This window comes from Microtus pennsylvanicus, chromosome 7 (genome assembly GCF_037038515.1).
Source record: "Microtus pennsylvanicus isolate mMicPen1 chromosome 7, mMicPen1.hap1, whole genome shotgun sequence".
NCBI lineage: Eukaryota > Metazoa > Chordata > Mammalia > Rodentia > Cricetidae > Microtus > Microtus pennsylvanicus.
The window spans coordinates 23,810,644-24,037,970 of record NC_134585.1 but is presented as its reverse complement, the minus strand read 5'-3'; the positions used below and the strand labels follow the sequence as shown (position 1 = coordinate 24,037,970).

The following is a 227,327-nucleotide window of genomic DNA, read 5'->3' as shown; positions in this document are numbered from 1 at the left end:
ATTATCACTTTCTCACTTACCAGAGAGCGGTGTTTAAATAGAAAGAGGCGCAGAAGAGGTGCATTTTGACAGCAGAGAAACAAAATCAGCAAAGGAGTGCTTGAGAAATTCGGCCAACCCGCCAGCGTTCCCGCCTAAACAGCAAGAGGGCGAGGCTGATCTGTGGGCGGGGCTGGAGGACAGGGAGGGCGGAGTCTTTAGGTGTGGGCGTGTCCTAGGGAAGGGTGGGGTGACTTCCCCGCCTCTCCCCATTTTTTCCCTTTGGTTTCCTCCCGGTCGCGTTTCGCCGAGATCCCGACAGGCCCAGCGGCTAAGGGAGTCACGTGAGAGTGGGCGGTGGACGCGCAGCGGGGCTGGCGGCTGCTCCGTCTCTATGGTCGTCAGAGGTGGGCGGCTTTCCCAGAGTGGCTGCTAAAGCTGGAGCTCGGACGGGTGAGTGTGAGGACTCTGATCGCTACGCGGAGACAGCCGTTTAGGGGAGGGGAAGCGGGTACGTTTTTAAGGACGAGCCTTTGGTCTGGCTCTGAGACCCGGCCACTTTTCAGGTCCGCCTGGACAGCTGTCATGATGATGCTGTCGGTGATAGGCTGAGGGGACTGCTAGGTCCTCCGCTCCCTTCACCCCAACCCTTATTCCTGTCCGGGGAGAACTTGTGGTGAGACTTCCAGTCTCAGAGTGCATCCTCTCCACCCGCCGCCGGGACACAGAGGTAGTTCTGACTGATTCTCCTGGAATTCGTGGATGTGGTCGGAAGTGGATGCAGGAGTTTACGGCTGCGATTGAAAAATTCATTTATCGTGGGCTAGAAAAAAAGGGGGAAATCATTGGCTCCTTAGAGGAGCAAAACTGAAGACTACTTGGACTGTTCTCTTTTTATCCTCACTGGCGACTTTGCGTTCTTTCTCATTCTCCCTCTTTCTTCGTCTGTGCCCGGTCCCATTCGCGGTTACCTGGATGTTTCGAGAACAAGCGAGGTATTATTGGTTATACGTGAATGTTGGAAGAAGAGTTTATGACTGACTGTGTTTTATAATAAGTTGTCACTTTTATAAATCTTAGGGTTTTACCTTTTTGTTTTCTTTCTTTCCTTCTTTCTTTTTTTATTGACCCTTTCAAGTACTTGAAGTGAGTGCAAATATTTCTACATGTAAGTAGAGTAAACATTTCATAAAACTAAAAATAAATCGTTTTCTTCCTGCAATGCTTCGAAAAGACACACACACAGCCCGTTTGTTTTTAAATAGATATTTCGATTCCACTTTTGGGGTGACTTCTTTGATTGACCTCTGTTTATGTTAAAGCAGCCACTAGGGTCAGATGTGGAGGAGTTTGTGCATGAGATAAGTTCAGAGTTGACAGCTGTTGGGAAATTTAGGTTTCAACGATTGTCACCATCTTGAGACAAAAAAAATAGTTGGCCAGCCAGTGTAACCATCCTGATTGTTTTCTGGTGTAGACAACGGGATTCTTGTGTTGATGATTTGCGTATCCTAAAGAGTTTAGAATGCCACTTATCCAGGGAAGGTGTTCAGGCCTCCAGCTACTTTGGTCTGGTGTACTTTTGTTTTTCTTCTGTTTTCTGACACAGGTTTGGGGTTTTTTTTGTTTGTTGGTTGGTTGGTTTTTGTTTGGTTTGTTTTTTGCCTGTCAGTATGGCCTCAAAGTCTGTATCTTTCTGCCTCAGCCTATTGAATGGTGGGTGGGATTACAGGCGTGCCCCACCTTGCAGGCCCTATTAGGTTCAGTCCCCACTGCTCATAAATCTCTTGATTAGCTGTTTCACTTGTAGACATCACCCTGGCTACCTACATGGCAAGAAAGTGTCATCAACACCTAAGTGTCCTTAGAGAGGGCCATAAAATTCCAAATAATATTAGCATACAGTGAAGATTTGGGAATATGGCACGTGCCTGGGGAGAGTGATAGACATTAATAAAGGCAGTAAAAGCAAGAGAATCCCTGCTTTTGTTGTTGTTTTCCTATCGGCTTATGGAGTCGTTACAACATTGAGTAAACTTACTTATTTGTTGAGACAGTGTTTCGCTGTGTTGTCCAAGCTGGCCTTGCACTCGTGGGCACAAACTATCCTGTCTTGTCCTCCTTGACAGTTGAAGTATCAGGCATACACTACTGTATTCAGCCTTGCTCGTTGCCCTTTATAGGTTTTTATACTCGCAAAAAGTCACCCCAAGACTTGCTTTCTTTTACTTAAACTTAATAATGTATAATTCCTCCCATAATTGAATAGCACATGAAATAATTATAGCCTATATTTAACTGAACTTAACTTTTGGCCTTTTACCATTTATTAGACTAAAGTAACTAATGTAACTCCACTCTCCATCCCCACAGTAGCCCTAATACTTAGTGGCAATCTTCTGCCTCTTCCTCCTGAGTACTGGGATTACAGGCATGTGCCATTAGGCTGGCCAATAAAGCCTTTTTTCAAATGTAATTTTTTTTCCTTTGAAACTTTGAAGTTAGGTTTAGTCCTTGAACAGTTTTTACAATGTTGAAAATACATGTGAACTTATTATCCATTTCCCCTCAAAGAGTTATCTAGTATTCCTCCTTATATATAAAACTCCCTTTTTAAAGGTTTATGGCAGCATGTCTCCTAAGTCAGAATAAAAAGTTTCCTTTAGTATCAAAAAAGAAGCTGTTCTTTTCAGATAGGTCCTCTGTCTACTTTACTTTAGTAAATCATGAGGGGGGGGAAAAGCTAATGCTTCAAAAACATGAAATGTTTCTTTCTGGGCATGTTTGAGAAGCTGGAACATTATCTTTAAATGTTTCTTACTATAAAAACAACATGTTTTATTAAATAATGGAAAAATTACAAAAAATATAGCACTGGGCTGAGTGTGGTGTTGTTGCATGCCTTTAATCTGAGCACTGCAGAGGCAGAGGCAGACAGATCTCTTTTGAGCTTGTCACCAGGCCAACCTGGGCTACATAATAACACTGTGTCTCGAGAAGAAAAGAAAAAAGTTCACACACAAAGTCATAGTTATAATTGACCTATTCCCCTGCCAGTAGGGACTCATTTTTTGCTGGGGGATGTAATTGGGAATACTAATAGAAAAATAATTGAAACCTGGCCTCATACTCATAAAAACTTAGCAATAGGTTCACACCCTGCACGCTCCTGTAGAAACCCCCAGAAGAGATCCTCTTGTCCTTTGCACAGTCTAGCACATGTCTGTGTCAGCATCTCATTGGCCAGCAAAGCCAGCTTGTCCCAGAGGCTCTGAGTGATAGAATGCTTTTGTGGCCAGGCTTGTATTTCTTTCTTACCGTGGACTAGGGCAATGGAAAACATGTTCTCAAACACAAACTAATGGTGGGGAATATTTAGTTTCTAAAGGAAAGGGGATTGGGACTACATTCTTCTGAAGGAAGGATGGTTGTAGGAAGGTGAGAGCCATAGATATTTTATTTTAACAGGCCTTGTTTTCCTTTGCCATCTAAATTACTTGGGTTTGTAGTTTTTGCATTGATTTTTGCTTTTAAAAATATTAACTTTCAAAATTTGAAATTTGAGCCCCTCTTTTGCATATATGTGTTTTGTTGTTACTCGTATGGTTTCTTTGTCCTGGAGTATTTGTTTGTTTGGGGTTTTTATTTATTTTTATTTTAGGTGTATGGGTATTTTACCTACATGTATATCTGTGCACCATGTATGTGCTTGGTGTCTACAGAGTCCAGAAGAGGGCATCAGATCCCCTGGAACTGGAGTTACAAGTAGTTGTGAGCCACCATGTGGTGCTGAGTACTGAACCCAGGTCCTTTACAAAAGCAACAAGTGCCTTAACTAATGAGTCATATTTCTAGCCCCCAAGTATTTAGGTATACCCTATAATATATTGTAAAACTTGCCAATTTGTCAACAGCTCTTTTATCTAGGCATATACTCTATTACTGAGCTACAATTTATATGTTAAACTCAATAATTATTGGTCCTTTTTGTATTGTAGGTGAACTTGACTGAGTAACTGCAGCTTATAAATAGGGAATCAAAAGATTTTTAAACTGCTTGAAAATCGGTGATCAATAAGATTAAATTCTAGGTTCTCTTCATTATTCTTCAAAGTCTGAGCATTGCATGAAAAATAAACACTATAATTCACTATTGCTGTCAACTGGATATTAACTTTAAAACTAGTTAACATTAATGTCTTGTTTTTTATGCTTTGTCATAATGATCCATTATATCTTCAGAGTGGCTATAATTAAAACAATTTGCTGTTTGCTGTCTTGTTTTCAATTGAAAGAGATGCCAGCAGCTCAGTTCACTGGACGCTGGCTGCTGAACTAGCTGCTGACTCTGGTGGCAGAGGTTCGGATGAGGTCTCTCCTAATGCCCAACCCCATCACTCCTTAATGGTGAGCTGGATAATCCCTCTGAACCTGAGTTTGTCCTATTGCATGTGGCAGTGCTCATGCCTTTCTCTTGTATGGACAGTGTTAATTAGTACACAGCACATGCCTGGGATGTATAACATTCTGATCACATGTAACTGTTAATAATAGCAGAAATAATGTCTAAGTGATTTTGTTTTTTTAATTTTAGAATTTTTGCCTCAAGGAGAGTGTGTGTATGTGATATATATATGTATATATATATATGCATGCTTAAGCAGTGGGTTAGGTTGCCCTTCAGATTGTCTTGATTTTAAAGTGCTTGGATTTCATGTTACATACATGTCAGTAAACTGGAAGGCTTGGAGCTATGACTTGATGAGATAGCTCACTAGGTACAGGTGCTTCCTGTGCAAGACGTGATGATGGCATGAGTTCATCCCATGCTGGAGGAAGATAACCAAATCCTGAAAGTACGCACGCATGTGCAGGCACACACACACCACACTCACACACACACACACTCAAACTCACATACACTTCCTCTCCTCCCCCACATACATACACACACATACTCTCTCTTTCACACACACACACACACACACACACACACACAGAAACAAAACCTTAAAAAAATAGCGCAGCACCTTCTGGATGCAGGAAACTCACTGTTGCTCATTACTTAAGTTACTCTCTGATGCCTTCAGTAACGTTGGAGAACCAACCCTGTTAGCTACTGAGGGAGAAGTAGGAGAAGAGATGTTAAGCACCTAGTGCCCAGTCCCCTGGCAGTCGTGCTCATTAAATGCTGGCATCAAGCTCTTGGAGCTGCCAGTTGACCTGGTAGGAAAAAGCACTGTAGAAAGTGGGACATTTGCAGTCTTAACCGAGAACCAGGTTGTGCTGACTAAAGTGCTATGGAGTCTGGGGGCGTCTGCTGGAAATGGGACTTCTGAAAGATGACCGGGTCTGGATGGCTGTGGGGAAAGGCTCTTTTTGCTAACTAGACACAGTGTCTCTGGAGCCAAAATAAGCACGCAGATGTTCTTAAAACTGGAGATATTCGTGCCCAGGATGGAACAGAATTCTGCTTGGGCAAGAAGTATACTCATGTGCATAAAGTAGGAAAGTACATAGCGACTCCTGGTGGAAAGGGATCAAAACCTGAGTGATCTGGAGAGAGGTAACGGGGCGCATGGAAGCAGTACCATGGTTCACATATTAGAATAGTAAGGAAGTTTTACTAGTTAGCATTTGTGATAATTGTCTTATAAATATAAAGGACAATATTATAAAGATATTTGGGGTCGCGTGTTGACTGTATCTTCCCCTGAAAAGTTTAGAATAAAATAACAACTGGACATGTAATTCCAGCAATGAAAGTGGAGGCAGGAAGCTCAGAAGTTAATCTTATCCATAGTAAAGATGAGGTGAGGGCTAGCATGTCTCAAAAACAAAACAACAAAAGCGTTGTTGACAGAGAAATAGACGAGGTGAATTGCAGACATGCCAGTCTAGGTGACATGTAGACGGTGTTCAGGTGTTCACAACGGCACCCCTTGACCTTCTGCTCAGCCACCTCGTCAACACTGTTGCTTTACAGTTCATCTTACGGGCTCTGCGGAGTGTGCAGTCTTCATGTGACCCCAGCACTTGAAGCTTTCAGACGGCAGTGCTTTGCGTGGCTCCCCTCACTCTTTTAGCCTATAGTCGCACTCTTACCTTGATAATTTCTTTCTTGGCACCGTGTTTTCTTTAGGCTCAGATTAAAGTTTGGTGGAAAACTCCTCAGAATTGTGTATTCTCTATTAAGATGAAGTGTTATTTATTTATTTATTGGTTATAAAATTAATCATAGCATCTTGAATGTTATTGTGGGAAATCTCAGATTCTGCTGTAAGGAATTAGCTGACTATTCTGACCTTATGGATCTAGATTTCAGTTTATTCGGTTAAGTCTGTATTAGTTTCTTTTCCGTATATATTAATGTGTGTTTAGAATGTGTATATTACTCTGCTTTTTGTTTACTCTCGAGGCCAGGTCTCACTGTGTATTCCTGGCAGTACATACCTTAGTAGTGATCCCCCTGCCTCTGCTCCTGTTCCTCTGCCTGGGACTACAGATGTGCACCTCCACACCTACTTGCTCAGTGGTAAGCATGTTCGCATTTATTTCTGTAGCATAGGGTAGGAAGACAGTCGGGCAAGGAGCTACCAGATCTGGCTTTGTTTCCCACATGGCTGCTTGCTAGCTTTCTGTTCTTGAAGTTGGTGAGGTCTCCTCTCTGGCTTATTGCCTTTCACACTGAAATCTTGAAAATTTCTGCAATCACTTGCATCTCAAGTATATCTCCCCTATGTTAATCAATTTTGAGAGTATTTAGGCCCACTGTATACTAAATCATCTTGTCAAAATTGTTTGGGTTTCTTTTCTTTAAGATTTATTTATTTTTATTTTATGTCTATGAGTGTTTGTCTACATGTATGTCTGTCCAGCATGTGCACACAGTGCCCACGGGGACCAGAAGAGGGTATTGGACTTTGGAAACTGGAGTTATAGATGGTTGTTTGCCGCCATGTTGCTGCTGATAACCAATCTTGGGTCCTCTGCAAGTGCAGTACCTGCTCTTAACTCCTGAGCCATCTCTTCATCCTCCCTTTTTTAATTTTAACTGAAAATATATTTATTATAAACAGTTCTTTGGTAAAATTCTCTCTAGTTGTTTCTTTCTTTTTTATTTACAATAAATATAAATGGTGTTAAATTTACACATTGACCGCACCCTGCTCTCACCCCTCTCATCATTAGATATGAGGGCTAATCCAGAGCCTTGAACATTCTAGGCAACGTCTCTGCCACTGAACTACACCCCTTTGCATAGTCACCATTTTGTATTACCACTGTCCCATCCTTTTTCATCATCCCAACGCAAACTCTGAACTGTGAAATAATAACTTCCTGTTCCCTTTCTTCTAATCCTTGACAACAGCTGTTGTACCTACTGACTCATGAACCTGGTTAATTTTAGGCACCTCATGTAAGTGATGTCACGTAGCTTCATCCTTTTGTATCTGGCTATTTTACTTGGTATAATCTGCCAAGGCTCATCCCTGTGGTGGCATAGTCCACAACTGTCTTCCCTTTGAACAGTGGAACAGTATTCCATTGCAGGTACGGCTCCCATTCTGTTCACACATCTTCCATCAAGAGATTCTTGGGTTGTTTAAACTTTGGTTATTGCAAAAGTATTTATTTGAATCCTTCCTCTTAGTTCTTTTATGTGTGTACCTAGGAGTGGAATTGGAGATTAGAAGGTAATGCAAGGGGCTGGAGGGATGGCTTAGTGGTTAAGAGTACCAGTGCTCTTCCAAAGAACCCTGGTTCAATTCCCAGCACCCACACAGTAATTAACAACTGCCTGTGTCTCCAGTTCCAGGGTATCGGGACTCTGTAGGCACTGCATGCTCGTGCTGCGCAGACATGCATGCAGGCAAAACACCCCATCTACATAAAATAAAATAAATAAGCAAAAGTTTAAAGGATCTATAGATATAGTGTACCGTTCACATGCAGTTTCTTAGAGATGGAAGTGATTCCACGGGTTTAAAGTGGAATTTACATCAGAAGAAAATGAACAACAAAAATGTGATTTCCTGGATTCAGCTGGATAAAGGAAAAATAAAGCTACAGCAAGAACTGTTACCCTCTTCTGTGTCTCACAGGGCTCAGCTCACATCAGATACGCAATGTGGGTTTCCTCCCCCATACTGACCAGTTCCAACACCGGCTAGGTGTCTCATGATTTAGTTCAAGTCTGACACTAACTGGAGTAGATGCAGACAGTCCCAAAGGTTAAGGCTTTATTTATCCCACTAGACTGGTCCTGCCCTTCACTCCCATCACAAGCAGGAAGCTCCCATGTTCTCTTCTCTACAACTTTTGTGTGATGTGACTGTCCCATACCTCTTCCTTGGATTTGGTCGTTTGCTGTAGGAACTGCCAGAGTTCTGGAGAAAGTTCTCCTTACTATTTTATTTTACTCTGTGTGTGTGTTCACGTGTGTACACACACACATGCATACTCACACATGTGTACACACATGAACACACACATTGTGGAGATAAGAAGACAACTTGCAAAAGTTGGTTCTCTCCTTCTACTATGTGGGTGCCAGGGATTGAACTCGGGTCCTTAGGCTTGGTGGCAAAGTACCTCTACACCCACTGAGCCATCTCCCTGGCCCTTACTCTTGGGAACAGGCAAGGTGGAGAAGCTGCTTGAGGTGCTGTGCGCCCATGCTGTCTCACTGTTTGTCATTCTCTGAGGACCTCTCGGGTGTTCAGCAGCCCGATGCTCTTCAGTCTGGCTTTGGGGGTTTCTTAGAGGCTTGGCTGATGAAATAACTGGCAGTGATCCTCAGTGCATTTCCCTCCCTGGGGATAGGAAGTAGGGCTGAAAGCCTTCTGGCATCCAGCTCCCATCCTGAAGCTGTGCAGGAGCATCCCTGATCCCATAGCAGTCGTCTTCTGTGTTTATATATTTATTATAGAAAGAAACACTCTGAGGACCCAGTGGCTTTAGGGAGCCATGAGCCAGGAGTCAGAAAGGAGACCAAAAAGTCATTGTTTGTAGCAAAGATAGATAATAGATGTTTTTTAAAAACCCATTCTTACTTTGCATTCTAGTTAAATTATTTGCATTAAAAGATATTTATTTATGTTTATATATTTATGTAATATTTCATTGAAAATTACTTTGCATAAAATGCAGACCTTTAATTATCACCATCAGCAGGCTTTTCCTCTTTTTATTTTGTTTGTTTGCTTCCATGCTTGAGACAGAGCCTTGATATGTAACCCAGATTGGGGCCGGAATTCCCTATGTAGCTGAGGCTAATCTCATACTCTCCAGCCTCTTGCCCTAGCCTTCTGAGCCCTAGATTGCAGGTGTGTATACCATGCCTGGCTAGCAGCACTGTCTTAGGTTGCTTTCCAAACAAACATTTATTTATAATTTGCTTCATGTTAACACATTGTGCTCAGGTGTGTGTGTGTGTGTGTGTGTGTGTGTGTGTGTATGTGTGTGCATGTGTGTATGTACCTATGGGTAGTGCGTGTGCAATTGTGGAGACCAGAGGTCGGTATCAGTATCCCGCTGGATCACTCTTTGCGTTGTTCCCGTGAGAGAGGGCATACCGATGAACCTGGAGCTAGGCTGGCAGTCAGCAAGCCTTTGCTCTACTCCTGTCTTTGTTTCTACTCTGCATCTTTGTGTTTGCGGGGAGGTGGTATAGAAATACACATTAGTACAGCCCAGCTTAGTATGTGAGTCATGAGGATTTGAACTCCAGTCTTCACGCTTGTTTAGGAAGCACTCTTACCGCTGCGCCATCTCCATAGCCCTCAGCCTGGACATTTGTGGTAATTTATTACCCATATTTTCCTTTGTAAGCACATAGTTGCCATCAGTAATGAAACATAGTCCTGACTTACTGAAAAATTGTTGTCCATTAAGAGGTCAAGATGGTTAAGTCTTTTATCTAGAACTAATTAATTATGTAGAGTAAGATATTTATGGGCCTCTGCTTATCAAAGCAAAATAGGAGGAAACAAAGCCCACAGCAGCAGCTCATACTTTTCTGTGTGTTCAGTTTTTCATTGTCTTATTTGAGTTTAATTAAGTCCCAAAGTTTAGAGCATCACTTTAAGAAGTGCCTGGTCAAGAGTGTAGTGTGGCCGGGAGTGCGGCGTGGCTGGAGCTGTGGGCCAGGGCCATAAGAGGCAGAAGTGGTACGTCTGAGCACAAGATTTTAAGACCAGCTTTGGTAACACAGCAAGACCCACCCCACCCCACCCCCGCCACAAAAAATTACCTGGGGAAAGTAGAGGTTGGGGTTAAAGGATAGTGGGGGGGGGGGGGTGGAGGAGTGGGTAGGAATCTATCAGGTGAAATCCCAAGCTTATTTGTCAACCTGGCAGGCTTGGGTTTAGAAAGAGACCATAAATATAGGCAAGCTGTTGTAAGGGAGTATGTCTAACGATGTTTACTTCTGAGAATACTCAGGAAGGCCACTGGAATGGTTCTTTCTATAGGAAAGGACTTCATTTGGCAGACATATGTGCCTGACATGCACGGCTGTCTATAAACACATTACCCTTACAGATTGGCCTGCACTACAAATATGTCTTTGCTGCTGAATGTGACCGTGAGCGACACGCCATCGACTCACATTTATTCTTACGCGGAATTGTTACTGTATTTCCTGCATGTGTACCCCTCTTGTGTCGTTTCTCTCCCAGAGACAGAGCCTGAGCCTTTAATCTCGGGGAAAGCTCACACGGTGCTCTAATTGTGTGCGGTGGGGCGTGCAGGGCATCATCGCTGATCGGCGTTCTGTATGTTCCCTTTACTAAACATTTTCTCTTCTAGTCACCCACCCCGTGCTGTTGACGTGTTAAAGCTTTATTCTCAAAACGCATTGTATCCTACAATGAACGCATTTGCTGATAAATCACAAATGAAGATATGTGATTTACGTGAGCCATTTAATTGTCTTATCATGATCAGCTTTACCTAATAACTTTTCTGAGATTAAAATTCATTAAAAGTGCATACGAGTATATGTGTATGTTTTGAAACTATTATTTTGTAACCCTCAAACTCAACAGCTCCACCTGCCTCTGTCTCTGCCTCTCTAACACTGGAATTAAAGGCATGCGCCACCATGCCTGGCTAAAGCATTTTTGTCTTGTATGTATCAAGTGCAGTCATTTGTGTACATGACTGTCTACCTTCCATCAAACTTAAGAAGAAGCAGACAGGCGTATCTCTGTCCTCAAGCTTTCACTGCCTTTCAGTGGCTCCTGTGCACATGAAGTTGTGTATGTCTCTCTCAACCTGGCTCAGTGGGTAAAGCACTTGCTAACCAAGCCCAATGTCCTCAGTTCAATCCTTGGAAGCCATGTAAAGGTGGAAGGAAAAACCTGAGTACACAAAGCTGTCCTCTGACCCCACACACGCACATACACATCATACACACAATTAACAGTTAAAATTTTTTCAAATTTAATACATTCATGTGCTATTTGTTGTAGAGGCTTTAACCGTGAACTTAGAATGAAAGAGAGGTAGTTTGCTTCACATACACAGACATCATACAGCAATCCTTTAGCCAGGCCTGGTGGGTTTTGCCTGTAGTCCAGCTACTTGGGAGACAGGAACAGAAAGATATTTTGAGTTCAGAGGATCAAGGGTAGGCGGGGTAAAACTTTCTAATTGTTCTCTTTTAGGAAAAGGATCTCATCCTGTAGTCTGGGCTGTCCTCAGACCCATCTTCTGCCTCGCCATAAATGCTTTCATTGTAAAAATATACCTCGTGTGCAACCATCATCCAGGTTTGAACTCAAAAAACCCATATATCCCTTTGAGGCCGGAAAGAGGGTTAAGAACACTTGCTGCTCTTCCAGAGTACTCGGGTTGGGTTCCCAATACCCACATGTTGGCTCACAACTGTCTGTAACTCAGTTCCGGGGGACCCAGAGCTCTCTTCTGGCCTCCAGGGGCATCAGACACACACATGGTGCACACATGTGCACGCAGGCAAACATACATACATATACATTAAAAACAAATCTTTAAAATTTTTTAAAAGACTATAGAAGTATAATTCCTTGTTGAGATTGTCTCTACCTTTGTATACACGTAGGTATTGACAACGGCAGCCAGGTAATCCCCTCAATAATCAAGAACAGAACAGCTCCCTTACCTCTGGAGAGTCCCTTGTGACACTTTGAGGTCATCTTGTTCCCTCGCACTCTGACCCTTGACACTCATTGATCTGTTTGTTGTTACCTTTTCTAGAATGTAATATCAGTGAGATCATACAGTATACAGTGTGGCTTTTAAAAGCCTTCAAAGTTATTATACAGCAAAATGGACTTTTTTCTCTTGTACAATTCTACGAAATTTGATACATGATTTTTAATAGTACAGATTCATTTTACCACTGCCACGGAGCAGAAAAGACTTCACAAGCAGCTCTCTCCTGTTGTCTTTGTCTAGTCAGAGCTTCTCATCCCTGGCATCCGTTGGTGTGCTCTCTGTCTCCCTAGTTCCCTTTGCGTCCACATGGCTGTTCAGCACGCACCGTTTGAGGCTGGCTGCTTTCATTCAGTGTAATACTTTTGAAATTTACCTCAGTTGTTGCATGTGTCAAAAGCATTCTTTTTTGCAAGTTTTTAAATTGTTGTTGATTTCTATGTATGGTTGTTTTTACCTGCATGCACGTAAACACATTCACATACAGAATGGCATCCCACATCATATGTCTGGGTAAACACATTCACATACAGAAGGGCATCCAACATATGTCTGGGTAAACACATTCATATACAGAATGGCATCCCACATCATATGTCTGGGTAAACACATTCACATACAGAAGGGCATCCCACATCATATGTCTGGGCACATTCACATACAGAATGGCATCCCACATCATATGTCTGGATAAACACATTCACATACAGAATGGCATCCCACATCATATGTCTGGGTAAACACATTCACATACAGAAGGGCATCCCACATCATATGTCTGGGTAAACACATTCACATACAGAATGGCATCCCACATCATATGTCTGGGTAAACACATTCACATACAGAAGGGCATCCCACATCATATGTCTGGGCACATTCACATACAGAAGGGCATCCCACATCATATGTCTGGATAAACACATTCACATACAGAAGGGCATCCCACATCATATGTCTGGGCACATTCACATACAGAAGGGCATCCCACATCATATGTCTGGATAAACACATTCACATACAGAAGGGCATCCCACATCATATGTCTGGATAAACACATTCACATACAGAAGGGCATCCCACATCATATGTCTGGGTAAACACATTCACATACAGAAGGGCATCCCACATCATATGTCTGGGCACATTCACATACAGAAGGGCATCCCACATCATATGTCTGGGTAAACACATTCACATACAGAAGGGCATCCCACATCATATGTCTGGGTAAACACATTCACATACAGAAGGGCATCCCACATCATATGTCTGGGTAAACACATTCACATACAGAAGGGCATCCCACATCATATGTCTGGATAAACACATTCACATACAGAAGGGCATCCCACATCATATGTCTGGGTAAACACATTCACATACAGAAGGGCATCCCACATCATATGTCTGGGCACATTCACATACAGAAGGGAATCCCACATCATATGTCTGGGCACATTCACATACAGAAGGGCATCCCACATCATATGTCTGGGCACTAAATGCTTGCCCAGTGCCCATGGAGTCTGGAAGAAGACATTGGATGCCCTGGAACTGGAGTTGCAGATGGTTGTGAGCTGTCAAGTGGGTGCTGGAATCGAACTCAGGGCCTCCGGAAGAGCAATACGAGCACTTAACTAGAGCCATCTCTCCAGCCCTGACAAGTCTGTTCTCAATTGTAGTTGTGCTCGATTCTGTAGCTGTACCACAGTTTATCCATGCAGCTGTCGAAAGACATTTGAAGTTTCAGTTTGGGGCAACTTACAAAGAGAGCTTCTGTAGACATTCATGCATGGCTGCTGCTTCTTAACATAGGGTTTTATTTCTCAAGAGTAGATGTCTTCATCTGGTTTGCTGGATCTCACGGGAAGGGCCCATTTAACTTGAGGAAACATCACATGTCTTCCAGAGTGGCCGTACCAGTTGGCATCCCAGAGGAATGAATGAACAGGAGCTGTCTTGGCTTTGCATCCTCTCTGTATTCTTAGTTGCTTTTTTCTCTTAGGTATTCAAATCGGTGTACTAAGGTGTCTCGTTGTGTTTTTAACATTTCACTAGTGATCAATGCTTCTGGACACTTTGTTATGTGTATGTATGAATGGAGCTGCTGTCAACGTCCCTTTCTAAGCTTTCCTGCGAACATGTTTTTCTAGGATAAGTAACCTAAAATTTAGGTTAAACTTTCATAAATGGGGAAAATCAATTTAGGTAGAGGTAGAGCACAGAACCTTTAGGAACTCTAAATACCAGGAGAGTTTACACCTATGGGCTCTTCTCAGTGACCTCAGCCCAGGTCCTCACCAGCAAGATTGGGGTATCACTGCACACTGCGTAAGCATGCAGAACATCATGTTGTACGCCATAACGGAAAATGACCAAAGGAAAAGCTGGAGGCCGAGAAACGCTGTTCTTATTGAAAGCTGAGGCTGCAACAGGTCAACAGCTCAGCCCCACCCTCCCAGCACTAGACTAGTGCACACGAAACCACAAGCATTCTATGTGGAAAAGGATGGGGTTCAGCACATAGCTCTTCAAAATAGGACTGTAGGAGCCAGAATATGTCATGTCCAATGTGCCCTTTAGGCTCAAGGACTATTTCAAGCTGATTATTTTGAGAAATTACAGGTACAAAAGAAGGTCTGAAATGGAATTTTGTAAGACATTATATTTACAAAGGAACTCCATTTAGTAGGTGTGCCCTTTGAAGGGAGGCCTGAGTAAATCACTGGAGATTTACCAGAGGAGAAAGCACCCACTTAAATCTACATTCATGTTACTCTCAATGCTTTGTCTGGAGGTGGGATTTGGACTCAAACTATTGTAGGTTTTTGTACAAGTATATATTGCATGTTTAACATATTCGGTTAACATTGTTCTGTCTTTCCCCCTTCCTCCCTCTCCTTGTTGTCTCCCGTATCCTACCAGGCATGCTCAGCTTGTGGGTAACTGTGAATGCAGGCTAACACAAAACCATAAATTTAAAACATGATAGGATTTTTTTTGTATGACTTGCTTTTGTAATTTTCACTGGTTTTGAGCATAAACTTTTTGTGGATGTCATTTTGCAATATCAAAGGGGGTCTGTTGGAGCCAGTTATAATAGCACACGCCTTCAATACCAGGACAAGCACTCATGAGACTGACAGGCAGATCTCTGTGGGTTTGAGGTCAGCCTGGTCTATCTTCATAGTGAGTTCCAGGCAGGGCTATATAATCAGGCCCTGTCTCAAAAGGGGCTGTGGGGGGTGCTTTTGCTTTTATATCATACGTACATATATAATTTTTGCATCTGTGTAAGATGTAAGACTTAGAAATTACAAAAAACATGCAATATTTGTCTTTCTGAGACTGGCCTAATTCACTTAATAATGGATACACCTCCAGTTGTATCCATTGTCCTGCAAACAACTTATCTTTGTTCTCATATATGGCTGAGAAAACGCCATTGTATTTGTCGACCACCGTTCCTTCATCCGTTCTTCTACAGCTGGGCACCTAGGTTCCAAGCATAGGGTCTGTTTACGCTGCACGTGTCTTGACTGCTAGGCTGTACCTTTAGCTCTGGTCCTCTCCCTAAAGGGCGGCGTGGTTCCAGAGATGAATGGGATTTTTGTCTGCAATCTGAAACAAACGTTTGAGATCTGTAATGGGAACCTGCTCATCCCTGAATTATCTCCTGTGTGTATGTACTTTTATGTTTTCCTCTGTCGCAGCCAATAACTCATGAAGGGTGGAGGTGATAAAGATAAGGATTACAACAATCCGGACATGTTACTAGAGTTCCCAGCCTGGCTTTGATCTACACACTCACCCACATTAAAAGAAAACAACATAGCGTGTACATGCATGGAAACGTGAATTTACTTACAGTTCTGATCAAAACTAGAGAGAAATTCTCAATCTGTCTTCTTGCCCACAGCAGAATTACAACTTATAGAAAAGATAAAGCAAAAGCCAGGATATAGACATGGGGAGATTTAACTGTGTGCCCCAGTTTCCAGAACTGGGTAGTTCTTCTCCTGGGAGATGAGCCAGGGCTCTTGGGATGGGCCAGTTTCTTTCTCAGCATGATATTTCCTGCAAGTATCATACCTGGGGCCCTTGATGCAGTCAGACATGATGAAAATCTGTTTCTGTTGTTCTTTTATTCCCAAATTTCCCAGTTTTCCTCTTCCATCTGAAGAACTTTTAGTAGTTTGTGTGTTTTGTTTTGCTTTTAAAGCATGTCCATGATCAGATGATTCTAAAATAGCATGCTTTGACATTATAGGTATTACAATTGTCAGTTGAATAATAGCAAAAATGTTCATTTTATTTGTGTGTGTGTGTGCACCTTATCAAGCAGCTGACCTAATTAGAGTCAGGCTGCAAATTTTGTTTTACCTTTTAATACTTGTCAGCCTAATATTTGACATGGGGATACATTTTATGAATTTACATGTTTTTTAGAAAGAGGGTCCAAAGCATTTTCTGATGGAGTCTCCATGATAATTTAAGAAGAAAGAAACTAAAGATAGCTCACTCTTGCTCTGGGCTTGAATGACCAGATGTTTGATTTTTAGAGATGTATAAATTAAGTTGATAAAATCAGTATTTCTGTTTTAGACTAAATTGGAGATGCCTGTCGAGTAGGAACTTAAATCTAGCTGTGTTCTTATGGAAAGCGTAGGCTAGACATGACCTTTTGAGAAGAATTTACATATAAATGCCATTTAAAGCTGTGGGATTTGAGGAGGGTAGATGATAGATTTGTCTAGGATGAGAGGGTGGAAAAGGAAAGTTGTTCCTAGGACAGTCTTGGAGAGTTTTAATAAGTAGGTGTCTTAGTTAGCATCTCTATTGCTGCGATGAAATGCTATGACCGTAAAGCAAGTTGGGGAGGAAAGGGTTTATTTGGCTCACACATCCATGTCACTGTTCATCATTGAAGGAAGTCAGGACAGGAACTCGTACAGAGCAGGAACCTGGAGGCAGGAGCTGATGTAGAGGTCGTGGAGGGGTGCTTGGCTTTACTGGCCTGCTCCTCATGGCTTGCTCAGCCTGCTTTCTTATAGAACCCAGGACCACCAGCCCAGGGGTGACACCATCTACAATGGGGTGGCCCCTCCCATCAGTCACTAAGAAAATTCCTTACAGCTGGATTTTTTTTTTTCGAGACAAGGTTACTCTGTGGAGTTTTGGAGCCTGTCTTGGAACTAACTCTTGTAGACCAGGATTTCTCCCTCGTCTGTAACTCATTCCTTTCCTATTGATTTTTGGTAGCATTTCCTGGAGGCTGCCTTCCTATAACTCAGATGTGCCTTCGAGATGCTCTGCTAGCCTGTACGATGGTGACTCTAGCTCCAGCTCCTCAGAAGCCCGAGGAAGGAGCATTGCCTGAGTCCAGGAGTCCGAGATCAGCCTGAGCAGCGCAGTGAAATGCAATGTCAGCAACGACAGGCATTTTGTCGGGGCTATTTCAGCCCTCTTGGTAGACTTGTGCACCTCAATCTAGAGCTTGCTAGGTGGACGTGGGTGCTTGATGCTAATAAAAGCATGAGCTAGCTATACATGCCACTTAATGTTTTCAGCTGACTACTTTTTAAAAATATAGGGAAGGAAAACTATTATTCCTTTACCTTCTCAGAGTTCTTATATTGTGTTCATTGGAATGAAAAATAGATCAATGAAGGAAAAAATCAAATGGATACTTATTAACATGTATACGTCATATATACAGGGGCCTACCATGGGAAAAATGGGTATATTTCAAAGTGGTAACTTAGACTTTAAGGTTAAATGTGATCCTCTTCTGAAACCAAGGATTCTTCTGCCTGCACCTCCCGTCTTGAGGCAGTAGCGCTGGGGTTGCAAACAATGCATGCCGCTGCATCTGGGTTCTGTCAGGCTTCTGCCCTCTGAGCCATCTCTTGTCACCCTCTTCATTATTCACGGCTGTTTTTCTGAGGCTATGCTTTCTTTCTTTTTTCCTTCCTTCCTTCCTTTTTTTTTTTTGGCCTGATAAGTTATGCCTTCTTATCACAGAGTGTTGCTTTGTTTTGTTAGCATGTGTGCATGTGCGCGCGTGTTTGTGTGTGTGTGTGTGTGTGTGTACGCGCGCACACATAGAGGCTAGAAGAATTATCTAGTGTCCCATCTGTCACTCTCCACCTGATCCATTGAGGCAGTCTCTTCCAGAACCTTCAGCTCTCATTTTCTCAGGCTGAGGCTGGAACCCAGTGAGCCTCAGTGATCTTCCTGTCTTCCCCAACCCCCAGCCAGAGCTGGCGTTACAGACGTGTGACATGTTCTGCTTGTTTCCAGGGTGCTGGGACCTAAACCCCAGTCCTCATGATTGTGCAGCAAGCTCTCAACCACTGAGCCATCTCCCCAGCCCTTCACTGCAGAATCCTGACGTGGAGGAGGAGTTGAGGAACGTGAAAACAGCCCTGCAATGGGTGTTCCTCCTCTTTTTACCTTCTAAAACATAGCCCTTCATTCCATCTTCAAGCTATGCTTTGGTCTTGTAGCTCAGGCTATCCTGGGACTTGCTGTGTGACTGAGAATGCCCTTGCTCTTTTAGATAACCTATTGGAACCTCCTCTTCTATTTATACATAAAATTTTTTCTTTATTTTCTAATCATTGCTACATGATATTGTCTGTGTGGATATATCATAGTTTAATTAGTCCTACGTGGCCATGCTTAAGTTCTTAGTCTTTTATTATAAGCCATGATACAGAGTCTTATGTGCAGAGATTTCACAGCCATTTAAGTGCATCACAGAGATATTATCGGGAGAATTACTGATGTTTGCAGTTTTTATGGATTTTTTTATCAATTGCGCTCCATACATAGACTGTATCTACTTTTTGCTTTGTTTTGTGGCAGGGTTTTCTCTGTGTAGCCCTGGCTGTCCTGGAACTTGCTCTGTGGATCTGCATGTCTCTACTTCCCGAGTGCTGGTATTAAAGGCATGTGCCACCATCACCTGGCTTGTGCCTACTTTTTCTGTAACTGTCTGTAGCTGCACATCTGACTTCTTTGTGTGCACATTTACTGAGGTGCTGAGGGCTAACTCTTTACCACAGAGCTAGCTATACCATCCATCTCTCTCTTTATAGCTTAAGTTTGCATTCTCCTAGTGAATGTGAGGTTAATTTTCTTTTCCCAGTTTCTAGAGACGTCTCTACCCTCCTGGCTGCCTTGTCTCTAGCCCAGCTGTCTGTTGGTTTTCAAGATGATGCTCACTAATGGCTCATGATTATCATTTTTAGTATTGACACATATTGCATCATTGTTTGCCTTTCTGGAATTGGACATTTTATTTGTTTACTTATGAATGTGCATATTTACCAAGGTGCTGAGGACTGAATTTAGAACCTCTTGCATGTTAGGCAAGCACCCTCTCTCAGAGCTATACCTGCACCCACCGATTTCCATTTAGGATGTGGGTCTTGTGCTGCTGAGAGAGTTATTACAAAGCGCTTTCCTACTTAGAGTATTTATTTGGAAGTAAAACGAATCCTAACATCTATTGTAGCTAGCTCTAAATAGGCCTTGTTTTACCCAGGTCCTTCACCTGTAAACCCAGAGGAGAGAGGATTGCGCTAACCGACTTCCTGTGCTCGGACCTTTTAGCGTTTCCCAGAAGCAGAGTGTGCTTGCTAAGCTTCACAGTCCCCACAGCCTGGGTCCTGGAGCATCCCAGTGACACACTGGTGCTGCTTTCCAGCAATCTTGTTCTATCAGTTTCTTGGAGAGACGAGGCTTCATCTGGTTACAAATTTGCTTTGCAGTTGCCTTACTGGACAATTTTTAGTCAGAAATGTTCATTTTACATCAAAGATATTCTCTCAGAAGTGTGACCTCTTTAGTGATAGTGGAGAGTTTGGAGTGAGCTGAGTACTAAGAAAATGCTCCTGCTTTAATTTGGTTTAACTCTCGTCAGTAAATCTGCATGTCCATCTTCATGGCTTGCCTGAATGCCTCTGTTGGCCTGTCAAGCTTTTCAGACCCACGGGGAAACTGATCTCTGTAAGTCTGTTTCCCCACAGAACTCAGCACATGAGTTACGTATCCCTCCATCAGAGAGCTAAGGACTAATTACAGAGGGGTTTTCTTAGTGGGGTTTCACTTCTCGGCATCCATGGAAACCCCACTAGAGATGATATTAACATGCATTGCTTCGTGTAACCAAGTAGTAAGATGAGGCATAGACATAGCATGTGAGCCTAAACAGTGTTTTAAACAAACCTCAAGACCACAAGAGCTTCCAGCTGGCTTTCTGCCTTTGATTCTCGTCAGTTTGTTCCCTGCAGAGTTAGTGAATGCATTGCTGTGTTTGTCAGCCCACAGTGGCCACAAGACGGTTGGATCCCCTGGAGCTGGAATGACAGACAGTTATGAGCTGCCCCATGTGGGTGCTGGAAACCAAACTCCTGTCCTTGAAGAGCAGCGACTGCTTTTAACCACTGATCTGTTTCCCTGGCCCTGAAATATCATTTTTACCATGACCTTTTCCTATTTAAGAACTCAGGGTCTTGTGTGTGTGTGTGTGTGTGTGTGTGTGTGAGATAAAAATTCTCAGTTTGGCCCTCAAAGGTCTTTTCAGACGTGTTCTCCCACTTCGTTCCAGCTTGTGTGTTGATGGTATTCCTTGTTTGCCACATTGAAAATCCCCCAGGGTCCTTTGCTTCTGGTTGTCAGTGATGACCACAGTCCCTCTGCGTTATTTCTGCTCATTTTTGTTGCACCAAAAGCAATGCTATTTCTATCTACACCTAAGTATATTTGGGAAATGTTAATTTAAAAATGAATCAGAAAAAAAGATTTAGAAGTTACTAGCTAGGAAGAAAATACAAGGGACAGTCTCCCATGTTTCATTTTGTTAGCAGGTGTGCAGTAATGGGAGGTGACTTCTGGGTTCCAGAGTGAAGCTTAAGTCACAGAAAGTAACGTCGTCCCACTTTGTCTAGAAGGACAGCGAGATTAGCTCCAGTTTGAGAGTGCACCTGGCCTAGGAACAGTGGCAGGGGCAAGATTATCTCAGTCCCAGGGAAAGTCAGCAACGGACCAGTGAGTGAGTCTAACTGAATACAGTAATGTTAGTAAAATAAAGGTTGTTAATATACATAAATATTAGGAGCAAGGACTTGTATAATTTATGCTATGCAGATGATTTCACGTGAAAATAAAGTAGTTAAGTGGTGCAAGCCCTGTGTCTGGCTATGCGTCTACAAAGAGAGAACATTTGAAAGAAATTCAGAACCGAAAGGGGAAGCAGATGTTTGGGAAATATATTGCCCTAGATACATGCACATTAAGTGCAGGGTGAAGAGGGGAGACTCCACACAGCAGGGGCTCCCCTGAGTCCGGATTAGACCCAAACCACACCAAACACCTGTTTTCACAGAGATCCTAAAGTGGGGAAGAAAAGTTAAAGTGGCTGCTTTCTGACTCAGGCAGGAAACAGCAGCAAATGACCTTGCAGGTGTCATTTTTAGGAAAAGAAAGGGAGACTGTGCTAGAATGACTATGGGATGTGAGATGTGAGGATGTACGTCTGTTGAGAATTGAACAAATACAGATGTAGCTTATAAAAAATGCATACTCAGAATTAATCAGCCAGACTCAATGAAGTATATTCAGGGGCCAGTGGGATGAAGGAAGGCCTGCTCTCCCTCAGAAGTCTTCAGGGTGACACTGGCCACAGCTGTGTCAGGTGACATCTGTACAGAACACATGTGTGTTGCCTTCTGTGTTCCTTACTTAGGGGAACTTGATGGCACCTAGGCCCAGTCTTGTTCCTCTGATGGTGCCCTTCTTACAGAATGTGTGGGCTGCTTGCAGTGTCCCTGCTGCCTGGAAGGTAGGAGACATGCACGACTGTTTTGTGGCTTTCAGTGCAGCTTTCTCAGCCTTTAAAACCTTTGTTTTGGTGATAACTTTGGAAGGGATAACTTTGGTACCATCTTGGTGAAGTCTCAGGTATCTCTGATATAAAACAAAGCATTAAAGCAAGTGTTTCTCAACCTGTGGATCGCAATCCCCTTGAAGGTCAAATGATCATTTCACAGGGTTCCATGTATCAGGTTTACATTACAGTTCATAACAGCGGCAAAATTACAGTTATTTAGTAGCAATGAAAATAATTTTATGGTTGGGGGGGTCACCGCATCATGAGGGACTGTATTAAAGGGCTGCAGCAGTAGGAAGTTTGAGAACCACTGCATTCGATGATTGCTTTTCCTCTAGAGATACTTTATATATGGGATGAGGAGACTCTGGCAGGGAGGAAACTTTCCGAGGGCTGGGAATGGGAAAGAGTCAGTTCAAACTTCAGTTACTTTAGTGGCAGCACCTCTCAGTGTCAGTGCAGGAAACAGCCACATCTTCCAGCTGAAACTTGATGCCATCTAGCTTCAAGCTCTGCTTTCTGGAGTGGATTTGTCGGTGAGTCTCCCTTACACCAGGGAGATGAGCGACTCACTTGCCTGTCGCTTTTCAGCTCCAGATCTGTTTGCATCGTCTGCTTGTGCTCCTGGAACTTCGTCCCCTCGCAGTCACTGTTTCTTGTCGGGAGAGAGGCGCTGCAGGAGGAAGGGCTGGCTGCCTCTTCTCATTCTCATGCCCTTCGCCTGCTGCTTCTGTGGCACGGACACCTTAGCAGTACATTCAGTAACTCCGCCTGATCCGTGAAGGGCACCTTACCAACAGATTCTGCTGCCCTGAGCTATTCTCTCCACAGCTCTCTCTGGCAGCTGTATACTTAATAAAGAAATAAATCTTTAAAGAATTTTTTTTAAAGTAGTAGTTCTGTTTTCATAAGTTCTTCTGAGGTTAATACACGCAAAACGCTTGGAACTGTGTTTTCACAAGTATTTCACCAGGGTTTGCTGATGTGCTGTTGTCGTCATCATCATCACGGCCACCAACAGCACCTTAAAGTGACATTTCTATCCTTTGTCCACAGGATGTTTCGTCTTCACGCCCTGTCTGCATTGGCAAAACTAGCTGTGGGCTCCCGATGGTACCATGGAGCATCTCAGCCCACACAGACCAAGCGAAGACTGATGATGGTGGCCTTCCTGGGAGCATCCGCAGTGACTGCCAGTTCTGGTCTCTTATGGAAGAAGTGAGTGTTGTTTCTGGCTCGATCATTTGGTGTTGATGATGTTGACCTATGAAATGGGGTTTTTCAGAGAATTGTGCTATCCTGCCAGAGAAGCAGGCAGAAAACAGTGCTTCAATCTCTGCCTGTCCCCCTGCTGAATATGTGTATCGTGGTGTAGGGATGGCTTTAGAAAATGAATGTTTCCTGAAACTTCACAATTTGATGGCCACATGCAACTAATAATCCTTGGTACTCCTGTGTCACCTGATCATTTTCTTATGAGTTGCTGAACCTTCCCTGGAGGGAAAAGAAAATGTAGTTACCCTCAGGCCTCTCGTTTCTGACTCTGCCATACTTTGTGTTTATCTTCTTCTTCATTCACCCTGTCTTCAAGTTGCTATCATTATGCGTGGCTTTCAAAAACAGTACATTTTAAAATTAATTCTATTGAATAAATATGTAATAAAATCTACCCATTTTAAACATATTATGTGAAACATGATTATTAACAAATGTATACCGCTGTGTGACCACCCCCAAATCAAGAAATAGAGCATTTCTACCAACCTATAATGTCCTCCCAGGCTTCTTCCACGGTAGTCTCACATTACCCACAATTCCAAGCAACTCCTGAGCTGACTTCTATCACCGCTGCTTTGTATTTCTGAATTTTAACCTAAGGGGGAAACCATAAAGAATGTATTTTTTTGGAGGCTGTGTGTTGGGAGAGCCTCAAGGCACAGCCCTGGGGATACAGAGACCGGAGCACTGAAGGTTTGAGAGCAGCCTGTCTTTAAAGCAAAGAGAGGCAGAGTGAGCCCAGTGCCCGTCTGGATGTCTTCTCTCACAGAGCACAGCTTCTGAAATGTGTGCTTCTGCATCAGGGGTTGGAGTCCTGTGCAATCCAGTAGTACTCTTTCACATGGCTGTATATGAAGCCGTGTTTCCTCTTCTCGGGGGCTTCTTTCTAATTGTCTGCTCTCACTGATAAAACTGTCTTGTCTTTCCTTTGGCTGTAAACACCTAGAAATATATTTGCTTGGAAAATAGAAACTTGATTCAAAACTGCCCAGCCAGGGCGGCTCAGAGAGCGAGGGCTTCTGTCACCAAACAAGATGACCTGAGTTTGATCCCTGGGAGGAGAGAACTGATTCCCAAGAATCGTCCCCTGACCTCCACACAGTCACTTAGGTGTGCACCACCCCACACCTAAAACAACAGTAATAAAGTGATAGATAGATAGATAGATAGATAGATAGATAGATAGATAGATAGATTGATTGATTGATTTAGATAGATAGATAGATAGATAGATAGATAGATAGATAGATAGATAGACAGAGAGACAGACAGATATTTGAAGCAAAATAAAACACAAATAGTTTCCCAAAGGGCTCTTGGCTGTGCATCACTGTGGCCTGGCCGAGCGGTGATCCTGTTCCACCTATTCTGTACTGTCCTAGGCAGCACATTTCTAGCCAGGCGCTTCATCGTGCTTTGCCTTCTGCTTCTCCAGCTGCTGATGTTGCCAAGCTTCTTCCCAGAATTATTGTCATTTCTTTGGCCTCCTTTGTGGATTGTGTATTCAAATTATCAGTAAAAATTAAATTACTTTGAAAAGGTTTCTATTTAAGTGTGCCATGTGTATATCTGTGTAGGTATATGCACGTGTGTGAAGGTACCTGCAGAGGCCAGAAGAGGGCATTGGAGCCCCTGAAGCCAGGGCTACAGGTGCTTCTGAGCCCCAGACATAAGTGCTGGGACCTGAATTTAATGCATACTCTCAACCCTCAGCCATCTCTCCAAACCCAAATTGGCTTTTTTTTTTTGAGTGCTAAAAGTTGTTTCTGGCCACAAGACTTGGGCAGACATGTCCTTACTGTAAATATTGTCACCGAGTGGTGTACTTCTGTACCTTTTTCATAGTGTCTCTCAAAGAACACAAACTTCATTTTGAAAAAGCCCAGTTTGTTGGTATTGTTTTATAGATTAAAGGAGTTTGTTTCTTATTGAGGAAAATTTTGTTCATCCCCTACTGTATGTTCTCTGTGCTCTGAGTTTTAGAGTTTTAGAGCTTTAGGGCTGCTCGTAGGTTAATTTTTGTAACTGGGGTGAGGCAGGGAATTTGTTTCATTTTATGGTGGTGCTAGGACTCGAACCCAGGGCTTCGTGCATGCTAGGCAAGCGCTGGGTTACTCTCCCAGCCCTGCCCTCGGTTATTCCAGTCTTTGGTTGTTATGTCAGTTGCCAGGACACGATGCTTCGTTCCTTAGCTGCGTGTTTGCTTTCAGTACCCTGTGCCTTTGCTTTTTAGATTTATTTATTTGCCTGTTTATTTTTATCCTGTGCATATGAGTGTTTGCTTACGTGTATGTGTGCACCACCACGTGGGTGCTGGGAACTTAATCTGGGGCCTCTGCAAGAGCAGCCCCCGCTCCTAACCACGGAGCCATCTCTCTAATCCCAAACGAAGGTTTTTAATGCTACAGAGAGCATATGGTGTTTAGACCTGATCTTTCGTCTCTCTCTCTCATCATGATGCGGTGAGCCAACTTTCACAGTCATTCATTTTTCTTGATTGCACATTTATGTTCTTTATTATCTCCCTCTTGTTCTTTTTCTCATACTTACTTTAAGTTAAAGTTTTATATCATTACTTGGTATTTCTATTTTTTACCCATACAGAAATTTAATATCATCTACCATGCAGTGCTTTAGCTGTGTCTCACGTTTTTAATATATTGTTTTCACTGAGCTCATATTTCATATTTCTTATTGTTTAGTATTTATTCTAATTAGTTACTTGGAAGACTATTGTTAATACTTAAAAATATTCAGTGAATTTTTTCCATACTTTTTGTTTGTTTTTTGTTTATCTATGGCTTAATCCACTGTACTGTAAGAAATAATCGAGTGGGTTTGGTTTTGTTTTTGAAAAGAGTCTCTCTGTAGAGCCCAGTCTGGCTTAGAATTTGTAACCCAGGCTGCCATCCGGCTCAGACCCATCTATCTTAGCTTCCCTTCCCCCTTGGTGCTCTGATTATAGGCGTACACCTCCATGCCCCCTCCCATTCACTTGGTTTTATGGTTGATTTTGTCTCTGACAGCAACCTATAAGACAGCTCTCCATTTCATTTTCTTATTTTTCATTGACATGTATTAACTGTAGGTATTAATGGTGTCCAATGTGCTATTCCCTTGTGTATGCATGCCCTGTGTGTTGGGTTTCGTTTGGGGAATGGCTCCAGACATCAAGCCCAAGTCCACCCGCATGCTAGGCAGGTGCCCTGCTCTTTCTCTGTTTCCCCCTTTCTCCTTCTACCTGCCCTCCGTGCCTGCTCTAAAAGCAGGACTGGCCGGCATTCCCTAAGGGGCTCACTAGCTGGCAGCAGGGTATGCTAAGCCTCTGTTGCTGTTGTTTTGAACCAGCAGCACTAGTAGAACTTGATGGCTATGGAAACTTGAGTTCCATATAATTTTTGTGTATCACAGAATATTATTGTTTTATTACTTTCAACCATTTAAAAATGTAGAAACCTTTCTTAAGTAGAGGACTTTACAGAAACAGGTAGGTCATAGTTTGTCAAGCTCTGCTCTGGACTTTATGTCAAACGTCCTGTGTTTGTGGTAACCTACCTTTAGGTTAGTTCTGTCGTAAGCTACCTTTAGGTAGTGTTCTGTGTCTCACCATATATGTAAGAACACCATATATGCAATGACACATTTTAATTTTCCTCCTCTAGCTCTTGGTATTATTGTGTTATACATTCCATGTCTGTGTGTGTACACACACCCCAGGGAATTTTGTTATTACTAGTTACTTTTGCTTTAAATTTTAAAGAAAGGGGCAGGGCTGGACTTGGCAATGTATGTCTTTAATCCCAGTGCTTGGGAGACAGAGGCAGGTGAATCTCTCTGAGTTTGAGGCAAGCCTGGTGTACAACTCATGTTCCAACACTACCAGAATTTTGTAGAGACACTGTGTCTTAAAAAAAAAAAAAACAAGCAAAAAAGAAAGTGGCAGCCATTGTCTTCAGTTATATACTAACTGGTAGCCCGCCAGCCTCTGTGGATGGCTCTAAGCTCAAGACCACACAGATGGCCCTGCTTAATTAAACTCAGTAGATCCCAAACCAAAACAAACAGACGTGAATGTAGGAAAGGAGCTTCTGGTGGGGGGTTGACAGTAGTGAGGGGGGCATAGGAGCACATGTAGGGGTTGGTAGAATATCCTATCTACAATGTATGAGACTCTCAGAGAGCTGTGCGTGCATGTGTGCGTGTGTGTGTGCATGTGTGTCAGAGGACAACTTGCTAGAATTAGTTCTCTTCCTCCCACTACATGTGCGCCCCCGCGCGCGCAGACACACACACACACACACAGAGAGAGAGAGAGAGAGAGAGAGAGAGAGAGAGAGAGAGAGAGAGAAATTTTATTTCATATTCTTTATTCTGTATCTATTTTTATTGCAGTAAACAGCACATAACATTTTTCATCTTAACCATTTAAAAATATATTTTAGTCATATTAAATATATTCTCATTGTGAAACAGGGCTCCAGAACTTCATTTTGTAAGAATGAAGTGGGACACTTAGGAAAAAGAATGGAATGGTACCCACTGAAAAATAAAAATGAAATATTAAACTCATTGAAGAGTAGGAATGAAATGGCATACCAATTAAAAGGGAAAATGAAATAAGTTATATGCCCACTGAAAAGTAAGAACAAGATGATATTTCTGGAGCTGGGGAGATGGCACAGAAGTTAGGAGTACTGGCTTCTTTTCCAGAGGCCCTGGGCGCAGGTTCAGTCCTCAGTACCTTCCAGCAGCTCTCCAACTCCAGTCCCAGGGGACCCAGTGCCCTCTTCTGACCTCTGCTGGCACTGCACACACATGATGCACAGACACACAGGCAAAAACACTCATGCACATAAAAATCAAATCCCAAAGGAGACTAAAGCACGGTATTCCCACTGAAAAGAAAAAATAAAATGACATACCCATTGAAAAGCAATTTTTCAGGTCCATCAACTGTCCATCTTCAGAACTTTTTTTACCTTTACAACCTGAAATTTCACCCATTAAGTAATAATGCCACATTCTTCATTCTGCTCTATGACTTAACTAGTTTTGGTAACTCATGGAAATGCAGTTATATAGTATTTGTCCCTTCTGTGCCTAGCTTATCTCACTTAGCAAGCTGCTGCTCTTGCTTCCTATGTATATGTAACACGGAGGAGGGGATTGCTGAGTACTTCCGGGTATTTTAGGAAGTTCTTCATGCAATACTGTGGACAGGTGTGATTGCTGCTCCGCTAAACTGTGTTTGTGAATATTTGCTACTATGACGGATCTCCATGGTTGATCGAGGCTTCTCTTTTGTATCCCCAGGGCTCATGCGGAGTCTCCGCCATGCGTCAACAACAAAAAGGCTGACGCTGGTGATAAAGGCAAGACTAAAGATGAAGGGGAAGTCTCCTGCCACGAAGGAAGGGCTGCGGATGCCGGGGCCGAGCCTTACCCGGAAGAGAAGAAGAAGAAGCGTTCTGGATTCAGAGACAGAAAAGTATGGAGCAGAGTTTTGCTAGGGAATCAGAACTGTGTCCTAAAGGGGAGTCGTACTGTCCGGTTCTATCGTCTGTTTCTGATGGGTCACAGGCGTCCTGAGTCTTCATCTCTTAACTGTTGTAGCCAAAGGTGCCCTGGGAGTGGGAAGTGTTATGTGACAGAGCTATGACAGACAGACACACACACACACACACACACACACACACACACACACACACGCACGCACGCACACGCATATGCACGCACCACACCCCCGCATGTATGCACACATGAATGAGAGGGGTACTTACAGGAGCAGAAATGACTCACAGACAGCTGTGTCACCCAAGCCCACCCCAGCACAGGAAACAGCTCACAAGTGCTGGGAACCTGGAGCTCACTGCGCAGCCTGCAGGCAGCTCCCCAGGTTGGAGGTTTTCCATCCAGGTGCCTCAGCTAGCTAAACCTCTGCCAGTAAAGGGACGTCCCCACTAAGAGGCCGCTGTCCTGAGTGGGGTTAAAACTCTCCTGTCTCAGGGGAAGAACACCACTCAGCTGCCACTGAGCCAGTGGCCCTCTGCCTGCCTTGTGACTAAGATAGGGTTTCCCTAAGGCCGCTTCAAGGGAAGGCCAGGCTGGGACATGTGATCCACAGCAAGACATGTGCTATTATCACCTCCACAGAGGTTAACCCTGAAGACAACTGGGTCTAACGCCACAAACCGACAAGTAACCAGATGGCCAGCAGGACCCATTACGGTGACAGACAATGATCTACGCTGTCCCTAGGGAGGCGCTGTCCTCGGCCCAAAGCTCAGGGCTTGCCTTGCCAAACTGAAAAATGCAAAGTCTAGGTAGTTTTCTGCTAAACTGGATTTTTAAAATACTGCTGAGTTTTCTATACATTCCAAAATATGAGAGGAACTAATTATTACAAAAATCTATTTGTACTGGGGCATGGTGGCATATATACAACCCTAACATTCAGGAGGTGGAAGCAGGAGGACCATTGGGAAAAAAAGAGACAAAAATAAAATACACACAAAGAATCTAATCCATCTGTAGCACCCCACAGATACATTTTGTTCTGTAGGAAAATAATTTAAACAAAATCCAGACCTCATAAGTGAATAGCTATAGCAGAAGTGAAGCCATGGATAAAGACTGTACGTGAGATCTGGCAAGACACTAAGACACTAAAAGGAAGTGGGAGTTGATATGGAACAATCTCCAGGATATGATGCTAAGTTAGAAATACTAAATGCTATCAATGTGCACATACTAAATGCTATTAATATGTACATAGTAAATGCTACCAATGTGCACATACTAAATGTTATTAATATGTACATACTAAATGCTATTAATATGTACATACTAAATGCTACCAATGTACACATACTAAATGCTATTAATATGTATATGCTAAATGCTACCAATGTGAGGATTTTACTGAATCTGTTACTTTGCTGAACCTATCTTTTCAGAATAAAACTTTATAGCCATACAGAGCCATTGGTTTATATTAACACTGCAGCAGCTGAGTGGGGATGTGGGCACTTATCTTAGCACTCCAGAGACAGAGGCAGGCAGATCAGTGAGTTCAAGACTGACCAGGGATACACACTGTGACACTGCCTCAAAGAAAAAAACAAAAAAAAATATTATAGCATAATGATAATATTCAGATTGTGTTCAAATGAATAGTGTTCTGTGACATAATTTAATAAGTTTAGCAAGAGTCCAGAAACCTGATTCTCAGGTTTAGAACTCCTGACTTTTATGATCTTATCTTTCTGCCTTGGATATGTTGGTTTAACCTTTTAGTTCACAAAAGCCTCTTGCCTTAAACATTCCAAAGTGTGCTCTCTGCTCTCTCCTTCTCTCTCTTCCCTGTCTTTAAAGAGGGTACAAGCAATACAAATGGCTACAGAAAGGTTATTTCCTCCGTAGCCACTACTGCCAGCCAATAGGCATAGTCTAAGGTGTGATGCCTTTGGTCTAAGACCTGTAGCCAAGCCTCAAGGCTGTACGGAGGTTGAATAGTTCTTGCTGTGTTTGCCATGAGCTCAGTCTTTAATCTTCTGTGAAGTCTCAGATTTGAGACTTTTTAAGATTTATGTATGCATGTTCGCCTGAAATGGATGTCTGTGCACCATGTTCATGCACCAACCTCAGAGGCCAGAAGAAGGCATCAGATCCCCTGGAACTAGAGTTATGGAGAGTGGAAGCCACCTCGTGGGAACTGGGAATTGACCCCCGTCGTCTGAAGAGTACCCAGTGCTCTTAACCTCAGTGCCATCTCTCCAGCTCCCTAAAATCTCAGATTTTAATGCAAGTTCTCCTTGAATTCCTGTCATGTTATAAATTGGCAGTTCATCCTCGGTGGCTAAAACTGCATTTGGTGGTAGAACTAAGACCATGGCTAAACAGCTTCAGTGACCTCGAAGTGTCTGTTCAGGTTAACAGATACAATAATTGCTGTGTTAATTGGGCACACTTAACATATAGATTACCTGCTTTATAGACACAGAACTAATGAGTTCTTAAGCTTTATTACATTGATACATTTTTATAAGATACTATTTATTAATGGCTACCTCAGCATATAAAACTAAGGTATGGGATTTGGGATGTAACTCACTTGGTAGGGTACTTGCCTAGCTTTCCTGCAGCTGTGGGTCTGACCCCTAGAGCTTTGAAAAGTACTGACTGTGGTACCTAACGCTGTAACGCCTGCATTCGGAGGCAAGAGGACCGGAGTTCAGTGTCTTCCTCACCCACAGAGCAAGTCTGAGTCCAGCTGACAGCCTTGAGACCCTGTCTTAAAATAATAATAATAAAATACAATCCAAGCAGTAGAGACATTTTTCACCAAAACCCATGTAATTGATATAGTATTTTGTGTGCTCTGGACTCAGGCATGTGAGCTCATAGTAACGTGACAAACTTACAGATAAATGTGGCCATGCTTGATTGTCGCTTTTACTCAGACATCTGTGCACTGCCCTCTGTTACTTCCAGGTACACAGCCTGTGAAGGCTGTGCCTAATAATCTATCTAAAGAGCTTCAGACCTGTGAAGAACTGAGCTTCCAGGATAACGCAGTTTTATCTTTCCATGTTATCACTTCATGTATTTTGCCTTATCAGGGCTGCTAATCACCAAACCTATGACAGTTCAAGTCTGTTTTCTCTTTGTATTCAAGAAATTCCTCAGAAAGTGAATCCCTTTTTAAAAGTTAATATTTAAGAGCCCATAGGCTACTGTATGCAGCAATTCCATTATTAAGGACTTTGGAATTCTTTTAGTGGCATTTTAAAATTTTGCTAGTTTTCAGTAACTAGGAAATTACTATTTTTTATCTTTTTTTAAATGTATTTATTTATTAAAGATTTCTGTCTCTTCCCCGCCACTGCCTCCCATTTCCCTCCCCCTCCCCCAACGAAGTCCCCCTCCCTCCCCAGCCCGAAGAGCAATCAGGGTTCCCTGCCCTGTGGAAAGTCCAAGGAACTCCCACCTCCATCCAGTTCTAGCAAGATGAGCATCCAAACTGCCTAGGCTCCTACAAAGCCAGTACATGCAGTAGGATCAGAAACCCATTGCCATTGTTTTTTTTTTTTTTAAAAAAAGGAACTCTAAACAAATTCTGTGAACCTTGCTTCAACTAGGGTGTGAATGATATCTTGCAAGAAAGAAATTTTAAATTGAGCTTCATTATATTTATTTTAAAAAAAAAAAAGTCCAGCTACAGAGAAATGATCAGCTTCTCCCAAAAGTAAGATGAGAATCGGCGAACTTGAGCATAGCTTAACATAGCAACATTCTCTAACTTTCTCATTTTAGGTGATGGAATACGAGAATAGGATCCGAGCCTACTCCACACCAGACAAAATCTTCCGATATTTTGCCACCTTGAAAGTAATCAACGAGCCTGGAGAAGCAGAAGTGTTTATGACGCCCCAGGACTTCGTGCGATCCATAACCCCAAATGAAAAGCAACCCGAACGTAAGGTGCTAGCGTGGGGGCAGGCTGGGGCCGCTTGTTTGTTACCGCCGCTTTGCTTCCTTCTCTGGGCCTCCTAACATTTATGGATCCACACAGCAATTCAAATCACCGTTTGACTATTAGATGCTTCGAATTGTGCTCAGCTTCTACAGTCCAGTGTGGAAGTCTTGTTGAGGGGAACAAGCTGAGATAAACTCTGTGTGGAAAGAAACACCATCAAGGTAAATAGTTAGGGATGCTTTTAGGAAATACTGTGAGGAAATGATTGAGTAGACTCCTCCCATCTCCTCCAAGACAAGCCTCAATACCGTTGTGATCCACAGTGTCATCAGCACTCAGACAGGGGAGCGCCTAGTACACAGTGAGCCTGCTAGACGTGGTGCCAGCCCTGTGCGTTTCTGCCTGCTGCGCTCTACTTTCCAGCCCAGCAGTAGCCATGGGGCAGTAGCCTGATCTCAGTGTGGCTTACTGCTTGGGCAGGAGCAAAAGAGGTGGCCAGTGCAGACTTTATTCTCAAAATGCTTGTGCTGTACATTTTGACTTACTCAGCATCTTTCCATGCTCACTGGCTCCAGCATTTAAGGGACTAGAGCAGGAACTGCAGGAGGACGTGACAAAGCATGGAATTTTCTTACAAATGCTTTGGGAAAGTCGCTGAAGGTCTGATGACTGTAGTCTTTTAAAAGCAGCCGAACCCCAGAGAAGAGAGAGTCTGATTTCTTTTTTCCACGGTAGAGTAAAAATACCCGATTTGAACAAGAAGTTACACAGCCATTCTAACAAACCAGAGAATTTAATCCATTAACAGGAGCAAAAGAACTGGACAGTAACCATCCCTAGGTATGCCCAGGTAGGTCGCCTGCAGTGGATGGCATGCGGGCAATGCCTGTTCCCAAAAGAGCAGTTAAGACATTTCCTGATAACTGAAGCTTTGGTAGCTTGTTGCTAGTAGACCTCTCCTACACACTTTATATTGACGTGAAAGGACATGAGACAGCAAAGCCACACAAAGAAGTAAAAGACCCCAGGAAGATCTATAAACCAATATAGGCTGAACACTCCGAATCTATGATCTGTAAGCCAAAATGCTCCAAAATCTGAAATGTGTGGAATGTCAGTGTGGCATTACAAGTGGCTAATTCCCTGCGTGTCTGCTTGTGGATTGCAGTCAGAACACCAGTGCACAAAACATGTCGTCTAAAAATGTCAGTGGGCTGTGTGTATAGGATGCATATGAGACGAAAATGTGTTTGATGCCCAACTCATACCTCCTCCTCCACTCTGTTGAGTGGCCAGTTCTGCTGCGTGAACTGTGGCTTCCCGGATAGGCTAAGAAGAGCGCCCTGGCTGTCTAGCGTGGAGAGCAGCTGAGAGCATGCCTTCGTTTGGGGTTTCTTTTCCATCTGTTTCACCTCCATTCTTCCACACTGACCCCACATCTTTTAGGAAGCTTGAACAAGGCACCTGTGGAAGAATGCAGGTCACTTGTGTTGCAGAATTTCTCTCCTGCATTTTACTGGTTATATATCTGTGATGTTTAATGTGTTTCTTGGTCCTCTGTGTTTCATCTATGTAGAAAACACACAAAATTCTAGGAAAGGACACTATCCTAATAACTGTGAATGTTGACATCAGGATGTATTTTATTCTTCCTCAAATGTTCCTTTATGTTTCATAGACTTCGTATATATTCATTCAAGAAGTATTGAGTTGCTTTCTGCCCTCAAAGAATTTTATTTTATTTTATTTAAAAAATTATTCTGCATGTATGCTTTCAGGCCAGAAGAGGGCACCAGACCTCACTACAGATAGTGAGCCACCATGTGGTTGCTGGGAATTGAACTCAGAACCTCTGGAAGAACAGCCAGTGCTCTAACTGCTGAGCCATCTCTCCAGCCCAAATTTTATAAGATACACCAACCTTTTTATTAATTGCATTGCACTTTCAAAGTAGGTCCTTTTTAAATATATATTTAATGGAACTATACATATCAAAGGAGAACTTCAGGGAGTTAGTTCTCTCCTTCCACCGTATGGGTCCTAGGTATCAAACTCTTGTGTCCAGGCTTAGTGACCAGTACTTTAACCACTGGGTGGTCCAGCCCAAGATTTAGATCCTTTCAAACTTGCTTCAGCGCCTTGTTTTGTGTTGGGGGAGGGGGGGTGGGGCGGAGACAGTAGAGCAGGCTGTACTCACAAGAAAGATGCTTGGAGAGATTGTCCCAGTTTTCTATGATAGCATAGCATTTATGCCTGCAAGGCGATAACTGTCCAGATAGCAATCTCATTTCTGTCAGTAGCTTTGAAGAATGGACTTTGCTTTCCGTGTGACGATGAGAATGAACCAATACTTTAAAATGGGCCGCTGAAGACCATTTCCTCACTTAGGGAGTATTATCCTTATTCCTTTGAAAACAATTATATTTTCCAGTTGTCTTTGTATAGTCTGGCATTTAACTTTGCAGCACATTGCTGTTTGTTTATTTGTTTTTACGGTGGTGGGAACTGCATGCAGTGCAAGCACTCGCCTCTGTCCTGCATCCCTGCCTCCCTTTAATTACTGGAAAATACCCTACATATGCTGAATAGTGAGTGAGCGGGCCGTACACAAGCTCCCTTCTCATGTCCATGGGAAGCCAGAATAGCGAATAAGTGCTTTTCTTTGGAGAATCATGAGGGAAGTTTCTTATACATCAAAATAATTTAGCATTTTCATTTGCTCATTTGCAAGAATTCATTAGCAAGAATGTAGATACAGCAAAATAAAATATGCTGTTTCTGTGTGGGGTGGAACGAAGAAGAGTAAGGTGGTAGATTTCTAGAGTTTAACTTTTCGTCTTCAGTCGGTTGGTCTCCAGCCAGCCACTCCTAGTTCACCGTAGTTTTGTCATGGCTTCACACGTACTATATCCCAGGACACCCAGCAGACCTAAATCTCTGAGTTTCAGTGTTAGAACTTTTAAAATAATCACGAAGCACAGACTACTTAAAGCCTTCAAATTAGAGATTCTGAAATGAGCTGATGAGTTTCAGAGTGAGAAGGTGAATAAGAATACTTCTGTACTAAATATCAAAAATGTGTGTATAGAGAGTATCCATAGTTAAATGTGCAGAATATTTAAAGGGAAGAAACATCCTGTGCTCCTTGAACACCTCAACAGCCTCTGTGAAGTTAATGTGTCCTCTCCATCCCTGGATATAAGTACAATGACTCTGGGGCTGCTTCAGGCTGTGGGTGTGGAATGATTCTCACTGTTGTAGTAAAAACCATTTCTCTCCAGGTGTGGTGACTCAGGTGTGGTTCACACCTTGAATCCCAGAACTCAGGAGGATCTCTGTGAGTTCAAGGTCAGCCAGGGCTACAAAAGTGAGTTCTAAGACAGCTAGACCTACACAGAGAAACCCTATCCTGAAAAACCAAAATCCAAAACCAAACAGAAACATTTCTCATAGCCATTTGATGATGTGGGTAACCAGAAGCATGGGGTAGGGGTAAAGGTCCAAGGAAACAAAGGACTTTGGGGCAGAGCACAGCGTACCCTGTAGCACAGAGGGTCTCTGTTACCTTTCTAGTGTATCAGCCTGGTTCACTTTTTATCCTGTGGTTTCCTCTACGCAGGAGAATAAAGGCGTGAATGGAGAAGCAGGTCTCAGTGTATGTTCCAGGTATCCTGGAGTCCCCACCCCTCGAGGATAGCCCTGCACCATTTTAAGGATATTCTTGCCTGTAAAAAACACTTTTAGTGACACATAACTTTATACTTGATCAGGTATTTTAAATACATTTTGTAGTACTGTTTTCCTCCATATACTTATTGTGTTCTGTGTTTATTTATTTACTTGCAGGGTTCCACTCTGTCTGCTTTTATTTTCAATCCCCTGCCGTATTGTTTCCTCTAGAATAGATCAACTGCAGCTGACTCCCTGATTCTTTATGCCCCATGAACAGAGAACAACTTATACATTTTCAAAAGTGGAGGAGGACCACAAGTCTATTTTATAGCAGTTGAGAATTTTGTGCAATTCAGATTTCAGTGTTCATAAGAAGCTTTATGGGCGTGGCACACTTTTTCCTGTATTGCAGTTTGGGAGCTGGGCGAGCAGGCTGGAGTAGCTGTAACAGACCATGCGCCTCTGGGCTAGAAACCTGAAGACTAGAAATCTTACGTTCTTTCAAGACAGAAAGTGTGCTAGCCATCGGTATGGAACATGTGTAGGAGTTAAACGTGGGCTTCCTGCCTGTGTGTGTCTTCACAAGATTAGTGTGTCGTGTCCAGAAATCTAAGCACTTTCTAAAGAGTGCTCACTTTTGGAGACACTTAGAGCCGTAATAGGCTGCTGTACAGGGAAGAGCCAATTTTTTTTAATTTTATTTTATTTTTTTTTTTTTAGTTTGCCGTAAGGACAGGGACTCACTCTGTAGCCTAGATTTGTGTTAGAGCAAAGTTTGTTTTTAAAGACCAAATAGTAAATATTTAAGACTTAGCAGGTCAAAAGGCAAAGTAGTAAGTTCTACTCTTATCTCTGGAGCTCTAAGGAAAAATAAAAAGAAAAACAAAAGCACAGTGAGTTGACTAGATATGGCCCGAATGCTGTCACTTGCCAAACTGCCCCTTCTGTGAACTTGTCAGGACTGAATGATGTAATGACGGGCAGTAGGAATTACTATTGTTGTGATTAGATTAACCTGCTGATATGAAGGACCTCAAAGCCTTTGGTGAGACTGATTTAAGTAGAAAAGTGGTAGACATTGAAGTCAGTTTGGAAGGTCTGTTATGGTTATAGACGTAACTGATGAGTTTGTAATTACTCAGAAATAGTACTGAGCTTAAAGGTTGACACCAATGAGCACACCAAACTGGATGGGGAAAAGCCCACATGGCCTCCACCCTCCATAAAGAACTCTGGGCAACTGAGGAATGCTGGGAGCAGGAGAGGTGGCCCTCGCCAGGGAAGAGGGCACCAACTGGTTGTCCAGTGACAGAAGGTCAGCCCTGAAAACAACAGATGAGTAACATTATACGGACCGAACAGATTATTTAGAAATATGTATATACACACACATATATATTCAGGAATATATATGTATGTATATGCATCACATGCATATTTATGTAGAATAACAATTAGTGAAAAAAATCAGCCATGAATTTGAAGGGGAATAAAGAGGGGTGTATGAGAAAGTTTGGAGGAAAGAAAGGAAGGGAGAAATGTGGTGTTAAATTATAATCTTAATTTTTTTAATTTTAAAAATATTGTTTGGATATCTGATAGCCTTTGTGGCCTAGATTTATTAAGCATCATCACTTTTTTCCTTTGTGTGTATTTATGTGTGTATGTGCACACGTGTGAGTATATTTGTGTGCACATATGTGCGTGTGAGCATATAGAGACTAAAAGTCAACTTTGCTCCATCCACCTTGTGTTTTAACCTGGAGCCTGAAGAGTTAGACTAGCCATCTCTACCTCCCAGCTCCGCGACTATAAGCCTGTGCCACCACACCTTCCTTTAGCTTCATATTTCTCATGAACTTGGCATACCAATTCAAAAGTATCAGACCTACGCCCAAGGCTAACTAAATATGCATGAGATATGCTGAAATCTGGAACTCTGATTATAAAAAGATTAGCACTTAGGAAAGGCCAAGAAGTAAATGATTAAAGACTGTGAAGTCTCATAGAAGATAAACTAGATTATTATCCAAACTCTGACTAAAGGACAGACAAGCTGTAACATTTAAGATTATGCTAAAACCCCCAGCATTCCAGATGTTTTATAAAAATTTGAAATATTGAAATTTTATATTCTACAATAAAGGTATCTTGTGTGAACCCAGAAAATGGACTTTGTCTCATTGTGGAAGCCCTCGAAGTTTGTCCACAATCGAATTTATTAAATGGCTACTTGTGACAATACACTTTAATAGTCTGGCCTTTGAGTACACTGAGGTGGGTAAGATTGCATGTCTCAGCCGAGGTGGCATGGTCACTGACCGGCTGCTCTGTGTTCTTATGAACTGGGGATCTTCGTACTAGCATGGCTTGCCCTCTCAAAGTTAGTTGCCTAAGCAGGTGTCAGAAGAAAAGATTGGAACCGAAGAAGGGATAATGCCTTGGTAAAGGACATAGACCATCAAGTGGGCCCACTGTTTGTGTCTTCTTTAAGAGCTTATCATTAGATTAGGTTTAGAGTTACACACACACACACACACACACACACACACATTCTTTTTCCTGACTGCTTTGTGGATTAAGTATTTCTACTGTTTCTTAAGCAATTTTTTGTGTGTGTCTTGACTATATTTCTTTGAGCATATTTAGTGATTGTCATGGGAATTGTACATGTTTCTCAGACTGTACTGTGAGAATTTAAATTTGTGCTTCAGGTGGAATAGATAGCTTACTGCTATAAGACCACTTTATGCTGTGGTCTCATCTCTCTCTGTATAGAAAGCTCCACCTCAAACTGTTCACATGAAGAATTTAAGACAAAATGGTGATGTCCCTCTGTCACAGGGATATTTTTTTTTTGATTTTTCGAGACAGGGTTTCTCCGTAGCTTTTGGTTCCTGTCCTGGAACTAGCTCTTGTAGACCAGGCTAGCCTCGAACTCCCAGAGATCCGCCTGCCTCTGCCACCCGATTGCTGGGATTAAAGGCGTGCGCCACCACCGCCCGGCTCGTCACAGGGATATTGATTGACTGATGAACCGGCTCTGTCGCTCCCGTTCCCAAAGAATTAGCATGACTTTCAGAGCGGTCTCCTGCACATGGACTTGTTCTTTTCCTTTATCTTGAACGCTTTATTTTGTCATTATTCTTTTTGTTTGTTTGGTTGTTGTTGTTTATTTTTTTGAGACAGGGTTTTGAGACAGTCCCTGGCTGTTCTGGAACTTGATCTATAGATTAGACTTGCCTCAAACCCAGAGATCCACCAGCCTCTGCCTCCTGAGTGCTGGGAATAAAGGTGTGTGCCAAGACTGCCCAGCATCGTTTTTATTTCTATTTACGTTTTTAAGATTTATTTTTTTTTGAGGCTGGAGATTACTGACTGTTCTTCCAGAGGACCCTGGATTCAATTCCCAGCACCCACATGGCGGCTCACAGCTGTCTGTAACTCTAGTTCCAGGGTACCTGGCACACATTCAAAATATCAGTTACATAAAATCAAAATAAATAAAATTTTTAAAAAGATTTGATGTATTTTATTTTATTTGCATTGGTGTTTTGTGTGCATGTATGTCTGTGTGAGAGGGTCGGTTCCCCTAGAATTGAAGTTACAGAGAGTTGTGAGCTACCATGTGGGTGCTGGGGATTGAACCTGGGACCTCTAGAAGAGCAGTCATTGATCTTAACCACTGAACCATCTCTCCAGCCCCCTTGTCTTTTGTCTTTAAGGGCACTTTCACTAAAAAGGAAATACAGAATTGGAGTCCTTTTATTTCAACACTTGAACCACTTGAACCAGCTGCCTCAAAGGTTTTTTGGTTTTTTGCTATTTTTTTAGTAGTTGGATATTTTTCTTTTTTTCTTTTTTTTCTTTTTTTGTGTGTAGGAGGGGCTGCTGGATATTTTAACTCTATAACAAAGTTGCCAAGGCAGACAGTATGAGTCAGGAGAGTTAAGGTCCGTTTCTAAGAGCGATGGATGATTTAGGGACAGATAGACTCGCCATCAAAAGACATTAAGTGATAGATCAAAGTATATGAAGATGAGGGCAAGGAAGTTGATCTTACACAAATTATTCAATACTTGCAGGTCTTAACTCCCTCATTTCTGAAACTGAAATAATAAGTAATTTATAGATCAGTAGAAAATTAATGTTCATCACTAGATTATGAAGTTGATAGACAAATTTGTCTGTATTACATAATTTAAAACAGGTTTTTTTCTTCTGATTTCTATGGAAAATGATGCTATTTTAATTACAGTCCATGAAGTGTATTGCAGAAATGCATCTCACTTGTTCTTCTTTGTAAAGGAGGCTGTTCGCAGTCTGCACATTGCACACTGCTCTCGTGACCTCTCTCCGGGTCACTGCCGCTCCAGTTAGTAAGGACGATCTTCTTTGTCTATGACTTAAGACATATGCTTCTTCCTTCCTAAGAGAGGGAGCTCTTACTTCTTGGAAGCCTGTGGGGTATAGGGATTCCTTATCCTTGGCGCTGTGAAGTCCACAAGCAGAAAGACAGACACTGAAGGTAGACAGATTCAGATTCATCCTGCTGAGGATTGTAGCATGAATAATAACACTCAGAGACATATAGAGGGGTTCAAGCTGAAGATCAGAGAAGCAGAGCAGGACACCACTAGAGAGACCTTTTCCCTCTACCAATGCTCAGACCAAAGGAGTGATCCTCAGACTGCCTAGACTGCAGGGTCTCCGCCAAACCTCAGGCTCCACATTCCAGTGAGTTCCTGCCTTTATATTCCCCTCTCTTCCCAGCCATATCTCCTGTCTCCACCTCCCTAGGGCTGGAATTAAAGGTGCGTGGCTCCCAAACCCTGGGACTAAAGGATCTGTTTCTAGAAGGATCTTGTGTAGCTCAGGGTGGCCTTGAACTCACAGAGATCCCACTGTCTCTGTCTCCTGAGTCCTGGGATTAAAGGTGTGAGCCACCACTCCCTGGCCTCTAGTGGCTTAGCTGTGCACTCTGATCCTCAGGCAAGCTTTATTTATTAAAATCACTGCAAGCACTCTTTGAAAAGGTCTTTTAGTTATCGCAGTCCCGTTCTGGGAAAGGGTTAGCTTAAGATTTTCTGCACTGTTCCCTCCATGCTCGTGAAAAGGAAATGGTCCTGCGATGATGTTAACACCCTTGGGTTACGTCTGTTTTTCTGTAGCCTCCACTTGTGTGTGTGTGTGGGGGGGGGGTATTGTATGTGTGTGTGTGTGTGTGTATTGTATGTGTGTGTGTGGTCTCTTTTTATAGGAAATTGTAAAGGGGAATTAACAGTTTTAGTTGTCCATAACTCTGCCTTGCTCTCTCTGTTCTTTGTGTTTGTAAGTTTGTTTGATCTCTTGCTTGCTTTGCTTTTGAGAGTGTGTGTGTGTGTTGAGGGGAGTTGTCTCATGTAGCCCAGGCTGGCTTTGAAGCACATGGATAGCTGGGGAAGGGCCATGAGCTCTGGAAATGGAGCAGTACCCATTACAGATGTGCACATTGCTGGCTTCAGTGCTTTTATTACAGAAGTTTGTTCTTTCTTTTTGAATAATGCCATTTTGAATACAGTGATGGTTTAAATTTGAATTGTTTTCAAATTTTCCTATCTTTTCTGATTATCTGTTCATTTTGTTTGTTTGTTGTAGTCAATGGCCTTATTTGTTCAGGGTTTGGTTCTAGAAGCCACTTTCATTCAGGAGAACATGTAATCATTGCTAAGACTCCTTCTCAGAGGGAGCTGTAAGCAGTGTCTGCCCCTCCTCCTAAGGTCCTAGTGACGAGCCAAGGCACAATTCTGCTGCAATTCACTCTTGTTTATGAGTTTTCCAGGCTTCCTTAGAGCAGAAGTGAGAGCTTATTTACAGAGGTGTGGGTGCCCCTCCCCAGCAGGCCACACTGGAAAGTGTTTCCTAGTAGAGATGAGGGCTTTCCCGCAGCCGCCTAGCTGGAGCTGCTTTCCGGTCTCCCCTGGCCTGTATACTCTAGCCCCTCCAGGAGGCCATGTGGAATTAAGGCCGAGTTGACCATAACAGGCGGTAGGGAAGCTGGAGCCACAGGTGGCCACCTCCTACTACTGTACTCCATGGGGGGACAGACAGTCAGCAAGCCCAGCTGGGATGACTCTCTGCTGAGAGTGCAGCAGAACTCCCAAGATGGTAGTTGTTTGGCCTGGAGAACAGTCACTCACAAGTCATCAAATTGTTAGAAGCAGAGATGCAAAACGAAGCTTCCAGTGCTGGTGCCATGTTCGTGAGCTAGTGTAAGGACTTGAGACTAGTGCATACATTGCCACACATACCTGTCACACAAGCTCCTTGCCGTTCTGATGTGTAAGAACAGAGTTGGTATCTGTCTGCCAGCATTTGTGTGAAAACGGGTCAAAATAATCATTCCCACGTGCCTTTGGATGAATATTGTAGTAAGCCATCTAGTGTATTTAATTGAATAATTTAAAACAAAACCGAGCAGGTTAGTGGTGGCTCACACTGTTAATCCCAGCACTCGGGACACAGAGGCAGGTGGATCTCTGTGAGTTTGAGGCCAGCCTGGTCTACAGAGCGAGTTCCAGGACAGCCAGGGCTATACAGAGAAACCATGTCTTAAAACAAACAAACAAAAAAAAACCAAAATGAGAGCTGTCGTATATTTCTGGTGAGTTATGATGATCAGAAACTAATTATTACTACTTTTCCTCTCTTTTTCAGACTTGGGCCTGGACCAGTATATAATAAAGCGCTTTGATGGAAAGGTAAGCAAACTGACACCCAGATGTCCTAATTTTTACTAAGAAGGTTTTCAAGTTCCTCTAGAATCATGTGTGACAGATCCTAGAATTCCTGTTTAGCGACTGACAGAAGCGTGTTCAGGCTCAGAGGCCTGCGTCTCTGGGAGATTCCACACAGGGAATCAAGCAGGTGTTCTCTGCGTTGGTTGGTCTGTTTCAATGTTTTTCCATGTAAGGTAACTCATGGTTTGGCTACTCTTATATTCAGACTGAATTCAGTGTTTGCTGACTTACGAATATTAGCACCAAAGCTGTCATAAAGGTGAATGCGCTCCCAGTACGACATTCACACGTCATATGGACACCTGCCCGACTGGACCTTCTGACCGCTTATAGCAGTAACCCTAACTATAAAACCATAAAGATCTCTAAAGTGCTTTTGCAACAGTTATAAAGAATTCTCCCAATCTGCATGTTTACGTTGCTCTTTCAATTCTCTGTACCTGATGAAGAAATCACATTATACTACATTATCGTAGGTATTGAAAGGGAAACTTTCAATTTTAGTATCTCATAAAACTACCATCTAAACATAGTCTTTTCCTTTCAGGATAAATTCTTCAAAATGAAAAAAGAAAAGTTTACACAGGTTCAAAATGACAGCAATATTTAAAAATATTTTTAATTAGAATATAATTATATCATTTTCTGTCTCCCTTCCCTCCCTCCAACCCCTCCTATGTACCAGGCTTCTTTCTCTGTTATTGTTACATGTATGTATAAATGCATAGATATATAAATACAATCTGCTGAATCTGTTTAGAGTTGCTCGTATGTAGATGATTTTAGAGCTGACCACTTGGAACTGGATAACCAATTAAGAGGCTCACCCTTGTAGGACGGCTAAATCTTCCTCTCTAGTTCTTTGTCTAGGGGTAGAACCCTATGAGATTTCTTCATGTCTATTGGTGTGGTCAATGTTCACGTCTTGTTTAGGCAGCCATGTCGTCGAGGTACCATGGGTGTAACTTCCCCACCATTTCTAGGAGACACAACCTCACAGCAGACTTCCTGCTGTTCTGATTCTTAGCCGTCTCTATGCCCCCTTCTTCCGTAGCCTTGGCTGGAGTTGTGTTGGCTCCAGGGAACAGGTTCTGAAAGAGGAAATGTTCTAGAGAAATTCACTTTACTTTTTAAATAGGCAGTTCTCTGTCTCTGTGTGTCTGTCTATGTATGTGTATGTCTGTCTGTCTATGTCTGTGTCTATCTGTGTCTGTCTGTGTCTGTGTCTTGGCTTCTTTAAGGAAACAAAAAACAAAAGCGCAAAAAAACCTGGTAATTTAGCATTTAATAAAGTCTATGATTTGACTACTAACAAACATTAGCTTATTTGATTACTTTCTTACTGAATTGTATGTTAAGGTTTATGTCAGGAAAAGCCAGGACAAATATAAAACAATATTTCCTTGGCACTTTTAATTTTTATATAAATTTTATAGACCCCTTTACATGCAAATTGGGAAAGAATGACCCATTTGATACTGGCAAATAGCCGGGTAGTTTTACTGTACTGTTGGATTACTGCACATCTCTGATAAGAAGTGAATGAGGTGTCCCTACTTCAACTGATCGTCAATGAAGCTGGATTTGAAAGCAGACATCACGTTTCAGTGGGAGTCTTTTTCTAGAGCCCTTTCTGCTTTGTTAGTGATCACCAGCTCTTTAAGAATACTAGCTCTTTTTGGTTTTGTTTGGTTTGGTTGATTGGTTGGGGGTTTTTTTGAGGCAAGGTTTCTCTGTATAACAGCCCTACCTGTCCTGGAACTCACTCTGTAGACCATACTGTCGTCAGACTCACAGACATCTGCCTGCCTCTGCCTCCCGAGTGCAAGAATACTAGCTTTTGTCTTTGGAGAAAAGACACAGAAGACACCGCCCCCGCTTTTATCACCTATTGCCTTTCAAAGCTGTCTATAGAGTCTCGAGTATAGAACGTCTCTAGCTAATGTTGCTTGGAGAGCATGTTTTATAGACAAGTGATATTTTTAATACTCAGACTAAGATTGAAAGTTTTGAAAGCATCAAATCTTTGATGACTTCAGATTTTGTCTAATGATACATTTCAAAAACCAAAAACCCTTTCACAGTATTGGATATTTAACACAAGTACACCAGCAGCTGAGATGTGCTCTCCCCTTTCTAGTCATTTTGTAAATAGCTTGTTTCAGTCATTAAGGGTGCTTGACAGCAAGCTCATAGCTTGAAGTCTCTTCCCAGTATCCACTTGATGGAAAGAGAACTGAGTCCTGCAGGCTGTGTTCTGACATCCACAAGCACACCTCCCTACACATGGACATATGAACCACACACACACACACACATACACTACCCTACACATGGACATATGAACCATACATACACACACACACGAGCACACCACCCTACACATGGACATATGAACCACACACACACACACATACACTACCCTACACATGGACATATGAACCACACACACACATACACTACCCTACACATGGACATATGAACCACACACACACACACACACATACACTACCCTACACATGGACATATGAACCACACACACACACACAATAAATGTAAAAAATTCCTTTAAAAATTAAGTAATTAATAACTTATTGGTACTATTAGAAATATAATATAGCATATAGAAATATGTCATATTTAAATGCACCCCTTTTAATATGCATGTATTCCCCTATGATTTGTTAATATAGTCATTTCATGTACTATACATTACTTTTTATTAAAAAATTTAATTTTCATTTGATGTTTTTAGCATCTGGTAATTGCCCTATAAAACAAAGTGTTTATTTCTAAGTGGAGTCTTATTTTACAGCAGTGTCAAATACCTAATCTTAGTAGCTATCTCTTGTTGGTCTGACTTATTTCAAGTGGTTTCTAATCTTTGTTCCCCATTCTATCTTACTCCTTTTTCTTGGCAATGTGAATAAGAAGTTGTGCTCTGTATTTTCTATCCCGTGACTTGTGGTAAGCAGCGCCCTGGCAATCAGACACCGCCACATTTTCGTTAGACATTGAAGTGGAGAACTGCATGGTGTAGATGTGGTTATTTCCCTAGCAGGCCTGCATCCACGCTGACATGCTGGCTCCAAGCTTTGATGTCACCCTGGGCTTCCAAAGATGATTATGTTCTTACCCTGTTTGCGAGCGCAGCAACATGTTCCTGTTGAAACGGACTATTCATCGTCCATGCCTCATTCCTCTCCCCTTTCTGTCTGTCTGTCTTTCTCATTTATGATGGGGATTGAACCCAGAGCCTCCATATGCTCTACCACTAAACTGCTACCTCAGCCCCAAAGTTCTTATAATAAAAGAAAACACTCAGTTGGGGCTGGCTTCCAGTTCAGAGGTTTAGTTCGTTATCGGCATGGCAGGAAACTTGGTCTCTGCTGGCTGTGAGCAGGCCTTTTAAGTAAAATGTTGTTTCTGTTCTGAACAAAACCAGAAAGTTTTTTCTTCACTGTGATGATTCACTGGGTCAGATGGAGCACCATTTGAATAGCACTGGTTATGATGATAACCTGATAACCTTTTTTATGAAGCCAAAGTTCAGCTTGTAATTAAACTGTTAGAACAAACTCGGGTGCTGAGTCAGCATTTCCGGAAGGCCTTTGAGCTAGCAGTATAGCACGGTAGAGCACAGACTCCAACCCGGCGGGGCTCTCAGTTCTATCCCTGACAAAAGTTAATTCCTTGACACTTGCTAAACTTTTCCATTTTATTTTCCCATCTTCTTTCCTACTCTGTAGTTTCAAAATAATTTTTCATTTTTCTCTTACAAATTAACTTCAGTTATTTTTCCACACAGTATCACTAAAACAATAATAATGATAATCATAGCAATACTAAGGAACCCTAGCTCTGGCGTGTGATCTCCTCATTTCCCAAGGCGTTTATTTCTGTGCCGTCCATTCCCTCATTGGACACCCATGTGTGAGTGGTCGGTGGATGATCTAAGACACGCTGGACTGGGGCGAGAAATGCAGCCCCATTTATTGTCCGCTGTAGTGTAACATGGCGTGTAACAGAACAGGGTGTTGACTTCAGATTATCACGTCATCCTTCAGATACGGCTCTGCTGCACGGTTGACGGTAAAGACGCTGTAAACACTCCTCTCCTGCTTTATCAGAGAACTGGGACAGTGGGAAAGTGACTCTGCCCGCTCGTAGCTTTCTGCATGGTTATGAGCGTGTTCCCCTACGGAAGGACTCCCTGCTAATGTGTCTGTTATCTTTCCTGCATGTAATTGTTCTCTTCTCAGTTCAGTCGTCTGGAAAAGTCTCCTATGCTATCTTTGTATCGTTTTATATAGGTTCTCCATTTACCCCCAGGGAGATCTGGGCTCTTCATTCACAGGGGTTTCTCCCACCCCTCTGCCTCATCAGTCCCCACTTCGGGCTCATACATTGCTTATAGCACCTGTTTTTCACTCAAGAACTTTTGCAATGATACTGAGCTTGGTTTCTAAATGATGGTAAGTTTAGGTCAAAATTTATTTCACAGCCAGTGAGGTTTACTTACATTAAAAAAAAAAAGGTTTCTTTAAATCACTTGATATTTGGAGTGGAGCCAGGACCAGGATAAGTTAGGTAACCTCAACTGCTCCCTCAGATGACAGCCATGGACATGATGGCGCTCTTCATTACACAAGGACAGTCCCGATTCAGCGGAACATAAAGGGGTGCATGTTCCGTCCATTCTGAACTGCTCCACTGCACAGTTACTGATGCTCTGCACTTATCCAGGTCTGGTTGTTTATGTGTTGGGGTGAATGACAAAGCAAGTGATTTGGCATGAAGTTGAAAAAAACATGTCGCTAAAATTGTGAGGCATCTCAATAGGAAGCCTTCATTCCAGAAATGCTTTGACAGACCCAGGGAAGACATGGAGTCTTCGTGCCCCTTCCTTAAAGACATAATGATTCGTGTGTTCTCTGTGTAGAGTATGCCACTGACCTGTGGCTGTGTGCTATGGAGCTGGGAGGTCACGTTGTAGATCTTTGTTTTATGTGTGCCTTATGGATAGTGTCTAGGCCATTTGTGTATGTTCTTCATTCCTTTATTTCCAGGTTTTCAGTGATCATTATTGCAGGTTTTAATTGTTCCTTCCTATGTTGTGTTTTGTGATATACATGTGTTTGATTTGGGGGGTTTTGTTCATATAATCAATGTCAATCTGTTTTTTTCTTTCTCTCATCTTCTGATCAGGAGTTCTGGCAGGTACTGACTCAGCCGCATGTGCTTTCAATCACTCACTGCTCTGGAATCCATACTAATGCTTCAGAGGCAAAGGTTCAGTGCATGCCCCCCCACGGTTCCGTTCCAGTCACTTTCAGTTACTGCTTCATCTCTAATATGACAATTCGACCACTGCGCAGGCCTCAAGAATACAGAGCCCAGCGTAATTCAAAGAAGTTTTATCAGTAGCTGTTAACACAACAGGGCGAGAAACTTAGTTGTAATCATTGCACGACATCAGATTTTAATGAATTGGACATTTAAATATTAGTATTGTTTGGGTTGGTTTTTTCCTACTCTATCATAGAAATGAAAGACAGTTTAAAAATGAAAATGAGGAGGTGCCTGTTGCTCCTTGCTCAATAAAATGGCTTAAGAGGAAATTGGTGGCATAATTTAGATTTCCTTATTTTGTCCTTTTGAGCCAGGCCATGAGTGTAACCTGGGATAAATGAACACGTGGAAAGACTATGCAGGCATAGAGAGTCCATGGATACTCAGAACACGTACTTTCTAAACGGATCTTCAGATGCTGGCACTCTTTAACTAGAGAGTGTAAATTATTAGATTTTATTCACTTAAAATTGCTCTTGCATATTTTGATGGTTAGCTGGAATAAAAATATAAATTCAGCTTAAATAGTAGCATCCCTTGATTTGAAAGAACTGGTGATATGATTAACGAAGAGCACAGGGTGCTCTTTACAGTGCCTTTCCCTGTGCGCCTCTTCATGGCGTGTGTTTTAGTAATTCTCCAAACTGACCATTCACCGTATTATTGGTGGAATATGTTATCTTTCATAGATAACTGTGGAGCTAACTGTATTCTGAAACAAGCAATACTTCAAATTTCATCAAAATAACTAATTGATAAACCCATTTCAATGCTTCAAATTCTGGGGATTTTGTTTCAGAATAGCTAAGGTAGAAACAAGAGCTAGCCAGAGGAAAAGAGGGCTATGCTCTTGGTGGTAGAAGACATGCCTACCATGAACAAGCCCGGGATTTGGGCCTTAAGCCCTCCCTCTGTTGATGGTCAGTCGCATAAGAATGTCTTGTCTGTGGCTCTCATTGTGGAAGGACAAATGGTGAGGGGCAGCTCAAAGACCCTCGCTCCTCATTAATAATTGTGCGTTTTTAAAGAGACCTGCCTTCCAAAGAGACGCTTTCAGCAAAGACTGAGGAAATGGGAATTACTAAGTACAGAAAGTCTCCCGAATCTACAGCCCTGAGCGCTCAACCACTGTAGGCGTTCAGTACTCAGAGTACTATTTTCGGTTGATCCGAGGTTGGAAATCAACCATTATCCACTTGCTTCAGGAGCCCATGTACTGAAATCAGAATCGTGTGGAGATTAACACCATGGCCTCTGTGCAAGGAAAGCTCTTAAATTTGGAAGCAGCCTGCATTTTTCTGCTTCCCAAACCTTTTATGGGTTTCTGGAATCAGTAGCTGAATGTAGTGTATAGAAACTGTTTCATTAAAATTTGAGATGTTAAATATTTTTAAAACAGCTTTTATTGCATCCTTCAGAATACCTTGTAAATTTATATTGAACATAAACTTCTCTGTTATAGATGGTGAGGGAATTGTTCATATTAGTTTCTAGAAACAGCACTTGTTTTGGCGACACCAGTACATACCTTTTAAGCTTCCCAAGCAAGCAGCAGTCCTTCATTAGAGAATATGAACCCTGGCTTATCTCTCTGCAGGATCTGTTCTGTGCATGCTGTTCCTACTGCCTGTGGAAAGGCCAGCCCCAGAGGCCTGCTGGCTTAGTGCACCGTTCTTTAGGCCAACTTACTAATGACGCCAGACACTTACTGTACTGACGTGGAGTAGCCAGGTCTCTTTCCAGTCTCTCGAGTTCCACCACGTGTTTTGGTTATTCAGGTTGACCAAAGAAATGATTTTATATATATATATATATACATATAATCATTAAGAGCCCCCAAAAGGATGTCACTTATTTGCTTGCCTCAAATATTCAGATTCCTATTACTTCATCTTTAGATACATTTTTATTTTAGGTTATAATGTGTTTCAAATTTGAGATCAACCGAACCCATTTGATGTGCCATGGTTTGTTTGAAGCATAAACATAACTGGCCATTACATTTGTGACAACGCCTCATTCTTGGCTTTTTCACCGCAGAACAACTTTCAGTCCACTCTGCCGTGAAGGACTTTGTTCTAGACTGTCCTTTTCCATATCACTTAGATACGAGCATTTTGAAGGCCACAATTGTACGATTCTAGGAGAGCAGCTCAAGCATCCGCCATCTGGAGACGCAGGCTCTCACCTTGTTCTGAATACCTGCTGATGCCCTGTGGTTGTAGAGCAGGGAGCTCTTTGAGAATAGAAAGCTTTAAGGGTGTAGAACATTTTAATGTTGCCGTGATACATGAAAATGAATGAAGCACACATGTGCCTCAGTAAATCCCACTGACTCTCTGGCTCACCTTTCCCTCAGGTTAGCTGGGACCGCTAAGCTCCGCAGTTAATGCTCCACAATAGTGAACTCCAAGTCTCCAGCCCTCAGTAACATTTTCAGAAACTGTAAACACGGCACCTGCGTGCCCCTGTGCTGTTCATAGCATATGAAGTACAGTGGCTCGTGGTATGGGCTATGGAGTGAGAATACAGTCGATCCGGTTAACTGGGGCACTTAGTTCACTTGTCCAAACCTGAGTCGTCTCGTGCGATCCCAGTGACCCTGCATGCCCAGTTTCTGCAGTGCTGCTAGGGACTGTGAGCACTCCCAGCTGAGCTAGCTTCCCAGCCCTGTGATTTTTATAAAGTCTTGGCACACCTATAATGGTCAGTGGTGTCCCATGGATATCTCTTTATGTTTGGTATCAAATTTGATTTTAAAATTCTTTTGCACAACACTTCCTGAGAGATAGTAGTTGTGACAGTCAAGGGTGTAAGCAGTGATTGCTGTAATGGGCCTTTTATTTTTCCTTATGAGACCTATTTTCCTTGCTGTATTTTTCCACGTGAGAAAGGATGAAATTGCTATGTTGGCTTACTATTTTACAGCCCGTTCATGAGGTGGTTGGCACTAAGTGACAAGGAAGCCGTTTATGATACCCGCATGACGACAACCGAGACCCCGAGCTCGGGACTGTTGGGGTCAGGGGTTGTTTTCTTGGGAGTTTGTGCTTAGTGCTCGTCTATTTGTGTGACCAAAGTCCAGAATTGAATTCTTAGATGAGGGTAGCAGATTATCAATAACGATCAAATACAGCTGTCCCACACAGAGCTGATAGAGAGGAGTACACGGGCATGCAGCACCAGAACATCTGACTCTTCCCCGTAGAGTTCTCATGCTGCTCCAGCAGACACTGAGGACTCAAATAAATCACTTCAATAAAGCTCCGTCCTCCACGTGACGTTAATTCCATTCCAGCAGATTCGTTTGCACTGCTGCCGCTGCTTTTGCTCATGTCAACTGCCGCCCTTGCATTTTAAACATCTCCCCATGACATCTTCTGTGAGGCCAATGAAATAAGGCGAACACTTCATTCCGGGTACTTGGGTTGTTCTCGGAGCTTAGGTGGTTAGGATTGGGACTGAAAAGAGAGCTGCTTTCTGCAGATGGCATGGGCACCTTCTCAAGTACCTCCGCCTCAGTGCGTTGCACAGGAATTTATGTCGCCTCCACCACAAAAGACCTTTGAGAAGTTTGAAAAAAGAACCTGAGTCCGTAAAGGGGAAACTGTAAACTCCACCATCAACTTAATTTTCATTTGGCCGACACCACATCCTACACTTGTGCACCGTTGGGTGTGGACCAAGTCAGGAGTGCCATATTTTCACTGTGCAACAACTTCTGTTTGACTGAGAGTCATGTGATTGTTTGAGACTAACGTTTTCCTAGGCTTTGGCAGCTGTCTGTGCACCGAGGAGATAATGAAGTGTGATATTGACTGCATGAGAAAATGGCTGACTCTTCCCTAACACCCCCTCTCCCCACTGTAACTCAGGCAGTGATGCTGTTTGCCGTTTGGAAACAATATGCCAAAATCAAGTTTTCTAGAAGCGTTATATTACTAGAGAGATTAGACATTCTTTTTAGCAATATAAAGAAATATTGATTCTTCTTTGTTTCTTTCTCACAGTACTGACGATTGTGCCCAGGGCTTTGCACATGCAACCCAGGTGCTTGACCATCAAGCTACAAATTTTGCCTTTTATAAAAAGTGTTTTTTCAAAGCAGGGTCTCACTCTGTACCTCTGGCTGTCCCGGGACACACTACTTATAGCTCATACTGGCCTTGAACTCACAGAGATAGGCCTACCTCTGCCTCCCAAGTGCTGGGATTACAGGTCTGTAGCGCTCACCCAGTGCCTTTTTACATTTGATTTTGAGATATGGTCTTCGTAAGCTGTTCAGATGGGCAACTCTGAATATAATCTGCCCGTCTCAGCCGCAGTAGCTGAGATTGCAGGCCTGCACCATCACATCTGGTAAGAAACACTGATAATAAAATAGCCTTTAATAAGTGTCAATATTAAAATAATCCAAAAACTTGAGGTTCATAAAACAATTTAAGGAGCACCACTCTGCTGCTCCCCCCCCCCCATGTATAGTATGAAAATTTTTCGCTTATAGGTTGATGCATAAGCATTTGATTTGCGGAGTCTGTTGATTTCCCAGAGCTACTTTGTTTTAAACTAGAGAATTTGAAAACTGCATATCGAGTAGAAAGAATGATGAGATTAAATTGGCTCCATCAAATTGAGTCCTCGACGGGCAAATCACCTGCTCTGTTTTGATCAACCCTGTAACTCACTGGTTGGGATTCAGCACACAGTGCTGTCAGGTTGGAACCCTGACTGGAAACCCAGATTTGGTAGGTTGGTGAGATGAGCCAGAAGCCAGAGGGCCAGCACTTGAGTGCAAAGCCGCCAGCCCAGTAAAACTATCGGGGGTTTTGTAATTCACTATGAAGTGTAGCAATCACATGTGTGGGGAACAGTGTATTATATAGTAAGTTTACTCATAAGACTTCCAACCTCAAGCTGGAGAGATGGCTCAGCCATTAAGAGCCCTGGTTGTTCTTCCAGAGGACCTGGGTTCAATTCCCAGCACCCCACATGGCAGCTCACAACTGTCTGTAACTCCAGTTCCAGGGTACTCGACACCCTCATATAGCCATGCATGCAGGCAAAACACCAATGCACATTAAAAAAAAAAGACTTCCAATCTCTGTTCTCAAGAGGTTGAGGCAGGAGGATCACCAGGCTGTCTGTACAACTTAATAAGTGGCAACTTAGTGAAGTCCTGTCTCAGAATAAGAGTAAAAGAGGGCCTGGAGACTCCACTCAGCAGTAGAGTGCTTGCTTCATAATACAAAGCTCTGAGTTCAGGCCCCCAATAACCACACTCAGACCCATAAATTGGGGGTCTAAGGATGTAGCTCAGTGGTTGAAATCTTGCCTGTTAAGCCTGAAGCCCTGGTTTTCGATTAAAAAACAACAACAAAACAGTATGCAACTGTAGTACAGGTGAAACCATGCAGACCCCTTGTAGTGATGCTTCTCTATTTCTTACGGTCGATAACCTCGGTGTCTTAGTGACATCACCCCTGGAGCTCTGTTCGACATGCTGAAATAAGGCTAGGTTCTAAGTGAATACTAAAAGTTCTGTTTTGTTCATGTATGTTGTGAGCTCATTGTTTTGAGTTGTTCTGCAAAATTTTGTCATCAGAAGGAGACATTGGTCTCTAAGGTCAATAGAAAGGATGCTCTCAGCTGACCTGCATTCTGCCTCACCCTTTTGGGTTTTTTTTCGAAGCATGGTTTCTCTGTGTAGCTGTGGAGCCTGTCCTGAAACTCCCTCTGTTCCTCGAACTCACAGAGATCCCCCTACCTCTGCCTCCTGAGTGCTGGGATTAAAGGCGTGCGCTGCCATCACCCGGCCTGCCTCACACTTTTGATTTCAGAAGTTGAAGTGATGAGAGTAGAATTTGATAGGTAACTCCTGAGCTAGATAATGTCGCATGGTACCTCATAAGGTGCCTGTGACTGCTATTTTCTTTTTAAAATGCACTTCGTAATTGACACCACACGCTGAAGTAGCTGGAGCTGCTGGGAACCTTAAGATGAAAGGTTCCCGAAGCTCCCTGAGTTGATACTGTAATACACCTGATCCTACAGCACATGCTCTCAGAAGACAGTTGAAGCAGCTTTGAAATATTTCTTTGCACTTTTAAGCACAGCCTTGATTTCTTTCTTACAGTTTGTCTACTATCTTTGCTATTTACATTGATTTCTCATATTGAATTTAATATATGCCCATTTGATTTTCTTAGAAAAATTACATTTCAAAGAGAAGATGGCAAGGAACATTGTGTTTTCCTTAAAACTGTGCCTCCTTTTAGCTTTTGGAGCAAACAGATGATGATTGCTTAGGGCAAAAAAAAATGACTTAAAATTTAGTCCAGCATTAAACATTACCCAAAGGAGAAAGCAAGGGAACATTTGCTGGCATTTTCCATTTGCGAAACTGAACGTTAATGAGACCTCTGGAGTCAGAGCCATTAGCCAACACCCTCTCTGTCCTGTCAGCCTTTCAAGTCTTTCCATTTTTACCATACTTCAGGCTTTTCAATTTTCATTTTCAAACTCATATCTGTTTCCATAGCTTCCCTGTATGTCATGGGCAATTGATCTGAAGCTATCATCTATATTAGAATTAGATCTTCTTAAAAAGCCAGCTAAGAGCCATAGGCACAAAATAGTCTAATAATTGGTTTCCTTGTAACTCTCATTCTTTTTTTTTTTTTTTTGAGGCATCATCTCACTGTGTACCCCAGGCTAGCCTCAAATTTATAGAGATGTAGCGATCTGCCTGCACCAGCACTCCCAGCCCCCTCCAAAATTTTGACAACCAAATGTGATGGCTCTATGATAATCTCGGTGTCTGTGGGTAAAATATCACAGCTTCTGTGCAGATCTTCGGTAGAGTGCCCTCCTACTGGCCGCTCTTTAACAAGTGGCTCACTCAGATACACCGTGACCGCTACTCCTACCTCTTCTACCCAACTCCAGAAGCTCTGACGAGCACTGTGTACTAGACTAGAAATGAGAGTCTATTGCCACGGTGCATCACAAGGCCGGAGCTGCTGTGAGGCGCACACATCCTGCCTGTGTGTGCACTCTGCCCTTGTTCCCTCTTCTCCGCTCTCCCTTGACACAGGGAATCCGAAAGCATCCAGGGCTAAATAGTGAAACCCTGTCTGGACTAGAAGAGAAAACACCTCAGTGAGGTACCATTTACATCCGTGAGGATAGCGGCAAGGACGTATAGAAATCGGAACCTCTTGAGTTCCTGGGGGTGGAGCTTGTATGCATTGAAGCCACTGAAGAAAACGGTTTGGCTGTCCCTCAAGGCTTAAATATATGATTACTATGCAAAAGGGGAGTTCTTTTTTTTTATAAATATTTATTTATTATGTATACAATAGTCAGTCTGTGTGTATGCCTGCAGGCCAGAAGAGGGCACCAGACCCCATTACAGATGGTTGAGAGCCACCATGTGGTTGCTGGGAATTGAACTCAGGACCTTAGGAAAAGCTGGCAATGCTCTTAACCTCTGAGCCATCTCTCCAGCCCCGCAAAAGGGGAGTTCTACTCTTGGGTATATGTTGAGAAAAATCCAACTACTCTGACAGTTATTAGTGTTTATGTACAGCAGCCAAAAGGCAGATGTCATCTGCGTTCCCGGCCTGTGGATGTGTAAACCAATCCTGGCTTACACACACAGTGCAATGTTCTGGGTAATAGAAGGTAATTAAGTATTGATTTGCGGCATAATGTGGATGAACCTAGAGGACGCTTAATGGTAGAAGCCAAACACAAAAATATCAATTTTGTTGTACAACAAAATAGTGAAAATGGTGACTTCTATGGAAATGCCATCACAATAATATGTAATAACCATTCAAAGAACAAAAGGAAAGCTGTTACAGATGTAGGAATCTAAAGAGACTTGGAGACGGATGCATTTTTATTCTGACACATCTGGATTGGGGAAGAAGGCACCTGAGTATAAAGGAAATTGTTGGGGCCGGGCGATGGTGGCGCACGCCTTTAATCCCAGCACTCGGGAGGCAGATCTCTGTGAGTTCGAGACCAGCCTGGCTAGTTCCAGAGTTCCAGGACAGGCTCCAAAGCCACAGAGAAACCCTGTCTCGAAAAAACCAAAAAAAAAAAAAAAAGGAAATTGTTAGGACAGCTGGCTAGGTGTGAAAATGGACAGGATGCAGGTTGACAAGATGACCTGAGTTTGAGCCTCGGCGCTCACATGCTAGAAGGAAAGAACTGACCTCAGGCTGTCATCTGACTGCCACACTCTCACAGTGGCATGCACACAAAATGATGTGTTAAGGTTCTTTATTAGTGGGTGATATTAAATAATGCTATATATTACTATTAAATTTTCTGGTTTTATAGAGTTTATTCTACAGTGCTTAAGAGTGTGGCTCTGTTCACAGGAAATATATGCTGATATATTTAAAGTAATGTAAAATAGCTCCACGTCTCCAGCTGACTCGGTGATGTGAAGGCAGTCTCTGTATAAACTATGAAGCCGGTGGAGTCAGGTGTTAGTAAACTGCATAAAGAGTATGTGCTGGCTCCTGATACTAGTCTGTCAGTTTTTCTGTCTGCTTGAAATTGAATGAAAATTTAAAGTCACTGGCCACATTTGGTTTCTACCTTCATTTTTCCTGAGCAGCACTGTGGAAGTGCTATGTGTAACTCTGGCTAGCGGCCTTCCTTCACTTTTTAAACTCTCACCTGCTCCTCAACTTCTGGCTCCCAGTATCTTCTTTATTTTAATACACAGAGCAGCATCTCCATGAGATTATTGTAATATTAATTCTTTGGCTTCCATATACACTTACTGCTTTGGATAGCAATCATATGCCTTTGGAACACATTTTCCTTTTGTGTGTGTCTTCCTAGTCACATTGTTTTACAACATACCAGATAATTATATATAAATAAAAGTATATATCAACTATATGTATATATTTATGAATTTTGCATATTAACTTCCCAGAGAACGACCTTGCTGCCGCAACCTTCATCTAATAGCTTCTCCTGAAATTTAAGTTTAACCTCTGGGTAGAAAACCAAGTATTGGCATAAGGTCCAACCATACTGAGAGTACCCTGAGCTATGTACTCATTTTGGTTGTTGGGTCAAAGGTATAACCACTAAATGCTATCATGGGGGGATAATATATCAGCCATGAAAGTCAGAGAAGCACTTGCTTTCTGTCTTCTATTTGGTTTCTGCATTGCTGGGGATGGAACTCGAGGTCTTGGGCATGCGATGTAGGATTCTACCACCGAGTAGCAGCCCGGCCCCAAGTCCCTTATCCAATGGCATCTGCGATCGAACTCTAGAATCTGGGACTGTTGGGTTGGCACGCCTGCGCCTGTGGATTTGCACCTGTTTCTGGGCCCCCGGAGTCGGTTAAGGTCTTGGGGTGATGTCATGCTGGCTCCCACGGGTGCTGGTGCTGTCCATCGCCTAACCACTTCTCTTTCCTTTGTGATGTTGATGGGATCTCCACCAGACAGAGGTAACCATGGTAGCCTGTGCCTGTGCTGGTGTGGTGCTGCCTGTCGGTTCCATGAGATTCCTCTGCAGTGCTGCCCGTTCTTCCTGCTTGCATGGGATTGTTGCTTTGATTGTGCTTCCTTGGTTTGAATTCTTAAAACCTCTTTCTTTCTCCCCTCTTGGTGCACAGAATGAACAGCTCCTTAAATACCTGTGCTTGGCCCCGAACTTATGGACTCTGTTTCAAGTGCAACTCTCTGGTGGATCCTTTGCAGTTTTTGGAAGTATCCTCAGTGTCACCACTGACTTTGTGCTTCAGAGAGGAATAGAGAGAGCAGGAAAAGCCTAACTGGACAAGCTGGAAGGGGCCATGTGTCAGGCGGGCTGCCACTGAAGCTGACCTTCATGATGATAGCGTAAAGATAGGGAATATGTATTGTTGAGTCAGGAAACCATTGTTTTCATCAAACAGCTGAAACGCAGGAGCATCTAACATAATAAATAGAGTTAGGTTGTTGTGTCTAAACCCTGGGGTGAATGTCTGATTCGGCATTATATTTCAGAATGTTCTTTGTCCTAAATACTAGTCCATATTTCAGACGAAGATTAAGAGTCTAAAAGGAAAGATTAAAATTAGTATTTCAGAAGCATTTGTATGGCCCTGAAAATGGCTGCTTCCCCTCTAATTCAGATCACTAACAGTGTGGATTTTTGGTCAGTTGGAACCAATTTCCTTTTAGCTTTTTCATTTGTTTGATTTTTCTTTCTTTGTACTACTGAATATTAGTCATCAGAATGGAGTCTGTGGTTTTAAAATTAAAACAGTTCTGAGGTAGGGCTGCATGTCCATGGCAGGAAATAATTGAAATCCCTTTCTAATTTCATATTAACCCAGTGCTTAAGTAAAAAAACTAATCATCTTTTGTCTTGGAATTTTCATTGGCTTAAAAACTGTAAAGGATCCATTGATCTCGAATGGCTGTCATAGGAATGCTTAGGTGGTGCGTGACCTGTGCTGTAACTGCCCAGTCCGTTCCCACTGTGTGTTCTAATTCCATTGTTTCTTCTTTATTTCTTGGTGGGACCCGTGCCTACTAGAAAATTGCCCAGGAACGAGAAAAATTTGCTGATGAAGGCAGCATATTCTACACCCTTGGAGAATGTGGGCTCATCTCCTTCTCCGACTACATTTTCCTTACAACTGTTCTCTCCAGTAAGTATGGACTCTCCTTTTGATTTGTGTGTAAGGAACACGCGGAAATGTAGAAGCAGCTCAGCCGATTGGCTGGAAAGAAACCCCTGTGTCTAGTTAGTGGACTAGAATTCTTACGAGATTTCGTTTGTTTTTTTTTTTTCTGTAGTTTGTGTGTAAAGTATCTTGAAAGGAAAAGAAGCCTAAGGTGTCAAGGTAGAATTTCTAAAACACACAGCCTACCACGTTACACCTGCTGCAGCCGGCTCTGCCTTCTGCGAGGGCCGATCACACACTGACCCCTGCGGCACACCATCCCGCTCCACACACCTTTTTCATGAAACATTTTGTTCACTGAGGAAAACGCTCTATTTTCCTGCATGTGTTGACTGCCCAGTTTTTAATTGGAATAATATTTCTGGGGACTCAAAAGTCAATCCTTATGTAGAACACTGGTGTGTGCCTGGTTTACAAGGTGAAACGATTTAGGGTGTGTAGCACTATGGCACTTTCTCCTAGTGTGGATTTTGAAAAACTAAATGGAATGTTCATAGTTCTCTGTGCACAGTCTGTTAAAAATATAACTCAGGGGAGAGCCAGGCATGCAGCTCGGTGGTTCAGTATTTGCCTAGTATGTCCACGGTCCTGGGTTCTGCCCCCAGCACTGCCAAAGAGAGTACCAAAGTGACCCAGAGTCCAAACTCGACATTCTGTTGACAGAAGTGATTCTGAGTGTTCTTCCAGCTAGGAGAGACAGCCATCTCCCCTCACCGCATCTCCCCCGTCTGTGACTGAGTTTCTGTAAAGATAAAACCCTGAGTCACGTGGTGTGGTGGCTTTGAGACAGGGTCTCTGTGTAGCCTAGGCTGCCGTCACATTTGGCGATCCTCCTGTCTCAACCTGCCAAGTACTAGGGTTACACATGTGTGCCACTGTGCCCCGCTTATGGATTTTAACAGATGGAAAACATGGCTCCTGCCATGACCAACCCGTTTCGGCCTTACTCCTTCCATGTACCTGCTGACAGGAGAAAGAAGAAACAGCTGTGTGCCTTATCACAGCTGGCCGTGGGGGCACTGTATCAAATGAGTGTGTGCGGCAGCCCAGAGCTTCAGTGAAAATGGCCATTAGCACAGTTATGACAGTCCCAAATTAAAGCATATCTCTTTGTTTTTTGTTTTATTTTGTTTTGTTTTTGTTTTTTGTTGTTGTTGTTTTGAGACAACATAGCCCTGGCTGTCCTGGAACTCACTGTGTAGACCAGGCTGACCTCGGACTCAGAGGTCAGGCTTACCTCTGCCTTCCCAGTGCTGGGATTAAAAGCACCTTGACTCTTTCTTGGTTGAGAGTCTAGCCTTTAAAGGCTGAACCATCTCTCCAGCCCAGACCATGACTCTTTTTAAAAACAAAAATCATTTTCTGTGTATGTGTTTGTGCTTGAGTGTATGTGTGTCCACCATGTGTGGGTGTAGATGCTGCAGAGACACATACTGAAGGTGCTGAGACCTGAACCCTGCCCGCTGAAAAGCAGCCAGTGCTCTTAACCATTGAGCCATCTTTCCAACCTCTTGTTGAGCTTCTTTTAAAAAAAAGTCGAATTTGAAAGTTTTGCAGCTGCTCAGACATTTTGTGATCGTCTTCTGACGCACCATGTCATACATTTCCCCCGCACTTTAACCTCTTTTAACCAGTGAAGACACTCAGGCATACAGAATGCTCCAGAACTTACCCCTAGTCCCACTCTGAATGCGTAGATGTTTTCTGATAGGAATCTAAACTGAGCAGCCTCTGGGCTGCTGTGACTTTACTGCCCTGCTCTCAGTGTTGGCAGTGGCAGCTGGAACTCACTTGCTGCCTCAGTTTCTCCAAGGCTGAGCTGTGGAGAGGCTATGATGGTAGTCCGAGCACCCTTGCAGTCCTAAGGCTACATACAGAATTTCCCATGTTATCTAACAAGCTGCCAAGGAAAATACACCACGAATGTTACACTGGGGTCAGTTCTTTCCCACATTCGGGGCTGGTGGGGTAACTTGGGGCTGCTACAGTCTAAGTACAGTAAATGGTTCCCAAGTCATCCTGGGAAAGGACAGACAACTCCCTAAGCCTCAAAAGTATTATTGGTGTTGGACTCTCAAGATGGCTCAGTGGGTAAAGGCCCTTGCCAGCAAGACTCACAACCTGAGTTCAATCTCCCAACCCCACAGGGAGGAAAGACTTAAGTTGTATACGCGCGCGCACACACACACACACACACACACAAAGTAAATAAATAAATAAGCATTGTTACTGAACTGTCGGTGTAGAACTGGAACCTGCATTAGTGTGCTTAGTTTTCTGATGAGCAGCGGGTAATGGGCTACAGAAAACCAATAGGATGGTGGGAAGGTGTCAGCTAGTTGAGTTAGTGCTGCTAACACTCTGCCCTGGCGGGCTGAAGCATGGGCCCCAGCGTGCTTGCAAAGCTCCCCTCTGTTTTTGAACATAAAATCTAAGCCCTATAGGCAGCAGATTGCTCTTTTCTAGTTTACCAGGCCTAGAAGTAAAACCAGGGAAGCTGCTTTCCTCAGGAAATCGTGTTGTGCAGCGTGATTTTCCATTACATAGTCTTCATTCTCATTGAAACTTTTTGGATGTTTGATAAAAAATTTCTTGTGTGTGAAATAAGTGGCATTGATTTCTTACTCTTCTCCACATGTAACGGGGCTAGAGGGCCTTCTTGGCCAGCTAAATACTGAACCCCTGATTTCCCATCTTATACACATACTTACACATACGTATGAACCCCTGATTTCCTATCTCATACACATGCTTACACATACGTAGCTCAGAAGCCTTTTTCTTGCTTTATTTTTTCTCCTCCTTGACCCCCACCACCACTTCAGAGTCTATGTAATTTATTGCTTATCTTATTTATTGTCCATTCTCCAAGCTGTTGAGTTACATAATAGCAATCACAAGTTTATGATATTCACTTATAGATATTTGCTGTACATAAAGAGTTACAGCAAAGACACAGAACAAGAGCATAAGATATATTGTGATTGGTGTGTTTGTTTTTTCTGAAAACAGCCTTGCTGTCGGCATCCTAGATCAGGAATACTCCTTTCTGTCGGTATCCTAGGCCAGGAATAGTCCTTTCTGTTGGTATCCTATATGAATACTCCTTTCTGTCGGTATCCTAGGCCAGGAATACTCCTTTCTGTTGGTATCCTAAGCCAGGAATACTCCTTTCTGTCGGTATCCTAGACCAGGAATACTCCTTTCTGTCGGTATCCTAGGCAAGGAATACTCCTTTCTGTCGGTATCCTAGGCCAGAAATAGTCCTTTCTGTTGGTATCCTAGACCAGGAATACTCCTTTCTGTCAGTATCCTAGGCAAGGAATACTCCTTTCTGTCGGTATCCTAGGCCAGGAATAGTCCTTTCTGTTGGTATCCTAGGCCAGGAATAGTCCTTGCTGTTGTTAACATCTTCAGTCTGCAGCTGTGCCGGCGGAGTGAGTGAGGGAAACATGGTTTCTAAATTAATGCATTTCAAAACACATTTGATTCCTTCTGCTAATTCAGAATCCAAGCATTGTATCCTCCCCTAGGCCAGGCGCACAGACTCTGCTGTTTATACAGAATTTCTCTGATCTGCTTTGATGGATTCACTTGGAATTTTTTTAGCATGAGCATCTGTATTAAGTAGAATATTAAATATTTACTAGATGACTACTCATCAATAAAATAAGCTTATATTCTTTCTAGACAAGATGATTAATAATTATTATTAAATAATTTCCAAAGAGCCTCTGATCCTCACAGTAGGTTAATAAAAATCAAGTGAGAACACACCACATGGTTATTATGGCTCATTATGTGCGCTGTCCAACTGCGCATCCGCTCATGGTGTTGAGATAGAAGGCAGGGATTTGTCTTCATAACTAAATACAGAGAAATACTTCAGGGTTTATCCAGAATGCTGAATATTATTAATTTTTGGTCATTTTTACTAATGTTGAGATTGACTACCTAATAATAATGTAACTTAAAATCTGGCTCTTGCCTATTGTTAATCGATTTTATTTTGACAAATGACTATTTGTTTTGTATTCTTTCCTCCATATATCTTCTAATTAAAATGATTAATTCTGTGAACTAGTCACATGTAATAGTCTTAGCCAGGGAGGCAATAGTAATAAGTCATTTGTAAAACCTCATGATTAAGCATCTTCCTTGCTGTTTAATATTAAGCTTCAAAAAGCCCCCAGAGAACTGCTGTGGCATGCTCAGTACTTAGGACTTTAAAGCTGTGTGGGTCTAATAAATGTCAGGCATAATTCAGTATGTTCTGATTTTGATTCTTTTAGATTCCAGGCAATTAGTGAAGGAATTGAATTGTGTTTTCGCAGTAGCAAATCTGGCTGAGTGACAATTGAGCCATGTCTTCATTGTTTTACATATTTCTCACAAATACATCCACCTGCCGGATAATTACAATAATGTAACTTCTGTCGGCAATTTAACAACTACTCTTAACTATACAATACTGTAGGTATGAGAACACTGTGTCGTTTCAGTAGCCCAGCTACTCCGAAAGTTGTCACATCTACATCTCTGTAGCAGCAACTGCTCAAGGTGCTTAGCTCCGACGAACTAGACTGAATTCTTCTAGGACATCTGACTCCATGTCTTTGATGACAGTGTCACGGGGACTTCAGTGTAGCTCCCTGTCTCTCTTTCGTTGCCCTGAGCAGACTGTGGAAGCCACCATAATCCTAGTCCTATACACCTCTTCTGCCTGCTCACCTTCTTCCTCAGGCCCTCCCTCTTCCATTTGCCTTCCATTGGTAACTGGGACGGTTCTGTACCTAGCCCCTCACCTTAAACTCACAGCCTAAAGAGTTTGTGGATGCTCAGGCTTCATCACTTGCTGCCACCTTGCTCCTGAAACAAGTTTTTAGATTGCTGTTGCAAGCTGAGTATGGTAGCACATGCTGATAGCGCCAGCACTTGGGAGTCTGAGACAGGAGGATTGCTGCAAGTTTGAGACTGGCCGGGATACTTAGTGAATTCAAGTCCAGCTTGGATGACATAGTAAAATCTTTTCTCCGAAGATTGAGGCAAAAAATACTGTTATTGAATGTTTTCCCCAGCTATCATCTGTTCTGGAAGAGCTGTCCAGCAGTTTGTGGCTGGTGGAAGTACTCCATGTATATTTGTCGGCTAATAAATAAAATCCTCTGAATAATTACTTTATATATTAAAATTTTATATTGTTGCACATACCTTCAGCTTTTTGATTAATATTTAAAGCTATTCTACATTGATGTTCTCAATGATATATAAGTAATGCCAGAAAATTAATTGTAACTACCAATTTTTTTCTACTGGGACACGTAATTGAAAAGCAAATAGCTTTTGAATGAATACCAAACTGAGTTACATGTAAAGAGGGTTCTTCAGATCGACACAGGCCAAGTAACAAACTCCAGTTTCTTTATCGATGCAGCTAGCTCTAAGCAGCTAGGTGACAAATTCCACCTTGGCATAAGCTGTTGCCTTGGTGATTGAACTTCTACTTTTGAAAGGAAGCCACACAAAATGAAAAGAAGGCCAAGTAGGTGACCGTTTTTCTTTTAACTCTCTGAATGCAAGGATGGATTTCTGTCACACAGGCAGATGTAATTTGGCCATTAATAAAGCAGTGATGAAGCTGAAGGGCGTATACTTACACTGTAGAACATGACCTTAGTGCAGGTACAACGCGGGATTGCCTTGTAGACTCCCTCTCCCGGTACTCTGGAGAAATCTAAGCTCTCTGATTTCTCGTGTATTGAACACTCTTGACAGCATCAGTGTCAGGGAGGCCAAGCAGTCCTCTGGGATAAAGCTCAAAGACAGGCTAAGGACTGTCAACCAGAACCATCAGTCATGATGCCGTTCTTCATAAAATCAGGAGTTTTTGCTGCTGGTAGGGATCAGGGCTGGAATGTAGTTTCCACAGAAACCAGTAGTGGAAGAAGTTGAGGGTGAACTAGATGTCTGGATAGCTGGAAGCTGAAGAAATGCAAAAAATATCAGAATCTTTTGAAGAGGTTTTAAAGCTCAGACTGTCCTGACATTTTAAATTTCATGCTGTTAATGTTTAGAGAACTTCAGCAATTGATCAATTAACCACACTGAATTTCAATGAGGAATAAAGGTCTCTTCCTCTTAGGATTTCCAAATACCAGCAAAACTGGATCAATATCAATTTTAAGTCTGTCCTGAGACTTAATGGTTAGAGCATAATAAAGCAGAAACTTGGTCCTCCTGACTAGAACATCCCAGTAAGTACTCCCAGCAATAACAGCCTGCCATCCTCTTATTTTAGGGGTGTCTTGGATAGTCTGTAAAATCCCAGAGCTTGGATTTGTCTCGGTGCTGTGCAGAGTGTAGGCATCATGACCACACATTGCATCTTCAGGTCTGGGAAAAGGTTGAACTGTCTAGAGTTGGGCTCCATCCTCCAAGCCATATGAGGGAAAAGTCTTTTGTGACTCCCAGAGACCTAAAGGACTGTGGGAGGTGGAGCTGAACGAGCACACTTGGCCATGTATCGTATCCCCGGGACACATACAAAGCATCCTAGCGTTGATTATCTCTGTGAGTGGCAATTTGTTCTCGCTCTCTTCACTGACTACCAAATCCTTAGTTTTCCCCATCTGTGTGCGCAGCAGGTTGACTGTTTGAATTGACCTTTATATTCGATGACGACCTTGCTGGAGTCTGGACAGTTTTATCACTTTCATAAAGGCCCTGCCCTTTAGCCCAGCAATCCTTTTCCGTGAGTTTAGATGGAAATTATAATTTATAATTATATCTATAATAATGTTGATGCAAAAAATAAATTGGAAAAGAACTTGGGCAGGCTGAGTTTGGTGGTTGGCCCATGAAAGGGTGAACTGAACTAGTTACTATAAATCTATGTAATGAAGTTCAATACCATTCTTAATATAATGTATATAATACAGAGATGTTATCAGCAATGAAAATGTTCATTATGTATTGATTAGTCAAAATGTACCCATTATATGACTCTATACTGGGAAACAAACACGCTTTTACATGTTGTGATCTTTAGGTATTTCAAGTGGGCTTTTAGTCTTGTTTCTTCACTAAGGAAATTTCTAATTACTATATTCTCAAAGTTAGAAACAAAAATTTTGGCCAGCCTGGCCTACAGAAACCCTATCTCAAAAAGAAAAAAAATCTTATTTTGTTGTTCAAATTATATAATATGGAGTGTGTGTGTGTATGTGTGTGTGTGTGTGTGCGCGCGCGCGTGCACTCTACTGGCTAAACCATCTTCCAGCCCAGAAATGAAATGTTTTTAATAACATAATGCTATTTCACAGTATGTGATCCGGTTCCCCTTAAGTGTGGTTAATGAGAATACACAGCTCTATGGCCACTACAAACGTATTCAGAAAACAATCTAGTTTACTCTTGTTGGGCATATTACTAAATGCTACAACTTTTGGAATAGTCAAAAGGTCGGGGAAGCACTTTAAATTCTAATTCTAGCACAACCCAAAGAAAGGGTGTTAGTTTAAATTTATTTCCTAACAGTATTTTTCTATAACAAACTATAGTCTGGATGGGTTTATGTTTTCTTTAGGTTTATTCTTATTATTCTTATACTTTATTATTCCCTTGGGTCTTAGAGGTGTCAGACAGCATACAAAAGGCTTCCTGCCAAGGAGAAAAGGTGGCAATGACTTCTAGATAACATGTTATAGTAGAAAATTAGAAAAGTCCATTTAATTCTTCAGGGTACCTTATGGGCTTTAGTGGAAATTTGCAGGTTTCTTTTTAAACTTAAACTGAATAAGGTCCTAGATCAGTGGTTCTCAACTCTCCAGACTCTCAGGAAGCCACACGTGTCCTTGTTCCAGCTGTGTGTTCGGCGTGGTGACCAGGCCTGGGTCTCTTACTTTTCTCTCCTCAGCCTCTGTTCCTAAAATCGACTCCTCTGTTCCAGAGACTTGAGAGCCCCGGGATGGACAGGGCATTCTGGATTCTGGCAGGACTTGCGTGTGCGCCCAAGCATGATGCACTTTCTGTGCAGTTCAGATAGTGGGGCCAAGTGCAATGAAGCATGCCTGTAATCTCATCACTAGGAGGCTGAGGCAGGAGGATTGCAAGTGTGAGTCCAGTCCAGGATACACAGCAGGCCCCTGCCTCAAGACTGCATCTTCACATAAGAACAACTGTGCAGTATCTGGTCATTAAACAGAACAACACGGGCTGTTTCTTTCGCTCTTTAGCTGTACAGCCCTCTTCTGCTTTCAGGCACAGCTTGTTCACTGCCATAGAGAGGCACCCAAGCTGTTTCCAGAGAAGGATGCTCCATTCTGGCAACCCTGTTAGCTCAGCACTGGTGGCAGAGCAGAGAGGCAAGCCCACAGGCTGTCTAAGGCACTGACTGGGCAGAGAACCTTAGCCCTTATGCTTGTTTATGTCTGGTGCTTGGGGAAGATGGCCACGAGTAGAAGGTGGGTCCTACGTGAATCTGACAGCTTTCTGACCAGTGGGAAGGTTGCATCACAAGTTTCTTAGTAGGTGGGATGCAGTCCCAGTTTCCAAGTAGGGTTGAGCCCTAGCCTTTACAGCAAGATCTCCACAGTAGGTGTGCTCATCACGGCACCAGCCCTTACAGCAGCTCATGGATGACCTCATCACTGTGCCTGCCCTTATGACAATGTGTAGGTGACCTCATCACTGCGCTAATCTTACAGTAAGGCATCCACAGTAGGTGACCTCATCACCATGGTTAGCACAGAAGTTGCAGAGAAGACTCCCAGACTAGGACAGCTCAACTGAATCATTTAGTTTCCCTACACTGGCCATCTTTGCCTGAATATGACCCTGTAGGTGACAACCCTAGACTCGGAACCTTCTGGGAAAGAATGTGACTATCTGCCAAGTCCATTCACCTCCGAAGTTCTTGGGCCATCCTTTCCATGGCTGCTCCCGTCTCCTGCCTTAGGCTGCCCCTTACTCTCTAGGTGATCCTAGGATTGAACAGCCCCAAATAATCATCTGGATGATGTGCTTGGAGAGCTGGCAGCCACTGAGATGAGGTACTCTTAGATGCTGTGACACCGGAACTCAGGCATCCTCCCAGCACCACTAGTAACAGAGCCATTGGCCCTTCAGTTTAGAAGACAAGGAACCAACCCAATGAGATCCGAGCCAGCTCCTGGCTCTTCCACAGGTGGCTTAGGCTTTAGCAGAACCCAGGTGAGCTCTCTAAAATTTCACTTATTCTTGCTTCCAAGGCCTGGAAAGGACCGGATGGCTCCTCCAGGTGCCTGTGCTCTTTCTGCTTTACTTCAGGACAAGGGAAGAAAGGGGACCCTAACCTTGTCCTTGATAGAGGAAATCTAGGGTATTATTTGGGAACGTAGCTTTGAAGCTCCTGCAGGCATGGCAAGGAGACACCAGCGACCCTGCAGGTCCCCTCCCCACCAGCAGCAGAGCCCTCCCACAGGCCCCTTCCCGCAGAGTCCCTGCTTTTGAGGAAAACCAAAAGAGCCCGATGGGTTTTCAGAGTACCTATGAAGTGTTTCCAAAATAAAATCAGACTAAAACAAGGCAGCCAAGGTCAGTGAAAAGAAAACCCATCTGCTGCTGCTTAATTGCTTTGAAAATGATTCCGGGGATATTTGCACTTCAGCGAGCGTTCTTCAGAAACCCACGCTATCCTAAGGCAGTGCTGCACCGCAGCTGTGGCTCGCTTGGAGGAGGAAGGCTCCCTGCTCATAAAGGACAGAAAGAGTTCCTCCAGGCATCCTTCAGCCAACTCCTGGAGCGTCCAGAAAACCTAGTCTTCAAGCCGGCAGTGCTGGTGCTTGTCTGGAATCCCAGCACTCCGGAGGCAGAGCGGTAGGATCTGCAGTTCCAGGCCAGCCTGGCATCACAGCAAGTTCCGAGCCAGCTTTCATTAGGGAGGAAGGAAAAAAATACTGCTTCCTCAAAATGAGCAAAAAGAAAATCTAATCCTAACAGAGCTTATAAAATATGGTTTTTATTTATTTATTTTTGAGGCCAGATTTTGCTCCATAGCCCTGGCTGGTCTGGTCTGCTAGACCCCTCTGGTTTTGAACTCACAGTGATCTGCATGCCTCTACTTCCCGAGTGCTGGGATTCCAAATGCTTATGTGTATGTGTATATGTCTGTGTACTTATATGCCACACGTAAGTGCTCACAGAGGCCAGAAGAAGATGTCAGATGCCCTGGAGTTACAGGTGTTTGTAAACTGCCTGATGTGGGTGCTGGGAACCAAACTCAGATTCTTGTCCCTCTTAGAGAGTGTCCCGCTTTCCCCAACCCTACAGAGAGCAAGACACCAGGACATCATGTGATAATCTAGCCCATTATTTTGAAAGAATGAAAGGAAGAAGGAGGAAAGGAAGGAAGGAAGGAAGGAAGGAAGGAAGGAAGGAAGGAAGGAAGGAAGGAAGGAAGGAAGGCGAAGTCTTGTTCTAGAAAGCGAGTCAAGTCCAGAAGTAACTGTATTAGAATGTTGATTTCTGAGAGGCATTGGCCATTTAGGTGTTTCACCATAGACCCTTGTGTTGCTGAAGATCTAGAAGCAAGTCTGAGAATCCCGGTAGAGACTGGATAATGGTTCTGTGGTTTTGCATTCATCCAGATGAGGAAACAGGTGTGTTTTTTATTTCTCTAGCAAATGAAACTGCATTAGATTACAAGATCTGCACAGTGGATTGGGACTCTGTGTAAGAAATTTAATTAATGTAGTGAACAGAGCTTGGGTCTCAAAAGTTTTGACTGCGGACTTCTAATTTAAATAATCAGAGTCTGTCGGATCAGCCATTGAAATAAAGCAGAGAGGCAGACATGAACGGGTGGTTCATGGTCTTAAGGTTTCCATGCCTCAGAATTCTCACCTGCTGCACATCGGTTACCTCATGACATCTTACAGCATCCATTACAAGCAGGAAAGATGTATACAGGTAATAGCTCTCTGATTGGAGAAGCAAATCAACTGAAGATCAAGTTGCTTAGAGTGCAGCCTGTTGCTTTGTTCATCTTTCCATCAGTAACCAAACAGCAGCCTGAGGTCCCACTTTGCGCATTTCCTGTAAATGTACAATGAGAAATGGCCCCAGAAGTGTGACTACGGTTGTTGCCACCTGTCTGTTTGTTTGACTTGGTGCATGCAGACCAAAGATACTTTTTTTTATTACTGAATCAAAATGTTTAAAATGTGCTCTGGGGTAGTATAGGGTTGTCGCTGTTGCTATCATCTGTGAGATGGTATAAAATAATTACGAAAATGGATTCGTAACTAGAGTAGACCTGATCCAGTAACATAGCCAAGCAGTGAAAGACTGTCATGCTCATTTTCATCCTTTCCAGCATATGTCTAGACCACAGAAATCATGTAGGAAGTGGGATCTGCTGTTTTGGAAGGGAAAGTTGCAATGTTCACTGTGTGAGCAGCCTCAAGTTCAAAAGAATGGCTCTCCAAGCCTCCCTGAGGAAGTGGTTCTGAGTTACCATAAACCTAGGACCCCTGAAGCTTGCCAGAGCAGCTAGATTCTAAAATCACTGTGAAGTCTACACTTAAAGGAAAGCAGGGAGGTTTGCCAGACAGTTCCCCAACAGCATATACTGAAGGCATGCTGGTTTGGGGCTTGTTTGTCTCACGTTTTGACATGGCCAGTGGAAGACTGAACAGACCGAGGGAATTCCTCTGGGCAGGACCTACGCTGATGGGCTGGGGAGGCCCAAATGAGAATAGGCAATGCGGTGATATTTTGTTTATGCTGTAACAAATAAACCTTGCCTGAAGGTCAGAGTGCCGAGCTAAGCCACTAGTTAACCGCAGAGTCCAGGCAGTGGTGGCGCATACCTTTGATCCCAGCACGTGGGATCACATGCCCTTAATCCCACCACTAGGGAGGTAGAGACACAGGAGCTCAGAGCAGTCTGAGGACACAGTCTAAGATTTTGTAGGGACAGGATCACCCATTTGGTCTGAGCATCGGCAGAGATAAGAACTCTAGTGGCTGCCGCTCTGCTTCTGTGATCGTTCAGCTTTCACCCCTGATAGCTGACTCCGAGTTTTTATTATTAAGACCAATTAGCATTCATGCTTTGGGACAGGACAGTGGGCTGTCCAGCTTACCTCTGTAGTGCCCAGGGGACAGCAGTGCAGCCTTGGTATGTCCTCACATATGCCTTAATAAGCCCTTGGAGTAGCTCCACAGTTGGCCCATGCTGGGTTCAGAGGACACAGGCAGGACAGAAAGTCACAGGAACTTGTACTTTTGTTGGTAAAATGAGTTTAACCTTAGTTGTAGGAGGAAATACTAACCATGATTTGACAGACAGCTCATTTAGTCATTGAAATGGTTGTATACATGCCTTCATGAAACTAAAAGGCCAGAATAAAAGACTATGGGACCATCAAGATTAAGAGGGCTCATCTTATAGGGCACTTGTCACCAAGCTTATAACCTGAGTTCTATTTCTGGGACCTCATGGTGGGCAGCTGACAAAATTGTCCCCCGTGTATTCCACACGTGTATTTTAATACACACACGCATTCTAAATAAATATAAAAATGGGGCCGACAGGATAGCTCAGCTGGTGAAGGTGCTTGCTCGCAAACCTGATGACTGCATTCAGTCCCCAGAACCCACGTAATAGAAGGAACTGACTCCTGAAAGTTGACCTCTGACACACACACACACACACTATGTAAAATAAATAAATGTAATGAAAAAAACTCAAAAGACCACATGATAAAGCTAGAATTACAAGTACTGTATATTACTGAGCAAGCAGTGGAGATGGGCGGGTGCTTGCATGGGAACACTGAGCTGGCTTAGACCGGTTTCTCTTCATTGGCCTGTGTTCCTCCTAATGGGTGTTTCTCCTCTGCCTCTGCTTTCCCATCTCCCTGTTCCTTAAACGCCAGCTCCTTCCCGTGTTCTGCCCCTTCCATGCCCTTCTTTGTACCCCACAATTCTTTGGGTGGCAGCTTCATCTGAGACTCTTTGCAGCTAGCCACCAGCATCTCCCAGCTCTGGCCTTCTCACCTACAGTCCTTTCTCCTCATCATCTCCGTCAGAATGAGCCCCTGAATTTGGCAGATCCCAATGGCAGCAATTTTATCTAATCACCTCTTTTACACGTATTTTATTTCTTCCTCTAAGCGACGTAAGTTACTCAGTCACCTAAACCAGCCATGCTGCCATCCCTTTTTGTGCTCAGCCCATCCTTAAATTCTAGAATGTCTGCCTCCTTCAGGCATTTCAGATTCACCGTTCCTCTCCATCGGCCCTGCCATCACCTCAGTTCAAACCCTCGGCGTCTACAAGAGCTATGGTGACCTGCTCTGCAAGTGACTTCTTTAGCAGCACATCCTTCAACAGACAAATCCTTCGTAAATGCCCAACTGTGCCACTGTTTGGAGTCTCCATGTTGTCCCCTGTTACTTAAGCCCTTAGGCATCGCTGAAACTTGGCCAAGTGTGAGACCGCAGGGAAGAACGGGCGGTGTAGCTCATCTCAGAATTTGGAAGATGTGGCCCACCTCTCTAAGAGTCTCATGTTGCCTGTGGCTCTGTGTTCTCACGGCTAAGCCCAACCTGCCAGGCAGCGCGTCTGCAGGGTTTCTGTGAGATTATCTCGCCGAGACGAGCACCTTGAACTCTGAGCTTTGTAGAGACCGACACAGCACTAGCTCGCAGTCTGTTGTTTGCTTTTAGGTTAGAACATCTTGGGATAAAAAGAATACGCTGCTCCTGATGAGTGGATCTGTGTTCTGACTGCTCACAGACTGAGACTCGGAGGCCTGGAGCCAGTGGTGACCTAAGGCCAATTCCAGGTCTGCTGTGCCTGCTGTGGGGTTGTCAACTAGACGTTTAACTGGTTTGAGCCTCAGTATAATTCCTCTGGGTGTTTGATTTTTTTTTTGTTTTAACATAACATTTTGTTGACTTTATTACATTTCAATCAGGAAAGTGGCTATGTTTATAATAGAAATATCTAGCCATTTTTATCATTTGGTTTCAATGCCAAAAGAGGCTAACTGTTGGCCCCAACACCTTATATTGATTAGAAACAAAATGCTTTTAAAGAGAAGAAATAATGCGTGTGTCCCAGACACATCCAAGCTTTGCTCCTGGTATTGACTACATGGGCAGCCGTGTGGGGACCACTCGGAGTCTGCCAATCTTGTAATATTAGCCAAAGCAGCATTTGGGGAAGGAAATAAAGGGAGAGGTATAGGAACATGACTGTAAAGGAGAGAAACTGTCCAGAACCGTACTCAGAAAGGCAATGCCCCCCTTCCTGTTGGGGCTAAGATGAAATTAAGGTTTTGCCTGTGCCCCAGTTACTCAAGTCCCATGTGCTGGGCTCCAGGGAACAGACACTGTAAGGAGACACTCTGCAGCCTCCCGTGACTGTGACAGGCTACAACTATGGAGGGTGTTGAGTTGGTACTTCTACTTTGCTAATCCTTTCTCATGTATGCATCATACATCATACGTGTGTGTGTGTGTGTGTGTGTCCCTACAATCACAGGGTTTTGGACGTCATTCTGAAAGGTAGGAAGAGAGAGGCTCATGGCTCATGTTTAACTACAAACATATATCATCCAGCATGATAGAAAGCCATGTGCCCTGGATCGTACATAGGGTCCAAGATGCTTTGGAGACTGCTATTATCAGCTCGAGTGACCTGGTTTTTGAATGGTGATCCTTAATGTGGAAAGTCCTTCTGTATATGTGTTGCTTTTATTGGTTAATGAATAAAGCTTCTTTGGCCTATGGCAGGGCAGACGGTAGCCAGGCTGGAAGGGATATAAAGAGAGAATAGGCGGAGTAAGAGACCATGTAGCTCCCGAAGGAGAAAGATGCCAGAACCTTACCTTACCAGTAGGCCACAGACTCACGATGATACATAGATTAATAGAAATGGGTTCATTTAAGATGTAAGAGCTAATTAGGAATATGCCTAAGCTATTAGCCAAACAGTGTTGTAATGAATATAGTTTCTGTGTGTTTATTCGGGTCTGAGCAGCCAGAAAATGGAAAAGCAGTCTCCTTTTACAGATCCCAACACGCTTTTCCAGTTCTCGTACGTTTTGGTAAAGTTTTCAGCAGTGTCTTCTCATCCACGTCCATCTTTCAGGCCTTGACATAATTACTTTCAAAAGCCTGTGTGTTACTTAATTACTGCCTGGCCTCCGTGCCAGTCTGAAATTAGAGTCTGCATTGTGAGAGGAAGTTCGGAAGAACTGAGAGGGGCTGACCCTGTGACAAAGAAGAGGTTTTAGCTCACGAGTCAGGATTAAAGTGGCCAAAGACTGGTTTCAAACACCTCCTGGAACCCATCAATAGTGACTTTGTCATTCTGGGTCAATTGTCCTTCAGCCATTGGAGTGAGAACATAAGAATCACATTTCTTGAGAAGAAGCCAGAGAAAAGTGTTTTGATATTTAACTGGGGTTAGGCATGACCCCAGTATCCAGATAGAAATGGTTTAATCTGAAACCTTATCTCACTTCCTTTGTACCTCAAACACAGACTGCAGGTTGCTGACCTTGGCAGAGGGGTCAGAGGCCAGTGGGACATCAGGAACATCTCCTGCTTTGCTCCGGTTTTACTCCTCTTGACCAAACCCAGGTGAAGGTCATGGTCTTCCACCAGCAGCCACTTGCACAAGGCTAGTCCAAAGCCATTTGCAGAAGGCTAGCCCAATGTCACTGCTTGCTCTGGTGATCAAAGCCACCTTCTGCATCTTTCACAATACACAGCAGAACCAATCTGCATCCACCCCCAGCAGCCCGCAGCTTATACCACTCTCAATGCCAGCAAGCCCTGACCAGTCATTTTGGGGGGTTTGGGTTTTTCTTTCTTTTTGTATGTTTGTTGTTGTTGTTGTTGTTGTTAATTTCATGTGTACGTGTGTTTTACTTCTTTGTATGTCCATACACTGTGTACAAGCCAGGTTCTAGAAGAGCTAGAAGAGGAAGCCATATCCCCTGGAACCGGAGTTACAGTTATGAGCCATCATGTGGGTGCAGGAAACTCAGGCCCACTTCTAAGGCAGCCAGTGCTCTTAACTCCTGAACCATCTCTGTGGTCCCTTCTGTTTTGTTTTATTCTTTAAACCTGTGAGATTGTAGGTACAAAATTCACCAATAAATAGATTAAATTGTCCATCTTAAGACTTGATTCAAGCTGGGCATGGTGGCTCTTTCCTTTAATTCCAGTGCAGGCAGGTGGATCTATGTAAGTTTGAGACCAGCCTGGTCTACATACTGAATTTCAGGCCAGCCAGGACTACAAGATGAAACCCTGTTTCAATAAATAAATTGATAAATAAATAAATATCGATGTATACTAACATCTTGGTAGAAGATTAGGCAGAGCCATGTGGGTGCATTTGTTCCTTTAGTCCTAGCACTTGCGAGGCAGAGGCAGGCGGATCTCTGTGAGTTTGAGGCCAGCCTGGTCAACAGAGCTAGTTCTAAAACAGCCAGGGCTACACAAAGAAACCCTATCTCAAAAGAAACAAGAAGATTAGACAGAAGTAGTCAATCTGTGGTGGCACATGCCTGTAAATCCCAACCCCTGTGAAGCAGAGGCGGGCAGATCTGTGAGTTTGATCAGCCTGGTCTACAGAGCAAGTTCCTAGACAACCAAGGATACACAGAGAAACTGTCTCAAAAACACGCAAGGGAGGGAGGAAGGGAGGGAGGGAGGGAGGGAGGAAGGAAGGAAGGAAGGAAGGAAGGAAGGAAGGAAGGAAGGAAGGAAGGAAGGAGAACCAATAAACATAAAGATAAAATTCTCCAAGCAGTGTCCTTCCCAGCAGTTGTAGTTGTGGCCTAAAGAGTGGGTATGAACCAGGGATGGCGGTGCACTGGAGAGGCTGAGGCAAGAGGACCAAGAAACAACATCAAGTGAAACAGATAATTGGAAGCTGAAAGGCACAGATTCCCATGGCAGCTGAAGCCAGGAACTTTCTAGGCAGCCTACTAGCTGAAAGGAGAATGGGCAGCCAGGAACTACTGCTGTCAATGGACTCACAGCGGGCTTGGGACTCTTTGGTCATGCATGATGTACACGCTCATCCATCATACATGCTTCTTTGTGAATAATTCTTGCATTTGATGGGTTTGGCTTTTTAGTAAAAATGTTAACTGAACACTTATTCAGTGGTATTGGGACAGATAGGACACTTGCTTTGATTTTGTCTCTAAAGCTCTGTAAGTTGAAAGCTTAAAAGGAAGCTGGGGGGGGGGAGGGGTTGTAAATATCTTAATTCTCTTTACCAGAAAACTTAATAGCGTGAAGGAAAACAGCCATTAATTTCTGTTTCATTATGACACCTGAAGTATATTAATTGTGTTTTGATTGCTTCTGGAACACTGAAGACTGATGGAGGAACTTTGATCACTCACTTAAGGGAACGAGTATTTCAAGCTTTGTGTATTTTTAGCTTTTTGTTTAAGCTTCAACATTTAAGGATGCTCCAGTTAGTAATTTGTGTGTGCAGCTGGCATGTTGGAGCGGGGGCTGAATGGCTTACAGAATGCCTTTCTGTCCTCCCAGTAGCAGGGATAATGAGGAAATGCACAGACGGGAGTAGAATAACACTTCACAGCAAAGTGACGAACATAGAACAATGCAGACCCTTAGAAAACCAGAGCAGAAAGCCGCCGTGTTTATAGGTGAGAGCAGAGGTCTAGACGCTGACATTCTTGCCTTGCCGCAGTACGTCTCATCGCAGACAGGCTTCCTCCACTCATTAAACAATATTATCTTCAAGCCGGGCGATGGTGGCGCACGCCTTTAATCCCAGCACTCGGGAGGCAGAGGTAGGCGGATCTCTGTGAGTTCGAGACCATCCTGGTCTACAGAGCTAGTTCCAGGACAGGCCCCAAAGCCACAGAGAAACCCTGTCTCGAAAAACCAAAAGAAAAAAAAAAAAAACAACACTTGCTGTGCGCGCCCGGCATGGCTAACCAGTAACAACTAAAGGTGGGAAAGAGTATCATGCAGCGATAGAGGGTCACTTGGAAAGGCAAAGCTGAAGTATATAAGAAGAGGGGCTCAGGGGCAGGAGAGACAGCCAGTGGTTAAGAACACTGGCTGCTCTTGAAGAGGACCCAGGTTTGATTCCCAGCACCCACATGGCAGCTCACAACCAGCTGTAACTCCAGCCCCAGGGAATCCGATGCCCTCTTCTGGCCTCCACGGGCAACACTGCACAATGTTCTGTACAGACATACATGCAGGCAAAACACCTATACATATAAAATGATCATTTAAAAATTGTAAACGGTAGCTGGGCGGTGGTGACGCATGCCCTTAATCCCAGCACTTAGGAGGCAGAGGCAGGCGAATCTCTGTGAGTTCAAGGCCAACCTGGTCTACAAGAGTTAGTTCCAGGACAGATTCCAAAGCTACAGAGAAACCCTGTCTTGAAAAACTTAAAAAAAAAATATTTGAAATACAAAAACAGGCACCTGCTGTCTTTACTGACCACAAGCCCCTTCCAGAATTTCGAGGAGCTAACCCTTGATTTAGACATTGTCACTTTATGGCTTGGGTATTATTTTCGTGCTAAGCCATTTTTCTGAAGTGCTTTATGTTTTGACCAATGTATTCTTTCCATTATCCTCCTTTGCTCTTTTTCTACTTGTAGCTCCTCAGAGAAATTTTGAGATTGCATTCAAGATGTTCGACTTGAATGGAGATGGAGAAGTAGACATGGAGGAGTTTGAGCAGGCAAGTGGCGCGGGCTTCCTTTGTTCGCATTTCTTAGCCAGTGGGGGTGAGCGATGAGTGCCGGCTGGGGTGAGAGCGGAGACAGCCACAGTCTTAGGAAGAAAGCTCCCCTTGCAGGCGGAGGCCACTCTTACCAGCCCTCAAAACCAACCCTTGGCAAAGATTGAACAGATTCCCTGCATTCCCTTGTTTCATACCCACTCTGTATGTGATGAGTCACTCTGGAATATTTAGATGTTAAGAATTTGCTATCACATGTACTCACTCGTAGGTGGTTTTTAAACGTAAAGCAAAGAAAGCCATCCTACAAACCACAGTCCCAGAGAATTTAGACAACAATGCAGACACTAAGAGAGACTTACATAGATCTAATCTACATGGGAAGTTGAAAGTAGAAAAAGACAAGATCTCCTGAGTAAATTGGAAGCATGGGGACCTTGGGGGAGGGTTGAAGCGGGGGAGAGGCAGAGAGGGGAGCAGAGAAATGTAGAGCTCAATAAATATTTGCACATAGGGCTGGAGAGATGGCTCAGTGGTTAAGAGCACGAGATTGTCTTCCAGACGACCTGGGTTCAATTCCCAGCATCCACATGGTGGCTCATCACCATCTGTAACCCCATCCTTGGGGATCCCAAGACCCTCTTCTGGCCTCCCTGAGCGCCAGTCACACATGTGGTATACCAGCATATATACAGACCAAACACCCGTATAAAGTCATTTAAAACAAAAGAATTTTTGTACAGCCCATCTAGAGTGTAGAAGTATGGGGTTTTAAAGCCTACTGAGATGCAATGTTATTGTGAGGATGACTGCCCTGCTTGTATGAGAGGTTCTGCACCCCACACCCACCCCAAAACAGATCCTCTTCTCCCAAAGGCAAGTCCTCCAGGAGGCTTCCAGTCGCAAACATGCCAGGCTTCCTGAGTCAGAATCCTGGCTCTCCTTGCTGCCACTACTCAGCTGTGTGTATGTGCCTTGGTCTCTTCAGCTAGGGAATGGGGATCACAGGACACAGCGCCTGAGACTGCCGCTTTGTGCAGCTGTAACCTCCCTTGTGTTTCACTGCCATGAGTCTCGGGGTGACGATGTGATTCTGTTGTAGGTTCAGAGCATCATTCGCTCCCAGACGAGCATGGGCATGCGGCACAGAGATCGCCCCACTACTGGGAACACCCTAAAGTCTGGCTTATGTTCTGCCCTCACAACCTACTTTTTTGGAGCAGATCTCAAAGGAAAGCTCACCATCAAAAACTTCCTGGAATTTCAGCGAAAACTTCAGCACGATGTTCTGAAGCTCGAGGTAGGTGTTGCCTGGACTAGATAACTCTCCGTGTGCACACAGAACTTCGGGGTCAGGGGCTGAAACTAGAGGTAGGTGTTACCTGCACTAGGTGACCCTCCGTGCCTGTGTTGAGACTTTCTTACAGTCTCTCTCTCCAGCCATGAAAACTGATGGGTCTAAGCCTTAGGGTTGGTCTGTCAACCAGGAGCATATGGGAAATGACATATTCTGCAGGAACTGTCATGGCAATCGTATGGTTCTAGGGCTTAAACAAAAATGAAAAGGATTAGAAACCTTAGTTGTCTTTGGATTCCCCATTTAAGGAGGAAGAAATTTGGATCAGAGCATCCCTACCCCTCAACATGTTTTCCAGTTTTATGTTTGTTACATGGAAGGCATCAGAATATAGAGAGGAGAGGAGATAATAAATAAATAGCCCTTTCTAGCGAAGTTTGCAAGGATGGTAACAGCTGGAAACACAGAATGTCAGAATGAAGATCTCTGTGCTGAGACTTGCAGAAGCGTCTCACTGTGCTTGGAGATTTACAAGCTCATTTTTCCATCAAAATGTAGTCAGTCACGCTGTTAGGCCCCAGACACCCACCATAAGAGTGCTGATGTTTTCACAGTGTGTCTTACCCAAGTGGGTTTGGGTTTGGGGCTATTGATTCTATTCACAGCGTTCATCAAACACCTTCTGCACATGCTTTCTGTCTAGTGACAAAAAGTCCTGATTTTTAAAAATTCCTTTGCAATCTCCTTTTTCCAACCTAAGCCCTGCTTTAATATTATTTGAAATTTCAAAACACTAAATGATGGCCATTTAATGCTCATGAAAAGAACGGTGCTTCATTTTAAACTCTGTCTGTTTCTTCTCTGCACCCTGATTTTCCCATTCCTTTAATTTCCCATCCCCATCTTACTCAGTTATGACAGTTTGCAAAATCACAGGCTAATTCCAGGTATCTAAAAGAATGCTGTCTGATACTCAGGATCTGGGAGAAAGAATAGAAGGGTGAATAAAATATTAGATCAAGCTTTAAAATTTATTATTGTGCTCATTTTTAAGTGATCTAAAGAATAATTATTGCTGGGCGTGATGCACACCTATAATCCTAGCACTTAGGAAACTGAGGCAGGAGGATTGCCATGAGCGTGAGACCAGCCTGGGCTATATAATGAGTTTCAGACCTGCTTGGGCTACATTGTGAGACCCTACCTCAGAAAATAAAACACCAAGCTGGACTTAGTAAGGAACACCTGTAATTCTATCCTTCAGGATGCTGAGACAGGAGGATCAGAAATTCAAGGCCATCTTTAGCTACATTTGAAGGTCATCCTGGGCTACACTGGGCCCAGGAATAGATTTCTGCAGTCACCCAGCACTTCTTACGGAGGCCTGCAATAACTAACATGTGTGGCACCTGTGTTAAAGGTCCACGGAGCAGTAGCAGAACTGCTCTAACCCATCCTAACTCCCTTGCGCTGACGAAGAATGCACAAGACTTAGAAGCAGTAGAAGTAGCCGAGTGTTAGATTGCAAAGGCCCTTCCCCACTGCGTGCAGAGGAATACATCAGTCTAGTAAATCACTGGAAAGATCTTAACAACAACTGAAGCTAATTACGTACTCAGCTCTCATAGCCAGAAAGTTCATCATACTACCTCAGTTTTTAATTTTTATATCTGTTTATTTGTATCTGTGGGGCTGAGGACCAGAGGACAGCATATGAGAGTCACTGATTTTCTTTCAAAACACCATGTGTATCCAGGGCCCTTACTCGGGTCATCAGGCTTGGTGACAGGAGCCTTTACCCTCTGAGCCATTCTCCAGCCCATGTATTCCAGTTAGGTGCCATTTTGCTTTATTTATTTATTTATTCATTCATTTTTGAGAAGGTCTCACCATGTAATTCTGACTGACCTGGAACTCACTCTGTAGACCAAGCTGGCCCCGGTCAGGAAGTTCCTCCTGCCTCTGCCTCGCCAGTGCTGTCACTGAAGGTGTGTGTCACCATGCCCAGCAAAGTTTTGCTTTCTTTAGTCGTACATAGAGGACTGTCTTCCAAAAACAACTCAGTGCTCTGGCTTTTGCCACTTCCCTTGCCACAGGAAACTTTGAGATAATGGAGTTTGAACTGGAACTTCTCAGAATAGAGAAAACTAGTCCTTTAAGCCTTAGGACTCGGCTTTGTGTAAATGCTCGTGTTAACACAGCTTGAACATCAGTTATCCAAATGTTTGGCCACAATGGTGGTTTGGACTTTTAATTTACTTTTCCTTTTGGATTTTGGAATATCTGCATGTGTGTAATGAGATATCTTAGGATGGAAGTTTACATTGAACTGTGTGTTTTGATGTCTAAAATATATATACTAGAGATGCTATGACTATATATAGCTTGTGTGTGCATATATATGCATATGCATCATGCTGTACCTTCGTGAAATTTGTGTTCTAACTGAAATATTTCAGTCTATTCCGCATAAAGAAGAAAGTAGTAGACCCCGTCCAAAAGTTTTTGTATAAGACTTTGTGTGGTCTAGACGTTACATCCTATAACCAGATCCATGGAATGCACACCACACTGGTCTTTACAAACATCAGAACATCTGGCAATTAAACAGCTTAATTTCTTAGCTTTATAATCATAATTAAACACAGAATACAATCTCTAAAATGCAGTTACAGGACAAAGATCCAAGTGTGGGTACTTAACGCAAACTTGAAAGAACAATACAAACCCAGAGGGCAGGGCAGGTGGCTGCCAGGCCAGAATTTAGCTGAACGTCCCTAGCAACACAAATGAGAGTCTAAAGAGGCAGAGCCCAGGACTCTGAACTTTCATTCTGGGGCTCGATAGAACTGAAAGCCCACTAATATGTTAATTGGCATTGGGATAAAAACATACAGAAAAACCAGGCGGTAGTGGCACGTGCCTTTCACCTAGCACTTGGGAGGCAAAGGCAGGTGAATCTCTATTGTCTTTGACATTGACTTAGGGTTATTTATAGGCTTTGGGCCAGGAAATGCCAAGGTAGTTCCTATTTTCTAGTTAGAAGGTCCTCATATGAGGAAGCCAACAGATGCTTTTTATTGGGGGGGCAGATTAATATTAAGTGTTGTGTAAATAGTTATTCATCCTGACTCCATTCTTCCCACATGATGATGAAAGATCTCTGTTTCCACAGCTTTCTTTACAAGCTTTCGCCCATCAGCGCTGTGTCTTCCCGCCTAGATATGTATCCCTTTGAGGAAGTGGGATCAGCCGGCAGACTGTTGGCTCTGGCACTAAGAGGCCCTGGCTAAAACTTCACTCCTGTACCTTCCTGACTGTGATATGTGATGAGTTAATTACTCTCGGGGTCTCTGCCATGGTGTCTACTGTTGTTTTGTGTTGTTTGCATGATCCATGTGCCAGTGGCCTTAGGCAGGTCATAGTCAGTGGCACAACCATCCCAACAGAAAGTCCAGAAAGCTTTTATTTGATTGTGGAATCATTTTCTGAGAAGACATCTGGAAACAGCAGCAATTTGTGTTTGTCTGAAACACTTTTAATTTCTTTTTTCTAAGTTTGGGTGATTTCTCCCTTCACTGAGCATGAAATAAAATGTCCTTGTCACACTAAGAGGCAAATGGAAATGATTAATAAATCTCAATACCTTTGGTGTGGGCTTTATAATTCCATCCTTCCTTCTGCCTCTTACTAGTTTATTTCATGGCTTCTCTCCTTTAAAACTTGAGATCAAGGAGATTTATGAGTCTGTTTAGCTGGTCCTCTCTGCCTTTTTCTCAGAACAGCAGTTTTGAAAGTAAAGAAGGTTTTATCCATCACTGTGCTTTTCCAGAAGGCTGAGAGAATGAGAAGTCTGTGAGCTAAACTCCTGCTCTGGCCTAGACCCTTTATGTGTATTAACTTGTTCTGAGACAGGTTCTCTTCATGTATCCCTAGCTAGCTTGGAACTCCCAGAGATGAGCGCGCTGCTGCCTCCTGAGTGTTGGGTTTTCAAACCATGCACCCCTACGCCCAGCCAACCCTTTTTAATTCTCACCAGCTCTGTCGAGTTGGTAGCTGTAACCAGATCATAAGTGTAGAAGCTGAAACTCCAAGAGGTGGAAGTCATAGCTCCTTGAGGTAGTATCAGGATCCCACGCCAGGTGCGTGCCACGCTTACCTTCAGACTTGGTTTTCATTTATTTATTTTTCTCTTATCCTATGCTAGGGTTTCTATGGGACTCAAAACATTTGGATTTTAGGGACAGAAAAAGATCAAAGTTCTGCTATTCTGCCTTCTCCAACAGTCCATTTTTCTGGCCCCTGCTACCCGGGACCACTCTTAGGATGAGAAGAAATACTCTGCTGTCTGCTGTTTGTAAACTATTGCCTAAACTGGCTCTGTAGTCCTGAGAAATAATTAGCTGATTAAACTCTGAAATGTTTGATGCTCTTGAATTCGGATGGCATCTGTTCCTTTCTACCCCCTTTCTATATTGAGAACAACACCAATCCGCTGGGGATGGCTCAAGTTAAGAGCACTGGCTCCTCTTTCAGAGGACCTGGACTCAATTCCCAGCACCCACATGGAAGCTCACAATGTCCATATCATAGCTCCAGTTTCAGGGGATCTGACACCCTCTTCTAGCCTCCAAGGGCAACAACCAAACAAATAGTACACTGATATACCTGTGAGCAAACACCCATCACATAAAATAAAATTGAATTAAAGAAAGAGAAAGAGAACAGTAGCAACAAAAACATGGCTTTAAAGAAACAATGTAAAAATGCAAAGTTGCTTTCTTAAAAACTCTTTTTAGGTTAAAAATTCCATCTAAGGCTACCAGAAGCTAGCGAGTTCAGTTCCTTGGAGACAGGTGCCAAGTCGAATTCAAGTTTATATATTCATTGATTTCTTGAAGAAAGAAAAGTGTCAATCAAAGTGAAAGGTAGAAAATTCTTTGAAAGATTATGGTTAATTTTAATTTGGGGGGAAGGAGCTGTCATGTCAGAGAGGAGTAAAAACTAATTATACAAGAATAAAGACTGTAACTAGAATCTACAACAAAGAAACTGGTGGAAAAAGTTGTGGGTCTCTGTGGATGCTACATAGCCAACCGGTCACACTGTGGTGCCTCAGGAGGCGTGTGTGTCAGTTACCAGCAGATAAATCAGGTACCTACCTACAGTTCCTACAAGTCAAAGAACAATGGCTGCCTTGTGTTTCTGGTCTTTAAACAGTATAGACATTAACTACACTTATTCAATAAGAAAAAAAATAAAAGTGGGGCATAAAAAATACGTTAATTCCCAACTGTCAATAGAAACAGAGAGGGCCACAATGACCTGGGGAGTAAAGACGCTTATGATCTGGGTTCGACTCCCAGGACCACGTAAAGATAGAAGGAGAGAACTGGCTCCATGTGTCCTCTGACCGCCACGTGTGCACCACAACTGTTGGGCCTCACACACTCATCATATACACACAACCATCACATGCAGACACATACACAACATACACACAATCATAATTAACTGTTAAAAGTAAGAGTAGAAAAAATGAGAGTTAATTTGAATTTATTGTTGTTATATTTACTCTCCTCCTACTCTAAGAGACCTGGAGATTAAATCCAGATTCTCAGGCTTGGTGGCAAGTGTGTTTGCATACGAAGCTGTCTTGCTGGCTTGTTATTGTTTCAGTGCTGGGACCTAACCTTAAACCCGGACCATTTGAGTGCTCTACCACTCTACCACTGTGCTTCTGTTTGTTTGCTTTGTTTTGTTTTTGTTTTTCGAGACAGGGTTTCTCTGTTGCTTTGGAGCCTGCCCTGGAACTCGCTATGTAGAGCAGGCTGGCCTCAAACTCGCAGAGATCCACCTGCCTCTGCCTCCCGAGTGCTGGGATCAAAAGCATGTACTACCAGCACCCAAGTCCAGCTGTGAATTCCATGACAAGGGTTGACTCTTTTTTATTTGTTTTTACTTTGGCATTTTGAGACAGGATTTCTCAGTTTATCTCTGGCTGGTTTGATACACATATGTCGACTAAGCTGGCCTCAAACTTGTGCCTATTCTCCTAACTGCCTTCCAACTACTGGGAACTACTGGGTTATAAGCATGTGCCACCAGGCCTGCAGGTCTAGAGTTGACACTTTTTTAATGATTTATTTATTTACTGTGCAATGATGTTTTACCTGTATGTATATCTATGTGAGAGTATCAGATCCCCTGGAACTGAAGTTACAGACATTTGTGAGCCACCATGTGGGTGCTGGGAATTGAACCCAGGTCCTCTGGAAGAGCAACCAGTGTTCCTAACCTCTGCACCATCTCTTCAGCCCCTAAGAGCTAACTCTTAATTACATGTAAGAAAACAAAATGGGGTTTTCATTGGGAGTGCTTTCTCTTTTATTTGTCCTTTTGCTTCTACAAAGCAGAATATAGGTAATAATAAATTGATAGTTTCTTATTCGATCCTTGGTTTTAGCTTATATTTTTCAGTAAAACGTACTTTGCTCCTTTAAGTATTTATAACTGTAACAAGCAAAGTTTATATTTAAAGGTTGGGGGGTGTTTGTTTTAAGAAAAAGAACATATTAGGATAATAATAGTAGCAGTCTCCTCTCTTGTAAAATACAACTTTAATATTTAGTTTAAAAGGTAAAGGTACTGGGGCTGGAGAGATGGCTCAGTGGTTAAGAGTATTGCCTGCTCTTCCAAAGTTCCTGAGTTCAATTCCCGGCAACCACATGGTGGCTCACAACCATCTGTAATGAGGTCTGGTGCCCTCGTCTGCCCTGCAGACATACACACAGACAGAATATTGTATACATAATAAATAAATAAATACTTTTTAAAAAAAAGTAAAGGTACTTTACTAATAATTTTTTCCTTTGGGAAGAAAGCATGTTCAACATGAACTGCTTTATTCTTGTCAAAGTGTTGAAAGAAGACCAGAACAAGCATTTCCTTAAATATAAAAAGGGAGCCGGGCGGTGGTGGCGCACGCCTTTAATCCCAGCACTCGGGAGGCAGAGGCAGGCAGATCTCTGTGAGTTCGAGGCCAGCCTGGTCTACAAGAGCTAGTTCCAGGACAGGCTCCAAAGCCACAGAGAAACCCTGTCTCGAAAAACCTATATATATATGGGACTGTGCTGCTTTCACCAGAAACTGAGATGTCAACAGAGCATTACGGATCATAGGGCAGGGGCTGGAGACGTGACTTGGGGACAAGAGCACTGGCTGTTCCTCAAAGGATCTGGGTTCAGTTCGCAGTACCCACAAGGTGGCTCGCAGCCATCCTTACCCTAGCTCTAGGGGACCAGATGCCCCCCTCTGGCTTCCGTGGATGATAGGCACACTCATGGTGCACAGACATAATGCAGGCAAAACACCCATACACATGATACTAAAATGCAAAAGCAAAGTGTAGGGAAATAGGAAAATCAAACTTCCAATATGTCTTTGCCCTAGGAAACTCTTTCTGCCACTTAAACAATTTGATTATTCCGAACTAATGTCCATTCATATGTATATGCACATGCATACTTACATACATATACATGTATGTGCTCATATGTATGTGTATGTAGCTTTATTTTTTTCTCTTTCAAGCTCTTTATTTTGCTGTCTCATTCCTTAAATCTGTAATACTATCCACAAAAACAGTCGGCAAATTGGATCGGTTGCATGAGCCACACACACTAGCAGTTAACCACAGAGCTGGAAGGTTTTTGTTACTGTTGCTGTTGTTGTTGTTACTGTTGTTGTTTTGAGCTTGTTTGGTTGGGTTTGAATATATATATATTCAAACAGGATTACATACATACAGGATCTCACACTATTAGTATGAAAACTTAGTATGTACACCAGGCTGTCCTGGAACTCATATAGATCCACCTACCTCTTGTTCCCTACTGCTGCTACTGCTGGGATTAAAAGTTTGTATAATCCCTAGTGTCAGAGAAATGTGTCTGTACAAGTATGAAGTGGGATGCGTAGCTCGGTCTGTGAGGTGAGAGGACAGGCGTCTGCTCGAGGGCGTCTTCTGAGTCACCCTTAGCTCTGAGATGCGTCCGCCTGACAAGCACACTGGTTTGTTGTCATTCATTCTTTGCCCTGGCGTGGGAAGGATGAGAAGAGGCCGGCAGCGGGAGTAACTCTGGGACCTCAGCCAGGAAAGAGTGACGGAGAGAATGACCTTTCTTACTAAGATTGTCCCAGACCAGACTTGAATTGATGGCTCTCCTGGGAGTTCTCCTGTACCCTCTGCTGGATCTGCAGAAATGCAAGAGGGGTGTGCAGACAGACAGACAGACAGAGAGGAAAATAAGTGAGTAAGATCAATGAAGTGGAGCCTGTAGGTTTCCCCAAGATCTAGATGGACCTCGAGATAGACTAAATTTGGCCTCCCAACCAGCCTTCATTTGGACCCTTGCTAGTCATAGTGACACAGACCTGTAATGCCAGCAGACAGGAAGCTAAGGTTGGGCAGCCCCTAGTGTGAGCTGTGCGTCCTTCCTAAAGTAAAACAAAGTAACAAAGCATGAGAAAGCTTAAACAAAGTAATAATGTCTAGGGCATCTTTAGATGTCAAAGGAAATGCTTAGAAAAAGAACAGCAAGCTTTAACTCTAGTCTGTTGGAGGAGTCTCTGGAGTCTAGACAGTGTCTTAGGAGCCAGAGCCAGCCTTGCAGTACCTCGTGAATTAATAATACATTCCACACACCCCTGTTGACTTGATGCTCTGAGCAAATGCCACATTCGAGGATCCTATCTTCTTCTGAGTTCAGCTAGTGGCATAGAAACGGACGTTCCTGAAGTCTCCCTCACCTCTCGTTACTTTTCTTATGGCTGTCTTCCCTGCCTCCTCTCCCACTCTCTCCTGTTTGCTTTCTGTCGGACTACCCCACAGGGTCATGGATGTCTTTTCTTATTAAAGCGTAGGCTAATGAAATGTAAACTCCTGCAGTCGTTTCTTAGAGAGAAAGATGTGACAGCAGAAGAGACAAAAATGCATCGTAAAAAAACAGAGCAGCTGCAAAGATGGGAGGAAGTGAAGATGGTGCATCCTAGAGAATAAAGAAGATAGCAGCCGGCTATGAAGCACTGTGTGCTGAGTGGGGGGGGTGCACGTCTCATCCGTGATGCTCTGTGGTTCAGGAAACGTACCAAGGTTTAAAAGGGAAGCAGTGTGATCAGATCTGGGTCCCTAGAAAGATCTACTGGTACCGTGTAGATTAGCAAAGGGAAAGGGCTATTCGATGGTTTTAGTGTTTACCCAAAGAGAAATTAATAAAGTAATCTTAGGAAAGAGGAGAAAGGAAAGGGTTAGTTTGCGAAATCCTAAGTGAAAGGTATTTCTGGATTTGGTGTCTGGTACAGGAGAGAAGAGGAGAGGGGAGCTTCTAAAAGCAGCACTTTCAGAGAAGCGCTGAGTTCTGTTTCGGTCATTTTCAGGTTGGTGGGTTTTGGGGTGGGCATGAGACAGGATCTCCCTAAATAGGCCACTGACCTCAAGCTCATGATAGCTTCTTGAGCACTGAGATTATAGGTATGTGCCAAAGTGCTTGGCTCAGGCTGAAGTGCTGATGGGGCATCTCAGGTTGGTCAGGAAGTGGTTGGGTACCTGGACTTGGCATTCTGAGTAATGGCACAGTTGGAGATGTAGGTAGGGATAGCCAGTGTATGGCCGCTGTGGGTATAGGAGCCCAAACAAGGATGGTCAGTGTCCCTAAAGAATACAAAGAAAGCCAGGGGCAGGATTGCTGCTGTGCAGAGGGAGGAAGGGGAGCCTGGGAAGGATGGATCTCTGTGAGAGCACCCCTGTGTCCACGGGGAGAGGTGCAGAGCCCCCAGCCTGGGAAGGATGGATCTCTGTGAGAGCACCCTTGTGTCCACGGGGAGAGGTGCAGAGCCCCCAGCCTGGGAAGGATGGATCTCCCTGAGAGCACCCCTGTGTCCACGGGGAGAGGTGCAGTGCAGGGGTGAGGGCTCAGGACACCTGGCAGGGCAGGTGAGGCCACTGTGAAGAGGCAGCTCTAGGAGATGTGGTCATTTTCAGTGTCACATGCTTAGAGAGTTTTCCTTGGCCTCTCTGTTCATTCGTTCATCCATTTATCCACTCATTGGGGGAGGGTGTCGATTGTTTTTGCAAGTTTTCATGTATACACTTTTTTTTTTTTTTTTGGATTTTCAAGACAGGGTTTCTCCGTAGTTTTTGATTCCTGTCCTGGAACTAGCTCTTGTAGACCAGGCTGGCCTCGAACTCACAGAGATCCGCCTGCTTCTGCCTCCTGAGTGCTGGGATTAAAGGCGTGCGCCACCACGGCCCGGCCTCATGTATACACTTTTTCAGGCTGACCACTCTTGCCTCCCACTTCCCAGCCACCCCATTCACTCTCCCTGCAAACCTGTTGAACATTCATGTTTCCTCCCTTTGTTTTGTGACCACCAGGATTAGCCAGGGGCCATCTACGTGGCCATGGCTTTGGAACTTGGTGAACTTAGCACAGGATACACAACTAAAAACAGGGATGTTTGTCCTCTCCCAGAACCTGGCAATAGCTAATCGCTCAGCAGTGGGGGTCACTGTGGTTTATCTTATTTTGTATATGGGTGTTTGGCCTGTATCCATGTGTAACATACATACCTAGTGCCTTTGAAGGCCAGAAGATATCAGATCCCCTAGAGCTGGAGTTACGGACATTTGTGAGCTATTCTGTGAGTGCTGAAAATTGAGCACAGGTCTTTGGGAAGAGCAGTCAGTGCTCCTAACCACTGAGCCAACTCAGCAGCCCCAATAGCAGTGGCTTTTGAGACGAAGCGTTACTGGGTAGCCCAAGCTTGTCTTGAACTTGTGGTGGTACAATAGCCTAAGACAAGCGCATGCCACCTGTTTAAAACCGGTCTCCCCCAACTCCTGTCCACTGATTCATGAGGCAATGAAATATCTAACTTGTTCACTTTTTACCCCCCAGACTATGTTTAGCGTAGACTAGGCACACGATAAGTATTTCACTATAAATGGAATAACCTATTAGAATAACTGGTATACAATAACAATGTCTGTATTTTTTTAATGGATTTACGTTTTAATTTTACTTCTCTGACCTTGGAAACTGTGCTGGCTAGTTTTATGTCAACTCGACGACACAAGCTAGACTCATTTGGGAAGAGGAAACCTTAATTGAGAAAAAAAAAACAACACTGTCCCCAGCAGATTGAATTATGGTGCATTTTCTTGATTGATGGTTGATGTGGGAGGGCCCCGCTCGTTGTAGGTGGTGCTACCCCTGGGGTGCTGGTCCTGGGAGATATTAGAAGGCAGCCAGGCAAGCCAGTAAACAGCACCCTCCATGGCTTCTGCATCAGTGCCTGCCTCCAGGTTCCTGCCCTGTTTGAGTTCCTGTCCTGACTTCCCCAGATGGTGGCCTGTGATATCAAACTGTAAACTAAAATAAACCCTTTCCTCCCCAACTTGCTTTCTGTTATGGTGTTTTACCACAGCACCAGAAACCCTCACCAACACAGGAACCTTAATTTGTTGTGCAGGATGGAGATAATGCTGGCATTCCTGAGGCGGTATCTAGCCTCCCTTCCGCACTCGCTGCCCGTTTCTTCATCCTCACACAGGCATTGACCTGTCATTTCCTTTGCTGACTCCTGTTCCACAGAATGCCCTGCCACAGCCTGCTAGTGTCTCCTGCATGTCTTTAATTGTGCAAAGAGGAAACGCGGGAGGATCAGCGACCTGGACTTCCTGGCACTGCTGTCCATTCTTAGTCTGTGCAGCTCTGCAGCCTTTAAAGCTTGGCAGATGATCAGAAAATGGCCCATTTACAGCCCTATGTTGATAGAATTTTTTAATGTCCTAGATCAGTGGTCCTCAACCTATGGGTTGCAATCCCTTTGGGGTCAAGTGACATCAGATATTTACATTACAATTCATAACAGTAGCAAAATTACAGTTATAAAGTAACAATGAAATAATTTTATGGTTGGAGGTCAACACAACATGAGGAACTGTATTAAAGGGTCTCAGCAGGGCTGGAGAGATGGCTCAGTGGTTAAGAGCATTGACTACTCTTCCAGAGGTCCTGAGTTCAATTCCCAGTAATTACATGGTGGCTCACAACCATCTGTAATGAGGTCTGGTGCCCTCTTCTGGGCATACATGAACACAGAATATTATATATATTAAATAAAGGGTCTCAGCATTAGGAAGGTTGACACCACTGTCCAAATGATTTCTAAGTTGTTTTGGTTTTTTTTTTTCAACTCCAGAATTTTATGGTTCTGGGTAGAAATGGAGCCTGTGGTGTGTGAGATAGAGTCAAAAATCTTCTTTTGTTGTTGTTGTTTTTTTTATTTTTATTTTTTGCTTGTTTGGTTTTTTTGTTACTTTGTTTGATATTTGAGACAGGGTTTCTCTGTGTAGCGTTGTCTGTCCTGGAACTTACTCTGTAAGACTGGGCTGTCCTTGAGCTCAGAGATCCGCTTGCCTCTGCCTCCTGAGTGCTGGGATTAAAGGTGTGCACCACCACAACACAGCTAAGAGTCAAAATCTTGAGCCTCTTTTTTCCTTCTTTTAATTTCTCCGGTTTGTGAAGACTCTTAGCTCTAGTCCTTCATACCTGAAGAGATGTTGGAAACAATACACAGCATAATACCATGTCAGTAATTTTCAGTATATTCAACTAAAGAAGAAAATGAGGTATATTGAATTCATTGTTCTGGAAGATACTGGTGAACTCTTTTGATAATATTTTCAAATTTCCATGCAGATATCTTTTTTTTGGCTCCCCGTCGGGGAATCGAACTTCATGCAGATATCTTACAATGAATGATATTAGAAATTAAGAGGCGGGCTGGAGAGATGGCTCAGAGGTAAGAGCACTGGCTGCTCTTCCAGAGGTCCTGAGTTCAATTCCCAGCAACCACATGGTGGCTCACAACCTTCTGTACTGACATCTGGCGCCCTCCTCTGGCATGCAGGCAGAGGCAGAATGTTGTATACATAATAAATAAATAAATCTTTAAAAAAAATAGAAATTAAGAGGCAGCGTGTGCCCCTGTAGTCTAGCTGCTCAGGGGTTTGAGTCAGAAATGTGTAAGCCCAGGAATTCAAGACAGCCTGAGCAACACAGTGAGACCCTATCTCTAACAAAGAAATAGGAGCTGGAGAGATGGCTCTCTGATGAAGAGCAATGGCTGCTCTTTCAGAGGACCCAGGTTCAATTTCCAGCACCAACATGGTGGCTCACAACCATCTGTAACTCTAGTCCTAGGGGTTTTGACACCCTTTCTGGGCTCCATGGGTGTGCATGTATGCACAGACATACACATATACATAAATAATCCTTTAAATAAAATAAATACAATAATACTTTTCTTAAAGAAAGGATTAGGGGAGCTGGAGAGATGGCTCAGTGGTTAAGAGCATTGCCTGCTCTTCCAAAGGTCCTGAGTTCAATTCCCAGCAACCACATGGTGGCTCACAACCATCTGTAATGAGGTCTGGTGCCCTCTTCTGGCTTGCAGACACACAGACAGAATATTGTATACATAATAAATAAATAAATATTTAAAAAAAAAAGAAAGGATTAGGTGGTCACTTCCTCTTTACTGGACATTGTATAGAATTATCAATATTGAAATTGCTGTTATCATTTCTCAGGATATTAGTACATCCTACTCATGTATATCTGCATGCACACACAAATGAAAAAGTGAATGTGTTCATTTAATTTGGCAGCTGTTAGTTAACCATTATGGTATGAGAAATGGCCCTAATTAATCTGCAGTCACTAACTTGCAGCATAGATCAGCTAGAAAATTAATGAGGTATATTGGGTTCATTATGCTGAAAGATAGGAATTGATTGTTTTGCCAGCCTAAAACAGCATATATATAATCAGAATTTGCAAGGGGCAGGAATCCGGAAGCAGTCTAGCTGAGGGCTTGACTGAGCCACAGGCTCCTCTGGCAAGCTCGCTCACACAGCTGTAGGCAGAAGGCTTCGGTTCCTTGCTCTGTGAACCTCTTCATAGATGCTCAGGATATGGCAGCGGCCTTTCACGGGGCTCAGAGAGATGCTGGTCCACTGCTGGAATGGGTACACAAGCTTGTGAGCATTAGGAGAAGGGGAACGCCGGAGGCCGTTTTGCTATCCACACCTTCCCCAGAGTACCATGCTGTCTTTCAGAAGGCTGAGCCCAGACCAGTCGGTTCCAGTGGCATGCTGCCTCCAGTGCTGTCTCATGCACTTGGCCCCATCGATGGGGATTTATTTGAGATGGCTCATGGCCTCTCTGTGGTAGCAGTGACTAGGGAAGTGCATTCCTTCACCCCAGATGCTACTCTGTAGGAGCTGAGCACTGCACATGGCTCTCTTCTCCTCGATCCTGAAAGGCCCAGCCCTGTGTGATTATGATCCAGGCTGCCCACATGTGTATACTTCAGGCACGGCCCCTCCCTTCTCCCAGAACAAGGTCTCCCTCCGCAGCTTCTGCATCCACAAGGAAACCGCCTCTCAACCTCTGTATTGAGTCTCCCCTGCTGTTCCTAGGACGAGAGCCTTAGAGAGAATAAGCAATCCCCTATTATGCTGCACACAGTGATTTGTGGCTGCCGTTTACAGCACACATTTTGGGCACTGCAAACAAATGTCATTTCACAGTCAAAGCAGTGTATAGTATGCAAATATTTTTGTGCTTGTGATTTGTTTCCTCAATTTGAGGAATATATCAAGATTACTTTGCAATTGTAGGGGTTTTTTTCTGCAATATTTGTAGCCAGTTTGGGATATTCCTACTGTGACGCCTTGATAATGCATTTAAAACCCAACAGATTCCTTTTTAACTTCTTGTTTGCGGAATTATACTCTCATAATATGTGGAATATGATGCAAAAAATTACAAAAACATTAGCGTGTCATTTAGTGACAGCCCCCAGATATCTGAATTATTTTATTCCTTTGACCTAATGAATATCAAATTTTAAGTTACAAGTTACCTATTTGGTTATACTCTTGTATAAGCTCTAGTTATTCATCTAATGGAAACCCTTACGTATCCAGGATACTAACCCAAGGAAGTGGAATCAAGTGCACTGCCCACCAGGCCCTCCCATACACTGACGTAGATTTTGTCACGGGGTGCCTGGCATCGAGGTTTTAGAATTTGAGTCTGGAGTAATACTGCAACTTTTTTTGTCAGCTACTAATCTCGTCTTCTACTTACTTCAGAGAGCTCACACAGCAGCTTCTTTCTTGTGTCTACCAGGAACGGTGGGGAAATCTCTCCTCAATTATCGCCAAGTTTGTCTTAGCGAATCCTGGGGCATATCCGTGGATCTGAATTCGGCTCTGGAGTTCACTGTTAATAAACAGCTTTCCAGTCTGGCAGTTCAGTACCCGAGGGAGCAGTCTCTTTGATTTTCCTCACTTCTATGTGTAATCACAGGTGTGATGTGAGTGTGGTTTTTGCATTCGGTTTCTGCCAGAGAAATTAATAAGCCATGGACGTGTTTGGTGAGGTGAATAAGTCCGTTTATCTGAACGTGCAGTCGTTAACGGGCCAGAGCTAACTAGATTTTACGTGTGCACTGTCAGCTGTGCCCAGGAGCCTGCTCTCCATAGAGGAACCTAAGTTCAGTCTGGAATAAGGGGACATGGCCTTCCGGTCCTCACTAAACCAGACTTTAGAGGCCATACGAAAAGGCTCACCTTCCACCCCTGGCTTTTCCGTGGTTCCCAAGGCCCATCTGTTAGCGGACTCGGGGGCAGATGCTAAGGGCAGAGTGCAGGCTACACAGTTGCTCCTGAACTGTGCTAACTCTGTGTCCAGCCCGAGGACTGATGGCTTTAAACACTGGACCTGCCTGCCTCCGTGTGCCCTCATTAGCTGGTAATTCGGGACAGAAGACCAAGCAGCTGTTGCCACGGTGACATAATTTTAGTGTGTTTATCCAGTGGGTCCTGATGAAATGTATTCATTAACATCCCTTCTGCCTCCAAACTAAAACCGGTGCCCATCTCCTCAGGTAACGCCAGTCGTGGAGGTGACAGGGCTCGTTACGGCCTCCCCACCATGTGGCAGCCAGAGCAAAAAGGCAGGAATTGGAATTGTAGTGAAGCTGTGGAGTGACCGACTATTAACTTCATCTTGTGTGTCTCAGCTAGCCCTTTAGATCAGATCCATGCAAAGCTCCAGACGGCAGAGAGCTCTAGGAGATGGCGGAAGTGGCTTCAGTCGCCGCCACTGCCTCAGTTACCTTGTCCCGGTCATTCCCTTTGACATAGCCACAGCTGCCAATATCGTAAGACCCAAAGAAGACTTTGAAAGGACCTAAGGATCAGAGAAGTATTATTTCAGACATGAAAGCATTCTTCTAGATCCAGCAAAAGAAAAACCTGTGAGGAAGAAGTACAGAATTGCCTGACTTTCCTTTAATAAAGGCTTAGTGTTGGCAGCGAGGCCGTGGAGCCACCATAGTCTTTCAGGTAATTAGAGTCACACTGAGAAATGTGTATGAAGTAGAAAGGAACTGAAGTCTTCAGTCCACCCGTTCCCATAGTCTCTGTCAGGAGCGTCACCTCCAGCTCCATCTGCTCTCAGCGTCAGCTCTTCTGCATGGGCCACTCGGGACCATGCCAGTAGGCCCTATGTAACTTCACCTCTGCCTCTTCCTCCTGGTCACCTCAGGCCAGCCAGTCTTCCACCCAGCGGCCTTTGTACTGCCGAGCGCCTGCGGTGACCTTCCTTCCTCCTTCACCCACCTTCCTTTTGTCCTCCTCGCCCAGTTCCTTCCTTCAATGGAAATGCAACCTCACTTCTTCATAGAGGCCTGTCCTGACTCCACCCTTCCACTCCGAGATGTGTTCGTCACCCATTTCTCAAGCGCGGTGTCCATTTTCTTCACAGCACTCAGCTATGTAACCATTTCATTGTTTGTTAAAAGCCTGTCTACAAATGACCTGTAGGGACCTTTGAGAAAGTGGGGGAGTCAGCTCAGTTTTCAGCAAGGATTTGTGTACAGGTGCAGGCCTGTGCAAGCCCTGTTTCTACACCCTGCCTCTCTGCGCCTTCAGTATAACAAACCCCAGTGTGAACCAATCAGACTTTTTCCACAGGAAACTGGACACTGGGAAGAGGGATAGCTGCCCTTCTTGTAAATGTGTTATAACAAGTAAACTCTGAGATGGTTCAGAGGTTAGGAGCACTGGCTGTTCTTCAAGAGGTCCTGAGTTCAATTCTCAGCAACCACATGATAGCTCATCAACTGTCTATAATGAGATCTGGTGCCCTCTTCTGGTGTGCAGGCATACATGCGGCAGAATACTATATACATAATAAATAAATCTTTAAAAACAAAAACAAAAAGACAGCTCCAGGGAAATCTCTGCTGTCTGCTGTGCTGAGACAGGAGGAGGCTAACAGAAAACTAGGGCTGGGTGACTGCAGAGAAGTGGGCACCCAGCCTCTCTCTCCTTCCCTCGCTTGCCCTTCCCCATCTCTGGTCCACCTTCATCTCCTGGGGCTCTGAAATTCTTTTTTTGCTGAGGCCAGCTTGTTTTGTTTTTTATTATGTACACCCAAATAGAAGCTTGAAAGCAACTAGAAAAGCTAAAAATAATGACCTCAAAGCGTGCACAGGCTTTACAGGGCGAGGCCCCTGCGATCACAGACCTCTGTGGACCATACACAAACTTCAAAGCCTTTCAAGTGCCCAGCGAACAAAAATAATAGTTAAGAGAGTCTTAATTAGTCAGTGACTTCTCACATGACCCTCCTTCTCAGATTTTCCTTGGTCATCTGAAGAGCTTGACTAGCCAATCAGTGGCTAGCTGAACTGGGGGCAATTCTTTTCTGTTTTTCCCAACTGTTATCATAAAAGACTCAAGGAAACTTAGGATGTAGCTCCATTGGTAGAGCACTTGTCTGGCGTGCAGGGAGCCCTGGTTTCCGTTACCCAGCAACATGTAAACTTAAAAGTGAGGCAGAAGTGATTTAGAGCCTCCCTGGGTACAGAAGACCCTATCTCAAAAATAGAAGGCAAAAAGAAGATTAGATTAAATTATTTTCCTATTCTCAGAGAAACACTGTTCTTTTGGGGGGGACTGGGAGTGGTTACACTTGGGGAGACAGGGTTTCACTATGTAGCCCAGGCAGCTCAAACTCTGTATCCTCCTGCCTCATCTTCTTTTGTACTGGGATTTGAGGCCTATACCACTACATCTTTCTTACTGAAAGTGTTCTGGCCTTTCACCTGCCATGTTTACTCTGTCTTGTTAGCTTTTTCCATAATAGCTAATGATAATGAGCTCACTGCCTGTGGAACGGCTCTCTGGATGGTCAGAATTAAGGGTGGTAGGATTAGTCTATCGTCGTGGAGCACACTCTGGAGGCACAGGCAGGCGGATCTCTGTAATGCTGTCATTTCTCTAGCGCCACAATTGTTCTTCATGTCTCGGTTTGGTGATACTATCCCTGTAGAAAGCTGCAGTCAGGAGCTGTTTTTCATAACGTCACCTCCTCCTGGGTACACACTGTCTAACTTACAGCTACCTAAGAAGAATTTCCGTTCTTCTTCCTCCTTATTCATTAGGCGCGTGCATGCTTGCATACTCTCACAGCCTCGGTTACGGGCCTGATAAATCTTTGCAATGTTTGTCGTGGCTATAATCAAGCCAGCAACATGCATCCATGTAAAATAATTTAGAAGACCCCCAAGATTATCTGGGAAGCTGCCTTAGTCAGTGCACAAACAGCAGAACCCCTGTATAAGTAGACACGAGCTGTTACACCTCTGTCAATGAGCACTGTGGGGCACACATGAGGGAGCAAATGGGAAGAGCTTATTCTCACTACCCCGCACCCCATTAATGTGGGGCCTGCTTGGAGTAAGTGCAGGGTTTAGGGCTTATTCTTACAGCTCTGGCTTCCATGAATTTACCGAAGCCGAGTTTTTAGAAAGGGAGTTTATGATTCAGCCTTTAATCCCAAGCAGAGTTTGCTCTTCCCCACCTCTTCTCCCTCTGTCTCCTACATGCAAGGAATTCATGCGAGCCATGGGAGGGGGGATTCATGTGAACCATGGAAGGAGGGTAGATCCATGCAAGCCATGGAGGGAGGGAGGATCCATGCGAGCAATGGAAGGAGGGTAGATCCATGCAAGCCATGGAGGGAGGGTAGATCCATGCAAGCCATGGAAGGAAGGTAGATCCATGCGAGCCATGGAGGGAGGGTAGATCCATGCAAGCCCTGGAAAGAGGGTAGATCCATGCAAGCCATGGGAGGGAGGATCCATGCGAGCCATGGGAGGGGCAATATTAAAAGTATTATTTCTTTGTTTTTCTTTCCTTTCTCAATCAGCTTTTTTCTGTTACATTTTAAAATGTATAACTTGATAATTTCACACACTTGTGTAATGTATTTTGATCGTATTCATATATACCCCTTCCATCCTTCCTTGCCCTGCTAACCCCTTTGGACCCCTCCTTCCCAGAACAGTCTCCCTTACACCCTTGTCATTTTGTTTCTCTGTGACCCACTGAGTCTGATTAGCGCAGCCTGTTTGAGCATGAGTATGGTTTGGTTTTGGTTTTGGTTTTTTTCTGACGCATGGGCACCTGACCAGGGGCTAATGAAGAAAAGTGACTCGCCCTCCACTGCAGCCAGCAGGAACTAACTGCCCGTCGCTCTTCAGCCAGGGGTGGACCTCACGAGCCCCTCCTCCAGTATTGGCTATCTTTATAGAAGATGTTATATTTCTCTTTAATCGTAGCTGAAGGGATGCTAGAGAGATGGGTCAGTGGTTCAGAACGTGTGCTGCTCTTCTAGACCTGAGTTCAGTGTGCGGCCCCCACATCAGGTGACTCATCACCTGTCACTCCACTCCAGGGTATCCAGTGCCCCCCTCTGTCTTCCGTGGGCACATATAAACACACATGGTATACATCCACACAGATACACATAAGCAAAAACAAGAATAAGATATGTTTTTAATGTAGCTGAAGGTAACAGAAACAAACTAATCCCAGACCTATTGCTAATGCTATTCCTCCTGGCAGCTAATGTTTCCTGAGCTCTCAGCTTGTGCCCGGCTGATTACTGCCACACTTATCAAACAAAAAAGCACAAACGTTGGAGGGATGCACCATCATCTTCTCCCAGAGAGAGAAAAGAAAATGCCGTGGAGCTCACCATGACAAAAATAACTTCTTTACTTTCTGCGTAGTAAAAATATTTAGTTACATCAGGAGCCATGCCAGGATTTTTTTCCCTGTCAATAACTATCAAGCTTACAATATTCCTCTAGGCTGAGGCTTTTAGTACATGGCATTCTTATGCAGACACAAAAGGGAAATGCAAGTAAATAAATTAATAACTTGGTCTAAACTTGCTCTCATTCAGGAGCCAGCACACCTCTGAGTGTCTTAGCCTGACTCGAGCTGACCGGCTGGCTTATCCCCCACACGCTGTTGTCCTCTGAGCCACCACAGCTCTGTGCTGATGCAGCCTTTGAAAGGAAAATCCCACTGTCACCTGGGGTTTTCCCCTAAGCTGTTGACACCCATTCTGCCAGCTTCGACTTGTTTCTGCAGGCAGTGACAATGGCACAGCTGCTGCCTAGCCAATGACAAGCTTCAGAAGTCTACTGATTTCAGTTACTAAATGTAAGACTGAGGACAGCCCAGCAGTTAAGAGCCTGATCTTCCCAGCTCCCATGACAGGCAGCCTACACTCACCCAGAATGTTGGCTCTAGGGGATCTGACAGCCACTTCTGGCCTGTGCAGGCACCAGCACTCATGTGTATACACACACACAAACACACAGTTTAAAGATTAATGTTAATAATAATAATAATGGAGCTGGAGATGTGGAGATATATATATGTGTGTGTGTGTGTATATATATATATATATATATATATATAGTATTGATTTTTATTGAGCTCTACATTTTTCTCTGCTCCCCTCCCTGTCTCTCCCCTCCCCTTCAACCCTCTCCCAAGGTCCCCATGCTCCCAGTTTACTCAGGAGATCTTGCCTTTTTCTACTTCCTGAGATATGGATTGTTTACCACCCTCTTTGACCGCATGAATCTGGGAGAGTGGGCCTAAGAATGAGGCCAGCTAAAGTCTCATGCAATAGCCAACTTTATTCAGAGCATCGGAGAATTTATCCTCTGAGGGCTAAGAAGAGTCCCGAGTAAAGCGTACAATCACAAGGAAAGCAGCACGTAGCAAAAACATGTTTTTCCATAGAGGCACACGAATAACACCAGCTGAAGTGAGCTCGCTCCCATCCACTGCACCCGGGAGGAGCGTGAAAACACATTCAAGAACAGTTCTGTTTTGAAGAAACTGAGGCTACAAGACCCTTGTTTTCTGGGAGTTTTCTCCCAGCACTCAGAATTCTCACAGGACTCCATTCTTGGACAGAGTCCCGACAGTGGCTCAGCAGTTAAGAGCATGTACTGCTCTTGCAGAGGACCTGAGTTCAGGCCCCAGCACCCATATTGGGTAACTTACAACCACCTATAACTCCAGCTGCAGGGTGTCAAGTGCTTCTGGACACACACAGAGAGACACATGCACAGAGAGAGAGAGGAGAGAGAGAGAGAGAGAGAGAGAGAGAGAGAGAGAGAGAGAGAGAGATACACACACACACACAGGATTTCAACACAGTAATAATTCTTACAATGTGAAGAACTATCTAAAGGCATTTGCAGACAGAGCTCAGTGATAGGATGCTTGCCATAAAGGCATAAGGTCCTGAGTTCAATTCCCAGCAATATAGACTAAGAAGTTCCAGACCATCCTGGGCTGTCTGGTGAAACACAAGCTCAAAAAAAAAAAAATTAAGTAAAAATATTTGAGAAAAGATCAATCAAGGTAACTGTACATCTTTTATCTAATTTAACCTTCACAGTAATCCTAGGAGAGAGATACTGTCATTGTACCCATGTGATAGATGAAGTAGCCGAGGCCCGGAAGGGTTAAACGGGTTGCCTAGAGAAACACAGTTGGTATTTGTCCAAGGGAGAACAAAATCAAGTCCTCTGACTGCCGTGCTGGTTTCCTGCTGCCGGGTTCCATTGGATTCATTGCCAGCCCTCAGACAAACAGTACTTTTGATGTGGATGTGGTGGGGGTGGTGATAGAGAAGATAGAGTCGTGTAGAGTGTTTCCCAGGGGTCATCTGTTCCAGTGGCCAAATGAAAGGGCACCCACAAACGTCTTCAGTTAAGTGTAGATTCAGTTTGCTAACTCAGATGAGTGGGTCTTTCTGTGTTTTGATCAAAACAGTCTTACTTTCCAAGTGATACAGAGTTATGCTAATGATTTACAGACATCTATCCTTGCCTGCATTTTATAAAAATTGATGACATGGTAGAATTTTGGAATAGCAAGTGAAAGAAAAAACCAGAACCTTGCTGATGGATTCTTTTGGTTCTCGCTTTAGTGAATAAATGTACCTGCCAGTCTCACCTAATTTATCACCCCAGCCGGCTTCCAGATTCTGAGTACAAACTGTTTTACTTGTGAAGCCTAGCACTGCCGTCCTACCCACAGCCTCCCTCTTGCTGTTGCTGATCTCGGCTGTCCGCATGGTTCCCTCAGTCTTGTTGTTTGTGAACTGACCCAGCAAAGGCGAGTGGTCCTTTCTAGCCAGCAGAGCCCACACCTCGTCGTCTCCTTGATGCTCTAGGGACAACTATAACATCCCCCTGGCCCTCGGGAATAAATGCCAATTCTAAAGAAGCCATACCATCACCCCTTAGGCCTACCATAGTCTCTACTGCAAAGTGTGTCTTAGGTGCCCATCTGGTGATTAATTGGCAGCTAAATTTTATAAGACAGAGACATTCAACCAAAATTATGTAATGAGCTCATGCTATGTGTGTGGCATAGCAAATAATATAAATCCCATGCTCTTCCTCCAAGAAGTAGCTAATCCTGGGCTGGGAGGTGACCAGGTAGGTAGAATGTTGCTATGAAGACATAAGGACCATGATTCAGCTCTGTGGAACCCACATCCAGCTAGCCCTAGCATGTAACCCCAGCACTCCTGGAGAGAGATGGAAGGTGTGGTCAAACCAATCCGCAAAAGGTCTGGGGCCAGCTAGCCTGGAATATGCTGCAGAGAACAAGAGACCCTATGGAAAATAAGACAAGGACCAGTACCCAAGATTATCCTTTGGACTCCCCCACCATGTGCAACATAACATACACACACACACACACACACACACACACACACACACACACACACACACACACCATAAGCACAAAAGAAGTTTTAAGCAGTATATAATGTTAGGAGAGATACAGGCACCATGAACAAGCAAAGCCTAATGCAGTGCGGGGTGTAAATGAATAAGTGCTGTTATGTCAGCAGGCATGTCCCAGATTGCAAAAATACATCAAAGCTTTCCGTAAGCTGACAGTTTTGTTTTGGGCAGCATTCCTGGCTCTCCCAGGCCTCTAGTAGCCTGTAACGCTACACTTTGGACACATCTAGTAGGCCTTACCTGTCGTCAGAGCCCAGAAGATTCTGGAAAACTGAGTGCATTTGAGATCATCAGTAGGACCATAAGGTTCAGGGAAGGACAGGGTTTACACAAGGAGATGGAGCGGGGGCAGTCCCAGACAGGAAAAATGACAGGAAGAAAAATTACCCAGGTCCTTAGCATAAAACAAGCCTCCCTCCAGAGCCCCAAGTTATTCCAGGTCCTGTCAAAACTGGTGAACGCCTCCTTTGGGGCACAGAGGGTCTGGAGTTGACTGGGTTCTCCTTGCTGCGGCCGGGCAGCTTTTATGTTTCTGTCATTGCTGTGAGAAGTCACCAGACACGTGGGCAGTGCAGCTGGGAGTTTGCTCTGTGTGTCAGCGAGGTGGGGTTAATCCCCATCTTGCCAGAACTCACTGGAAGTGCATACATTCTCACTGGGCGAGCTTATGCGGTCTGACTTATACGGGTTTCTCCCTTTATCAGTAAGGATCTTCTGTCTTTCCCCAAGGTTGATCTTTAAAGGCATTTGGCTGTAGAGGCACAGAGGTGGGGTAGTAATTGTATTTTTCTGTTTTTTCCTTTTTTGTTTTTCTTTTCTGCTTGCGGTGGGACAGGCTCTCACTGTGTAGACTAAGCCTGTCTCAGCTCTCCATTCTCCTAACTCAGCCTCCTGAGTGTCTGGTTTACAGACGTGCACCAACTCACCCATCTCATTTTGTCTCAGTTCCTTGCTGTGAAGAAAAGACGGTCAATTAGAAATCACCAGCCCAGTGTAAATTCTGTGTCTAGATTACCATTACTATTTCTTAAAAGTGCTTGCGTCAGCTGTTGTTTTCCAGTTTGCCTCACCTTTAGGTATATCATGCATGGTTCTGGTTCTTTGGCGTCAAGTAAGGGACAAGCCAAATCTCCAGCTCCCTCGTGAAACTGACAAGCTGTCAGCCACGCACTAGGATGGACCTGCCGTATTTTTGCCTAGGCAGCCGATCCCAACACTTTCTGTACAGATATTTGGACTCGGGGAAAGCACAGGCAGTCTGCCTCCCTACAGCCGTTGATCCCTCGGTCCTTGGTTCTTATCTCCTGAAATTAGAGCATTTCTGGTTTTTTTCTCCCAGCAGTCTTTCTATTTCCAAAACTCTGTGATCTCACATGAAAAGAGAAGTGTCCTTGAACTCCGAGTAACACTGGGCCTCTCAGATCTCACAGGAATGTATAATGCAAAGCCAGGGATTTTTCACGTTACTGGAAGCAGAAATTGCCTATAACATCTAGTGCTTGCTAAAAGTTCTCTTAAAGGAAAAAAACCCCGAAATCCCTCAGCAGTTTCGTGTGGCAACGGTAACTTCACTTAGGGGCTGGGACCCGGCACAGCAGTTCCTTTTGCCCTTTGTTGGTCAGGTTCTTCAGGAAGGGTACCCAGAACTGCCACAGGATGCGAATGATCCGTGCAAGCTGACTGGACAAGGACGCTCTAGTGCTAAGCCTACCGAGAGTGTGCAGACTGAGCCCGGCAGCCTCGGAATCTCCTTTGAAGATCCTGCTCTCCCAGGCCTCCTTTTCTTTGAAAACAGATCTTTCCTAATACTACCCTGACACATTTGGACAGAAGATGGGTTAACTGGCCGAACGTCACCCAAGACTCTTCAGGAGAGGCAACCTGGTTAATTGGGCTCATATAATGTTTAAATGATAGTTAAAATGCCCAAGACATTCCAACTAGTGACCTAGCAGACTGCCAAATTTGAAACAAATGCAGCTGGCAATCTACTTTTTTTAAAGACAGTGTCTCATGTAGCTCAGAATGACCTGTGTTGTATAGCCAAGGATAACCCTCGTGTAGCTCAGAATGACCTGTGTTGTATAGCCAAGGATAACCCTCGTGTAGCTCAGAATGACCTGTGTGTGCAGCCAAGGATAACCTCCTGTCTTGTACTTCCCTGAATGCTGGGGTAATAGGGACCACATATGCCATCACTTCCAGTTAATGCAGTGCTGGGGACCGAACCCAGGGCTTCATGCGTGCCAGGCACGCTCTCTGTCAGCTGAGCCACATTGCCAGCCTTTCTTCCCCCACCTTCATTGTTGTTGTTGTTTATGACAGGGTCTTTCTATGTAGCCCAGGCTGCCCTGGAACTCACCACATAGTCAAAGTTAGCCTGGCAGTCTGGATCCTCTTGCCTCGGGTTCCAGATGTGCCCTCATTCACGGGGGTGTGATGTGCTCTTTGTTTCTGAGGTGTTAATCCCTGCCATTAAGCACCACTGTGAAGTAATATCTTTTTAACAAAAACAGGATGTTTCCTTGTTTAAAAATACAGAAATCCTGAGTCAGGCCTAGTGGGTCACACCTATAATCCCTGTGCTCCAGGTGTGAGGCAGGAGGATTAAAAGGTCAAGGCCCAGCATGGTCTACAAAAAGTTCAAGAAAAGCTTGGGCAATACAGTCAGACTTTGTCTCAAACAAAGGAAAATATAGAAGCTACAGGTGAATATTTCATTTCTTTCCTTACTAGGAAAGAGTTCTTAGGCATAACTACTTAAAAAGAAAGTATATATCTAGCTGTAATAAAGATTTTCATACATAAAATAGATCTAGACCAAGTTAAAAGATGGGCAAACTGGGTGAAAATTACCATACATTAACAAGGGCAAACATTTTATCTTATACTAAGTACCACTGTTTCCGTTTGTGTGTGTGTATGGGTGTTTTGCCTGCATGTATGTCTGTGTACCACCTGGGGCTGTCAGTCAGAAAGGTTAGCCCGTTCTTGATCTGGCTATATGACTGGGACTCAGGATTTGGTCAAGTGATTTAATCACAGCCCAAACTTCCTTCTTTTTGATTCCCTGGGGCAGTTCTTAAACTTATGGGCTTAATGATTTTCCCACCTCAGCCTCCCAAGTAGCTAGGATTACAGGCACACACCACCTTTCCCAGGCAAAACAACAACAACAAAAAAAAAAAAAAAACAAAAAAAAAGGAAAAAAAGACAAGGTTTGGCCCTGAAACACTAGTGAAGGAGGCTGGCCTCGAAATTCACCTGCCTCTGCCTCTGCCTTCTCAGTGCGGAGACTAAAGGTATGTACCACCGTGCCCAGCCCACATCTTGAGTGCTGGAATTACATGTATTCACCACCACTTCTGGCTCCAGCTAAACCAGTTTTAAACTGTAAGAACTCTTTAAGTTTGGAATTGAAAAGTATAGTTGTTTAGACTGGCATGTCACTCAGAGATAGAATAATCACTTGCCCAGCGTGCACAAGGACCCAGCACCACAAGCAGCCTAGCAGTTTGGTTGATATTCAGTAATCTCATGGTCTGAGTCTGCTGGACTGTGTTAGCCGTGCTGAGCATAGAGCGGATGTTGCCTCCATTCCAAACTTCAGGCCTGCACGTCCTCACCTTGCCAGAAGACAGCCATGAGTGAGGCCATGAAGATTCCTCGTAGTTTAGAGATGCCTATCCAATTACAGAAACAGATTGCAGCTCAAACTTTAAAATACGGTGTGCCATGGGAAATAGTGCCTGTAATCCATTTTCTTTTTCATGTACCTAATAGTATGAAACTCCTGCAGGAATAATGGTGGCACAGAAGCCCCGTGCGGTGTTGCACTGTGCAATTTAGAAGCTAGAAAAGGCCTCTGAAGAGTTTGTCATTCTGAAACGCTTGTGTACAGGAAGGGTTTGCCGGGGGACTGGACAGGTCTCTTCTGAGGCTGTCACTGTGTGATAGTGTGGTCCGCTTTACACCTCCTAGAGTGTAATAACGCCTTGTCTTCACTAAGTGATGACCCACTTTCAGATTTCTTCCTCCTTTCTACTGTTTTTCCATCTTTTTTTTTAGCCATTATATTAAAACATATTTCCTTCTCTCCCTCGCTTTTCATCTCCCATAGATAAATATAGACCATCTGCCCTTCCAAAAGGCTATTCCTTCTCTCAGCGAGGAGCAGGGGACAAAAACACTGTGTGTAGAAAGCCCAGAAAAATTTTAGCATTTGCTGGCTGGCTTCTCTTTTCTAGCCCTTGCTTGCCTGCCCCGCCACCCCTCTGGGGATCAGCAGGGAGACAGCTGATATATGTTTGAGACCGTGGCAGGGGCTGCAGAGGGAAACTCTGTCAGCTGCCTTTGAAACGCGGAGGAGCAGCACAGACAATGAGTGGTGTGCTGGGCCACAGGTTCTTTGCCACAGGACTAACTAGAATGGAATTCCTTAATTGTCACCTAAGTGGAATTTACGGGGATCCAACCTAAGTGAGCATGTGTTTGCTAAGTCAGTGCAAGCCAGAGACTGGAGACCACTTCCAGATACACAGGCATTTCCTGCATTCTGATAATTTTTTAGTGACTGGTGTCTCTCCTTGAGGCCCTTCCTTGACCTTGAGGATTGATCATTCACCCACAGCACACCTGCAGAACTGTCAATACTAAAGATGCAAGATGGGAACCAGGCATGGCTTCCTTGAAGGACTGAGGCAGCAGGATCATGAGTTTGAGTCCAATTTGGTCTGCATAGTGAGACTCTGTCGAAAGATAATTGCACGAATGATCTCTACAGCCATGTAACATCTGTCCATGGCCCTTGACATTTTAAGCTAGTGAAACTCAATCTTCAAAACTACCAAACTTTCATTTAAGTAGGTCTTCAGCTTTAAAATGTTGAACCAGTAGGATGTAGAATGTTTGTGTCTGTTTGTTACTAGTTGTGTGTGTGTAAAATACCCACACACGGCCCCACCCCTGCCATATTTATGACTTCAGAAACAGCCGGATGGTGGTGGTGCATGCCTTTAATCCCAGCACTCGGGAGGCAGAGGCAGGAGAATCTTTGTGAGTTCGAGACCAGCCTGGTCTGCAAGAGCTAGTTCCAGGACAGGCTCCAAAGCTACAGAGAAACCCTGTCTCGAAAAACAAAACAAAACAAAAAAAGACTTGAGAAACATACAGACTGACACACATGAGGCCCTGATCCCCCGCAATGCAGAAAAAATCTCATTAGGTAGATAGTGTTGCCTCAGAAGATGCAGTAGCCTAAGCAGAGAGGTGCTGCCCAGAGGCAAATCAAAGAGCTAAAGCCCTGAGTTCTGAAGTGGGCCAGACTGTGCAGAAAGAGCAAATATTAGTGTTTAAGGGTTTCAGTTCTAATTGCTTAATAATAATGAAACCTATTACCAAAAGCCAAGTCTGGGCCTTCAAATGTTAGTAAAATCCTAATTTGATCACTGAAATTGCTGCTTGAGGGTCTCCCCTGGAAACTGCCCTTGAAAAATATCAGAGGCATCTTTGCACTTCTGAAGGCTGAAAACTGAAGGACTTCCCTGAGCCAACTGCTGTCCAGTTTGCAGACAAACATTTCAGCCTCAAGTCTGCCTTGCCGCAGAGGGCTGAAATGCTGAGGTGTGAGATTACCACCACGACATGGGGAATTACAGAAAGGGGAGTACCAGTGTCCAGCCTGCAGATCAGGGGCCGTAGCTTCGTCTTAGGATCCAATTGTAAATGGATTCTGTACCACCAACTCTGACTCAGGCGTTTAAGCCCACTGGAAACAGAGACCCGCCTGCTGCAAACAGTGCAGAAAGTTGCCCACTTGCAGAATTTTTATCAGTTCCTCTGTTTTCTTCCAGGATGGTAAATTGAGCCATAAATCAAACTTAAATCGAATCCCAAAACCTTTGGGTCTTGTCGGAAATTAATCAGTCCTATGGAAGTGATGGAATGACCGATGTAGAACACCGCGGGCTTGGGTGGGGAAGGAGACCTTCACTCGGTATTGATGGCGTTGATTTCCTTTGCAGATAGCTTTGCTTTCTCTTAAACAAGGCTCTCAGCCCCCCACTCCCACCCCCCCGGTGTCCTAGTTGATTGAAAATGACCGAGTGCTGTCCTGAAGGTTGGGGAGAAGCAGGAAATGGTGTCAGCCCCGATGGGCTGGGCTGCCTTTGCACATCCAGTCTTGTAACATGTGCTCGCATAGTGCCTCAGTCTTCTTACCTGCAGAGTGGAGCTTAAATGAAAGAATGTGTAAGTTAGCTGCCTGGGTGTGGCGCATGCCCAATAAAGGGTCGCTATTACAGCAGGGTTCTCATGGCTCGGACACTCCCATGGCTCATGAGTGAGGAGATGAGGTGTGTCAGCTGACCAGGCCAACTGAGGAAATGAGAAGGGAAAGAATCTTCTCTTAGCGATTTCAGTTTTCATTGCTTGTCTCGTGTGTCCTATCTCCATAGGGCGAAAACAGAATTGTCTCCTTCCTTTCGGTGCCACACAATGACCAATCCAAGTGCTGGAAGACTAGAAGACAATCAGGAAGTGCAGTTGATGTGCCCTTAGTACCCTCTGACGTCTGTGTATACCCTCTCAGGAAAACAGATTAGCCCTGCCATGTAGGAATGGGAACATGTTCCAGTAAAACCGTGGAGAGATCCTACCATCTTCACGTCATTTTCTTTAAATGAAATCTCAATTTTCTGATAACCCTTAGAATAGCTAGAAGTCCTTAATGCTTAGACTTTTCATCTGCATATATAAATGTCTTTAATGATTTTTCAGTAGCTTTGTAATTAGCAAGTCTGCTAAGGGCATTTTATGCTGTATGCATATTTTTAAATACCTAATTTTCTTAAACTCTATGGATATTCTAATATTCAGTTATTTATTTTCCAGAAAACTTATAAATGTATTAATTACTCTTGTTTGAAGTCCCTAAAGATCTAAGTGCATACAAAAACTTGATTTGGGGGCTAGAGATGGCTCATCAGTTAAGAGCACTGGCTGTTCTTCCAGAGGACCCGAGTTTAATTCCCAGCACTCACATGGCAGCTCACAAAAGCTTATTTTGCATATGCACAATTGATAAAATTTGTAATCATGTTTAAGTCTTCTCTGAGAAGTAAGGCATGGGAAATCTTAGAGAGTGGTTATTACTTTTCATGTAGAAATCCCAGCACTTGGGAGGCAGAGGCAGGCAGATCTCTATGAGTTCAAGGCCAGCCTGCTACAGACTGAGTTCCAGGCCAGCCAGGGTTACATAGTGAAAGTCTGTGGGAAGGAAGGAAGGAAGGAAGGAAGGAAGGAAGGAAGGAAGGAAGGAAGGAAGGGGAGGAGGGGAGAGGAGGGAAGGGCAAGGGAAGGGGAGGGAGGAAGGAAAAAATTGTGAATTTTTGAATTTTTGTAGAGTTTTAAAATTGGCACTATCCTCTCAAGAGTGTCCCTGACCTGTGGGGTATGGGAGGAGCTTTGACTGTTCTGGGTTTTTTTTATTAGTATTAGCACATATTGATAACTCAGTAATGATTTTTATTGTGGTAATTTCATGTATGCATATAAGCAGTTCTGGTTTATCTGTGAGATACTGAGGCCCAAATTCATTTCTTTCATGGAACACTGTTGATCATTCTGCAATCCATGTTAAAACCTTCCATTTACTCCCACAAACACTCTGTCTCCTTCCCACCCAGTTTGAACGCCATGACCCGGTGGATGGACGAATCACTGAGAGGCAGTTTGGTGGCATGCTGCTGGCCTACAGCGGAGTGCAGTCCAAGAAGCTGACCGCCATGCAGAGACAGCTGAAGAAGCACTTCAAGGATGGGAAGGTAGGGTACCTTGGATGCAGGGGAAAGGAAACCATAGAAACGTGTGGTTATTTCACAGACATTGACAATAATGAGGATGTATCTTGAGCCGTCTCTGTAACCCAGGGTTACAAGTGCAGAGAGAGAACAATAATGAACAGTGGGAAAAGAACGGGAGAGAGTGCAGAAAAAGCCCAGCTTTCTTGTTCAGGCAAAGGTGGTACCATGCACTGGGATTGAGAAGTATAGAAGAGGCTAATTTAGATTAAAAAAAGGATAGAGTTCTGTCAAAGATGCCTTGAATTTAACTGTTTTGTTTTTTGATTGTTTGTTTGTTTTGTTGCTTAGTTTTTCAAAACAGGGTTTCTCCGTGTAGTCCTGTGTAGTAGTACGAGCGGCGGGGCTGCGTCCCCAGCACCCCGGCCGCCCACATGGCTAGCTCTAGCTTATGCCCCGAAATAACTACACGGAAACTGTATTCTTTTAAACACCACTTGGCCCATTATATCTAGCCTTTTCTCGGCTAACTCTCGCACCTGGACTAGCCCATTTCTTATAATCTGTGTAGCCCACGAGCTGGCTTACCAGGAATGATCTTAAGCTGCATCTGCCTGGAGTGGGAGAATCACGGCGACTCCCTGACTCAGCTTCTTTCTCCCAGCCTTCTCTTCTGTTTACTCCTCCCACCTATGTTTTAACCTATGAGGGCCAAGCAGTTTCTTTATTGCTTAACCAATGAAATCAACAGATAGAAAGATGACCCCCCTCCATCAGTCCTGTCTGTCCTAGAACTTGCTTGGTAGAACAGGCTGGCCTCAAACTCACCGAAATCCGCATACTCCTGCCTCCAGAGTGCTGGCTTAAAAGACGGGCACCACCGCTGCCTAGCTGTGATGACTTGAGTTTAAAATCGCTATAGGTTATCCACACAGAGATGATCATGAGGCAGCTCAGTATCCAAGTCTACCTCAGAGCTTTGAGCCAGGTTTGGTAATCACTAACACTGTTAGATTTAAAACCATGAGCGCTGGAGAGATTTCCTCAGGGGGGCCTTACACAGAATGAAAACTCTGGACCAAGGGTACTCAGACACAATAAACCTAGACTAAAGCAGAGAACTCAGGAATTCTCACTGCAGGCCCCACACCTTTGCTGCTGGACAGCAGGAGCACCAGCCTGGCACTGAATATGTTCCATCAGTGATGACCAGTGAGGTGTGGTGTGGTCAAGACAAGGCCTCAGCTGCTTCCCTGGTGGTCTCCGTGGTCACCGTAGCTAAATTCCCTAACCTCACTGGCCTTGGGAACTGAACAATTCCTAACTGCTTGCCAATCACTAGAAAAGAAATAAGACAGTCAAGATTTGTCCCAGTTTTCTTATTGTTTGTCTAAGAAATCTTTCATGAACACCACTGTTTTCTATCCACTTCTCAGCTGGACATTTTTCCTCCTCGCCTTGGATGTTGAAAAGCTGAAAGGATTCTGAGCCAGGCTCGGTTCTTCTGAACTCAGTCCAGCCTGTTTCCACAGAAGGTGTTCTCTTAGCTGAGGATAGACTTGTCATCAGTGGGAAGTAAGAGAAGATTTCTCCCCACCCCACTAAAGCGCTTCTGCAGTACCCAGCACCCAGCTCGTGTCTATGAAAAGTATATCGATGGCGAGTGTTCAGGTGGACTTTTAGCCTTGCTGGACACGTGATGCTTGCATCAAGCAAGCGGTTTTCTGTAGGCAGACTTTTCATCTTTGTTTTGTGAGAGATTTTTCATGTTGGTTGTTTGTTAGACTTTAGGGGTGCTGAGGATCTAGCTTAGGACCACCTGTATGCTAGGCAGATGTGTTATGCTGAGCCACATGCCCAGCCCGGACAGACCTATTTTTAAAGGTTGTTACAGACGTTGGTTTGACCTTAAGTTTGCTATCAATCATGATAGACTAATCCATATTTTATCATGAACTTATATTTGAAAGTAATGGATTAGGGGTTGGAGACATCTCCCTTGAAGGCTTACAATATTTTACCTTGTCCAGGAGTTAATTTAAGACCAAAGACCTTGCGAAAGAGAGCTCTGGCCTGAAAGGACAGACTTTGTGAACCTGGGAATCTGGGTGCAAAATTACTTTTGGCCAGAATTTCTAGCCTGCTTTAGCTAGGAGATTAAAATTGATTGCCCTCTTGTGCTGATTAAATAGTTGTGAACATAGCAATTATCCAAAATGAGAGTTAATAAAGGGCCTTTGCTCCTAATATTTCCAACCCATCTCTCCAGAACCATTTCCCATTAAGAAGAAATCCCCATCTGTTTCTGAGTGCTTCTTTTATTCCATTTTAACATGAAAATGTGAGGGCTAGAGACGGCCCAGCACCCACATGGTGGCTCCCAGCCATCTGGAACTCCAGCTCCAGGGGATCTGATGCCTTCTTCTGGCCGCTACAGGCAGTAGACATGCACATGGTACACCCGTGTATACACCGAAACTCATGCCCATAAAACAAAAATAAATAACTCTTAAAGATTTATGAGGCAAGACCTTCTTCACGCCAATTAAGTTAGAAGTTCAATGGTAGATCCAGGCATGTATTTTGTTTTTGTTTTTGCTTTTGTTTTTTGAGATAGGGTATCTCTATAGCTTTGGAACCTGTCCTAGAATTCACTCTGTAGAGCAGACTGGTCTTGAACTCACAGAGATCTGCCTATCTCTGCCTCCCGAGTGCTGGAATTAAAGGTGTCTGCCACCACCGCTCGGCCGGGCATGTGTTTCTTAAACCCCCTGGTTTCTTTTATCCCAGTCTTTACTCCATTTCCTCCCCTTCAAGATCCTACCCAAAGGCCAGGCGGTGGTGGCATGCACCTTTAATCCTAGCACTCGGGAGGCAGAGGCAAGTGGATCGCTATGAGTTTGAGGCCAACCTGGTCTACAAGAGCTAGTTCCAGGACAGGCTCCAAAACTGCAGAGAAACCTTGTCTCTAAAAACAAAAACAAAAACAAAAAAAAAGATCCTACCCAAAGAAGAAGGAATCCCTGTTAGAGTTGAAGAACGTTCATCACGACTGGTTGTATAGCCGTGAGCCTAGGGGTTTACAAATGACTACCCACCGGTTACTGCTTTCTTCTTTTTGTAACATTAATGCGGTATTGATTCAGCTTCTCTCTGTCAAACTCTGAGCCAACCACTTTTCAGACTTCCTGGGGAGGTTCAGGAAAAGGAACGTAAGGAGCAGACAAGACCTAGAAGAAAGAAATGTTGAGGGATAGAAGCAGAGACAGCTGTTCACCTGTGAAGAGGATGAAAATGGCTACCACTGGGCAAGAGGGCCCCATGGTGTCTGAGAGAGCAAAGCCAGGAATTGCACTGGAGGGCTGTGTTTCAGAGAGGGTTCCTGGAATCACCAGACTCCCCAGATGGTCCCAGTCCTAGAGCTAGCCACCCCCGTGACAGCCCAGCCCCAGAGCTAGTCACCCCTGTGACATCCCAGCCCCAGAGCTAGCCACCCCCGTGACAGTCTAGCCTCAGAGCTAGCCACCCAGTGACATCCCAGCCCCAGAGCTAGCGACCCACATGACAGCCCAGTCCCAGTTTGGCTGTGTTGTAAATGCCCCTTGAAAAGATGCAGGTTTGGAAGTTGCAGCTTGGTAGAGATGAGATGAGGAAGGTGGGCCCGGCAAGCTACTGAGGAGACGTCTCATTGGTCAGTGTTTCTGGTCAGTTCAACGCTGCTGCAAATGACACAGTAGCCGCGAGGCATTCTGAGAGCGATAAACTTGGGACAGACCTACATTTCCAGGGGGCTCTGAGGCAGGAGAGCTGGTTCCAGGGGAGAGAAGACAGCAAGAGCAGGGTGTAGCACTGACACTTTGTATGCACTAAACATTTACCACTCTTATGCCCAGTTATCACAGTCTTGCTTGGTTGACAGAACCATTGTTCAGATAACAAAGTATTCTTAAGAGCTTTAGCTGTTGGCCAGAAGTCACACACTGTCTAAGAGGCAGCCCCAATATCCAAAGCCAAGAAGGTTCCATAAACCTTCCTACTGATAACCTATTCATTGTCACAGTTTGTGACAAGGATTAACTCTGCAGCCTGTAGTGGCCTCAACCTCTCAATCCTCCTGCCTCAGCCTCCCAGTGCTAGGATTTCAGGCATGTCCCACCACTCTCAGCTGGTTGTCACTGTTCCCTATGATCCAAATAAGCACAAGGTTTGGGAGACACAACAACCCATGGTCACAAGGCTCCAGCCTAAGGTTCTTAGGGACATAGAAGGGCCCACTAATTGGAGCAGATGGTGGAGGACCGTAAGTCTGTAGCCAAGAAGCCTGGGAGCCGATCCGCTTGGCAACAGGAAATCTCTGGCACTTTGTGAGCAGGGAAAGATGAAGATATGAGGAAAGTGATGTTTCAAGAAAATTAGATACTTGCGGCAACATCAGTAACAGAAATATGTAATTTCCCCTGCTGCCAAGTTGCAGCTGAAGACAGCTAGGGTTTACGAAAGGAGAGCACTGTTGAAATAAGAGACTGAGCCAAGACCAGATGACAAGATGAGGACAGCCATGGTTTAAGGGAGAAAAAGACTTTTCAGTGGACAATGAAAGAAGCTTGAGCAATCAGACTCACTCCCTGCAAATGAATTTGCTGCCTGATTTAAGTCTGGGCAAAGTATTTGTGAGGGTGTTCATGCTCATCCAGGCCCGTGTTCATCGGTGCTGGATGTCTGGCTCTACAGCTGACTCCAGAGGAAGCCAGCTTCTCCTTACCGTCTTCTTAGCTCCTCCAGCTGCACGTTCTGTTTTGACAAGTCAGGGTTTCTCCACGTAGCTTTGACTGTTCTGGAACTCACTTTGTAGACCAGACTGGCCTCAGATTCCCATAGATTCACCTGCCTCTGCCTCCTGTGTACTCCACCATGCCTGGAAAAACTTTATTTTTTAAAACTTATCTATTGGGGGAGCAGAGTGTACATATTCTGCAGCGTGTGTGGAGGTCAGAGGGCACTGGAAGGCACCTGCACTCTCTTTCCACCATGCAGAGAGCGAGGATTGAACTCGGGTCATCAGGCCTGCCAGCAAGAACCTTGATCCACTGAGTCATCACCAGTCCTGCATTTTAATTTTCTAAACAGTTTTTACTGAGGTATAATTTATAAGCCATAAAAGTCATCATTTTAATCGTACAGTGCGGTAGTTCTTAGTAAATGTTCAGTTATGCAACATCACTGCCAACAGTATGAAAGCATTTCCGTCACCCCAGAAGATCCCTCGTGCTCATTCTCAGTGCGCATCTCTGCCCTGCTCCCATCGATCAATCGCCCATTCTGAGCATTTCATAATAACTACAGTGATGTCTTTCTCCTCTGGCTTTTCTGCTTAGCATAATGTTGAAGATTCATCTGTGCTAAAGCACATATTAATTGGGGTGCTTTTTTGCTTTTTATTGCTGAGTAGTAAATAGCATTCCATCATCCATGTTTTCTTCACCCATTCGCCATCAAACACACAACCAAACTGCTTCCATTTGGGGCTGTTAGACATTCTGCTAGTTCCAGGACAGCCAGGGCTGCTACACAGAGAAACCCTGTCTCAAAAAAAAAAGAAAGAAAGAAAGAAAAGAAAAGAAAGAAAAAGAAATTCTGCTGTTCTCAATGTTTATGTGCAGGTTTTTACATGGACCTGTTTTGATGTTGAAGTCCTCCTTTAATTTTTGTTTTGTTTTTTGTTTTTCGTGACAGGATTACTCTGTGTAGCTTTGGAGCCTGTCCTGGAACTCACTCTGTAGACCAGGCTGGCTGGCCTTGCCTCCTGAGTGCTGGGATTAAAGGCATGCGCCACCACAGCCTGGCTAGTTTTTTTATTATTATGTTATGTGCATGAATGTTTTGTTTGCATATATGTTTGTAAAACATGAGTGTGCCTGGTGCCTGCAGGGGCCAGACGAGGGTGTCAGATCCCCTGGAACTAGAGATACTGTCAGGTGTGAACGGGCTTCATGTGGGTGCTGGGAGCGGAACCTGGGTCCTCTGGAAGAGCGGCCAGTGTTCCTAATTACTGCGCCATCTCTCCAGTGCCTGGACCTGTGTTTGTTTGTTTTTTAGTTTTTAGAAGACTCCTAGGAGGAAGATAGGGCTGTGTACAGCTTTAATCCTGGCACTTAGGAGGGACAGACAGGAGAATCTCTGTGAATTTGAGGCCTGCTTGATATACAGTGTGATGATTTCTAGGACAGCCAGAGCTATGTAGAGAGACCCTGTCTCAAAAAAACCCTCCCAAACTGTTTTCCACAATGATCATTGTACTTTTCCACATGAGTATGAGAATCCCATTTCTCTGCATTCTCAATAATACAATAATCCTTGCTCATTGTCTTTTACCACAGTCATCTTAGTAGCTCGTTATAGTTTGTCGTTCACTCATATCTTGTTTAATACAATGTTTCTTGACATTTGTTTTTTGTTTATGGTGCTGAGGTCAAGCCCAGGGCTTGTGTGCAGGCCAAGTGCTATACCTCTGAGCTACATCTCGCTACCAAGTCTTTCCTTAAACCAAGCTGCTAGATTCTCTCTATTGTGTCGTAAGAGTTCTTTATACAAGTCCTTTATAAAAAAAAAAAGTGATTCTCAAATATTTTCTTTCATCCTCTCATTTATAATTTCTCTCGGTTTTGGTGAGCTCTGACTCTGGGGTTTGGGGTTTAGATTCTACTTTGCTGTGTTACGTAAGAATTCTTCCCTCACTCAGCCAGAAAAATACCCACTATTTTCTTCTAAACTTCTTGTGGATCCCTTTTACTTTGAAAAGACAGTTCACCTTGTTAACAGCTCCCTGGTGTCGAATGCATAGTTTCAGTGCTTGGAAAATTGCCTCTGCTTCCACAAGCTACTGCTAATCTTACCATCTTTTTTTGAGTAGCCTCACTTTTATGTAAGTCCGTCTTCCCTGAGGTCACTAATTAGCTAGTTTACAGAACAATAATAGCTTCTAGAAGTTCTACCTCCCTGTAGATTGTCAAGAAAACTCTACTGACATCAAGCTCAGGGGAGGACGCTCCCTCCTGGCTGCTGTTGACAGCTTTAGTCTTCCTGTTTGAACAGCTCAGTTCACAGTAAGCATAGCCCTTAGCTTCTACTGTACATCCACAAAGCTCATGGCCGTGTGTGTGTGTGTGTGTGTGTGTGTGTGTGTGTGTGTGTGTGTGTGTGTTGTGTGAAGCAGTTACTGGGAAATAAGAGTTTTGTGGTTGGTCTCGCCTTTTTCCTCAAGGAGGCCTGTGTAAATCACGAGCTCCATAACATCAAGGCCTATGTCCGGTGTAGTTTTATTTCTCCTGCTGTTCTTGGCAGAGTGCTGGATAGCAAGTAAGCGCTCAATAAATATTTTTTATTGCATCTGTATAATAAAGAGCATTATATATTAGATTTAATGGTGTCATTAGGTGATTTGTGCCCCACTGTTTGTCTGAATCTTGATGAATAGGCACTCGGTGCAGGTTGTCCTCCCTCCGTCCTCCCTCTGTCCTCACTCTCTTCCTCCGTCCTCCAGTAAGCTCTGCATGAGAAGTCTTGAGCTGTAGTATTTCAGGTTCACCAAAACAATTCATTAGCAAACATTAGCAATTCTTTATCAAAGTAGAAAATATTTCTCTACAGTGTCCTCTCTGTTTTAGGAGTTTTAGGTCAGCCTGAGACTGAGGGTGAGCTCAGTGGTAGATCTCGTCTAGCATGCACGAGTCTCTGTGTTCTCTTCTCAGTTCAACAAAAAAAGAATAGAAATTTAGGCCTGGCAAAATGGCTCGCAGCTATAAGGACTTGCCACAGAAGCATCACGGCCTGAGTTTAATCCCAGGAACCCAGGCAGAGAAAGCCAAGTGTGACAGCACGGATCTGTAATCCCAGCACTTGGATGTGGTGGTGGGAGGTGGAGACAGAGAATTGCGCGGAGGCTCTCGGGGCAGCTGTGCTGAAATGCGTGGAGCAGCAGAAGTGAGAGAGTGAAGCAGGCCAGCTTCAGTAAGATGGAAGGAGAAGCTCTCTCCAGCCTCCGCACACACCATGGTACATGCCCATATGCATGCACAAACACACAATAACTGGAGGTGGTGGTGCTGTTTTCATGTTTGTTTGTTTTCAGAGACTGGGTCTCACTATGTATCCCTGGCCTGGAACTCACACTTGCCTCAGAGGCTTCCAAGTGCTGAGATTAAAGGCATGTGCCACTATGCCCTGCTTAAAATTGTATCTTAAGATATTATTTGTTGACCACTTTTGGTGGGCTACTCAGTCTAGGGGATGTAACCCACCCTGCAGTTCAGTTATTCCAGGGTCCCAGAGAGGCACTATCTGGAAGATAATGGGCTAAGAGAGAGGAATGAGGCTAAGCGGGGGTTCCTGTCAAAGCCTCCGTTTATTAGAGATGGGGTACAGCTTATATAGGGTAAGGAGTTGTGGGGTGGGCACAGGTGCCTGGGCTCTTGCCGCGTGGTTCACGTTAGTCGCAGGTCCAGGAGGTTACCTTCGGTCAGGTCACCTAGGCCAGGAAGTCACGAGTTGACACACCTAGTTCTCTAGATAGTTTAGAATGCGGGGTGGGTTCCGCTAACAGATAGCTCTCCATTAACAGCCAATTTGGGTGTGGGGTAGGCTCTGTCAATAGAACGATTCCTAACACAATTAGGGGTATGGGATTCTCTGCAGACTCCCCAGGGTGATGATTCCTGTAATGATTTTAGGAATAAATTGGCTCCTGACAATTATTTATTTTTATTTTATGTGAATGAGTATTTTTGTGTTGAGTGTTATATGGATGAGTATGTTAAGTTCATGCATCACATGCATGCCTACTGTCTGAGGAGAACAGAAAGGGCACCAAGGTCCCCTGGAGTCAAGTCACAGACAGTTGTGAGCCACCGTGTGGGTGCTGAGAACTGGACCTGGGTCCTCTGCAGGAGCAGCCTGTGCTCTGCCCTGCTGAGCCATCTCTGCTGCCCTAGAAAGCTGCTCTGAAAAGGAAGGGGAGGAAGAACGCTGTCTGCTCTTCCTCACCAAATCCTCTCTTCATTTCTGCAAAGCTATAAACCCTAAGTGCATTTTGTGTGTGTGTCCCAATACACACAGAAGCTGCCACTTTAAACATTTTTAATTGTGTGATTCGGGAGTTTCAAGTGCATTGCCATTATTGGGCAACCATCCACACTATCTCCGGAACTGTGTTCACCTTCCCAAACTGAAACTCTTTACACAGTAACTCCCTGTTCCCTGTGGTAACCACCAGCCTACATTCTGTCTATAATTTTGCCTAGCCCAAGTATCTCATATAAGTGCAATTAAACCAAAAAAAAATCCTTCCTCCATGTCCTTTATTATTTTGTTGTTGTTTTGTCTTCAAAATAAGGTCTCACCATGTAGCCCAGGCAAATATCATACTCAAAACTCTCCTGCCTCAGTCTCTAGAATGTAGAAACCGCAGACGTGTACCGCCATGACCTGGAGAAGGAAGGTGAGGCAGGCCTGGGTTCTTCATTTGGTCTACTGGTCCATCTCTCAGGGGACCCTTACGTTGCCTCCATCTTTGCATGGTCTTCTGAGGAATGGAGGAAGTGGTACCGTGCATAGCAGGAATATAGGTGTGCTTTGTTCATAACTCTTCAAAACTGAAAATTACCCATTGTTGAAACAGGAAAATAGTTTGTGAGCAGTGAGATGGCTCCATGGGTGAAGGCACCCACGACCTGATGACCTCAGTTTGATCCCAGGAACCCTTGCAATGGTGGAAGGAGAGAACTGGCTCCACAAGGTTGTTCTCCGACCTCGGGACAGCCCCTCTCAAACACGAACCCACCCTAATAAATTACAGATGTATAGGGACCCTTTTTTTTCCTGGTTTTTCAAGACAGGGTTTCACTGTGTAGCTTTGGAGCCTGTCCTGGAACTCGTTCTGTAGTCCAGGCTGGCCTCAAACTCACAGAGATCCACCTGCCTCTCCCTCCCTTGTGCTGAGTTAAAGACATGCGCCACCACCGCCCAGCAACATAGGGATCCTTTTAAAAAGAAAAACAGATGTGATATATTTATATGATATAATACTTTATACAATAAAAATAAGCAGTAATAAACAAAAACATGGGGCAGACCTTAAGGAGAAGTCATACATAGCAAAATGCATGCTGCTTAATTCTACTTATAAAGTTCAAAAATAGACAGAGGCAGTGGCTCTCAGCCTCCCGAATGCTGTGACCTTTAATACAGTTCCTCGTGTTGTAGTTAGCCCAGTGGGGAAGGAATCTAATAGGATTCCTGCTCCTGGGCCCAAACGAGATCCTGTGGGTGCTATTTAATAACTGCTTCTTAAGTTTGAGTGTTTGTATTTTATGCACCCTTAGAGACGTCATACTGTGCAGTAAAACATCTTTTAAATTCTCTGATTCTCCAAAGAGAAAGGTTACAGAAAGTCACATGACACAACCCTACATCCAGTTCTAGCTCTCTGATGTGCTAAGATAGACTCAGTTGGCCCTGCTGCGCTAGGGATGAGCTGGAGGTGAGCTGTATTCCAGCTTTCTCGTTACTGTGTTCCTGGGCTCTGCAGTTCAGGGATGGAAACCTGAAGCCCCAGCAATCCACATCTCAAATATCCTGCTTATCAGGTATTTACCTTATGATTCATAATAGTAGCAAAATTATAGTTATGAAATAGCAACCAAATAATGTTATGGTTGGGGGCCACCACCACATGAGGAACTGTATGACAGGGTCACAGCCTTAGGAAGGAGGAGAAGCACTGCTCTAGACTTTGTCCTGTGGTGTACACAGTTGCCGTCCCTTGACTGACTGGCCCAGCATCTCTAAGTTGGGGGAGTGTGTTCCCGCTGGTTTCTCTGACTTTGCTCTTTGTGAGGGGCTCTGCCTTATCTTGCTGCTGCTCCTCTTCCAGGGCCTGACTTTCCAGGAGGTAGAGAACTTCTTCACTTTCCTGAAGAACATTAATGACGTGGACACTGCGTTAAGCTTTTACCACATGGCCGGAGCATCTCTCGATAAAGGTAAGAAGCCCAGAAGTTTCTTTCTTGAAGCTATAAGCATTAATCTGTATCCGTTAGGTGAGTGGCTTCCCTTAAAATGTCAGCTTTTCTAGGCATTGCCCTTCAGTTTCCTCTTTTTGTTTGTTTATATGTTTGATTTTGGTTTTCGTTTTTTGAGACAGGGTTTCTCCGTATATCTCTGGCTGTCCTGAAACTCCCTCTATAGACCAGACTGGCCTCAAACTCAGAGACCTGCCTGCCTCTGTCTCCCAGGTGCTGGGATTAAAGGCGTGCGCCAACACCACCAGGTGGTTTATTCTCTTGTGTCGGCCTTAAATGAGCCTTACACTTCACCCAGAGACGCCAAGCTCGGCACGTGCATCGGATGGTGCAGCAGACAGGGCAGACTGTCAATATGACGTCTGGAAACAGGCGTGAAGCCAAGCAGAGAGCGCCTCAGAACCTCTCTCCTCTGAGGCAGAGTCATGGCGTGGGTAACGTCATGTTGTCATATGTCATATGTCACTTTGTCAGCTGTACGTCAGTAAGGCTAGAGAAACAAACGAGACGGCTCTGCTTGCAGCCAGAACTCCTTTCACTTTTCTTCCTTTCCAATTCGGGTGCTTTTTATTTTAATCTATCTATATAGTTCTTTAAAATAGCATTTGTTTGCTTAAAATAATGCCTCCTCTCATTTCTGTAGGCTCTATTTGGGGAACCATGATGCGGATGTCTTGGGGAGGTATTACCAAATCCTCCTTCCCGAACACAGCTTTGGCTGTGTTGCCAGCTCACACGGCAGGATTAGATACCATGTGCAAATCCAAAAACATAAGATTTAAAGTCAGAAGTTACAAAAATAGAATTAATAAGCACTTCTGGGTTTTTTTTCCTCCTCAACTAAAGCCAACGGAACCACTTAAAGAAAACTATATGGGATGAATCACTATCTGTGTTAAAATTATAGGGTGTGCAAAATAAAATGATTCAGGGTAGTGGTAACGAAGAGAGATGCAACCTAGTGATTAAAAGGGTGGTAGGGGAGTTTCTTTCAAATGACTTTGGGCCGTTTACAGAGTAAGATGGCGGGCCTCTGTGCACTCACACGCTTACACCCAGAGGTGGGATACAGATTACAGAGCCCTGCCTGACACGCAGAAATACATTTAGCTTCAAGGCCTGCGGTGCTGGGTCATTTACTTTGACGTCTTGATTTGGTTTATATGTTTTACGTTGGATCCCCTGAGTGTACATTGATAGATATCAAGGGGGTACGGCCTAGCTTCATACCAAGTAGCAGAATGAACCGCATGCCTGTGTCTCCCAGGACTGCTACAGAAAATTACCACAAACTTGATTTAAAGCAACAGAAATTTATTCTTTCACAGTTGAGTGTTAAAATCATGGGGCGTGAAATGAAGATGCCGGCAGGGCCATGCTCCCTCCAAAGGCCCTTAAAGAGCATCCTTCCTTGCCTCTTCAGCTTCTGGTGGCTATGAGCATGTTCCTTGACCTGTGGGTGCTTAGCGACCATGTCTGTCCTATCTCTATGTGGTCTTCCCCTCTATATCCCTAAATGTCTTCACCTACTTGGTCTTATGAGGTCTCAGAGCCCAGCTAGTAATCCAGGCTATCGTTATCTCAAGGTTCTCAACCACAGCTGCACTGACCACGTACATTCTCAGCTAGCTCCAACGCCTGTGTCACGGCATCCTGGTTTCAGTTCTTTCCAGACAAGGTTTCTGTGTGTAACAGCCCTGGCTGCCCTGGAACTCGCTCTGTAGACCAGGTTGGCCTCAGACTCACTGAGATCCGCCTGCCTCTGCCTCCCAAGCATTGGGAGTAAAGGCGTGCGCCACCACCACCCGCCGGCCGTCCTATTCTTTCTTATAGCATCTCTCACTGAGTTTGTGTGGAGGTTTGCACATTGCTGTGTAGACTGTCTGCCATTCAGACTAAATTCTTACGACTTCCTGTGTATTCTCTATGCCTAGAGCAACACCTGAGATAGACTAAGTTCTACCATTCAGCAATTCCAGGTCTTTCCTCCTCTCACCACAAAACTGTGTAAATTTTAGTACTGAGATGAACCCCAGAAGAAATGACGCATGGTCCGGTGATTAAGAACACAGGCTTTAGGCTGGGAAGTGGCTCAGTTGGTGAAGTTTTTGCCTACCGTGCACAAAGCTGAGGGTTTGGTCCCCAGCACCACCTGCTAACCCTGAGTGTTATCCCAGTGTTTAGGAGTAGAGAGGCAGGATGGGAATCTCAAGGCCAACTCTGGTTACATAGTGTGAAGCCAGCCTGGGCTTCAGGAGACCCTGGCTCTAAAGAACACAGGCACTCATGTCACCCTGCCCCAGCTTGTCTTGGCTGCTACCATGTACAGGCTGGGTGGCATTGACTCGTTCTGTGGTTTTAAAGTAAGGATAAAGATACTAACTCACAGGGTGTCAGAGGACGAATGCACACAGAACTGTCACCTTGTGCGTTTGCTAAAGGTCCTGTTCCAAAGCTGATAACGTGAGCACAGTGTGATGCTGCTCGTGTGTTTATTTAGCCAGCAACACAGCTGCTGTCCTGGCCATGGGGTTCTATCCTAACGAAGCTCTCAGGAGTGGAGGCAAGATGAGTGTACGGGCAGTCTGGTTAGCATGGGAAGTGTGGAGACTTAGGGTGGAACCCGACACCGCTGTGGGCACAGAAGCAGGGCAGGGCCGAAGCAGCCGACCCTCTGTCCTGCCTCTTCTCAGTCTCAGATGCTCTCGGTCTTGGCTGTCTCCTTTTTCTCTGGAAAGGTTAAGACCTTCAGACACTGGCATCTTTCCGAGGCCCTGGCACCATTTCCTCCTTGGCTAGTTTAGAGCTCACAAATCAACCCCGAAGCAGAGTTTCCCCAAGCAGCAGTGTGATCGATATGGTAATGAGTCCTCCCTAGGTTTGCAGAGAAAAGTGCTCCATAATCTAAATAAGTTGGAAAATGCCAGCGTGGCACAGGATTTCTCCCCTAAAGCACTGTTCCTGCTAGCTTTTAATATGCTAATGTCCGTTACTAATCCCCAAAGGAGGGGTGCAGTTGCCAGACTTGATTTGCTCCAAAATACCTTTAGTATCTTGGAGATTAATGCTCCACTGGATAGTTCAAGAGGTCCAGACAGGCAGCAAGTACAGACGGATAGATATGTCATCAGAGAATATGACCCAGGGATAATATTGGAAGTTTCATTGAGGTGGGGTGGTTTGGTTTGGTTTGGTTTGGTTTGGTTTGATTTAGGTTTGTGTGGACCATGTGGTAACCACTCAGATAAAACTCAGCTAAGAATGCAGTGTCCCTAGTGAATCCTGACCTCCTGAAGACATGGCCTCCAGTAAAGACTGGATTTCCACTATAGGTCATCTCTCATTTAGCATTGACGAACAGCCAGCTCTGTTGCTCATTCATGCACATAAAATCAGATGCATTACCTCTGACTGGCTGTCTAAATTATGTAAGTAATCTGCTGGAGAAGTAATGGGAAGTTGAGCACAACCCCTCCCCAGTGCCCTCCTGCGATGATATAGTTCTGCTCTAGCCGGAGCTCAAGAATGAGCTATTGCCTCTCCATCTCAAAGCATATCTGTTTCTGCCGGAAGAGTGAAAGGTCCAGGTCCAGGGGCCCTGGCAAAAGGCACCTCAGGGTATTAGATTTGGTAATTGTGTGCATCCAGCATGTCCCTCATGTCCTCCGAACTGTAATACGTGAGAATAATCACAAGTAATGTCTGCTGCTTTCTTACTCAGACTTTCGCACATAGCTACTCCAACTGAAGGCTCTCATTTCTTCTTCCTTTTGTGGGACAGGGCCTCACTGCACAGCCCTGGCTGTCCTAGAACTCTGTGTAGACCAGGCTAGCCTGGAACTCTCAGAGATCCATCTGCCTCTGCCTCCTTAGTGCTGGAATTAAAGGCGTGCACCACCACCACCCCAAGCTTTTCCTCATCACTCTGTAGGATAAGAAAATAAATATTAAGTCTGTGGCATAGCTCAGGCCAGATGTTCTTGGCAGCCCCAAGGTGACCTTTGAAGCACTGTTCTCACCATCAAATGATTCTAATTTCTTTTGTCTCTGAAGTGACTCGAATCACAAGGATAACCTCTAAGAGCCCCTGTGGCTTCAGATTCTCTGAATCTAACATTTAGAGTAAACGCCTCAATCTTCTGCCATTTAGGTCCTACTGATTTGTTGGGGGAGTCTGAAGTTACTGGTGGGGTAGACAGTTTCTAGCTCAAAGCAGGCCTCACATTCCGAACAGAGCATTAAACAGACACACTGGTGCCTCTATTGCCGTCTAAGCTTTCTGAGGTGTTGCCCTTTCGTCGCCTCTGACACTGCCGCACGTCAGGAACCCCAGAGCAGCTGTCACTGCAAAGCAGCTTCCACAACAGCCATAACGTTAAGTGCCTCTGGCCTCAGAACATACGCGCGCGCGCACACACACACACACACACACATGCACACACTTGGAAATTAGATCCTGTCACACTGCTTCTTGACGACTTCAAGATTTACTGTCATTAGCAGCCTATGAAGGTGAGCAGAGTCTGTCAGGCCGTGTCAACCCGATGAATTTTAACCTACCTACAGCCAGTTCAGTCTTGAGTGTTAGACGTCACTGAAGCAAGAGGCAGAGTCCAACAAGGATGTTGTTATATAAAGAAGGAGCCTTCTGCAGATTGAGGATAGAATAAAGGAGGAACACGTTCAGCAAATCACAGCCGTCTTTCCCATGGAATACGCACTCTAGAGCTGTTATAGGATGCTGTTTGCATTCTGGGAGGGAATTCTCTCTCAGTCAAGGTGCTGGATGAGCCGAGCACAGCACTGTTTGCTGTGTTGCCGCTTCATGGAAAAGGGGGAAGAGGAAATCTTTCATGTGCACGTGTCTGAGGTGCTGCTGGCTGCCTCGGTACTGAGGACACTACTGCACACAGCTGAGAGCCAGACTCCACTCTTCACAATTTGAACTTTGAAGTAGGTGAATGTATTCCCTAATCAGAAATCATTTTCTGACCAGGCATAGTGGCTCACACCTCTGATTGCAGGACTCAGAAGGCTGAGGCAGGAGGATCCAGGAATTTGAGGATAAGCTGGCAAGACCCTGTTTCAGTGTGTGCTGGAGGTTGAGGGAGTATGGCCTTGAGACAAGAGCTGGCGTGTTAGGTACCCTTACAAGGAGTACTTGACTGGCCTCTAATGAAATCCCTCCCAGGGTTTGCCCCAGCCCCGCACCATATGTGCCAGCTCTCGAGTTAGGCCTTCGCACCCTTGCTGCTTCCCATACTTCATTCACACTGACCCCTCCACCCCACCCTACATCACTCGCTCTCCCATGTGCACAAATTGAAAGCAATCTGCCTTGGCACTCGTTTTGAGTTCACATACAAAATACACCCACCTCCTCCAAATACACAGTGTTTCATCGTGCTTCATGTGGGTTCGCACATAAGATATTTCTCCATCTTAATAGTGTACGTGCTGCCCCCGTCTAGATCAGGACTGTCTCTAGTGTGTCAGCTGAAAACCTTGACTGCCTAATGGTGCTCTTAGACACGCTTGTCTGAAGCCAGGCGTGGTGGTAGAATATGCCTATAGTTCCGGGACTCGGAAGGCTAAGGCAGGCAGTTCGTGGAGCCCAGCAGTTAGAGAACAGACCGGCAACACATCTATAGTGTGTGTGTGTGTGTGTGTGTGTGTGTGTGTGTGTGTGTGTGTACACAAAAAAACAGGGGCTGGAGAGATTCCTCAGTGGTTAAGAGCATTAACTGTTCTTCCAGAGGACCTGGGTTCAATTCCCAGAACCCACGTGGCAGCTCACAACTGTCTGTAACTCCAAGATCTGACACCCTCACATAGGCATATATGCAGGCAAAACACCAATGCACATAAAATAAAAATAAATATATTTTCAAAAAAACAACTCTTGCCATTTTTAGGTAAGATGTGATAGGATTTTCAATGAAGCTAAACACAATACTGGACAATGTAATAAAACTTACAGCTTAGTTAGGCTGAACCAGATTAAGCAAGGGACCCATTGAGGCAGTCATCTGAGATGATGGCACTTGGGATTCAGAAAACCAACCTGCAGCTGTCCTTGGTAGCACGTACTGTTAGGGAGCAGGACCAACGGTGTCATACAGAGGTACCAGCAGCTCTTGTGGCTAAGATGCTGCCCTGCTCCTTCCTCTTTCCTTTGTTGGCGCTCCTAAACGCCGTCCTTCTCCACACCTTGTCCCAAATAATGTTGAAAAGTGAGTAGTAGAGCTGCCGGAGAGTGTCTGGAAGATGTTCAAAAAAAAAGGACGCGTGCAAGAAAGGCTCCTCCCGTGTAGCGAGCCTTCCCAGGGCTGAAGCAGCACCTCCTCCCCTACTCGACCTTGGTCCCCACAGGCCAGCTTTTCATTTGCTCCCCTGCAGTCCAGTAGGGCATGACTAATCATGTGAACAACTCAGGACATCATTGAAACCTCTCGGTCACCTTTCCACACACCTTTGCAGGGGGGTGAGACGAGCGTCCTTGTCCAGGCCACCTTTGTGGTTTTACTTTTCATGAGGCTGTTGTTTCATACCCTGTTGAGCTGTCCCTTCAGTTGTGACATGCATTCCAAGGGCATGGCTAGCGACCCTCACTGCAGAGAAGGTCGGATCTGCGGTTGGCGGGAATACCGCCTCCCCCCAGTCCTGGCTAGCTCTCATCCCTGACAGAAGGCACTGACAATGCCCTAACTTGGCTTTTCTGTTTTCTGGACTCTGTCCCTTTAGAGTGACAGAGTTGGGAAGGACCTGGCACTGTCCAGGTAAGAGGTCAAATGTGTGTAGGGAAAGAGCGGTAGGATATCTTCCACCCAGCGGCCACTAGCTTTGTGACCCTGGAAAGTGACTTCAGTTCCCTGGTCCTCCGCACCTCATCACCTCTGCAGTCTCTTCTGGCTCCAGGATTCTCTGGGTCCGAGTGGATGTGTGAGTTTTGTCACCCCAGAGCTCCCCTGGGAGGCCATTGTGTGGTTAATTATGTGTAACCTAATTTCTGACATATTCTTGTAGTGCATGACGTAGTATGGACTTCTGTCCCCAACAGAGTTATCCGCACACAGACCACACCAGGCACAGCGCGGGTCCTTCCTGGAGTTGTCAGAACAGATGGTACCAGATTTTTCTTTTTCTTTTTTAAAATTTTACTTCTTGAGACAGGGTTTCTCTGTGTAGCCTCAGTTCTGCTAGAACTCACTTTGTAGACCAGGCTGGCCTTGAGCTCACAGAGATCCTCCTGCCTCTGCCTCCTGAATACTAGGATGGCAGTGATACCAGATTTTGAGTTTCAGAATTCTACCGATTCTCCCCCTTCTCAATCTTAAGTGGACATGGGCCCCTGGGAAGATTATTAGAAGTGTCAAATGTGATCCTTGGCAACCTAAGCCCTCTCTTTCTTCTGGACCTTCATTTCCATATGGGCAGATGAGCAACTGGACTCCCAGCACCTCAGCATTATTCCGTGGCTCAAGTGGGGAGTGTTTCCTCTGTTCTAACACCAAAGTAACCAGCACAGAAGACTTCTGTGACCTCAAAAAAATATGGGGGCCAAGCGTAAGTGGTACATGCCTTTAATCTCAGCACTCAGGAGGCATAGGCAGAAGGATATCCATGAATTCAGGCCAGCCTGGTCTACATAGCAAGTTTCAGGCTAACTGGGGCTACACAGTGAAACTCTGTCTGGAAAAACAAAAATAAAATGTGTAGGGATTTCTCCAACAGCACACAAGCAATGAGTTCTACTTGAACCCACTCCCCCAATTTCATTTTGATATGCCTACCTAGAGCTAGGTCAGATCCTTCTGGTTGAGGTCTCCGCCCCCAGAGACTGACCCTGGCCTTCAGACACTAACAGTACAGCCTTCCTTACCAAGCCTCTGCCCAGCCAGTTCCTAGTGTGACAGGGCTCAGCTGACTGCGAGAGGGACTCAAAGGACTCCGGCAGGCACAGAGGTTATTGGCTTGTTTCCGATGCGGAGAGGTCGAGGAGGAGCAGAGAGCTTCTGTGCCTTCCCATCATCCTCCAGGAACCCCCATGTGACAGCAGTCCAGAAGCTATCCAAACGCTGTGCTCTGAAAGTCTTAGGGGGCTTCGTTACACAGGCATGAGTGAATGACTCAGTAGCCACTGGGGACCAGCTCAGTGGATTAGAGGGCATAGCTAGAAAATCCCTACAAAACTTGGTCTTTCCTGTGACCAGCATCCATCTTGAAACTACCCATATGCTATTGGCACCAGTCATCTCTTTGACACAGACAATGCCCCACTTGGGTAGTCGCAAGGATACTAGCTCTTATGTCAAAAAACTTGAAAAACTGTCTTAGTCACTTGTCTCATCCGTGTGACAGAATACCTGTCGAAAGACACTTAAGAGGCTGGAGGGATGGCCAGTGAGTAATATCACTTGCTGTGCATGCAAAAGGACCTGGAATATAAATTGGCTGGGCATGGCCAGGCATACACCTGCAACCCCGGGACTTTGGGGGCCAGAGACAGGATGATTGCTGAGGCTTGCTAGCCACCAGCTTAGCTCCAGGTTCCTGAGAGGCCTGGCCTCAAGAGAATAGGGAGTAATGGAGCAGAACATTCAGCATCGTGACGTCACCCTCTGCATGGACCACAGTCACAGGCACGCAAAATGAAAGCAGGGAGAGGGAGGTGGGACTTGACTTTGGCTAAGTTTGAAGGTACAGTCTTTCGTGACAGGGAAGGTGTGGCTGCGTGGAAGGCCTGGTGGTGGCAGGGAAGGCGTGGCCCCAGGAGCTTGGGCTAGCATTGGCTCCACCATCAGGAAGCGGAGGGTAGATATTTGTGTTCAGTTCACTTTCTCCTTTTTCTTTAGTCCAGGACCCCAGCCCAGGGGGTTATACTGACTACATTTGGGATGGACCTTTTCATCTCAACCCAGTAACATCTTCTCAGACATGCACAGGGGTTTGTTTCCATGGTGATTCTAAATATCAGCAGGTTGCCAATGGAAATTAGTGATCACAAGAGGCCAAGTATGTATTTCAGAATCACAGTCACCAAATAGGGGAAGCCAAGAGTGCAGTACCAATAGCAGACAGACCCAGGAAAGTTAAGGTCCGCCGGGGGGGGGAGGGGAGTTCTCCTCACTGTGGTTTAATTAGTGTGATTCAGACAGGCTGAAAACAGTGTGAATGAGCCTGCTCTCCAGAGCAGCTGCCAAGCACTTGGCTTGTGATCTGCTGTCATCCCACTTGTCCCAAGAGCTCCCAACTTGACAGCTCACCAGCGAGTTGGTTTGTTCTGTCCTGTTGTGATTCATACCCTGGGGGCCTCTCCAAGGATCCTGTGCTGTGAAAAGGGCACCCCAGCAAGACTGTGCCCATCCCCCGGAGCCACAGTGCATTAGCTAGCCCTGTAGTACACAGACCATTAGCGCCCCCTCGAGGTGGGATGGGGCATGATCTGTGACCGCCCTGTGAGGGGTAGCCTTTGTAAGGAAATGTTCTGGCTGCAGCCTCCGGGAGTCCCTATTCTCCAAGCACTTAATACCAGCCTAATGAGCTCCGTGATGGAAATTGTCAAGAGCTCTCACTGACATCCTGGGATACTGCTTACTGGTTTATTAGAGCAGAGTGCTGTCTGCATGGGAGAAAGATGAGTCTTAGAACAACAAGATTGGCGAGGCATTCTACCCTGAGAGAACGGAGACTCGGGAGCGAAGCAGGAAGGCAGTTGTCAGAGCAGATGAAACACGAGATTGAGGTAAAGTGCAGAAAGTGTTACGGCCAGCAGAAAGCACACTCCAGCACACACGAGGGTCTCAGGCCCCTCGCAGGACTCCTCTGTGGCCGTGGAGGGAGGTGCAGTGGGTAACAGTATTTGAGAACACCCGCTCTCATCCCGTTCTTCCTGAGCGATATCCCAAAGTCAAACCTTAGGAGATCTCTCCACCAGCTTTTGTCATTTTAGCTCCCTTGGCAGTTTCCTAGTCTCCTTACAAACTGCCTTTTGACCTCCTCTTCCTCTTCCTCCTGCTCTTTCTTGTCTTCCTCCTCATCTTCCTCCCTCTTCTCCATTCAGTTGAGTTAGCAGCCATAAGTTCTCCCTGCAAGACTCAGTTTCTCAAGCTTGGCACTGTACTTCTGACCAGCCCCAACACATGGCACATGAAAACTTACCACAGACGCTTCTGCCTAAATCTTTTTCTTCCAAAAAACATTGGCCTCCTTCACTCTAAGTCACAGGCTGGGAACAAGGGTGATCTCAACCGTGGCCAAGGAGGGAGACACTGGTGCTTCCCACCTTCCTGAACAGCCCTTTTCCCCTTGAGCTTGAAGTTTTGAATGAGGAGGCAAAGCCATGCAAGAGCCTAAGCTGTTTCCAGATACTTCCACCCCGTTCGTCACCCTCACACCCTAAAATAAACACCAATAAGACGCCCCTGTGTGCCAAGCAACCTCAACAGCCCCCTTGTGGCATCGTCTGATTTTGAATATGGGAGAAGTAAACCCTAAACTGTCAAGCCACTCCATCAGGGTGGAGCCACACAGAAAACCCTGTCTCAGTGACACCTTGCTCGGCTCTGCCCCACCATGGTATCTGTGTCTGCTGACCTTGGGGCCAGGGTACTGGATGTATATGGAGGTAACAGATGCTAATTGAGAAAGCAAACTGGTGAGAGGAACTGATGTTGACGTCTGAAATAGCAGAGGACACAGATGCCATTGCTGGTCCACAGGCTGCTGTGGAGTCTAAGCTAATGGCTGCACAAGTTAGTCCATACACTGAACTCCGTCCTTTTCATTTTTCTTATTCTTAATTTATTTTATGTATGTGAATGTTTTGCTTGCAAGTATATATGGGTATCTTATATGTGCCTGGTGCCTAAGGAAGTCAGAAGAGGGCTTCCAATGCCCTGGGACTAGAGCATGGATGCTTGGGAACCACCATGTGGATGCTGAGACTCACACCCAGGTCCTCATCAAGAGAAGTACGTGCTCTTAACCACGGAGCCATCTCTCCAGCCCCTTCTCTTTTCATTCAGTTTCACTTCACTTTGGGGTTGACCCGTAGGCAGTAATGTGATTGATAACCACAGGTAGGCCACGTGAGAGGGATGACAGCGGAAATTGCCTACTTCTTCCTGGCTTGTCTTCCCTGGGAAACCAATTCCACATGATTGCTGTATTTCATCGTAAATGTCAGGGAAGGAAAATGGCAAGAGAAGAGAGCTTCTCTACTGAGGTTTTAAAAAAAATGGTGTGTTGGTCTGGTGAGGCCGAATGCCCTGCTTCTCCAGGACTACAGCTAAGAGAAGTGTATAGCGGAAACAGTGTCTTTTTGTGTAGCTCAGTAAGCCTTGGACTCTGTTTCTCCCGCTCGGCTCCCGAGTGCTGGGGTCCTGTACCACACGCTCTGCTCAGAATCAGGAGTCCTTTGTTTACTTCATGCCTCTAACACGTAGCAGCAATACAAAAGAAAAGACCCTGAAGGTCAGGCAGTGGTGGTGCACACCTTTAATCCCAGCACTTGGGAGGCAGGGGCAGGCAGATCTCTGTGAGTTCGAGGCCAGCCTGTCTACAGAGTGAGTTCTAAGACAGCCAGAGCTACACAGAGAAACCCTGTCTCAAAAAAAAACAAAAATAAAAAAGCAGACTCTAAGGTATAAGGGTATGGAGTCTTGGATAAAAATTTAATTCTCATTTTCTTTCTTATTTTCTTTCTCTCTTTTTCTTTTAATTCCTTATTGCTGGACATTGAGACTCAAGCCCAGGCCTGGCACATGCTGCCCAGGTGCTCCGTCACTGTGCACACACACGGTCCACTTGGATAGTTCGAGGCTGTCTCAGTGCCCTGACATGGTCTTGAGCTTTGGTTTTGGATTTGACACAGGTTCTCACTGTATAGCCCTGCCGCCCTCAGATTCTTGACTCTTCTTCCTCACCAGCTGCAATCACAGATGTGCATCCCCACAGACCTCATTTCCTCAAATATGACCTCAATACAGTCGCCAAATTTTGCGTGGGTTAGCCACCATCTGGAGAAAGGAGAGTGGAGGTATCTGTCAGCGCTAACCGAGCATCTTTCTCCCCTCAGTGACCATGCAGCAGGTGGCCAGGACAGTGGCGAAGGTGGAGCTCTCAGACCACGTGTGTGACGTGGTGTTTGCACTCTTTGACTGCGACGGTGAGTGGGGTCCTGTGGGGTGTGGAGGGTGAGCCGGGCCTCTCTGTATCCCCAGACCCTGTTTATAACGGGACTGCTGTCTATGCAGCAGCTTGGCCCTGGCCCCGTGAGCTTGAAGATACCACCTTGGGCCCCAGTTTGTGTTTTCCACTTCCTTGGGTTTTTCTAGTTTTTGTTTTGTTTTGTCATGTTGAGATGGGATCTCATTATGTAACAACAACAACAAGAGAGAGAGAGAGAGAGAGAGAGAGACAGAGAGACAGAGAGACAGAGAGAGAGAGAGAGAGTCAGATTCTGCTTGGGGAGGACCTATAAGCCCAGGGTCAAGGCTAAGTGGAGTAGGATGGCCAGGCAAAGGGCAGCGGCAACACCTTCCAGATGTCGACACCCCGAGAGGTCCTAATGCCTTGCTACTTGAAGTTCTCCAGCAACCACACAGCTCCCCTGCACCCCAGCATCCTCTGTCTGCACCATGGTAGCACTTACCCCACCACTGATGTCCCGTGTCTCTCCTACACCCTGGGAGTGTTCCCTGGACCAACACACAAAGCTCATACATCCCTGTCCTCACACAGGACCTGACTTCTGCTCTAGTCTCAGTGTCAGTGATTGGAAGGACAGAGCAGCTCACCCTAAGCCAAGAGATGAACTTGGCTGAGTGTGTGCTGGGCTGCAGGGCCCGCGGGGTCCGCGGGGTGTGAGGGATGGGGTTTTCTCCCGGGGTTTCTACTTACACCTCTCTTTTTCCTCACCCTCCAGGCAATGGGGAGCTGAGCAATAAGGAGTTTGTTTCCATCATGAAGCAGCGGCTGATGAGAGGCCTGGAGAAGCCCAAGGACATGGGTTTCACCCGGCTCATGCAGGCTATGTGGAAATGCGCCCAAGAAACTGCCTGGGACTTTGCTCTGCCCAAATAGGGTCCCACTGCCTGCACCCTAGCACCTGGACCCCTGGAGCGGCCCTTCATGCTGCTGCTGCTGCTTCTGGGAGTAGTGCCCCCCCTCTTTCTAGGAGTGACCTCTGGGCTCAGCAGGCTTCCCTCTTCACCCTTCCCTGACCCAGTCAGTTGCTACTAGACTTCAAGTTGACTGCCAGATCAAAGGTTTTTAAAAACATGGACAAGTCTTCAAAGTGGAGACTTTAACTCCTTCAACTAGTGCCCTATGGATAAAGAATGCAGGGAGACCTCCGGATACCCACCAGCCCTGAGGAGCACCCACCCTTCCAGGCTCTCTCCCTCCTGACACCCACCAGCCCTGGGGAGCCCCCCCTCTCCAGGCTGTCTCACTGTGGGTTTATCTTAAGAACATCCCCTGCTCTTCTTCCTCCTGCTGTTCCTAAACTGCAAGTTTGAAAATACTCTGGCGGGCAAGAGGAAGTCTGTGAGAAACGATAATGAAGGCGACCCTGGTGCCCCGAGCTGGCAGGAGGCCTGGTTGGAGGATCTGTGTCAGACACAGCAGCTCCAGGGAGGCCTTGCGCTCCCAGCAGAATTCCAGAGTCAAAGGAGCTGCCTCATGGTCCTCAGTGCCCTCATTTCCCTCCAAGGCTCCCAGTGTCACTTTCCCTCTCTATGGGCTTGCCAAGCCCAGACCCGGCTCAGCCAATCCTCCCTGTCTAAAACACTCATAAAATATCCCTTTAATTATACCAGTTTGCAGTAAATATCCCCAAGAATTCTCGCGTCCTTTCTTTTGGGCCTCTCCTCCGGCCCTTTGTTTTGTCCCAATGTGGTAGATCCCGTTCTCCTCACCAGAGGCTGTGGCAGCTTGAAACAGGGACACAAAGTGAGGGTACTTGTCATTAGGTGACTTTGTCCCTGCCCAGTTGGAGTAATGTTTCATTTGGAACTGGAATCCACAGTCCCTGACAAGAAATCTCCCTGGGGCTAGACTCTGAGCACCCGATTGGTGGACCTGCATTTTCAGAACCCTGGCAACATTGGCCTCTGCTAGACTCAGCTCTACCACTCTGTGTGTTGTTGAGCCGGTCATTCCCTGTTTGTTCCCTCAGCTGTTAAAGGGCAGGTTGAGCTGAATGGACCCTCAGATCCTTCCCATGAGCCTCTGTTTCAGCTCTGCCTCAGTGTGGCCCTCCACCCTAACTCAGAACATGGCCAGAAGTTATGGGGCAGCAAGAGGGCTGGCAGCTCTGTCTTCACCTGCACAGGAGAGCAGAAGGTGGCATTTCCTCTAGGGCCTCCCTTCCAGGAGGCCAGGTTGGCTCTCCACTGAGTCCGCTGCTTCCTGCCTCTTAGGCACCCTGTTCTCTCCACTCTGCCTGGAGTCTAAGTACAGGCCTTACAGTGCTGGTTGCTCTTAGCGTGGGGCATCATGCAGTGTGAGCCCAGAATCCATGCTCGCCCTTCCCATGGTCCCATTCTCCAGAAGTCCATCCACGACCTCAGTGGGGGCATTCATTTCTCCCCACAAGAAGAGCCCTTCAGGGGAGCAGCCGGGCTTCCTTAACCTGAGATTCAGTGTGATCCAGGGAAATGAGAGATCCTAGAGACGGTTGCTAAGCAAAGGGGATTTGAGAATGTGCCAGTTTTTAAAAATCAAAATTTTAATTGTTTCTAGTGCCCCAGCTACTTTCAGCTATGGCTGAAGCTCATACTTTAGAAAAAGGAGAGACTTGGACAATGGCTGCTGCCACTTGGAGTAGGAGGGGCTTCATGGTCCCAGGAGCTGATGCTAAGACTATGTACCCTCTGCAAGCCTTGTATAGACCAAGCCCATGGGAACCATGAGACAAGCCAGACTGGCTCAGCTGTGGGTTTCCACTGCCACCTGCTGGCAAAATGGCTCAGTGCAAAAAGTCTCTAGCTTGCCCGCAGGGGTTGGCTGGCACAAGGCAGGGCAGAAAGAACCATGAAGAAAGGACCCGGTTGCAGCTGAGAGAAGGAAAGGCTTTAGTGTATTGGTCTCTGGCTTTAAACACGAATAGTTTTTAAGCGTGTATTGTTTACACTATTCTATGTGACCTTCGCTCATCAGCTGCGTTGAGCAAGGTCTTGGAGGAGCACGCATCCTAGAGAAACAGGAAGAAGCGACCGGTTCCTGAGTACAGAGAAGCAGGCTGGCTGGCCCTCTGATCTCAGCCTGTACATTCCCAGCAGGCCTGCGAAGATGGGGGACTTGGGTTTGTTTGGTTGTTGTTGTTTTAAATATACTTATGAGGAGTCTATTTAAATAGACTGGGTGGTTTTTGTTTGTCTTAGGGGTGGGTTTTTTGTTTGTTTGTTTGGTTGGTTGGTTGGTTTTAGTTTTTCAAGATAGAGTTTCTCTGTGTAACAGCCCTAGCTGCCCTGGAACTAGCTCTTGTAGCCCAGGCTGGCCTCAAGCTCACAGAGCTCTGCCTGCCTCTGCATTCCCAGAGCTCACCCCTGAATTTTTTAATTTATTTTTATTTTGTATACATATTGGTGTTTTACCTGCAAGTATGTATGCGGGAATCAGATCCCCTGGAACAGGAGTTACAGGCAGCTCTAAGATGTCATGTGGGTGCTGGGAATCGAACCCTGGTCCACTCAAAGAGCAGCCAGTGCTCTTAACCGCTAAGTCATTTCTCCAGCCCCAGCCCTGCATTTTTTTATGCGATTTTTCTTGAGATGTATTAAGTAGGCTTCAGTGGGATCCACAGTGAACCTTACGTCCCCCTAGAAACCTGTATCAGGCTGCAGAGCTGGAAGGAAGTTAACGGATTTAAAAGGTGAGGTCAGAGGTGTGTGACTAGAGGAGGGGCAAGCATGGAACTTGGAGCATGGAGGACAGCGAGGTTGTCAGCCACTCAGGATAGGACCAGACTTGTGATTGGGTAGCACAGCGTTGAGGTTGCTCCTCAGGGCCCCGCAAAGCTGAGAGAAGAGGCGGGATTAGGCAGAAGGTGAGCCATTTTTCAGAATGTAGAGGTTGGGGATGGATAGGTGGCTCAGCAGTTAAGAGCATTTGTTCTCGAAGAAGATCAAGGTTCTGTTCCCTGCCACTACATGGCAGCTGTCTGGACCCAGAGTTCCAGGGGATCTGAAGCCCTCTTGACTAATAACAGCACCAGGCATGCACATGGTACACACATAAATATTTAAAAAAGAGAATATGAAGATGCCTGCAGGGCATCAAGAGGGAAGAATCTCGTAGGTAGGCCATGTATAAGGGTCCAAACCCAGGAAAGGGGGCAAGAACAGAGCTCTGGCTTAGGAGTCTCCCCAAAAATGATACACTCCCAATTTCAAGGCCACTCATCCATTAACACATGAATTCCCCGGGGTCAGTTTCCATCTGTGAAATGCTGGTAGCTGCTCTGTGTCACCCTCAAGAGAAGCCTGGATAGAGGTTGAAACAAAGGGATTTTGAATTTAAAAATAATTACATATGACAGACCAGCCAAGGGACAGGCCAAGTTTGGTAGAAATATGACTACCTTATGTATATCTCTTGCCAGCATCCAGGGAACATAGGACAGTGTGGGGCTTCAGAGGTGCCACAGTCACGAGTGTGCTCTACAAATTGCTGAAATGCCAAGTGAGATGGCCTACAATCCCAGCACCCTGGGAGGGTAAAGCAGGAGGATCGCAAATTGGAGGCCAGCCTAAACTTCACAGCCTTCAAAAATAAGGTGTTTTTGCCTTTGCAAGTGTGCGTGCCTGTATGCATACATAGGGCTGGTCCACACGGAGGCCAGAGGACAGCAGGGGCTGGCTTCTTTGGCATTTCACCATTTTTTAGAATTGTGTTTGCATGTGTCCCTGTGTGGGGGATATGTGCGCGTGACTACAGGGTCCTGCAGAGGCCAGAAGAGGTCACTGGATCTCCAGGAGCTGAAGTTACAGGGGGTTGTAAGCCTCCCAACAGGGGGCTGGGAATGAACGCTGGTCCTCGGAAAGAGTGGTGTGCACATTTAATGGCTGAACTTCCTCCCCAGTTCCACATTCCACCTTACTTTTCAAGGCAGGGTCTCCCACCGAGTTTGGGGTTCATCATTCAGCTAGGCTGACCGGTCAGCATAGTGCGGGGATCCCGACTCCACCTCCCCATTGCTGAAATTAAGGGTGCACGCCACTGTGCAAAACAGCTTATGTGTGTACAGGAGACCAGACTCCAGGCCTCATGCTCATTGTGAAGCATGTTCCCAACTAAGTCATCTCTCCAGCCATGTCCCCAAACTCGTGGCATTTATTTTAATACTTTCCTGGGGCCAAAGAGGCAGCTTGACAGGGAAAGGCACTTGATGCCAAGCCTGATGACCTCAGTTTGATCTCTGGGACCCACATGATGGAAAAAGAACTGAATTTCTAAAATCGTCCTCTGATTATCACACGTGCTTCAAGGCATGAGTGCTATCCCGACTCGATTTGTACCTGTGCACATACACAATAAGGAGATGAAAAACTTAATCCTAGTACTCTGGAGGCAGAGACAGGCAGATCTCTGAGTTTGAGGCCAGAGTTGTGTGTGTGTGTGTGTGTGTGTGTGTGTGTGTATATATATATATATATATATATATATATATATATATATATATATATATATAGAGAGAGAGAGAGAGAGAGAGAGAGAGAGAGAGAGTTGTATATATATAGTGAGTACCAAGACTGCCAGGAATACATAGAGAAATCCTGTCTTGGGGCCAGGGGAGAAAGAAAAGGGTGGTGGCACATGCCTTTAATTCCAGTATTTGGGAGATCTCTGAATTTGAGACCAACCTGGTCTACAAAGTGAGTTACAGGCCAGCTAGAGCTACACAGAAAAACCCTCTTTTAGGAGAGAGAGAGAGAAGAGGAGAGGAGAGGAGAGGAGAGGAGAGGAGAGGAGAGGAGAGGAGAGGAGAGAGGGAATGGAGAAAGGAAAGGGGTGGAGCCCGAAGAGAAAATCCAGTTACTTATCAGCCATTCATGCTCCTGGGTGAATTATGTTCATCACTGGCAATGTGAAGTTTACATTTGCTTTCCTTTTCTTTTTGGCAGTGTGAAGGATTGACCTCGGGGTCTCATTCATGCAAGACAATGGGTCCACCTCCAACAAGTCTGGCATACGGAGGGGAATCCCAACAAAGATAAAATAGATGACCTGATTTATTAGATGCAATTTTACTATATTAAAGTTAAAACCTGTCCAGCCTGGTCTACAAGAGCTAGTGCCAGGACAAGCTCCAAAGCTACAGAGAAACCCTGTCTTGAAAAACTAAAAAAAAAAAAAAAAGTTAAAACCTTCCTTTTTTATTTAAACAGAAAAGGGGAGATGATGTGGGATTTCTTCTGTATGCTATGAATATGTTTTATTACCATTGATTAATAAAAAAGCTACTTTGGCCTATGACAGGGCAGAATATAGCTAGGCAGGAAAACTAAACTGAATGCAGAGAGAAAGAAGGCTGAGTCAGGCAGATGCCATGTAGCCGCCCAAGAAGCAAGATATAACAAACCATGAGCCTTGTGGTAAAATATAAAATAATAGAAATGGGTTAATTTAAGATGTAAGAGTTAAACCAGGCAGTGGTGGCACACACCTTTGATCCCAGCACTCAGAAGGCAGAGGCAGGCAGATCTCTGTGAGTTCAAGGCCAGCCTGCTCTATAAAAGCTAGTTCCAGGACAGCTGGGCCTGTTATACAGAGAAACCCTGTCTTGAAAAAAACAAAACAAACCAAAAAAGATATAAGAGCTAGCTAGAAGCCAGGCAGTGGTGGTGCACGCCTTTAATCCCAGCACTCGGGAGGCAGAGGCAGGCAGATCTCTGTGAGTTGGAGGCCAGCCTGGTCTACAAGAGCTAGCTCCAGGACAGGTTTCAAAGCTACAGAGAAACTGTCTCGAAAATAATAATAATAGTAATAATAATTATTATTATTATTATTATAGTTTTGTGTGATTATTCCGGTCTAGATGGCTGGGAAACAAAAGTGCAGTCTCCATTTACAGAAGATCTGTGATGAGTCAATCTGTCTTTCCTTCCCTCTTTCCCACCCTCTCCTTCCTGGATATCATAAAGTGAAGTGTTCATTATTCTGCTGTCAGGGTGACACAGACCACAGCCATGGAGCAAGCCAACCACAGACAGAAACTAGGAACTGACAGGCTGTGGTGGTGCACGCCTTTAATCCCAGCACTTGGGAGGCAGAGGCAGATCTCTGTGAGTTCAAGGCCAGCCTGGTCTACAAGAGCTAGTTCCAGTCCAGCCAATGCTACATAGTGAGACCTTGACTTCATGAATATATATATATACAGAGCTAGATAGATACATATATACATTTTTACATACATACATACATACACACATACATAGATAATCTTTAGCCCGGAGGTAATGATGCACACCTTTAATCTCAGCATTCGGGAGGCAGAGGCAGGCGGATCTTTGTTGAGTTCGAGACCAACATGGTCTACAGAGTGAGTTCCAGAACAGCGAAGACTTGTCTCGTTAAAAAAGAAAGAGAAAGAAGGAAGGAAGGAAGGAAGGAAAAGAAAGAAAGAAAGAAAGAAAGAAAGAAAGAAAGAAAGAAAGAAAGAAAGAAAGAAAGAAAAAAGAAAAGAAAGGGGGGAAAAGAAAAAAGATTACCTTTGATGGGGCTTATTGTTATAGTTTCTTGTCAAACCATAATGTAAGGGCTAATAACCAGAGGATTTGGCCGGGTGAAAGTCATGGACAACCTTCACGAAGCTGCTGTCAGTGGAGTGAGAGGTCCGGCTGAGCAGCATCCTGTCTGGCTCCACTCTGTAGGGACTCCTATAAACTCCTCCTCAATCCCCAATAACTCGCCCCGAAAATCCCCGTTCGGAGCCTCAACATTTTGTTGCTCCTTCCACTCGAACCACCCTCCCTTCAGACAGTCGCGTGTTCCTCTTTCTCCGGAATTCTGTAAAATGAGCTTCTGATATATTAAGCTATTTTAAACAGTACCCCCACCCCCCATCTCCCTACTGTTTTTCGCTATTTTCCTTGACTGTGTCACTCTCTGAATGTGTCCCTTTACTGGACTTCACTCACGAAAGTTCTATGAGCAGAGGACTTTGTTGTGACCCCACTGCCACGTCCACCAAGAGCGTCTGACCACAGTGGGAATTCGGTAAACATCTGTTCGATAACCAGTCTGGGAGTGGAACTCCAAAGGCTCCCACCAAGAATGCGAGCGCACTCTCAACTTCAGGCTTTGCGCTCTAGAGATCCCGCGCGTCTCAGCTCCACCTAACCGAACGCCCCTGTCTTAGGAGACATACGGTAGGGCTTCCCGCCCGGGTTCAACCCTCACACAAATCCCGGGAAGGAGGGGCGGAGGGTTGTGTCATCCTTCCGCGCCGGCCTGCCCCGCGACGCGCCGGCGGCTGGCGCAGCCCTTCGCTCGCCCGGCCTCCCCCTCCCTGGTTCCGCGCTCGGGTTCCGCCATGGAATCCAACAAGGATGAAGCCGAGCGCTGTATCAGCATCGCCCTCAAGGCCATCCAGAGCAACCAGACGGAGCGGGCGCTGCGCTTCCTGGAGAAGGCGCAGCGGCTGTACCCGACGCCGCGAGCCAGCGGTAAGTGGGAGGCGCCGCAGGGACCGAGGGGGACATTAGCACGGATGGGGGGAACACGGGAACGGACCGACGGGAGCAGTTGGCGGAGGGGGGGGGAGGGGTGGCGAGGCGCGGCTACGCCTGCGCACTGGTGCGCGCGGGCGCTGCTGGGATTCGTAGTTCCGTGGTCTCGAGCCTCTGTGGGCCGCTGGACCCCTGGAGACCTCCGAAGGCCTGGCCCTCAAGTCTCTCCAGTGCTTGTGGAACCCTTTGGAATATGAGGTTTCTGGGAAGGAGACGCGCTGGGCGATCAGGCGAAGTGAACTCACGTGAAAGGGAAAGCGAACTACCTTTCCCAGGGAGCTGTTCGATGGCCCAGGGCCAGTGGCCGGCCTGGGAAATATTATAGTTCAGGAAAATAAACATAACTATTCTAAGGGAGAATGGGTTCTAGACAGGGAGGAAATTCCTAGAAAGACACATTCGCGCGAATCAGAGAACCCTTCGCGAAATAAGCCACTCCACCTCGGAGTACCTCCTGCGGTCTCTTGAACGCCGAGTTTCGGGGTGGATGGATTGTTGAAGATCCCAGGCTCAACCGCCCCATCCCACCTTCGCCCCCAGCAGACATGGGTGGTGGGTCGTATGTGGACTGCTACGGCCGCTAAGTACCAGGCGGCTCAGTAGCCTAGGGCTGAGATCTCTCAAACCAAGGAAGGAATAGTGAACTTGTCTCTGCTACCGGTCGCCTCACTTTACCTGGTAGTCTCATTATTATAATTAGTAGTAGTAGTAGCAGCATTATTATTTTGGTTTTTCGAGACAGAGTTTCTCTGTGTAACAGCTCTGACTGTCCTAGAGCTCGCTTTGTAGACCAGGCTGGCCTCGAATTTAGAGAAATACGCCTCCCTCTGCCTCCCCAGCGCTGGGATTAAATTAAAGGTGTGGGCCACCACCGCCCGGCTGTCCCTTTCTTTTTTTGTGTGTCTGTAATCTAAGTTCCCAAAGAAAATTGTAATGCCATCCGGAAAGGAGAAAAGACACACAGGGTTTGTGCCAGTGAACTTAGTAAATTGACGTAGTAGGCGTTCAGAATTAAGAGACCCACGACTCAGCACAGCTACTGCCAAGTGACTTTTCTGAACTCGGGTTTGCTTATCTGCAAAGGAGTTGGAGCAGATAATGCAGATAACAAGAGCTTTTCGGGGTAGAAGGTCCTTCCCTATCTATCCTGTCACCGATCTTGTCAGGAAGACAGAGCCACTATCCTTATATCTTCTGTAGGTGAGAAATATCTCAGCAATAAGGGACTCGGGATAGGACACAGCTAAGAATTGCAAAGCCCCGGGCCCCATAGGTGTTTAATATGGGGTGAAGTGAAGAGCGGCAGCCTGCCCCTCACCTTCCCTGCCAACGTTTGGAAATGGAGAAAGAGGAGTGCTGGCAGGCGAAGCAGCCGGATTCCTGAACTTTCCTCCCTCCTGACTCTGCAGGTTGATCTTTGGCCTGTTTGCCTCCTCTAGGACAGGGTTTCAGTCTGTATTTTCCAGGACTGCTCCAGTAACTTGCTCAAGGTGCTCCCCTTTGGGAGAGTTCCCTCTTTTTAAATGGGGAGCACGGGGTGGGGGGGTGACAGAATTCCAGCTGATTGCTGCTGGGAGCTCAGGAGCAGTTCAGAAAGCTGATGAAATAGGACCTGAAGGGCATGGCAGAAGCCACCTGTGCTAGCTCAGGAACTTGGACAGGGTGTCCTTCCAGGGCTTGCTGTTCGTGTGTGTTTTCACTCATTCTTGTGGAGATCAGAAATAACTTACTGAAGTCAGAGTCCGTTATGTCCTTCCATCTTGTGGGTCCCAGGGATCGAACTCAGGTAGGTGGACTTGGCAGTGAGTACCATCACCGGCTAAGCCATCTCACAGGCCCACCTGTTGGATATTTGTTATGTCTTTGCTGGACAGAATGCATGCCTTGTGTATAAACTAATAAAAGCCCTTGCACTGAACTGTCTAGGATATAAGGCTAGTTTAGACCTGGGCTAGGGAAATGATGGTTAAAAAATATTAGGTGATTGTCTACATTCAATGTTTTGGATAGTTTATTCAATGCAACAGGTTATGACCGGTATGGTGGCCCAGGCCTGTGATCCCTGAGCTCAGGAGGCTTAGACAAGAGAATTGCTGCAAGTTTGAGGTCAATTGGGCTATATAGTAAGACCTTGTCTTTAAAAAAAAAAAAAAGTATGTGATATTGAGAATCTACTTTGTTTGGCCTGCAAAGTTCACTGCTTAATGCCAGGTGGTTGAGCAGGATTGGCAAGATCTGAAAGGAACAAACTTCCAGAGGAAAAAAGATTGCAGGGCTGGTGATAACAGTGATTTAACAGAAAAAAATAGCCACGGTTGTTTAGATGCTGAGGACTCAGGGTAGTTATGAAAAGTCCAGTCCCTACCACCTGTGAGTTCACAGCCTTGGGGGATGGGAGGGTGTGGAGGATAATCTCCTGACCATTATATTATAAGGTGTTGCGAGCTGTAATGAGGGCACATAAATAATGTTATCTCACAGAGGGAAGAGCTGCAGGCTGTATGAAATGAGGCAACAATCATAGCTGGGTGTATGGCACAAGCCTTTAATCCTAGCACTCGGGAGGCAAAGGCAGGCGGATCTGAGTTCGAGGCCAGCCTGGTCTCGATAGTAAATTCCAGGACAGCCAGGCTACACAGAGAAACCCTGTCTTGAAGGAGAAAGAAAGAAATCAGGCAACATTCAAACATTATTTTGTTGGGAGGAGCGGGAAAGACATCCTGGCAGAAGACCTGGAGGCCGGAAGTTTGAAAAGGTTTGGGCAGGGATTGTGTGTAAGGAGATTTAGAGGCAAGTGAAATGGGAATTTATATAGAGGGTTCAATTTAGGAAATGGAATGGGGCCAGACTGGGGCTCCTTTCCTGCTAGACCGAGGGTTTTCCCTCTGTTCTGTCTAGAGGGAACTAGAGAGGTTTGCTTTGTCAGGAGAGGCAGCCAAGTCCATCGAACCTATGTGTGCACTTGGAAGCTAGAGTTCCAGGCATAACAAAGCCAGCCTGGGCTAGAGGAGACCAAAAAGGGCGGAAAGGATACTGTTCTTAAAGAAAAAAGCATGAGGCCGGGTATAATGGTATGTACCTATAATCCCAGCAGTGAAGAGATGAAGACAGCAGATTGTTTGAGGCCAGCCCGGACTGGGTCATAGTGAGACTCTGTTTCAAAAAAAAAAAAAAAACTGAGCTAGAAAAGGGGAAGGAGGGAGAGAATGAGACAGCCTAAAAGATTGATGAGAAGGCTAATGGCCCCAAATAGGTTAGGAATGCAAAGATGAAGAGCCATCCTGTGATAATGGTGGGATACGATGGCTGGATGCTGGGGAATTGAGGTCAACTTTTGTGACCTTGAAAGGCCCAAGCCAAAAAGACTAGATGGGAAGAGGTGGGCAGAATGGGGAGTGCAGGTGGAACGGTCTTGGGGAGCCACCAGTCTCGAGCCCAGGAGGAAGTACCAGTTGTCACCAGTTTGTTGACTGTCTTTGGAAATGGGCACAGCTGAGGTCACCTGGGAAAGCGGGGCACATGGAGACGCCATTGCCTGGCGGACAACCAAGCATCACACCTGCCCTTAGCCAGTGCAAGTTAGCCAGAGCTGCAACAGAGGAGTCCTGGGAGACAGACAGAGGCAATAGCCGTGGAGGCGTGGAATTGTCGGGGAAAGGGACAGGTCAAAGACTAGAAGGGAAAGAATGGAGGGGCAAAGTCGTGGCGCCATCTCCAGGAGGTAAAGGGCAGGTGAAGGGGCGGTCAGCTAAGGGGCTCAAACAAGAGTTGAAGACCCTCCTGTGTTTGCTTTCACCGTGGAAAGGAGAAGAGGGGGCTTGCAACTCCTGCTGTGGGGACAGGACAGGGAGACACCGCAACTGAACAACTGCACTGTGGGGCAGGAACAGGACTGCTGGGAGGCCACAGCAGAAGCGATGCAGTCATTGTCTTTTTCTGGGCGTTTTGTTTTTTAAAAAGGTCTCATTCAAAAGGCTGCCCTGGAACTCACTTTGTAGACCAGGCTGACCTGAAACTCAAAGAAATCTGGCTGTCTCTGCCTCCCAGTGCTAGGATTAAAGGCGTGCATCACCGTGTCCAACCCATCATCTGTTGACCTGATGGTCACTGGCCTCACCTGATATTTAGTGAAGTGGATGAAAGAGCTGGGCCTGGTGGGGACGTGGTGGCATACATCTGTAATCGCAGCCCTGGGAGGCCAACAGGAGACGAGGAGCTTTCATTCCAGGTCAGCTTGGACTATATAGTGAGACTCTGTCTCAAAGAAAATAGAAGATAGCACATTTTGCAGGAACGTCTTGAGAATATAATTAAGCCTCAGTTTCCAGAGAAACTGAGTTTCCAAACTCAGTTTCCAAAGGGAGAGTTGGCTGGATTAAGTACCTACAGTTCATGTTACCCAAGCTTCTGTGAAGTGACTCACTGTGGGGGCTGTGCAGAGTCAAAAGCCACCCTGGTAAGGCCATGGGAGAGGAGGGGAACCAAGGGATTTGAGGGGATTTGGGCCTTTAGGGTCAGTGGGAGCGAGAACTCTACCACCAGTGGGATGCAGAGTGGAGTTGTCCATTTACGTCAATCCCCCTGTGTGATTCCCCAGTCCTTCCCTTCTCTGTATTTTATTGAATTTCATCTGCTCCTCCAAGCAGCCAGGGACAAGGGTCAAGTCTCCACTGAGGAATTAGCTACAGTGGCATGTGCAGGCATGTGCACTCCGCTGAATGTCAGCAGCCCCACGCTTTGTCCCCAGACTGAGCTCTTTCCTTGACTCACATTGAGTGCCACAGGCACTCAGCTACTTGCCCAACAATAAAAGTTGTAGGAACAAGTCTGTGACAACTGCTAGCCATATGCTAAGCCCTGTCCACCTTCTCACACAGCTCTTAGGAGGGAAATGCCTAGAAAAGCTGTGTTAATTTATCCAAGTATCCGCCTAGTGTGAGCTGTAAATCTTCCACTAGTCCCTCAGTTACCCTGTGGCCTTTTCTTTTTTTTTTTTTCTAATGGTTTTTGAGACAGGGTTTCTCTGTGGCTTTGGAGCCTGTCCTGGAACTAGCTCTTGCAGACCAGGCTGGCCTCGAACTCACAAAGATCCACCTGCCTCTGCCTCCCAAGTGCTGGGATTAAAGGCGTGCGCCACCACCGCCTGACCCCTTTGGCCTTTTCTTACTGATTTCCTGCCTTTCTGTTTGGGTTTTGTTTTTGAGTCAGGGTCTTTCTATGTAGCCCTGACTGTCCTGGAATTGCTTTTTAGGCCAGACTAGACTCAAACTCATGAAGATCTGCCTGCTTCTGTTTCCCAAGTGCTAGGATTAAAGGTTTGAGCGACCATACAGGGCTGTTTGATTTGGGTTTTACCTCTCTCCCCCATTTTTTGTTGAAGTAACACCATCCCACTGTGGTGCCCAGGCTGGTATCAATCCCCTGGACTTTAGCAGTCTTCATGCCTCCCATCCCAAGTACCAGACCATGGTTCGCACCTCTGTGGTTCACTGATGTCCCAGGCCCACCCACTCCTCCATGGTTCACTGGTGTCCCAGGCCCACCCAGAACTAAGGTTAGCGCTCAGCTGGCCTGTTACCTAACTCTTTTGTGTCATTGCACATTGTCTGCCAGTCACTGTCACAGGGGATGCACTGATGAGTCAGGATGAGACTATCACATGCTGCAGGCCTGTTGGAGGCCTTCAGACCAGTGGCGAGACCAGCCTGCCAGCAACTCACTCTGGGAGCCTTGTGGGTGATCCCTAGGGTATCCCCACTCCCTTTTGATTGTGCAGAGAGCGGCTGACCAATGGAACTGCCTAGAGAGCCTCAGAGTCCTTGCTGAGGAGTACTTATGCAGCCATTGGTTGGATCGCTAGTGAGATTGCCCCTAGGACATGCACGGCTGGCTGAGCCTGGACCACAGACAACTTGCAGAGAGATCAAAACAGGCACCGTGGTTCAAACTCACAGGGAGCCAACTCCTCCCTCTGCCTTCAGGACCAGCCCCGTTTTATCTGTTGGTTTCTTGCTTTGCCTGCATCATGCCTGGTGTCTCGTGGTCTGAGCCACCTAAGCCACCCCTGGCCCCAACCCACAGCTTTCCTCCCTCCCCAGCCAGCTGCTCGCTGGCCATTGGTCACGCAGGTTGTGTGTGATATTTTGGCCCTCCCTGATCCCTTGCCAGTCTCTAGACTACATGCGTATGTTAGCTTATTTCCTCCTGATGCTGTCACTCTGAGGAAACCGAGCTGCCAATAAGTGTCCCGGATCAGCCAGGGTCATTCTGCTATCTATGCTGGTAAGGGGCAGAGTTGCACATTGAATCTGGCCGCTGTGAACATAACATCTGGAGTGCCTCCCTCCAGAGACACAGCCGGGGATAGCCACAGAGTTAACAAGTAGGGACCTGTGCACCTCTGCCACAGCACCTTCGCCCTGAGGGGAGTGGCGGTGGGTGGTGCCACCTCCCTTCTGAGGCTGCTGTGGTGATTAAGTGAGCTAATTTTTATAGACCACGTGGTGGTGCCGGCCTCACACACTGAACACTCAGTGACAGGTAACAGAAATGGCCATTGCATGTCAGCTGTGCTGGCACACATGTGATCTCAGTATTTGGGAGGGTCAGAATTTTGGGGGCCAACCTCGACTATATAGCACGATACTGCCTCCAAAGCAGGAAAGAAGAAAGATGGTTGCTGCTAATCTTGTTTGAGATGGTGTCCTACCCTGTGGCCCAAACTCTCTATGTAGCCTAGGCTAACCTCCAAAATCCTCCTGCTTCAGCATCCAGGAACTAGGATTATGGACAGGTGGTGGTGGTACACACCTTTAATCCCAGCACTTAGACTGCAGAAGCAGGCAAATCTCTGAGTTCAAGGCCAGCCTGGTCTGTTCCAAGACAGCCAGGGCTACACAGAGGAAACCTTGTCTCAAATAAACCCCACGGGGTGTATATGTGTGTGTGGCTGGGATCACAAGTGTGCACCACTGTGCCCAGCTCTAATGCTTCTCCATGTACTGCCTCGAGGTCAGCCAAAGCCTCCATTCCCTTTGTGCCATAATTTCTGCTGTCGGCTCCTCTGTTTGAATTGCCCAATCCCAGTGAGATGGAGCAGGCTTGCTGCACTGAGACAGCCATGGCTGGGGGCAGTGGTCCTCCAGAGCCCAGTGCCCAGCCAGCCTTGGGTATGACCGAGGTATATAGTGGAGGAAGGTGTCTGGCTCTTGGTGCCATACTGTCACCCTGAGACCAGGAAGAACTCTGGACTGAGTTGTGTCATCGTTTTTCCCTGGCCCAAGGTATCCTAGGTCCCAACAAGGATCTCAATACATATTTTCCCAGGAGCCTGTCAAGAGTTTTGGGATTCTAGCCTGGGCGCTGTAACCTCCAATGACTTGGCATTTTCTAGGGTTTGGGGATGCTGAGTCAGAAAGAACCAGAAGCTTAGATTTGAATCACCATGATCCCATTTTAGGGTGACATCTCATATAGACCCCACTGAGGTAGATTTGACATGATTTGACATGGCCAGCTGTTTAAAAAGTATAACCATAGGGCTGGAGAAGTGACTCAGCAGTTAAGAACATTAGCTGCTCTTGTGGAGGACCCAGGTTCAATTCCTAGCACCACATGGTGGCTCACAGCTGTCTATAACTCCAGTCCCCGGGAATCTGTGGGCACCAGAAATGCACATGGTACACGGACACGTGTGCAGGCAAAGCACCTGTACACCTGAAAGCAAATAAATATGTCTAAGCAATAATAATTGGGACTTGGTGGCACACACCTGTAATCCCAGCACTCAGGAAGTGGAAGCAGGAAGTTTATACTCAGCTGCATAGAGAGCTGGATGGTCATCTGGGCTACATTAGACCCTGCCCAGATAAATAAATAAAATATAACAGTAGGGTCAAGGGACTAGTTACATGGTAGAACATTTGCCTATTGTGATCTGTAGTCAAGACATTTCTCTCCCGCCAGTTCCCAAATAACCATTCAGAGACTTAATATTACTTATAAATGCTCGGCTAATAGCTCAGGCCTATTACTAACTAGTTTTTACATTTTAAGTTAACCTATATTTCTTATTTAGGTTAGGCTCTGCTATGTGGTGGTACCTTTATTAGCATGGCATGTTCATCTCCTGCTCCCTCTGCGGCTGACTGGACTCCAGACTCCGCCCTTCTTCTTCCCAGCATTCTGTTTGCCTTTCCTGCCTAATTTTCTCCTGTTCAGCTATTGGCCAGTCAGCTTGTTTATTAACCAATCATAGTGACATATATTCACACAGTGTACAGAAGTTATTCCACATCGGCAGTGGTCCATATTCTAGTTCCCATCCCTAGTACCACAAAGAGACCCGACTATAGAAACGAGCACACAGGAATTTTCCTGAGTCTCCAGCCCTGGTCTCCTGGGACAGGTTTGCTTTCCCCATTCCTCATCACTCTAAGCAAAGGCTCCAGGAATTAACCTTCCCAACCAGTCCCACTAAATCAAACAGACTGCTAACACGCCCACCCCCGCAGAAGACAGTGTCCTCTCCCACCCAGCAGAGGACGTCTGTTGAACATACTGCTTTGGACTTAAAGAATCTGAAGGGTCAGACTGGAGAGCAGGCTCAGCAGTTAAGAGCACTGGCCGAGTAAACCTTTAATCCCAGCATGCAGGAGGCAGAGGCAGGCAGATCTCTAAGAGTCCAAGGCTAGGCTGGTCTACAAAGCAAGGACCCAGGTTTGATGGCCAGCACCCACATGGCTCACAGCATTCTGCAACTCCAGTCTCAGGGGTCTTGATGCCCCCTTCTGTTCTCTCTAGACTCCAGGTGTGCATGTGGTGCACAGGCATCTGTGCAAGCAAAGTATCAATACACATTAAAAGATGAGACTTAGAGAGAGAGAGAGCTGGGGTGTTGCTCTGTGGCAGGGTGCTTGCTCAGCATGTGTGAGGCCCGTGTTTGTTCCTCAGGGCTGCAAAGAATGAAGGTGATTGGAAATGGATCCAAGGGAGGTAGCTCAGGCTGTTGGTCTCTTGGAAGGCAGAAGTGGAGTATCAGGATGTTCAAGATTGTCCTAGCTGTATAGGAAGTTCAAGGCCAGTCTGGGCTACAAAATGACCAAAAAATAAAATCACCTGTGCCCTAGAATTTTACCCTTAAAGGGGGTAAGATTGAGAGCTGGAGGATAGGTACTAAGTCTATAAAGTGCTGGCCACAGAAGAATGAAGACCGAAACTGGGTGTGATGGCACGTGCCTTGAATCCCCCAGCACTCGGGAGGCAGAGACAGGCAGATCTCTGTAAAGTGAGACCAGCCTGGTCTACAGAGTGAGTTCCAAGACAGCCAGGGCTACACAGAGAAACCCTGTCTTGGGAAAAAAAGAAAGAAAGAAAAGAAGGAGGGAGGGAGGAAGGAAAGAAAGAAAGGAAAAAAAAAACAAAAAGAATGAGGCCCCCAACAACTAACCAAGCCCAGGCTGGGTTGTACTCTTCCTGTGCTGGAAGATGGGGTGGGGGTCAGGTGGGGTCCTCTGGCCAACCAGTTAGCCATTTTTGAGATAGGGTATCTCAAAAATGGTGTGGAGAGTAACTGCGGAAGGCGTCCCTGGGTGACCTTGGCCTATACACAAAGGGTTAAGATGGTGAATTTTCTATTTTACCATAATAAAGGAAAAACTACTGTTTTCAGCTAAAAGGAATTACTACTATTAAATCTAAACTAGGAATATTGAACAGCTTATAATTCTGATGCCCTGTGTAAATAAGCAAACATTTGGACTAGGAAACAATTAACTTGGACTTAGTGTTAGCTTTGCACAAATAATATTCATTTACATTAAAGTAGGGTTTGTTGTTGTTGTTGTGTTGTGTTGTCTTGGTTTGGTTTTTTTCTCCAGGTAGCCCTGACTGTCCTGGAACTCACTCTGTAGACCAGATCGAGCTGGCCTCAAACTCATAGAGATCTGCCTTCCAAGTACTGGGGTTAAAAGCATAAGCCACGGGGCTGGAGAGATGGCTCAGTGGCTAAGAGCATGGCCTGCTCTTCCAAAGGTCCTGAGTTCAGTTCCCGGCAACCACATGGTGGCTCACAACCATCTGTAATGATGTCTGGTGCTCTCTTCTGGCCTGCAGACATACACACAGACAGAATATTGTGTGCATAATAAGTATTTTTTTAAAAAGCCACCACTGCCCAGCCTCAGATTTAATATTCTTTTGTTTTGTTTTATTTTGTTGTTTTCCTCGACGGGGTTTCTCTGTGTAACAGCCCTGGCCGTCCTGGGACTCTCTCCGTAGACCAGGCTGGCCTTGAACTAACAGAGATCCGCCTGCCTCCTGAGTGCTGGGACTAAAGTTGTGCACCACCACTGCCCGGCACTATCAAAGCATTTTAAAGAACCGCATAAAAGAGAAAGCACAATAGGAAGTAGCCCTGGAGAGTGTGGTGCAGTGCTGGGAGAGGGAGGGGGTGCGGATCCCCATTCCAGCAGGAGAAGGATCCCTAAAAGGACAAAAAGCCTAGTAAAACAAACAAGCACAGTGAAAGAAATATCAGGGTGGCATCAGGTTGGCACAGCAGCACTTGGGAAGCTGAGGCAGGAGGGTGGTGAAATTTGAGACCAGTCTGGCCTACATAGCAAGATCCTGTCTAAAAACAAACAACAACAAAACAGTAAAAGTGACTGAATTCCAGATCAAATACTGTTGGGTTCATTAGTCATTCTTGAATGTGCTTTTATTTAATTTTTATTTTATTTATTTGTTTATTTGTTTCAGACAGGGTCTTACTGTGTATCCCTAGCTGGCCTGGAACTCAAAGCATATGCTCCCATGCCCCACTGTGCTTGCTCTCCTCTCCCTCCTCTCTGTCTGTCTGTCTGTCTCTCATTCATTCTCTCTCTCTCTCTCTCTCTCTCTCTCTCTCTCTCTCTCTCTCTCTCTCTCTCTCTGTGTGTGGGGGGGGGGGGGATTTGCTTGTGGAAATGAGAGGCCAGCCTGCAGGAGTTGGTCCTCCTCTGTCTGGGCTCTGGGGATCTAGTTCAGGTCCTTAGGGTTGGTGCGGGCTCATCTTCCTGCCGAGCCAATCTCACCCAGCGGCTTGTTATAGGGTGTGAATGTGGGGTTTCTTTGGATTGATGTTTGTTTGTTTTAGTGGAGTCTTACTGTGGGCCTGGTGGCCTGGAATTCACCACGTTCACCAGCCTAGCCTTAAACTCAGGAAGACCCCCTTGCTCCTTCCTTTGCCTCAGGGTGTTGGAATTAAAGGTGTACACCACCACACCCGCTCCTCTTTTTTTGTTGGTTTTTGTTATCTGTTTGTTTGTTTTACTTATTGAGAAAGAAAATAAATATGTAAGCAAAATATCTGAAAATAAGGAAGGCGATTACTTCATTTATATGAATCACATGGATCTGTTAATAAATTTAATATTGCAAATATTTTAAAATCTATAATATTCTATTCTGGAGAACTGCAGCCCCTAAAAGAACAGGTCCACGTCAGGAGAGCAGTGGTTTGCTGGAAGGGTGGTGAGTGGGACAGAGGGAGGGGTCGGGCTCAACAGGACAGACCTGCCAAGTGACACCTCGGTGGCTTCTTTTTCCTTCACAGATCTGATTGAGTCCCTCAATCAGAAGGCACAGTCTGCTGGTGACCAACCCCAACCCACAGACACATCCCACACCACCCACAGGAAGGCAGGCGGGACCGAAACCCCCTCAGCCAACGGCGAGGCCGGAGGAGGAGAGAGCGCCAAGGGCTACACCTCAGAGCAAGTGGCAGCTGTGAAAAGGTAGAGGCCATGGGGTGGAGGGCTGGGAAGGGCCAGGGAAGCCTTCCTCCCTTCATCCTGTGACCTGGAAGAGTCTTGGAAGATGGAGGAGGTCCGGCTTCATTTCCTACATGGTGGGAGCCAGGACCTCACCACGCACCCACCACCACAGCTGCTGACAGTCCAGACTGGAGACATTGCTGACCGATGCGTTCCTCTGCCCTTGGCCACCAGCCCTAGGCCTCCCACAGTTCTGTGTGTCACACAAAGACATGGCCATCTTGCCCTCCAGATTCTACCCCCACCCCCACCCCCACCCCCAACAAAGGCCTTTTTAGAGCAGAGCCTATGGGCAGGAGGCAAAGGCAGAGCTATGCCACCAAGGCGGGCAGCCCTGCAGAGTGATGCTCTTCTGGGCCTGACACCACCAGCCAGGACCGCTCAGGACTAGGCCCTCCCAACCCTCCTCCTCCCACCAGCTAACCTCAGAGACCTTCTGAGGTCGAGTTCACACCTTCTGGCAGGCAAGTGGTTTGTCCAATCCAGCTTGTATCCACCAGCTGTAGCTAACAGAAGCAGACTCCTAGAGAATGCCAATGAGGAATTCCAAAGACCCAGGGTGCCCGCCCCCAGAGACCCAGGGAGGAGGCTTGTTGCAACAGAAGCAGCATTTCCTCAGGGTCCTGTGCATGGAATGAGCAGACGCCTGCCATTGCTGTAGGCAAGACGCATCTGCCCTTGGCTGATGGTCACTCATGGTCCTTCCAAAGCAGCTTCCAGCAAGGGAGCCACTGCAGGCAATGGATGCCCACCTGGCCAAAGACAGCAGCTGCCACTGTGAAGTCCTAAGTGTATTTATAGTGTTTCCAGCAGGCCCTGACCAGTTCCCCATGCCAAGGAACTCCCTGTGGCTCCCTTGCCCCTTGAGTCAGACAGCTGACCCGGCTCTGGTCCCCCACACCTGCCCTGAGCTGTGTGCCACACACTGCTTGTTCCCACACCTCACCTCAGGCTCCCTGTCACGCTCTTCTCCCTGTTCCAGGGTCAAGCAGTGTAAAGATTACTACGAGATCCTCGGGGTGAGCAGAAGTGCCTCAGACGAGGACCTGAAGAAGGCCTACCGCAAACTGGCCCTCAAATTCCATCCAGACAAGAACCATGCACCTGGTGCCACCGAAGCCTTCAAAGGTAAGCCAGCCCTGGGGTCTTTGAGGTTTTGTTTGTTAGTATGCTTGTTTGTCTTCCTATGTAGATTGGGCTGGCCTGGCACTTGCAGCAATCCCTCTGCCTCAGCCTCCGAAGTGCTGGGATTAAAAGTGTGTACCACCATGCCCAAATGTTCTGGTGTTTTTATCTCCTGTCTGATAATACAGGACCAAGGCAGCTTTCCCAAGACATCGGGGTAGAGGGGAGAAGAAAGTAGTCTCAGGTGTAATTCCAATCCCATAACTGTTCCCTCATAAGGTTCCAGTAGCCACCTCTAGCCACGTAGGCTGCAGAGTCTCACACAGTGCCAAACCTGCCTCCCCTTCATTTTCTGGGTTCCAGTGGAGGAGCCAGGAAGAACTCTGGTGGCTTCTCCAGAGTCACACCACACGGGGGCAGGAGCAGACTCCTGGCCCACACTTCTAGCAGCAGCTTCCCTGTCCTGAGGCACAGGGCACCCCGTAATGGAAGACTTCTTCAGGACACTTGTCCGTGTCACTCCCACAACCTGCCCTGGACCTGCACTGGGGACAGAGCGTCTTCTGACCCCAGAGCCCGTTGGTCTTTGGAATGGGTGTGTCACCTCTGTCCAAAGCCGTAAGCCATCCTTTATGCACCTGGAGTTTCATCTCTGCCCCTCTCTGGCGCTCGTGTGCATTGCCTCCGTGCCAGCCCTGTGTTGCAAGGGCCTTGCATTTTTTTGGTCCCTGGGTACTGTCCCCTTCGGGGAATGGTGTGGTGACTGAGCCTTGTTGTGTAGGACTGGGTCAGAGCTGTAGTAGAGTAGGAAGCTGCGACAGTGATTCTGCCTTGTCAGATGGGAAAAGAGGATTCTGTCCTCCCGTGCAGGGCTGTAAGCTCCGAAACGAGTCTGTAGCCCACTGCTGTGAGTTGGGGAGCAGAGGGGAAGCAGGCTCTGGGAAGCGCTGACCTTCTGCCCTGGGAGCACTGGCAAGGAGGCCCCAGTGCCAAGCAGAAAACAGCAGCTGGGGCCTGGGCCTTGGGGAGAGCAGCCTCATCCTGGCCACATTATCAGACACACAGGAGTCTCCACGAGAAAGCAGAGGGTTGTCCCTTCCCAGCAGCGCCTGCTGCTCCTGTTTACAACAAAGGGCCTCGGGTCTGCTATTTTGGGTCACACTCTGACTTCAGGATTGTATTACCCTGTCTCGGGCACCCCACAGGTGAGAGTGTGCAGTGCGAAAGTACTTGAGCCAGACACACCTGAAACAGGTGTGTAGATCATGCCTACAACCCCAACACAGAGGCAAGAGAATAAAGAGTTGGGGGGCAACGTAGGCTACTTAACAAGTTCCTGGACAATTCTGGCAGTCTAGGTGATGTAGTAGGGACAATGAATGAATGAATGAATGAATGAATGAATGATAAAGGGAGCTTGAGTGTTAGTGCTCCTCACAGCCCAGACTACAGACTTGCTTAGGGGTGCTCCTGATCACCTGCTCCCCAACGCTTGCTCAATGGTCTGGTTGTCTCTGCCCCTAAGTCCCCCCTCCCCGTCCCCAAGACCTGAAGGAAGCAAGTTCTTGGCTGTATCGGGGCCCCACCCACACCCAGCCGACTAAGGCCTGATCTTTTCACCCCTTCCAGCCATCGGCACAGCATATGCCGTACTCAGCAACCCAGAGAAAAGGAAACAGTACGACCAGTTTGGTGACGACAAGAGCCAGGCTGCACGGCACGGCCACGGCCACGGGGACTTCCACCGAGGCTTTGAAGCCGACATCTCCCCTGAAGACCTCTTTAATATGTTCTTTGGTGGTGGCTTTCCTTCCAGTAAGTCCACAAGCCGCCAGCTCGTGCTGGGGGTGACGGTGGGGTCTGGAAGCGGTAGCCCCTGACTCAGGACTTCCACCTTGCAGGTAATGTCCATGTCTACAGCAATGGCCGAATGCGATACACCTACCAGCAGAGGCAGGACCGCAGGGAGAATCAGGGTGACGTGAGTGACCAACCAGGGGGGTAGCCCTAACAAAGGGACTCTTCATCCTCTTAATTATACTCTGAAGCCAAGGATCCATCTTTCTGCCATCCCGGTGCCATTCTGCCAAGGGACACCAGAGGGAGCCACACTCCTGTTGCATAACAGCTTGGGGCGGATAGGACAGAATTTTTGTGAGTCGGTTCTTAAGGCTGAGATAACATTTTCTGAGCAAACGTCATGAGAGAACCAAAAGGCCTGCGTGGGTGCTCAGCCTTCTAGAAAGTGAGTAGAAGCTTTATAACTAGGCAGTGTTTCAGACACATTTGGCATGCTACAGATCAACACAGGCAGCTGGCTGAGACCCAAACACTGCCGTCAACAAGTGAAGAGAGTTAAACAGAGGGACACAGGCTTGTGTGCTCCCCTCATCCTCCCCCACCTCACTCTCTCTCTCCTCCCTCTCTTCCCCTTCCTCCTCCTCTCTTTCCCCCTCTCTCCCAGGATTTCCCCTGCAGTTGAAAACAACCTTGAACTCTTGATATCCCCACCTCTACCTTCCAAAACCTGGGAATAAGTCTGAGGCACCACGCCTAGCACATCTTTTTCGTTGGGGGTGGGCATGTTTTTGGTTTGGTTTTAGTTTTGTTTTCTGAGACAGAATCTCGGTATGTCAGGTCACTCTGGCTGGCCTATAACTTGCTATGTAGACTGCTTGTCTGGAACTCAGAGATCCTCCTGCCTCTGCTGAGTGCCACCATGCCCAGCTCTACTTTTGGTTGAGACAGAATTTTGCTATGTAACCATGGCTGGTCTGGGATGCCAACTTTCAGCTATTCTCCTGTCTCTGCCTCCCGAGTGTTAGGATTATAGGCATGTCTTTATATCTAACATACAGAAGAGGTTTTAAAATCACAATTTTATATAATGAATTTATTTTTAGTTGTCTTGTTTTTGTTCTACGAATCAAACCCAAGGCCTTGTTCGTGCTAGAAAAGCTGCATACTACAGACTGCGTCCCAACCCTTTAATTCGCTGCTTTTCTATCGGCAGTGTATTTGTGTGGCTCACAATTCAAAAAAGATACGGACTGTGAGGTCTCTCTCCGGCCTGCCTTCCTTCCAGCCACCGACACTCGCTGGTGGTTGTTCTTTCTTGACTGTCTGCACACATCATGTGCTCGTCACTGCTTGCTTTGTCTTTTTCTGGAAAAGCTGCCATGTGGAGGATCTTCTGCCCTGGGAGAGAACTATGGGAGGGAAAAGAGGGAGGGCATCACAGGTGCCGTTATCCTGGGGAGCTCTGACCGTCAGCCGTTCTTCCTCCAGGGCGGGCTCGGAGTGTTTGTCCAGCTGATGCCCATCCTCATTCTCATCCTGGTGTCCGCGCTCAGCCAGCTCATGGTATCCAGCCCACCCTACAGCCTGAGCCCGAGACCGTGAGTACACATCCCTGGGCCAGCCCAGCACCGTAGGGGAACTCGGTCCTCACCAGAGCTCCACCTTCCCACCCTGATCTAGCAGGTACCCACGCATAGCAGAGAAAGCTGGCTTAGGTCGAGAAGAACACTGTCTGAGCCTAGCCCCTTAGACTTTTGAGGCTCATGACCCCTCAGAAAACACCAAAGAAGTTCCTGGCCCCTCCTCGAGGCGACACACTGTCCTGCGTGATTTTATAAACATGACTTCCCACCACGGTTCCCACCTTTGCTGACCCTGAGAGGGCCTCTACTCTTATTTACAGTCTGTTTGAATCCCTAAGAAAGAACAGGGGTTTAGTCCTTCAGAGGGGGGTGGCTTACATCCTGGTTCTGCATTGAGAGCTATGACCCCAGGTGAGTCATGTAACCTTGGTTCCCTCATCTGTAAAATGGAAACAATAGCGTCCATCTACTTGGAGGAATTAGTAACACGTGTGAGATGCCTCGCCCACTGGACGAGCTCAGCAATGTCTGTTGAGTGGCTACGCGCTCTCAACGGCCAGTGGTCAGCTTGAGTGAGTGAGCTGACCCTCAGAGGTGCCAGTGCCTGTTTTTTCCTAGTGCCAGGAACAGTGGCTTCTCAGCTTCTGCTCCCGCAAGCCCTTAGCTCTGATCCCTTGGCCCGCCCACTGCCAAGGCCCCGGCAGGCTCCCTCAGCCAGCAGGGGGCAGAGTTGGCCTCTGCTCCTCCACCAGTACAGCTTGCCTGGAGCCAGGTGCAACCCTTCTCCAGCAGCTGGAGACAGATAAAGAATGCGTGCTGGGGCTGCCTCTCTGGAGCAGTGGCTCCTGCTGGCTGTCAAGGCTTCTCTTGCTGCCCGCAGATCCTGTGGCTACAGCTTCTTCTGACATTCTGTTCCTTTTTGGTTTCTCTTGTGGAGTTGAATATGAGCTCCCAACCCATGCTCATACACACCATTTAGAGACAGACACAGCTCTGTGCTCTCATTTCAACCTGGGACTCAGAACTCCAGGCAGGCCCTGGACGTCCCTGAGCTTAGAGACAGGGAAGACAGAGCCCACACCCTTGCCAAGAGCAGCTTCCCAGACCTCTCCTCAGGACTTCTCCCACATGCCCCAGTTCTCAGCAGAGCACCTAAAGGTGGGGTTTCCATAGGCTGGACTCTTCATGCAGCAGAGGGCATTCCTCCTTCGCTGCAGACCTTCATTTTGGGGAGCCAGCTGTCCCTGTGGCCTGTGTGGCACCTCCTGCCACCGGGCCATCACCCTTCCAGCTGCCCACTTTGTGTCTGCTGTGTTTCTGGTCAGGTCGGTGGGCCATGTCCACAAGCGAGTCACTGACCACCTGAGTGTCACGTACTATGTGGCAGACACCTTTTCCGAAGAATACACGGGCTCCAGCCTCAAAACCGTGGAACGGAATGTGGAAGATGATTATATCGCCAACCTCCGAAACAACTGCTGGAAGGAAAAGCAGCAGAGTGAGTGCACACGTGTGTGTGCGTGTGTGTGTTTGTATGTGTGTGCATGTCCTCGTGCATGTGTGTGTGCGCGTGTCTGCGCGTATGTGCGCATGTGTGTGTGCATGTGTGTGCATGTGTGTGTTTGTGTGTGTATGCATGTCCTCGTGCATGTGTTCGTGTCTGCGCGTATGTGCACATGTGTGTGCATGTGTGTGTTTGCATGTGTATGCATGTCCTCATGCATGTGTTCGTGTCTGCGCGTATGTGCGCGCATGTGTGCAAGTGTGTACCTATGGATACTTGTCTGTGTTCTCAAGCATGGGAGGGTGGGAGTAGCAGTGCTGGTGATAGCTGGAAAGGGGCAGCCAGGAACTGTGCCTGAGAATAGGAAAACCCTGCTCAAGTGCTGCCCAGCACCTGGCACTGTCCCGTGCCAGCCGCCTTACTGCCAAGACTTGAACTCCACTCCTGGCTTCCCCTAGGGCTATAAGCCCAGGGCCAATTGATGACTTCATTGAGGTCGTCATGGGTCACTGGTGCCTGTTGTAGTTGCTAGAGGTGAGTGTGTAAGAGACAGATTGGACACCCTTGGCCATGCACAGATCCTGTATGCCCCTGGTCTTTCTGTGGGACGCCAGGACTATACGACAAGGACCATAGGTTCTCTCCTTGGCTAGCCTCCTTGTGTTCTGTGGGAGAGTGCCTCTGTCGCCTCTCTTCCCAAGGGGGAGCTCAGTCTCTTATTCAGGTTCTCCCCTGCTCGGAGGTCAGCCCTGCCCCAGCTCCTGGTCCTGTCTTTCTGTTTCACCCTGGGCTCAGGTAGGTAAACCCCAGGAGGTCTTGGAGCGCTGACCTTGCCCCGTTTCTTTGCAGAGGAAGGCTTGCTGTACCGGGCCCGCTACTTTGGTGACACAGACATGTACCACAGAGCACAGAAGATGAGCACCCCGAGCTGCAGTCGACTGTCAGAGGTGCAGGCCTCCCTGCATGGATAGTTCTGGGCCAGCGCAGCACCAGGTCCAAGTATGAGCCAGGACTGCTTCTTTGCTGCAATTCCTGGCAGCCTTGGCCTTGGTCATGAGCAGAGGAAGGGGGGGGGGGGGAGGAGGGAGGGAGGAAGCCTGGTAATGATGGCAGAGACTCTTCACATCCTGACACCTCCAGCCTCCTCCAGAGAAGGCCCTGGGCACCTTGGAAAGCTGAGGCCTGTGGCAGCTCTCCAGTCACCCTGTTCTGCCTTAAACCTCCTCACGGTTCCAGGACAGGGGTACCCAAAAGGCAAAGGCCCTTGTGGTTCCTTTACCTACTCCAATGATCAAGCCACCTCATCCCTTTCCCAAGCCTAAGCTTTTATTGCCTTTGCTGTCACATAGTACTGGGTCACTGAAAACAGGGAAATCCATGGGAGTTAGTGGCCGGGAGCCTATCTCCCCCTCGTTCCAGGCAGGAGGAAATGGAGCAAAATGAACCAGCCCATCCACAGGCAGGAGAGGGCTGTGGAGCCTCTGACCACTCCCTCTCTGGGGGTATCTGAGGCCCTCACTTCAGTGCTCTGCACCTGGGAGCCTAGGAGCCACGAACATCCGGCCCCACCCAGCATCTCTCCTGTGGTCTCGAGGAAGGGAACAAAAGGTCACAAGTTCAGGGTCAAAAGCAGCCACTGAGCACAGGAGGGGTGAGGAAAAGTGAAAGTTGCTATTAACGGGCACCCCACCCCCTCCACCCCTTCTCCAGCAAGTGGGCTATGGGCTCAGTTCCCAGTGCCAGGAGTGGGTAGCCTGGCTCAAGCCCAGCAGAGTGTGGGCAGAGCCAGTTCTTTGCATAGGTACCCTGCCTACCCCCTCCTCTGTCTGTGTCCCCTGACACACAGCCAGCTGCAGACTGCTCCAAGGCCACTCGCTAGCCAATGTCAGCTCTGAAGCAGCTCATCACACAGGTGGCACAGGGCTTGGGCAGGGCCAGCTGCTTGCACGTGGGGTTGAGCTGGAGGTGCCTGCTATAGCTGCTCACCTAACTGTCTCCCTCTTTTCCCCAGACTATGAAATCCCTGGAGAATTTTTGGTGACACACACTGAGCCAAGGTGATGGACTATATATTTAAGGAAAGACACAGGAAACAAAGTGGAACTAGAGGCCGAACACCGCCCAGCTGCCCTCTCTCGCAGTGACTGCAGAAAGCTCTTAGGACGGACAGAAAGAAAGAAAGCCTGCTGCAGGGCTGCTTCCTCCCCTCCCAGGCTGGCAAGAAGCTCCACATCGCGGGCTCCTAGGATACAGAAACCATGGCAACGAAAGTAGAATGTAAAACTTGCAGCAAATGTCTGTGGGGAAGGACTGGGGGAGGGGACTCCCCACTGTCTCTCCTCCCCCCCTCCCAGGAGCCAGCACCAGTCACCTTACAGGAGAAGCCAGACAGAGGCATGGGCCAAGGAATAGAGAGGAGAGAGTTCCAGAGAATGTAATTTAGAAATGCATACGTATGTATATATATCTATTTATATGTAAATAGACATATATAAAGATATATATATATATAAAGTCTTTTTTAACTGCAGGGATTGGGTTAAGATGTCTAGTTGATTTCTTCCATATTTTAGAAAATGAGGTCTGTTTAAGTAAGAAGGCAGCCTGGTTTTCAAAAGTTAGACAGTAGCCGTGCCTACCGCACACGGAAAGTCAAGTCAGATGCTCTTAGCGTCAGTCACCCTTAGCCCCAGCCTGGCTTTGATGGCAGCAGTAATCATGGTGGTATAAATCCATAGGAAACTTCCAAAGGTCACCAGGCTTAAGGTTAAGGTAGGGGGACCAGGCTGGGGGCAGAGAAAGGTACCCCTGGAGATAGATAGGTGGTCAGTATTGGGCCATGGCAGAGACCCCAGATGGCCCTACTGGTGTGAGGCCAGCTCCTCACGCTGCCTCCTCCTGGCAGCCTCAGGTGGACTCTCGGCCCTAGTGCCCAGGAGCCCTGCAGCCAGTCCCCCTACCCATACCTCTTCCCCACCCAAGTCCCCAGGTGGGTTTGCCTTACAGGTGCCACGGCACAGCTCCACCATTGCCAACAGGTTCTCTAAGTTGTGCACCAAGAACTCCAGAAGGCTCTTCATCCGGGAGTTGAGCCAGGACCCAGGTGCAGCCGAGCCTGTGAAGAGGAGCCCGTTGCCTGTGGGCGCCTGTCTCTACTTCCACAGCGGACTCTACCAGACCTTTAGTCACTGGATGAAGAATCCACAACAACCAGAATGGCTTTCCCCTTCAGATGCGGAATTTTCTCAAAGCAGCCATTGCTGCCAGGGCAGGAGGGAGTTTAGTCTACTCCCACGGTTATCATGGGCCTTTGGGAACCGCCATTTCTCAGTTTTCCTGTGGCGGTGGATGTGGCTTTGCACCTGCCGTCTTCCAAAGCCTTACTTCCCCAAGCTGCCAGCCCAGAGGTGGCATCTGTCCCCCCAGGGTCTCTCTCTATAATTCAACCCCTAACAAATAGGATTCTTGCTGGTAAAGGAAGTTTGGTTAGGAATGTCAAATCTGGTTTCTTTTTAAAACAAGGTCCCACCCTGCAATGAAGTGGCCACCCTGGCCCGGAAAGATGATGAGAACTGGGCAAAGACCAGAGTACCCCGCCCACAGTGGTCCTGGTGCTCTGCCTCCACCACCCCAACTGTCTGGTCTTGGTACCTGTCCCTAGAGGGGCTGAGCCATGTGCAATAAGAACATAGATCCTAAAGGATCCCCTGAGAAGCTGTATTTCTTGAATTAGAGTTCTGATATTGTACATCTATAAATATATGTTTATTATGTCATTGGCAGTGGTGGGTATGCATTGAGCAGGAGATTGGGGCATAGAGCTCCCACCAGTTGCTATGGACACCATCCAGCCTGCTCCTCAGGAGCTGCAGACAAAGGATATGGAGCCCAGATGACTGTGGGGGTGAAGAACATGGTGCCCCAGACATCAATCCTAGATGGGGACCTGCCCATCACCCCTTTACACCTTCTGTTTTTCCTGTCACTGGCCTGGGCTGGAACCCATTCCTGATCTGGGACATGCGGTAAATTCCCAAGTGAGTCTTGCCATCTCTGGTCCACCATCTTCTCTCCCACAGTCTCCTCTCCCTGGGAGGTGGGAAAAGCTAACACTGAGGCAGCCTCAGGCTCCAAGGGTGAGTGAGCCGCAGATCTGCCCAGCCTCCCGGAGACAGGGCCGCCAGCCCTGAGTGGCGGGCCCAGGCCCCTCCCGCTTGCACGCCAGCCAAAGGCAGGCAGGCTGCCTGGTGGTGCCACCGCAGCCCGGGAGCTCATTGGCTGTCCCCAGCAGGGTCACCGCAGCCTGCCCCGGCCTGCAAGCTGCCACTTGTTAGCTGCACTTGGCAGAAGGGACAGCCAGCTTCCTACCCCCCACCCTCCCGTACTAACTAAACAGCTCAGCGAGCCAGAAGGGGTGGGACACCATCCATCTGCAGCAAAAAAGAGGCTTTCAGCCGGCTGCTCCTCCCCGTCAGGTGGCAAGAAAAGCCCTTCTGGGCCTCAGGGACCTGCCCGCTATCTCCTAGATCCACCCTGCTCAGGTCCTGGACAGGGGCTCCGAGGGACAAGGAACAGGCACCTGGCCTAATCTCTGCCAGACAATCATGTCACCTGGCTGGCTGGGGCAGGTGTGCGGAGTTCCGACATTTGACACTGGTTCAGGACCTGCTCAGAATTCCCTCAAGCCTCACACTGTAAGTGGGAGTCAGCCCATTTCCCAGAACTGGAAACAGACTTTCCAGAAGGTGTCAAGGGGCTTTCTGAAAATTGTGTGTTTGCCTGTTTGGAAGCCTAGCAAAATGACCATTCTTCAGACAGTCACTGGAACCAAATCACTGTTTGACATGACCATGTGGGTTTGGTTTGGTTTGGTTTAGATTTTATGAGATAGAGTCACTAGCTAGCCCTGGCTGCCATGAAACTCACTATGTAGATCAGGCTGGCTTTCAATTTGCAATAGTCAGCTTCCTGCCTGTGATTCCCTGGTGCTGGGAATTATGGGTAATGTATCTGGGGCTTCTTAGGATTTTTTACTTTCTTTTTGAGACAGGTTTCATGTAGTCCTTGAACTTCTAATTCTCCTGCCTCCACCTCCAGAGTGCTAGGATTAGGGGTGATGAACCACTACTCCAGGCCAAACCTGGTCTTCAAGTGTAGTCGGTGTAAATTCAGGAACACGGACATGGGTGAAAACACTTGGAAAACGCACATCAACTGGATTGAACTGCCCAGTCTAGCAGGTGTCTCGCTTCAAAATGACACGGGTGTCCACCTCCTATAAAGGACTGTGTCCGTCAGTTGGAATCAAACCCAGAAGCAGCATAGAAAACCAGTTATTAGTGTCAGTGTGGACTCCAGCTGCCTCATGCTCAAGTCTGGCTTCTTAAGCACTGGCTGGGTGACCTTGGGCATGTCACTTAACCTCTCTGGGCCTTGGCATCCTCATCTGCACCGTGAGAAGGGCGCAGACACCGGGCTCACAGGACCGTTGTGTGGAGCAAGAGCTGGCTCCCAGAAAGCACTTCACACGGTGTCTGGTCACAGCCAGCTCCATCCCAGCGTCATTTGTCCTGTCAACAAAGATTACCTGATACTGCTGTCAAGTCCCATTCTAGACACCGAAACCACGGATGACAGGAGCACTGCTCTTGAGGAAATGGGGAAGGCCGGAGTGTGTCCGGTGAGGACAAGGCTTCTGACTGGAGCAGCTGGGATAAGCGGTGGGGAGATTCCAGCCTGAGGGAGTGTGGCAGAGGCCTGAAGGTGAGGAGGGACAAGCAGGCGCAGCCAGGGAAGGATATGTAGGCCAGATCCCCAGTCTGTAATTATCACACTGGCCATCTTGGGCAGAGAAAAAAAAAGTCACCAAGAATAAAAGCTCCTGCCTGTCCTACATGTCCTCCCACAGCATCTCAGCCATCCTTAGTGCCCTCCCTGGCTGGGCTCTGGAGGGCTATGTGTAAGGCAAAGGAGAAACCATATGGGAAATGGGGGAAGCGGAATATCATTTCCCCAAACTCCAGCCATAGGATGTTCCCAAAGGACAGGGCCCAGGCCTCCTGTCACTTCCGTAGCCAGTTGGGCAGGAAAATAAGGGCCCAGGACACAGGCCTGTCAGGGGAAGGAGGCAGCTGGGTAAAGCTTACTCAGCCAGGCAACCCTGCCAAAAGCCCAAAGCTACAGTTTTGTTTATGGAAAGGAGTCGCTGGTGCCACACCTTGCCCACCCTGCCCTTCCCTCCCATCTGAATTGGTCTAAACAAAGTCCCTAGGAAGGACAGGATTGGCTGTGGTAGCTCAGGCTTTGGGTGAGCTGTCATTGGGTGAGGTGCCCCAGTGGAGCTGGCACTGAGAACAAGGGTCAGACCTAGGGGCTTTTGGGTAGTCATTCTCCAGTACCTTAACTGATTGTCCTCATCTTTCTGGTGAACATGGATGAGAGATAAGTACCTGAACCAACATGGGGATGCTGAGGGTCTCAGCCCAGGCCTTACTCCCACGTCCTGATATCACCCAAATTTCCCCATGACCATATCACTCCTGGTGATGTTGTCCCGGCCTCACATAGCCTGCAAGCCCTGGCATGCACGCTGAAGCTTCTGTCGCCTTCTCTGCCTTTGGCCTGGCTCCCTCATCTGCATCTTGGCGCTGCTCCTTGGAAGGCCTGCAGCTCACGTTGGATACCCAGATGCTGAGATGCACAGATTAAGTCTTCTGTCAGCCTTCAGCGCCCACCAGCCTCCAGCAGTGGGCTCAAGGAGGCTGACTCCAGAGGTATCTGCATGGTTCCCTGGCAGCATCTTCCTCCCCTGGAGTGACAGAGGCTTGCATTGTGCACCATTCCTTCTGTGACTACACAGTGGGGCTCCCAGGCAGAAAGCTGAGGAAGGATCAAGGTTGGAAGGAAAAAGGGACCCCTGAGCACAGAGACAGCTGTCTGCATGGTATTTGTGCCTCACCACCTCTTCTGCCAGGGTCACCTGTGGGCCACTTTGCAGCCACAAACTCAGACCAAGCTGTGTCCATCTAAGGAAAAGGGCCCACTAAATGGTAGACCTGACAAGCAGGGGTATTTGAAGAGATCTTTCTCCTTTTCCTACCTTCTGAGGGAAGCAGGATCCTACTGGAAATGCCCCACAATTCCTCTTCCTAAGAGAATTAGGACCAGGGGCCAACTTGAGAATGGCAGTGGCCAGGGAGCAGCCACTGACTCCAGCACTCAGCCAGTACCAGGCGGCACCACCCATGTCTGGAATCAGAAACAGTCCTGTTCTTGGCCTCCCCAAGTGTTGTCCTGGCCACTAGCCGCCTGGTCACGTCTGGCACTCATTGCCACCTGCTGGCTACCAGCCCATGGCCCCGTGCTCTAATACTGACTTCCTGAACCCCGAACTCCTGAACCACCAATGCTGCAAGCACCAAGCAAGTAGCAATCGTGTCCCGTAAGGTGGTCAAGCCTCTAAGGCACAGGGCCCTCCTTGAAGCCTGGGGTCCTGTCTCTGTCGGACACCTTTGTGGAGCTGAAGCAATGTGTAAAAGTCCAGATGGATGTCAAGGTCCAGTCCCAGCAGGAACAGAAAGCACTCCTCGCTGGTACTGTTTGTAAAATGTCATCATTATAATTACCAGCATCCTCCCGCAGCCCTTCCCATTTATCATCTCGGCTGCCAGCCTGTCAGCCACCAAACTTGCAGGTGTTCAGGTTCCTGGGCACAAGTCTTACTTGGGCCCTCGGGGTCCTTAGTTCAGAATCTCAAAGGCCAGGAGCCAGTCTTCAGGACCCTGAGCCCAACCTGCACCGGATCACTGCTGAAGCAGGGTAGAATCATAATGCCCGATGATCAAATTGTCTGACCTACTTCTGCCAATATTAATAGCTCTAGAGCCTGGCGACCAGGGCTGGAACAGTCTAGGATGAAATACAGTTCGAGGAACTGTTGACTTGGGTTTGTTCTCAGCCAGACAGCTGGAAGGTACATGGGACCAGTTGGGATGGGGGGGTGGGGGCGGGTATAAGTGAAAGGAGAGAGTCCTCTGGCCCCTTACAGCTTCTCATTCTGTGTCATGAGAACCCAGGAGGATGGCCTGAAGACCAGATGTCACTCGGGTAGTGTTCCAGTGCTTGTGCCCAGGCCTCTGGGACCTTGGGTGACCTGTGCCCTGCGTTATACTGGGTCTGATCTGAGACCAAGCCTCTCTTCCTTCCCCAGCCCTGCTGCTTGACTTGGCCCAGGCTGACCAAAGCCCACATGACAAGCAGCCTTATCAGTAGGAGGACAGCTCCCCCACTTCCTTCCTCTGCCCTCCTTTCCTGCTCTGACTTTGCACCATGGCTACCTGAAGGTGCCGTCACCCCAGGGACAAACCAGGAAAGCCTGAGCTGGGCCAAGCGCCCAGACTATGCCTCCAGGAGAGAACCAGGCACAAGCTGTCCATCTTGGCACCCAGGGGCAGAACCCTGGAGCCCTTCTCTTGAGCTGCCAATTGTGACTCTGGAAGATGCCACAGACTCTTGTTGCCTTTTTGATAGATTGGTACAGGAGCTTCCCCGAGGAACTAACTCAAGGGGCTGGTGGGCCAGCTGCTGAGTAAGGTTGGACGTTATAAAACCAGATTTTATCCCTAGGTAGAAGGTTCCAGAAACCCCAGAACAACAAAGACAGCATCTGTACCTTTCAGGGAAGCAACAGATTCTGTAGAGAGGGGTTTTCCATGCACCCAAGGCCTTTGCAGAAATGGGATAGCCTGGAGCTTCAGTCTCCCCTGTGATACTCCCCTCCCCTGCCTGTCCTTGGTGCAGTCAGAACTTTGTTGAAAAAAGCCCACTGATAAAAATAGATATTTAATTTAAATGTGTGTGTGTGTGTTTCAGGCAGAGACTCATGTGGCCCAGGTTGTCTTCAAGTTCGCTGATTTTTAATCATATTTTTATTTATTAGTTCATGCCACCATGTACATACGGCGTTCACATGCCACCATGTACAGACAGAAGTCAGCTCAGCGGACAGCCAGGGGGAGTCACTTCTCTGCTTCTGCTGTGTGGTGCCCAGAGATCAGACCCGGGTCATCAGTCTGGGCAGTGAGCGCCTTTTGTCTTCTGACTCATCTCATTGGTTCTGGACTCCCCAGGTTTGACCTTTTAGGTCTGATCCTCCTTCTCTTGCCTCCCAAGTGTTGGGATTATGGGTGTGTTTTGTCATGCCCGATTTAAAATACATACTTAAAACCAGAACCTTGGGGCCTGTGAGATGGCTCAGTGGGTAAAAGTGCTTGCTCCCTGGCTCCCTGACAGGGTAGGAGGAAAATGACTGCAGTATGTTCTCTCTCTCTGTCTTACACACACACACACACACACACACACACACACACACACACAGAGAGAGAGAGAGAGAGAGAGAGAGAGAGAGAGAGAGAGAGAGAGAGAGAGAAAAGTACACATAAATGTAGTGGGGCTGGAGAGATGAGCACCAGTTTGGAGCACTTACTGCTGCCAGGCAGTGGTGGCGCATGCCTTTAATCCCAGCACTCAGGAGGCAGAGGCAAGTAGAGCTTTCTGAGTTAGAGGCCAGCCTGGTCTACAAGTGAGATCCAGGATAGCCAGGGCTCCACAAACAAATCCTGTCTTGAAAAATTAAAAAAATAAATAAAAAATAAAAAAAAGAGCACTACTGCTTTCACAGAGGGCCTGGGTTCAGTTCCCACCACCCCTCAATCATCTGTAATTCCAGTTCTAGGGCACCTGACACCCTCCTCCGGTCTCTTTAGGCATGTAGTGCCCATATACACATGCAGGCAAACACTCATACACATGAAGTAAATAGTTCTTAAAAATAAGTTTTTAAAAAAGATTTTATATGTTGAGTTGGACAGTGGTGGTACCTTTAATCCCAGCACTTGGGAGGCAGAGGCAGGTGGATTTCAGTGAGTTCGAGGCCAGCCGGTCTACAAAGCAAAGTCAGCCAGACTTGTTACACAGAGAAACCCTGTCTTGAAAAACCAACCAAACAAACAAAAGATTGTATTTGTAAGACAGATTTGGTGGCGCACAACTTCCATCCCAACATTTGTGAGGCAGAGGCAGGCAGTTGTTTGTGAGTTCAAGGCCAGTCTCATCTACATAGTAAATTCCAGGGCAGCCAGGGCTTCACAGTGAGACTCTGTGTTTAAAAAAATAAATAAAATTTATTTTTGATCATGTGAGCATGTGTGTCTGTGTGTGGGTATGTACATATGAGTACATGCACTTGTGGGGCTGGAGATGTTAAGTCCTCTGGAGCTGGCGTCACAGGCGGTTGTGAGCCGCCTTCCATGGTATTGGGAAACAAACTCAGGACCTTTGCAAGAGCAGTAAGCACTCTCAACCACGGAGCCATCTCTCCAGGCCCATAAAAGTAAATAAATAAATGTAATTAAAAAAAACAGACCTTCAGGTGTGGTGGCTCCTGTTTATAACCCAAGCACTTGAGAGGCTGAGAGAGGAGAGTCCACACAAGTTCAAGGCCAGCCTGGTCTACCTATATCAAAAGTCTCAGGCCAGCCATGGATATAAAGCGAAACCCTGGCTCATAAGGAAATAAATAGCAAAGACCTGACCTCACCCCACAGTGAGGACACAGGCCCTGAGAAGGGACTTGCCAGGGTCACCTGGCTCAGGTGTGTCAGAGCAGCTGCCTGGGTTACCCAGCTCTGGACAAAAGAGAAAGAGCTTCGTCATCTTGTGAGTGACAAAGAGGTGAGTTACCCCCCCCCCAAAGGCAGTCCAAGGCCACAAGTCCCCTGGGGAGGGATTTCAGAGGACAGACCTCTGTGTCAGGAGTCTTGGGGTCCAAGAAAAGGAGCTCAATCCTGGATACCCCTCACCCCAATTTATAGCCCAGCCCTGAGGTACCAGGAAGCAGCCTGGGACCAAGCTAGTCTGGCAGAAGCTTGTCACCAGGGCTTGTTATTCCCGCCCTTCCCCCCACTGACAGGGGCTCTCTACCACCCCAGCCACAGTTTCTGGAATCTTCCCACCTACCCCTGCTGGCAAGCCCACACTGCCTTCCACTGGCTGAAACCAGTCCTGTCCCTAGGCCCTGGGAGATGAAGGGGCCTGGTTGGGTGAGGGCCCAGTGGCAGGGCCACCCTGGGGCTGCAGCAGCCAGAGCCTGCTGGGGGCCCATGGGGGTTGCAGCTACCTGTCTGGGTTTGAGGTGAGTCATTTCCTCCCTCAGCTGGCAGAGGCAGAGAGAAGAGGGGCGGGAGGGAACCGTCTAAAAATAGCCAGGCCCCAGACAAAGGAAGATGGCCAAAGAGCTGCCTGGGCAAGAATCCAATTTCTGGTGCCCCCCACCCCCACCCAGACCCCTATCCTTCTGGCTCAGGGTGGGCTAAGTATAAGGCCTTGAGGAGACTGAGGCACAGGGTGGAGAAGAGAGGAGCTGGAAGCAGGCAGGACTGGGACACTGGGGGTGTACCTTAGAGTGCTCTGCCCCAGCGAGGCTGGCAGAGATGGACTCCCATCCTGAAGCCCCTCTGCCTTACCACTTTCTCTCCCGCCCATCCACATGGACACACACCAACTCGACCCTCGTGTTTATCACTGTCTTCCGTCATTTTCTCTCCTCCTAAGACCCAGCCCCCTCTAAGTGGGCCTCTATTTCCCTGGTCAGCACAGAGACCTCCTGTGGACTCCCCTACCTTTCTTAAGCCACACTCCCTCCCGATGCCAAGGATGGTTAGGACCATTTTCACCAGAGTGAAACCGAGATGGTCTGGAACCTGTGGGGTACCCCATCTGACTCAGAGGATCTAGGTTCAAATCCTGTCCCTGTGACCCGAGACAAGTTGTTCCTTCTCTCCCTGCCTCCATTTGCCCGTCTACATCCGGTCACAGACAGAGCGGGTCACCCACACTGACTTTGAGCAGCTCTTCCCAGAAAAACTCACGTGATGAAACTGGAAACCTTAGCGGAAGATATACAGTCCTGAAGATGTCAGGGCTCACTGCCACCTCCTGGACCTATGACAAGAGCCTGCCTGGGCTCCCCTGTGATGGGGACAGAATGACTGGTTCTGAAGGAGATGTTTTACAATAACAATCTCTATACTATATAGCTCAGGATGGTATTGAACTCATGACCTTCTTGCCTCGTTTCCCCAGCACTGGGATTGTAGGTGCACCCTCCCTCCCTCACGTCTGCCTTCTGAGTTGGCATTGCTGTCTCCACCCTACACAAGGAACAGAGGCCCGAGACACGAACTGGTAAGAGGATTGAGACTTGGATCACATCTGAGGACAGCCCCTTGTGCATTATAGGGTCCAGGAAGGGGGTCGTCTGAGGGGACATTAATCTCTGACTCTCTGCATTTATCCCATGGACTTCATGCCTAAGGACTATGGAATGGGTCAAGTGTCTGATTAAGGCACTGTGGTCCTACCCTGCCTCCCTCCTTCAGGGTCCCTGGGCCTCAGGACCCCTGCTGGGAAGCACAGAGGATCAAGGCCTAGCACCTCATAGCATCAGGCAACACACCATCCTGAAAAGCCACGCCACATCTGGACAGATCAGAGGCAGGAGAGCTAAGAGGTCACAGGCATACTTCCGGTCACAGAGCTAGGGGTAGCAGCCTGGGCTGAGCCCTGGCATCACAGACCTTACCCCAGGAAGTCTGTTGGGAACAGGGATTCTGGCATTTGCTGGGAACCATCCCTGTTTGCACGCACTAGGTTCCATGGAAAAACCCAAACCTTGCATCAGCTAGCCAGTCAACTCTGGTAAGAGCCTCTTTCAGCTTCTCCGGCTTTCCCCACCCGGTATCTGACTCATCCTCAACAGTCCCGGGAGACACAAGAGAGCAGGCTTCCGGTCCCTGTTGCATGGATGGAGAGATGGGCAGGAAGGGGCTTTATTGCAATGAGTCAGGGGCTAGAGCTGGCATCAACCCAGGCGGGCAGGCCACAAGTACCGCTAGGGGTGCTGGGCAATGACCCTAGGCTGCCAGCACAAATAAACAGTCTTCCTCGCAAGGATCAGGGAAGGAGGAAAGGAAGAGAGGGAGGGAGAGAGGGAGGGAGGGAAGGAGGGAGGGAGGGAGGAAGGAAGGAAGGAAGGAAGGAAGGAAGGAAGGAAGGAAGGAAGGAAGGAAGGAAGGAAGGAAAGAATTAGCAAGGAAATTAGCTTCAAGTCCTGGGTCAACAGATGGCCTTTCTTTTCTTTCTTTCTTTCTTTCTTTCTTTCTTTCTTTCTTTCTTTCTTTCTTTCTTTCTTTTCTTCCTTCCTTCCTTCTCCCCCCACCCCCAGATAGGGTTTCCCTGTGTAGCAGTCCCATCAGTCCTGGAACTAGCTCTTGTAGACCAGGCTGGCCTCGAACTCACAGAGATCCTCCTGCCTCTGCCTCCCAAGTGTTGGGATTAAAGGTCTGCACCATCACAGTGCGGCTCAGATGGCTTTTCTAAAGTAGAAAATGTCTGGTCCTAAAGAAACCCCCCACCCAACAAGTCTCACTGGGTACCTGTGACTCCTCCCACACTTCTCACCCCGCCCCCTACCCTAAACCTCTCCAAACAGGGGCGGGGCTTCCCTTTCCCCAGCTTCTGATTCCTACTTAATTCAGTCAGTCATTTTGGCCCTACACGCCCTTGGTCCTCTTGGCCTCTTTGTCCTCAATTCCCCCCTTGGCCCAGTTATGCTCTCTCTCATCATGCCTCCCCTGCTCTCCCTGCCTCTCTCCTCTCCTCTCATGGCCCAGTTCCGTCTGGATCCTTCCAGATACCCCTCTCTGTGCCCCTCATACCTACAATAAAACCAGTCTCCCCAACCACACCTAGGAGCAACCATGTCCTTATTTTCATTCAGAAGGCTCTATGAGTATAAATCGAAAGGGGAAAAGTGGGGAACGGCCTTGCTTCAGTGACGAACGGGGCCGTGGGCATCAGTTCAGTTCAGGGAAGCTATCCCATCATGTGCTGGGTGAGTCTTCGTGAATAATGGGACTTGACACGCTAGCCACTCTGTTCAAGTTTTTATTTGTTTATTTATGTGCATGTTTTGTTTGCATGCATGGATACCTGTGCACCACATATATGCCTGGTGCCTGCAGAGGCCAGAAAAGAGCTGGAATTGCAGACCTTAGTGAGCTGCCATATGGATGCTGGGAAATGAACTGGGGTCATCTGGAAAACCACCCAGTGCTCTTCACTCCCGTCTCTCTAACCCCACTAGTATCTTTAAATCCCCACGACAACCTAATAATAACTTCCATCCTCCCTGCTCAGCAGATTTAGCTTTCTGAGGCTCAGAGAAGTTAACTAACTTATGTAAGGACACGCAGCCCAGTCCTTGTTCCAACAGGCCTGAGACAACAGGGGAGTCAAGAGGCTTAGAACTTTTCTCCAAACAAGTGCCCCAGCGCGTGCGCGCCCACGTCGGGCTGCCCAGGTGTGTCTGCGGGTTGGCACCCTGTCCGGGTGTGTCTGTCAGTGCTTCTGGGGGTGGAGGGACTGGAGCGGAACAGAACAACGGTTGCCTGGGGAATGAAGTTAGAAGGGCTGAACTGCAAGGGGAGGCTTTAGGCATGTGTGCTCACGTACCTCAACCCTACCCCTACCTCAACCCTACCCCGTGTGCTCAAGGGTCTGGGTACTCCTCAGCCGACCCTGGAAGCCCAGGGTGGGGGAGGGGCCAACGCTGCCACCCGGTCCCCGCCCGGGAGCCCGCAGACGGGCAGGAGAGCACGTTTGCCCCCGATTGCCTCATCGGCTGAGTCTGCTTCTAGGACTCCCGCACGTTGAACAGAGCGTAGGGCGCGGCCGCCGGGGTTGTCCCGGGTCCCGAGTCCCCCATCCTCCTTCTCAGCCTAAGTCCCCGGTGGCCCATTAACCAGGCGGCCAGCGCCTTCTCCAGACGCCTCTGATAGCCGCTGCCCTTTGCTCCTGCTGCCGAGCAGACAAACGAGGGAAATGGAGTAAGCCGGCGGCCAGGCAGGAAACAACGGCCCTTTGTGTTCTTCAGCAACTTTGTGGGGGGGGGGGGGGGCGGGGTGCGAGGGGACGTGACTCCTGCAGAGATTTCTAAAGCTGAAGAGACGGGGCACCCCACGACTGCCTGCAACCCTCCTGCTTGGTCTTCCTGTCTCACAGCACCAGGACCAGGCACGGGGTGGAGAACAGGGATGGGGGCGAGGCGAGGTGCTCCACAGATTCTTGTTTAATGGGTGTCCTCAAACTCTTCCGTTAGTGGCTTTCAGAGTTTAGGCTAGGTTTAGGGCTCGAAGGCTGACAATTTGGTTTGAGATTTCGCCTTTGCTGTGGGTTTGATGTTTTATTTGGCCAAATTCCTTGACCTCTTTGGGAAGCATGTCTTTAAGTTCACAGTAAGGCTCAGAGGCACAGGCGAGGCACTGAAGTTCCATGTGAAACATGGCCAGCCACACACACACACACACACACACACACACACACACACACACACACCAGTGCTGGGAATTGAACCCAGGACCTCATGCATGCTAGATATGGCCTCTATCATCTATGCCCTCAGCCTAGAGCTCAGGTTTAACACCCTGTGATAGGAATACGTCCAGGACACCTACAGAATCCAATCCAAAGTCCTGGGTATTCGCCACCTCCTCGCCTGCCTAGCCTCACCGCCATCTACACTCTTGCAGCACTAAGTGTCTCTGGCTTCCTTATGCCTTTGCTTGCGCTGTTCCCTTTGCACAGAATGCTTTTCCTTACATGCCTCAAGCAAAAGGCTCCTTGCCAAGATCGCCATTTTAACGTCACCTTTGCAGAGACTTTTCACAAAACTGGGTCCTGGTTACTGCTGAGAGCATGCTGACTGTTCCTGCCCTCCAGAACCCCCATCTCAGCCCTGGAAACTCAGCCAAGGAGACACTGTATTTTCCTTCTCTCCGTCCTCTTGGCCCTCCTCAGGTGCCTGGGATACAGCAAGGGCTCACTGAACACCATGGGATAAGGGGACACGTGACTATCAATGACACTCAATCCAGCTGAACATCATTAGTACCAGTCTTACCTGAGATGCAGCTCTATGTGGCCAGCATGCACTACAAAGCAAGCAAGCCAACAAATGAACAAAGAAACAAAAAAACCACTTTCTCTGCTTGTATTTATTTGTATGTGTGTGTGTCCATGTGCACATGCAGAGAGGAGTATATGCTTGTGTGTGTGTGTTTGCACATTCATGTGTGCATGTGGGGAGGAGCGTGGGTGTCCATGTGTACATGTAGGAAGGAGTTCGTTGGGGTGTGTGCGCGCGCGCGTGCGCACGCACATGTATAGAGGCCAGAGGTTGACAAGTATCTTCCTCAATCACTCTTCACTTTCTGTTGGCCCTTCAGCTCTGATCCTTATGCACACTTTACCAACTGAGCCATTCTCCTAACTCTTTTTTTTTTCTTCTTGACAAGGTCTCATGTAGCCAAGGCTGTCCTAGATTACATAGCCAGAGCTAGCCTTGAATTCCTCTTGCTTCTCTTGCCTCCCAGGTGCTAGGATTGTACAGATGTGCACCACCATACCTGGTTTGTGTGACTTCGAGCATTTACTTTTGTGAAATGCAATAAATAATAAAAGTAGGTTTTTGGGTTTTTTTTCTTTTGTTTTTGTTTTTGAGACAGGGTTTCTCTATATAGCAGCTCAGCTGTCCTGTCACTATCTTTGTAGGTCAGGCTGAAAGTCCCAGAGATCTGCCTGCCTCTGCCTCTCGAGTGCTGGGATTAAAGGTACTTGCCACCACACCCAGATCTAATAAAGGTAGATTTTATTTATTTATTTATTTATTTATTTATTTGGTTTTTCAAGACAGGGTTTCTCTGTAGCTTTGGAGCCTGTCCTGGAACTAGCTCTCATAAACCAGGCTGGTCTTGAACTCACTGAGATCCACCTGCCTCTGCCTCCCGAGTGCTGGGATTAAAGATGTGTGCCACCATTGTCCGGCTGAGGTGATTTTTAAAGAAATATGTTAAAGTAAGGCAATACACATGAACTTAATTGCTCCACTATGGTAGAACATTTGCTAGCATGGCCCAGACTCTTGCTGCTGACCCTAGCACCAGAAGAGGGAAGTCTGGCAAGGCAGGACATGCTTACTCTGCACTCCAGAGGAGAGGCTGGCAGACCTCTGGGAGTTCAAAACCAACCTGGACTACAGAGTAAGACAACGAAATAGAGCAAGGACAGTGTCATAAGTGACTGTCCTTCAAGCCAAGCAGTTGCATCCCCTTGCAAAAGATCATCCCAGCTGGACTTCTTGATGGTTTACACACATCACAGAAGAATGGAGTGTTGTTCTTAATTGCTGGCTGGCTGCAGGTTAGAGGGTAAAGACGTTACGCGAGGAATGCAAAGGCTTCTGGGAAATGTCCATATCCAGGAGAACGCTGGGAACTGTAGTTCGGCAAAAGAACAACACCGAGCATCCATGCTCTTCATCAACTGTTGTGTGCAACTCTATCTTTGTTGCATGTACCCCGGGGGCAGGGCCAGAGGAAGACTGGGGTTGGGGGTGGGTATAGGAACACCTCATGTCTCCTGGGTGTGGCCTTATGGGAGGAGCACCCACACCACTGTAAGAAACCCATCACCTAAGCTCTGCAAGGAAGCAAAATAAACTCACTGGTTCCCAGAGTAAACTTCGGTGGGATCATGTCTCCCTTTTGTCTTAGGAGGGGGTGTAGATGTTGCCTGTCTCCCTCTGAGAAGGAATTTTAGCAACAAACAGCAAGCTTGGCTACCCCAAGGGGACAGTGCAAATGTTGTCACAACCTTAAGGACGGTCCCCTCCTGAGTCTGCCCTGTCCCAGGAGCTGCTACTGTGGCACCAGAATTATCTACCCGGTGTGGATGAAAGCACACAGCCAACAATGAACGGCGGGACAGGCTGACACCAGACAGCCATCTTCCCCTGCAGGCTATCCCCTGAGCTTCCGTGTGGCAGAGGCTGGCCTAGTACAAGGGTGGGCCCAACTGGCTCACCGGAGCTGTGGAACCGTCTGGGCTGCAGGAAGGCATACAGGATGGCAATCTGCCAGCTTGCACACTCACCTGCTGTCTGCCCCACATGGCTCCCATGAGACCTAGAACAACTGGCTCAGACCAACCGAGCCAGGAAGGAAAGGCTGCCAGGACTCGGGGTCAGCTGTCTGGGCTTCTGTCCCCTTGGGTACAGTGCTTGTTGTCTGTCTGGAGGCAGAAGAGTGCAGCCTCTGGCTACTGTGTAGTTAGCATTCAAGGGCTGGGGAAGTAGCTGTTGGTAGAGTAGTATTCACCTAGCATGCATAAGGCCCTGGGTTTGATCCCTAGAACTGAATGAGCCGGGCATGGTGGGGCACGCCTGTAATCCTAGCACTTGGGAGGTGATCGCAAGAGGATCAGAAATTCAAGGGCATCCTTGGCTCCATACTGAGTTCAGACATAGCTTGGGCGACATGAGACCGTGTTTCAAACAAACAGGAGAAGTTAAAGCACACAGCGGCCCGGCTTCATTGTGTATTCTCATCCCGAGCCTGCAGTAAGCACCCTTCCCCTACTCCAGCCCTTCTCAGAACCTGTTTAGCCCATCCAGGAGATGACAGGTGACTCTCTGTTCCGACGACATCACCTGGTTGCCAGTGGTTTCATGTGACCTTGCCTCTCTGGGCCTCGGTTTCCTCAGTAAATGAGACAGCGCATAGGAAGCGATTAGAGGCCTCTGACATGCATTGTGTCAACTGTCTGTGTGTGCTGGCTACTCTCCCTTTGGCTGGGAGAACAACGCCGCCTCCAGCGAACCCTTTGATGGGGTTCAGCTCCCTAACACATGTAAAACACATGGCTGTGTGTTATGGTTAGTTGTCTTGCGGAAGACAAAGTGGGGGTACAGTCGGACCTTGATCCTAGAGATTTTGAGGTACTAGCATGATGATTCATAGATGTCCTGGGTCCCCACAGCTATGACTTTATGGGATTTCGTGGCACTGAGTTCTCTGGCCCCTCTAACCTATCCAGATCAAACTCCTAGCCGGTCTTTCCCAACACACTCCCCTGGCAGCTGTCACCAGCAAAGGCACTGGGCAAAATGTCAACAGTGCTGCAAAATACGTTGGGACTTTATCTGACCCCTGGCTTCCATCCCAACCAGAAATACATTGGCTGAAACTCGCTGGCGAGCTGGAGCAAGCCCGGGGCTGGAGGAGGAAAGCAGTCTGGGTCACTCGCTGCACATATTTTCCCCGTTTTACTAATTGATGCAGTTGTTTCTTGTTAGGAAGCAGTTTTTAAAACCTAAGGCTTCAGCCAAGCCCAGGCAGGCTCTGCAGAGAAGGAAGCGAAAGAGCCCTGTCGCTCCCCTCCTCCCACTGCCCCCACCCCCCCTTATTCAGGTTAGTGCACTTTCCTCCTGCCCCCTTTCTTGAACTTTCTGCGTGCTGGGACAGACTTTGGGGGCAGCAGACCGCCACTCCAGGATGGAACAGGGACGGGCTTTGAAGGGGGGCGGTTCTCAGTCAAGAGCAACTCTCCCTCCCCCACCCTGCAGCGGCCTCTAGCAACTGCTGCGGGGAGGTCGGTCTCAGGCAAGCCTAGAAGGTCCTAGGTCAGTCTTAACAAGTCTTCCCACCCAGTACTTCTAGAAAAAAAGACATTGTCAGAAAAGAGAAATCCCAGGAGTGCCCCACCCCAAGGCAGGAAAAACAAAAAACAAAAAGCAAAAACCTTGTCCTGGGTCTTAACTCAGAAAAACAACAGACCTGGGAATTGAGCTGCCTAGTTTGTGTGTGTGAGAGTGTGTGTGTGGTAGTGGTGGTGGGGCGCTGATTCCCAGCACTGCAATAGTAATCGATAATAATAAACAGATAAATGAGTTAAACAAGGGAGAGCTTGTGGATGGAGGAAAACGGGGGGAGAAAAAGCAATGAGGTCAGAATTGGAGTAGACATTCAGTTATCCGTTCGTTAGGCCACACAAACTCATAGCGGTCCACCCCAGTCTCCTCAGCCCTGGGATTGCAGGGGTGTTCCCTTCCGTGCTGCCTCGGCTACGCTCTCAAGAGCTCCGAGGCCCACCGTAAGACTGAAGGAGCTGAATATTTCTAATTCATAGGCTTAGAATGCAAAAAAATACGTAAGTCAGCCTGCTCTGTAGGACACGTCGTGGCGGCACACGCGTGTGATCCCATTCCTTGGGAGGCTAGGATGAGGCTGGTGAGTTCAAGGCCAGCCCGGGCTACACCGTGAGATCCCGCCTCTGAAGAATATGGACTAAGGCTATAACTAAATAGTAGAGTGTTTGCTTGGAATTGCCAGTCCCCAGCTTTGCCTCTGACCACCCTAAGCTCTCCAGCTCATCCTGACCAGGCTTTCCAGACCGTTCTTAGCCCACACATCGCATTAGGTACCCCTCCCTCCTGCAAGGAGGAACCCCTCTTTCCTTGAATAAAAGATGGCGGCTATTGACTGCGAGGGGAAGACGTAGGTACAGAACAAGAAAGCGGCTAACGGGGTTAGGAGTGTGGTACAGCTGATACAGAGCTTCTCTAGCAGCCACGATGCCCTGAGTTCGACCCTCGGCACCTCCTGAGCTGGCTGTGGTGGCGCTTGTCTACAGTTATAGCTCAGGAGGATCAGGCGGTCAAGGGCTTCCTTGGTTCCAGGGGGAGTTCTAGCCAGTCTGCGATACATGAGATCCCGCCTCTAACAAAACAATAGCAACAAGGCAAGAAAGCAATAAACTACAACAACCCAGAAAGCGAGCTGGGTGGTGGTGGCACATGTTTTTAATCCCAGCAGAGATAATGGGAGGCAGAGGCAGGTAGATCTCTGTGAGTTTGAGGCCAGCCTGGTCTACAAGAGCTAGTTCCAGGACAGGCTCCAAAGCTGCAGAGAAACCCTGTCTCAAAACAAAACAAAACAAAAAAACAACCCAAAACCAAAAAACAACCAACCCCAAAAGCCAAAAAGCAGCTATTGCCAGGAAAGGTCCTAAGGACTGACATGGGGCAGAAGGTGGGGGACAGGAGCAGGAGATGGTCCCATGGCCGGTGGTCAGCTTGAGTGAGACCCACAGATGTGACAGCGACAAGCAGGGCAGCCCCTTAGTCAAAGTGCGTTTCTCCAGCAGATGGAATGGAAACATGGACTTGGGCTCACAGTGGTGTGTGTGGGGGGGTGGTCTGTGTTCAAATTCTACCTCTGCTACCCCCCCCCCCCACTCCGCCACACACAATCTTCTGCAGCTGCGGACAGAATTCCCAAGTCCCTGGCCTCACCTCACAGCAGGCCACACAGCCTGTATGCCATTTTTCCCAAGAAGAAATGAGGCTAGGTGATGAGTCTGGCTCCAGGCCCTGCAGCCAATAAGGTCTGCGGAAAAAGCTAACAGCAGGGGGGTGAGACAGGAAACCCCATGACCAGATCCAAGAGTGAATACTCCAGCCCTCATGGCCCCCACTGGGTGACTGTTCCCTCCTAAGCCTCAGAGCCTGTGGGAAAAGCCTTCGTAGAGTCCATAATGCCTTCATGAAAGCCACATATGTTCACCTTCTGGAAGTAATTATTGTTTCTATTCTACAAACGAAGCGTTTGGTGCTCAGAGAGGCTAAGTGGATCGCCTGAGATCACACAGCAGCAAGCGATGGGTGGCCTGCCGAGGTCAGAGGGAAGAATGTGTGGCGTCCTTCTCTCCATGAATTCAGAAGTACATCAGGCAAAACCAGGGGGCTTGCACATGCATGAGCCGGAGGCCCAGCTGTGTTGGAAGGAGTCGGTCCACATGTGTGCGCGCCAGCTTAGGCAGCGGCAAGCAGCACGCGGGAGTGTGTTGCTGGCAGGGCGTGGGACGGTGGCACCATGGCCATGTGTGTCTCTGCTGGCAGCCAAATGTTCTGGTCCTGTGTGCATAAACAACAGTTTGTGCAAGCAAGTGGCGGGAGCGGGGACAAAAGAGAAGGAGGCGGGCGTACCGGCCAGCGGAGGCGTGTCCGGGTGGCAGTGACGGCTAGGAGGAGCGGCAGAGGGACTGGAAGTACTGGCAGGTTGTTTTCTCAGCTGGGTGTGGCTGCCTGTGCCAAGCACCTGATGCCTGTAAACATAAAAACAGGAGTGGGGACACTCTGTCAGGAAGACGGTGTTCTTCCTGGGGTGTCAGCCGTACATTTCATCAGCATCTGAAGCAGGGCGAACACGTCATGCCTCCTAGGTCCAAGGATGTCTCAAAAGTCAGCTTCTTGGGAGAGACTGAGGCCCCAAGCCCAGCGAGGCTCCTGATTGTCACCTGCCCCAGGTCTGACATGGGGATAGCCTGGAAGGACATCTGCACTCTGAGAGACTTCTGGGGTTCTAGCTTACCTCATTATTGCCCAGCAACTCCTCCAATAGCTTCCCCTCCACTAGCTGAGCTCTGCCCCATCCCTAAGCTCCCACTCTGCTCCTCACCTCCTCCTGGAAGCCCTTCAGGCTGTCTAGGAGGACTTCAGAATGATCCCCCCAGGGCTTACAGTTAAACTCCACGCACAAACCTCAGCACACAGGGGCTGCCCAACGAGCATGCATGCAGGCAGGCACACACACACACATACACGCATGCAAGCACATACACACACCTACAGATACACACATACATAAATGCACACACATACACAGCCTGGTGGTGGTGACATACTCCTTTAATCCCAGTACTTGGGAGGCCGAGACAGGCAGATCTCAGTGAGTTCAAGGCCAGCCTGGATAAAGCGAGATCCAGGACAGCCAGGGCTACGCAGAGAAACACTGTCTCAAAAAAAGAAACAACAGGTTAAGAGCATTGCCTGCTCTTCCAAAGGTCCTGAGTTCAATTCCCAGCAACCACATGGTGGCTCACAACCATCTGTAATGGGGTCTGGTGCTCTCTTCTGGCCTGCAGGCATACAGAATATTGTATACGTAATAAATAAATATTTTTAAAAAAACAAACAAAACAACAACAACAACAAAAGGTCACACACACACTCCATTACAATAAATAATACCATTCCGGGTGCATAAAAGCCTGGGTTAGTATGTGATAAGGACCAATGGGGCACTACGTTAATGTGGTGGCGTATCATCAAGAGTGATCAGGAGAGGTCTGGAAAGAAAGGGACATTAGCACCCAAGAGCAAACAAGTGACCCTGTCTCCCCAGTTAAGCCAGGGTCCTTTTGAAACCAGTGCCTACGCTGGCCAAGAGGAGGACTGTGGATGCACGGCTGAAGTCTGGTACCATCTGAGATTCCCGTTTGGTCACTGGGGGGTAGTGCAGCAGGGATGGCTGGCTGCCCTGTGTGCTTGAGGCCCTGGGTTCCAACCTCAGCAACAGCGCAAAGGAACGAACACCAAAATAGGATCCTTGATTGGTACCAGGAGGCTTCCATGAGAGAATCCCAAGTGTGTCCCCTGGAGGGTGTGCCTCGCTGTCCTTCCCTAACAGACTGATGAAGAGCTGAGCCTTCTCTCTTGTGAGAGCTGGCCCCTCATGCACCTCGAGAGAGCCATCATTGGCCTTTGTGCTTCAACAGGCTCGCCCTCTCCATCCCACACAGTGCTTGCGCCTCTGTGGAGTTGGCTGGTTTTTGTTTTTTTGGGTTTTTTTTTTTTGGTGGGGGAAGGGTAGATGGGTGTTGATTTGTTTGAGAGATTTGGGGTCATTTTTGAGACAAGGTCTCTAGTGTTGAAGGCCGGCCCCTGACTCAGCTTACCACTTTAAGCACCTAACCCTCCTTCATCTACCAGCCAAGTGCTACACTTCAAACATCACCCCAATACCTAGTCTATTTGTGGAAGATGGTTGTTTTTTAAGATAGGATCTTGATTTATAGCTTAGACTGGGGTCAAACTCTAAATCCTCCTGCCTCAGTCTTCTTGCCAAGATCTGGGCCTACAGTATATGTTTATTTATTCTTGTAGCGTAAGGATCGCTGCCTCACACACGTTAGGCAAGTGCTCTAATTTTTGTGGCTACTTATTTATTTTTTGTCTATTTTTTTTTTGAGATGTGGTGACACTCTCTGTAACTCAAGGTGGCCCTGAACTCATGGCAATCCTCCTGCCTCTCCTCTTGAATGGTGGGATTACAGGCATGCACCATCACACCCTATTTTGATTTTTAAAAAAGTAAAGTATAATTTTGTGTAACCAACAATATAGACAATTTTGTATCTTTCTATAAATGAACACTCTGACTTTAAAATGAATACATTTTGGACCCAGAGAGATAATGGCTGAGGTCAGCCTGTGTTCACCTTTCTGGCTCAGGCAGTCATGGGGGGTCCTGGAGAATATGTAAGGATGGCAGGACACCACAGTCCCATGCGCAGAGCAGCCCTAAGTGATGTGCAGCCCCAAGGAGCTAGGTCCTGGACCTCCAGACTTGAATGGGGCACAGATGACTAAGGAGAGAAGAGGGCCAAAGAGGGACCATTCCAGCCCCCACCCCTCTTCCCCAGTCCCCTGCATATGAGGCTGTCTTTAGCCACTCCCTCCCATGGCCAGGGGCCAAGAGAAGCTTTCTTAGTCCCCTTAAGTTGGAGTCTTTACTCAGCTTAATAGCTGCTTTGGGGGAAGAGTCAAGGGTGGCTCCCTTGATAGCAGGGTACACTAATTTTGGAGCTGAAGGGACCTCGGAGGTCATTTAGTCCATTCCCCTGCCTTCAGGCAGTACTGGAATGAGCCCAGTTGGGCAAGCCTTTATCTTGTTTTGAGGACTTCCGAAGGCAGGTCCTCCACACCCTTCCTTGGACACTCATTCTGGTGTCTAAACATTTCTTGCCAGGAAGTCCTTCCTCGTGTCTTATCCAAGCTCCCCATGGGATGAACTTTTTCTATCCTTGTAGGTCTGGTTGGAAGCTGTCCCCCCCCCTTCCCTTTATCTGGGTCAGGAGCCACCATCGACTCGGTCAAAGTTCTCACTATGCACAAGTCACAGTCACCCTTCAGCCTCGGTTTCCTCCTCTGTAAAATGAGGCCAGCGATGCTCAGAAGATAAGAAACAGGATCCTGTGTGTAGAAAGGTGTGTCACGTGCAACTGGGGAAAGGCTGCCATTTTTTTTTTTTACCAGTTTGGAATGGCGGGGATGGAACCCAGGGCTCGGCACACGCCAGGCAAGACCTCTGCCACTAAGCAACACTCCAGCCCCCGCCCCAGACCATGTTATCATTATTTTTTAAAGATTCATTTAATTGTATGTGTTGGTGCAAATCTGAATGTATGCATGCGCCCCACATGTATGTAGGAGCCCACGGAAGTCAGAGAGGAATCTAATCCCTTGGAACTGGAGTTACAGGTGGTTGTGGGCCTCCATGTGGGTGTTGAGAACCAAACTCAGGTCCTGCAGGAGCAGTCAGTGCTCTTAACCACTGAGTTATCTCTCCGGTTTTCCTGTTATTATTAATAAATGCTTTATTAATTATTACTAATAAATGCTTACCAGGTCTCCTGGCTGTGCCATTGTATATGACCATTTCCAACGTAAACATACATGGAATAATTTTATTTTATTTATTTTTATTCTTTTTTTAATATTTATTTATTTATTATGTATACAATATTCTGTCTGTGTGTATGCCTTCAGGCCAGAAGAGGATACCAGACTTCATTACAGATGGTTGTGAGCCACCATGTGGTTGCTGGGAATTGAACTCAGGACCTTTGGAAGAGCAGGCAATGCTCTTAACCTCTGAGCCATCTCTCCAGCCCCTATTTTTATTCTTTTCAAGACAGGGTTTCTCTGTGTGGCCCTGGCTATCCTGGAACTAGCTCTATAGACCAGGCTGGCCTCGAACTCATAGAGATCTGCCTGCTTCTGCCTCTGGAGTACTGGGATTAAAGGCATGCACCACCATGCCCAACTGAAATAATTTTAAACAATACAAGAACAGGGCTGGTGAGATGGCTTAGGGAGATGAGAATGGTTACCACCACCAAGCCTGGTGACCTGAGTTCCAGCCTGATGATCTACATGGTGGAAGAAAAATAACAACTTCCAAATGTTGTTCTCTGACCTCCACATGCACACTGTGGAGTGTGTGTGTGTGTGTGTGTGTGTGTGTGTGTGTGTGTGACTGCCATGTATGTCTGTGTACCATGTGTCTCCCAGAGCTTCTAGTTCTACCTAAGCTGTAAACATTCATGGCCTAGGAGTCTTTTTTTTTTTTTTTTTTTTTTTTTTGGTTTTTCGAGACAGGGTTTCTCTGTGGTTTTGGAGCCTGTCCTGGAACTAGCTCTGTAGACCAGGCTGGTCTCGAACTCACAGAGATCCGCCTGCCTCTGCCTCCCGAGTGCTGGGATTAAAGGCGTGCGCCACCACCGCCCGGCTGGCCTAGGAGTCTTGAAGCCTCCTCTCCCACGCGAGAGGCGAGTAGAGAACTCCACCTCTGCCTTGAATCCACCTGGAGCTGTCACTCAGGAGCAGCCTGTCAGCCAATGACAGAAACTCACAACCTCTCAAGCAGATGGCTTCTACTCCTCTCAGTTAGGAAGTAGACAAAGAAGCCCTACAGAGAGAAAGAAACATCCCTGAGTCCCTTCTGTGCTAGGCCCTAGATGGGAGGCAGGGACACAATGGGAGTGGAAGAAGCCATGCCCTCCAGGGACACCTACAGGCACACAGTCTTCCTGTCACAGCCCTCCTGGCTTAGAGCTGGTCCCAGACCCAGAGAGGGCTCGAGGAAAACGGCTACATCTACGTAGGAGACCTTAGCCCCCCAGGAGCAACCAGGCTTTTCCACTGGAACAGCAGAAGAGAGAACTCCTAGGGCCCAGGCAACAGAGCCAGGGTTCTCTACCTCACTGACTCCCAGCATCCTCAGGCAGGACAGGTACGGAGTTTTGCTTGACAGGAAGCTACATCCAGGAATCCACAGGCATCCACAACCCTGCCAGGGCCAAACGCCAGGCCCCAGGGCCCAAGGGTGAGCCACTTTACCAGTCACCCTTCCTCCTCTGTGAGCCAAGGACAATGAACCTGGTCACCTTCCTTTGTCCTGGGAAGAGGGTCAGGTTAATGAATGCCCAGGACCGGACATGACTCTATGGAAGGCCAGTGCAAGATGCCTTAAGGCAATGGCCTTGCTGACCCCTGGTTCTCTCTTCCTGGTCCGAGGCTGAGAGCAGCATAAGACCCACAATTCAGTCTTGGTACTCATCTTGTCCCCACCCTTCCCTGGGTGAGTCTTGGCTGGCACGTCCTGATCTGCCTGGTAAGCTACTGCTTCAGTGAGATGTTAGCCTGCATGGCTGTCTCTGTGTGTCCACTCTAATGCTCCACACCAGGCTTATTGGGGCAATTAAATATCTTTTTATTTTATTTTATTTATTTTCAGCTGTGTGTTTTGCCCTCGTATATTAATGTGCACTGGATGCAAGCCTGGTACCCAGAGATCAATAGAGAGTTGGATAACTTGGAACTAAGGTTACAGGTGATGGAACCACCCACTTGGATGCTGGAAACCAAACCAGAGTTCCCCAAAAGAGGAAGCATTCTTTCTCCCCGTTCCTCCCCCTACTGCTTTTGACAAAGTCTCTCTATGTAGTCCTAGCAGTCCTGGAGCTCACTACGTAAACCAAGCTGGCCTTGAACTCACAAACATCCACCTACTTCTGCCTCCCGGGTGCTGGAATTAAAAGTGTGAACCACCATTCCCACCAAGAACTGTCAAGCAGCCCCAGCCCTGGTCCCTTTGCTAAATTAAAAATATAAATAAATAAATAAATAACATTTTCATTAATTGTAGGGAACAGGCTGCCAAGCATGCTTATGGAGGTCAGAGAACAACTTGTGGGAGTCTGTCCTTCCCGAAATGGAACTCAGTTTGTCAGGTTTGACAGCAAGCATCTTTATCTATCTTGTTTCAGAAGGTTCTGCTGAGGATGCTTGAACCACCGAGCTCCAAAGACATCAGGGAAAGAACCCTACTCAAGCAGGTCCTGGGTGCTAGGAGTACATCTTCCTCGGTTGTTCCCGGAGGAAGGCATGGAAAACTGAGTACCTCCTCCAGGCAGCCTGCTCTGGTTAATCTTAGGCATGAAGGCTCATCCGCAGTTTGGCAATTCTCAAAGGCTTGCGTTTTAGTAATCCCCCAACTTCCGTCTCCCAGTCCAGCCTACCGTAGAGCATGTGACCACTGTGTGGCGGGTCCTGGGAAGAGCAAGCAGGATCTGTGCCCAATGAGAGAAACCAGATTCAGCTCTCTGTTGCTGTAGCAACCACATCTCCCTGAGAGCTTTTCCATTGGTCACTAAAGTTGACACCCCTGTCGCTGCCATCTGAAGGAACCAATCAAAAACAGACTACGTGAGACCTTAGCTGGGTGTTTGTCTGAGCCGGCAAGCTAACGCACTGGGGTCCTGAAGCTCGGGGGCGGCAACTCGCAGGACGAGCCCCAAGCTGAGCGGCGTGCAGGGAGTGGGTAGGAATCTGGATTTCTTCCCAGCAACTCAAAAGGATGAATGAGGCTGCGTAGCTCCCAAGTTGGGGAGCCGCGAGCTAGGCGAGTGTAAAGGAAGGTGGTGAGGGTCTCACTAGCCTTATACCCTCGCCACTGCGTGACTTTATAAGGCCTTATTTTTTCTGTGTCTCCCAGGGGCGAAGGAGGAGTCAACACCTGTTACCTCGTGTTAATCCTTGCGATGAACATCAACACGACCCGGTAGTGGAGGGGCGCTAGCTACATGCATCCCACACTATGCAAGAAGACACTGAGTTTCAAGATGAGCCCTGTGCCCAGGCCGTAGTTGGTGGGTATCTGAGAGAAGCAAGCAATGCCATTCCCAGTCCTACCCCACCCTGACCTCAGGCGGCCTGCCCGGAAGGATGGTTCGTGCCAAGGCTGGTGGTTTCCTTTAGTCAAACTGCGTCAGACTCTCTCTGGGGGGTTAACCGACAGGAACTAGTGGTCCAGTCTTGGCTATGTGAAAGATCAAAATGGGGACGCCAGCCTTCTGGGCAAAGTTCCTTTGTCAGACAGATGAAAAAGATAAAAGTCCTCCTTGCAAAGAAGGCAGAGTGTTACTTCCCTATGGCCTTGAGCTCACACGCGAGCTCCGGGAAAAGGTTGAGCCACACACCTCTGCTTGGGGTGAGCCCTAGACTTGACATTGGACAAGACTCCACTTTCCTTAGCTGTAAAATGAGTCTGATTGTTTGTGGGGTATGTGTAGTTTATGTCTGTAATCCCAGCATTTGGGAGGCAGAGGAAGGGGGATTGCCACAAGTTCAAACCTAGTCTGATCTACATAGCAAGTTCCAGGACAGTTAGGGACACAGAAATGTGTCACAATTTAAAGGGGGAAAAGGTGAGGACTGTAAAAATGAATCCTAAGAGTCAGGGGTATAGCTAGTTGGTGGAGTACTTACCTAACCCATTCAAGATCCTGGATCCCATCCTCAGCACTGTAATTAAAGAAGTTGATTAATTAAATCATCTGGGGATTTAATTAGTTCAGTTAGTAGACTATGCTTGCCTAGCATTCATGAATTTGAATACAATGCCCGGATTCAAACTGTAGCACTACATGAAACCAGTTGTGATAATACATGCCTGTCACCCCAAGATAAGAGTTCAAGGACATCCTCAGCTACATAGAGTTTGCCATCAGTCAGGGCTACATAAGACCTTCTTGCCAGGTGGTGGTGATGCGCACCTTTAATGACATGGCTGGGGATGCAGAGGCAAGTGGATCTCTGAGTTTGAGGCCAGCCTGGGGTACATAGCCAGTTCCAGGACAGCCAGGACTACACAGAGAAACCTTGTCTTGAAAAAACAAAAACAAACAACAGATCCTGTCTCAATCATCTCCATCATCCACATTATCATCATCATTACTATCATCACAAAACATGCACGTGCGCACGCGCACACACACACATACACACACAGAGGCTTCTCTCTCTCTCTTTGTGTGGGGAGTTGGTTTTTCAAGACAGGATTTCTCTGTGTAATTTTGGCTGTCCTGGAACTTGCTTTGGAGACCAGGTTGGCTTTGAACACACAGAGATCTACCTGCCTCTGCCTCCGCAGTGCTGGGATTGGGATTAAAGGTGTGTGCCAGCGCTGCCGAACTACACACAGTCTTCTTGGTGTGGCCTATAACGTTCAAGGTCAAGTAGGATGCTCAGCTGGACCCCACCAAAGTCAAGAAGCTTCTTTGGGCCTCACTTCCTGGGGCCAGTTCTCCTTACTAACTAAACAGGGAGGCCCCAGCATGTGTCATGCTGGAAGGTTTAATGCTGGATACTGGTCGATCTTTTTGACAGTCCTGAACAGCCCTTCCTTTCTCCAGGAAAGACAAAAAAAAAAAGCCCCATGGACACACCCATTTTGCAGAGTAGGAGGCTGCTGTTCAGAGAAGTTAAGACAGTCCACAGCGGGGCTGGACTGCAAGGCAATGCAAATGTCAAAAAGACTGACTCAATTGGCTCAGCACAGAAGAAAACAGTGGAACTTTCTCAGCTGGGAGAAACAGAAAAATTCAGCGAGGCTTGCTCTTCACTCCTAAACAGACTCATTTGTCAAGGCAGAGCCCGGGTGGTGTGCTGGCTGGCCAGCTCCAGCACCTTACATTAGTGGGAGCCGGCCTGACTCGAAGGGCCGGAAGGCAAAGCTCATCCTTCCTAACTACGTACAGTTCCCACCTCCGCGGAGGCTCCTCTTGTTGCCTGGAGGGCACCAAAGCCTTCAGGAATCGAGCGTAGCCCATTGCCTACAGGCCTGGGGAGACCCTCCCACGGTTAGCAGTTAGAGCTATCCTGGGAACCAGCTGCTTCCTAGCTGCCAAGCAGAAGGGTGAATATTCAGTGTCTCAAACTGCTCTCCTTTTTTTCTTTGTCTGTAGCGAGCAGGATTTCTCCAGCAGCCAGCTACTGGGATTTTCCAGGCCCCTTACGAATCCTATATATACCCTTGTATGCCTGTAATTCTGAAAATTCTGTCATTTGACAGGATTCAACAGTCTCTGAGATAACACAGCAGTTCTATTCCTGCTATATAGTCCAGGCTGGCCTCTAAATAAGCTATGGACACATCCATTTTGCAGCCTAGGAGGCTTCAGTTCAGAGAAGTTAAGACAGTTCAGGGGGCTGGATTGCAAGGCAAGATGTGATGTAATTAAGGCTGGTCTTGAACCTAAAGTGAGCCCTGCCTTAGTCCCTACATGCCTAGCTAGAACACTGAATGTTATTCTTTGGCACTTTCGTGTCAAACACATTCCAGAATCCTTGAGAGCAAACTTTTGTTATCCCAAGCACCATTTATTATTTTGGTTTGGTTTGGTTTGATTTTTTTTTTTTTTTTGAGACAGGGTTTCTTTGTATAACAGCCCTGACTGTTTTGGAACTTCCTTTGCAGACCAGGCTGGCCTTGAACTCACAGAGATTCGCCTGCCTCTCATCTCTCATCACCAAGCTGGGTGACCTCTCGCTGGAGATTCAGGGAGAGCCAAGTAGGTCCTTTTGGGTTGACGTGTGTGCACACAGAGACACAAGAGCTACCCGGTCACATAAACACACACACACTACCTCTAGTTCCTTGCCTCCAGTCCTAGTTACAAGAGGCAGCCATGATTGCAGTCCCTCACCTGTTTTCTGCCACCAGGAACCAAGCAGGAAAGAGAGTAGGGAAGGTCACCCCTAGGGCAGGGACAAGGACAGGTCAGCCAACTTCAGGACCTGTGCATGGAAACTCCTTACGCAATGATAGCCATGCAGAATGACAAGGCGACTAAGTGCTTGAAAGTCTCCTAGGATATCTCAGAATGACTTCTTGAGCCTCAGGTTCCTCTTCTTTTTTTAGTTTTTTTTTTTTTTGGTTTTTCGAGACAGGGTTTCTCTGTGGCTTTGGAGCCTGTCCTGGAACTAGCTCTGTAGACCAGGCTGGTCTCGAACTCACAGAGATCCGCCTGCCTCTGCCTCCCGAGTGCTGGGATTAAAGGCGTGCGCCACCACCGCCCGGCTTCCTCTTCTTTTTTTAAAAAATATATTTATTAATTATGTATACAATATTCTGTCTGTGTGTATGCCTGCAGGCCAGAAGAGGGCACCAGACCTCATTACAGATGGTTGTGAGCCACTATGTGTGTTGCTGGGAATTGAACTCAGGACCTTTGGAAGAGCAGGCAATGTTCTTTACCTCTGAGCCACCTCTCCAGCCCCTCAGTTTCCTCTTCTGTGAGTTGACCTGTCCCCAAGCTGTACCTGAAGTTTATTTGTGGGGAACTCCCTAGGGTCAGTTTAATGCCTGTCCTCCCCACTTTCTCACTGACTTCTTCCTGGATCCTCACTGCAATTGTGTTTCCCAGTTTGCAGAGGCAGAAACAAGGCTCAAGAGCTTGCCTGCAGCCAAGTGTTAGAAATGCATGAGGACCCACTCAGAAGCTGGTGGGATGGCTCCATGACAAAGCCTCAGAGTTCAGATCCCCCGGACCCACTGAAAATCTGGGCAGGTACGCTGGCCCCCCAGCACTCAGCAGGCAGAACCAGGAGGTCTAGCTAGCCTGTGCAAGCCAGCCAATGAGGCTCGCTGGAACTGGTGAGTCCTGGGTTTGTGGACAGACAGTCTCTATAGAGCAAGTGGAAGTGACCAGTGAAGATACCTGACGTCAACTTTGGACCTCCACACACAAGCACACACATGTACACCCACACACATATACATACATGCATACCACATACACACACATGAGGAAGGGGTGCCCATCTAGGCATTTTTATTATTATCTTCTTTCTGATGTAAGGTCTCATGTGTCCCATGCTGGTGTGGAACTCACTAGGAAGCTGAGGATGACCTTGAACTCCTAACCTTTCCACTTTCACCTCTCAGATGTTATATTTACAGGCATGAGTCAACACCCACCAAGTCCAATTTCGATTTTTTTAATTAAATCACATTAACTATTAGTGTGGGGGATGTCGCAGCCATACTATGACAGAGGACAACTTTTGGGAAGCTGGTTCTCTCTTTCCACCATGGGTTCTGGAGACCAAACTCAGGTATTACCACTGAGACAGCACACCAAACCACTCTCCACCTCTTTTGAGATCAGGTCTGTCTGTGCCGTCCAAGCTAACCTCAAACCCATGATCCTTCTACCCCTATGCCTGACCTTACTTTATTTTATTTTTGAGTCTTGCTATGCTGTCCTTGCTACTCTCAAGCCCCTGGACTCAGTCTAAGGAGTAGCTGGGATTCATCCAGGTCCTGGCAAGTCCATCACCCCACACAGCATGGACGAAGCCCTCAACGTATACTATAAGCTGAGCCTAGGATAGGGCAGTGAGCAGGAGAGTTCTGTCTTACGTCTGGGAACACAGTCCCATCAAGGAGGAGGTGACACACGGGGAGGAAGGTTTAGAAGGTCTAAATGACTTAGAGCCAACAGCAGGGCAGGATGCTGAGGATTCCATATGGCAAAGGACTGAATAGGGATTGAGGAGGCCTGGGCCGCTGACCTCACTCAGTGTCCCTGGCTCCAGCGCGATGCTGACTCAAAGGAGAAGTCAGAGCTGCTGTTTCTCCAAACTGCTCCATCTCTCCAGGTGACTTTCAGATCCTGCCTGATGCTCTCAGTTGTGGATACTGGCCTGTTTGGAGTTTCCTTGTCTTAGCCCCACCCACTTTCCTAGAGTCCAGCTCACCCATTACTCCTGCCGGGCGTGTCTTAATGTCACTCTGAGTAACCCCAGGGACCAGGGTGACCTCACCTGCTGTTGATTCAGATTGAGTCACCTTACTTCCTACTCTGGCATCTGGGGGACTGGCAGGTCCCCACCATGACTCCCTGTTGAACAAGCTCTATGTCATGCAGGGAAAATGGTGGAGACTTAGAAGGGGACCTCTAGTCACTCAGATTAATTCACCGTTTAGTAATGATCCTGACCCCCCTATTTCTAGTAGAAAAAGAGCCTGACCTGGGAAAGACAGCAGGTCCTCAGCCATAGTTCCACAGACTTCACAATTCTCCCTTCTTTTTCTTCACTTCCCACAGAAGAAATCTGACCTTAAAGAAAAGATTTTGCTTTTGTTTGTTTGCTTGTTGTTGGTTTTTTTGTTTTTTTGTTTGTTTGAGACAGGGTTTTTCTGCCTTGCTTTGGAGTCTGTTCTGGAACTTGATCTGTGGACCAGGCTGGGTCTCGAACTCACAGAGATCCACCTGCCTCTGCCTCCCATAGGTTGGGATTAAATGTACGTGCCACCACCGCCCGGCTTAAAAATGATTTACTTATCTTTATTTTATGTGCATTGGTATTTGGCTGCACGTAAGTCTGCGTGAGATCTTAGAGTTACAGACCTTTGTTAGCTGCCGTGGGAGTGGTGGGAATTGAACCTGGATCCTCTGGTAGAGTAATCAATACTCTTAACCACTGAGTCATCACTCCAGGCCCAAAGAAAAGATTTTTTTTTTAAGTGCTGAGAATCCAACCTAAGATCTCCTGTATGAAAAGCAAGCCCCCTACTGAGTTGCACCCGCCACTCCAACTTGGCTTCTTCAAGGACACGTGACAAGATGTTGTCAAAGGTGGGACTGGAGTCTGAGGGGTCCTAACTTTGAACTTATTTAATGAGTACTGCACACCTAATCTCCTGAGTCAGAAGGTGGAGAGGGAGGACTCCCTGCCCACAGAGCCCAAACCCCCGTTCAGCTCCCCCCCCCCCCTTTTGCTTTGTGCTGGCCCTGGAAGGGACCGGCAGTTCAGAGCAGTCACTCCTTGTTCGACACAAGAGGCTCAGGGTTGTCATTTCCTTAGTAGATGGAACTTTAAGTTGTGGGGAAACCCAGCAAGCTTCCCCGGATAAGGACCTGACCTGCGCTGCCCCATGGGATTGTGGGATTTTGTTTCTTCAAAGACCCTTTCACAACTGGTTCCTGCTCTGTCAGGTTCCCCCACCATACACACATACACACCCACACCAGGGGTCCCTCCCTCTTCCTGCCAGCCTCCATCTCCCACTCCTCAGCCCTTTTTCTGGGTAAGACTACTGTAGTCCTGTGGTAGCCATCCCCCGACAGTCACGGAGCGCTTGATACTAGAGTCAGCCGAGACTCTGAATTTTACATTTAATCTAGTTTAATTTAATTTACATGTAAGTTATACTATGCAGCCAGGTGTGGTGGCACATGCCTTTGGCTTCAGCCTCAGGACTCACTCAGGAGGTTGGGGTGGGAGGGTTGCTGTGATTTCTTGGTCTGCCTAGTGAATTCCAAGCCAGCCAGGGCTGCATCATGAGATTCCGCAAAGAACTGGACAAACAAAAAGTGATGTACAGTTTGACTGTTAGGAACCTTTTGTTATATTTAGGCCTATTTGGGCATACTGAACTTTTCCCCCTCTTTCCTTCTGTTTTTTTGACTTAGTTTTATTTATGTGTACATGTGTGTTGGTGTGTCTGCCCTGTGAGTCCAGTGCCCTCAGAGGCCAGAAGAGGGCATTGGATCCCGTTAGGGCTAGTTACTAGTGGTTGTGGTTATAAACCCCCAACTCCCCAACGTGGGTTTTGGGAACTGAACTCTGGAAAAGCAGCAAATGCTCTTAACTACTGAGCTACCTCTCCAGCCCCCTCATTTTTCTGTTTTTGTTTGAGACAAAGTCTCATGTAGCCCAGGCTGGCCTCAAATTCGTGTTCCTTTTGTCTCTACCTGCCGAGGGCTAGGATGACAGGGACCTGTCACCAAGCCCAGCTCTTGAATCTATTTTTAAAACTGGGTTGGGTTTTTTTTTTCTGTTTATTTCTTGTTGTTTGGTTTGGTGTTTTGGTTTTCTGAGACAGGGTTTCTTTGTGTATCCCTGACTCACAGAGATCCAACTGCCTCTACCTCTCAAAAGCTGGGATTAAAGACAGGCACCACCACCACCACCGAGCGAGCTCTCTTTTATTAAACATATTTATTCATTTATTAAACTTTTTTATTGACCCATGGTGACATGATACTAGTTTATATGCCAGATTAAGTAAAATATATTATTAAAGTGTAGTTGGACATTTTTAGGAGCTGCCAACCAGCACCCAAATAAAGACATGGAGACTTCCTATTAATTATGAATGTCATGCCTTAGTTTATCCCACGAGCTCTTTTAACTTAGCCTGTTTTTATTCATCTTTGCTTTGCCTTGGGGCTTTTTACCTTTTTTTTTTTTTCATTTTCTATGCCCTACTGTTTGTGACTGGCTGGCTGCCCTCTACCTCTCCCCCAAGTCTCTCTGTAGTCTTTTTTTCTTTCTCCCTGAGCCTAGATTTCCCCCTCCTACTTATTCTCCCTGCCCAGAAGCTCCACCTATACCTCCTCCCTCGATATTGCTGTTCAGGTTTTTGTTAGACCAAATCAGGTGTCTTAGGCAGGCAAGGTAAAACAGCAACACATCTTTGCATAGTTGAACAAATGCAACACATTTTTTTTTTTTTTTTGGTTTTTTGAGACAGGGTTTCTCTGTGGCTTTGGAGCCTGTTCTGGAACTAGTTCTGTAGACCAGGCTGGTCTCGAACTCACAGAGATCCGCCTGCCTCTGCCTCCCGAGTGCTGGGATTAAAGACATGTGCCACCACCGCCCGGCGGCGCAACACATCTTTACATAGTTGAACAACACGTCTTTGCACAATTAAACAAATATTCCACAGAATTAAACTTGATTTTATCCGAGGCAGGAATGGTGGCCCATACCTACTTATAATTGCAGCACCTTGGAGGGAGAGGAAGGAGAATCAACAAAAATTTGGGCAACAGAGTGAGACCCTATATCAAGCAAACAAATTAACTTCACTTGATTCTACACTTTAATGTGGAAAAAAATTTCAACAGTGTATATGGCTTGCATTATATTTTGATGGGATGGCAAAGGATCCTTTAGGCTCGGATCCTGGCTCTGTGTGCCCTTTAGTTCTGCAGCCAGCCTGTTGGGGAAGGAAAAGGGCAGGTGGTTCCTCCCTGGCAGGGCTGCTCAGAGGTACAGGTGAGAGGTTTTTAAAGCTTCCAGTGTGGTGTCTGGCCTGCAGTCACAGCTCAAAACAGAATGCTGTTGCTGTACCAGGACACTCTAACGTGCAGTTTGATGGAGCTCAGCAGCATCTCTCCAGCCTACCCAGTGAAGGCGCCCTGGGGGTTTGGTGGAGAACAACCTTAATAATGTCTCCATTCTCAGGATACTCCCACTCTCCAGTGGGAAGGAGAGCCACTGCTAAAAAAAGAGGGAGAGAAAAAAAAACAGGCTAATTCAGGTGGAGAGAAAGAGAAACATGCTGGCTTTAGCTGGGATGGCAGGGGTGAAGCGGGGTGTGGGGGAGGGGGGACGCGCTCTCCAGGGGACAGAGGACTGTTGAGCTCCACCTGAGGGTTCAGGAGTCAGCCAGGTGCCCTCCGAGGAAGAAGTGTGCAGGCAGCAGGTGTAGAGGCTACATAGTCAGCCCCTGCACCGGCTGCGTGTCCTCCACAGCCCACCATCCACTTCATCGTAATCCTTTTTCCGTCCAGTACTACTGGCCATGCAAACCATGGAAACCTCGTCAAACGGCTCCCTGCTGTTCCCCCTCTTATCCATTCTGAACTTCCAGCTGCCCCCCCCCTCTTCTCTCCTTCCCTTCCTGCCCCTCTTCTAGGAGGCTTCCCCGATGCTTGCTCTCCCTGTTGCTCTCTAGCCGGGATTCCTCTAGAATCATCCAGGCACCACCCCTCCCCCATTCCTTTTCCTCTTTCTAGGTCAGTCCTGCCTCTTCAGCAAGCTCGCCCCTCTCCTCCACCCGCGCCAGTGCTGGGTACTAAGCCTTCCACCGCGAGACTCTGGGGACTCTGAGAGGCATGTCTGCCTAGGCAGAGTGGAAAATCCCTCCTTGGGGGAAGGGCTGTGGAAATTTCTTCTTCAGGAACTCTTTTCCGACTTGGACTCCCCCCAAAAACCAATTAAGCATTTGCCCAGTGACCTGTAAGGTGGCCAGGGCTCTTCCTCTCCACCTCCACCCCAGACTGGGATCCAGGGAGGGTGACTAGAAGGGACTGGGGGTGTGGGTGACAGGACAGATGGACGGCCAGTGCAGCCAGCAGTCCAACCTTGTCTCAGAGTCACTTTGAGATGTCATCCATCCGAGGTGACGAAACAAGGGGCAGTGATGAAATCAGACAAACCGCAGGGCATTCCTCTGCGGGTCCAGGCTCCTGTGGTCGTGTTTCTTGGGTTTCCTCACCTGTAAGATGGAGATAACAGTTGCAATAGCAACTGTGGAGGGCTGATGATTTGATTGGACTCTAAAGTGGCTGGTGAAAATGAGTGATCTAGGCTCTGCAACCTGAGCTTGCTTCCTCACTCCACGGCTGGCAGAAGGCCCAGTTCCCAATCTCTGTTCTCCATGGGGCCTGTCCTCCAGCTCACTGTCGACGGTGTCCCTAACACACCTCTTATTGTAATTGTTTTGAAACATGTGCTGCCCAGGCTGACCTCAAACCGCTGCTCAACCTTCAGAGTAGCTGCCATTTTGCTGTTAGTGTTGTTTTAGACAGAGTTACTCTGTGTAACCCTGGTAGGACAAGAACTTACTCTGTAGGCCAGGCTGCTCTTGAACTCAGAGATCTGCCTGCGTCTGCCTCCCCAGTGCTGATGAGAGGTGTGTGTACAATGCCCCACGGCTGAATTAAAGTTTTAAAAGATTTATTATTTTTATTTATGTGTATATGTGTGTGCCTCTGTGAACTAATGTGTAGCTCGTATGTGCAAATGCCCTTGGAGGGGAGAAGAAAATCTCAAACCCTTTGGAACTGGAGTTACAGGGGCAGTCATAAATTGACTGAAGTAGGGGTTAGGGACCAAACTTGGCTCCTCTGCAAGAACAATAGGCTTTCTTTTCAATTTTTCTTGAGACTGGGTTTCTCTCTGTATAGTCCTGGCTGTCCTGGAACTTGCTCTGTAGACCAGGCTGGCCTCGAACTCACACAGATCCTCCTGCCTCTGCCTCTCATATGCTGAAATTAAAGGTGTGCGCCACCACCGCCTGGCTCAGTAAGTGCTCTTAACTACTGAACCTTTATTCCAAATGATAAGTGTTTTGGCAAACAGAATCTCACTGTATAGCACTGGCCTGGTACTCACAGGGTACCAGGAGTATATATATATATAGTCTAGGGCAGTCTTGAACTCTGTCCCTGCCTGCCAAGTAATAGGATTGTAGGCATAACCACGAGGCCTTGCTGGGCCTTTTATTTGTTTGTTTGTAGGTGTTTGTTTTGTCTGAGGCAAGGTCTTTTACAACATCCTAGGCTTTGGAGCCCAGGATGGCTTCCTTGAAATTCTGGTTCTACCACTCTGTCCTGAGTGCTGAGATTAAGTTAATATACTTCAAAAAAAAAGGTCTAATTTTATTATTTTTAATATCAAATGTGTGTGCCTCAGTGTGGACATGTGCAGAAAGTGTGGGTGCCTGAGGAAGTCAAAGTCTCAGGATCACCCTGTAGCTGCTGTAGTTGGAATTATTGCTGTCCTATACAGTCATGAGCTATGAGTTATAGTTATGAGCTGCCCTGTATGGGTGCTGAGAACTGAACTTGGGTCTTCCTCAAAAGCTGCACATATTACTAACCTCCGAGTCTTCTCTCCAGCCTTAGTTTAAAGACTTTTAATCACTCAACACTTTCAGAATGCTTTTTTCTTAGGCACTTCATCACAGAGAGACAGTGGGTACCATTTTGTCCTCTTGTGCCCTACCCGTCATTTTGCTTGTAAGTGTGTGTGTGTGTGTGTGTGTGTGTGTGTGTGTGTGTGTAAGAAATGGTGTGGGGAGCAGGGATGAAGTCTATGACACCATCTCTTCTTAAAGGTTCCTGCTCCCTCTGTCTTCCTCATAGAGCTCTTCATAGATCCGTTCAGTTGTTCACAGCTTGAATAAGTGAGCGCTGTCATGAAACAGCCTTCCAGCCACCTCCATCTTCACGGCCACTGCCATGTGGCCTCAGGCTGCCCCAGATGCCTTCACGAGCTGCCCTGACTGGCATGGTCCCCAGCATAGAGTGGTTGAGCGTCCTGCTGTCTAATACGTGACTCCTTCATAAAAAGCCCTCATTTGGGGATGATTATATGTTCTCTAATAACCTATTGTGCTGTTCTTATATCTATGCCACTGTTTCGTTGGTCTTTCCCCAGATCCTCCACAGTTCCGGCCACCTCCAGTGGTGCAGACCAGATGCAACTTATCTAAGGTCACCTGAGCTGGAAGGCCTGGATAGTGTGGGGTAAATGGAAAGCTTGGGATGTCAGAGACCACTTTTCCTAGGAGAGCCCTAAACATATGCTCCCTGAGCCACTTTGGACTTCACCATTTCCTTCTGAACCACAAGGTAAAATGAAAGTTACAGGCCTAACTCAGAAGACAAAGGCTGTCTGAGTAGGTGCCCCAAAATGATGTTTTCTATGAGAACTTCTTAAGGTTAGGCTGAGGAATAAAGCTCAATGATCAAGCATATGCTTAGCATGTGTGAGATCATGGGTTCAATCCCCAGTATGGTAGTTTGCGTGAGAATGGCCTCCATAGGCTCATATGTTTGAATACTTGGTTCCCCTTTTAGCAGAACTGTTTAGGAAGGATTAGGAGGTGTGGCCTTAATAGAGGAGGTGTGTCACTAGGAGTGGGCTTTGAAGTCTCAAAAGTCAACACCATTCCCAGTTATCCCCCCCCCCCCTGCTTTGTGCTTGTGTCTCAGGACATAAACTCTCAGTTACTGGCTTCAACGCCATGCCTGTTTGCCAGCTGCCATATTCCCTGCTATGATGGTCATGGACTAAACCACTGCAGCTGTGAGGCTCAAATTAAATGCTGCCTTGGTCATGGTGTCTTATCACAGCAATAAACAAGTAAATAAGACACCCAACACCAATAGACCACAAGAGCCAACACACTATTACTATTCTTATTATTATTATTATATTTTTGTTTTTCAAGGCAGGATTTCGCTGTGCAGGCCCGACTGTCCTGGGATTCAATCTGTAGACCAGGCTGGCCTTAAATTCAGCACTGTCTCCGAGTGCTGGAATTAAAGGCATGGGCCACCACCACTCAGCTTCAAATGCAGTATTATTTAAGACTGTTTGGAAAATACTGACATTTGGAAAGATGTCGGAGGAAAGCAAGAGCAGAGAAGAGAGACAAGGGGTCCTTGGGAAAGGACACTTGCTCCACAGCCAGCCCCAGCACTGCTCAAACCCAGAACCAGATTTTCCTCTGCCCGTGGTGGACCCCAGTGATGTCCTCTTTAGAGTCATTTCCCAATAGTGTCGTTTCCCAGATCACAATGATCAAGAGCTTTGTTCTAGTTTATCTGCTACAAAAGGTCTGAGTCAGGGTCCGAACCCAGATCTCATCAATTCTTAGTCACAAAGGACAAGACCTCCTTCAAGACCCCAAGCCTCTAAGGGTCTGGAATTAGGCTCAGCTAGCAGGGTGATTGTCTAGCATGGGTAAGGCCCTGGGTTCAATCCCCAGCACAAAAGACTTGAGTCTGTACTATTTCCCTAAACTAGCTAGCAGGCATAGTGAACAACTTGTGCTTCTCCCCTTTCTCCTCACAAGGCCGAGGCTGGGAGGATCTAGTGTCCCCTGAGCCTAGGGAAGCGGGTGGCTGCAGACTCTGACACTATACACCGGAGGAACCTAAGAGCACCCTACAGGGCTGGGGCATAGAACAAGCAGATACAATGACATCTAGGACTGCCAAGATTTCTACATGGTCATTGTGAGAGGTGGGGGTGGGGGAGGCAGAGGAGAGCCTGGGAAGGGCTGTAGTTTTCTCTGGGTTTTAAAGGGAAAGCAGAGGGGCCACATCCCTGGCAGAAGCCACTAGAAAGATCAGAGTCTGGGGTTTTAGAAGAAGGCATCTTGGTGACACTGGCATTAAGGAACCAGTTCTTCATCCCCCTCCATTTGACCAGCTTCAGAGAAGATGGGCCTACTGAACCATCCCACTCAGGCCTGGAGATCCCAAGGCAGGGGAGGAGGGCTGGCCACAGTTTTTCTTGCTCCTGCTTGGGGACCAGGAACACAGAAGAGCGAGCTATGGCTCAGTCTCAGTTTCTCGAACAGTGCCTGTCAGTTTAAGAGGAGGTGCTGGGCTGCACCCTCAGGCTGAGCATGGGTCAGCCTTTGTCCTTTCTCCATGTGTAGGATATTCCAGAACACCCCTGCCCCCATCCACCCCTCCCAGGGCAGCTACCAAGAAAGACACTAAGATGGGTAAGGCTCTCTCTCCCCCTCCCCCTCCCTTGCTTTATTTATTTATTTATTTATTTATTTATTTTTAGAGAAGTAGAATCTACATTGCTAAAGCTGCTCTCAAACTCATTATGTAGTTCAGGCAAGTCTAGAACTCTACACGTAGATCAGAATGGCCAATCCTCCTGCCTTTGCCTCCCAAGTGCTGGGATTCCAGGTGTACACTTATAACCCGGGTTCATTCATTTCTAGGAATTAGCCCTGCAGGATCTATGAAAGAGATGGGGGTCTCCTTGGCTACCCCAAAAGGTCAGGTCCTGGATGGAATCCCTGAAGAAAACACAGATTTTAGTCTGTTCCTTCAACTGGCTGGAGGGATCTGGTTTTACTTTGTGGTTTGTGGGAGAGCTGGAGATCCAATCTAGGGCCTTTTACAGCTGGGCAAGCTCTCCACCCTGAGCTACACGGCCAGCCTGAGGGGTCTATTTAAACTTAGATCTCTGAATGGGTTTCCAGTCTTGGGCCTTCCTAGCCAGTCTGCTTTCAGGAAGAGGAACAAAGAAAGTGATAAAGCTCCAAAAGCCAATTGGTGTGGGTGGACCCTGGAGTCCAGAAGTGAGAAAGGCCTTGGCTTTCTTGGCCCAAGGCCAACATTTCTGATAAGGAACTCAGATCCAGCCCTTTGTCTGATTGGGCCCTTTCTCTGGCGTGAAAATCAGGGGTCACCCTAGTCATCCTCAGCCAATTGTGTGTTGGAGATTCTGCTCCTGCCTCGGCCACATCTCCTGAGCTTAGGTCCCATGTCTACTGAGAACTTTAAGCTGAACTGTCCTTTTGAAACTTCTCTCAACCTTTTTATTCCCAGAGGTAGTCATACTCCTGTCTGTGCACCAGGCCAACCTAGACTTTCCTCATAGTTAAGGGCCCTAGGCTCAGGATGCTGGGGACCCCACCTTCATCTGGAGAGCCAGGTAACCCTCCTTAGGCAGACTCTGCCTTCCAGGGAGGTCTGACTCATCCCTCACTCTCGGGTGCTTTCCAGCACATTCCCCTAGTTAGCCTCAGCCAGCGGAGGGAGCCTGGGTTCTTGGCCCTGATGGCACAGTCCACATACCTGTTACCAGCTTTGGCAGGTAGCCCAGGAAGGGGTCAGGCACTCACAGTGGCCCCTAGAATCTGAAGAAACTTGTCTTCACCAGCGCCACCCACCCCTTTCCTAGTTCATTCAAGGTACTGATGAGACTCAAGTGTTTTAACAAACATGTTTATTAGAAAAGTAAAAATATTGCATAGGTCTTAATACTTGAACATCAAGTGTATTCAAGAACTGTGAGTATCTTCATGTAAACAGTTCTAGATGGAAGACCCAGGAGGCACTCCTCTGGGGGAGGGGGTTCCAGCCCCCCCACCCCCCTCAGCTCCATCCCCCTCACAGTTCAATCCTCCAGTCCACGGCAGGGGATAAGCTGGACAGAAGCTCCCAGGTGTTTTAATTTTTTTTTTCAAGTGTCAAAGATCCCAACCGATCCTCACACCCACCCTTCGTACTCTTACATTCATGCGTCTGTAAGATAGCTGCCTCAAACAGGTCAGTAGTGAAGCTCCCGTCCCCCCAAAACAAAAGCTACGAGAAACAAACGACAAACACTCTTGGTCCTTTCAGACCACGCGATACACAGACTATCTCCGAGACCTCCCCCCCTCCCTCAGCACACACCCGGGCAGAGGCCAGTGCAGACCGGCTGCCCTCCTGGCTCTGTCACACTACCGCTGTTGTAACTGTCAGTAATAATAATAATTAAAAAAAAAGGTACATGCTACATACACATCCAGCCGGAAGCCTGTGTGGCCCCTAAGCCTTTGTTTCCATGCTACAGTACTAAGGGGCATGCGCCCCAACAGGGAGCCACCTGCACACTACCTAGAGACCTTCCTTGACACTTCCTTCTCCCACCTGGCCCTGCGCCCCTCACGTGGCTATGGTCAGTTTTCTAACACAGGCGTTATAGTCCTTCAGTCCTTGCCTGCTGGTCTCCATCAGGAAAGTTTTCTGTCTCCGCACGGGGGGGAGGGGCAGTGTGCCCCTCACCCCCACCCCCAGGGCGGAGTTCAACACTCTTCGATGAGCAGCTGTTCGGAGCTGTAGAGTTTCTTCTTGATGACTCTGAAGCCGGTGCTCAGCGTCAGGGACTGGCTGTAGCCAGGGACCAAGGAAGAGTTGGCGGAACTCAACAGGCCCTGGATCTTGGGCCAGAGGCGAGAGTCAAGGCGCAGCACCAGGGTCAACTGAAAGGTAGGCACCAGGCTGGGGTCGAGGGCCAGCTGAGCCACACTGTGGCAGCTCTTGCCTTGTTCCACACAGACGTCCAGCAGTGCCCCCCGCAGGCCGCACGGCTCGCTGTAAGCCAGGCGCAGGAGTTCCTTGCCCACCTGGCTCACCAGCTGGCTTGGCATCAGCAGGCGCGCAGGGCGCCGCGAGCCCAATCGCGCCTGGGACAGGCTCTCCTGCAGCAGCTGCATCAGGTTGGCACACAGATGCTCATCCTCGGGGTCGCTGAGCAGCTCAAAGTCGGGCAGGGACACCCCGTCCAGGTATGAGGAATCTGAAAGAGAGGACACAGGGAACGATATTAGAGCGGCTTCCACAGGAACTGTAGCGGCGGGGGAGGTGCAATTTTGCTAATAAAACAGCGTTCCTTCCCACTCCGTGCCTCAGTTTCTCCGCCCCACATTCGTGCCTTCTAACCCCGGAGTTCGCGTGGTGGGATGGAAAGCCAAGGTGACAGGCTTTGATCTGGTACAGCTCGGTTCCCACCTCCCGGGCACCCACGAGTGATGTACCGCACCCGCTCACTGCTCACCTTCCTCCGGCCCGAAGCCACTGTTGCTGCTGTCCAGGGACTCACAGTCCGAGCTCTCCAGGCTCGCGCAGCGGTCAAGGCCCTCTTCTCGGGCCGCAGACCCCCAGGCGGAACGAGGTGGCCGGTCAGTGGCTGGAGTTCCGGACGAAGACGAAGAGGAGGAGGACGACGAGAAACGATCCCAAAGGCTAGGCATGGTGAGGTCAGACGCCAGGACGGATGGCTGCGGAGCTTTGGGTAAGGGAGCGCAGAAGACGCTGAAAGACAAGAGGGACAAGGATCTCGCGTCAGTGTCGGCGCTGCACAGGATTGAGGGCGCTGGGGCCCCAACAGCCGAGGTCGCTCCCCGACGAGATGTGCACACCCGGGAGGGACACTCACCTGCTAGCGCGGTCAGCGAGGACTGTGGACAAGCGAGCCCTGTCTCTCGAAGGGTGAGTGAACTGATGCCAACCCCCGATCACTGCCCGGGCCTGTCCCTTCGAAACCTCCCGCACCTCCCCCTGCCCGCTGCGATCCCTAGCACCAGCGAGCAGCAGCCTATAAGGCCTCTCGCGGAGAGGCCGCGCCTCCTTCAAGTCGAAACCCAATGGGGATCCGGGAGTGTGGCCCACCTCAGCCAATGGGCTCCGGGAGCACGTTCGCAACGTTCTCTCCTGCCTGGTGACAGCGGCCTGGCCCCGCCCCCACGGAGCCCCAGAACGCAGCTGGCCGAACCTCTCCGCCCTCCCCTTAGCCGCGGCCACACCCCCTTTCTGGAAGGGAATGGAGGCGGCTTTCAGCAGCTGCCAAGGTCCCTGAGGGCGCTCGCGGCAGGGGAGGATCAAGGAAAGACTTGTTTATTATAGGGTCGCGTTGCTGGGGGAGGGGACAGCCCATGGCTGCCCTGGGATGAAGAGTTAGGGTACCTGGAGCAGCGATGAGCCGGGGAAACAGGTACCCCCAGTGTCTAGCTCTCCAGTACTGGGCACACAAGTGGATGCTCGTGGGACCGTAGCGCGGCGATAGACGTTATCCCGCTGTCCCGCGAGCATCAATCCCATGCTGTATTTCCTGGCGACACGCGATGGACATTTGGAGATAGGTCCAAAGACAAGGCACCTTGGTCTGGCAGCCTCCTCGAACCCCATCAGTCTTCCTGTTAACTCTATAGCCCCGGGGAATGGGTTTATGAAGACATCAGTGCTCTCCCGTGAAAGGTTGTCCCCAAGCAGAGGGTTTGGAAGGTGTTAAAGTCCACGGACTGATTCCTAGCGCCTGATCCACGACCAGAGAACAAGGACTCACATCAAGAAGACACACAGATCCACCCTAAGGGACCGGCCACTGCGGGGGCCAAAGCCTTCCTAGCCCGCTGCCGCAGAGTCCCTGGTGTCCGCCGGGTCCTAAAATCCCTCTTAGGTTTTTGTCTTTAAAAAAATAAAATAAAAGACACTGAGAGTTCAATGGAACCCGGGGCCCGAGATCTCTGGAAAAGCCCAAGTGCAATAGCCATCAGGGGTTTCGTCATTCAAGCGAGGCAACAGGAAATCTAGGCTGGCAGCGATGCTCGAGGGCTAAGAGTGAGATAGTGAGCGCTTAGGGTGGGAGGAGATTCAGACGGACTCGACTTTTTTTTTTTTTTCCTAGCTTTATCGGTGTAGGACACCGGGACCCTGATGGAAGAAAAACCAGGCTTACATCAGACACTATCGCCCGCAGGGCAGGAACCAAACCAGGTCAGACAGGCGAGTATCGAATCGCTACAGGGCAGGTTTGCTTGTGACACGTGACACTCGCCAGGGAAGTCTGGCCACCGTCCTTTCCAGCCCCACCTCCCACTTACCAATTATATCTTTTTGGCAGTCACACAGTCTGCCAAATTCACTATATAAACCAGGCTGGTCTTGAACTCACAGAGATTCTTTTGCCTTTGCCTCCCAGGTGCTGGGATTAAAGATGTGAAACACGCAGCATAGCTCCTACCACCGATATTTTAAAAATTAAAATTAAGAGCCTGAGTTTTAGAACAGCCGGGTCATATAACTGCAAAAGGAGCAGAATATAAGGTCTGCCACATCCACTCTCATTTTACAGGTGAGAGAATCCCTCAGAACACATTAATGGACAATCCCCCTAAGAGGGTGGGATGGGCTCAGCTTAGGAGACACAGTTAAAGACAGCTGCAGAATAAAGTACTGTGTTTGCCTCTGAGACTCCCAGGCCTAAGCGCAAGCTTTTTTTCCCTGACATTTAGATCTGCCACTTGCTAGGAGACATGGGATGGGGTGGTGAGATGAAACGCTTCCGCGGGAGAAGGTGACATCACCTGGTAATGCCTTTCACGGAGGGAGAGAGAGTTGGGGCCTGTGAGCGAATCTTCCCGCTGCCAGGGAGAAAGGAGAAAGAAATCAATGGACCAGCAGGGCACCCATTCCTCCTACTAGGCTGAGCCCATTGGAGATAGGCTATGGATGCCTTTTTCTTCACCATTTTTTTTTTCTATGCTGGGAATGAACCCAGTGATTCAGGCATGCTAGATACAGCTCAGCCACCAGGCCACATCTCCATCCTCCCTTCCCCCCTCCTCCCTTCCCCCCTCCTCCCTCTCCTCTTCTTTTACATTTTTTTTGATTAAAAAAATATTTCACAAAAATATGACATATTGCCCCAAGAAAAATAGTTTTTCTTTAAAATGAATATTAATAAAAAAAAGAATCCCTGACCAGTTTGGAAAGGGGTTTATTTGAATTCATCCATTCATCCAACAGACAACCATCATGGGCTATGTAAGCACTTTTTTTTTTTTTTTAGGTCTCTGTTTTGAAGCAGGGTCTCATGGATCCCAGGCTGGCTTAGAACTTGATATGACCTCTTGAATTTCCCCAAGTGCTGGGATTACAGGCATGCATCATGATGACTGGTTTGTGCTACAGACGCAATCAGATGGAACCCAGTGTTCTGTCCATACTAGGTAAGCGCTCTGACCAAGCCACATCCCAGCCTCAGTCTTGCTGTGAATAAAAAACCATCCCTCGAGTGGAAGAGGGTTGCCTTAACTGGCTTACAGAGACTGAACCCCAGTTCACGGGCCTGGCAGCAAGCATTTTTGCCCATGGAGCCATCTCAACAGCCCCAAGAAATCCAGTCTTGTTTTTGTTGGGAATTTTATTCAGCATTTGGTTTTTGTTTTACACCATGGGTTGAACCCAGGGTTTCTCACATGTTAGGTGAGTGCTCTTACATTGAACCATAATACCAGTCAGGAGGCTCGTTTTTTTAAAAAGTGATGAAAAAAAAGGACTAGAAACCTAGCCCTGATGATGTTTTTCAGATTAGGAGAGGGTGGATAAAGAGACTCCCCTACAAGGAGGCCTGACAGAGGCTTGTAGTGGACACCTGCTTGATATGACAGGGGACAAGACCCATCACTACCTGCTCAGAGAACGTCTGAATCTAGAATGGGGCTTTTCTGACCATTGGCTCCTCTAGAGAACTGGGGTGACCTCTCCCCTATGTGACAAGACAGTTCTATATGCTAGCTTCTGAATCAGGACCCCATCACAGGCCTTAACTTTGCAATTACTATCCCCCTCCCCCTCCTCCCCTGACCGTGGCGAGTTGGGCTTGCCTGGGCATGCTTCCCCTGCACCCCCAGCCTAATCCTTAGGTTTCTTCTTCCCTTTTGTCTTCCCAACTAAAAGCTTGAAGGCAGTGTTCTGCCCATCTTAATACCTGTTAGCCAGCACTTATGCTAGGCCCACAGGAGAATTCCAGGGTATGCCACCCCACCAACGGAATGAATGTTTGGATGGATCCATGGACAGTTAGATGAAACGAAAAGACAGCATTCTCAGAATTACACGGATGTATAACGGGGACCCCAGGATCGGGCAGGGCGTGCAGAGGGGCTCTTCAGAGGATTTCCATGCCACCTTTCCAGCCCTTTTGCAGCTCAAGCTGGGCACAGGCAGAATAGTCCTCTTCCTCGGGTGGGGGATGGGAGCCCCACTCAAGGACAGCCTGGTTCTTCCACTTGGAGGCAGCATCCCTAGGCAACAGGCAACCAATCCCCCAAAGGCTTAGAGCCGGTCTAGGAACTCTTGAAAATCAGAGTTTTTCCTTTAAGTATCTTAAAATACTTGACAGGGTTTTATTTATTTCTTTATGTTGGAGCTCGGGAATGGATCCCACCGCCTCACATATGCTAGTCGGGCGCTCTTACCATTAACAGACACCTCCAAAGGAAAGCGTGTTTTAAAAGTAGAGGTGAGAGTCTTATCTATAGTGAGCTGCTTCAAGGTGAACAAATAGCACATTCAAAATGTTGTGCAACTACCTCCTCCACTGGTTTCCAAACATCTCTATGGCTCCAAAAGAGACAGGTACCAATCCATCACTATCTCCAAAACACCTACGAAGCTTACGATCCCTGTCACGTGTGGGCAGTCAGCGGGACCTCTTTGTTCACCTATAGAAATGTCATTCTCATCAGCGTCTTATTTGCATGTGTCATCAAGAAGTCCTGCTCGGGGAAACAATTCTCATGTGCACACGAGCACCCTGCTCTGCGGAGATGGCCTTAGTGGAAAGATGGCTGGGAGTGGGTTAGCATCACATCTTGGGTGGCTTGCACCTCTGGAGTTGGCAATCAGGCCCCACACCCCAGTCTGTGTGGCTAGAGCCATGACCATGTAGAATAGATGCCTCACCCTCGGCTGCGCTCTGTTCCCGTGGGACCCACCAGAGCCTGCAATTTAAAGTCCGTGAGCACTCACTCCTGGCCACCTGCCCCTCCCTCTGCAGGCGGTGCCTGTCCCGAGAGCACCAGTTCCCAGGGCTTCAGTCTGGCAAGTCGCCCCAGTCGGGTTTGGGAAGTTAAACCAGATCTTGGGGTGGTGGTGTGAGTCTGGGAACCCCACAATTCAAGATGAAAACCCCTGAAGACCAGCAGGGTTGTCTCTACTCTGGAGCTGGCCGTGGCTTCCTCAACCCACTGGAAACTCCAGGGATATACTAAGCGGAGGTAGCCAGAGAACAGTATGCCTCCCGGTGGGGAGGGAGAGGGCGGAGTGGTAGCCGGGTGGAGACAATAAGCCTGCGAATGTGTTCCCAAAGACTTCTCTGGCTCGTTTACTTAAAACAACAACAAACAGCTTGGTCAGAATAGCAAGATTGTGGATGCACCTGGCCCACTGGAGGGTTGTGAAAAGCTCTTGACAGCTCACAACACAAGACTTCAAGCAGGATTTTGATTGTTCTAAGGGAGTGTTAAAAACCCAGCGGGAGGCTTTTTGCAAATGAAGCTGCTTTTTGAAATGGAAATACTGACAATACAATATAGCACAGCGATTGAAAACAGCTTTTAAAATCTTATCTAAAAAGTACACTCCAAGGAAAAGGCATAGCGCCCTCCAACACCCCAGCCCAGAGAGCCCATTAATCCTTCCATCCCCAAGGGGCTTTTGAGTCTGATTAACTCTTAGGGGCTGGGGGTGCTGCTCAGAAATACAGCATGTGTTTAGCTTGCACACAGTTCTGGGCTCAATCCCAGCACCACACACAAAAACCACGAAAGGGATTTGGTGGGGGTGGGGGGTGGGGTGGGGAGATGAGGGGCTCACAACATATAGATAGGCATTCCTCTCTCCAAACTCTGTTTAGATGGGATGGGGTCTATTGGGGTCCTTTCGTACGAGTGATTCCAGGCAGTTTTGTGCTCTTCCCTACAATCTGCTGACCTCTGGGGAAAAGGGGCAGGGAGGGCCTGGGATGGAGACGAGGCTGGCTTTTCAGCCAATCCAAGCCTCTCTGTGGGGGCAGGGTGCTGTACCAGGGGTGGGTGAGGGCATACAGCTGCAAAGACAAGGCCTACATGTGACAACAGTGAACTCACAGATGGCCAGTTCTGCCAGGGTCCTGAGTGTCACAAGATGTCATTTCCTCTGGAGACAGGGCAGAGGCGATGGGAACCCCACAAAGGGCTGGCTTCATAAACTGTCCCTGCTGAGGGCCAGAGAGACCTTGAGAATTGGGAGGGTGGGTTCAGGATTCTGCCAGACTATTTATTCCAACAAACGGAAGCAAAGACCCAGACTGCCTGACAGCGCGGTTAGGCCCACCCATCTTTTCATTTCCCCGCCACGCTGGAGCGGAGGATCACCTTAGGGACTCAGCTAGGCTTAGAACTCCAGGACAGCATCTTTTTTCTCCTTCACCCGCCCATCCCAGTGACTCTCATTATCCAACTTTCTACCAGCTTTGTAGGATCCTTCTCCCATCCTGGGTCTGAACACTTATGAAGAAAGAAAATTATAGAGTTGGAGAGGGCTAGGCAGTCCCTTCCCTAGTAAGCCCCTAAAGACTAGGCTAAATGGCTCTTCATTTCCTGCAGTTAGTGGAGACCCTGTGGGGTAATGGACTAGGAGTGAATGTGGCCACCCTTCAAGGCTGTTTGACTGCTAAGGATGCTGGGAGTTATTCTGGGTATACCCCTGGTACAGATTCCAGGAGGTGTAATATGACTTTGTTATAAATGATACAACATCGCATTCTGTTACGTAGTCGATCTATGTTAATATAAGTAATAAACTTTACTGACTATATTATTTAAGTTCTGCCTAAACACACACACTCTGTGTGTGTGTGTGTGTGTGTGTGTGTGTGTGTGTGTGTATGTGTGTATGTGTGTGTGTGTTAGCATCTAGAGATCAAAGGGCAGCTTTCCGGAGTTCTTTCTATCATGTGGGCCCCAAGATTCAAACGCAGGTCAGCAGGCTTGGTAGTAAGCAACCTTACCTGCTAAGCCATCTCGCTAGCCCTTTTTTTTTTTTTTTTTTTTTTTTTTGGTTTTTCGAGACAGGATTTCTCTGTGGCTTTGGAGCCTGTCCTGGAACTAGCTCTGTAGACCAGGCTGGTCTCGAACTCACAGAGATCCGCCTGCCTCTGCCTCCTGAGTGCTGGGATTAAAGGCGTGCGCCACCGTCGCCCGGCATTCGCTAGCCCGTTTTTTTGCCTTTTTTTCTCTTGTAGCTCAGGCTAGCCTTGAACTCACAACAGGGAGTAGAGCAGGGTGGGAAATAAGATGGGACCATGCTGGCATCCATAATTAAAGAATGCAGACAGATAACCGAGAATTCTGGAAGCCAGCATTGGTGTTGGATTCCCCAAAATGTGAGCAGGGCCCTCATGGGTGCCAGAGGAAGAAAAAGTATCCTACCTGCCAAGCCAATCTATCTCTCCAGTGCCTCCTTTTTTATTTTTATTTTTGAGACAGATTATACTATTATTAGATACTTAGCTAGTATGGAATTTGCTATACAGATCAGGCTGGCCTCGAATTCTAGATAATCCTCCTGCCTCTGCTTCCCAAGGGCTGAGTTACAGGGTGTGCCAACCAGGCCAAGCTCAAAAGTCTGTCTTTATCTCCAGTGACTTTAGCAGCCAACAGTGGGTGTTTATTTATCTGTAATTAAAATAATTAATGTGTGGCTGGGAAGATGGCTTGGTCAAGAGGGTTCTCGGCCCACAGGCAAGACAACCTTGGTTCAACCTCCTCCCAAGTGCTGGAGTTAAAGGTGTGCGCCACCACCGCCCGGCTCAACCTCCAGACCCGCATAAAAAGACAGGCACAGTGGCTTGGGTTTGTAATCCCAGCGCTGGGGTAGAGGCAGGTTAGAGCCCTAAGGCTCTGACTAGCAAGTCTAGACTAATTGACAAGTTCCAGGTTAGCGAGAATCCCCTTCCCAAGAAGACAAGGTGAACAGACTCTGAAGAATGACACTAGAGGTTGAACACACACACACAGAGCCAGTGTTTGTGCATCATATGTAAGTAGGGTTTGGGTTTATTGCTGTCACTTTACAGGTAAGAACACGCGAGCTCAGCTAGGTGGAATGACTTGCCTAAGGTTGCACAGTCAACAGATTGGAACTATGATTCTAGACACGTCCTGGATGCTGGGCCCCAAATACTGCTAGTGAACCAAAAGGGAATGAAAAGACTGGGAGGGGGCATCACTGGGGCCCGGGAGAGCTGGAGGGAGCACTTGTCATCCCCTGGAGCTGTTGACATAAGACACCACTGGGTTTGGCCTTTGTGCTCTCCCATCCGGTTCTTTCTTCTTAGAATTCAGCAGGACACCCCCCCAACACACACACACACACACACACACACACACACACACACACACACACACACTGCTGTCCTGACTAAAATGCTAAGAAAGGCAGGCTGACACCCAAGGGGTTTCCCTTTGCCAGACACCCTTAGCCCAGAAGAGATAGTGATTGTCACCACATCACTCATTTGGGATGCACCTCCACTCTCCACCCCACCCAAGGTTCTGATGTTCCCCTAAAAGCGGTGTGTAAGAAGAGGGGGGTCCTCCCAGCTCTGGTTGTCCTATCTGTAACCCACAAACGGACAGACTTTGGCACAGACCTCCAGAAACCACAGTGAAATTCTGTTGTAAAAAAAGAACCTCAGGGCTGGGGCTGTAGCTCGCTTAGTAGAGTACTTGCCCAGCATGTAGGAAGCCCTGGATTCAAGACTCAACATTGCACAAAACCAGGCAAGGCGGCACATGCCTATAGTCTCAGCAACTGTCAGATGACAGAGGAGAAGTTTAAGATCGTCCTTGGCTGCAGAGTAAGTGCTACAGAATAAGTTCGAGGCTAGCCTAAGCTATTGGAAGCCCTGTCTCTAAAAAAAATAATAAATAACAAACGCTGAGAGACACAAAAATTTAGACTTTGCTCTCTGAAAATTGGCACACACACACACACACACACACACACGTCTGCCATGACGTCTGCCATGGCCAGTGGAGCCAAACATTGCGATTGGGGAGAGTTGGTGGGGGGTGCTGCTTGTTCCCTCTCCCCTCCTCCCAAACTGAGGTGCTCTCGAGGAGCAGGGCTACCGAGGTGACAGATGCAGAGCAGCTGACTGGGAGTGGGGGCTCCTTCCCCACCAACCCCCTGCAGAGGGGAAAGCGAGGACGTGACTCACAGAACGTGCCTCTGGGGGGGAAAACCGGAGGAGGGGAGTGGACGGAGAGGGGAAGAAGGGCGGGGTTTCCAAAACTCCGCCCACCATCCCAGACAGCCGGCTGCTAAGATGCTGAGCTCAGCACTTTGGCTGCAGCTAGGGGTGGGGGTGGGCCAGCGGGGCCCGCACTTCTCTGGAGAGGGTCTGGGAGGGATCGAAAAGGAGGGAAAGGCCAAGGAGGCCCTCAGAGCCCTGAGGCTGTTAGGGTGGGGTCGTGCTAACAAAGCGGGCTCTGTAAGGGTGGGGGTGGGGGGCCTTGCATGCACAGACAACTTAAAGGATGGTGGGGGTGGGGTGGGGGTTTGTGTGAGTCATCACCCTAAACCCTCACTTAGCCCCAATAACCTACTAAGCCAGAGAGGCCAACCTCTGTTCTCTGACCCAGGATTTACTTGGAGCTGGGGGGGGGGGGCGGGAATTGTGGGGGATGGGTTACGGGGAGGGAGCTGAACCTGCGGTCTGCCAACACCTTACACCCCCCAGAAATGCAGCCAGGGACTTTAAAAAATTTCAGGCGACCTTGAGAAGAGAAGGGCAGATCAGTTGGGCAGAGCCAGCAAACCAATTCTTTGTCCCCACCTGGCACCAATGGTTACCAGGCTAAGTGGGTGGGTGGCTATTTTTGAGCTGACCTACATACCTATTTGCCTCTTTATCTTTTTATTATTGCACAGTTATTATGGGAGCTTTTCTGTAGGACTCCACCGGGCTGTGGTGTTTGCTGAAGGCTGCACAATGAGGCACGAGGCACTGTCTCACTGGCCCAGGAAGTTTTAAGAGTGTCTGAGGCTGGAAAGCAGACCATCCGTAGACCTGAGGAAGCTTCCCCAAGCTCTTCCCTAACTTTGGTATACTGGCGCTGCAGGCAGAGAACCAGACTCAGTGTGGACAAAAGGATTACCTCAGCCAGCCTAAAGTGGCGGTTCTGGTTCCTGGGCAGGGTGACCCGATGGTTCTGCAGCCCTCAACTGTGGCTTTCCTTTAGAGATGAGGAAGTGAGGCCCAGAAATGAGCTGTGGGCAAAACTGGTTTAGGATTTACTGCTTTAAGTGTAGATGTACCATCCATCCCCACCTCTGTTTATTTTACCTTTGTTTGGCCCCTCTAAAGCCTCCCTCTCCAAGCCTTTTAATAGCTGCTCCTGGTCTTGAGAGCAAGTCTGGCTCCTTACCTCAGCCTAGCAAACCTCCAGGGCAAGCCCTTGCCTATCTCGAGATTCATCTCCCTCCCACAGCCCAGGAGGGGAAAATCACATATGGTTCCGATTACCTCTGAAACACTCTTAAATTTTCCATAAAGCACAGGACACATGGTTTTGTGCACACAGCTTCGCACAGTAACGTGGATGTTCAACATACATACAGCCACTAAGGTGGATCGTAAAGAGAATGCCAAGTGTAAGGATGGAACCTCCAGGACTTTTTAATCACACTAAAGAAAGACAGCTGGACAGACCCGAAGCCGAGATGGACAGAGACAAAACCGGTTTCGGCCGGCTGTCATCTGCTGCCTCTCTGGAAATCTGCTGCCTCCCATGGAATATTTGGTCCCTGAGAAGCTTGGGGGTGTGGGGGGATGATTTGCAAGCACTGATCTTTTTTCATTTGAGAGTTCTCTCTTTTAAAGTGCTTGCAGGGTGTGTGCGTGTGTGTGTGTGCGTGTGTGTGTGTGTGTGCATGTGTGTGTGTGTTGCATGCCACAGTTACCTTGTGGAGGTCGGATGACAACTTTGTGGAACTGATTCTCTGCCCCCCACCTTTGTGTGAAATCTGGGGATCAAACTCTGGTCTTCAGGTGTGCCCCTCGAACACCTTTATCCACTGGGCCATCCTGCTGGACTTTCGGTTGGATTCTTTTGTTCAGTGGTGTGATACTTGACTGTCAGGATCTCCGTGCTGTGTGGCATGGCATTCATTCCTCTTAATCTCAGTTCTTTTCCAGCTTGCTCCTCCTTCCCCATCAGATACAGTCAACCCGCTCTAGCCATGCATTTGATGGGGAAATGAGGACCCTACAACCATTCCCCAGGGGTACCAAGGAGTGATTGTGTTCTTTCCAGAGGTCCTTTCTATGGAATAGCTGCCACCTGGGTCTTAAACCAGGAGGACTTGCAAGAAGCCTTTCTCAGACAGGGTCATATTCTTCATATTCCATTACTGGGGAGTGCAGGGCAGACGGTTAAGGACATGCCTCTTAGCTTTGGAAGCCAGAACTTAGTCCACAGCTTATATTGAGTGACCCTGTCCTAGGTATTTGTGCATGTGCACATGTGTGCAGGTGCCTGTGAAGGCCAGAAGAGGGTGTAGATTCCCTGAAGCTGGAGTTAGAGGTGGTTATGAGCTGTCTGACACGGGTGCTGAGAACTAACCTTGGGTCCTCTGGAAGAGCAACCAGTGCTCTTAGCCACTGAGCCATCTCTCCAGCACCCCCAGATTCTCATTCATTTTTATTTATTTTTATTTGTGGCACGGGAGATAGAATACTAGGCAAGGACTCTTCTGAGCTGTCTCCAGCCTCAACTCACAGATTTGAAATACTGAACGCTGCCACAGAGCCACAGCTCTCTTCAATACCCAGTCTCTGTGTTAGATATATGCAGTATATATTCATGCAGCCAGTATTTGACCAAGACTGGATGGAGCCACAGCCCACCCACGCATCAAGATCAGTGCTGAATCAGCAAGAAATCTTCCCTGATCCCTCCCCAGCAGTTGGGAATTCTGCTTCCTTTGAACTTGGATAGCATTCATTCCAGTCACAGAAAGTTCAGACTGGAAGGGGGTTTTCCCTTCTATACTTGAAGACACTAAAGGGGAAGTGTCTCATGAACGGAGAACAGGGAAGCAGATCCCATGGTCTTTCTGTTGCAGCTGCCACCTCTTCAGAGAGCCTTTCCCTGGCTGCCCTCAACCTCTTAGGTTGTTTTCTCTCAAAGCACTCACTCTGTTCCTAATCATAAATGTATTTATTGAGCTGGGTGGTGATGGTGTATGCCTTTAATCCCAGTACTCGGGAGGCAGAGGCAGGCGGATCTCAGGGAGTTAGAGGCCAGCCTGATCTACAAGAGCGAGTTCCTGGACAGGCTCCAAAACTACAGAGAAACCCTGTCTTGAAAAACCAAATAATAAATAAATAAATGCGTTTATTGGTCAGTGCCCGATTCATACTTTTCTGGTCAAACTGCAATCTCTAGGAGATTGCAATCTGCATCTGTTTTGTTCTGGCTCGCCCAGTGCCCAGAGTTCCCAAGCAAGAAGCAGGAAAAGAATACACCAGCATCCGCTGGCCTGAGAACAGTTCTCTAAGGCACACTAAGGCTGGCTCAAAAGAACAAAACAAAAAAAAAAAAAAAAATCAAAAAATCTGCTGAGTTGACAGGCCTGCAGGGCACCTTGCTAGGTGCTCCAAGGCCACACCCCAGCCAGAGGAGCTTAAGGTACAAGGGGGAAACAAGACCCAGCAGCAGGGAAGATGTTTCAGTGTGGAAAGGCACACCCAATAAACTAAAGATGGGACTTTAGTCTGGTGTGAGTGGCAGATTGGGCGTTTGAGACCCCAGGTGGGTCTAAACTGGAGCGTGGTTACAATAAGGGAAATTTGCCTCCGTGTCTGTTGCAGAGAAGCTGTTCAGTAAAGATGGAAAACTTAGAGGATGTTAAGAAACGGGAGGTAGCTAGAGGGCTGACCTAACACGGGCAAGGCTCTGGGTGCATCCTCAGCACCACACTTACAGCAAGAAGGGGAGGTCTGCCGGGCGGTGGTGGCGCACGCCTTTAATCCCAGCACTAGGGAGGCAGAGGCAGGCGGATCTCTGTGAGTTCGAGGCTAGCCTGGTCTAGAAGAGCTAGTTCCAGGACAGGCTCCAAAAGCCACAGAGAAACCCTGTCTCGAAAAACCAAAAAAAAAAAAAAAAAAAAAAAAAAAGGAAGGGGAGGTCTATTTGAGAAAGATGTCCATGTACGCTATTGGAGGAAGAGAAATCATTGCAAGACAAACGTGTACTATAATTCCATCCCAGAGGGAAGAGAGAGAATGCTCCCTTGCAGGCAGGCAGGCAGACAGACATACACACTTAAAAAATAGGTATCATCGTCCAGACTAGCCTGGCACACTCTATCTAGCTTGGATGGGCCTGAAACTCACACCCACACACTCTTACACACATTGAGCACACTTGTAGGACGTAGGAGAAACTGTTCATAGTTATCTCTGAGGGAGGGGCTTATACTTCATTCTTCTCAATGATGGATTTTCTTTCTTTTTAAAAAACAATTTATGTAATTTTATTTTATGTGTATTGGTGTGAGGATGTCATATTCCCTGGAACTGAGTTACAGTTATGAGCTGCCGTGTGGGTGCTGGGAATTGAAGTTGGGTCCTCTGGAAGGGCAGCCAGTGCTCTTAACCACTGAGCCATCTCTCCAGCTCCTCAGTGCTGGAATTTCAACCAGAAGCACGTAATTACTTTTATCTTCTTTTCCTTTCCTCTTTTCCTTCTTCCTTATGCTTCTTCTTAATGATGTCTGCTTATTGTTATTTATGTGTATGTCTTTCTTACCCACTGATCCATTTCTCCTACCCACTGACCCATCTCTCCTCTCCTACCCACTGACCCATCTCTCCTACCCACTGACCCATCTCTCCTACCCACTGACCCGTCTCTCCTACCCACTGACCCGTCTCTCCTCTCCTACCCACTGACCCATCTCTCCTCTCCTACCCACTGACCCGTCTCTCCTACCCACTGACCCATCTCTCCTCTCCTACCCACTGACCCATTTCTCCTACCCACTGACCCATCTCTCCTCTCCTACCCACTGACCCGTCTCTCCTACCCACTGACCCATCTCTCCTCTCCTACCCACTGACCCGTCTCTCCTACCCACTGACCCGTCTCTCCTCTCCTACCCACTGACCCATCTCTCCTCTCCTACCCACTGACCCATCTCTCCTACCCACTGACCCGTCTCTCCTCTCCTACCCACTGACCCGTCTCTCCTCTCCTACCCACTGACCCATCTCTCCTCTCCTACCCACTGACCCATCTCTCCTACCCACTGACCCGTCTCTCCTACCCACTGACCTGTCTCTCCTACCCACTGACCCAACCCTCCTGCTTCATTCTTCTTTGTTTGAGATGGGATTTCACTCTGTAGCCCAGGCTGTCCTTGGATTCACCATGATTCTCCTATCTCAGTCTCCTGAAAAGCTAGGATCACAAGCAAGGACAACCAAACCCATATTACTTTAACAGTTTCTTTTCTTTTTTTCTTTTCTTTCTTTCTTCTCTTTTTTTCGAGACAGGGTTTCTGTGTATAGCTTTGGAGCCTGTCCTGGAACTTGCTTTGTGCACCAGGCCTTGAACTCACAGAGATCCACCTGCCTTTGCTTCCCCAGTGCTGGGATTAAAGGTGTGGGCCACCACCACCGGGCTAACAGTTTATTTTCTTTATTGCTCTCCCCCCCACCCCCACGTGTACGTGCACATCTACTCCAGGGTCTTCAGCTCCTTGGGCAAGTGCTCTTACCACTGAGCTATATACCCAGCTTACCAGAACATTCCTATTATTGCAGGACTGAGGGCAAAGAGTTAAAAGGTGGGCAGAAGTTGGTGAAATAGAGGCCGGCTAAGAAGTGTTGCAGAGAGGGGACACTGAATATAGACAGACTTGGGGACAGTGGCCTTTTGGGGATGTAGAGGAGTGTCATTTGAGGTGTCTTACCTCCACGGGGCTAGTTACCCTGGGCTGAAACCTGCATGCCCATGCCCAAAGCTAGGCAACTTTGACATTTGGGGAAGACAGGCAAGGAAAGGAGCAGGTCGACCTTTAGGACCCTACGGATTCCCTGGCTGTCAGCACGTCCTTGGGTACAGAGCGTTCCGGCTCCTACGGGGAAACAAACAGTTCTAGGAGGGGCTGAGGCCAAGCCTGGAGTGGAGGTCCGCGTTCTTTACCCTTGGTGGTGCAGCCCCCCTCCCGCCAGCTGGGGAAGGCTAGGCTCCCTTCCAGACTCGGGGTGAAAGGGCATCGCTTCTGGAGGTTCTGCCCCTTCCCAGGACCCGGAGCAAAGGAAGCCAGAACAATGCAGTGCCTGGAGAACTGGGGCCCGGGGGGGGGGGGCGGGGGGGGCGGGAGGGGGAGAGGCTGAGTGGGGGTGGAGAAGGGTTTTGGCTCCAACAATCTAGTAAGAGCCCGAAGAAGGTCAAAGATAGGGGAATGTTCTGTGATTTCGAAGACAGCAGCCCATTTATCTCATAAACACTTGCTCAGAGCCCAGCGCTGACACTGCCTCTGAGGAGCTGGACACGGGCAGTGCCTGCAGTTTTATCTCCAAGGTCTCAGAGCTTCTGGGAGCAACTGAAGCGTGCTCACAGGTGTCCGGTCTGCACCAGAACCTTCTAAAGAGGTGTTCTTTCAAAGCAAAAAGCTGAGGCTGGGGAACATGGTGCCTTGCCCACGATTGCCTGTCAGGAAGTGCAGAAACTTGGATGTGAACCTGGGCGTGCCTTCATCCTGTTATAATTTGGCTTCTTGGCGCTCGGGACACATTTTCCCATGGAAACAGTGCTGTGAGGAGTGGTGTGGCTACCACAGTGGCCAAGTTCATCCAGGCTGTAGCCGAATTAATTCTATGTTTCAGTGCGGTTGTGGATGAATCAGGCTTCTGTGGGCCAGCCTGGAAAGCCACAGGGAGTGCAAAAGCATCAAGGGCGTGCCCAGCTGGGAACTCTTGCCCTCAGCAGAGCTGCCTGACTCAGGGCAAGCAGGGGATCAGGAGGGCAGTCCTCAACCCTGGTGGGCTCTGGTGGTCTGAGAGTGTGGGGCAGGATCCCTATCGGGCTAATTGTTTCTCATTAAATGCTTCATGAAAATGTGTTAGTTTTCACTGAGGAAATCTTAGTCCTTCCTTTTTTTTTCTTTTCTTTTTAAATAGAGTTTCATGTAGTCTAGGGTGGCCTCAAACTCTAAGTTAGCCAAGGATGACCTAGAATTCCTGATCCTCCTGCCTCTGCCTCCCTAGTGCTGAGACCTCCCTAGTGTTCCCGAGCACCCTGCCTTGCTATGTCTCTCCTACCTCTCCACTCCATCCAGCTGTCTTCTATCAGGTGCCTTTCCAGCGGTAGGATGTGAGTAGCTGAGAGTTACATGGATAGTGTGAGGGGAGGGGAGGATGGGAACCTGCAAGAAGGGAGCCAAGCTTTCACAGAGACTGCATGCAACTGTTAATTCAACATTTGCCCAGTGTGTGCTCAGCTCTGTATCTATTCTTGTCCTTCCTTCTTCTTTGTAAGATTTATTTTATGTGTATCTTGCCTGCATGTGTAAATGCACACCAGAGGCCCTGGAACTGGGATTACAGATGGTTGTGAGCCGCCATGTGGGTGCTGGGAATGAAACTCGGTCCTCTGCAAGAGCAGCAGGTGCTCTGAACTACAGAATCGTCTCTCCTGCCTCCACTCTACTCATTTCACGGAGCATCACAGAATCCTCAGCAAGAGCAACTATAGGTCTCAGAATTTTAAAAGGGGGAATGGGGTGGGGAATGTGTGTGTCCACGGAGGCCAGAAGGGAACATCAGATCCTGGGGCTCCAGTGATTGTGAACTACCCCAAGTAGTTGGGTGTTGGGAATGGAACTTGGGTTCTCTGGAAGAGTACAAGTATTCTTAACCCCTGAGCCAGCTTTCTAGCCCCTAAAAAGACTGAATCTGCTGGGCAGTGGTGGTAGACACCTTTAATCCTAACACTCAGGAGGCCGAGGCAGTCGGATCTTTCCGAGTTTGAGGCCAGCCTGGTCTACAGAGTGAGTTCCAGGACAGTCAGGTCTACACAGAGAAACCCTGTCTCGAAAAATCAAAACCAACCAACCAAAAACAAAACAAGCAAACAAACAAACACAAAACCTCCCCCCAAAAGGAAAAAATGAATCTTTTTATATCTGGAAACGAGTCATTTATGTGTTCAAGAAGGCAGGAATCAGGCTAAATTCCGAGTAGCCATTAAGTAAGAAAATTGAGGCCTAAATAGAGAAAAGAATTTGCCGAGTATCTTAGTGCAGGGTTCAAATAGAATTTACTACTCCCAGCTATTCCACTGCCCTGGCTGCCTTCCTCACCACATCTCAGCCATCCCTTAGGGGTTTCTTATTCCTCTGGACTGGAGTGGGGCTGAGGAAGGGTAACAATGCCTGGGTGTCCCTGGAATGAGGTTAGGCCTTCCTGATACTGGAGGTCAGAAGGACAGCAGACTTCACTCCGTTCCTTCCGAGCTACCTGCTCTCAGGTATTACAGCATTGCCTGCCCTGTCTGACCCCTTTCCCGGCCTCCTCCATCTGGCTCTTCTTGTTTTATTTATTTGACGGGGTCTCATGTAGTCCAGACTGACCTCGAACTAAAAGCCAAGGCAAACCTTGAACTCCTGATCTTCTTGCCTCTATGTCCTAAGTGCTAGATTACAGACATGTCATTCTCTTTTCTAAAATGCATTTCTGAGTAACTTAATTGAGAAAACAATTGATATATTTGAAGTATGCAACCTAAGCTTTAAAAAGTTTAATTGATACATAATTTATGGGATACGGTGTTGTATTTCAATACTTGTGTTCTGTGTGATGATTTAATCAGAGTAATTGGCTATCTGTTTCCTTAAATATTTACCATTTCTTTGGGTTAAGAACAGTTAATATCCTTTCAACTAGATTTTTTTTTCCTTCAATAAAGACAGGGTCGGTAATCCCAGCACCCAGGAAACAGAGGTGGTGGATTTTTGTGACTTTGGAGCTAGCCTGGTCTATGAAGTGAGTTCCATTGACAGCCAGGTCTATATACAGAGACCCTGTCTTACAAAAACAATAAAAACAAATGAACAAATAAAGAGAAGACAGGGTCTTACATAGCCGAGGCTAGTCTTAAACATGCTATGTAGCTGAGGATGACTTTGAACTTCTGGGCTCTCTGCCTTCACCTCCTGCTTTCTGGGATTACAGGTGTTGGTCACCACACCATTTCTGAAACGCTGGGGTCTCATGCATATTTGGTCAGCACCCCACCCTGCTGAGCTGCCTCTCCAGCCCTCTAGGAGATTGTTGTTGGTTTTTTGTTCGAGATAGGGTTTCATTACATAAGCAGGCCTGCCTTGAACTTGAGGCCCTGCCTCAGCCTCCCAGGTGTAGTGCTAGGATTAGAGGCACGGGCCGCCACACCTAGATGTCTATTTGTTATTTTGAAACATGCAATTAGGCTCCGCCACCCATAGTTACCCTACTTGTCTTAGAACACTGGCTTCATTCCCCCTACTCAACTACACCCCTGGACCCCTTAGCCACGCTCTGCCCTTCCCTCTTCACCTCGTTGACTTTTTTCTACTTCCTCTTTGGATTTCAGCTTACAGACCCGTTCCTTGAGGAGTTAGTTAGGTCTCTGATCTATACGCCGCCCCCCCACCCCCCCTGGAGAGCTGGGGAGAGTTCTCCCCCTTAGGAGAACTAGGAACCCAGGGAGTTGTTCTTCCTTATTGCACACCTGTTTCCAGCCGACTGTGTTGTCTCAGGGGCAGAGTCCAGGGCTGCTTTCCTGTGCTGTGTACTTGACTTTGGCCGTTGCTGACACATTGTCCAGCTTGGGGCAGAGCAGGTGTTCAGTGTGCAGTTGCTCCTCTGCTGGCCCCTTAGCTGGAGGAAAGGGCTCCAGTGGGAGATGTTAAATGGTTGCACACAGAAGGCAGGGGGTGTGAACGGACGGAATGCAATGACTTGCAAGAGGGGTGGACAATCTTATCGGAGAAATCTGTCATCCAGAACTGGGGCTGAAAAGTAGCAAAAAACCCCTCTGAACCAGAGGGCTTCTGCTGTGATTTGGTGGTATGCCTCCTAAAATTCTGTGTTCTGGAAGCTTGGTTCCTAAAGCGGTAGGGTGGTAAGGCCTTTAAGGACCTGGGTAGGGCCTTGGGCTCAGTTTGTAGAGTTCGTCTTATATGGGAGGACTTGGGTTCGAGCCCATGTAGTACACAAACCAGGCATGCTGGCACATACCTATAATCCCAGCACTTGGAAAGTGAAGGCAAGAGGATCAGACGTTCAAGGTCGCCCTCAATTCGAGATCAGCAAGGGTACTCAGCAAGGGTACGTGAGACTGTGTGTCAACAAAACAAAACAAAAACAAAAACAAAAAAAACCCAAAGATGGCTCAGTGGGTAAGAGCACTTGTTGCTCTGGCAAAGGACACAAATTCAGTTCACAACAACTACATGGGGGCTCACAACCATCTATAAGTACAGTTCCAGGGGGATATGTCACCTTCTGACTTCCAAGGGCACCAAATTTGCACATTGTGTATGCGTGTGTGTATGCATATATATGCATATATGTATATACGTACAAGTAAAACATTCATACAGATAAAATAAACAAAACCCTACAGCTAACTAGGGCTGGGGTGATGGCTCAGTGGGTAAGGACTTGCTATGCAAGTGTGAGGGCCTGAGTTCAAACCCCGGCAGTTGAGTGTGGTCCTCTGCACCTCAGTGTTCGTGGGGTGGGACAGAAATGAGGATCATTGGGGCATCATCATCACTAGGCATGTTGACCACCAGCCTAGTGTGGAGTAGTGGAACACACCAACAGCACAGCTCCAAAGAAAGACTCTATCTCAAAGGGGTAAGGAGACTTGTTGTGGAGTGTTATCTTAACCCGGCAAAGATGTGTAACAGTTGTTTATGCTGTGGAATATTGCTTTAACTGTGTAAAGGTGTGTTACTTTTGTTTATGCTGCATTTGTTTAGTGACATAAGGACGTGTGTTTAATTATGTAGAGATGTGTTGCACCTGTTTTACCTTGCCTGCCTAAGGCACCTGATTGGTCTAATAAAGAACTGAATGGCCAATAGGTAGGATAGGCAGGGCTAGCAGGCAGAGAGAATATAAATAAGAGGAGAACTCTAGGCTCAAAAGAGAAGAACGAGAAGAAAAGAAAGAGAAAGAGAAGGAAGAGAGGACAAGGAAGACATTCGGTTCAAGAAGCCAGGCAGGGGGGCTGGAGAGATGGCTCAGCGGTTAAGAGCATTGCCTGCTCTTCCAAGGGTCCTGAGTTCAATTCCCAGCAACCACATGGTGGCTCACAACCATCTGAAATGAGGTCTGGTGCCCTCTTCTGGCCTTCAGGCATACACACAGACAGAATATTGTATACATAATAAATAAATAAATATTTAAAAAAAAAAAAAAAAAAAAAAGAAGCCAGGCAGATGCTAGCCAGACATGGAGAAGCAGTGAAAGTAAGAAATACAGAAGAAAGGTAACAAGCCCCGAGGCAAAAGGTAGACAGACAGGTTAATTTAAATTAAAAGAGCTAGCCAGAAATGTGCCAAGCTAGGCCAAGTATTCAAAACTAAGTTTCCATGTCATAATTTGAAAACTGTTTGGTGGCCCAAAAGAAAAAGCCTGGTACAGAGAGTGACAGAGGAGGACAACTTCATGACCCCTTGGCCTCTGCATATTCATACACTCATACACAGACATGTACACACATGCATACACGTATCACATACTTAGCACATACACACACACAAGTGCATAACACATGCATATGCCACACACAAGAATTTGAAAAAAGAGAAGGGCCAGCAAGATGGCACTGTGGGTAAAAGCACTTTAGGGACAAACCTGAGGATCAGAGTTCGATCCTTAGAACCACAGCGGAAAGAGAGAAGAGGCTCCCAAAAGTTGTCCCCTGTCCTCTACACCTTCACCACGGTGTACACAAGTGCACACAAACAATAAATGCAGTAAGAGCAGGGAAAGAAGCACCTGCTGCCTGGTAGCTCACGCCTGTGATTCTAGCACTTGGGAAACTAAGACAGGAGGGTTGTCTGGAGTCCTAGGTCAGCCTGGGCTAGATGATACTGTCACAAATGAACAAAATGTCTTTAGGGGCAGGGGGTATAGCTCAGTGGTAGAGTCTGTGTTTAGCATGTATGTGTAAGACCTGGTATTCCATCTGTATGCATTCCTAAGATAGGAAAAACAAACAAACAAAACATTTAAGAGGCTTGTATTCTCAAGTATCTTTAGAAAACTTGGAAGGCAAAGATTCATTAAAATAATGGTTCAAGCCGGGCGATGGTGGCGCACGCCTTTAATCCCAACACTCGCGAGGCAGAGGCGGGCGGATCTCTATGAGTTCGAGACCAGCCTGGTCTACAGAGCTAGTTCCAGGACAGGCTCCAAAGCCACAGAGAAACCCTGTCTCGAAAAACCAAAAAAAAAAAAATAATAATGGTTCAAGGTGGGCAGTGGTGGGGCAATCCTTTAATCCCAGCACTCGGGAGGCAGAGACAGGTAGATCTCTAAGTTTGAGGCCAGCCTGGTCTACAAATCAAGTTCCAGGATGGCCAGAGCTGTTACACAGAGAAACTCTTTCTCAAAAACAAAACAAAAAAAAATCCTAAGCAAACAGACAAACAAAAACAAACAAACAAAAAAAAAAAAAACCAAAGCCAAAATAAAAAGAAAAATAACGGTTCAACATTAGCTCTGGCCTCCTGAAGCCAGGAATACATATGCTGGTGAGTCCTTCCCATCTCCTGAACGTCTTGTTAGGAGGACATGAAGTGCTTCTGTGTGACAGCATCATAACCTGGAAGATGTCATGGAGATGGCTGGGACCGTACTCTACAGTGGGCGATAGGAGAAACAGCTTCCGCAGGCAAGCCTAGGCTGAAGCACAGCACTAGGACCCAGAGGCCGAGAGAGGGGAGCAGCCCCCACAGGATAAGTTCCTAGCCAGAACACAATGTTCTCAGCTCACCCACAGGAAACCCTGAAGAAGAGAAGTGCACACAGCCTTTGCTGGGTGTGTTCTACTCTTGGCCTTTTATTCTTTCTCCTAACCTCAGCCCTCACTTTCACATCCTGTAACCTAACCTGCAAAGCCGTCGCACCCCACCCCGCTGGGCTGGTCCCAGCCCCCAACCCCCCCCCCCCGGGGGCCCCAGGAGACCAATCAAGTCAGGAAGCCCAGGGTCTCTAACCTTGGTTTCCTGAATGGACGCTTTGTGACGGAAACTTTTATAGTGTAGAAGGTAGGTTCAGACAAAGCTGTGCTTTTAGCCTTGGTGAGGGGAAACAGCTGATGGTTCTGTACCTCCTCCTCCCTTC

The 227,327-nt window shown here is 46.9% G+C and overlaps 3 protein-coding genes and 2 long non-coding RNA genes across 9 annotated transcripts; 4 read left to right on the top strand and 1 right to left on the bottom strand.

Annotated features, from left to right (window-relative positions):
* The first annotated feature begins 218 nt into the window (after window positions 1-218).
* On the top strand, window positions 219-135,393 carry Micu1 (mitochondrial calcium uptake 1). 3 transcript variants are annotated; one of them, XM_075980194.1, is made up of 12 exons: window positions 219-432; window positions 23,138-23,299; window positions 28,673-28,847; window positions 32,675-32,837; window positions 43,206-43,249; window positions 59,204-59,318; window positions 78,021-78,103; window positions 79,206-79,403; window positions 110,366-110,503; window positions 121,407-121,515; window positions 133,634-133,723; window positions 134,483-135,393. In XM_075980194.1, exons 2-12 carry the CDS (start codon window positions 23,139-23,141, stop codon window positions 134,638-134,640), a joined length of 1,434 nt encoding a protein of 477 aa, XP_075836309.1. In that variant the 5' UTR covers window positions 219-432; window position 23,138; the 3' UTR covers window positions 134,641-135,393. The 3 variants fall into 3 exon arrangements, with proteins under 3 accessions (XP_075836309.1, XP_075836310.1, XP_075836308.1); XM_075980195.1 differs by lacking the exon at window positions 219-432 and adding an exon at window positions 439-709; XM_075980193.1 differs by lacking the exon at window positions 219-432 and adding an exon at window positions 466-974.
* Window positions 135,394-141,995: 6,602 nt separating this feature from the next.
* Dnajb12 (DnaJ heat shock protein family (Hsp40) member B12) lies at window positions 141,996-163,893 on the top strand. Of its 3 annotated transcripts, none has more exons than XM_075980190.1 (9): window positions 141,996-142,229; window positions 153,886-154,066; window positions 155,088-155,233; window positions 156,860-157,045; window positions 157,132-157,211; window positions 158,519-158,628; window positions 159,939-160,111; window positions 160,967-161,064; window positions 162,129-163,893. In XM_075980190.1, exons 1-9 carry the CDS (start codon window positions 142,097-142,099, stop codon window positions 162,156-162,158), a joined length of 1,137 nt encoding a protein of 378 aa, XP_075836305.1. In that variant the 5' UTR covers window positions 141,996-142,096; the 3' UTR covers window positions 162,159-163,893. The 3 variants fall into 3 exon arrangements, with proteins under 3 accessions (XP_075836305.1, XP_075836307.1, XP_075836306.1); XM_075980192.1 differs by having other exon boundaries at window positions 160,967-161,110; XM_075980191.1 differs by having other exon boundaries at window positions 160,967-161,116.
* A 6,849-nt stretch (window positions 163,894-170,742) lies between these two features.
* Window positions 170,743-175,098, top strand: LOC142854517 (uncharacterized). The gene is made up of 3 exons (XR_012911339.1): window positions 170,743-170,848; window positions 172,259-172,360; window positions 174,450-175,098. It is a non-coding gene; the product is annotated as an uncharacterized LOC142854517 (long non-coding RNA).
* A 13,337-nt stretch (window positions 175,099-188,435) lies between these two features.
* Window positions 188,436-200,035, top strand: LOC142853677 (uncharacterized). Its single transcript, XR_012911236.1, has 5 exons — window positions 188,436-188,517; window positions 188,692-188,845; window positions 192,404-192,547; window positions 193,487-193,640; window positions 199,925-200,035. It is a non-coding gene; the product is annotated as an uncharacterized LOC142853677 (long non-coding RNA).
* A 3,494-nt stretch (window positions 200,036-203,529) lies between these two features.
* Ddit4 (DNA damage inducible transcript 4) lies at window positions 203,530-205,680 on the bottom strand. The gene is made up of 3 exons (XM_075980189.1): window positions 205,524-205,680; window positions 205,143-205,399; window positions 203,530-204,884 (listed from the first exon to the last, which is right to left on the bottom strand). Exons 2-3 carry the CDS (start codon window positions 205,336-205,338, stop codon window positions 204,391-204,393), a joined length of 690 nt encoding a protein of 229 aa, XP_075836304.1. The 5' UTR covers window positions 205,339-205,399; window positions 205,524-205,680; the 3' UTR covers window positions 203,530-204,390.
* Window positions 205,681-227,327: the final 21,647 nt, after the last annotated feature.

What these genes read in the sequence shown, in the direction of transcription:
- Micu1 (XM_075980193.1), top strand. Translation starts at nt 955, where the DNA reads ATGTTTCGAGAACAAGCGAG. An exon ending in TCTGGTCTCTTATGGAAGAA is followed by an intron (nt 23,300 to 28,672) that starts GTGAGTGTTGTT and finishes TTGTATCCCCAG; the next exon opens with GGCTCATGCGGAGTCTCCGC. An exon ending in CCTTACAACTGTTCTCTCCA is followed by an intron (nt 59,319 to 78,020) that starts GTAAGTATGGAC and finishes TTCTACTTGTAG; the next exon opens with CTCCTCAGAGAAATTTTGAG.
- Dnajb12 (XM_075980190.1), top strand. Translation starts at nt 142,097, where the DNA reads ATGGAATCCAACAAGGATGAAGCCGAGCGCTGTATCAGCATCGCCCTC. An exon ending in TGGTGGTGGCTTTCCTTCCA is followed by an intron (nt 157,046 to 157,131) that starts GTAAGTCCACAA and finishes TCCACCTTGCAG; the next exon opens with GTAATGTCCATGTCTACAGC. An exon ending in GCTGCAGTCGACTGTCAGAG is followed by an intron (nt 161,065 to 162,128) that starts GTGCAGGCCTCC and finishes TCTTTTCCCCAG; the next exon opens with ACTATGAAATCCCTGGAGAA.
- Ddit4 (XM_075980189.1), bottom strand. Translation starts at nt 205,338, where the DNA reads ATGCCTAGCCTTTGGGATCGTTTCTCGTCGTCCTCCTCCTCTTCGTCT. An exon ending in TGGCTTCGGGCCGGAGGAAG is followed by an intron (nt 204,885 to 205,142) that starts GTGAGCAGTGAG and finishes CCTCTCTTTCAG; the next exon opens with ATTCCTCATACCTGGACGGG.